Source organism: Oncorhynchus nerka, linkage group LG25 (assembly GCF_034236695.1).
Source record: "Oncorhynchus nerka isolate Pitt River linkage group LG25, Oner_Uvic_2.0, whole genome shotgun sequence".
Lineage (NCBI taxonomy): Eukaryota > Metazoa > Chordata > Actinopteri > Salmoniformes > Salmonidae > Oncorhynchus > Oncorhynchus nerka.
In genome coordinates, this window is record NC_088420.1 from 54726314 (window position 1) to 55014671 (window position 288358).

Consider the following 288358-nt stretch of genomic DNA (forward strand, 5'->3'; position numbering starts at 1 on the left):
CAGATAGTCTGTGTAGCCATTCTGTTAGCTATTTCATGGCTTGGGGATAGGAACTGTTCAGGGGCCTGTTGGTGTCAGACTTGTACCGCGCTTGCCATGCGGAAGCTGAGCGAACAGTCTATGGGTGGCTGGAGTCTAACAATTCTCCGGGCCTTCCTTTCACACCGCCTGATATAGAGGTCTGGGCTGTCCGTACCACCCTCTGTAGCGCAGTGAGATCGAGGGCGGTGCTGTTGCCATACCAAGCAGTCAAGATACTCTCAATGGTGCAGCAGTAGAACTTTTTACAATGGAAATCTGCAGTTGCTACAACCATTTTTTGGAATTATAAATGAATGGTATGTACCCACTGATTCATGCAGAATTCAACTTCAAAAATGCTTTGTGAGCTGAGTTCAACTGTTGTACCCCGTCAGAAGCCAAAATGCAAGCTTGGTTAACTCCAATGTGTATGAACAAAGTGCATGTAAGCAAACACCATATAGCCTCAAAATATGGTTAAAACTACAATTTTGATAGAATGAATGGTGAGTCCTTAGCATCCATAGGTCTGTCTGTGAATTTGAGGTATTTCTATGAATTTGGTTGTGGTTACACTTCTTCAGGGAGTACTGCTGATTGTCGCTTTAAGGGGACTTTTTTCTTCTCATTCTCTCTCTCACAAATCACTGTTTTAAACATGTCTTCTATTCAAAAAGGTCTAAATGGTGTTTTCCATAACGGACAAGCCTATTAACTCATGATTCTATAACACCACCATAGAAATAGAATTGCTAGATGGACACAACATTGTTCCACTATATTTTATGTCTCATTCCATCCCGTGCAATCACTTAATGTGTGCTGGGCTCATAATAGTGCTTATAATGACCAAGTCTTGGTTATTGTCTAATAGCCGGACGAAGTTGTAAGTAGGTGATTAGCCACTTAATACATTTTTTTATCAGAAAACTTCATGGGAAATCACCCCTGGCCTCTGAGGAACAAAGTGCTGCAGTGTGTCAGAGGCTGTCTCACTAACCCCATGCCTCTGGCTGACCCTGGTTAGTAGAGTTTATATGGGTTGTAAATTACACATATATGAATGGTGATAGCTGCTGAATGTGGTCTGGTCTGGCTGGGAAATCATGGGTTCAACAGTAGGATACGCTTGACATGTGCTTCATAAAATACCATAAATGGATGGTCATTCCATTAGAAATGGGGAAATCTCACTGGAATACTGGAAATCCTATTTCGGTTAGACTATTAGTGTACCAGCATGGTCTTATAGACTAGACGTAACATAGTAAATGTAAATCCAGGACACCCAAATTAAAATGAAAGTAGGGTGGTTGGTCGGGTGGATGTGTAAGTGTATAATGCAAACACCCAAAGGTTGTGAGTTTGAATCTCATCACGGACAACTTTAGCATTTTTACTTCATTAGCAACGGTCAACTACTTACTACTTGAGAGCTGCTTTGCAACTACTTAGCATGTTAGCTAACCCTAACCTTAACCCTAAGCAAACCCCTTTTAGCTAACCCTTCCTTTGAAGCTAACCCTTTAACTTAGCTTCTAAACTCATGTTTCTCTAACCCCTAGCCTAGCTAGCGTTAGCCAGCTAGCTAATGTTAGCCACATAGCCACCTAGCTATGTTATGATATGTTATGATATACGTTTTGCAAATATGTAACATAATACGAATTGTAATTCGTAACATATCATACGAAATGAGTGATGGACATCCACAAATGAATACATGAAACGTAATATATCAAACTAAATGGAGTGTCTCAGATTTACAGAATAATACGAACAGCTCTGAGACTAGGTTGAGTGAAACTGATTGGTTGAGATTATGTGATTGGCATTTTTGGCGCTAGTTGAATAGTGACTTCATGGGTGAGAGGTATCAATGCCTTATAAATGCACTTACCGTACACGTACTCATAAACTTGCATCTACAATAAACATTTACTGTGAACATCACAGTACGAATTACTACATCAAGTTCACTATATTGAATGAAGGAGAGTTCTGGAGTACCCATTACGTACTCTTCGAGTCTACTTAAAATAGAAACTGCCAAAGAGATAATAAATCATGTGTGTTGTGGCAAGGTAACCACCATGACTAGAGAACAGAACACCCAGGTTGGAGACGGGGGAGAGAAAGAAAAGAGAAAAAGGGAAAATGTGTAGGACAAGAGATCCCGGGAGCATAAAGACAGAGAAACATAAACAGCCCTTATATTATTTCCTCCCTCTCTCGCTCTTCCACCCACCCATCCATCCATCCCCAGTTTCTGACTCCTGTAGAGGAATGCCAAACACACGCCTGCTCTGCGTCACTAATAGCTGCCTACCTGATGCCCTGCGGGCTCCTTGAAAGTCACATTTTGACATGTAAACATTCGCTTTTGAATGTGAATTCAACATTTGTGGGTTCCCAGAAAGGCTTTATTTTCTTCCCATTTTCCACCCCTGTGATAAGCTTGCATCTGGGTCTTGGGGTCTACAGAGACTATAGGACCTGCTCTCCCAATCACAATCCCTCCTCCATCCTTCACACCTCATTGGCTCTCAACATACAGTGTTGTTACAGTAAAAGGTGGATTAGGGGTCACATCCTTAAAGGGACTTTTAGGTTTAAGAACGTGTGTTAACTTAAAGGATATTGATGAAATCCGAAAGACCCTCAGACTACTACTGCTCTTACTCTAAGTGCATGCCACTCACTACCTCATCATCCTTAGCTAACTAGCTGAACTAGCATATCCCTGAGCTGGCCTTCTCCGCACGTCATTGTAAATAAGAAGTTGTGTACATGAATTCCCCCAATGTATATAGGCTAGAGGATGCTAGGAGACATCAGTGTTTTCCCACGGTAGTAGGAGAATCATCCAGTCATCCTCTATGACCCCAGACCCCTGACCCCTGATGCTCCAGAGACACCTCAGACTGTCCCCTCGTGAGAGCCATTCACTGATAACAACCGCTACTTGATTTACACCGACCCAATGCCGCAAGCCTCATAGCCCCCAGAGTAGTCCTTTGAAGCTCTGATAGCTAGAGTATTTAGCCACTCAACAGCTGATAGTGCCGGTGGAAAGGCAAGGTGCCACTGGCATGAGACAGGGTGTTGTGACTTTGTTGTGTTGGTGTTTCTCTCGAGATGGTTGTCACTATCATGGTGAGACTCTGGAGGTGTGACATTATTGGAAAGCTGGAGCAGTGGGTACAGTAGGAGATGCCAGGGGCGCAACGTTGGTTTTAGAAGGGGGGGGGGGGGCATCTAAAGCTAAATTCCTGCATTTCTACACAATCTAATATGACCCATGGCCCTTCTAGCCTTCTCTATTTCGAACAACAAAAAGGAAGCAAAAAGTGCCCACAGTCATGAAGCTAGGTTAGGAGAACGTTATTAAATATGTCTAAGTGATTAATAAGACTGAACTAGATCGAATATCCCAAAAAATATTATTGCGTTGCAGATTTAACCAATAGCCTAACAAATGAACAACTCTTACAAATAAAGTACAAATACTGCTGATTGTCTTTATTAAGAAATCAAATTTCATTGCCGACTGCCTAGTCAATACATTAACTCTCTCCCCAATACAACTTCCTTCCCATCTTTTTTTTTACGTGTCAAGGGAAAGGTTTGGAAAACAAAAGTTGAATAAAAACAGACATGCACCTACACATTAACACACCGAAACAGCACACCCTGCATATAATTCATAGGCCTAATAGTACCGTAGAGCTTGTTTTACTTGCACACAATATACCTGGGTCACCTCGTCCTGACCCAAGGGGTCCACCGACACACCACACTCAGCTTTAGGATCTTAGCGAAACATTCATTATGGGTTTCAGTGTGTTAGGCAAAGGCTGGAGTGGCAACCAACAATACAGCAGACCCCCAGGGCCAGAACTGAGCAGCCCAACATCTAGGGATTGCCTAAATAGTTTTTTTCTTGATGTGGGCATGTTTTCAATACTGACTCCTTTTGTCGTACAGTATTCCATATAAGCAACTAGATCTCTTTCTTTCTCTCTCTGGGAGGATCTGAGCCCTAGGACCAGGACTACCTGACATGATGACTCCTTGCTGTCCCCAGTCCACCTGTCCGTGCTGCTGCTCCAGTTTCAACTGTTCTGCCTTATTGGACCATGCTGGTCATTTATGAACATTGGCCATGTTCTGTTATAATCTCCGCCCGGCACAGCCAGAAGAGGACTGGCCACCCCACATAGCCTGGTTCCTCTCTAGGTTTCTTCCTAGGTTTTGGCCTTTCTAGGGAGTTTTTCCTAGCCACCGTGCTTCTACACCTGCATTGCTTGCTGTTTGGGGTTTTAGGCTGGGTTTCTGTACAGCACTTTGAGATATCAGCTGATGTACGAAGGGCTAAATAAATCAATTTGATTTGATTTGATAAGGCATCCAGATCTTATGAAATATACCCTTCATCTTGTAATATCTTGTAATAAATCAAATCTAGTGATACATTTCTTCCATCCATTGTGGGAGGATAAGCAACCTTCCAATTAATGGCAATGCATTTCTTACCCGCAATAAAAGGTAGGTTACACAGATTCTTCTGATCAGAGTCTCCAGTATCAACATTTCCAAGCAAACAAAAACAGGGGGAAGGCAGAATCTGTAGACATGCTGAGATGAAAGAACATTCTCTTTGCCAGAATTCAGCCAGCCTTCACAAGACCATAACATATGCAAATATGTTCCCTTTTGTGTTTTACATCTCCAACAGAAGAATTACATTTCTGAGTGCATGATATTCAGTTTCACCGGCATATACAGTAGTACATTTTATAGATGGACTTAAACTGCAGTAATTTATGTCTGATATATTATGAACATGACTGGGCATTCTAACATATCTGTATCCATTCATCATCATCATCATCATCAATAGCGTCTCCCATGTCTTCCTTCACATTTTTGTTTTGCATGTTTTGTGTCATTGAGAGAAGCCTCTCAACCCAGTTTGGAAATCAACTTCAGAGGTTTGTCAGACTGCCTTAAAATGGTTTACACCTTTGAAGCGTCTTGCTTGTCCAGTGTTTGCTGCACAGAGAGAATAAAGTGTTGCAAAAGTTCACCTCTGCGCTGGCACAGACTGGTCTTCCCTTGCTGCCTGACCCTGCTGAGACCCCTGTCACCATGTGATCCTGCTCAGACGAAGCATGACAAAGAACTACCTTGGTGTACATTGATATATTATATTTTCCATGAATAGAATCAATGATTCAATCATTTAAATTACCATTATTCCCAGATCCTAGACTGTAGCCTACCCATCAACTCAAGATGGAACTTTGTATCCATTCACTGATTCACTATAGTTCAACTGGCTGTGGTTGCTACTAGCTACTAGCTACTAGTTCATTCACTTCAGTCAAGAGGGGATGAAACATTAGTTAACTTAACATGTCAGTTACACTACTAGATCAGCACTGGGAATAAATACAGTACCCACTGTACTTGTTATTTCTGTCAAACAGCAACTAGATCTAGATCAGTCAACTAGAGCCAGCTAGAGAGTAGCCAGTTTCTGCTCTGCTTGCTTTTAAAACTCTGAGAAAAAGCGCAACACAGACAGCAGCTGTCTCTGTTCATCTCTCTCATGCTGGTCCTATACAGCAACCTTTCAAAAGCTTTGCCTTCACATAGCCTGTCCGCACGCTCTGCTCTCTCCATGTGGTTCTAAATCCAGCAGGCTGAAACTGGAAAACAGCCTACCCGTCCACTCTGAGGCGTCCGCATGGTCCTAAAGCAGACTGGTGCAGTGTTTTGTATCACAGTGCAACAATAACATTTCAGAATATGTGTGTGTGCCGGTGTCCCCTTCATCCACAGTGAAAGTTGTGCCCCTGGGAGCTGCTATAACATGTTGGCATACCTATGTCAAAACTATTAGAAGGGAAAAAGGATATGAATGTGATAATCAACAATGATGGAAGTTGTGCTAGTTGTGCTAATTGAAGTGACATTGAAACCTGTAACGTATGTAAACTATAAACACATATCTAATTTTAACATAATATAAACCCCAAAATAATCAAACACGAATCAATCAATAAATCAATAATCAATATTACTTTACATAATGGGGGACTTAAGCAAAAACGTACAAAACTGATTTAAAGTCTGTCAGAGGTCTTTGAAGACCCTATCAAGACAACACATGCCCTTTCAAGGGATGCCATATGACATACAAACCAGGCCTCTTTTAAAGAGCCCAAACAGCATTACTGTCAAACTCTCTGTTTACACTGTGTGTTTTAAAGACCTCAAAGGTTCCCCACATGTGAGGCAGAGAGCGGCACTGAGGGGAAGTCGGGCCAACTTTATGGGCGTCTCTCATGACAGGAGTGCTGCTGTGTGTCCCAAGTGCCACCCTATTCCCCATTAAGCACACTTATTTTGACTATAGGCCATGGTCAAAAGAAGTGCACTATGTAGGGAATAGGGTGCCATTTGGGACCCGGACCTGGTTGGCCCATTAGGGGCTGTTAGCTGTTAAGTCAACATGGTGGTTTTTAGGGTCCTGACATCCATGTTGACCCAGACTAACCCTTTAACTGGACACAGTCATCATGCCCAGGAAACCCTTGTCTGTTTTAAGGTCAGACTGATTGCTTCAGCATGGGACTGTGTGTGTAGACTGGCCACTTACTTACTATGGCCTGAATGAGGGAATGTCCATCTCAGAGAATTCAACAGCAACAGCAACATCAGGGACAGTAGGATGATGCTGTGTTGATCCTCTCTGTGTCAAAGTCGTCCTTGTAACCTCGAGGGTCTATCCTGGTTTCATGGATGTCCCTTCTCCCTGTCCTAGACTCCCAGGGGACTAAGAGTTTCAGCCAGAGAATGTTGCGCCTTATCTAGCACCATTTGTAGAGGCCATCAACTTGGACTAAGCTTGTAACCTATTGCCTACACAGAGGGTTGAGGGGGCTTGTAACCTAGCTATGCTTACAAGGAGGGTAGCCTTCCTTCAGGTCTCCTCCTTCCTCAGGATTTTATTATGACATCTGTCCCACATCACATTCCTAAACACTTTCTCCACCTTCTTTCCTGTGTCAGAGAGTGTGTGTGTGTGTGTGTGTGTGAGTGCCTGAGTGTGTGGGTGTGCGTGCGCATGTGCACTTTGGGATACTATGAGAAGTGAAAGTACTTCACACTTCTTTATTGACCGTAACATTGTTTCAATGTTCGTTCTCATTTGGCCTCAACCTTTGGATCCTAAATCTTAGGATCCCCCAGGCAAGGAATAGGTTCCTCAGTAAAAAGTCACATATGTTGTTCCAGTTGCTGAATCTCACTCATCTAGATTCAAACAATGTCATATGCAATGAAAGCATGACTGACAGTGGTGATAAATGGGACTCTGCAGAGGGTCCGCTCTGGAGGACTCCGTCAACCGAGACTGTTACACAGGCTGCTTGAGGACCCCTCCCTCCCTCCCTTTTACCTCTGACTGTCACCCACTGCTGCCACTCCATCATCCAGCGGACACACACACACACACACACACAAACACACACGCACCTTTGCCGTCCAAGTACGTCAGGGGGCCGCGAAGGGTGGGATAGCGGGGTAGAGGTGAGGTCCTAATACTTACACATAATATTCTGCTGTCTTTCATTTTCTAATTCCACCCAATGGTTTCTCCGTCGTATTACAGTGATACAGTGTATTGGCTAAAAGTGCTAAATTCATGCGCAGGATAGTGTAATAAGCATAAGTCCAACATTACACAATCCCAGAGAGAAATGACTCACAGATTACTCATATTTCTTCTTATTTCTCGTGTGTTTATTTTTTCTTTGTTATTGATTATTGCATTGTTTTGGTTGGGTTTTGAGTTTGCAAGAACGGCATTTCACTCCACTTGCGCATGTGACGTTAAAACTTGAGTTTCTGACAGACACCATGTCAGCAAATGAAACTCAGTCAAGTACGTAAGCGGCGGAGATCAACATTTTGTGTGTAATGAGTCACTTGGGATTACTAATATTACTTACTTTTCCAGAGATGCAGGAGCTGTAACAGTGAGGATGTGTGATTCTGAGCATATCATGAACGTACAAGAAACTTGTGCTGTACTGTCAAAATGTTAGGACTGGGGGGTGGACATAAACCCAAGCTATACACCCAATTCAGCCAAGACTCTCACACTCTCTCTCTCTCTCTCTCTCTCTCTCTCTCTCTCTCTCTCTCTCTCTCTCTCTCTCTCTCTCTCTCTCTCTCTCTCTCTCTCTCTCTCTCTCTCTCTCTCTCTCTCTCTCTCTCTCTCTCTCTCTCTCTCTCTCTCTCTCTCTCTCGAGCCTTTTAACAATGACAGCTTTGTCAAAGGAACTCAAAGGAGGCAAAAAAAAGAAGTCTGTATACCCCTGTCCCGGTTTCTGAAGTGTGCCTCACCCCCCATTTCCTCTCCTCCTCTCACACTCTTTCTAAGTCTTCCTTCTTCTCTTTCTTCGTCAGCATTGACGTAATCTCGAAACAAGCCACAGAGGCAGCTGCTCCTCGAGGCACTTCTCTCTCTCTCTCTCTCTCGCTATATCTTTCTTACTCGCTTTCCCTGCTCACTCCATCTTACACTTTCTGTAGCTTTTCTCTCATTCATTTCATAGATGTATAAATTTCCCATGGCCTCACAAAGACCATCTTATTCACATTATTACACATCACGTTATGACCCCTGTTTTGTTTTGGGACTGACTCTTGTAGTCTAAAGACAGATGGTAGATGGTACTGTACCCAATGTACTGAGAAACCCAGCAGAATTCTCTCCTGTCCACTAACACTGTAGATCAATAGATAGATAGATAGATAGATAGATAGATAGATAGATAGATAGATAGATAGATAGATAGATAGATAGATAGATAAAATATATACAATAGATACAATAGATAGATAGATAGTTTAAAAACGTATTTCCATTGTGGTCCTCTTTAAAAAAAATCTAGTGAACAAACATAAACACAGTAGGCCTAGGCTACACAGTGGACCTAGCATTCTAGGCATACTTTGGTTACACATAACTAATAACAAAACAAAGAAAAGGACGACCTTGTCATAGCCTCGAGCATTGCATACAGACATGAAATAAAATATATGTATTGTGGACGGACCACTAGAGGGCAGGCTGGGCTCATGGATAGTTGCCCAACAGAGCCTGGGAGACAAGGTAACCAGAGTCAATTAAGCACAGCTGACGGTACTAATGAGATACTCTCCTTCCCCTATAAAAGAGAGAATGGAACCAGAAGGAAGGGGGAAAACTATCTCTGGAAGATGGCCACCGAGAGAGAGAAGCTGTGCTGAAGGAACCACTAAGACGGTGACAAAACCGTGATTTATGTTTGTTGTAGTTTAAAGATTATCCTATTGTGTTCTTGTTTCATCTGGAGAAGAAGATGTGTGTTTTTCCTTGGAAGATTTTTCATTGATTATGTTTGAATGTTTTTGTTGACAAAATACTCTCAATAGAGAACCGTGTTCAATCAGAAAAACCTTTTTTCCTGACTCGTTTATTCCACCTTCCCGCTTTAGAGTGACGCCTAATTACTTGGTACGCTCACATTGGTGGAGGATACGGGCATTAGGTGGACGAGTGACACAAGGATAAGTGAGTAAATCAAGATTCTTCCAGTAGACCCGGAGGAACCATTCAAGAACAATGGATAACGCCCTACTACAACAATTGATCACGGCACAGCGGACAACCATAGAACTCCTGCAACAACAGCTGAACCGACTAGAAGAACCTAGAGTTAAGCCAAGAGCGGCTGCTCACGCCATCTTACCTCGTCTCTCCAAGGAGGATGATATTGAGGCCTTCCTCATGACCTTCGAAAGGACGGCCACCTTGGAAGAGTGGCCGCCCACAGAATGGGCGAGCGCATTAGCCCCTCTTTTGACCGGGGTGGCTCAGGAAGCCTATTTTGACTTGGATTCCCACGAAGCTGCGGACTATGGGCGACTAAAAACCGAGATCCTGTCCCGGTACCAGCTGACTGCCAGAGATAGGGCTGTAAAGTTCCATCAATGGACCTATACAGCTGATCAACCCGTCCGTGCCCAGATCTTCGCCTTAATACGACTGACGAAACAGTGGCTAGAACCTGGAAAGGGAGTAGGACATGTGATAGAGACTCTCGTAGTGGACAAGATATTGAGAGAATTACCCAGTGACTTACAAAGGGTTGTGGGGCAAGCCAACCCGTTGTCAGCCGACGACATAGCCCAGGCGGTGGAAACATATCGGTCTACAGGGGAGTTGTTAAAAAGTGACAAGGAGGAACGGAAGGAGTCTTGCAATCCCGTACCACGACTCACCCCGCGCGCTCGCCACCGAAACGTCCAAGCCCCTCCCGGAGGTGGGAGAAGTCAGCCACCACACAGCAGGGTCGGTGTTATAAATGTCAGTCTCCCAACCATTATGCCCCACAATGTCCTAGCAAGGATGAGCCCATGGTCACGGAGTCATCACTGCCTACCCCCACACATCCCGTTTTGAGGGGGCAGGATCAACACTGTTGGTTAGCAGAGATAGCCCCAGCCTCAGAGATTCCGGTGCAAGTCGAAGGACAAGATGTGGTAGCTATTCTCGACTCGGGAAGTATGGTTACGTTAGTAGAGGAGCGGATGGTGACCTCCGCAACACTGCTACCAGACAAAGTAGCCGTATCCTGTATCCATGGAGACACCCACTATTACCCCACTGTGAATCTGCCTATTCTCACTCCAAAAGGAAGGTGTACAGTCAGGGCCGGGAAAGTGCCACAGCTGAAGGTGCCATTATTGATCGGGAGAGACTGTCCCTTATATAAGGAGCTTCGGCAGATGACGTTATGCACGGGAAGAAGGGGGACAGGAAAGAAGAGAAAATCCAAGCCCGAGGTAGTAGTCCTACAAGGAGACGTAGCCGCGTCCTCGTCCTCTGCAGCAGAGGAAGAAATAGCGACCCAACGTTTACGACAGATATTCCAAGAAACCACCGATGAAGACACATGTGAAGGGCTATACACAACGCAGGAAGGAAGGAGCAACCAGGCGTTAAGGGATATATTTGAAGCTCCATCCGAGGAGGGAACCTGGAAGGGATTCTCCTCGGTCACCCCTGATGGGGATGTGGAACAACCTCCACATCCCTCTACCGAGGTCGACCTGCCCCAGGAATTAAAGGGACAGTTCGGCACCTCGCAGCATAGAGACCCAGACCTAAGGGAGGCCATGAGGAAGGTGAAGGTGATCGACGGGAGGAACGTCGACGGATCAGGTGAGCCCCTCTTCCTTACTATGCAATCAGGCGGGGTCTCTTATACTGGGTCGTACGACGAAGGGGGGAAAACCAGGAATTACTAATGGTGCCTAGGCCATACAGAGATACAGTTCTACAGTTAGCCCATTCCCACGTCCTAGGAGGACACCTGGCACGAGACAAGACTATTGACAGAATCATGCAGAGATTCTATTGGCCCCGGGTCACCCGGGATGTGGCCAGGTATTGTAGGACGTGTGATCAATGTCAACGTACAGCCCCACGGCCACACCTACGTAACCCTTTGATTCCTCTCCCCATCATAGAGACTCCCTTTGAACGCATAGCTATGGACCTCGTAGGACCCCTCCCAAAATCCGCCAGAGGACACGAGTACATCCTAGTGGTTATAGATTACGCTACCAAGTTCCCGGAGGCCATACCCCTGCGTAACATGTCGTCAAAGGGAATTGCCAAGGAGTTATTCCTGATGTTCTCTCGTGTGGGCCTCCCCAAGACTATCTTGACTGATCAAGGAACCCCGTTCATGTCCCGGTTGATGAAGGACTTGTGTCGGTTATATCAGGTTCAACAGATACGTACAAGCATATTCCACCCTCAAACAGACGGGTTGTGTGAACGCTTGAACAAAACGATAAAAAGCATGTTGAGAAGGGTGGTGTCCCGAGATGGGAAAAACTGGGACATGCTTCTCCCACACTTAATGTTTGCCCTGCGAGAAGTACCCCAGGCATCCACTGGATTCTCTCCGTTTGAATTGCTCTATGGCAGACCCTGTCGAGGAATCCTCGACTTAGCCAAGGAGACCTGGGAGACCCAACCATGCCCCTTTCGATCCACAATAGAACACGTTACCCTGATGAGAGACCGCCTGTCAGCAGTGTGGCCCATAGTCAAGGAGCATATGGAGAAGGCCCAAAGGACCCAAGGCCGGGAGTTCACCGTGGGAGAGAAAGTGATGGTGCTTGTGCCCACGGCCGAACATCGCTTGCTGGCGCAGTGGAGGGGGCCCTACGAGGTAATGAAAAGGGTCTCACCGGTCAATTACCTCATCAAGCAACCTGACAGGAGGAAGAAGGTCCAAATCTATCACATAAACCTGCTGAAGACATACCATGGACGAGAGGAGGAGGTGGCTTTGATGGCCCTGGAGGGCAAAGGAAAAGAGGAGGCTCTACCACAGGTGCGCCGTGGCCAAACTCTCCTACCGGAGCAGTCAAGACAGCTAGACAAGCTGATTATGAACTTCGGTCGAATATTCTCTCCATTCCCAGGACAAACAGATGTCCTGTTCCACCATATCCACACTGAACCCGGCAAGAAGGTGCATATCCGCCCTTACAGGATTCCTGAGGCTCGCAGAGTCATCGCTAAGAAAGAGGTGAGGGAGATGTTGAGGATGGGTGTGATCGAGCCCTCGACGAGTGAGTGGTCCAGTCCCATAGTCCTGGTCCCCAAATCCGATGGTAGTATGAGACTCTGCAACGACTTTAGGGGCGTGAATGCCATCTCTACATTCGATGCGTATCCCATGCCCGCGTGGATGAACTCTTGGAGCGCTTAGGAAAGGCCAAGTTCATCACTACCCTGGATTTGACGAAGGGATATTGGCAAGTGCCGGTGGCTCCGGAGGATCGCCCAAAGACTGCCTTCGCCACTCCAGAGGGCTTTTCCAGTATGTGAGGATGCCCTTCGGACTGCACGGTGCCGCTGCAACCTTCCAACGCCTCATGGATGCCATTCTACGGCCCCATCAAGAGTATGCAGCGGCGTACATAGACGATGTGGTCATCCACAGCGAGGACTGGGATAGTCACCTCCTGCGATTACGGGCGGTGCTCGTGAGTTTGGAAGCCACAGGGTTGACAGCCAATCCAAATAAATGCTGCCTGGGTTTGTCCGAAGCGGAATACCTGGGGTACACCGTGGGGAATGGGAAAATACGCCCACAGGCAGAGAAGACCAGGGCAATTCGTGACTGGCCTCGACCCCGGACCAAGCGAGACGTTCGGGCCTTCTTAGGGATAACAGGATATTATCGCCGTTTTATCCCGGGATATGCAACCATTGCCAACCCCTCACAAACCTCATCAGGAAAAACCTGCCAAACCAGGTAGAGTGGAAAGACGAGACGGAAGAGGCCTTTCAATTGTTAAAAGATGGCCTGTGTTCTGATCCCGTTCTACAGGCTCCGGACTTCTCACAAGAGTTCATTGTGCAGGTCGACGCCTCGGATACAGGGCTCGGGGCCGTACTAGCTCAGGGTAAAGGTGAAGCAGAGAAGCCGATTCTCTTCATTAGTAGGAAACTCAGCGATCGGGAACAGAGGTATGCGACCGTAGAGAAAGAGGCCTTAGCCATCAAGTGGGCCCTCGATTATCTCCGGTACTACCTACTGGGTCGGAGGTTTGCATTAGTTACTGACCATGCGCCCCTCACGTGGATGGCTGGTAAGAGAAACAATAACAACAGAATAGCCAGATGGTTTTTGTCTTTACAACCATTCTCTTTCCATGTCATCCACAGGGCCGGATCGAGGAACGGGAATGCAGACGCGCTGTCCCGACGCGACCAAGACGGTGCGTCTGGCGCCCGACCCTCCGGTTCGGTCCTGGGGGGGAAGGTATGTGGACGGACCACTAGAGGGCAGGCTGGGCTCATGGATAGTTGCCCAACAGAGCCTGGGAGACAAGGTAACCAGAGTCAATTAAGCACAGCTGACGGTACTAATGAGATACTCTCCTTCCCCTATAAAAGAGAGAATGGAACCAGAAGGAAGGGGGAAAACTATCTCTGGAAGATGGCCACCGAGAGAGAGAAGCTGTGCTGAAGGAACCACTAAGACGGTGACAAAACCGTGATTTATGTTTGTTGTAGTTTAAAGATTATCCTATTGTGTTCTTGTTTCATCTGGAGAAGAAGATGTGTGTTTTTCCTTGGAAGATTTTTCATTGATTATGTTTGAATGTTTTTGTTGACAAAATACTCTCAATAGAGAACCGTGTTCAATCAGAAAAACCTTTTTCCTGACTCGTTTATTCCACCTTCCCGCTTTAGAGTGACGCCTAATTACTTGGTACGCTCACAGTATATACAGTACCAGTCAAAAATTTGGACAGACCTTCTCATTCAAGTTCTCTTCAAAACGAAGAAATAACACATATGGAATCATGTAGTAAGTAAAAAAGTGTTAAACAAATATACATTTTAGGTTTGAGATTCATCAAAGTAGCCACCGTTTGTGTTATGTGTTTGTGTTATGACAAGGTAGGGGTGGTGTACAGAAGATATCCCTATTTGGATAAATGACCAAGTCCATATTATGTCAAGTGCAGTAGCAAAGACCAAGAAAACGCTAGGATGAAACTGGCTCTCATGAGGACCTCTGCTGCAGAGTGTGAGTTAATTAGAGTTAACTGCACCTCAGATTGCAGCCTAAATAAATGCTTCACAGAGTTCAAGTAACAGACATATGTCAACATCAATTGTTCAGAGGACACTGCATGAATCAGGCCTTCATGGTCGATTTGCTGCAAAGAAACCACTACTAAAGGACACCAATAAGAAGAAGAGACTTGATTGGGCCAAGAAACACGAGCAATGGACATTAGAACGGTGGAAATCTGTCTTTTTGTCAGATGAGTCCAAATTTGAGATTTGAACTCATCAGAGAAGCAGAGTAGGTGAATAGATGATCTTCGCATGTGTGGTTCCCACCATGAAGCACGGAGGAGGTGTGATGGTGCTTTGCTTGTGACACTGTCAGTGATTTATTTACAATTAAAAGGTAGCAGCATGGCCAGCATGGCTACCAGCAAGGCTACAACAGCATTCTGCAGCCATACCATTTAGGTTTGTGCTTAGTGGGACTATCATTTGTTTTTAACGGGACAATGACCCAAAACACACCTCCAGGCTGTGTAAGGGCTATTTGACCAAAACGAGAATTATGGAGTGCTGCATCAGATGACCTGGCCTCCACAATCACACGACCTCAACCCAATTGAGATGGTTTTGGATGACTGAAGGGAAAGCAGCCAACAAGTGCTCAGCATATGTGGGAACTCCTTCAAGACTGTTGGAAAAGCATTCCATGTGAAGCTGGTTGAGAGAATGCCAAGCGTAAGCTGTAATCAAGGTAATGGGTGGCTATTTTGAAGAATCTAAAATATACAATTCATTTGGATTTGTTTAACACTTTTTTTGGTTACTACATGATTCCATATGTGCTTTTTCATATTTTTGATGTCTTCAAAATGTAGAAAATATAAAAAATAACAAAAACCCTTGAGTGAGTAGGTGTGTCCAAACGTTTGACTGGTACTGTACAGTCAAAATTACTGTCCAGACTTGTTCCTCATTTCGTTACGTTACAGCCTTGTTGTTTTTTCCCCTCATCAGTCTACACACAATACCCCATAATGACAAAGCAAAAACAGGTTCTTACCAGATAGATTCTTACATTAAAACCAGTCAATATCAGAGTCTCTGGAACTGGTTTTGTATTGGTGAACATTTAATATACAGTGTAAGTAAAACAATGTGATAGGTACCCGGGGGCTGAGTAAGTAAAAATTCTATGGACCAGACCAAGCTTTCCTCTACAGATAGCCAGCCTGATTAAAATGCTCGACCTCCAGAAGAGTACGAGGGGGAGTTTAAGTCCAACTCTCAGCAGCTTGTTTTGGCTGGTCTGTAGCTTATTCTTTAGATGACACTGAACTAGCGCTCCTGCCAATGTCTTTAGGGTGTCACTATCAAGATATTTTGAGGTCTGAGTTAGGAATGAAAAGTGTTGGTTTACCTTTGTTAAAAGCCTTTAGGGACATAGTCTCACCAGTGGCTTTTGAAAGTACTCACCCCCCTTGGCATTTTTCTTTTTTGTTGCCTTACAACCTGGAATTAAAATTGAATTTTGGGGGGATTGTATCATTTGATTTACACAACAGGCCTACCACTTGGAAGATGCAAAACATTTTTGTTGTGAAACAAACAAGAAATAAGACAAAACAACTGAAAACTTGAGCATGCATAACTAACTATGCACCCCCCAAAGTCAATCCTTTGTAGGGCCACCTTTTGCAGCAATTACAGCTGCAAGTCTCTTGGTGTATGTCTCTACAAGCTTGGCACATCTAGCCACTGGGATTTTTGCCCATTCTTCAATGCAAAACTGCCTTCAAGTTGGATGGGTTCCGCTGGTGTACAGCAATCTTTAAGTTATACCACAGATTCTCAAATGGATTGTGGTCTGGGCTTTGACTAGGCCAGTCCAAGACATTTAAATGTGTCCCCTTAAACCACTCAAGTGTTGCTTTAGCAGTATCCTTAGGGTTATTGCCATGCTGGAAGGTGAACCTCCATCCCTGTCTCAAATCTTTGGAAGACTGAAACAGGTTTCCCTCAATAATTTTCCTATATTTAGCGCCATCCATCATTCCTCCAATTCTGACCAGTTTCCCAGTCTCCGCCGATGAAAATTAGGGATGTTGTTCTAGGGGTGATGCGAGGTGTTGGGTTTGCACCAGACATAGCATTTTCCTTGATGGCCAAAAAGCTCAATTTTATTCTCTTCTGACCAGAGTACCTTCTTCCATATGTTTAAGGAGGCGAACACCAACGGTGTTTGCTTATTCTTTTCTTTAAGCAATGGCTTTTTTTCTGGCCACTCTTCTGTAAAGCCCAGCTCTGTGGAGTGTGCGGCTTAAAGTGGTCCTATGGACAGATACTCCAATCTCCGTTGTGGAGCTTTGCAGCTCCTTCAGGGTTATCTCTGTTCTCTTTGTTGCTTGTCTGATTAATGCCCTCCTTGCATGGTCCGTGAGTTTTGAATGGCGGCCCTCTCTTGGCAGGTTTACTGTGGTGCCATATAAAAAATAAATAAATAATGGATTTAATGGTGCTCCGTGGGATGTTCAAAGTTTTGGATATTTTTATCATCCAACCCTGATCTGTACTTCTCCACAACTTTGTCCCTGACCTGTTTGGAGAGCTCCTTGGTCTTCATAGTGCTGCTTGCTTGGTCGTGCCCCTTGCTTAGTGGTGTTGCAGACTCTGGGGTCTTTCAGAACAGGTGTATATATACTGAGATCATGTGACAGATATTGTGACACTTAGATTGCACACATGTGGACTTTGGTTGCACCAGATCTTATTTAGGGGCTTTTTTTCATTTCACTTCACCAATTTGGCCTATTTTATGAAAGTCGATTAAATGAAATCCAAATAAAAATCCATTTAAATTACAGGTTATAATGAAACAGAATAGGAAAAACACCAAGGGGGTGAATACTTTTGCAAGGCACTGTACCTATCCAATTCACACCCAAGGCAGCTGACTGAGGTTGTTTGTGTAACCCCTGAGTTGCCCACTTTGACACTAAAACCGGGGAACCAAATTTTTCTGCATTTTTCCAAGATGCAGAGAAACGTTTGCTATCTGAAAGCCATTTACTGATATTGGATAAGTAATGATCAGTAATGATCTCTTCTACTGAGACTTTATTCTTATGGGACACAGTAGAGCCGAGCTATCCATATACAAAAACAAATACGAGAGCAGGCTGATTTCATATCGTTAATGTACAGTAGAAAGAAAAGTGGGCCAAGGACGCTCCCTTGCGGGACCCCACAAATAATCCCCTTTGCACTAGAAGGTTTTCCATTAACATCCACCATTTGGTCTCTACCTGTTAAATAGGATTTACCTCAGTCAATAACCCTGCTGTTAAAACCAAGGATAGCGTCTTCTGTTCCCATGATTCCATAGGGTATTGGGGCAGTGGACCACACACAGGGGACTCTAGATACATCATTGTCTGGGTCAGGCTGGTCCATACAGACAATGTGACTACGTTTGACATCTGTCACAAAGACAGGGTGTGAAGTCATTGTTTCTCCCGTCATAATTGAGTCCTGACATGATTTTCGATGCACTGCTAAAGCCTCATTATAGTCCAGTCTGTCATAGTGCCGGGGCAGCAAGCTCATATTCAGGTTCATAATAAAAGAAAATGTTCTCCAAACAACAATTGGGGAAGATTGAGGAAGAGCTGAACACTTTGATCACAATGCCCATCCCTGGCTGGTTCTCTGGGAACAATAGCGAGCTACTGATGGTAGAGGAAGGAGGGTGGGCGCTGCCACAGAAATCAATAGAACATTATAGTGTATCTCAGTAGGGGGCACTCCTCTCTGTGATCTATAGATGGAGACCTTTGTGGCCAAGGTCGGGACAGACAGCATTTGGGGACACTGCCTTTCAAATGGTACCGTCAATCATTGCAAAGGTTTTAAGCTGTCATAGCTAATTACAGATCCCATGGCACGCAGCTGTTGCAAGGGTAGTGGTATTATTCCCTGGATAAATCCTCAAATTGATCAACATACTACAAACTGCATAGTACCAGTGTTGGTGGTAATGCGTTACAAATGAACGTGTTACAGTAATAATATTACTTTTTGCGGTAAATAACAATATGACGGAGTTACTGTTCCAGATTGATTAACAATATTACAGTTACTGTTATCATCCCCTTCCTATTACAGTTATTGATCCAAATAGATATTTGTGATGATTATTATTCCTTCTCTGTTGGCACAATATTTAAAACCCCCCCACCCCAGATTCTGATTGTTTTTGTCCTCTTACCAAGTTCCTGCTTACGGACGCAGTAATACTAACTACTTTAGTGAGGGAGATGAAAAATGGCGGAAGCGTCATTGACTTTCTCAGTTCTCCCAATACTTTGATAGGACAAAATGACAAGAATATAACTGTAAAATGTCAACTGTGCCCACTGCTCAGGCGATTAAAAAACCCTCTCCACTGCAAGAAACACGGCTTCCTACCAAGGCAACACACCAACACAAAACCCAGAGACCTGACCACTGCTGCTTAAGATGTCGGTAGGCCTACCTCATCCAAACAACCAAGCCTTGATTTTAATCGTTCAGGAGGACAGGCTGTAACCCAGGGAGAGCTGAACAAGCGTGTAGCTGGGTATGTAGTAGAGGAAATGCTGCCCTTATCCATGGTAGAATCGCCCTATTTTTGTGTCTGTCGTTATTAGGCTACTTGTGTTGGTGTATAGGCCTATTTAACGTAACTTTGACATTGTTTAGGACACACAATGTCTTGAGGTGTAAATGCAAAAGTAATATAACAAGTAGTGTAACTAATTACTTTAAGTAATTTTGTTATTGTTGAAAGAAGTAACAAGTAATAGGAAATATATATTCTTTAAATTGTAACGACCCCAACACTGAATTGTACATACTACATAGGCTACCAAATAAGCTACCAATGGGCTCATTTGCATTGTTCCACTCTAAAATCACAAAATAGTTGTTACCTTATAAACAAGTTATTACAGATATAGAAAATGAAAGTCTCAACTAAAGAGTGGGGTGACTATAAGTTGCAGATGACAACAAGGGAAGAAGGGGTGTGTGTGGGGTAGAAGAGAGGGAATGGGGAACCTGAAGAAGGGGTGCTTGTGGTGGAGTTGAGGGGGAACGGGTAGGGGAATGGAAACGGGAGCATCAAATAGCTGGCGCCAGCGGCTGCCGATGCCTGCATGCCTCGAGAAGATTTAGTGTTGAAGCAGGGGGAGGCCGAGCATGAGCCCATTGGGCCTGTGAATGCAGGGCTGTTCATGGCTGATTTCATGCCTGGTTGATCAGAGGCTGCCGGGCCAGGCCTCACGACAGCTGCAGGGCCCGCTGGCCGCCCGCGCCACAGCCCGGCACAAAGGCAGCACAGCACACAGCACAAGAATGGTTGACAGGCTGTTGTTAACGACGGCAACTGTGTGAGGTATGTATATCAGGTCGCTAAATACTGGCAGTGTTAATCAGGCGAAGCGAGGGGAGAGGGAGCAGAGGGAAAGAGAGAGGGGGTGAGATGATGCCCCCTATCTGAAGCGTTGTTTTACTGCAAGGATTGTACTACACAGAGGTTTCATTGATGGAATAATATGACGTTCTCAATCAAATATACAAGTGTTTTTATTTTGCCTCCCAATATTTTATCCACCACCTGATATTATCATCTTAAACCATCCCTTTCACAAGACCGAATAGAATAGGCCTAATTCTCACATTCATAGTCTGCGTGCGCCTTGAAGTAGGCAGCAATAGGGTGAACTTTTGGGTGTGATGTATTGAGTTTTACTGGACGGAAGGAGGTTTACAAGTGACTGGAAGTCTGAGACAAGGCCATGTTGTCCATCTGGTCAGGAGTTTATAAGGACAGTGCTCAGAGAGAAGAGGTAGGATTCTGAATGCCAAGCCACAGAACCACAAAACCTTGACCCTGACCTTGACCACTCGTCTCCCCCACGGTGAACACAGGCCAGAGGAATGTGTGGTTCCAGGGGGATGTGTGCACAGTGGGCCAGTCTGGATGGCTCTTAGGGGAGCTATTTCAGGTCTTCTGTATGCCTCACCAGTCACCGCTACAGGGGGTGTGTCAGCCAGAGCCATGGACAGAGCAGCAGGATTAGCATTCTGCCGGTCGGGAAATCTTTAGGTCAGAGACGGCCGTCCCTTTTCAGGCCCTCTGTCTGCATGCCTCTCCACTTCCTGGGTCCTACTCTCTTAGGAATAAGGGTTCCAAAATGTTTTTTTTTGGCCATCCCCGTTTTTTTGGCCATCCCCATAAGAGAACCCTTTTTGGTTCTAGGTAGAACTCTATTGGCTTCCATGTCCATCTGTTGAAAGGGTTCTAAATGGAACTCAAAAAGGTTCTACCTGGAACCAACAGGGTTCTTACTAGAACCAGAAATGTGCGATTAAATGGGTTTTCCTATGGGGAAAGACGAAGGACCCTTTTAGGTTCTAGATAGCACTTTTTTTACACTGAGCTGAATTTATTATCATCTCTATAACTAAAGCAGACAATCTGACCAGTCTGATAAGAATCACACCAATTAGTCCTCATGATATAATTGAGATAATCAGATAAGATAATAGCATTCATTACTATACTTCTCTACAACGTTCTCATGCAACACAAGCATACCAGATGAGCTAAATGACTTCAAGGCAAGCAACACTGAAGCATGCATGAGAGCACCAGCTGTTCTGGACGACTGTATGGTCACCCTCTCCGTAACCGATGTGAGTAAGACCTTTAAACAGGTCAACATTACCAGTACCACAATGTGTACTCAGAGGATGCGCTGACCAACTTTTCAACCTGACCGAGTCTGTGATGTACTGGGCCATACACACTACCGTCTGTAGTTCGGCATTTGGTCGGAGGCCGTACAGTTGCCATACCAGGCGGTGATGCAACCAATCAAATGCTCTCGATGGTGCAGCTGTAGAACTTTTCTTATTCATCTGCATTGCTTGCTGTTTGTGGTTTTAGGCTGAGTTTCTGTATAGCAATTTGTGACATCTGCTGATGTAAAAAAGGCTTTATAAAAACATTTGATTGATCGAATTTGATTGTTTATTATCTATGCATAGTCACTTTACCCCTACCTAGACTGTCACGTTCTGACCGTAGTTCCTTTGTTATGTCTTTTGTTTTAGTATGGTCAGGGCGTGAGTTGGGTGGGTTGTCTATGTTAGTTTGTCTATGATTTTCTATTTCTGTGTTTGGCCTGGTATGGTTCTCAATCAGAGTCAGCTGTCAATCGCTGTCCCTGACTGAGAACCATATTCCATTGTGTTTTGTGGGTGGTTATTTTCTGTTTAGTGTTGTGTTGCACCTTACAGGACTGTTCGTTGGTTGTTTATTGTTTTGTTTTCAGTGTTCATTGAAATATTTAAAATATGAACACTTACCACGCTGCACCTTGGTCCTCCTCTCCTTCCCCAGACGACAAGCGTTACATACACGTACAAATTACCTCAAGTACCTCAACTAACCTGTACAGCCTCACATTGAATCAGTACCGGTACCCCCTGTATACAGCCTCATTATTGTTATTTTATTGTTACTTTTTTAAATGTTTTAATTTAGTTTATTTGGTAAATATTTTCTTAACTCTTATTTCTCTTAAAACTACATTGCTGGTTAAGGGCTTGTAAGTAAACATTTCACAGTAAGGCAACACCTGTTGTATTCGGCGCATGTGACAAATAAAATTTGATTTGAAATCTTCAGTCTCAAATGCATTCTTGTGTCACACTGCAGCCGATTGTCATCAGGTGCTACACTTTCCCACCATTGCCATGACATCAATTTGACACATCTTGCTTCCAATCAGTGTGCACATGTTTAGGAGAACATACCATTTTCAAAATAAAGAGTGTGAAATCTTTAAACGTGAACATTCAGACAGAACGTGTGTTGTGTTGTGTGTTTCACAGTCAGTGACACAGCAGGCTACTGTCCAAGCCGGGGTGGGATTAGGATAAGGAATTAGCAGGAACGTCATGACACGATATTATCCAAATACTTAGGTGACGATACGATTTTTATTGCGATTCTCACGATTCTACATCGGATCCCTGGTTGCCATGGTGCCGTAAGACAGCCTAAACAGAGAGCTCTGTAAATGTTGTTCATATTTTAGATGTTTTTTTTACGTGTTTTTTTAAAAATTTGTTGTTGATTGAATATATCTGGTGGTTTTTACCCACAGAGTTGTAGGACTGGTGGCGGGTTGACTTGTCTGGTTTGGCTAGCTAGCTAGCTAGCTAATGTTCGCATTTAAAGATGCGTCTCAGAACCGGCTGCTTCTTAATCAATGAGACCTGACTGCATTATGGAAATGTCAGAGAGCGCGGAGTGAGGATGACTGCTGCTCTGGACTGATGTGAGGTGTGCTTTCCTGCACTGTAGCGGCAGAAAACCCATCACGCAAGTGGGTGCTACATGTGACTTGTGGAGGAGCATGAAGTCCAGGCTACAGAGAGGCTGACCTGAGGATGACATCAGGGCCAGCAAGCCAACTCGGTCACCATCACTTGGCATTACCATCATCAAACCATCATCTAACTCAGTTTAGGAGCCTGAGATCGCTTATCTACTGAGGGAGTCCTGCTCAATGGCTATGACAATGTCGTCTTGTCCTTTGTTATGTGTTATGTGTGTAACCAAAGTCTGCCTAGTAGGTTAGGCCTACTGTGTAGCCTGGGACTACTATGCTTATTATGTTTGTCAATTTTTTAACCATTTATTTAAGAGGACCAAATTCAAAATGCACTCTTACATTTTTTTATTTTTGTGTGTGTGTGTCATCCTCAATGATTTTAAATGTATATCCGCATGTGTTGTATTTTAAATGTATATCCGCATGTGTTGTATTTTAAATGATTATATAAATCTATATGTGTTGCGATTCGATACTGCAATTCTTTTATTGCAATTTTACGTTCCAAACGTATTTTTCATTAGATGTCTGCTGCAGAGAGACAAGAGAGAGCATGAGAAAATGGGTTTCGATCAGTCAGGGAAATAACAGTGCTGAAAACATGTTGGCTCAGTATTTAAACAGATGTTGGAGAACAAGCTGTAGGAGGAAAAATCACAGAGTTTTGGTGTAGGTACAGCTGACAAGCTGAGAAGCTGTAACCCCCCCAATCGATTCTTGGGAATCAAAATATAGATATAATACCGTCAAAAATCATATTGCGATATGTACACTACCGTTCAAACGTTTGGGGTCAATTAGAAATGTCCATGTTGTTGAAAGGAAAGCACATTTTTTTGTCCATTCAAATAACATCAAATGGATCAGATATACAGTGTAGACATTGTTAATGTTGTAAATTACTATTGTAGCTGGAAACAGCTGATTTTTTTATGGATTATCTACATAGGCGTACAGAGGTCCATTATCAGCAACCATCACTCCTGTGTTACAATGACATGTTGTGTTAGCTAATCCCAGTTCATCATTTTAAAAGGCTAATTGATCATTAGAAAACCCTTTTGCAATTATGTTAGCACAGCTGAAAACTGTTGTCCTGATTAATGAATCAGTAAAACTGGCCTTTAGACTAGTTAGAGTGTCCAGTTTGAGAAACAGACACATCACAAGTCCTCAACTGGCAGCTTCATTAAATAGTAGGCGACTCCGGGATGCTGGCCTTCTAGGCAGAGTTGCAATGAAAAAGCCATATCTCAGACTGGCCAATAAAAAGAAAAGACTAAGATGGGCAAAAGAACACAGACACTGGACAGAGGAACTCTGCCTAGAACGCCAGCATCCCGGAGTCGCCTCTTCACTGTTGACATTGAGACTGGTGTTTAATGAAGACTATTTAATGAAGCTGCCAGTTGAGGACTTGTGAGGCATCTGTTTCTCAAACTAGACACTCCAATGTACTTGTCCTCTTGCTCAGTTGTGCACCGGGGCCTCCCACTCGTCTTTCTATTCTGGTTAGAGTCAGTTTGCACTGTTCTGTGAAGGGAGTAGTACACAGCGCTATACAAGATCTTCAGTTTCTTGGCAATTTCTCCCATTGAATAGCCTTCATTTAACAGAACAATAATAGAGTTTCAGAAGAAAGTTTGTTGTTTCTGGCCATTTTGAGCCTGTAATCGAACCCACAAATGCTGATGATCCAGATACTCAACTAGTCTAAAGTCCAGGTTTATTGCTTCTTTAATCAGGACAACAGTTTTCAGCTGTGCTAATATAATTACAAAAGAGTTTTCTAATGATCAATCAGCCTTTTTAAAATGATAAACTGGGATTAGCTAACACAATGTGTCATTGGAACACAGGAGTCATGGTAGCTGATCATGGGCCTCTGTACGCCTATGTCGATATTCCATAAATAAATCTGCCGTTTCCAGCTACAATAGTCATTTACAACATGAACAATGTCTACACTTTATTTCTGATCTATTTGATGTTATTTGAATGGCCAAAAAATGTGCAGATTTTTTCAAAAACGAGAACATTTCTAAGTGACCCCAAACTTTTGAACGGTTGTGTAACTGTATTGTTTTTTCCCCCCATACCTAGGTGAGACTTGACCCAATAACCTCTTGTGAGCCGTATTCTCATGGGTACAGCTGAACTGTCATGATTTCTATATTGATACAGACTGACAGCCATACTGACGGATCCAAGCCCTCTTTTGGGACCATCAGGCATGTTACATTACAGTAGCTGCTGTTAATACCATGTTATAGGCTTTTTAAAGATCATCTGATATTTTAACCTGAGCTAAGGACCATTCCTGTACATGATATTAACACCAGCTACAGTAAAATAACAGAACCCCTACCGTCACAGAGACTAGCTAAGACTGGGAATGGAAATTGAGGCTTTGTGGAGGAAGTAAGGAGAAAATGCATTAACTTTGTGCCATGAAACAGTGATAGTGTCTACCCTTGTAGGTCAGGAACAGCCAGCCAGTCGTCTTAATATGGGAAACGAGAAGGGAACTTTCCCCAACACTGTTTAAACCACCACGAGCCCCAAGTTAATGATGCCCCCAGGTTACAGTCGTAGCGTGTGAACCACGTCCCCTCACACAGATTACCTTTCTGTATCTCTGGGCTCCCTGATCGCCTCACCATTCAATCCTTTGTCCCTCTGACATAGAGATTGACTGCTGTTTTCACCCTGGTTTGTGTGAAGTATAATAAGATGCATGTACCAGGTAGAGTCCCTGCCACAGGCTAATAGCATCACTAGAAAGAAGGCCTTTCCCACAATAAGGGATACTATATGTATTGTGGGAAAGAGGCTGTACAGAGCCATCGGAAAGTATTCAGACCCCTTGGCTTTATCCACATTTTGTTACGTTACAGCATTATGTTAAAAAAAATCCTCAGCAATCTACACACAATACATGATGGCAGATCAAAACATGTTTTTAGATTTTTTTTCTAATTTATAAAAAAACAAAAACAGAAATACCTTATTTACATAAGTATTCAGACCCTTTGCTAAGAGCCTCGAAATTGAGCTCAAGTGCATCCTGTTTCCATTGATGTAAATGGGAGAACTTTCCAGAAGGACAACCATCTCCGCAGCACTCCACTAATCAGGACTTTATGGTAGAGTGGCCAGACAAAAGCTACTGCTCAGTAAAAGACACATGACAGCCCGCTTGGAGTTTGCCAAAAGGCACCTAAAGACTCAGACCATGAGAAACCAGATTCTCTGGTCTGATTAAACCAAGATTGAACTATTTGGCCTGAATGCCAAGCGTCACGTCTGGAGGAAAACTGGCACCATCCCTACGGTGAAGCATGGTGGTGGCAGCATCATGCTGTGGGGATGTTTTTCAGTGGCTGGGACTGGAAGGCTAGTCAGGATCGAGGTAAGGATGAACGGAGCAAAGTACAGAGAAATTCTTGATGAAAACCTGTTCCAGAGTGCTCAGGACCTCAGACCGAGGCAAAGGTTAACCTTCCAACAGGACAATGACCCTAACCACACCATACCAAGACAAGGCAGGAGTGGCTTCAGGACAAGTCTTTAAATGGCCTTGGCCTAGCCAGAACCCCGACTTGAACCTGATCGAACATCTCTGGAGCGAGCTGAAAATAGCTGTGCAGCAGCGCTCACCATCCAACCTGACAGAGCTTGAGAGGATCTGCAGAGAAGATTGGGAGAAACTCCTTCGAATACAGGTGTGCCAAGCTTGTAGCGTCATACCTGAGAAGACTCTAATCGCTGCCAAAGGTGCTTCGACAAAGTACTGAGTAAAGAGTCTGAATAAAAATTTGTCCTCACGAAAAATGCTCCTTAGATATTAATTTAGAATCCTCCAATCCTCTAAATCGTATCATTGAAAAATAAAACCGATATGCTATAGGCCTACCGTAGGCGACATGTGTTGGGTAATGTCCTGTTTAAAGTGGTGTAGGTCTTAGTTATTTATTTATTTAAAAAGCATATTGAAGTTAGAAGCAATAGGACTTTAAGCAGTAGCCTACTCGCTGTGGTCAACTATTTCAGCACCGTTTCGCGCTGCTCCGAGACAAGCATGGGGACTGTTCTTGATAAATCAATTCGATTTTTATTTTCACTGAATCTCAGTTTGGGCATTGGTTAGACTACAATTAGGGTGTGGACATGTTATGCTCTTAGTACTGTAGCCTACTCCCGACCGTCACGTTGTACAGCACCATATTTTCCGTTCCATCCTAATGGAAAAAATTTTGTTTTTCTTGGAATAGTAAAACCATAATATTCATCTAATTAATTAAGCAAAATGTATCAAATCAATCATGTATAATATGTTCTTACAAAAAAAGTTTTAAATTCTCTAGTATGACCAATATTGAAGGCTATCAAATTCTTCTCAAAGATGCCCTCTGGTGGTCAAATGTTCATTAACTAGCATTAATGGTAACAATGGCTGACAGTGAAATAACGTGCCATAGAATTCTGCAGCAGCAAGGTGTGCTGCAGTATGACCCAACTTTTAAAGGAAGAACCCCTGCACTTATGTAAAGGTGATATTTCCGTTAAAAATTTTTTTTTTTTAAAACATCCAAAATGATCTAAAACTGTTTTTGCTTCGTCATTATGGCCTGGTGTGTTTTGTTTGATGAGAAAAAAAATGCAATCCATTTTAGAATAAGACTGTAACATAACAAAATGTGTCAAGGGGTCTGAATACTTTCAGAATGCACTGTATGTAGCCTAATGTCCTATATTGGATACTATAAAAGGATAAATGCAAAATTATTTCCTGAAAACTACTAATTTATCAGTCATACAGAAAATCATCATAACCAAAATATAAGAAAAATAAAGTGATTTTGCACCCAGGTCCAAATGTAGTCACCATCCCCTTGGGATCCGACAAAGGCATTTTCTCCTCCACCCTATCAACATTTACAGCAGGACAATCCCATCATGTGATGAGAGAAAATATGTTGGATCACCTCCAAAGCCAAAAGGTTGAGAGAGAGAGAGAGAGAGAGAGAGAGAGAGAGAGAGAGAGAGAGAGAGAAGCAAGGCTATCTGCACACTGCCCACAATATGACCTCCTAACCTCCTACCAAATGTATATTAGAGACACTTATTTCCCTCAGATTACACGGACCCACAAAGAATTTGAAAACAAACCCAATTTTGATAAACTCCCATATCTACTGGGTGAAATACCCCAGTGTGCCATCACAGCAGCAAGATTTGTGACCTGTTGCAACAAGAAAAGGGCAACCAGTGAAGAACAAACACCATTGTAAATACAACCCATGTTTATGTTTATTTATCTTCCATTTTGTACTTGAATTCTTTGCACATATTATGACATTTGACATGTCTTTATTCTTTTGGAACTTTTGTGAGTGCAGTGTTTACTATTAATTTGTATAGTTTACTTCACTTTTGTTTATTATTTACATCACTTGCGTTTGGCAATGTTGACATATGTTTTCCATGCCAATGAAGCCCTTGAATTGAATTGAATCGAATTGAGAGAGAGGACAGGGAAGGAGTGAGGTGAGCAAGAGATGGTCGAGAACTACGTTCCACTCAGCTAAGACCGGGTACATTGTCCTGCCACTGTGGGAAACTCTGAAGACTTCCTTCTAGTGATTACCAGGAAACTGTGGATGAGTGTGAGTGACCCGTATGAGTGACCCTGCTGCCTTTCACTTTAGCTGCATGAGCAGAAACATTTACAATGTGGCGATGCATTACTGCAATGTGAGATGACTCTCTCTACCTCCCTGCCCCTCTATCTCCATCACCTTATCTGTGAATGAAAGAATGTCTGGCCTTTTTCCTAAGGTGGTCATGTTTTATGGGAAGGCAGTATTCCATTTTTAGAGATTCTTAGATTAGGCAGGAGATTCTTAGATTCTTAGAGACAGGACATTCTTAGATTCTTAGAGACAGGACATTCTTAGATTCTTAGAATCAGGACATTCTTAGATTCTTAGTCAGGAAATTATTGGATTCTTAGAGTCAGCTCCAACAATTGATCACATTCAGACAGGAAATAAGACTGATTTCAAAAAGACAAAGGCTATCAAATTTAGGACCAAAATATGAATGTCTCACTTGTCTGTTTGCACCTGTCACAATACTCTCACACAACTGATGTGCAATTGTGCATACACTGTACTCAGTTAAGCTGCCTCAGTTAATACGTGAATGTTACAGTGAAAACAGAGATGTGATGTGTTTCTGTAGACTAGAGGGACATCTAATGGACAGTGGTCACCTCTCATGCTGTCCTATAACATCACACCATCACTATACAGTACATATCTAACACTGTCCTTTCAACAACAACAACAGTTCTTAGGAGTGCCAAACATAACACTACTGACCTAAAATGCCTTTATTCATTTCACAATACAGCACCTACAGTAGGCCTAATCTGAACACAACCCCTGGTGTCTTGCCCGACCAACCCTCCACCTTGGCCCCACAAACCTTACAGACCCTGATACAGTCACGAGTCATGGTTGCTCTCACCTCTATGCAAATCTACATGTGGTTTATACAGAGGAGATGCAGTGATAACAATCTAATTGGAGTTACACACTCCAAGGCCTACCTTTCCTTGACACCCACACATTGCACTTTAACCACAGGTTAATTGTCTACAGGTGAACTGAACTAGGCTAGGCTGGCTGGGCGGAAGGTTCTGTCATGAGATCTCTTTGAACTGGACAGCCCCAGAGCAGAGCGGCACTTTGTGATGTGACTGTGGCACTCACTCACGCACACATGCACAGCCTTAGCACAACAGTGCTCAGGAAGCTAAGGTCCTTTGAAGGGTTCAATGATTATGTGATTGACATGTACTGTATACTGTGTTATAAACTGCCTTGAATAAAGCATTCTAATCACACAAATAAATCACACTCAAGTCACAACCAAGTAAAAAGTCACCTTTTCCGTAGCAGACCCACCTCCTCCTCGCTCAGCAGGCTAATCAACCTCTCACACATAAACACACACACAGAACCAGCTGTGGTACAGAGGTCCACCTGGCAGACAGGTGTTGAGGGCTGGGCTGGAGGGTCAGAGGGCACAGATTAGAGGTCCGCCCCCGCCATGCAGCCACTCTTTTAGTCAGGTAGAAGGGTGTGGTGACTGGATGTGCATCCCAAACGGCACACTATTCCATGTATAGGGCTCTGGTCAAAAGTAGTGCACTATATAGGTAATAGGGTGTCATTTGAGATGCAGACTAGGACAGGTGCAGGCAGCAATTTAAACTGAGGACAGACATTAGGTCTATTATTGAATTGGCCTGTCGGCCAGAAGAAAAGAGCCCCAAAAGGAAACATAATTACAGTGTTTCCAGGGTTGGGTAGTAATGGATTACATGTATTGGGGAGTACATAATCCAATAACAAATATGAAGAAACTGTAATCCGACCAGATTACTTTAAAAAAGATGTCATCGGATTACTACGGAAGTCCAGAGAGGACATGTGAATAAAAAAAAATATTCCCTCGTTATGTCGTGATCATGAGATAAATAAAAAGTTGTTTTGTTGAGATCACAATATCATTTTCTTATAAGGGCACAAGGCAAGACCTAGATGCAGACATGGGAAGCGGATGGTTTGAGTCTTGATATTTATTAAACAATCCAAAAGGGGTAGGCAAGAGAATCGTCGTGGACAGGCAAAAGGTCAAAACCAGTTCAGAGTCCAGGAGGTACAGAGTGGCAGGCAGGCTCGAGGTCAGGGCAGGCAGACTGTTCAGGCAGGCGGGTACAGAGTCCAGAAAACAGGCAAGGGTCAAAAACCGGGAGGACTAGCAAAAGAGAATAGAAGCAGGAGTACAGGGAAACCGCTGTTTGACATGAAAAACATACAAGACGAACTGGCACAGGGATAAATACACTGGGGAAAATAAGCGACACCTGGAGGGGGTGGAGACCATCACAAGACAGGTGAAACAGATCATGATCATGACATAACAAAGGTTGTTTTGTTGAGATCACGAGATAAACTCTATAAATAGGAATGGCCGTTTTGATGATAGATTGACAGTATGGCAGAGGCAACAGAGGAGGATCAGCAGATATGTTTTTATTTTTATTGGTACACTAAGGGATGGTACTTTTCATGCTAACATCATGCTTTCATTTGTGTTTGGAGTTCATTATGAGTTTCTAAATTTGAATTTTTAGCATGCAAGCAACAACGCAGCTTACTTGGCTGGTCTTGTGAGTTAGCTAGCTAGCGTGTTATCTATGCTGGTTTTTATTTTGCATGACTGATATATGTATAATTGTAAGGGACACTTCGTGTTTTATGGATAATATTTTCATTTACGGAGTGTGTAAGCGCCATTCCTGACAGGCTGATCAGTTTCAGTTTCAGCCTCAGGGCTTTATCAGATTCAATAGCAGCCTCAAAGGCTGATAAAATCCTGATAATCCTCAAAATCCTGATAAATCAGGATGCTGCCTTGTAGGCTGTCTGCAAGGAGCCTTACACATGAAACAGCCTACAAGGCACCATCCAGATGTCCTGATTTATCAGCCTCTAAGGCTGTTATTGAATCTGATCCGCCTGCCAGGAATAGAGTTCACCCACTCTGGATTATATGCATCAGCCTATAAAGTGCTGACAGCTAATCTGCCTGCAAGGCGCTTTACTTACTAAACAACCTAGAAGGCAGCAACCTGGCATCAGCCTCTGAGACTGAAATGTAATCTGATCAGCCTGCCCGGAATAAATTTCACCCCCTGGATAAGATATGCATCTGCCTATAAATCAGTTTGACAACTAATCTGCCTGCAAGCAACCTTACCTATAAAACATCCTACAAGGCAGCATCCTGATTTAGGAGCCTCTGAGGTTGCTATTGAATATGATCAGTCTGTCAGGAATGGAGCTCTCCCCCTGTAATATAAATATGATCCATAATAGCTAAGCTACAGCACTGTTTCGCTTGCACAAATGGGAATATGTTCTGGCATTTATCATATGGCATTGATGAGTTTATCACATCATTCACCAGCTTCTTTATATGAATCGACGACGTCGTCCCCACAGTGTCCGTACGTACATATCCCAACCAGAAGCCATGGATGACAGGCAACATCTGCACTGAGCTAAAGGCTAGTACTGCCACTTTCAAGGAGCGGGACAATAATCCGTCTGCTTATAAGAAATCCTGCTATTCCGTCCGACGGATCGTCCAACAGGCAAAGTGTCAATACAGGACAAAGATCGAATCATACTACACCATCTCTGACGCTCGTCATATGTGGCAGGGCTTGCAAACTATCAAGGATTACAAAAGGGAACCCGGACGAGAGCTGCCCAGTGATGTGAGCCTTCCAGATGAGCTAAATGCCCTCTATGCTTGCTTTCGAGGCAAACAACACTGAACCATCTGTGAGAGCACCAGCTGTTCTGGAAGACTGTATGATCATGCTCTCCATAGCCGATGTGAGTAAGACCTTTAATAAACAGGTTAACATTAACAAGGTGGATTATCAGGACACATACTCAGAGCATGAGCTGACCAGCTGGAAAGTGTCTTCACTGACATGTTTTACCTCTCCCTGACACAGTTTGTAATACCTACATGCTTCAAGCAAAACACCATAGTCCCTGTTTCCAAGAAGGCCAAGGTAACCTGTTTAAATGACTACTACCCCATATCACTCACATCTGTAGCCATGAAATGCTTTGAAAGGCTGGTCATGGCTCACATCAACACAATCATCCCAGAAACCCTGGACCCACTCCAATTCGCATTCTGCCCCAACAGATCCACAGATGACAATCTCTATTGCACTAAACACTGTCCTTTCCCATATTAACAAAAGGACCACCTTTGTGAGAATGCTGTTCATTGACTACAGCTCAGTGTTCCACTTCATTATGCCCTCCAAGCTCATCATTTAGCTAAGGACACTGGGACCTCCCTCTGCATCTGGATCCTGGACTTCCTGACGGGCCACCCAGGTTGTGAGGGTAGGCAACAACACATCCACCACTCTGACCCTCAACACAGTGGCCCCTCAGGGGGAGGTGCTCAGTCCCTTCCTGTACTCCCTATTGACCCACGACTACATGGCCGCGCACAAATCCAACACCATCATTAAGTTTGCCGATGACACGGCGGTGGTAGGCCTGATCACCGATGACAATGAAAAAACCTTATAAAGAGGAGGTCAGAGACCAGGCAGTATGGTGCCAGGAAAACAACCTCTCCCTCAATGTGGGCAAGACAAAAGATCCTATCGTGGACTACAGGAAATGAGGGGCTGGACATGCACATTTACATCGATGCGGCTGTAGTGGACTGGGTTGACAGCTTCAAGATCCTTGGTGTCTGCATCACTAAGGACCGATGATGATACAAACACAATTGTGAAGAGGGGACGACAATGCCTCTTTCCCCTCAGGAGGCTGAAAAGATTTGGCATGGGCCATCACATCCACAAAAAGTTATACAGCTGCACTATTGAGAGCATCTTGACTGGCTTGGTATGGCAACTAATCGGCATCCGATGCAAGGCAGAGGGTAGTGTATGCGGCCCAGGACTATACTATACTATTCTATACTATAAAGTGAATTACTCAGTGGTGTATCTGGCATATATATTCTGAAAGACATTCCAGTTGTTCATCAGGAGAACCAGAGCAGACCGAGAATTTCAAGATGTCCACACTATAACACCATTCCATGACTGAAAATGCAAGGTGTTTTACAATCGGAGATCTTTTGAATCTTTTTATTATTTTATTTATTTATACAGTTGAAGTCGGAAGTTTACATACACTCAGGTTGGAGTCATGAAAACTTGTTTTTCAACCACTCCACAAATGTCTTGTTAACAAACTATAGTTTTGGCAAGTCGGTTAGGACACTTTGTGCATGAGACAAGTATTTTTGTTGTTGACAGACAGATTATTTCACTTATAATTCACTGTATCACAGTTCCAGTGGGTCAGAAGTTTACATACACTAAGTTGATTGTGCCTTTAAGCTGCTTGGACAATTCCTTTGGTGCGGAAAGTGCAAATCAATCCCAGAACAACAGCAAAGGACAGCAAAAGATGCTGGAGGAAACAGGTAGAAAAGCATGGATAGCCACAGTAAAACGAGGCTTGCAAGCTGAAGAACACCATCCCAACAGTGAAGCACGGGGGTGGCAGCATCATGTTATGGCGTTGCTTTGCTGCAGGAGGGACTGGTGCAATTCACAAAATAGATGGCATCATGAGGTAGGAAAATTACAGTGGGGCAAAAAAGTATTTAGTCAGCCACCAATTGTGCAAGTTCTCCCACTTAAAAAGATGAGAGAGGCCTGTAATTTTCATCATAGGGAAAATGATGTACACAAAATGAGGGAAAAAAATCCAGAAATGACATTGTAGGATTTTTAATGAATTTATTTGCAAATTATGGTGGAAAATAAGTATTTGGTCAATAACAAAAGTTTATCTCAATACTTTGTTATATACCCTTTGTTGGCAATGACAGAGGTCAAAGGTTTTCTGTAAGTCTTCTCAAGGTTTTCACACACAGTTGCTGGTATTTTGGCCATTCCTCCATTTAGAGCTCCTCTAGAGCAGTGATGTTTTGGGGCTGTTGCTGGGCAACACGGACTTTCAACTCCCTCCAAAGATTTTCTATGGGGTTGAGATCTGGAGACTGGCTAGGCCACTCCAGGACCTTGAAATGCTTCTTACGAAGCCACTCCTTCGTTGCCTGGGCGGTGTGTTTGGGATCATTGTCATGCTGAAAGACCCAGCCACGTTTCATCTTCAATGCCCTTGCTGATGGAAGGAGGTTTTCACTCAAAATCTCATGATACATGGCCCCATTCATCCTTTCCTTTACACGGATCAGTCATCCTGGTCCCTTTGCAGAAAAACAGCCCCAAAGCATGATGTTTCCACCCCCATGCTTCACAGTAGGTATGGTGTTCTTTGGATGCAACTCAGCATTTTATGTCCTCCAAACACGACAAGTTGGGTTTCATCTGACATTCTCCCAATCTTCTTCTGGATCATCCAAATGCTCTCTAGCAAATTTCAGACGGGCCTGGACATGTACTGGCTTAAGCAGGGGGACACGTCTGGAACTGCAGGATTTGAGTCCCTGGCGGCGTAGTGTGTTACTGATGCTAGGCTTTGTTACTTTGGTCCCAGCTCTCTGCAGGTCATTCACTAGGTCCCCCCGTGTGGTTCTGGGATTTTTGCTCACCGTTCTTGTGATCATTTTGACCCCACGGGGTGAGATCTTGCTTGGAGCCCCAGATCGAGGGAGATTATCAGTGGTCTTGTATGTCTTCCATTTCCTAATAATTGCTCCCACAGTTTATTTCTTCAAACCAAGCTGCTTACCTATTGCAGATTCAGTCTTCCTTTGCCTGGTGCAGGTCTACAATTTTGTTCCTGGTGTCCTTTGACAGCTCTTTGGTCTTGGCCATAGTGGAGTTTGGAGTGTGACTGTTTGAGGTTGTGGACAGGTGTATTTTATCCTGATAACAAGTTCAAAGAGGTGCCATTAATACAGGTAACGAGTGGAGGACAGAGGAGCCTCTTAAAGAAGAAGTTACAGGTCTGTGAGAGACAGAAATCTTGCTTGTTTGTAGGTGACCAAGTACTTATTTTCCACCATAATTTGCAAATAAATAAATTCAAAATCATACAATGTGATTATCTGGATTTTTTTCTCATTTTGTCTGTCATAGTTGAAGGGTACCTATGATGAAAATTACAGGCCTCTCTCATCTTTTTAAGTGGGAGAACTTGCACAATTGGTGGCTGACTAAATACTTTTTTGCCCCACTGTATGTTGCTATATTGAAGCAACATCTCAAGACATCAGTCAGGAATTTAAAGTTTGGTCGCAAATGGGTCTTCCAAATGGACAATGACCCAAAGCATATTTCCAAAGTTGTGGCAAAATGGCTTAAGGACAACAAAGTCAAGGTATTGGAGTGGCTATCACAAAGCCCTGACCTCAATCCTATAGAAAATATGTGGGCAGAACTGAAAAAGCATATGTGAGCAAGGAGGCCTACAAACCCGACTCAGTTACACCAGCTCTGTCACGAGGAATGGGCCAAATTTCACCCACTTATTGTTGGAAGCTTGTGGAAGGCTACGCAAAATGTTTGACCCAAGTTAAACAATTTAAAGGCAATGCTATCAAATACTAATTGAGTGTATACACTTCTGACACACTGGGAATGTGATGAAAGAAATAAAAGCTCAAATAAATCATTCTCTCTACAATTATTTTGACATTTCACATTCTTAAAATAAAGTGGTGATCCTAACTGACCTAAAACAGGGAATTTTTACTAGGATTACATGTCAGTAATTGTGAACTGAGTTGAAATGTATTTGGCTAAGGTGTATGGAAACTTCCGACTTCAGCTGTTTTTATTTCTTAGGGGGTAGATCAGCTTTAATATTGCAGATAGATAGTAGCTTCCATCAATGTAATTGTCTGCATCATTTCCAATCCTCCATATATCTTTATATATATATATATAGTATATTTTCCTTTATGTTTTTCCCCTAATCCACCACTCGCCTAATTGGAGTAAACTAATGGACAACAACACTTAAGTTTCTACTTCCAGTTCATACATGCTATATACATTTTACGGACACAATGTATTTTACATAGTTCTCTTTTGTTTGTTTTTAAACCCAATAAAAGAAAATTGTATTTGTCACATGCTCCGAATACAACAGTTGTAGACCTTACCGTGAAATGCTTACTTACAAGCCCTTATCCAACAATGCAGTTCAATAAATAAAGTTAAGAAAATATTTATTTATTAAATAAACATAAGTAATAAAATTTTAAAATTAGAGTAACGAGGCTGTATACAGGGGTTACTGGTACCGAGTCAATGTGCCGGGGTACAGTTGAGTTGAGGTCATTTGTACATGTAGGTAGGGGAGTAAAGAGAGTATGCCTAGATAATCAACAGCGAGTAGCAGCAGTGTTAAGGTTAAGATTGGAGGGTCATTGGAAATAATCCAGGTGGCCAATTGATTAATTGTTCAGCATCCTTATGGCTTGGGGGTAGAAACTGTTAAGGATCCTTTTGGTCCTAGACTTGGCGCTATGGTACCGCTTGCCGTGCAGTAGCAGAGAAAACCGTCTATGACTTGGGTGACTGGAGTCTTTGACAATTTCTTGGGTCTTCCTCTGACACCGCCTAGTAGATAGGTCCTGGGTGGCAGGAAGTTTGGCCCCAGTGATGTACTGGGCCGTATGCACTGCCCTCTGTAGCGCTTTACGGTCAGATGCCGGCCAGTTGCCATACCAGGCGGTGATGCAACCATGGTGCAGCAGTATAACGTTTTTGAGGATCTGGGGACCCATGCCAAATCTTGTCAGTCTCCTGAGGGGGAGAAGTTGTCCAATCAATTGAATTTACCACAGGTGGACTCCAATCTAGTTGTAGAAACAACTCAAGCATGATCCATGGAAACAGGATGCACCTGAGCTAAAATTTGAGTCTCATAGCAAAGGGTGCTATGGGCATGTCATTCAGGGGAGTGGAGAACAAAAGGGGTCTAGCCCTGAGAAGTTATGTAAATAAGGTATTTCCGTTTAAATTTTTTATACATTTCCAAAATGTATTTAAAACAATGTGTTTTCGCTTTGTCATTATGGGGTTTTGTGTGTATGAAGAAAAAATGTATTTAATCCATTTTAGAATCAGGCTGTGACATAACAAGTTAAATCTAGACTTGGTTTCCTCGTAATCACTCCTCTTTCACCCCAGCTGACAAACTAACCCTGATTCAGATGAGCATCCTACTCATGCTAGATTACGGAGACGTAATTTATAGATCGGCAGGTAAGGGTGCTCTAGAGCGGCCAGATGTTCTTTACCCTTCGGCCATCAGATTTGACACCAATGCTCCTTATAGGACACATCCCTGCACTCTATACTCCTCTGTATACTGGGCATCTCTGTATACCCGTTGCAATACCCACTGGTTGATGCTTATTTATAAAACCCTCTCACGCCTCACTATCTGAGATATCTACTGCGGCCCTCATCCACCTCAACCGTTCTGCCAGTCACATTCTGTTAAAGGTCCCCAAAGCACACCCATCTTTGGGTCGCTCGTCTTTTCAGTTCGCTGCAGCTAACGGCTGGAACGAGCAGCACAAACACTTGTTGTGCTGCTGCCATGTTGTTGTCATGTTGTGTTGCTACCATGTTGTGTTGTCATGTGTTGCTGCCTAGCTATGTTGTTGTCTTTAGGTCTCTCTTTATGTAGTGGTGTGTTGTCTCTCTTGTCGTGATGTGTCTTTTGTCCTATATTTTTTTCTTAATTTAAAAAATATATGTATATTTTTTAATCCCAGCCACAGTTTCACTGTGGACATTCCTCAGATTTCACACATACTTGACGTCAGTGACAGGGGTGGAAGGGAGTAGAGTTTAAAATCTATGTGTACTACCTTTTTCTACATGGCTCGTTGGTCTAGGGGTATGATTCTCGCTTTGGGTGCGAGAGGTCCCGGGTTCAAATCCCGGACGAGCCCAACTTTTGAGGAAATAAATTGCCTTTATTCAGTTTGTGAACATGTCGAGCCAATGAAAACGGGGAGAAGTTTAAATATGAGGTGGGATTTTTTTTCAGTCCGGTTTGTTGGTGGCTAAGGACTGTGTCCAGGCACTCCACCTTGCGTCATGCTAAGAACAGCCTTTAGCCGTAGTATATTGGCCAAATACCACACCTCCTCGGGCATGATTGCTTAACTATAGTATTATAAGGACTGTCAACAACAGGCAAGGCTACTTTATAAATTCTCTTATCTGTCAACCGCTGTGAAAATTCGATGTTTTTTTTGCCTGTAACACTATAGTCATGCATAGTCCTCAATTTCCACAATACAAACGATAACAGGCAAGTCTACAGTTCTTCATAAACATGTCAGTCACAAAGGTTTTGTTTGCAATTCTGACAATGTATGTAAAACTTCCAAAACAGTGTTTGTGACTACCACCAGAGGGCAGTCTAACAGTAGAATTGTACTCAGAAAAAAACTTGCCACATCACACACTGGAAATTGACACAGACCTATGAGGAGGAGGAAGGGACGAAAGTTTAACTGTAGGACAAGAATTTCGTTGATGGCTCGTTGGTCTAGGGGTATGATTCTCGCTTAGGGTGCGAGAGGTCCCGGGTTCAAATCCCAGATGAGCCCAACTTTTGGTGGAAAAGGTTTCTTATATTTAGGGTTAATGTGGTTATTTTAGTAATTGAAAAGTCACGGATTAAGTGGTGAGAAATATTGTAACAATAGGAAAATGGTAGCCTGTAAAGAAATAAACTACAACTACACTATACTATATTCAAGTTGTAAAATAATTAGTATTCGACTTTCTATTTATAGTATTTTATGAATAGATAAGACAGCATTAGAAGAAAGGATAATTAGCTAAATACTAAATATATGGAAGTTATATGGAAGTGGAACACAACATAGGGTAGGGATAAAGGGATAGGGATAAAAACACAACAAACAGAGGACATAGAAGGCACAGTATGTGGGTATGTGCGGGTGTATAGTGATGTAAGGTGGGGTGTGTGTTTTTGTGTTTGGAAAAAGTGTGGAGTTAAGTGAGTGAAAAAAGGAAAATGGTTGCAAATCCCAGAGCCCATGAGTGTCTGCGAGCAGGGGTTTTGAGAGTGAGCTTTCAATTTTGTGTTGGGGTTTTGAGAGAGAGCTTTCAATTTTGTTTTGGGGTTTTGAGAGAGAGCTTTCAATTTGTGATATGGGATATCCATTTTACACCCCACCTGAGCGACCCATACACTAAGGAGAAGGCTTTATCTGTTTTCTGGGCCTACTGTTTACTGGCCTATACACAGCCAAAACAGAGAGATAAATGTGGTCAGAGAGCCACTAAAGCAGAATTGTCCCCACAAGATACTGAGCCTGCCTGGCAGGGTTGGTCCTACAAAGCCAAAGCCCCCTGATGGGTGAGCACAATATACAAGGAATTTCTCAATGCTGCTAATGAGAACCTTGACGACCTTGTACCTAGCCCACCCGAGCCACTGCCTGTTCACTCCGCTATCATCCAAAAGGTGAGGTCAGTACAGGTGCATCAAAGCAGGGACCGAGAGACTGACAAACAGCTTCTATCTCAAGGCCATCAGACTGTTAAACAGCCACCACTGATATTGAGTGGCTGCTGCCAACACACTGACTCAACTCCAGCCACTTTAATATTGGAAAAATGTATGTAAAAAATGTATCACCAGCCACTTTAAACAATGCCACTTCATATGTTTACATACCCTACATTACTCATCTCATATGTATATACTGTACTCTACCATCTACTGCATCTTACCATCTTTATGTAAACAATGCCACTTTTATGTTTACATACCCTACATTACTCATCTCATATGTATATACTGTACTTGATACCATCTACTGCATCTTGCCTATGCCGTTCTGTACCATCACTCATTCATATATCTTTATGTACATATTCTTAATCCCTTTACACTTGTGTGTATAAGGTAGTTGTTGTGAAACTGTTAGGTTGGATTACTCGTTGGTTATTACTGTTTTGTAAAAACTAGAAGCACAAGCATTTCGTTAAACTCCCATTAACATCTGCTAACCATGTGTATGTGACAAATCAAATTTGATGTAATCTTGATGTGATTGGCCTGACTGAAACATGGCTTAAGCCAGATTAATTTACTGTGTTAAATGAGGCCTCACCTCCTGGCTACACTAGTGACCATATCCCCCGTGCATCCCGCAAAGGTGGAGGTGTTGCTAACATTTACGATAGCAAATTTCAATTTACAAAAAAAATAAATGACGTTTTCGTCTTTTGAGCTTCTAGTCATGAAATCTATGCAGCCTACTCAATCACTTTTTATAGCTACTGTTTACAGGCCTCCTGGGCCATATACAGCATTTCTCACTGAGTTCCCTGAATTCCTATCGGACCTTGTAGTCATTGCAGATAATATTCTAATCTTTGGTGACTTTAATATTCACATGGAAAAGTCCACAGACCCACTCCAAAAGGCTTTCGGAGCCATCATCGACTCAGTGGGTTTTGTCCAACATGTCTCTGGACCCACTCACTGTCACAGTCATACGCTGGACCTAGTTTTGTCCCATGGAATAAATGTTGTGGATCTTAATGTTTTTCCTCATAATCCTGGACTATCGGTCCACCATTTTATTACGTTTGCAATTGCAACAAATAATCTGCTCAGACCCCAACCAAGGAACATCAAAAGTCGTGCTATAAATTCACAGACAACACAAAGATTCCTTGATGCCCTTCCAGACTCCCTCTGCCTACCCAAGGACGCCAGAGGACAAAAATCCGTTAACCACCTAACTGAGGATCTCAATTTAACTTTGCTTAATACCCTAGATGCAGTTGCACCCCTAAAAACTAAAAAAAAATGTCTCATAAGAAACTAGCTCCCTGGTACACAGAAAATACCCGAGCTCTGAAGCAAGCTTCCAGAAAATTGGAACGGAAATGGCGCCACACCAAACTGGAAGTCTTCCGAATAGCTTGGAAGGACGGTACCGTGCATTACCGAAGAGCCCTTACTGCTGCTCGATCATCCTATTTTTCTAACTTAATTGAGGAAAATAAGAACAATCCGAAATTCCTTTTTGATACTGTCGCAAAGCTAACTAAAAAGCAGCATTCCCCAAGAGAGGATGACTTTCACTTTAGCAGTGATAAATTCATGAACTTCTTTGAGGAAAAGATTATGATTATTAGAAAGCAAATTACGGACTCCTCTTTAAACCTGCGTATTCCTCCAAACCTCAGTTGTCCTGAGTCTGCACAACTCTGTCAGGACCTAGGATCAAGAGAGACGCTCAAGTCTTTTAGTACTATATCTCTTGACACAATGATGAAAATAATCATGGCCTCTAAACCTTCAAGCTGCATACTGGACCCTATTCCAACTAAACTACTGAAAGAGCTGCTTCCTGTGCTTGGCCCTCCTATGTTGAACATAATAAACGGCTCTCTATCCACTGGATGTGTACCAAACTCACTAAAAGTGGCAGTAATAAAGCCTCTCTTGAAAAAGCCAAACCTTGACCCAGAAAATATAAAAAACTATCGGCCTATATCGAATCTTCCATTCCTCTCAAAAATTTTAGAGAAGGCTGTTGCGCAGCAACTCACTGCCTTCCTGATGACAAACAATGTATACGAAATGCTTCAGTCTGGTTTTAGACCCAACCATAGCACTGAGACTGCACTTGTGAAGGTGGTAAATGACATTTTAATGGCATCGGACCGAGGCTCTGCATCTGTCCTCGTGCTCCTAGACCTTAGTGCTGCTTTTGATACCATCGATCACCACATTCTTTTGGAGAGATTGGAAACCCAAATTGGTCTACACGGACATGTTCTGGCCTGGTTTAGATCTTATCTGTCGGAAAGATATCAGTTTGTCTCTGTGAATGGTTTGTCCTCTGACAAATGAACTGTAAATTTCGGTGTTCCTCAAGGTTCTGTTTTAGGACCACTATTGTTTTCACTATATATTTTACCTCTTGGGGATGTTATTCGAAAACATAATGTAAACTTTCACTGCTATGCGGATGACACACAGCTGTACATTTCAATGAAACATGGTGAAGCCCCAAAATTGCCCTCGCTAGAAGCATGTGTTTCAGACATAAGGAAGTGGATGGCTGCAAACTTTCTACTATTAAACTCGGACAAAACAGAGATGCTTGTTCTAGGTCCCAAGAAACAAAGAGATCTTCTGTTGAATCTGACAATTAATCTTAATGGTTGTACCAGGCCAGAGGTGGATGAACGCAGTGCCCTTGTTTGGGTGTAGGGCCTGATCAGAGCCTGGAGGTACTGAGGTGCCGTTCCCCTCACAGCTCCGTAGGCAAGCACCATGGTCTTGTAGCGGATGCGAGCTTCAACTGGAAGCCAGTGGAGAGAGCGGAGGAGCGGGGTGACGTGAGAGAACTTGGGAAGGTTGAACACCAGACGGGCTGCGGCGTTCTGGATGAGTTGTAGGGGTTTAATGGCACAGGCAGGGAGCCCAGCCAACAGCGAGTTGCAGTAATCCAGACGGGAGATGACAAGTGCCTGGATTAGGACCTGCGCCGCTTCCTGTGTGAGGCAGGGTCGTACTCTGCGGATGTTGTAGAGCATGAACCTACAGGAACGGGCCACCGCCTTGATGTTAGTTGAGAACGACAGGGTGTTGTCCAGGATCACGCCAAGGTTCTTAGCGCTCTGGGAGGAGGACACGATGGAGTTGTCAACCGTGATGGCGAGATCATGGAACGGGCAGTCCTTCCCGGGAGGAAGAGCAGCTCCGTCTTGCCGAGGTTCAGCTTGAGGTGGTGATCCGTCATCCACACTGATATGTCTGCCAGACATGCAGAGATGCGATTCGCCACCTGGTCATCAGAGGGGGGAAAGGAGAAGATTAATTGTGTGTCGTCTGCATAGCAATGATAGGAGAGACCATGTGAGGTTATGACAGAGCCAAGTGACTTGGTGTATAGCGAGAATAGGAGAGGGCCTAGAACAGAGCCCTGGGGGACACCAGTGGTGAGAGCGCGTGGTGAGGAGACAGATTCTCGCCACGCCACCTGGTAGGAGCGACCTGCCAGGTAGGACGCAATCCAAGCGTGGGCCGCGCCGGAGATGCCCAACTCGGAGAGGGTGGAGAGGAGGATCTGATGGTTCACAGTATCGAAGGCAGCCGATAGGTCTAGAAGGATGAGAGCAGAGGAGAGAGAGTTAGCTTTAGCAGTGTGGAGTGCGGGAGAGCTGGCCAAGGACGGCACGTTCAAGAGTTTTGGAGAGAAAAGAAAGAAGGGATACTGGTCTGTAGTTGTTGACATCGGAGGGATCGAGTGTAGGTTTTTTCAGAAGGGGTGCAACTCTCGCTCTCTTGAAGACGGGAAGGACATAGCCAGCGGTCAGGGATGAGTTGATGAGCGAGGTGAGGTAAGGGAGAAGGTCACCGGAAATGGTCTGGAGAAGAGAGGAGGGGATAGGGTCAAGCGGGCAGGTTGTTGGGCGGCCGGCCGTCACAAGACGCGAGATGTCATCTGGAGAGAGAGGGGAGAAAGAGGTCAGAGCACAGGGTAGGGCAGTGTGAGCAGAACCAGCGGTGTCGTTTGACTTAGCAAACGAGGATCGGATGTCGTCGACCTTCTTTTCAAAATGGTTGACGAAGTCATCTGCAGAGAGGGAGGAGGGGGGGAGGGGAGGAGGATTCAGGATGGAGGAGAAGGTGGCAAAGAGCTTCCTAGGGTTAGAGGCAGATGCTTGGAATTTAGAGTGGTAGAAAGTGGCTTTAGCAGCAGAGACAGAGGAGGAAAATGTAGAGAGGAGGGAGTGAAAGGATGCCAGGTCCGCAGGGAGGCGCGAGTTTTCCTCCATTTCCGCTCGGCTGCCCGGAGCCCTGTTCTGTGAGCTCGCAATGAGTCGTCGAGCCACGGAGCGGGAGGAGGACCGAGCCGGCCTGGAGGATAGGGGACATAGAGAGTCAAAGGATGCAGAAAGGGAGGAGAGGAGGGTTGAGGAGGCAGAATCAGGAGATAGGTTGGAGAAGGTTTGAGCAGAGGGAAGAGATGATAGGATGGAAGAGGAGAGAGTAGCGGGGAGAGAGAGCGAAGGTTGGGACGGCGCGATACCATCCAAGTAGGGGCAGTGTGGGAAGTGTTGGATGAGAGCGAGAGGGAAAAGGATACAAGGTAGTGGTCGGAGACTTGGAGGGGAGTTGCAATGAGGTTAGTGGAGGAACAGCATCTAGTAAAGATGAGGTCGAGCGTATTGCCTGCCTTGTGAGTAGGGGGAAGGTGAGAGGGTGAGGTCAAAAGAGGAGAGGAGTGGAAAGAAGGAGGCAGAGAGGAATGAGTCAAAGGTAGACGTGGGGAGGTTAAAGTCGCCCAGAACTGTGAGAGGTGAGCCGTCCTCAGGAAAGGAGCTTATCAAGGCATCAAGCTCATTGATGAACTCTCCGAGGGAACCTGGAGGGCGATAAATGATAAGGATGTTAAGCTTGAAAGGGCTGGTAACTGTGACAGCATGGAATTCAAAGGAGGCGATAGACAGATGGGTAAGGGGAGAAAGAGAGAATGACCACTTGGGAGAGATGAGGATCCCGGTGCCACCACCCCGCTGACCAGAAGCTCTCGGGGTGTGCGAGAACACGTGGGGGGACGAAGAGAGAGCAGTAGGAGTAGCGGTGTTGTCTGTGGTGATCCATGTTTCCGTCAGTGCCAAGAAGTCGAGGGACTGGAGGGAGGCATAGGCTGAGATGAACTCTGCCTTGTTGGCCGCAGATCGGCAGTTCCAGAGGCTACCGGAGACCTGGAACTCCACGTGGGTCGTGCGCGCTGGGACCACCAGATTAGGGTGGCCGCGGCCACGCGGTGTGGAGCGTTTGTATGGTCTGTGCAGAGAGAGAGGGATAGACAGACACATAGTTGACAGGCTAGAGAAGAGGCTACGCTAATGCAAAGGAGATTGGAATGACAAGTGGACTACACGTCTCGAATGTTCAGAAAGTTAAGCTTACGTAGCAAGAATCTAATTGACTAAAATGATTAAAATGATACAGTACTGCTGAGGTAGGCTAGCTGGCAGTGGCTGCGTTGTTGACTTTGTAGGCTAGCTGGCAGTGGCTGCGTTGTTGACACTACACTAATCAAGTCGTTCCGTTGAGTGTAACGTTTCTACAATGCTGCTATTCGGGGGCTAGCTGGCTAGCTAGCAGTGTTGATTACGTTACGTTGCGTTAAAAGAACGACAATAGCTGGCTAGCTAACCTAGAAAATCGCTCTAGACTACACAATTATCTTTGAAACAAAGACGGCTATGTAGCTAGCTATGTAGCTAGCTACGATCAAACAAATCACACCGTTGGGACTGTAATGAAATGAAATGAAAATGTGATACTACCTGTGGAGCGAAGCGAATGCGACCGGAATGCGAAAGTTCTATTCAGTAGACGTTGGCTAGCTGTTGGCTAGCTAGGAGTGACTCCTACGTTAAGGACGACAAATAGCTGGCTAGCTAACCTCGGTAAATTAAGATAATCACTCTAAGACTACACACTCTAAACTACACAATTATCTTGGATACGAAGACAGCAAAGACAACTATGTAGCTAGCTAACACTACACTAATCAAGTCGTTCAGTTGAGTGTGATAGTTACTACAGTGCTACGGTAGACGGTGAACGTTTGCTAGCTGGCTAGCTGCTGGGCAGATAGGAGGACGACGAAATACGATAATTACGCAATTATCACTCTAAGACTACACACTCTAAACTACACAATTATCTTGGATACGAAGACAGCAAAGACAACTATGTAGCTAGCTAACACTACACTAATCAAGTCGTTCAGTTGAGTGTGATAGTTACTACAGTGCTACGGTAGACGGTGAACGTTTGCTAGCTGGCTAGCTGCTGGGCAGATAGGAGGACGACGAAATACGATAATTACGCAATTATCTTTGATACAAAGACGGCTATGTAGCTAGCTAAGAAGAAATTGCTAAGATTAGACAAATCAAACCGTTGTACTATAATGAAATGTAATGAAAAGTTATACAACCTGCAGACCGAAGCAGACCGAAGCGCGGATGCGACCGCTCGACCGCTTGCTCCAACCCGGAAGATCCAACAATAATATCAAGGAGTTAGAAATCCAGGGCTTAAAAACAAAGGTGTTCTTTTAAATCCACAATTTGGATCCCTCCACGGCCTCATAGAGGATCTAGATACTTTTTCTAACCTCTCTGGATTACAACCAAATTATGATACGTGTATTATATTACGTATTGGATCACAAAAAAATACAACTGTAACATGTAGTATACCAATAAAATGGTCTAAGGGGGATGTGGACATACTCAGTATACATATCCCAAAATAAATACATGATATCACTACAATACATTTTAATGGAAAGTTAGCAAAAATAGATAAGATCTTGCTACCATGGAAAGGAAAATAATTGTCTATTTGTGGAAAAGCATGAAATGAATGAAAATGAAATAATCTACAACATTTTTCCATTTTTAAAACAAGTCATAGAAAGCTGGTTGGTACTTCAATTTAATCCACCAGAGAAGACATAACAAATAATAAAACAAATGTTGTGGTTAAATTCAAATGTACTAATTGACAGAAAAATACATTATTTTTGGAATAATAAAAAAAAGTATAATCTTTATAAATGATATCATAAATAGGACTGGTGGAGTTATGTCACACATGCAGCTAACAAAAATATATGGAAATGTCTGCTCAACCCAAAATTACAACCAACTAATTGCAGCATTACCGCAAAAATAGAAGAGGCAAGTGGTAGGTGGAAAAAGTAAGGAACTTGTCTGTCGGCCCTGCATTAAAGACTGAATTGGTTAAAGATAATTGTGATAAATAAAAAGTATACCAGTTTAATTTAAGGACCAATAGAATGTTATATATAGTGCATTCGGAAAGTATTCAGACCCCTTGACTTTTTCCACATTTTGTTACGTTACAGCCTCATTCTAAAATGGATTAAATAAAAAATCCCAAAGCCACTCGTGCATCGTCTTGCCTGTGTAATTAGGGTCGTTGTCCTGTTGGAAGATTAACCTTTACTCTGGAGCAGGTTTTCATCAAGGATCTCTCTCTACTTTGCTCTGTTCATCTTTCCCTCGATACTGACTAGTCTCCCAGTATCTGCCACTGAAAAACATCACCCACAACATGATGCTGCCACCACCATGCTTCACCGTAGGGATGATGCTAGGTTTCCTCCAGACGTGAGGCTTGGCATTCAGGCCAAAGAGTTTGGTTTCATCAGACCAGAAAATCTTGTTTCTCATGGTCTGAGTCCTTTAGGTGCTTTTCGGCAAACTCCAAGTGGGCTGTCATGTGCCTTTTACTGAGGAGTAGCTTCCATCTAGTGACTCTACCATGAAGGCCTGACTTATCCTTTGTCCTCGTCTTGTCGTGTCCCGTATATATATATATATATATATATATATATATATATATATATATATATATATATTATATATTTCTTCGCATACCTTTTTTTCTTTTCCATAAGCTCAACTTCAAAACACTCTCCTGCAACCCGCCTCACCAATTTATTATTTACCTCAAATCTGAAATCCTCCATAGAAGCTAACCAGAAGCTAACCAGAAGCTAGCCAGAAGCTAGCCAGAAGCTAACCAGAAGCTAGCCAGAAGCTAACCAAAAGCTAGCCAGAAGCTAGCCTGAAGCTAACCAGAAGCTAATCAGAAGCTAGTCAGAAGCTAGCCAGAAGCTAGTTAGCTTCTTTACTGGCTAATCGTTAGTTTTCAGCTAACCACGGTTTGTGGTCATCAGCTATCCTTTAGCTCGAAAATCTATCGCCAGTTTTATATGGCGCAGCTCACACCGGAACATACCGGACCTATTTTTCTCTCCATGTCCCCGGATTTTAAAGGCAAGCTCTGGACATTTACACCTGGAGCTAGTTAGCTAGCTGCTATCCGTGTGACTATCGGCTTACGTCGATCCCGGAGCAAACATAAATTATTCCGGCTAGCCAGCTGAAGAGTTTCATCAGCCACTCCGTGGCTTCAATCACCTTTCCCGTCCGGACCCATTTACTGCCAATACGGAGCCCCACCGGGCCTTCACAACTGGACTACCGACGTTATCTGCCCGAGGGAGTTATCCAGCTGGCTCCTCCGTCGCGACGTTAACTGAACGCCCATCTGCGGTCCGCTAATCGTTAGCTGTCTTATCGGCTGCTATCTGAATAGATCTATCGGATTTATTTTCTTTTTTTTCTTGGGCCTCTATAACTATATCTATTTTTTTCGCGAATTGGATTGATCCCCTCTACCACACGGAACCCCACTAATCCTACCGATGGAAACGCACGAGGTGGCTAAAAAAGACCTCCATCCTATGCTAGCTTGCTACCGATGGCCCAGCTAGCTGACTAAATCGCCTTGACCCCAACCAACCTCACTACTCACTGGACCCTTTTGATCACTTGACTAAGCATGCATTTACATTACATTTAAGCCTCTCCTTAATGTCAATATGCCTTGTCCATTGCTGTTCTGGTTAGTGTTTATTGGCTTATTTCACTGTAGAGCCTATAGTCTTGCTCACTATACCTTATCCAACCTATTAGTTCCACCAGTGATGTTTCTAGAGACAATATCTTTCTCATCATCACTCAATACCTACCATACCTTTGTCTGTACATTATACTTTGAAGCTATTTCATCGCCCCCAGAAACCTCCTTTTACTCTCTGTTCCAGACGTTCTAGACGACCAATTCTCATTGCTTTTAGCCGTACCCTTATCCTACTCCTCCTCTTTTCCTCTGGTGATGTAGAGGTGAATCCAGGCCCTGCAGTGCCTAGCTCCACTCCTATTCCCCAGGCGCTCTCTTTTGATGACTTCTGTAATCGTAATAGCCTTGGTTTCATGCATGTTAACATTAGAAGCCTCCTCCCTAAGTTTGTTTTATTCACTGCTTTAGCACACTCTGCCAAACCGGATGTTCTAGCTGAGTCTGAATCCTGGTTTAGGAAGACCACCAACAATTCTGAAATTGTCATCCCTAACTACAACATTTTCAGACAAGATAGAACTGCCAAAGGGGGCGGTGTTGCAATCTACTGCAAAGATAGCCTGCAGAGTTGTGTCCTACTATCCAGGTCTGTACCAAATCAATTTGAACTTCTACTTTTAAATACCCACCTATCTAAAAACAAGTCTCTCACCGTTGTCGCCTGCTATAGACCACCCTCTGCCCCCAGCTGTGCTCTGGACACCATATGTGAACTGATTGCCCCCCATCTATCTTCAGAGCTCGTGCTGCAAGGCGACCTAAACTGGAACATGCTTAACACCCCAGCCATTCTACAATCTAAGCTTGATGCCCTCAATCTCACACAAATTATCAATGAACCTACCAGGTACCTCCCCAAAGCCGTAAACACGGGCACCCTCATGGATATTCCTAACCAACTTGCCCTCTTAATACACCTCTGCTGTCTTCAACCAAGATCTCAGCGATCACTGCCTCATTGCCTGCATCCGAAATGGGACAGCGGTCAAACAACCTCCACTCATCACTATCAAACGCTCCCTGAAACACTTCAGCGAGCAGGCCTTTCTAATCGACCTGGCTGGGGTATCCTGGAAGGATATCAATCTCATCCAGTCAGTAGACGATGCCTGGTTATTTTTTTAAATGCCTTCTTAACCATCTTAAATAAGCATGCCCCATTCAAGAAATTTAGAACCAGGAACAGATATAGCCCTTGGTTTTCCCAGACCTGACTGCCCTTGACCAACACAAAAACATCCTATGGCGTTCTGCATTAGCATCGAACAGCCCCCGTGATATGCAGCTTTTCAGGGAAGCTAGAAACCAATATACACAGGCAGTTAGAAAAACCAAGGTTAGCTTTTTCAAGCAGAAATTTGCTTCCTGCAACACTAACTCAAAAAAGTTCTGTGACACTGTAAAGTCCATGGAGAATAAGAACACCTCCTCCCAGCTGCCCACTGCACTGAAGATAGGAAACACTGTCACCACTGATAAATCCACTATAATTGAGAATTTCAATATGCATTTTTCTACGGCTGGCCATGCTTTCCACCTGGCCACCCCTACCCGGTCAACAGCACTGCACCCCCCACAGCAACTCGCCCAAGCCTTCCCCATTTCTCCTTCTCCCAAATCCAGTCAGCTGATGTTCTGAAAGAGCTGCAAATCTGGACCGGCTACAAATCAGCCGGGCTAGACAATCTGGACCCTTTCTTTCTAAAATGATATGCCGAAATTTTTGCCACCCCTATTACTAGCCTCTTCAAACTCTCTTTCGTGTCGTCTGAGATTCCCAAAGATTGGAAAGCAGCTGCGGTCATCCCCCTCTTCAAAGGGGGGGACACTCTTGACCCAAACTGCTACAGACCTATATCTATCCTACCCTGCCTTTCTAAGGTCTTCGAAAGCCAAGTCAACAAACAGATTACCGACCATTTCGAATCTCATACCCTCTCTGCTATGCAATCTGGTTTCAGAGCTGGTCATGGGTGCACCTCAGCCACGCTCAAGGATCTAAACGATATCTTAACCGCCATCGATAAGAAACAATACTGTGCAGCTGTATTCATTGACCTGGCCAAGGCTTTCGACTCTGTCAATCACCACATCCTCATCGGCAGACTCGATAGCCTTGGTTTCTCAAATGATTGCCTCACCTGGTTCACCAACTACTTCTCTGATAGAGTTCAGTGTGTCAAATCGGAGGGTCTGTTGTCTGGACCTCTGGCAGTCTCTATGGGGGTGCCACAGGGTTCAATTCTTGGACCGACTCTCTTCTCTGTATACATCAATGATGTCGCTCTTGCTGCGGGTGAGTCTCTGATCCACCTCTACGCAGACGACACCATTCTGTATACTTCTGGCCCTTCTTTGGACACTGTGTTAACAACCCTCCAGGGAAGCTTCAATGCCATTACAACTCTCCTTCCGTGGCCTCTAATTGCTCTTAAATACAAATAAAACTAAATGCATGCTCTTCAACCGATCGCTGCCTACACCTGCCCGCCATCACTACTCTGGACGGCTCTGACTTAGAATACTTACAACTACAAATACCTAGGTGTCTGGTTAGACTGTAAACTCACCTTCCAGACCCACATCAAACATCTCCAATCCAAAGTTAAATCTAGAATTGGCTTCCTATTTCGCAACAAAGCATCCTTCACTCATGCTGCCAAACATACTCTTGTAAAACTAACCATCCTACCAATCCTCGACAATGTAATTTACAAAATAGCCTCCAATACCCTACTCAACAAATTGGATGCAGTCTATCACAGTGCCATCTGTTTTGTCACCAAAGCCCCATATACTACCCATCATTGCGACCTGTACACTCTTGTTGGCTGGCCCTCGCTTCATACTCGTCGCCAAACCCACTGGCTCCAGGTCATCTACAAGACCCTGCTAGGTAAAGTCCCCCTTATCTCTGCTCGCTGGTCACCATAGCATCACCCACCTGTAGCACGCGCTCCAGCAAGTATATCTCTCTGGTCACCCCCAAAACCAATTATTTCTGTGGCCGCCTCTCCTTCCAGTTCTCTGCTGCCAATGACTGGAACCAACTACAAAAATCTCTGAAACTGGAAACACTTATCTCCCTCACTAGCTTTAAGCACCAGCTGTCAGAGCAGCTCACAGATTACTGCACCTGTATATAGCCCATCTATAATTTAGCCCAAACAACTACCTCTTTCCCTACTGTATTTATTTTATTTTAATTATGTTGCTCCTTTGCACCCCATTATTTTTATTTCTACTTTGCACATTCTTCCACTGCAAATGTGTAACTCTGTGTTCTTGTATGTGTCGAACTGCTTTGCTTTATCTTGGCCAGGTCGCAATTGTAAATGAGAACTTGTTCTAAACTTGCCTACCTGGTTAAATAAAGGTGGAATAAAATTGGTGGAGTGCTGCAGAGATGGTCGTGCTTCTGGAAGGTTCTCCCATCTCCACAGAGGCACTCTGGAGCTCTATCAGAGTGACCACCGGGTTCTTGGTCACCTCCCTGACCAAGGCCCTTCTCCCCTAAATGTTCAGAGTGGCTGGGTGGCTAGATCTAGGAAGAGTCTTTGTGGTTCCAAACTTCTTCCATTTAAGGAATATGGAGGCACTGTGTTCTTGGGGACCTTCAGCAGAAATGTTCTGTGCGTCGACACAATCCTGTCCTGGAGCTCTAGGGACAATTCCTTCGACCTCATGCCTTGGTTTATGCACTGAAATGCATTGTCAACTGTGGGACCTTATATAGACAGGTGTGTGCCTTTCCAAATCATGATCAATGGAAACAGGATGCACCTGAGCTCAATTTTGAGTTTCATAACAAAGGGTCGGAATACTTATGTAAATAAGGTATTTCTGTATTTGTTTTTGCAAACATTACTAAAAACCTGTTTTTTTGCTTTGGCATTAAGGGGTATTGTGTGCTGATTGATGAGTAATTTTTTGGTATTTAATAAAGTTTAGAATAAGGCTGTAGTGTATGAAAAAAAGGCTGTGTGGAAAAAGTCAAGGAGTCTGAATACTTTCTGAATGCACAGGTTCATAACTTTTGTGAAACAGCAAAGTTTAAAATATGTGGCAAATAATAGGTCTTCAGATATAAATGGGAGGGGTTTATGTATTTTACATGTATGTATGTATGTATGTGTATATATATAAACTCATATAAAATCCAAATAACTTCACAGATCTTCATTGTAAAGGGTTTAAACACTGTTTCCCATGCTTGTTCAATGAACCATAAACAATTAATGAACATGCACCTGTGGAACGGTCGTTAAGACACTAACAGCTTACAGACGGTAGGTAATTGAAGTCACAGTTATGAAAACTTAGGACACTAAATAGGCCTTTCTACTGACTCTGAAAAACACCAAAAGAAAGATGCCCAGGGTCACTGCTCATCTGCGTGAACGTGCCTTAGGCATGCTGCAAGGAAGCATGAGGACTGCAGATGTGGCCAGGGCAATAAATTGCCATGTCTGTGAGACGCCTAAGACAGGGAGACAAGACGGACAGCTGATCGTCCTCGCTGTTGCAGGCCATGTGTAACAACACCTGCACAGGATCAGTACATCCGAACATCACACCTGCGGGACAGATACAGGATGGCAATAACAAATGCCCAAGTTACACCAGGAACGCATAATCCATCCATCAGTGCTCAGACTGTCCGCAATAGGCTGAAAGAGGCTGGACTGAGGGTTTGTAGGCCTGTTGTAAGGCAGGTCATACTGCTCATTCTGTGTGTGATTTCCTGTAAGACAGGAATGTCAGTGTTCTGCCATGACCAGCGAAGAGCCCGGATCTTAATCCTATTGAGCACGTCTGGGACCTGTTGGATTGGAGGGTGAGGGCTAGGGCCATTCCCCCCAGAAATTTCTGGGAACTTGCAGGTGCCTTGGTGGAAGAATGGGGTAACAACTCACAGCAATAACTGGCACATCTGGTGCGGTACACAAGGAGGAGCTGCACTGCAGTACTTAAAGCAGCTGGAGGCCACACCAGATACTGACTGTTTCTTTTGATTTTATACCCCCCTTTGTTCAGGGACACATTATTCCACTTCTGTTAGTCACCTGTCTGTGGAACTTGTTCAGTTTATGTCTCAGTTGTTGAATCTTGTTGTGTTCATACAAACATTTACACATGTTAAGCTCTCAGAAAATCAACGCAGTTGACAGTGAGAGGACGTTTCTTTTCGTGCTGAGTTTATATTTACAAAAAATATATATAATGGGGCATTGGAACTTATGCTGACAATTATATTTATGGAAGCTACAGTCTATCTGCAATATTAAAGCTGGCCTACCACCAAGAAGAATACAAAAAAAAACATAATAAAATGGTGGCCTGTAAGTAGCAAGTATGGATACCTGTAGACCCTTTTATATATAAAAAAAGAGATTAAACAATATCCAATGAGTGTGGAATATAACTTACAATGTCAACAAGTGACTTTGATTTGTGTGACAGTAATATACGTACATTTAGATCTTCAGCTGTATTTTCCTCACTAACTTTGTAATTGAACTACAACTTGCCAGAAAGAGAACTGTGAGAGGGCCGTCAAAATGTGTTACCTCCACTATTAGGACACAAATCCCTTCCCAGCCAAATGGAACCATCTTCAGCACCATCCCCAGCAGGTGGTAGAGGATGAAGAAACGGTTGATAGTCTTGATAACAGAGGGACATATAACATCTATCAATCTCATGGAGGCATAGACATGCATGGCCCACACCAGCTACACCGAAATTAATCACTTATGTGAGAAATGGAGTAGGTGAAGTAAATACTGTCCTTGTGCCACATAAAATGGTCCTTGAATTGCCTAGTGGTCCTTCCGTTCAGTGTCTTCTCACAGACCAGGATAATCTTGAGGAATACTGATGAAAGTTAAATGAATATACTGTAGAGCACTCTTTTTTTTGTATCTGAACTACATCTAAACCTCGCTCAAGGGACACTTTGCTGAACGAAATGCATGAAATGTGACCTGGTTTTTTCAATATCTGACGATGTTTGTGCAGTGCTTATAGGAACCACTAGATGGCCGTCTCTGAGCGGTTTTACTGAGCATGCAACAGCATGACCTATGAAGGATTCCACATACATGTGGCAGGCAGTAGAATTTAAACTCTTGGTTGTTAAACCTTATAAGGTTGTTGGTTTAAGGGTATGATTCTTGATTAAAGTGCAAGAGATCCCTACTTTTAAGAACTTAAATTACTTTCAGTATATTTAACTAGGCAAGTAGGTTAAGAACAAAGTCTTATTTACAATGACAGCTCAGACACAGTGGGTTAAAACTGTCTTGTTCAGGGGCAGAACAACAGATTCTTACCTTGTCAGCTCAGGGATTTGATCTAGCAAATTTTCGGTTGCTGGCCCAACGCTCTAACCACTAGGCTACCTGTGCCCCTCAGTAGAAATACATAGTGAACAAAGTATTTGTGCTTTCACCCAAGTACCTATATTACTGTAAATAAGTAGACTGGAATCCAAACAGATGAACTTTGTTTCCAAACAATGGTGAAATGGAGCATATCACCTTGGATTACAGACTAGTGAATATTCCGTGAGGATCAAGCAGAAGCGCAAACAAAGAAATTAACCTTTTACACTTGTGGGAATTGGCCTATAAGGCATGTGCAACATAAGACAACAGAATTACAAGGGTTTGAGTGAGAGGCCCACACACCTGTCCAAAGTGTGCACAGTTCCTACTCATTTCAATGCACTTTTATGACTCAAAGAAGAGGTTTCGACTATAAGGTGTTTGTTTTGTTGCTCTTCTAGCTGTGCGTTGAGGAACTAGAGCTAGCACACTTGTAGTTGTTTAGTTTGGAACACAACCTTGCGTCCCCGCCATCACACAATTACAGTTGCTGTTTAAACAATTAAAAAAAAAAGTCCATTATAAATCGCAATCTGGGACAGGTGGGCATCACTGAAAAGCTGTTCTATTGCCAACATGACTAGCTAAGTCATAAAATACGACATTACAGTGTTAGGCTTTCACGATGCATTTCAGGGAAACACCATCATTTTGGTTCGCGTTTTTAAAAAATTTAAAAAAGAGTCACGAGCGCATTCAGGCGCGTGTGCCGTGGAAAATGTTCTTTAAGTGATAATGCCAGTGAAGCCGGTGTTTGGAGGATATATTGACACGGATGTTGTTCGTCTCCGGCAGGCAAACTGTGCCAATATATCCTCCAAACACCGGCTTTGAGGGCATTATAACTTTTATACAACGGGTTACCAACACATTCAAATAATGATTTACATATTCTCATTAAAAACTTTATTGTGATGAATTTATTCATACTATTTCATAAAATATAGTCCAGACACAAATCTAGGGTTGCTACCAAATCCGGCTGGTCGTTCGTTCTATCGTTCGGTTGCCAGAGACAGACCCAGTCTTTCGTTCTAAATGTTCTATTGCCATACTGTCTGGCAACATTCTTATCCCTTGCTTGCTAGCTAGTCAACTACGGCTAACTTACAGTCACGTCAAACAGTGCAGACAGAATAACAACAGTAGCTGCATTTGTATTTGTTTAAGCTGTTTTTTGTCGTGATATTTATTTGGATACATCCATAACAATGAGCTAATGAGGTGTGATTTCGCCTGGCAAAGAACATGTGCTCACTCATCAGGACACTGTTGTTCAGAGGAGCTAGCCAACAACATAACTACACAATAACTTCAAACTGAAGCTGGAAAGCCTGCAAACCTGCTGCACTTAGTTTCATTTTACCTTTAAAAAAAATTTTTTTATCCATGACTTCGACTGGCTGAGAAACGTTGCCCGCCTGTCTATCTCATCCCGATTCCCAACACATGCATTATAACAGCTGGAGATCGATTATGAATATTGAATCAATGTTGCAAATGTCGGAGAGACGGACGGCAAGGTTTATACAAATCTCCCCTGTTGAAAATGTAATATTAGTCAAAAAGAAATGTGAGATAATGTCTAGATACTTTTTATAGTGGCATTCAAGTTTCCACTAGGCAGGTAGCCTAGTGGTTAGAGTGTTGGGCCAGTAACCGAAAGGTTGCTCGATCAAATCCACTGAGCTGACAAGGTAAAAATCTGTTGTTCTGCCCCTGAACAAGGCAGTTAACCCACTGTTCCTAAACTGTCATTGTAAATCAGAATTTGTTCTTAACTGACTTGCCTGGTTAAACAAAGTGCTTGGCTGATGAGACAGTGGATTGTGTAGTCAAATGGAACAGAGTTAATAGGCATTTTAACATCAAAGATTTAGCCGGTGGTAACTTGTGGAATAGACACTGGCTGGAATGCAGTTTTAACCAATCAGCATTCAGGATTAGACCCACCCGTTGTATAATTCACAATAGACACACGGGTTCATTCTGTTCAGAACAATCCATCATGTAAACATGCAGCAAACATAGTGACCATAAATGTTGACACTGTATATGACCCGAGTTTTATGATGGAAATGTTAAGTGCACATTTGGACGGGTGTTTGGCTTGCTTGTACGACATCAAAGCGGTATTTCATTATAATCCTCGACGTCTCGTCTATCGAAATACATAGAGTCCTCTTAATTTATAACATTTCCCCGAACTCAGGCAACAAAAAAATAGCGGAAGGGATGGGGGCGCAACTTCTTGTCATGCGAGGAGCTCAAGTTCAGAACGGCTGTCAGTCAAAACCCATACAGGGATGTGAACCGTTCAGCTAGAGCTCTGACACCATGTATAGCATGTTGCTGTACAGCCTCTGCGTTCCAATTTAGCCGTTTATCAGTGCCCAAATTTGCCCTTTTCGACCCGTATGTGGGTACGATTGTAAAGGCTACTTCATACAGTATTGTAACATTGTGAACTTGTGACATTGTGAACTCACACAGATGCTGACATCGTTGGCCAGGTCCACTGCATTCCCCACCACAATGACACAATGCTGACTGAAGATAAGCTGAACCGTCTACAGGAACTTAGATTGGTATTCAGGCAATGGAGGACGCTACAAAAAAACAAAACAAAATTTATAAGCTGTGACATTTACTTTAAAGTATCTTTTCAGGTTTGTTTGTTTATCATAGAACAAGTCATATTATTTCTTCCAGGAAGTGCAAGCACAAGGGCAAATGATGAAAGTGTGAATGCTGTTAGACTGACAGTCAGCTCACTGCACAAATTGTAAGAAATACATATTGTGGTAGAGATGTAAAAATATATTTTTGATTATTTTAGACATATACTATATACTACAGTACATATAAATACAGTATCTATCTCCATCTGTAGATCTAAATACATACCTGGTTGATCCTGTCCTTGTGTAGCTCATCAAACAGTCTCTGGAAGGCCTCGCTGGGGAAGTAGCCACTGCATGACTGGCACGCATACAGTAGAATTCACACTTTTAGAATCTCCGTGTGTTTTGGAATACCAAACGTGCAAGTACTGTACACCGTTCAGATGATCTCGGACCAGCTCTGACTACATGTGTGGGTATAGATGTGGGTACACACTATGCCACTGACCTTGTTTTGAATGATCTAGGTGTTTTTAACTGAGCTGCCCTTCTTGGCCAGTTCTCCCTTGAGAAAGTGTTCTTGTGACCTCTAACTTCCTGGTTAAACAAAGCTTAAATAAAATAGAAATAAAAAAGCACACTTTGTCATCAAGTAAATCTTCTGAAAATCCTGACAGCCGCTGCCATTCAAGTAAAATAAGCTAGCTAAATCTTTTCAAAAATAGGCGTAAGGGCCTAAGCTAAAAAACATAACCCTTATCCCAGTCTCCACAATATATGCTGAGCGCGAACTGACAAAGGTGATTTCACTGTACTTCTCCCCTTGAAAGAGCAGCATGCCAAACATGGTGAAGAACCACTAGCAAGATCACACTGAAGAGAGGAGCAAAACATTACTGAGCACCTACAATGCACTCCTTCCAGTTAGAACCCTTTTGGGTTCCATGTAGAACCTTTTCTACACAGAGTTCAACATGGAACCCAAAAGGGTTTTTACCTGGAACCAAAACGGTTTATCCTATGTGGACAGCTGAAGAACCCTTTTCTTCTGAGAATGTACTTCTGTGTTAGTACAGAGTTGCGCAACCATGGCCTTCCATGAACATGTACAGAAATTATTTGGAATGAGTAAACTGTTGCTTCGGTTGCTTCTCATTTTCACAGTCTACAATACAAATGACGATGAGATATCGGGACAGAGCGTTCTAAGGACATTACGAAACAAGCTCACCCAGTCTTGTAGACTCAATATAGAATAGAACATCATAGAAAATATGATTACATTATCAACCATGTGTTTGGTTTCAGAGGAGAGAGTAGATATATGACTTGGCTCTGGGCTAAGGTCTTCGAAAGCCAAGTCAACAAACAGATCACTGACCATCTAGAATCCCACCGTACCTTCTCCACCGTGCAATCTGGTTTCCGAGCCGGTCACGGGTGCACCTCAGCCATGCTCAAGGTACTAAACAATATCATAACCGCTATCGATAAAAGACAGTACTGTGCAGCCGTCTTCATCGACCTGGCCAAAGCTTTTGACTCTGTCAATCATCATATTCTCATCGGCAGACTCAGTATCCTCGGTTTTTCTAATGACTGCCTTGCCTGGTTCACCAACTACTTTGCAGACAGAGTTCAGTGTATCAAATCGGGCATGTTGTCCGGTCCTCTGGCAGTCTCTATGGGGGTGCCACAGGGTACAAATCTCGGGACGACTCTTTTCTCTGTATACAGTGGGGCAAAAAAGTATTTAGTCAGACACCAATTGTGCAAGTTCTCCCACTTAAAAAGATGATAGAGGCCTGTAATTTTCATCATAGGTACACTTCGACTATGACAGCCAAAATGAGGAAAAAAATCCAGAAAATCACATTGTAGGATTTTTTATGAATTTATTTGCAAATTAAGGTGGAAAATAAGTATTTGGTCAATAACAAAAGTTTATCTCAATACTTTGTTATATATCCTTTGTTGGCAATGACAGAGGTCAAACGTTTTCTGTAAGTCTTCACAAGGTTTTCACACACTGTTGCTGGTATTTTGGCCCATTCCTGCATGCAAATATCCTCTAGAGCAGTGATGTTTTGGGGCTGTTGCTGGGCAACACGGACTTTCAACTCCTTCCAAAGATTTTCTATGGGGTTGAGATCTGGAGACTGGCTAGGCCACTCCAGGACCTTGAAATGCTTCTTACGAAGCCACTCCTTCGTTGCCCGGGCGGTGTGTTTGGGATCATTGTCATGCTGAAAGACCCAGCCACGTTTCATCTTCAATGCCCTTGCTGATGGAAGGAGGTTTTCACTCAAAATCTCACGATACATGGCCCCATTCATTCTTTCCTTTACACGGATCAGTCATCCTGGTCCCTTTGCAGAAAAACAGCCCCAAAGCATGATGTTTCCACCCCCATACTTCACAGTAGGTATGGTGTTCTTTGGATGCAACTCAGCATTCTTTGTCCTCCAAACACGACGAGTTGAGTTTTTACCATATGACATTCTCCCAATCTTCTTCTGGATCATCCAAATGCTCTCTAGCAAACTTCATACGGGCCTGGACATGTACTGGTTTAAGCAGGGGGACACGTCTGGTACTGCAGGATTTTAGTAACTGGTGGCGTAGTGTGTTACTGATGGTAGGCTTTGTTACTTTGGTCCCAGCTCTCTGCAAGTCATTCACTAGGTCCCCCCGTGTGGTTCTGGGATTTTTGCTCACCGTTCTTGTGATCATTTTGACCCCACGGGGTGTGATCTTGCATGGAGCCCCAGACCGAGGGAGATTATCAGTGGTCTTGTATGTCTTCCATTTCCTAGTACTTGGTCCCACAGTTGATTTCTTCAAACCAAGCTGCTTACCTATTGCAGATTCAGTCTTCCCAGCCTGGTGCAGGTCTACAATTTTGTTTCTGGTGTCGTTTGACAGCTCTTTGGCCTTGGCCATAGTGGAGTTTGGAGTGTGACTGTTTGAGGGTGTGGACAGGTGTCTTTTATACTGATAACAAGTTCAAACAGGTGCCATTAATACAGGTAATGAGTGGAGGAGAGAGGAGCCTCTTAAAGAAGAAGTTACAGGTCTGTGATAGCCAGAAATCTTGCTTGTTTGTAGGTGACCAAATACTTATTTTCCACCATAATTTGCAAAGAAATTCATTAAAAATCCTACAATGTGATTTTCTGGATTTTCTTTTCTCTCATTTTGTCTGTCATAGTTGAAGTGTACCTATGATGAAAATTACAGGCCTCTCTCATCTTTTTAAGTGGGAGAACTTGCATAATTGGTGGCTCACTAAATACTTTTTTGCCCCACTGTATATCAATGATGTTGCTCTTGCTGCGGGCGATTCCCTAATCCACCTCTACGCAGACGACACCATTCTGTATACTTCTGGCCCTTCCTTGGACACTGTGCTATCTAACCTCCAAACGAGCTTCAATGCCATACAACACTCCTTCCGTGGCCTCCAACTTCTCTTAAAAGCTAGTAAAACCAAATGCATGCTTTTCAACCGTTCGCTGCCTGCACTTGCACACCCGACTAGCATCACCACCCTGGATGGTTCCGACCTAGAATACGTGGACATCTATAAGTACCTAGGTGTCTGGCTAGACTGTAAACTCTCCTTCCAGACTCATATCAAACATCTCCAATCTAAAATCAAATCTAGAATCGGCTTTCTGTTTCGCAACAAAGCCTCCTTCACTCACGCCGCCAAACTTACCCTAGTAAAACTGACTATCCTACCGATCCTCGACCTCCGCGATGTCATCTACAAAATAGCTTCCAATACTCTACTACTCTACTCAGCAAACTGGATGCAGTTTATCACAGTGCCATCCGTTTTGTTACTAAAGCACCTTATACCACCCACCACTGCGACCTGTATGCTCTTGTCGGCTGGCCCTCGCTACATATTTGTCACCAGACCCACTGGCTCCAGGTCATCTACAAGTCCATGCTAGGTAAAGCACCGCCTTATCTCAGTTCACTGGTTACGATGGCAACACCCACCCGTAGCACACGCTCCAGCAGGTGTATCTCACTGATCATCCCTAAAGCCAACACCTCATTTGGCCGCCTTTCCTTCCAGTTCTCTGCTGCCTGTGACTGGAACGAATTGCAAAAATCGCTGAAGTTGGAGACTTTTATCTCCCTCACCAACTTTAAACATCCGCTATCTGAGCAGCTAACCGATCGCTGCAGCTGTACATAGTCCATCGGTAAATAGCCCACCCAATTCACCTACCTCTCCCCCATACTGTTTATTTATTTACTTTTCTGCTCTTTTGCACACCAGTATCTCCTCCTGCACATTACCATCTGATAATTTATCACTCCAGTATTAATCTGCTAAATTGTAATTATTTGCCTACCTCCTCATGCCTTTTGCACACAATGTATATAGACTCTTTCTTTTTTTTCTACTGTGTTATTGACTTGTTTATTGTTTACTCCATGTGTAACTCTGTGTTGTTCACACTGCTATGGTTTTGAGAACTTGTTCTCAACTAGCCTACCTGGTTAAATAAAGGTGAAATAAAAAGATAAATAAAAAACATTGGTTGCTGCATATCCACTATCCACACCTGACTGTCAGAGAAATGACCCCCCCTCCCTGTGATTTCAGAGAGCCTGCATGCTCCGTATGGAATGTCACCAACATACCACTTGGTCCACATGCTTTCTTTGTGCTGTGGTGTGGTGCTGACAGAAAACTGTGTGTGTGTGTAAGAGAGAAGGAGAAAGATTGCTGTTTGTCTGGACTGTCACGACTTCCGCCGAAGTCGGTCCCTCCTCCTTGTTCAGGCAGCGTTCTGCGGTCGACGTCACCGGCCTTCTAACCATCGCCGATCCACTTTTCATTTTACATTTGTTTTGTCTTTGTCTTACACACCTGGTTTCACTCACCCGATTACTTGTTCATTATTTAACCCTCTGTTCCCCCATGTTTGTTTGTGAGTGATTTTTCGTTGTAAATCGGTCCGTTATTGTGGGCTCGCTATATTGCTTTGCATTTGTGTATTTTGAGTAAAGTACGTTGATTACTCATATCTGCTGTCCTGCGCCTGACTCTCTACACCAGCTACACACAGGACCATTGCATGGACTGACTTATGTTAATGTATTCTTTAAGGAATGCCCTAGATTGATTTTACTCAATCTATTGTCAGTACAATAGTTTTTCTATTTAATTATTTTGAATTTGATCAATCTATTGGGGTAAAAGCAATTGTCAGTACAATGCATTATGGGTTGTGAAGTAGATGGGGTACTAGTGACACTAATTAGCAGAGGGACAACCCTCCAACCCCTTCCTCAGACCTCTTCCCTTGTTATTAAGGCCAAACATGTGTCCCAATGAAACTCTTTGCATCACTAGGAGCTAAAGGGAAAGGACAAAGTCAAATCAACTATTGGCCCAATGTTCAGTCACTGTCTCAAATAAAACAATCCTGTTTGGGGTATTTTATTTTTCTTAGCATTGCTAATATTATAGGTCTGTTTGGCTCTCTATCTATATAAATCTGTGGTCTGTGTGTCAGTTTGGGACACGTTTCAACTGTTCTGTTTTGTAACACTAACCCTAGCCAAGACCACAGAGACTAGACAAACAGATTCCTCTGAAGACTTTATCCGTGGCAAAGGCCCAATCTGGGATATGCCTGGGAGTAGCAGTGTGATTATGTAGATTATGAAGAGTTGGGGTCCCAGCACAGAGCCTTGGTGCACACCCTGTTATTTTGAATGAAATGTCCTATTTATACGTACCACTTATGCCTATAATATCCCCTAGAGTCTATTGATGCACCAGTGTGTCAATCTTTTTTCAAGGCCGGAGGAAGTCGACATTGATGTAAGTCCAACACACTCAAGTATGGCTACTGTGACAGATTTTCCTATGGGAAATACGGTGGACTGTCTTGGGTATGACAGTCTTAGGTATGGTGTAAGCAAGAAAAATATGGATCTTCTATAAACTGAACTATATAATGTACACCATGTACAGCCTGTTCTGACCTTTGCCCTGTGTTGTGTTGACCCCGTGCACAAAGTGAGGTCCATACAGAAATGGCTTGTCGAGATCAGTGTGGAAGAATTTGGCCTGCACAGAGCCCGGACCTCAGCCCAATCGTACACCTTTGGGATGAATTTGAATGCCAACTGCGAGCCAGACCTAATCGCCCAACATTAGTGCCCGACCGCACTAATACTCTTGTGGCTGAATGAAAGCAAGTCCCCGCAGCAAGGTTCCAAAATCTAGTAGAGCCTTCCCAGAAGAGTGGAGGCTGTTACAGCAGCAAAGGGGGGACCGACTCCATATTAATGTCAATGATTTTGGAATGAGATGTTCGACAAGCAGGTCTCCACATTACTTTTTTCATAGAGTGTACAGTTTCTGATCTGATTGTTTCTGTTCTCCTCCAAATCCATCCAAAAAAACCATCAAAATCAGTCAATTTAAGCTAAAGATATCAGTTTTGCATAGGCTGTGTCTCAATCCCTCGCTTCTGCCTATGTTAAATACTGTGTTAAAAAAGTAGTTGTACCAGTGTTTAGTATCTGATCTGATTGTTTCTGTTCTCCTCCTCAGGCCAAGCTGAGCAGGTTGTGGAAACAGGACAAGGTTGTCCGGACGCAGGAGGACAAGCTACAGCAGCTACACAGAGAGAAGGTAATGGATCTGTCTACAATACACCCTGCTGATGTGCTGTCTCCTCACCACTTACTTAACAAAGCCTAACACATGGAGTGGACCCAAAATAGATGTGTCCTGATGCTTTATGGCCCTGTAAAATCCACGCTGCGGATGGAATCACAGAATCCAGACATTGAAATGGAATTCAACAATATTTAAAAATGTATTGGACTTAGTAGGAAATCAACTAAATGTATTGAACTGATTAGAAAATGAAAATACATTTTCCCAAGTTAATCATAAGACATGAACAAAATGCATCAGTGATGAGTATTTTCCCGCAACTTTCTGAAGCGGCATTGGAATGCAGGAATGCTTTACGTAGCCGTTAGCGATTATGCTAATGATAACCTTCTTCTGGTAGAGATGGAAAGGCTTTGTGTGTTGTTGTCTCTAATGGTGGTCCCCTCCACAGCATACCCTGGAGATGGCCCTGCTGTCGGCCAGTCAGGAGATAGAGATGAGCTTTGAAAACCCAGCCACTGTACATGGTGTCATCCAGCAGAATGAAGTGCTACAGAGTGGCCTGCTTAGTACCTGTAGAGAGCTATTCAGAGTTAACACTGTGAGTATATGTATACACTACATGCAGATACACACACACGAACACACGAACACTGCATGCCTGAGAGAAGATGCTGTATGATTTGAAGCAATGTCATTGCCTCTCTTCCTCTCCCCAGGAGTTGGAGCGGTCATGGAGGAACTATGAGAAGATGGAGAGAGACGTTTCATTGGCCAAGAACAACCTGCTGGAGCAACTAGAGGCACTGGGAAGCCCTCAGGTACACAACAACAACCACCATTAACCCCTGCCTTACTCTACCTTACTCTTTGGGAGAATGTAGATTATGAAGATTAGGGGTCCCAGCACAGAGCCCTGGGGCACACCCTGTGTGACTTTGAGAGTGTCGGAGGGGTACCTAATTGAGAGGGATGAATAGTTTCTTATTTAGTGAGGTAGGATCGGATGCGTCCCGCCGTGCATCCATCCATCCATTCATTCCTCTCAATCTCTCACTCCCAATCTCTCACTCCCTCTCAATCTTTATGTTCAACTGTTATAGTTATGTTATAGTCTGTGTGTGTGTGTGTTCAGACAGAGCCACTCTTTTTACATGTATCTCTCTCTCTCTCTGTCAGACGGGGCCCCCCAGCCAGCAGCATGTCCACATCCAGAAGGAGCTGTGGAGGATCCAGGACGTGATGGAAGCCCTCAGCAAGAACAAGGCCCAGAGGAGCTCAGACACACAGGGATACTATGGCTCCACGCCCATCTCCAACAAACAGAAGAGTGAAGTGAGGAACACACATGTACTGTGTGTACAAAACATGAAAAACACCTGCTCTTTTGATGTTACCTGCTAATTCTTAGGGCTAGGCGTCCTGCCAGCTGCACATTTGTCGACAACTTCCGGTGAAATAGGAGGGCGCGCAATTCAAATAAATAATAATAAAAATGATGGATATTAATCATCTAGGTACATACAAGTGTCTTATATCAGTTAACCTCTCTAGGGTATGTGGGGACACTAGCGTCCCACCTGGCCAACATCCAGTGAGATTGCAGAGCGCCAAATTCAAATACAGAAATATTCATTATAAAAATTCAGAAAAGATACAACTATTTTACATAGGTTTAAAGATTAACTTCTTGTGAATCCAACCACGGTGTCAGATTTCAAAAATGCTTTACGGCGAAACAATTATTTGAGAACATAGCCCAGCAGACAAATCATTACAAAGAGTAACCAGCCAAGTAGAAGAGTTAAACAAGTCAGAAATAGAGATCAAATGAATCACTTACCTTTGATGATCTTCATATGGTTGCACTCAGAAGACATTCATTTATTCAATAAATGTTCCTTTTGTTCGATCAAGTCTCTCTTTATATCCGAAAACCTCCGTTTTGTACGCACATTTTCTTCAGTAATCCACAGGCTCAAACGCAGTCTCAACAGGCAGACAAAAAATCCAAATTGTATCCGTAAAGTTCATAGAAACATGACAAACAATGTTTTTAGCCTAAATAATCGATAATATTTCAACCGGACAATAACGTGGTCAATATAAAAGGTAAACAAGAAAGGCACTCTCGGTCGCGCGCATGAAAAAGCTCTGTGACACGGCAGGGTCCACTGATTCAGACTGCTCTTATTCCCTCATTTTTCAGAATACAAGCCTGAAACAATTTGAGTCCTAAATCAATGGATACTGTAATGGCATTGAATAGAAAACAAAAAAATCTAATAATCCTACTTCCTGAATGGTTTTTCCTACCTAGGTTTTCGCCTGCCAAATCAGTTCTGTTGTACTCACAGACATTGTTTTAACAGTTTGGGAAACTTTAGAGTGTTTTCTATCAAAATCTACAAATTATATGCATATCCTATCTTCTGGGCCTGAGTAGAAGGCAGTTTAATTTGGGCACACTTTTCATCCAAAATTCCAAATGCTGCCCCCTACCCTAGATAAGCATAAATTCTTGTTAATCTAACTGCATTGTCCGATTTACAATAGGCTTTACAGTGAAAGCAGCGAAAAGCATGAAACCTGGGAAAAAAGACTGTTGACATCTAGTAGAAGCCATAGGAATTGCAATCTGGGAGCTGGAATTGCTTTCCAATGTAGGAGCATGGGCTCTCAAAAAAAATCCTTTGGATTTTCTCCTACCATATCTATCGTGTTATAGTCTCATACATTTCTATGAACTTCAAAGTGTTTTCTATCCAATGGTACCAATTATATACATATCCTGGTTTCTGGGCCTGAGTAACAGGCAGTTTACTTTGGGCTTGTCAGTCATTTACATTTACATTTAAGTCATTTAGCAGACGCTCTTATCCAGAGCGACTTACAAATTGGTGCTTTCACCTTATGACATCCAGTGGAACAGCCACTTTACAATAGTGCATCTAGGTCTTTTAAGGGGGGGGGTGAGAAGGATTACTTTATCCTATCCTAGGTATTCCTGTCAGACAGGTTGTGGAGAAAAATAGACCCTAGCCTGAAGAAGATTTATTAAATCCACTTAAAATCAGTGTAGATTAATGTGTTAGGTTCTTATTTTTCAAAGTAAATGACTCACGGACACTAGAGAAGCTTTAACCAAGTTTAATCATCCCCAAAGGTTCTGTACAGCTGTGACCAGACAGCAAAACATTTCAGACATCACAATTTCTATACATCCCACTTAAGACACTCCTCTTTCTCTCCAATCCTTAGATTTTATGGCTCTACAGGAAGCCAATAAAGAGGGTAACAGGATTCCAAACATGTATTAATCTGTCCTCACCTTCTGACCTTAACCCTCTTTCATCTAATACACAATGTCCATCTGTCTTCCCTATATCAACCCCTCGCTCTCCTCTCCTCCATCAAACACATTCCAAAGCCTTCTGTCTTTCTTCAGAGAAGCATTAACTTCTAAAATAACACCCAGTCTCTTTCATTTCCTATCATTCATTGAATATCTCAATGTTCAAAGTTTAGCCGATTCCAACAAATTGGATGAGGCATGGGTTGTGTATTTGTGCCATTCAGAGAGTGAATGGGCAAGACAATTATTTAGAGCCTTTGAACGGGGTATGGTAGTAGGTGCCAGGCACACCGGTTTGAGTGTGTCAAGAACTGCAACGCTGCTGGGTTTTTCATGCTCAACAGTCTCCCGTGTGTATAAAGAATGGTCCACCACCCAAATGACATCCAGCCAACTTGACACAACTGTGGGACGCAATGAAGTAAACATCTCTGTGGAATGCTTTCGACACTTTGTAGAGCAGGGATCGTCAACTAGATTCAGCCACGAGACAATTATTTTGTTGAGCTGCTAGTCGGAGGGCCGGAACATAATTACAAATAATTTGTAGACTGGAAAATGACCACAAGAAGCCCAAACAGATGTAATATTTGACGAAAACATAATATTTTCTAACCTTGCTTACATTTGTATATGATCACCTGTCTCTCTATTATACATGGAAATACTTGGGAACAGATTTCCCAAATTAAAATAACTTGGAGCTTATTTCCTGGTGTTTTTACAGTTTATGTCCAACAATGAAAATTGAACCAACAAAATAAAACCACCCGGTGGGCAAAATTCTGCTCGTGGGCCGCCAGTTGGGGAACCCTGTTGTGGAGTCCATGCCCCAACGAATTGAGGCTGTTCTGAGAGCAAAAGGGGTGCAACTCAATAATAGGAAGGTGTTCTGAATGTTTTGTCCACTAGACTGCCTGTATGTACAGTATCTAGTTTGTGAGAGGCTTTACTCAGGAGGCTCTATCCTTTCTCTCTTGGTGCCATAGATGGTTGGAATTCCTCTGAGTGGGCTGTCATGTGCAGTGTTAGATGTGTAACTCAGTGACCTTATCCCTGGGTGATGTACTGTGACTCTTTATAACGAGATCCGAAGTCCTGTCCAAACCAGCAACTCTACCATAAAGGCCTGATTGGCAGTGTTGCAGATATGGTTGTTCTTCTGGATGTTCTCCCATCTCCACAGAGGAACTCTAGAACTCTGTCAGAGTGACCATTGGGTTCTTGGCCATCTCCCGGCCATGGTCCTTCTGCCTTGACACAATCCTGTCTCAGAGCGCTACGGACAATTCCTTTGGCCTCATGGCTTGGTTTTTGCTCTGACATGCTCTGTCAACTGTGGGACCTTATTTAGACAGTTGTGTGCCTTTCCAACTCATGTCCAATCAATTGAATTTACCACAGGTGGTCTCCAAACAAGTTGTAGAAACATCTTAAGGATGATCAATGGAAACAGGATGCACCTGAGCTCAATTTCGAGTTTCATAGCAAAGGGTCTGAAAACCTATGTGAATAAAGTATTTAAAAAAAACATTTTTACTTTGTCATTAAGAGGTGTAGATTGAAGAGGACATAAAACATATATATATTTAGAATAAGGCTGTAACGTAACAACATGTGGAAAAGGGGAAGGGGCCTGAATACACTGTTTGTGTATTTATATAATTTTAAGTGATGTTGCTGAGCGATGCCATGTTGAACAGCTCTATCTTGTGAACAAGATATCTCAAACCGGTTTGAGCCCAGCCTGTCAGCTTCTGACACCGATGTGTTCTGGAAGTCCCGTTGGGAGTGAAAAAGTTAGTCCTGTCACAGGTTTCTGTTGTGTATGATGTGTACCTGTCATAACGTTGTACTTCCGGGTTGGAGCGAGCGGTCGCATCTGCACTCGGTCCGCAGGTAGTATTACATTTCATTACATTTCATTATAGTACAACGGTTTGATTTGTCTAATCTTATCAATTTCTTCTTAGCTAGCTACACAGCCGTCTTTGTATCATAGATAATTGCGTAATTATCGTATTTCGTCGTCCTAACGCAGTCTACACTGCCCTGCAGCTAGCCAGCTAGCTAACGTCCACCGTTAGCTAGTCCACCGTCTACCGATTAGCAGCACAACTATTACACTCAACTGAACGACTTGATTAGTGTAGTGTTAGCTAGCTACATAGTTGTCTTTGCTGTCTTCGTACCCAATATAATTGTGTAGTTTAGAGTGTGTAGTTTTATGCCGTCCTTAACATAGGAGACTCTGCTAGCTAGCCAACAGCTAGCCAACGTCTACCGAACAGAACTTCTGCACTCAACAATCCGGTCGCATTTAAACCTTCGCTCCACAGGTAGTATCACATTTTTCATTTCATTTCATTACAGTACAACGGCTTGATTTGTTTGATCGTAGCTAGCTACATAGCTAGCTACACAGCCGTCTTTGTATCAAAGATAATTGTGTAGTCTAGAGCGATTTCCTAGGTTAGTTAGCCAGCTATTGTCGTTCTTTTAGCAACGTAACGTAATCAACACTGCTAGCTAGCCAGCTAGCCCCGAATAGCAGCACAGTAGAAACTATTACACTCAACGGAACGACTTGATTAGTGTAGTGTCAACAACGCAGCCAATGCCAACTAGCCTACTTAGTCAACAACGCAGCCTCTGCCAGCTAGCCTACTTCAGCAGTACTGTATCATTTTAATCATTTTAGTCAATAAGATTCTTGCTACGTAAAGCTTAACTCTCTGAACACTCGTGACGTGTAGTCCACTTGTCATTCAATCTCCTTTGCATTAGCGTAGCCTCTTGTGTAGCCTGTCAACTATGTGTCTGTCTATCCCTGTTCTCTCCTCTCTGCACAGACCATACAAACGCTCCACACCGCGTGGCCGCGGCCACCTAATCTGGTGGTCCCAGCGCGCACACGACCCACGTGGAGTTCCAGGTCTCCGGTAGCCTCTGGAACTGCCGATCTGCGGCCAACAAGGCAGAGTTCATCTCCGCCTATGTCTCCCTCCAGTCCCTCGACTTCTTGGCACTGACGGAAACATGGATCACCACAGACAACACTGCTACTCCTACTGCTCTCTCTTCGTCTGCCCACGTGTTCTCGCACACCCGAGAGCTTCTGGTCAGCGGGGTGGTGGCACCGGGATCCTCATCTCTCCCAAGTGGTCATTCTCTCTTTCTCCCCTTACCCATCTGTCTATCGCCTCCTTTGAATTCCATGCTGTCACAGTTACCAGCCCTTTCAAGCTTAACATCCTTATCATTTATCGCCCTCCAGGTTCCCTCGGAGAGTTCATCAATGAGCTTGATGCCTTGATAAGCTCCTTTCCTGAGGACGGCTCACCTCTCACAGTTCTGGGCGACTTTAACCTCCCCACGCCTACCTTTGACTCATTCCTCTCTGCCTCCTTCTTTCCACTCCTCTCCTCTTTTGACCTCACCCTCTCACCTTCCCCCTACTCACAAGGCAGGAAATACGCTCGACCTCATCTTTACTAGATGCTGTTCTTCCACTAACCTCGTTGCAACTCCCCTCCAAGTCTCCGACCACTACCTTGTATCCTTTTCCCTCTCGCTCTCATCCAACACTTCCCCACTGCCCCTACTCGGATGGTATCGCGCCGTCCCAACCTTCGCTCTCTCTCCCCCCGCTACTCTCTCCTCTTCCATCCTATCATCTCTTCCCTCTGCTCAAACCTTCTCCAACCTATCTCCTGATTCTGCCTCCTCAACCCTCCTCTCCTCCCTTTCTGCATCCTTTGACTCTCTATGTCCCCTATCCTCCAGGCCGGCTCGGTCCTCCCCTCCCGCTCCGTGGCTCGCGACTCATTGCGAGCTCACAGAACAGGGCTCCGGGCAGCCGAGCGGAAATGGAGGAAAACTCGCCTCCCTGCGGACCTGACATCCTTTCACTCCCTCCTCTCTACATTTTCCTCTTCTCTCTCTGCTGCTAAAGCCACTTTCTACCACTCTAAATTCCAAGCATCTGCCTCTAACCCTAGGAAGCTCTTTGCAACCTTCTCCTCCCTCCTGAATCCTCCTCCCCCTCCCCCCTCCTCCCTCTCTGCAGATGACTTCGTCAACCATTTTGAAAAGAAGGTCGACGACATCCGATCCTCGTTTGCTAAGTCAAACGACACCGCTGGTTCTGCTCACACTGCCCTACCCTGTGCTCTGACCTCTTTCTCCCCTCTCTCTCCAGATGAAATCTCGCGTCTTGTGACGGCCGGCCGCCCAACAACCTGCCCGCTTGACCCTATCCCCTCCTCTCTTCTCCAGACCATTTCCGGAGACCTCCTCCCTTACCTCACCTCGCTCATCAACTCATCCCTGACCGCTGGCTACGTCCCTTCCGTCTTCAAGAGAGCGAGAGTTGCACCCCTTCTGAAAAAACCTACACTCGATCCCTCCGATGTCAACAACTACAGACCAGTATCCCTTCTTTCTTTTCTCTCCAAAACTCTTGAACGTGCCGTCCTTGGCCAGCTCTCCCGCTATCTCTCTCAGAATGACCTTCTTGATCCAAATCAGTCAGGTTTCAAGACTAGTCATTCAACTGAGACTGCTCTTCTCTGTATCACGGAGGCGCTCCGCACTGCTAAAGCTAACTCTCTCTCCTCTGCTCTCATCCTTCTAGACCTATCGGCTGCCTTCGATACTGTGAACCATCAGATCCTCCTCTCCACCCTCTCCGAGTTGGGCATCTCCGGCGCGGCCCACGCTTGGATTGCGTCCTACCTGACAGGTCGCTCCTACCAGGTGGCGTGGCGAGAATCCGTCTCCACACCACGTGCTCTCACCACTGGTGTCCCCAGGGCTCTGTTCTAGGCCCTCTCCTATTCTCGCTATACACCAAGTCACTTGGCTCTGTCATAACCTCACATGGTCTCTCCTATCATTGCTATGCAGACGACACACAATTAATCTTCTCCTTTCCCCCTTCTGATGACCAGGTGGCGAATCGCATCTCTGCATGTCTGGCAGACATATCCGTGTGGATGACGGATCACCACCTCAAGCTGAACCTCGGCAAGACGGAGCTGCTCTTCCTCCCGGGGAAGGACTGCCCGTTCCATGATCTCGCCATCACGGTTGACAACTCCATTGTGTCCTCCTCCCAGAGCGCTAAGAACCTTGGCGTGATCCTGGACAACACCCTGTCGTTCTCAACTAACATCAAGGCGGTGGCCCGTTCCTGTAGGTTCATGCTCTACAACATCCGCAGAGTACGACCCTGCCTCACACAGGAAGCGGCGCAGGTCCTAATCCAGGCACTTGTCATCTCCCGTCTGGATTACTGCAACTCGCTGTTGGCTGGGCTCCCTGCCTGTGCCATTAAACCCCTACAACTCATCCAGAACGCCGCAGCCCGTCTGGTGTTCAACCTTCCCAAGTTCTCTCCGTCACCCCGCTCCTCCGCTCCCTCCACTGGCTTCCAGTTGAAGCTCGCATCCGCTACAAGACCATGGTGCTTGCCTACGGAGCTGTGAGGGGAACGGCACCTCAGTACCTCCAGGCTCTGATCAGGCCCTACACCCAAACAAGGGCACTGCGTTCATCCACCTCTGGCCTGCTCGCCTCCCTACCACTGAGGAAGTACAGTTCCCGCTCAGCCCAGTCAAAACTGTTCGCTGCTCTGGCCCCCCAATGGTGGAACAAACTCCCTCACGACGCCAGGACAGCGGAGTCAATCACCACCTTCCGGAGACACCTGAAACCCCACCTCTTTAAGGAATACCTAGGATAGGATAAAGTAATCCCTCTCACCCCCTCCCCTGAAAGATTTAGATGCACTACTGTTCCACTGGAGGTCATAAGGTGAATGCACCAATTTGTAAGTCGCTCTGGATAAGAGCGTCTGCTAAATGACTTAAATGTAAATGTAAATGTATAACAATAACAAAATTGATCACAGAAAAATTAGTACATCCTGTATAAATAAAGGTTAAATAACATCTCCAGGAGGAGGAGTTGGAAGTGGAGAACCTCTCAGCTCCCCCGTGGCCACCCTTACCCCAGGCTTACGAGCCGAACCAGCCCAACCTCCCTGCCATACCCCCCCTGTCCTCTCCGGTTACCACCATCTGGCGACCGCCACAGCCACCACATCGGGGTCCCGAGGATAGGGACCGGAAAGCCAGCCAGAGGAACGGAACACACAGCGTAAGCTGTTGATCGCTGACCTATGTCATTACCCCTGCGGTGCTGTCATCACGCATGATCACATTGATCCCGCTCTTGTTTTTTTTTCAGTATCATTTTGGTGCTTATTTTTGGATCATTTTCAATTTTTCCTCATCATAAGGGCCAATATGTTTATGATGTTCCTTCATCCGCTTGCTTTGTGAATCATCCAGATGTCCCCTCTTTCCATTTCATTATTAAAATAGTATTTTGGTGGACGTATTATTATTTTGGGAGTCTTTTGAGTTTCCCCTCAAACCTTACTTGTCATAAATGTGGATATATTGGTTGGGTATTTTTATTTTCTTCATAAGAAGCTTCATCAGCTTTCTTTGTGAGTCATTCACATTTCTTTGTTTTATTTTGTTAATTAGTTTGTCGTTTTGGAGGTTATTTCAGTTAACTACACTGATTTTGTTCATATTGTTTGGTTGGTTGGTTTGTTGTCCTCTCATTTCTCATTTTGAGCTTCGTGATTTATGAACACTTTATTGTCCATTTCTTTAGCAGATCATGGAAATATATCATTTCGATTTGAACTTGTCAGCATGTCTTTATTGTGAATAAATCATTTTTTCACCCATCTCTTCTGATGTCAGTGCGTATACTGATCTTTCACCTGTCATATATATCTGTGTAGTAACTGATCTCTCTCTCTCATGTCCCCCTGTAGGGTCCAGACTACAGGCTGTATAAGAGTGAACCAGAGCTCACCACTGTAGCTGAGGTGGATGAGACCAACGGAGAGGACAGATCTGAACAGTCTGACAGAGACCCCTCTGACACCAAAGGTACACAGTAGAAAACACTCCCAAATGGAATGAAAACGGGACGGACTATTTTACCTTGTCCAATTAGATTTTTTTAAATTACCGCGTGCCCTAATGAACACGACCCTGGATAGAGGTGCTACTCTGTTAGCTGCATTACTAAACTATTAGCAGAACTAGCTTCACCTTTCAGAAGCTGTATGAGCGCAGATGTGTTACATAACTTTAATATTTATGTTCTCCCTCCAGGATTGTCATACCCCATTGGCATCGTTCCCCCCAGAACCAAATCTCCCATAATACCAGAGTCTGTCACCCTGAGGAAGGGCAGGAGAACAGACCCACACATGGAGTGCCAGTGTGTGTGTGTGTGTGTGTGTGGCATGATCAGTGTAGTTACCCAAAGGAAGGTCAGGAGGCCAGACCCACACATGGCGAGTGTGTCTGCGATGTATGGACATAATCAATATAGTTAAGGAGTTGGATATTAGATCATATCTAAGTAGAATTGAAGTGAAATCGGTTAAGTGGGTGATATTAGGCTAAGCGTTGAGGTTAGGCATACAGTGGGGCAAAAAAGTATTTAGTCAGCCACCAATTGTGCAAGTTCACCCACTAAAAAAGATGAGAGAGGCTTGTAATTTTCATCATAGGTACACTTCAACTATGACAGACAAAATGAGAAAAAAATAAAATAAAATCCAGAAAAACACATTGTAGGATTTTTTATGAATTTATTTGCAAATTATGGTGGAAAATAAGTATTTGGTCACCTACAAACAAGCAAGATTTCTGGCTCTCACAGACCTGTAACTTCTTCTTTAACTTCTTGCGTCGAGCCAACCCGGATCCGGGATCATGACTACAGCCTCAAGTCCATTACCATAACGCAACGTTAACTATTCATGAAAATCGCAAATGAAATGAATTCAATATGCTTGCTCTCATGCTTAGCCTTTTGTTAACAACACTGTCATCTCAGATTTTCAAAAATATGCTTCTCAATCATAGCAAACTAGCATTTAGCATTTAGCGTTAGCATTTAGCGTTAGCATTAGCAGGCAACATTTTCACAAAAACCAGCAAAAACATTCAATAAATCATTTACCTTTGAAGAACTTCGGATGTTTTCAATGAGGAGACTCTCAGTTAGATAGCAAATGTTCAGTTTTCCTGAAAGATTATTTGTGCAGGAGAAATCGGTCCGTTTTCTGCGTCATGTTTGGCTACCAAAAAAAAACGAAAATTCATTCATCCAAACGCCAAACTTTCTTCCACATTAACTCCATAATATCGACTGAAACATGGTAAACGTTGTTTAGAATCAATCCTCAAGGTGTTTATCACATATCTCTTCATGATATATCATTCCTGGAAGTCTCCTCTCTGTCTCAATCACATGGATGAATGTGAGCAGCTTGGAGATTACGCAACAATTTCAACAAAGGACACCGGGCGGACCCCTGGTAAATGTAGTCTCTTATGGCCAATCTTCCAATGATATGCCTACAAATACGTCACAATGCTGCAGACAACTTGGAGAAACGATAGAAAGGGCAGGCTCATTCCTGGCGCTTTCACAGCCATATAAGGAGACAATGAAAAACAGAGCCTCAAAAATCCTGCTCATTTCCTGTTTGAAGTTTCATCTTGGTTTCGCCTGTAGCATTAGTTCTGGGGCACTCACAGATAATATATTTGCAGTTTTGTAAACGTCAGAGTTTAGTCTTTCCAAGGCTGTCAATTCCATGCATGGTCGAGCATATTTTCGTGACAAACTATTGCGCTTAATGCAACCGCTGTGTTACATTTATTTTTGTAACGTTACAGAATTCGTTCACTAGGCTATAATATGAGACGGCGCTCAGAAATTAGCATTATGTCTCCTCTATGTTGAAGTCCACAGAAACCCAAAATTACCACATAAATATCCTTTGATGTTCTTCGATCAGAAGACGTGGAAGGAGTCATACTTACCAAAAACTGCGTTTGGTTTTCTAGTCTGTGTCTTTAGGTTATCAAACGCGACAAATTCCGGTTGAAATGCAGCCAAAATTCTAGTGGATGCGCATCAAAACTTCAAAATTACATATTATATGTCGACTAAACTGGTCAAACTAAGTGCAGAATCAAGCTTTAGCATGTTATAAACGTGCAAAACAATCCTTAGCTCGAACAGACACACCAACATCGTTTGGTCAATCCTGGAAGAAAGAGATGCTCTGGACCCGACGCGCGCATGAAAGTACATGTATTTTCGCGTGACCCGAAGGTTTCAGCCCGCCAAACGTCGAGGGGGCGGGCGATTCTCACAATGACAGGCCCCACTGAAAGGAGACATCGCGCTGAAGAGATACAAACTGTTCCCAGATCCGTAGCTGGTTGGGAAGGGTTGGGGCGATGACGTCAAAGTTGGGCCAACTTTTCTGATGACAAGAGAGAGTTTGGGAGAATGGCTGCCCTGAGAGTTCTGCTTTACATACAGACATAATTTGAACGGTTTTAGAAGCTTTAGAGTGTTTTCTATTCAATAATAATTATTATATGCATATATTAGCAATTTTGGACAGATTTTTTTTCTGTTTAGTATGGGCACGCAATTCCTCCAAAGGGGGCAGTAGTCAGCCCTATCTTTAACAGGTTTTAAAACGGGCACGTCTTTTTATCCAATAATGACATAGCGCCCCCATAGGTTGAAGAGGTTAACCTCTTGCGTCTACTGAGACGCTTGCGTCCCATCCAGAGCTCTGGAAATGCAAATGCGCTACGCTAAATGCTAATAGTATTAGTTAAAACTCAAACGTTCATTAAAATACACATGCAGGGTATTGAATTAAAGCTACACTCGTCATTTCCTAATAATTGCTCCCACAGTTGATTTCTTCAAACCAAGCTGCTTACCTATTGCAGATTCAGTCTTCCCAGCCTGGTGCAGGTCTACAATTTTGTTTCTGGTGTCCTTTGACAGCTCTTTGGTCTTGACCATAGTGGAGTTTGGAGTGTGACTGTTTTAGGTTGTGGACAGGTGTCTTTTATATTGATAACAAGTTCAAACAGGTGCCATTAATACAGGTAACGAGTGGAGGACAGAGGAGCCTCTTAAAGAAGTTACAGGAAAAACTGATCACTGAAAATGGAAAAATATATTGCTGCGCGACTTGAACCCATTGATAAAGGTGAACCACAATTAATGAGGCTGAGGTTGCAGTACCTACAGCTTCCACACGGTGTCTAGAGTCTTGTCATTTGCCTACGATTTGTTTCTTGGTCAAACAGATGCAAGGCAGCGCAGTTCTTCAGGTCTAGGACCAGATATTTTGGTTGAGTTTCTAGCCGGACATTTTTCCAGACGGACAGCTATAGAATATACTTCGTCTTGTGATTAATTTGATCGCTTATTAACGTTTACTAATGCCTAAATTTGCATTACAAAAGTATTTTGAAGTGTTTTGTGAAAGTTTATCGTCGACTTTTTGAATTTTAAAAAATGACGTTACGTTATGAAACGCTGTTTTTTTTCGTTGATCACACAGTCTACATATAACGATATCTAGGCTATATATGGACCGATTTAATCGAAAAAAAGACCCAATAGTGATTATGGGACATCTAGGAGTGCCAACAAAGAAGATGGTCAAAGGTAATGAATGTTTTCTATTTTATTGTGCGGTTTGTGTAGCGCCGAATATGCTAATTATTTTGTTTACGTCCCCTGCGGGTCTTTTGTGGTGTTACATGCTATCAGATAATAGCTTCTCATGCTTTCGCCAAAAAGCATTTTAAAAATCTGACTTGTTGCCTGGATTCACAACGAGTGTAGCTTTAATTTGATACCCTGCATGTGTATTTTAATGAACTTTTGAGTTTTAACTAATACTATTAGCATTTAGCGTAGCGCATTTGCATTTCCAGAGCTCTAGTTGGGACGCAAGCGTCCCAGGTAGAGGTAAGAGGTTAAAAGACAAAACGGTCCCAGAGCTGATCGACCCAGAATGGAAATGGCACCTCGCATTTTTAACAGACGTGACAGAAATACTTAACAGCCTTAACTTGCAGCTACAAGGCGAGGGGAAACTCATTTGCGACATGTATTCACACATAAAAGCATTTGAGGTGAAATTAGCGCTGCTTTTGGAACAAGTGAAAAAGCGCAACTTCGTCCATCTTCCTGCTACCCAAAACCTGTCGACAGAGAACCCAGCGGTCCCGTTCCCAGCTGAAAAGTGCCTGGAAGCACTGGAAATGCTGAAGGCGGAGTTCGGTGTGCGATTCAGTGAACTACATGTTCATGCAAAAGAAATCCGTCTTTTTCAGAACCCCTTTGTTGCCGACATTGATGAAGCCCAGCCTTCATATCAGTTTGAGTTGGCTGAGTTACAGAACTGTGATGTTCTGAAAGACGCATTCAAGCCCAACAGTCTCATTGACTTCTATGCCGCCCTCCCAAACGACACATATCCAAACATCAAAAAACACGCAATGAAAATGTCCACAGTTTTTGGCAGCACGTATATCTGCGAGAAAACCTTTTCTCGCATGAAACTGCTGAAAACCCCAATGAGATCAAGATTGACAGATGAACATTTGCATCAGTGCTTGAGACTGGCTGTAACTAGAATGGAACCTGATATTCAACTTCTCACCAGCCAGATGCAGGCCCACAGTTCACACTGATGAACATACATAGGTAAGCTCACTTTTCTGACTTGAATGAGTCATTCTGAGCATAAACAAATATAATCATAATAAAATCTACTGGGATAAAATCCATCTTTACAACCATACTGGTAGTGAAATGTATTGTGCTGTGTAGGTGCTGTATCACTTAGTTCAGTTTCTCAACCTGCTTCTTTTGTGGTTTTCACAGGGAAGTTGATGAGAGAGAGCTGCAAACAGCGGTGTCTACAAGCCTACTGGAACATACAAAAGGATTATAAGGAAGGAACACAAGAACTTTAAGAGACTGCTCATATGTGTCAGAGAGATTCTGCTCTGACAACTGAGCTGAACTTTTATCTGTTAAGATTGTGCATGGCACGACAGAAAGTTAATGTTCCATGGCTTTTTTTTCTATGAAGAACCCAGAGAGAGTTATTTAGTTATTATTTATTTCCTGTTTTTTCTGTGAAGAACTCAGAGAGGGTTATTTAGTTATTATTTATTTAATTAATAGTGTTATTATTTGTTTCCTGACTTTTTTTCTGTAAAGAACCTGGAAAGGGTTATTTGGTTATGTGTGGCTTTCTGGAAAACAATAAATTTTTTAAGCTCCCCTACGATCGTCACACTTTTTCTGTTACAAACTGACACCGGCCCCCCATCAGAGAAGGGAAAAGTTATGTGGCCCTCACAGGAAAAAGTTTGGGGACCCCTGGTGTAAAGGAAAGAATGAATGGGGCGGGGCCATGTATCGTGAGATTTTCAGTGAAAACCTCCTTCCATCAGCAAGGACACTGAAGATGAAACGTGGCTGGGTCTTTCAGCATGACAATGATCCCATTTCAAGGTCCTGGAGTGGCCTAGCCAGTCTCCAGATCTCAACCCCATAGAACATCTTTGGAGGGAGTTGAAAGTCCGTGTTGCCCAGCAGCAGCCCCAAAACATCACTGCTCTAGAGGAGATCTGCATGGAGGAATGGGCCAAAATACCAGCAACAGTGTGTGAAAAACTTGTGAAGACTTACAGAAAATGTTTGACCTCTGTCATTGCCAACAAAGGTTATATAACAAAGTATTGAGTTAAACTTTTGTTATTGACCAAAAACTTATTTTCTAGCATAATTTGCAAATAAATTCATTAAAAATCCTACAATGTGATTTTCTGGATTTTTTTTCTTCTAATTTTGTTTGTCATAGTTGAAGTGTACCTATGATGAAAATTACAGGCCTCTCTAATCTTTTTACGTGGGAGAACTTGCACAATTGGTGGCTGACTAAATACTTTTTTGCCCCGCTGTAGGTTTAACAATCCACAATCCAGAACCATTCAATATCTTGCTTAACCCACAAATGAAAGATAACATTTAAATGATGCATGCATCATTCGCTTTCCCGGTGTGCCCCACAGGGGCATGTTCATTTAAAAGGTGGCTAGTCATTATGGTTCTGCATAGAAAGCAGGTTGTAACAATAGTAAATGTAATAACACTGGTAAAAGTAATAACTTCTCTATTGCTAATGTAATAAACCTAGTGAATGTAATAACTTGCCGGTAAACATAATAAAATGTTGAACGTTACACAACTTATTACATTCAGCAGAAAAAGTTATTATTATTACATTTACCGGTGGTTATTACATTAACAGGTTAGTAACAACTTTTTAAAATAAATGTTGTGATAACTTCAACCAATCATCTAAGAACATGTTTTTATGTACTTCTTCCCTCAATTTGATGCACATACCAACGCCCACTGCCAATTACAACACAAACAAACTCATGCACATACTACAGGAATACTCATACATAGAGACCCTCACAAGCTAACATTAAAATGTACATTCATGCACAGTCACACACACACACACACACACACACACACACACACACACACACACACACACACACACACACACACACACATAGCTTATTATAATGTTATCCGTTGGTTATTACATTATCAGTTCAGTAGCAACTTTCATGATGAATAACATAACAACTTCAACCGATCATGCAATAACATACCAAAATCAATGTCTTCATGTATTATTTTCTTTTGATGGACATAGTAGTAGTAGTTCTATTGTAGAATAGTGAAGACATCAAAACTATGAAATAACACACATGGAATCATGTAGTAACCAAAAAAAGAGTTAAATCAAAATATATTTGAGATTTTATGGTCTTCAAAGTAGCCACCCTTTGCCATGATGACAGCTTTGCACACTCTTGGCATTCTCTCAACCAGCTTCATAAGGTAGTCAGCTGGAATGCATTTCAAATTGACAGGTGTGCATTGTCAAAAGTTAATTTGTGGAAATTATTTCGTTCTTAATGCATTTGAGCCAATTAGTTGTTGTGACAAGTTAGGATTGGTAAACAGAATTTGGTAAAATACCAAGTCCATATTATGGCAAGAACAGCTCAAATAAGCAAAGAGAAACGACAGTCCATTATTACTTTAAGACATGAAGGTCAGTCACTCCGGAAAATTTCTTTAAGTGCTGTCGCAAAAACCATCAAGCGCTATGATGAAACTGGCTCTCATGAGGACAGCCACAGGAAAGGAAGACCCAGAATTTCCTCTGCTGCAGAGGATAAGTTACAGTTACCAGCCTCAGATATTGCAGCCCAAAGTAACAGACACATCTCAACATCAACTGTTCAGAGGAGACCGCGTGTATCAGGCCTTTATGGATGAATTTCTGCAATGAAACCACTACAAAAGTATACCAATAAGAAGAAGAGACTTGCTTGGGCCAAGAAACACGAGCAATGGACATTAGACCGGTGGAAATCTGTCCTTTGGTCCAAATTGGAGATTTTTGGTTCCAACCGCCATGTCTTTGTGAGACGCAGAGTAGGTGAACGGATGATCTCTGCATGTGTGCTTCCCACTGTGAAGCATGGAGGAGGAGGTGTGATGGTGTGGCGGTGCTTCGCTGGTGACAATGGCTGTGATTTATTTAGAATGTAAGCACACTTAAGCAGCATGGCTGCCACAGCATCCCATGTGGTTTGCACTTAGTGGGACTATCATTTGTTTTTCAACAGGATGACCTGGCCTCCACAGTCACCCAACCTCAACCCAATTGAAATGGTTTGGGATGAGTCCTACCGCAGAGTGAAGGAAAAGCAGCCAGGTGAAGCTGGTTGAGAGAATGCCAAGAGTTTGCAAAGCTGTCATCAAGGCAAAGGGTGTCTACTTTGAAGAATCTAAAATATATTTTTATATGTTTAGCACTGTTTTGGTTACTACATGTTTCCATATGTGTTATTTCATAGTTTTGATGTCTTCACTATAATTCCACAATGTAGAAATAGTATTTTTATTAGATAAACCCTGAAATGAGTAGGTATGTCTAAACGTTTGACTGGTACTGTACTCAGGTATCATTTTATTTCAAAATAAAAGTATTTTATAATAGAAACTAGAGGTCGACCGATTATGATTTTTCAACACCGATACCGATTAATCGGGCAAATTTTTAAAATGTATTTGTAATAATGACAATTACAACAATACTGAATGAACACTTATTTTAACTTAATATTATACATCAATAAAATCAATTTAGCCTCAAGTAAATAATGAAACATGTTAAATTTGGTTTAAATAATGCAAAAACAAAGTGTTGGAGAAGAAAGTAAAAGTGCAATATGTGCTATGTAAGAAAGCTAACGTTTCAGTTCCTTGCTCAGAACATCAGAACACATGAAAGCTGGTGGTTCCTTTTAACATGAGTCTTCAATATTCCCAGGTAAGAAGTTTTAGGTTGTAGTTATTATAGGAATTATAGGACTATTTCCCTCTATACCATTTGTATTTCATTAACCTTTGACTATTAGATGTTCTTATAGGCACTTTAGTATTGCCAGTGTAACAGTATAGCTTCTGTCCCTCTCCTCGCTCCTCCCTGGGCTCGAACCAGCAACACAACGACAACAGCCACCCTCGAAGCAGCGTTACCCATGCAGAGCAAGGGGAACAACTACTAGAAGGCTCAGAGCGAGTGACGTTTGAAATGCTATTTAGCGCACGCTAACTAGCTAACCATTTTACTTCGGTTACACCAGCCTCATCTCGGGAGTTGATAGGCTTGAAGTCTTAAACAGAGCAATGCTTGACGCACAACGAAGAGCTGCTGGCAAAACGCTCGAAAGTGCTGTTTGATTGTTTACGAGCGCCTGCTTCTGCCTTCCACCGCTCAGTCAAATACTTAGATACTTGTATGCTTGTATGCTCAGTCAGATTATATGCAACGCAGGACAAGCTAGATAATATGTGTAGTTAACTAGTGATTATGATTGATTGTTTTTTATAAGATAAGTTCAATGCTAGCTAGCAACTTACCTTGGCTTACTGCATTCGCGTAACAGGCAGGCTCCTTGTGGAGTGCAACGAGCGAGAGGCAGGTCGTTATTGCGTTGGACTAGTTAACTGTAAGGTTGCAAGATTGTATCCCCCGAGCTGACAAAGTGAAAATCTGTCATTCTGCCCCTGAGCGAGGCTGTCCACCGTTCCTAGGCCGTCATTGAAAATAAGAATGTGTTCTTAACTGACTTGTCTAGTTAAATAAAGGTATAAATAATAATAAAAAAATATAATAATAATAATAATAATTCGGCAAATCGGCGCCCAAAAATACCGATTTCCGATTGTTATGAAAACTTGAAATCGGCCTTAATTAATTGGCCATTCCATATGCACAAAAAGTTTATTGCCCTCAAATTGTGTGTACACATTTGTTTACATCCCGGTTAGTGAGCATTTTATCCTTTGTCAAGTTTATCCATCCACCTGACAGATGTGGCATATCAAGAAGCTGATTATTATACAGGTGCACCTTGTGCTGGGCACAATAAAAGGCCACTCTAAAATATGCAGTTTTGTCAAACACCACAATGCCACGGACGTCTCAAGTTTTGAGGGAGTGTGCAATTTTATTTTATTTCAGGAATGTCCACCAGAGCTGTTGCCAAATAATTGAATGTTAATTTCTCTGCCAACGTCGTTATAAAGAATTTGCTGGCCTCACAACTTCAGACCACGTATACCAACGCCAGCCCAAGACCTTCACATCCGGCTTCTTCACCTGCGGGATCATCAGGTGGGAGGGAGGGTGGAGCAGAAATGCTCAGAAGTATTTCTATCTGTAATAAAGCCCTTTTGTAGTGAAAATCGTGTTCTGATTGGCTGGGCTTGGCTCCTCAGTGGGACTGGCTGGCTCCCAAGTAGGTGGGCCTATGCCATCCCAGGCCCACACATGGCTGCGCCCCTGCCCAGTCATGTGAAATCTATAGATTAGGGCCTAATTTATTTATTTCAATTGACTGATTTCCTTATATGAACTGTAACTCAGCAAAATCTTTGAAATTGTTGCATTTTGTGTTTATAATTTTGTTTAGTATAATATGAACTGGATGCTGTTCCCTGTTTTGCTCTATGACCCCCACAAGTGTCACAGGGGACTCGTCTGAAGGTTAACCCATACAAATCTGGTGTGTTATATTTGCTCATTGTGAATGTTATTCGTCAAGCTCTGTTATTCAAAAATTTCAGAGACACAAAAAACAAAGCATGTTACAAAGAAACGCTGCTACGTTTTGATGTGTGGGTTGTCATTTGTCAGGGAATGGTCCAAATTCACGTTTTGCCACCCCCATTTCTATGATGCGTGCTGGCTAGCCAGCTAACTAGCTGTGTCAGAGTACTTGACGGCGTTCACTGAGGTTTAGTGCTCCCTAGAATCCTTGAGACGTCGATACACTAAACCCTAACCCTTACCCTAACCATAACCCGTAACTAACCTGAATCCTAACTCTTACCCTAACCACATTTCAACTTCAATGGGGTAGGGACACCCAAGTATCCCGAAATAGCAGGGACAGTTCACTGACACAATGCTTGAGGCTAGAGGCAGCGATGGTCCAGTGGCAAATTTTGTGATGGATGTTTTTCTTTTCAAGTGACAACTACCAGAAATTCCCTGGCTACAGCCCTACAATCAACAAAGAAATTGCTAAATACCAATACATAGAAAATGTCCTATGTCATTGTTTTCCAGCTGCAGAGAATGAGGCAGCTCAGTCTTCAGAGCCTAGGCAAATTTTGGGCTGGAATCAGTGCAATTCATCATCCTTTCACTAGAGCATATTTCAGGTGCTCCTAAAATTTATGCAATGTTTATATTAATGTTATTTCCTCTAATTTAAGAAATCATATTTCTGTTTTAAACACAATCCATACAGATGATTGTTTTCATTCCAGCTATAATAATAAAATATTGGTTGTCTGTGAATATTTCCACTGTAAAATCAGAAACGTATCAGTTAAAATAATCCCATATCGGTTGCGCTGTATATATGTGTATTCCTGTATGATGTGCAGGAGTTAGTTTTTTTGTTATTGGCAAGGGGGGTGTGGTATGTGCTTGTAGTTGTACAACCTGTTTTAGGCTATTTGTATGAACATTTTAATTAATTAATTAATAATACACAGCTGTTTTCAAATACAGTCTATGCCTTTCTAATTTAATTTAGCCTTGGCAAGAACATTTTAATTAATAAATAACTAAACATGGCTGTCTACAAACTCAATAATTCACCTCTAGATTACTTGTTTGGGCCAGACCGTGGCCTACTCAAAGTGAGCCGCTGCTGTTGGGAAGTCAAAACTGTCCACTTCCTTGGAGCAGCTTGCGATGCGCATCAGCGTTGTTACTTTGTCCACAAAATGTGCAATTTTTGCAGAGAGAATCTCTACTCGGCGGGCACACTGGAAACGGGTAAATCAAAATCACACATTTTGCCCAGTCGGGGTAGACTTATAATAAACAGTACCAGTCAAAAGTTTGGACACACCCACTCATTCCAGGGTTTTTCATTATTTTTTACTAATTTCTACATTGTAGAATAATGGTGAAGACATCAAACTATGAAATAACACATATGGAATCATGTAGTAACTAAAAAAAAGTGTTAAACAAAACAAAATATATTTTAGATTCCCCAAAGTAGCCACCCTTTGCTCAACATATGTGGGAACTCTTTCAAGACTGTTGGAAAAGCATTCCAGGTGAAGGTGGTTGAGAGAATGTCAAGAGTGTGTCAGAGCTGTCATGAAGGCAAAGGAATGCTAAAATATAAATATATATTGATTTGTTTAGCAATTTTTTGGTTACTACATGATTCCATATGTGTTATTTCATAGTTTTGACGCCTTGAATGAGTAGGTGTGTCCAAACTTTTGACTGGTACTGTATAATGTACTAAACATTAGGAACACCTTCCTAATATTGAGTTGCACCCCCTTTTCCCCTCAGAACAGCTTCAATCCGTCAGGGCAAGGACTCTACAAGGTATTGAATGCGTTCCACAGGGATGCTGGCCCATGTTGACTCCAATGCTTCCCACAGTTGTGTCAAGTTGGCTGGATGTCCTTTTGGTGGTGGACCATTCTTAATCAAATCAAACTTTATTTGTCACATGCGCCGAATACAACAGGTGTAGGTAGACCTTATTAACGTGAAATGCTTACTTAAATGCCCTTAACCAACAATGTAGTTCAAGAAAGAGTTAATAAAATATTGACCAAATAAACTTAAGTAAAAATGATAAGAATTAACACATTAAAATAACACTAACAAGGCTATATACAGGGGGTACCGGTAACGAGTCAATGTGCGGGGGTACAGGTTATTCGGGGTCATTTGTGTATGTAGGTAGGGGTAAAGTGACTATGCATAGATAATAAACAGTGAGTAGCAGCAGTGTAAAAACAAATGGTGGGGTCAATGTAAATTGTCCAGCAATCTTATGGCTTGGAGGTAGAAGCTGGTAAGGAGCCTTTTGGTCTTAGACTTGGCTCTTCGGTACAGCTTGCCTTTCGGTAGCAGAGAGAACAGTCTGACTTGGGTGACTGGATTGTCTTAGACAATCTTTGGGGCTTTCCTCTGACACCGCCTAGTATATAGGTCCTGGATGGCAGGAAGCACTTGGCCCCGGTGAGGTACTGGGCTGTACACACTACCCTCTGTAGCGCTTTACGGTCAGATGGCGAGCAGTTGCCATTCCTGGCGGTGATGCAACCGGTCAGGATGCTCTTGATGGTGCAGCTGTATAACTTTGAGGATCTGGGGACCCATGACAAATCTTTTCAGTGTCCTGAGGGAGAAAATGTGTTGCTGTGCCTTCTTCACGACTGTCTTGGTGTGTTTGGACCATGAAAGTTCGTTGATGATGTGGACACCAAGGAACTTGAAACTCTTGACCTGCTCCACTACAGCCCCATCGATGTTAATGGGGGCCTGACGGCCCTCCTTTTCCGTAGTCCACAATCAGCTCCTTTGTCTTGCTCACATTGAGGGAGAGGTTGTTGTCCTGGCAGTGTCTGACTTCCTCCCTATAGGGTGCCTCATTGTTGTCGGTGATCAGGCCTACAACCATTGTGTCGTCAACAAATTTAATGATGATTTTGGAGTCATGTTTGGCCACACAGTCATGGGTGAACAGGGATAAAAAGATGGGGCTAAGCACGCACCGCTGAGGGGCCCCAGTGTTGAGGATCAGCTTGGCAGATGTGTTGTTGCCTACCCTTACCATCTGGGGGCGGCCTGTCAGGAAGTCAAGGATCCAGTTGCTGGGGGAGATATTTAGTCCCAGGATCCTTAGCTTAGTGTTGAGCTTTGTTGGCACTATGGTGTTGAACGCCGAGCTGTAGTCAATGAACAGCTTTCTCACATAGGTGTTCCTTTTGTCCAGGTGGGAAAGGGCAGTGTAGAGTGTGATTGCATCATCTGTGGATATGTTGGGGAGGTATGCGAATTGGAGTGTGTCTCGGGTATCCAGGATGATGCTGTTGATGTGAGCCATGACCAGCTCTTCAAAGCACTTCATGGCTACCGACGTGAGTGCTAATGCATGTTATTCATTAAGGCAAGTTACCTTCGCTTCCTTGGGCACAGGGACTATGGGGTCTGCTTGAAACATGTAGGTATTACAGACCTGGTCAGGGAGAGCTTGAAAATGTCAGTGATGACACTTGCCAGTAGGTCCGCGCTTGCTTGGAGTACATGTCCTGGTAATCTGTCTGGCCCCCCGGCTTTGTGAATGTTTACCTGTTTAAAGGTCTCACATCGGCTACTGAGAGCATTATAGAGGGCAAAAAAGTATTTAGTCAGCCACCAATTGTGCATGTTCTCCCACTTAAAAAGATGAGAGAGGCCTGTAATTTTCATCATAGCTACACTTCAACTATGACAGACAAAATGAGAAAAAAACAAGTATTTGGTCAATAACAAAAGTTTATCTCAATACTTTGTTATATACCCTTTGTTGGCAATGACTGAGGTCAAACGTTTTCTGTAAGTCTTCACAAGGTTTTCACACACTGTTGTTGGTATTTTGGCCCATTCCTCCATGCAGATCTCCTCTAGAGCAGTGATGTTTTGGGGCTGTTGCTGGGCAACACGGACTTTCAACTCCCTCCAAAGATTTTCTATGGGGTTGAGATCTGGAGACTGCTAGGCAGCTCCAGGACCTTGAAATGCTTCTTATGAAGCCACTCCTTCGTTGCCCGGGCGGTGTGTTTGGGATCATTGTCATGCTGAAAGCTGATAGAAGGAGGTTTTCACTCAAAATCTCACGATACATGGCCCCGTTCATTCTTTCCTTTACACGGATCAGTCGTCCTGATCCCTTTGCAGAAAAACAGCCCCAAAGCATGATGTTTCCACCCCATGCTTCACAGTAGGTATGGTGTTCTTTGGATGCTACTCAGCATTATTTGTCCTCCAAACACGACGAGTTGAGTTTTTACCAAAAAGTTATATTTTGGTTTCATCTGACCATATGACATTCTCCCAATTTTCTTCTGGATCATCCAAATGCTCTCTAGCAAACTTCAGACGGGCCTGGACATGTACTGGCTTAAGCAGAGGGACACGTCTGGCACTGCAGGATTTGAGTCCCTGGCGGCGTAGTGTGTTACTGATGGTAGGCTTTGTTACTTTGGTCCCAGCTCTCTGTAGGTCATTCACTAGGTCCCCCCATGTGGTTCTGGGATTTTTGCTCACCGTTCTTGTGATCATTTTGACCCCACGGGTGAGATCTTGCGTGGAGCCCCAGATCGAGGGAGATTATCAGTGGTCTTGTATGTCTTCCATTTCCTAATAATTGCTCTCACAGTTGATTTCTTCAAACCAAGCTGCTTACCTATTGCAGATTCAGTCTTCCCAGCCTGGTGCAGGTCTACAATTTTGTTACTGGTGTCCTTTGACAGCTCTTTGGTCTTGGCCATAGTGGAGTTTGGAGTGTGACTATTTGAGGTTGTGGACAGGAGTCTTTTATACTGATAACAAGTTCAAACAGGTGCCATTATACAGGTAACGAGTGGAGGACAGAGGAGCCTCTTAAAGAGGTTACAGGTTACAGGTCTGTGAGAGCCAGAAATCTTGCTTGTTTGTAGGTGACCAAATACTTATTTTCCACCATAATTTGCAAAGAAATTCATTAAAAATCCTACAATGTGATTTTCTGGATTTTTTTTCTCTCATTTTGTCTGTCATAGTTGAAGTGTACCTATGATGAAAATTACAGGCCTCTCTCGTCTTTTTAAGTGGGAGAACTTGCACAATTGGTGGCTGACTAAATACTTATCTGGCCCACTGTATCTGACCTGAATCAAGGTTGGTTCACACACCAAGTTTCCTGGATGAAAACTTTCAGAAACAGAGACTTACTGAGACAACGATGTATCTGAAACAGAGACATATCTGAACTATCCAATAAGACATTTTCATCTTCCGTTTTAAAACAGTTTGCTACGTGTACCTTGAGGATCAGACCCTTTTTAAAAAATGTTTGCCTAAAATGACATACCCAAATCTAACTGCCTGTAGCTCAGGACCTGAAGCAAGGATATGCATATTATTGATACCATATGAAAGGAAACAGTTTGAAGTTTGTGCAAATGTGAAATTAATGTAGGAGAATATAACACATTAGATCTGGTAAAAGATAATACATAAATTTGGGGGGGGTTATTTGTTTTTACCATCAATTTTGAAATGCAAGAGAAAGGCCATAATTGTCACGATCGTCTAATGAATGAACAGACCAAGACACAGCGTACGTAGAGTTCCACATGTTTAGTCAAATGAAACTCACAACAACAACAAAGAAGAATAAAGGATACGTGAAGCTCAAGCCGTGCTCACAAGCAACTACACAGAAACAAGATCTCACAAAACACTGTGGGGAAATGGCTGCCTAAATATGATCCCCAATCAGAGACAACGATAAACAGCTGCCTCTGATTGGGAACCATACCAGGCCAACAAAGAAATAAATGCACTAAATCATCCACCCTAGTTACACCCCGACCTAACCAACATAGAGAATAAAAAGGCTCTCAATGTTCAGGGCGTGACAGTACCCCCCCCCCCAAAAGGTACAGACTCCGGCCGCAACACCTGACTCTATAGGGGAGGGTCCGGGTGGGCGTCTAGCGTCGGTGGCGGCTCCGGTGCGGGGCGAAGTACCCACTCCGCTTGTGGTTTCACCAGCATCGGTGGAGGCTCTGGTGCGGGACTTTGCCCCCGCCCAGACCACGGGTCCGGCCATGGTTCCGGGTAAAAGCCGTGCCCAGACAGGGCCCCGGCGCCGAAGAAGGTTCCTCCCATGGAGCTGGACCGTGGACCGTCTCAGGAGGTTCCGGACTGTGAAACGTGGACTGGGGACCGTCGCTTGAAGCTCTGGACTGGGGACCGTCGTCTGAAGCTCTGGACTGGGGAGGTGCACTGTAGGCCTGATGCGTGGGGCCGGCACAGGTGGCACCGGACTGGTGACATGCACTTCGGGGCGAGTGCGGGGAGCAGGCACAGGACGTACCTGACTGGGAAGGCGCACTTGAGGGAGAGTGCGAGGAGGAGGCACAGGACCTACCGGACTGGGGACACGCACTTCAGGGAGAGTGCGAGGAGGAGGCACAGGACGTACTGGGCTGTGGAGGCGCACTGGAGACCTGGTGTGTAGAGCTGGCACAGATGGTGCCTGAACGATGACACACTCCGCACGGTGAGTGCGGGGAGCTGGCGCAGGACGTACTGGGCTGTGCAGGTACACTGGAGACCTGGTGCGTAGGGCTGGCACAAATTGTACCGGAACGGTGACACACACTTCAGGGCGAGTACGTGGAGGAAACACAGGATGTACCGGACTGGGGAGGTGAACTGGAGGCCAAATGCATGAAACCGGTGCAGATGACACCGAACTGGTGTCACGCTCCTCAGCACGCCCACACTGCAGCACTCTCATCGTCACCACCTCTCTCCTGAATCTTTCATCGAGTTCCTCCTTCGACTCGCTGACGCTCTCTGGCTCATGCTAATCACATTAGCCTACGTTAGCTCAAACGTCCCGCGCGCGGGGGGGAGGTTTATCCTGTAGAGGTTTAATGAAAAGAACCCAGGGCTCATTTAATTTCCTGTAATAGGTAGAATTTACAATTAAGAGTCATATGTTGTGTTCCAGAACCGTCGTCAGCGTGACGAGGTGATGAGCAGTGACATCCTGGAGCTGGAGGCGTCAATCAGAGAACAGGAAGTGTTCAGAGAGCAGGAGACACCTGCCGAGGAAATAGCACGACTCAAAGAGGCCTCGCACACTGACCACTACAACATGGACAGAGAGGTAGGAAAGGGGGGGGGGATTAATGTCTGTCACCTGGTCCCAAATCATTCCCTTCCCCTTGGCTCTAAGATCTGTAGATCTGAATGGTTTGGATTGGTATAAGCAGTGTAGTGGTGGAGCTTACACCATATCGCTTCAACCTTACCGTATTAAAGCCCTCATCGCCAAATACAGGTACTTTTCGCTTTGTCCTTGACAGTTTGGTTGCAGGTACTATGGTGGATGTGCATTCAGACCAACACAGTACAGTTTGGCTCAGCTTGGCTCCTCAGTAGTTTCAAAAGGGTATTACTGTGGTAAAGAAACGTGACCTAGGACTCAACCACATCTACTTATCTTTCCCAGGTATCTGAATCACCCTGTGTAAGGTAATTTATTACAGCTGGTCAGGGTTGATGTTTACCAGTGCACAGTACACAGCAAATACTATATACAGTGTAGAAAGAGAGTTCTGTGTAACTAGTGCTCTCTCCGGAATAGCTGGATATCAGGACAGGCAGGCTCAAATGAGTCCCCACCACACATGCTTCCTTCCTGGTCAGTGCAGATCAGTGCATAGAAAAACCATGCTATTTTCCATTAGCTACATTCTACATTCTAAATATCAGACACAAGAAATGAACCAATTTGAAGTGTGTGTGCGTAACAAACAAGGTCATCTGTGTCTCAGTTCTTGGTAAAAATGGGGAAGGTTGTGGCTGTGGGTTCAATCCCTGGCGAGATCAAACTCACATGTACTCACTATACTTTGTCCCTTTGGATAAAACAGTCTGCTAAATGCCATATGTCTGCCCAGTATGCAGAATGTGCTCTCACCTCCCAGTGGGGTGCTGAGCCCAGAGGAGGAGGCTGAGGAGGAGGCTACAGATCAAGAACAGGAGAAGATGATCAACATCTCCTATGAACTGGCTGCTGAGGCTTCCAAACGCAGCAAGCTGGTCGCAGGTACAGTACAGCACATGACAGTATGAAGTATGGGAGGAGGTAGAGCAGGACCAACTAAACTAAATGACAAAGATGGCGGAGATTAGACCTTTGAATCACAAATTATTGCAATCCTCTTTAATCTGTCCAGTTCTTTTTATAATAAGCGATCCATGATCATCCTGCTAATAGCAGTATTCATTTGATTTAGATCAAATGTATTTCCTTTACTTGTTTTATCATTCATTAACTTCCCGCAACTTGTTTGTATTTGCCATTGTGTGTGTGATTATGTGTGTATGGTCCACGTGCGTCCTGTGTGGTCCTGTGTGGTTTGCAGTGCACAGCTTGTCCTCCTCCTCACCTTTTCCTGAGCCCCAATCTTCCTCATCTCCACCTCCTAACACACAACCACCACCCCAGCTCACTGATGGGTCCCACTTCATGTGTGTGTAATAGGAGTGGCATCAGTAATTGTGTGTAGGATTGCCCGTAAGAGCCTCCATCTCTACACAGTCTCTCCTCTCTGTTCAGACTCTCTTTACATTTGCCGCCTCTCAGGCTTTCAATTGCTGTCAACATTTTTGGCATAAATCTTTCCAACTTTTCTCTCTCTCTGTCTGACCTGTCTCTCTCTCTCACACAATTTTTATTTTGCTCTTTTTATTCTCTCCCTCTCGTTTTAGCCCAGGCCCTGGCTTCAGTGAAGACCTACAGGTGAGAGATGTGACACAGAGAGATGAGGAGGCTCCTGTTTGCTGTAAAGAAGACCTCTACACAAGGACATGATACACCCAGCACAAAGTGTAGACCAAGAGAACTGTACTCGACAGACAGATAGTTGGACCACGCCATGAGCTGGGCCTTATATGCTGTCTTCTCAATCTATGCCTCAGTGTGACATCACATCCTCCTGTGCCATGGTGTCACTTCCCGTGATGTCATCACCCTTTGACATCATCACCACCACAATCTCCCCTCTCCCTCCCTTGCCCCATGGGATCACAACTTTGCAACAAAAAACACAATAATAAGACATCGATACTGTTGTTTGCTGTTAGAGTAGTTATATGGACTGAACCCTTCTGTGATGAGGATGGCACACTGTTATGCCATTGATTCTTTCATAGTTTAAGAGTTCCACTGTTCAGCATTGTTTCATAACTCTTATTGCATTTCAATTCATATTTGAGTTCGTATTGAGTTTACATTTGAGTTTAATCACAGAATTACCCTCAATCTACACACAATACCCCATAATGACAAACCAAAAATAGGTTTTTAGAAATGTTTGCAAATGTAAAAAAAAAAAGAAAGAAGGAAAATAAGGAAATTTACATAAGTATTCAGACCCCCACTCAGTGGTTTGTTGAAGCACCTTTGGCTGCAATTACAGTCTCGAGTCTTCTTGGGTATGACGCTACAAGCTTGGCAGACCTGTATTTGGGGAGTGTCTCCCATCCTTCTCTGCAGATCCTCTCAAGCTCTGTCATGTTGGATTTGAAGCGTCGCTGCACAGCTATTTTCAGGTCTCTCCAGAGATGTTCGATCAGGTTCAAGTCCGACCTCTGGCTGGGCCACTCAAGGACATTCAGAGACTTGTCCCAAAGCCACTCCTGCGTTGTCTTGGCTGTGTGCTACGGGCCATTGTCCTGGTGGAAAGTGAACCTGGTCCTGAGTTCTCTGGAGCAGGTTTTCATCAAGGATCTCGCTGTGCTTTGCTCCATTCATCTTTCCTTCGAGCATGACTAGTCTCCCAGTCCCTGCCACTGAAAAACATCCCCACAGCATGATGCTGCCACCACCATGCTTCACTGTTGGGATGGTGTCAGGTTTCCTCCAGACGTGACGCTTTGCATTCAGGCCAAAGAGTTCAATCTTGGTTTCACCATCAAACTAAGAGTCCTTTAGGTGCCTTTTGGCAAACTCCAAGCGGGCTGTCATATGCCTTTTACTGAGGAGTGGCTTCCGTCTGGCCACTCTACCATAAAGGTAGAGTGCCCCCCCCCCCTTAAAAGATTTAGATGCACTATTGTAAAGTGGCTGTTCCACTGGATGTCATAAGGTGAATGCACCAATTTGTAAGTCGCTCTGGATAAGAGCGTCTGCTAAATGACTTAAATGTAAATGTAAAATGTAAAGGCTTGATTGGTGGAGCGCTGCAGAGATGGTTGTCCTTCTCGAAGGTTCTCCCATCTCCGAAGAGGAAATCTGGATCTCTGTCAGAGTGACCATTGGTTCTTGGTCACCTCCATGACCAAGGCCCTTCTCCCCCAATTGCTCAGTTTGGCCATGCGGCCAACTCTAGGAAGGGTCTTGGAGGTTCCAAACTTCTTCCATTTAAGAATTATGAAGGCCACTGTTCTTGGGGACCTTCAGTGTTGCAGAAATGTTTTGGTACCCTTTCCCAGATCTGTGCCTCGACACAATCCTGTCTTGTAGCTCTACAGCCAATTCCATGGCTATGTTTTTGCTCTGACATGCACTGTCAACTGTGGGAACTTATATAGACAGGTGTGTGCCTTTCGAAAGCATGCCCAATCAATTGTATTTACCACAGGTGGACTCCAATCAAGTTGTAGAAATGACATGGTCATTATAGAGTATTGTGTGTAGATTGTTTAAATTCATTTTTTTAATTTGAGAAAAAGGGTGTGACATAACAAAATGTGGAAAAAGGGTATGGGTCTGAATTCTTTCCGAATGCACATCCATAACAAGCTACAATGCTATTATTAGAGTTGGGATATGAACATTTGCATATGATCTGTTGTATATAATGTTAAATGTTTCTGATATTACACAGTGGTCATTTGGTGGTGGTTACTATTCTGTCATATAGAGATGTATTGAAAATGATTAGTATTTACACCTAACCATCCTAACTGAGGGCTGTTAGACAATACACTATTGTATTGAACAAAATATGCCACATGTAGCACATGGGGATGTTGGAAACTTCCTTCTCAGCCTTCCTTCTCAGCCTTGAGTGTCCCTCTTGCATCGCCTCGTTAGCTAGCTTTTGAGGTGGCGTGGTAGCTAAGAAGCTTGTGTACAGCAGTACAGTGTGGTTGTGCAGAGGTCCCAAGTTCACGCCAGGTAAGGGCGAATCGGGAGGAAGTGGTCCTCACTAAACAAGCAGCGTGATGTCCTTTACACACAGATAGTGTTTTTTTTTTTTTTTTACTTTCCAGTTGCTTTGAGAACAATAAGAAACTCAGGCACAGGTGATCTTGGATGATCCATAAACAACTGAATGGATCTCAAACCAACGCTGAAGTTGTGGCCTAAGAGGTAAAACTGCTTACAGGAGACCATTATGAAGGTCTTAAAAGTGATCACAATCTGCATGTGTTTCCATATGATTTTAAATTAGATGTTGGTCGTTTTTGCACTAGGCATATAACAATGGAATGTCACTGGTATAGTAAGGAGAAGTTCAAAGGAAACCCCTAGAACGGAAGGTTTAAAATTAGAGCAATGGCTCCCCCGTGTGGTCACAGATAACAGCTCTGGATTGGCGTACTGCTACCCGTTTTTAGACCCGTGATTATAAACATTTGCAACTGAGATACAATTGTGCAATGTATCGGCGATTGACCTATCCGTTCAATCTCAAATATCTGCAGGCAGCCTTGCAAACCCGTTTCTCACACACGTGATTTGTCAAGGAGCGAAAATATGACGTCACTATTTATCCCCGCCCCGCTACGCTTCTGTCCAATGTGTACACCAGGCCAGTCGTGCGACAAATGACGATGGGCAGTACAGCAATAGCTGTGGAAATCGTGAACGTAGCCATTGGTGTTCTGCAAACATGGCTACCGATGCTTCTGAGTTGGAGACTCCCGTATTGAGCGAGGAAAACAGCGAAATGCTTACAGAAAAGACCGAAGAGGAAAAGCAGAAATATCCAGAAGCAGTGAAAGATGAGGCAGGTGATAGCTGTGTTGATGCACCGCTGAAAATTGCGGAAGCGGTTGAGGAGTGCGTGCAAGACGGAGAAGTAGGGGATGCGAAACCTGCTGCAGAGGAGGCCGTGGCTGTCGGAGCGGTAGCGGCTGCGGAAGCGGTAGTGGTGGTGAGAGTGGCAACAACAGTCGCAGCAGCAACAAGGGACGCGAATGATGACGTGGTGGTGGGATGCCAACTTGCCAAATCAGAGGAAGATAGCCTGGGCCCGGAGGACGATGTTGATACCAGTGATAATGTTTTTGACGATACGGTAAATGGAATAGAAATGAAACCAGAAGAGCCGAGAGAAGAGCGCCAGTTGCCTGTTATAGTGAGTTGCGTGAAAGGCAAACCCACCAGTGAGGATGCCCCGGAGTCTGCGGAAGAGAAAACAAACACAGGAGGCGGGGGGCTTGCGGTTGGGCACAAGAGGAGAGCCAGTGTAGAAATGTCATCCTCGGACGGAGAGCCACTCAGCCGGATGGATTCAGAGGACAGGTTGGTTCTTCTAATATGTCTAGACAAACATCGGCATATGTTTTGATTTCACACTCAGCTAGAACCCTAATCATATTGAGTGAATGTGCGACCACGAATACTATAAGAAAAGTTTTTCTGCGAAAATGCTGGCGCATTCATGATCCAGTACATTGTATCCAATGCCCTCTCTTCCATGCCACATCTTATGCTAAAGAAATGTACTTAACCTATTTTGCTTCACAAATCATTTCTATGTAGGCTTCATTCGGGTGTGGATTTTGAAGCCCAAGGCAGAGACAGACCAGTTTATAACTATCAAAATGTATTCCCTTTTAATGTCAGTCTCAGCCCAGAGCTGTTTGGCGCTTGAAATTCCCATCACTAGTAAAGTTCTTTACATCACCACATAGAAGACAAGGAGGCAGGAAAATAGATAAGGGGAGAAAGAATATTACTCTTTTAAATTTATTTGATATGATTATTAATACATTATATTTATTGTCTGGGCCCCTCTTAGGATCCTCTTAAGTGCTGCTTGGTGTGTGCCATTTTGTGATTAAGGCTGCTGAGGTTTTCTGCCTGAGTGGTGATCTTCATCAGGTCTGTCCTGTAGTGTTGGGTCTTATCCAGATTTCCATACCTTCATACAGTGCCTGTGTCATCTTGCTGGGATATACGGTATTAGCGGTAGTTCACACAAGGGGGAGCAATTATTATTATTTTTTTAAGCCCCAAAACTTCACTTACCAGAATATGTGGGTGAGCGCATCTCCATCTAGCTGGGAGTCCTTCAATCTTTCTACTTTGACTGAATCGAGTTATCCATCCGGCTATACACACACACACACACACACACGTAAATAAGAGCCGAAAGGTGAAAACAACTTCAGGAGATGAAATAACGTTTTGAACACATCAACAGCGTCATTGTGCAAAATAGTATGCAGCATCATCTGGATATGTGTGCAACAAAAGTTCAACATTCACCTTCTGCTACCATTTCTGTCAAGCCGTCTACACAAGCCGTCTACACATGCCGTCTACACAAGCCGTCTACACATGACGCATTCGTTCAATAAATCTAACATCTGCACCCCACCGAATGCACTGCAACACAATGTCGCAAGGCAAAAGCAGCGTTTCATTGGAAATTGATGTAATTCTGGTGTACCAAAATGCAATGACGCTGTCGGTGTGATCGAAGCGTAAGGACTTGAACCCCAGCCCTCTAGTAGACAACACCCAGAGCAACCAAGACAGCACTCCTTCCCAGGGGCTTCGTCAGGATGTGATCCCCATCGCTGCCAGTCTGCTGCTTGACACAATCACTGATCTCCTTCAAATCATTAGCCCTGCACATCAGAGCTTTAGGCTGCACCCCATACTGCTTCTCCACCAAGTTAAAGTAGTCATGCTTCAGGCTGGAAGTCCAAATTCACCCAAGGCTGAAAAATGGCCAAAGAATTTTGGCTGAGTTGGAACACTAGCGCGATGCCTTAGCAAATGAATTGAAACATACCTTTGCAGAGCCTCTTCTGACTGGAGTGATGCTTAGAATTCCATTTCCCCTAAATTGCACAAAAAAATCTGTCTTTCAAAGATAATTCGTAAAAATCTAGCCATGACCCGGCGGCATGGGAACTCAAGTTAGGATGGAAGAGTCCATTATAAATATGAACCAGTCCATGGGTGATTGACACATATTTCTACTCTATGAGAAAAACATTGATTATATTGATATGAAATGTATGGAAAAACATTGATCTATTATGAATTATTATTCGGCTATATGGATTAATTTACTTTTTTGGAGGCCTTTTGTCAACAGTATGGCCTTGGTGGCTATTTTAGCATGTACATTTTGGTGGCTCAAACTCTCCCCAAAATATTGGGGACACATGCCAGCAAAGCCACAACACGACACTAAAAAATGCACTATAACAGAGACAAACGGTGCCCACAAACTGTTAGGGCCTACATAAAGCCCAATAGCAGAGTACCAACAGCAGTCCCAACATATTACCACTGCTACACCTGGCTATCAGCAGAGACTTGTCTAGCAGCAAAACAGTTAATTCAGCCTCATTTACTGCCTTTTAAAAAACATAGCTGATATGGCTATGTGGTTTCTACTGACAATTGAAATATACAAACTATGCCTTAAGGGGGCGACGAGCGGATAAAAGGCAATCCGTAATTTAAATGAAGACATTAATGAGAGAGCAAGGACGGACGTAGTCAATGTAAGTATTTGTTCAACACTTTTGAAATGTACAAAGACTGAATTCAGAACATGGGCCGTTCTTACTGTGTTCTCCCTGTACACCAAGTCAGCACCGTAGGATAAATAAAGGGGGCATATAAAGCAGACAATAAACTCTTACAATATTCGATAATTACATTTCTCTAAAACAGGCTATAGGCTACATGTTTACCACCAAGTCAGAACAGTAGGCGAAATTATGAGGAGAAAAGTGACCAAAATATTCGGGTGAGCCACATGGGCTACTAACAGCTTACTAAACAACATACACTTAGTATGTTTGGTAGCTTTGGAATCACCTTGTTGTGCTGTTCTCACTTGAACAGGAAAGTGGTGCGGCGGTCCTTCGTGGGCAAATTTTGTCATTAAACTTTGTCATCAAAATCTGGGATTTTCTGGATTTATGGTGCTTTCAAGACAACTGGGAACTTGGGGGAAAAAAACAAGGTTGAATCATGATACGTCAGTGATCTTCAGGTCAGAGCTCTAGAAAGAGTTCCTGACTTGCAATTCCCTGTTGGATGACCATTCAAAACATATTTTCCCGGTCGGAGCTCGTTTTCTTTCAGAGTTCCTAGTTATCTTGAAGTCACTGATGTCAGATTTCCCAGTTCCAAATTTCCAGTTGTTTTGAGCGCGGCAGAAGTAATGCTGGATTAACAGCATGGCCAATTTTGAATGTTTATCCTTATAAACTTGGAAAAGAGCCACTTAAACTCAGACTTTTTAAATTGTATTTTTATTTCACCTTTATTTAACCAGGTAGGCTAGTTGAGAACAAGTTCTCATTTGCAACTGCGACCTGGCCAAGATAAAGCATAGCAGTGTGAACAGACAACAACTCAGAGTTACACATGGAGTAAACAATAAACAAGTCAATAACACAGTTGAAAAAAAAGAGTCTATATACATTGTGTACAAAAGGCATGAGGAGGTAGGAAATAAATAGGCCATAGGAGCGAATAATTACAATTTGGCAGATTAACACTTGAGTGATAAATGATCAGATGATCATGTGCAGGTAGAGATACTGGTGTGCAAAAGAGCAGAAAAGTAAATAAATAAAAACAGTATGGGAATGAGGTAGGTAAATAGGGTGGGCTATTTACAGATGGACTATGTACAGCTTGGGACTACACACCCACTCCACTGAATATCAGGCTAGTGATTACTTTGCAATGCGTGCAGTTAGCCACTGATTCCTTCTAAACCACTCATTGTTGAATCTGTGATTTCCAACTTATTGTATAATGTTCATCTCCAATGGCTGATGATTAACGATACTTTTTATCTATCATTTCTCTTCAATATGACAAGGATTGAGAAATATTTGCCAGTAGATTGTCCACTTGATTCATGATGACTGCTAGCTTGCTAGCATAACGTGATTTGACGTAATTTTATCTCTGGTTAATGACCTTGAGCCTTCTTGAATGGGCACTTCCAATGTAATTCTATGGCAAGTGCCTCCCAAGTGGCACAGCTGTCTAAGGCACTGCATCTCAGTACAAGAGGCATCACTACAGTCCCTGGTTAGAATCCAGGCTGTATCACATCCGGCCGTGATTGTGAGTCCCATAGGGAGCACACAATTGGCCCTGCATCGTCTGGGGTAGGCCGTCATTTTAAATAAGAATTTGTTCTTAACTGACTTGCCTAGTTAAATAAAAAAGTTAAACGTAGCATCCAAGAGGCTTGAATTTTCAAGCTCTACCCTTCGATTTGGTGGTGACGTAGTGTCCCCATGAGTGACAGAACACTGAACCAATCATGGCGCGACTAGAAAACATTATCAACCCTTATGCTCTGTATTTTCCGCTGGCTACCCCACCACAGAAAGCACTGAGCTAAGCTGAAACACCTGCTTTTTGGAGCTGCCTTGTTTGTATGCGGCTTTATTAACTCAATAATATATATTTTTTTAAACATGGTTTGCAAACTGATACAGTGGGGAGAACAACTATTTGATACACTGCCGATTTTGCAGGTTTTCCTACAAGTAGAGGTCTGTAATTTTTATCATCGGTACACTTCAACTGTGAGAGACGGAACAAACAAAAATCCAGAAAATCACATTGTATGATTTTTAAGTAATTAATGTTAAATATAATGCATTACATAAGTATTTCATACATTCGGTGCCCAAAAATACCGATTTCCGATTGTTATGAAAACTTGAAATCGGGCCCAATTAATCGGCCATTCTAATTAATCGGTCGACCTCTAATCTCTACCGCTCTTGCTTTCTCTAGAGAGTTGAAAACAGCAGATATGGGACAGGTAGCACGTCCGGTGAACAGGTCAGGGTTCCATAGCCGCAGGCAGAACAGTTGCAACTGGAGCAGCAGCACGGCGAGGTGGACTGGGGACAGCAAGGAGTCATGCCAGGTAGTCCTGAGGCATGGACCGTAGCGTACGTGTAGGTATGTACGGCAGGACCAAATCAGAAAGATAGGGAGGAACAAGCCCATGTAATGCTTTATAGGTTAGCAGTAAAACCTTGAAATCAGCCCTTGCCTTAACAGGAAGCCAGTGTAGGGAGGCAAGCACTGGAGTAATATGATCAAATTTTGGGGTTCTAGTCAGGATTCTAGCAGCCGTATTTAGCACTAACTGAAGTTTATTTAGTGCTTTAAACAGTAGCCGGAAAGTAGAGCATTACAGTAGTCTAACATAGAAGTAACAAAACCATGGATACATTTTTCTGCATCAATTTTGGACAGAAAGTTTCTGAGTTTTGCAATGTTACGTAGATGGAAAAAAAGCTGTCATCGAAAACGTCTTGATATGTTCGGAAATATCCATTAGCAATGTTGAAAGAGGGGAGATCTAAAAATGCAACAACTATCATGGGGTGCTAATATGACTAGGATAATGCCTTTGGCTGCTAGACAATGAAAGAAAGTTGGAGAGAAAAAACAATAGAAGAGGAATTCTTAAATAATTGTTTCTATGGTGGTGATTTTGGCTATAGGCTACTTTGAAGCAAGGTAAGACATGACTCATAATATGAAGTAAAATGTATTGGTTTCAAACGATTTAAGGGACAGGAAAAATATAGGTATGCTAATGACAGACCTAGCTGTGGAAAGGCTTTCCCAAAAACCTTCTTATTTAAATGTTAACTAGCTACAAAGTAGCCTTTGCCTACCTGGCAGATTAATATCATAATTGTCTGCATCAATCCAGTGGCCATTTGTTTTGCAATCTCTACAGAAACATGATAACCAAACAGTGCTAGGTGCCTGTGCACTTGAATTAAAGGGTAACTGCACACAAAAACCTAAAATGATCATTCCTAGACCTCAAGAGGTCTCCTGGTGTGGTTTAAGCATTGTTATGGACTTAGGAAATCAAGTGTTTTTGTTGTTCTATTAAGAAAGCATGACATTGAGAGCGAAAACCCGGGGGAAAAATATATCTGAAACCTGTGAATTTATGACACTGTCTCATTTCTGTTTCAATAGTAGGCCCACTATTAACCTACTTGCACAGTACAGCTTGAGTTGGCCTGACTGTGGAAAAACCAATATGGGATTTATCATTCAGCTTGTGTGTCACTGTTCCTCATAGAATGTTTCACACAGGGCGCCTTTTCTTCCCTGGGTGTACTCTAATTGGCAAAATTAGGGTATACTCACTTCTCCAGGCACCACTACACCACTGCGAATGACCATGCTTTGTAATGTTTCTGAAACAAGAAATATATTAGTAAGAAGTAATGTGGTAGGCTATATTGTTCAATTTCATTAAATTTTTTTGTGACCTGAATCTTTTAATCAAAATATCAGATGAGACAAAAAAACTCTAACCAATTTACTTGCACTAGCAGAGCTGGTTAGGCTGTTTTTATGTTATCCAGAGTGTTGGTGACTGCAACTGTGCTTCTGGAAACAATTTTATTACGCTTTCTTTTGCTAACGTTTACTGACACAGGCCATATTCAACGGGTGTTGACCGTTCGTAAATTAGTCAGTTAATCCTCTCTCGAATATACCAGCTACATCTATCAGCAGTTGTCGCAGTGACATCCATTAATATTCTATTGAAATGGTTACTTGCTTAGTTGAGTCTTTTGTTAAGACATGTAGCTAGTTAGCTAAACAATTAACCATAATCCCAACTCATGACGTTACTACCTTGCATGAATATGCAGGTAGATAACCAACCAGGTTCAATGTTAGCTAGCTAAACTAGCAAAACAAATGGATCTGAGATATTAGTAATATTACTTCACAGATCATACGTTAGCTAGCTGACCTAACAACAGCAGTCAAGCACCCAGGCAAACTGGCTGATGTTGGCTAGTTTGCTAGCTACTTCCAGATGCAAATGAGAGAACAGCTCACTCTGAACCTTTTACTCGCCTTAGCAGAGCTGGTTAGTCTGTTTTTATGATATCCAGAGTGTTGGTAACTGCAACTCTGCTGCTGGCAACAATTTAATTACTGAACATTTATACAGTAACATTTTTCCCAACGTTTACTGACACCGGCCATATTCAACGGGTGTTGAGCCATTGAAATAGTTACTTGCATAGTGGAGTCTTTTGTTAAGATATGTCGCTAGCTAGCTAAACAATGAACCATAAACACAATTCATGACGTTATTACCCACCATGAATCTGCAGGTAGCTAACCAACCAGGTTCAATGTTTGCTAGCTAGCATTAGGCTATAACTAGCAAAGCAAATGGCTCTGAGATACAAATAATATTACTACACAGATCATACACATAACGTTGACTATTGAGTCAGCCAGCTATCGTTAACTAGCTAGCTAACTGCTTTAACTTGAAATGAAAACAACTTTCTGACACTTATAAATGTGTAATATCTGAAAATGTCGCTAGCTACACTATCATACCCCCGTATACATGGATGGACGCTTCTACCTCTGTCACGGATGCCATGGTTGCCCTTAGTTTGAAGATGTAATCCATCTCCTTAGCTATCATACTCTAACTCCACTGATTTCAAAACGGGGTCCTCCAGAAAGTGGAGAGCAGCACTTATGCAGATCTACTATGTGATATCTGTCACATCTACTCCTGCTCCTCCCCTCCGGTGTTCGACGTTGCATGTTTACTAACCACCTGTCCTGTAAACCATCATTACGCTCACCTGGCATCAATCATTATGCGCACCTGCGCTTCATCATGAGGCACGACCTGGATTCCATTACCTTACTAATTGCCTCCCCTTTATCTGGCACTCCCTTAGGTTCTTTCCCCAGGCAGTACTGTTTCATGTCAAGATGCTACTCCTATGTTGTATCATTCCATGTTCTTTGTTATATTAAACTTACCACCTGCACCTGCTTCTCGACTCCCAGAGTCTACGTTACAATATCTTTCAAAACATGCCGTGATAGAAAAGATTACCCTACACATACTGATCAGTTCAAATAGACAGAAGCATGCTCCATGGCAGACCAGTCCAAACCCATCTCTCGGCATGTCCAGCCCACTCGTTTTCTCAGCCAATCATGGCTAGCGGGAAGGATGCTAACTTTTTCTGTGGCTAAACCAACTAGGCTCATAATAAATAAAATAAATAAAAATATTTGTATTTCCAGATAGCATACAAGTTTGTTATTAAGGCACATGAAAGTTTTAAAAAACACGCTTTTGCCAACAATTTCTTTTTTTACGTTCAAATGGCTCTCCTGTGGAGTAGTGACGGGCGACATATGCCTTGGGTCCTGAAACGAGTCACAAATGTTCAGCTTCCCCTTTAAGGGCGGGAGATTACCGTGGTTACGGGGCAGTCCTATTGTGTGTGTAGTGAGATTTTGGCTCTAACGAGTAGTAGCTGTAATTTGTTATCGGTTGAAGCATCAGACTCAAACTAACATCGAGAAACAACCAAGCTTGTGTACAAAACATTGTAAATAACCAAGAAACATGAGGACAAAGTCTGACTTTGAAGAATTTCAAGTCATTTAGACTAACTTTTAGGCCTGTGCATTGCACCTCTAAAAATGTATCTATCAGTATCAGCACTTAACTCAGTGCGCACTGCTCCCCAGCCAGGCATGATTTATATTTCTTTGTGTGATTAGCAGGTATGAAACAAAACAGCAGATATGCAGTACTTTTATATTTTTCTGCTATAAATCACATATTCCACATGTGCTCATACTTGATCATAACTCATACTTTACTTTTTACTCTATTTTATTTTTATGATTGTAATGCTCGCACTGTAGAGCCCTAATAATTGACCAGTTTGTGAAATAAACGTTCTTAACAGCCAATACCTATGTTTAGCCGCATTTGGTGGGTGGCGGGTGTTCATGTTATGCCCTGACCATAATGCATGTCTAAGACCCCCAGAAATGGCATGTGTATCAAATCAGCCGCTGCAGCAGGTGCATGTACAGCTTTGAGTACACACCCACACACACAATCTGTTCCATTAGAAACAATGCTCCACCATACTGTCAATCTTTACACACCTGTTCTTTACTGTCATGTATAGAATACAGATGTCTACTTCTTTTGCACTCTTAATTCTTAGTAGTGGATCACAGTCTAAAGACAGAGATAATATAGAGATGGAGACTACCAGAACTGCTGGACTGTTTTGCTCTGGTCAGTTTGCTACAGTGATTAATTGTAACATCTCTTTAACCTCTCAATCACTATTTGTCTCATTCTCTTGCTCTCTCTCAGTGTCAGCAGTACCCTAATGGACATGGAGAGCACGGTATCCAGCGGGCGTTCCACCCCAGCCATGATGAATGGACAGGGCAGTGCCGCCCAGTGCCACTCCACTACCAAGGGCCAGGCGGTTGGCTATACCTGTTGTTGGGACCAGTGTGGCCTCTGCTTCACCTGCAGCCCTGACCTGGCTGAACACATCAGGGGCATGCATGTCGATGGACAAAGAGGAGGGGTGGGTAGAACCAGGGTAATACAGGCTGTTCTGTAGGCTACAAGTATTTAAGCTTTGTGTGTCTCTGTGGGATCACTCTCCCTCTCTGTATTCCTCTTTTAGACCCATGTGTTTAGCCCGCAAACGGCTGTCTGGAGAAGCGACTTCTTCTAAAATAGTTTTTGCTTGTCTGATCTTTATCTCGCCACCATATCCAACTCTTTCTCCCTCTCTCTTTTCTATCTCTGTCTTCTCTGTCTCCTCTCTCTCAACTCTCTTGCTCATGCCATCTCGCTCTCTCTTTCTCACTTTCTCACACTCTTCCTCCAGGTGTTTGTGTGTCTGTGGAAGGGCTGTAAGGTGTACAACACCCCTTCCACCAGTCAGAGCTGGCTCCAGAGACACATGCTGACACACAGCGGAGACAAACCCTTCAAGGTAATTTAATAATATATTCCACTAGGCAGACACTTTTATCCAGAGTACAGTGAGTGCATATATTTGTTTGTATATGCATGCGATCCCTGCAGAAATTGTAGCATTGTTACCAGATGGTGACCTGCTTGTCACTGACCCTTGCTCTCGCTCTCTTTCTCTCTTCCTCTCTCTCCCACTGTAGTGTGTGGTCGGGGGCTGCAATGCCAGTTTCGCGTCCCAGGGGGGGCTAGCGCGCCATGTTCCCACCCACTTCAGCCAGCAGAGCTCCTCTAAGCTGTCCAGTCAGGGCAGGCTGAAGGAGGAGTCACCCTCTAAGGCTGGGCTTAATAAGAGAAAGAAACGAATCCTGATGAACAAACGCAGGCGCTCCCTACGTATGTACCCACTACAGTGTGTGTTTGTGTTCTGGAAAATGTTTTACTACAATATGCCTTCATGTACATTTTCTATAACTAGTTATAGCCTACTTTATATTTGATCTATTTTATTGAAGGAGAATACATGGTAAACTTTATTAAGGAATAGCAGTGGACTTATTTATTTATTAGTGTGTGTGAGTAGTTGCTGTGTGTGCAAGTGGTTTCTGTGTGTGTGTCACTCTAAAAGAGATGTTTTAGCCTGCTTTTAGTCCTCTGGGAAGAGAGGTTAGAATTGGACTGCACATACACACATAAAGTGCCTTCAGAAGGCATTCATACCGCTTACTTTATTCCACATGTTGTTTTTACAGCCTGAATTCAAAATGGATTAAATCAAATCAAATGTTATTTGTCAAATGCACCAAATACAACAGGTGTAGAGTTACTGTGAAATGTTTACTGACATGCCCTTAACCAACAATGCAGTTTTAAGAAAAGATAGAAAACAGTAACAATAAAATAACAATAACGAGGCTATATACATGGAGTACCGGTACCGAGTCAATGTGTGGGGGTACAGGTTAGTAGTGAGGCTATATACATGGAGTACCGGTACCGAGTCAATGTGTGGGGGTACAGGTTAGTAATGAGGCTATAAACATGGAGTACCGGTACCGAGTCAATGTGTGGGGGTACAGGTTAGTAATGAGGCTATATACATGGAGTGCCGGTACCGAGTCAATGTGTGGGGGTACAGGTTAGTAATGAGGCTATATACATGGAGTACCGGTACCGAGTCAATGTGTGGGGGTACAGGTTAGTAATGTGGCTATATACATGGAGTACCGGTACCGAGTCAATGTGTGGGGGTACAGGTTAGTAATGAGGCTATATACATGGAGTACCGGTACAGAGTCAATGTGTGGGGGTACAGATTAGTAATGTGGCTATATACATGGAGTACCGGTACCGAGTCAATGTGTGGGGGTACAGATTAGTAATGTGGCTATATACATGGAGTACCGGTACCGAGTCAATGTGTGGGGGTACAGATTAGTAATGTGGCTATATACAAGAAGTACCGGTACCGAGTCTATGTGTGGGGGTACAGGTTAGTAATGAGGCTATATACATGGGGTACCGGTACAGAGTCAATGTGTGTGGGTACAGGTTAGCCAAAGAAATGTATGTTTTTCTCACCCATCTACACACAATACTCCATAATGACAAAGTGAAAACATGTTTTTAGAATTTTTTGCAAATGTATTGAAAACGAAATACAGAAATGTGTATTCACATCCCTTTGCCCCGACCCTCCAAATTGAGCAAAGGTGCATCCAACTTCCTTTGATCATCCTTGAAATGTCACTCCAACTTGATTGGAGTCCACCTGTGGCCAATTAATTATTTAGACATGATTTACAAAGAAACACACCTGTCTATATAAGGTCCCTATTAGGTATGAAGTTAAGACCCAGATGCAGACCACGTCGAACCATGTTTCAACAGGGGCAGGCGATTGACAGGTCAAGGCAGGCAGTGGTAAGTAAACCAGAGGTGGGGCAAGAGTACCAGACAGCAAGCAGGGTCAAGGTTAGGCAGAGTGGTCAGGCTGGTGGGCTCAGATTCAGGACAGGCAAGGGTCAAAACCAGGAGGGCGAGAAAAGAGAGACTGGAAGGCACAAAACGCTGGTTGATTTGAACAAACAAGACGAACTAGCAACAGACAAATAGAGAACACAGGCGTAAATACACAGGGGATAATGGGGAAGATGGGCTACACCTGGAGGGGGGTGCAGACGATCACAAAAAAAAGGTGAAACAGATCAGGGTGTGACAGTCCCACAGTTGACAGTACATGTCAGAGCAGGATCTATACCATACAGTCCAAGGAACTGTTCTTAGACCTGAGATATAATTGTGATGAGTCATATACAGTGGGGCAAAAAAGTATTTAGTCAGCCACCAATTGTGCAAGTTCTCCCACTTAAAAAGATGAGAGGCCTGTAATTTTCATCATAGGTACACTTCAACTATGACATAAAAAATGAGAAAAAAAAATCCAGAAAATCACATTGTAGGTTATTTAATGAATTTATTTGCAAATTCTGGTGGAAAATAAGTATTTGGTCAATAACAAAAGTTTATCTCAATACTTTGTTATATACCGTAATTGCTGGACTATTAAGCGCACCTGAATATAAACCGCACCCACTGAATTATTAAAAAATATGTATTTTGTACATAAATACGCCGCGCCGCACATGTCTATAAGCCGCAGGTGCCTACCGGTACATTGAAACAAATGAACTTGGTCACTATCTTCCTCCTCCTGTAAACTGAAACCACTGAAGTCATCTCCTTCGGTGTCGGAGATGAATAGCCTCAGAATTGCTTCATCCGATGTTGGATCGTTTTCATTGTCACTCTCGTCACTTTCATCCGGAGGCAAATACCCCGCTGAGCTCATGCTGCCCCTTCAACACGCAGCAGTCCAGTCTTTCGAAACCCGTTGATGATAGTGGATTTTTTGACAATGCTCCACGCTGTCAGGACCCACTGGCAGACTTGACCATAAGTTGCTCTTCGCATGCAGCCCGTTTAAGTGAAGGATTTCTCCCCACTTGTCATCCAAGCCTCCCACTGAACAAGGAGCGCCACCTTAAATGCACGATTTACACTGATGTCGAGTGGCTGCAAATACTTTGGGCCATCTGCTTTTCTTCCCTCTGAAAGCCTTTGTTGTCTTTTTGCACTGAGTCAGTTCCTCACGCTGCTGTTTCCAACGTCTTATCATCGACTCATTAAGGCCAAGCTCCCGTGCAGCAGCTCTCTTTCCTTTTCCAACAGCCAGATCGATCGCCTTCAACTTGAAAGCTGCATCATATGCATTTCTCCGTGTCTTTGCCATGATGAGGGTGACAAAATTACTACCGTAATCAGAATGATGGGAAATTTGAGCGCGCTCGATTTTACGTCACATTATGTGACGGTGCTCAGTTTTTTGGCGGCATGAATCTTGTGAAAGCGGGAAAAATCCATAAATTAGCCGCGTCATTGTATAAACCGCTAGGTTCAAAGCGTGGGAATAAAGTAGCGGCTTATAGTCCAGCAATTACGGTACCCTTTGTTGGCAATGACAAAGGTCAAATGTTTTCTGTAAGTCTTCACACACTGTTGCTGGTATTTTGGCCCATTCCTCCATGCAGATCTCCTCTAGAGCAGTGATGTTTTGGGGCTGTTGCTGGGTTACACAGACTTTCAACTCCCTCCAAAGATTTTCTATGGGGTTGAGATCTGGAGACTGGCTAGGCCACTCCAGGACCTTGAAATGCTTCTTACGAAGCCACTCCTTCATTGCCCGGGCGGTGTGTTTGGGATCATTGTCATGCTGAAAGACCCAGCCACGTTTTATCTAAAATGCCCTTGCTGATGGAAGGAGGTTTTCACTCAAAATCTCACGATACATGGCCCCATTCATTCTTTCCTTTACACGGATCAGTCGTCCTGGTCCCTTTGCAGAAAAACAGCCCCAAAGCATGATGTTTCCACCCCCATGCTTAGGTACAGTAGGTATGGTGTTCTTTGGATGCGACTCAGCATTCTTTGTCCTCCAAACACGACGAGTTGAGTTTTTACCAAAAAGTTATATTTTGGTTTCATCTGACCATATGACATTCTCCCAATCTTCTTCTGGATCATCCAAATGCTCTCTAGCAAACTTCAGACTGGCCTGGACATGTACTGGCTTAAACAGGGGGACACATCTGGCACTGCAGGATTTGAGTCCCTGGCGGCATAATGTGTTAGTGATGGTAGGCTTTGTTACTTTGGTCCCAGCTCTCTGCAGGTCATTCTGCAGGTCCCCCCGTGTGGTTCTGGGATTTTTGCTCACCGTTCTTGTGATCATTTTGACCGCACGGGGTGAGATCTTGCGTGGAGCCCCAGATCGAGGGAGATTATCAGTGGTCTTGTATTGTCTTCCATTTCCTAATAATTGCTCCCACAGTTGATTTCTTCAAACCAAGCTGCTTACCTATTGCAGATTCAGTCTTCCCAGCCTGGTGCAGGTCTACAATTTTGTTTCTGGTGTCCTTTGACAGCTCTTTGGTCTTGGCCATAGTGGAATTTGGAGTGTGACTGTTTTAGGTTGTGGACAGGTGTCTTTTATATTGATAACAAGTTCAAACAGGTGCCATTTAATACAGGCAACGAGTGGAGGACAGAGGAGCCTCTTAAAGAAGAATTTACAGGTCTGTGAGAGCCAGAAATCTTGCTTGTTTGTAGGTGGCCAAATACTTATTTTCCACCATAATTTGCAAATAAATTCATAAAAAATCCTACAATGTGATTTTCTGGATTTGTTTTCTAATTTTGTCTGTCATAGTTGAAGTGTACCTATGATGAAAATGTATCTCTCATATTTTTAAGTTGGAGAACTTGTACAATTGGTGGCTGACTAAATACTTTTTTGCCCCACTGTATCTGGGGAAGGGTGTAAAAACAATTTCTAGAGTGTTGAAAGTTTCCAAGAGCACAGTGGTCTCCATCATTGGGAAATGGAACAAATATGAAACTACCCAGACTCTGTGTAGAGGTTGCCGTCTGACAGAACGGAGCTACCGGACAAGAAGGACCAAGAACCCAATGTCCCAATGACCACTCTGACTGAACTACAGAGTTCCTTGACTAAGATGGGAGAGCCTGCCAGAAGGAAATCAGTCTCGACAGCACTTCACCAATCTGGGCTTTATGGGAGTGTGGCCAGAGAGAAGCCACACCTAAGAAAAATACATGTTTGCAATAGGCACGTGAAAGACTCTGATCATATGGCAAAATATTCTGTGGTCTGATGAGGCATAATTGTAAGTATTTGACCTGAGTGCAATGCGCTACGTCTAGAGAGAACCAGGCACAGCTCATCACCCGTTTAACACCATCTCTACCGTGAAGCATGGGGGTGGCAGCATCATGCTGTGGAGATGCTTTTCAGTGGCAGGGACTGGGAGACTGGTAAGGGTAGAGGGAACAATGAATGGAGCCAAATACAGGTAAATCCTGGATGGAACCTGCTTCACAGTGCAATCAACCTTAGACTGGGGTTAAGATTTACATTCCAACAGGACAATGACCCCAAGCAATGCTGGAATGGCTTCAGAAAAAGATTTTGAAAGTCCTTGAGTGGCCCAGACTTGAGTCCCATTGGGAATCTGTGAAATACTTGAAGATTGCTGTTCTCCATCACTCCCCATCAAACTTATCAGAGTTTGAGAAAAATCTGCACGAAAAAATGAAAGAAAATCTGATACAGGCATACCAAAGACGACTCAAAGCTGTAATCGCCGCCAATGGTGCTTCTACAAAAATATTGATTCAGGGGTGGGAATATTTGTGTAAATTTAAATATTTCTGTATAAATTAGCAAATCTTTCTAAAAACATTATTTGTCATGTTGTCATTATAGGGTATTGTATGTAGATGGGTGAGATGTATCATGCCTTTTGCACACAATGTATATAGACTCCCCCTTTTTTTTCTCTACTGTGTTATTGACTTGTTAATTGTTTACTCCATGTGTAACTCTGTGTTGTCTGTTCACACTGCTATGCTTTATCTTGGCCAGGTCGCAGTTGCAAATGAGAACTTGTTCTCAACTAGCCTACCTGGTTAAATAAAGGTAAAATAAAATAAAAATCATTGTTTTTAATCCATTTTGAATTCAGGCTGAAACAACTAAATTAAATGTGGAGTAAGTCCATGGGTATGAATACTTTCTGAAGGCACTGTATAGACAGACAGACAGACAGACAGACAGACAGACAGACAGATTTCCTGACAGATTTCCTGACAGACAGATTTCCTGACAGACGGGTTGGAAGGGTTTGTTACTTCAGGCACCTCCTTCAGCTTGAATGGGCCATTCTCGGGCAAACAGGCTTTTTGAGCTCGTCTAGACTTCTAAGAAAGATTGATAAAGGGCCGTATAAAGTCAAGATGGGTCAAAATATTACTTCTGACTCGGGACAGCACTTGGGAGGAAGTTTGGATGGTGTCTGGCTCTTTGTCAGGAGAGAGAGAAATGTGAGAGTAGGACAGACAACACTTTCCTAAATATATTTTAACATGAAAATGCCCTTGATTAATTTTCAGCCAGTCAGCCAACACATTCTCTCTCAACGATATCCCTGCTCTCTAGAATAATATGTTCAGCTCATAGTAGTAATACAGTAAAAAAGCAGCAAGGAACCATTCAGCAAGTTGTCCTATTTCACACTGTTTCATAGTAATCATCTTCGTGAGGAGACGGTAGTGTTGGTGCTGGCCTGGTCTCACTGCTGTCTCACTTGTCTACATGGTGTCTCCTCACCTCTCATCCCAGACTCTCTCTGCTCTCATCCCAGTGTCTCCTCTCCCACCAGCGAGGCCCCATGACTTCTTCGATGCCCAAACCATGGACGCCATCAGACACCGGGCTATCTGCCTTAACCTGGCCACACACATGGAGAGCACAGGCAATGGACACAGTGTGGTGTTCCACAGCACGGTTAGTCCGTAAAGGGCATACAGACACACACGCACACACACACATACATACACATACAGAGATCACCGGCAATGGACACAATGTGGTCTTCAACAGCACGTTTAGTCTATTAACCCTTGGGATCCTGCTACACCAGGCCTGGCCACAAGGCACAAGGCCTGACCACAAGGCCTGAACACAAGGCATGGTACATAACCCCAAATTAACCTCCTAGTCCTTACCCCCTAGGCACTGGTGTAGATCTGAGAGGATTGGATATGAATCTGTAAAATGGCAACAATTCCACTTGGACTATCAAGGGCAAGAAGTGTCTGGGCGTTAGGGTTTAATGGTTGATTTGGGATTCAGAGGTAGAGATTCTCTCATCCTGAAAGTGTTCTTAAGTCTGTCTGTGCTGGGGGTTTTTATCAGTCTTTTTCACTTTAGCCCTAGGGGATGTCAGAGACCAACATTTTACAAAATTGTCTCTGTTCTCACTGAAGATGTTCTCAATGCACTTGTGAATGCCCCTAGGATTGATTCAATACTTTTTGAATTCCTAGCTGGGTACACAGATAGACAATGGGTCTGTTTTGTTATTTGATGCTTGATGTAAGTAATATATTATGAATGAGTTATAACTGCATTAGCACTTTACTGCCTCCGGGGGTGTTACATTCCAAATGGCACCCTATTCCCTACATAGTGCACTACTTTTGACCAGGGCCCATAGGGCTAAGTTTAAAAAAAAAATAGTGTACTATATAGGGAAAGGGTGCCATTTGGGATGCAGTTAAGGAGTGGACCGACCTCACCTAGGCACTTCTTTGATTTCCGTATTTTAAAAAATTACCAGATAAGGCTGTTTCTGTTTTGCTGACTAAGGCTTTCACCTCTTGTGTGGCGATTGGTTGACTTTTCAGCCATGTATTAATAGATGCATATTGAATAGTGATTGTCAGTGTGCATATGAATGGTGGACTGAGTTTTGTGAATGACTGTCTGTAATATCGTAGAGCATCACCAGGGGGCAGTTTGTCCCCTTCATTAAAATGGTTGTAGGTTGGTTGGTCTCTTCCTTAAAAGCAGAGGAAAGTAAAGGGAATCACAATCAACTGTGCTATTTTATCGCTCATCAGTAGCTGACTGATTCCTAGTTTGCAGAGGAATGGCACTTGTCACTGGGCAGTATCACAGGGCACCCATGCATCAGTGAGTTTGCCTGCACACACTCTCACACTCAAATCAAGTCAAATCAAATTGTATTTGTCACATACACAAGTTTAGCAGATGTTATTGCGGGTGTAGCGAAATTCTTGTAATGCTCTCATTACAGTACTCAAATGTGCAGGTGTAGACTTTACTGTGAAATGCTTACTAAAAAAGTAAGACATTTTATAAATAGAAATAGGAAAGGGGTCACATTTACGCAGAATTCTGCATTTTCAAAATAAATATCATAGCACTTCTGTTGTCATCTGATGAAAATTAAGCTATTTTCTGCTGAATGTGTTGCACTAATGTATATTCTGTGAAGGCAAAAAATATATATATATATATTTCACCTTTATTTAACCAGGTAGGCTAGTTGAGAACAAGTTCTCATTTGCAACTGGCCAAGATAAAGCGTAGCAATTCGACACATACAACAACACAGAGTTACACAGGAAAAATAAACAGAACATACAGTCAATAATAGAGTAGAAGAAAAGAAAAGAAAAAGTCTATATACAGTGAGTGCAAATGAGGTAAGTTAAGGAAATAAATAGGCTATGGTGGCGAAGTAATTACAATATAGCAATTAAACACCGGAATGGTAGATCGGCAGAAGATGAATGTGCAGGTAGAGATACTGGGGTGCAAAGGAGCAAAATCAATAAATAAATACCAGTATGGGGATGAGGTAGGTAGATAGATGGGCTGTTTACAGGTGGGCTATGTACAGGTGCAGTGATCTGTAAGCTGCTCTGACAGCTGGTGCTTAAAGCTACTGAGGGAGATGTGAGTCTCCAGCTTCAGAGATTGCTGCAATTCGTTCCAGTCATGGGCAGCAGAGAACTGGAAGGAAAGACGACTAAAGGAAGAATTGGCTTTGGGGGTGACCAGTGAGCTATACCTGCTGAAGCGCTAGCTATGAGTGGGTGCTGCTATGGTGACCATGAGCTGAGATAAGGCGGGGCTTTTACCTAGCAGAGACTTGTAGATAACCTGTAGCCAGTGGGTTTGGCGACAAGTATGAAGCGAGGACCAAACAACGAGAGCGTACAGGTCACAATGGTGGGTAGTGTATGGGGCTTTGGTGACAAAACAGATGGTACTGTGATAGACTGCATCCAGTTTGTTGAGTAGAGTGTTGGAGGCTAATTTATAGATGACATCACCGAAGTCGAGGATCGGTAGGATGGTCAGTTTTACAAGGGTATGTTTGGCAGCATGAGTGAAGGATGCTTTGTTGCGATATAGGAAGCCAATTCTAGATTTAATTTTGGACTGGAGATGCTTAATGTGAGTCTGGAAGGAGAATTTACAGTCTAACCAGACACCCAGGTATTTGTAGATTTGATTTGATTTGTCCACGTATTCAGAGCCGTCCAGAGTAGTGATGCTGGACGGGCGAGCAGGTGTGGGCAGTGATCGATTGAATAGCATGCATTTAGTTTTACTTGCCTTTTAAGAGCAGTTGAAGGCCACGGAAAAAGAGTTGTATGGCATTGAAGCTCGTCTGGAGGTTAGTTAACACAGTGTCCAAGGAGGGGCCAGAAGTATACTGAATGGTGTCGTCTGCGTAGAGGTGGATCAGAGAATCACCGGCAGCAAGAGCAACATCATTGATGTATACTGAAAAGAGAGTCAGCCCGAGAATTGAACCCTGTGGCACACCCATAGAGACTGTCAGAGGTCCGGACAACAGGCCCTCCGATTTGACACACTGAACTCTATCAGAGAAGTAGTTGGTAAACCAGGCGAGGCAATTGTTTGATAAACCAAGGCTGTCGAGTCTGCCAATAAGAATGTTGTGATTGACAGAGTCGAAAGCCTTGGCCAGGTCGATGAATACGGCTACACAGTAATGTCTCTTATTGATGGCGGTTATGATGTTTAGAACCTTGAGCGTGGCTGAGGTGCACCCATGACCAGTTCTGAAACCAGATTGCATAGCGGAGAAGGTACGGTGGGATACGAAATGGTCGGTAATCTGTTTGTTAACTTGGCTTTCGAAGACCTTAGAAAGGCAGGGTAGGATAGATATAGGTCTGTAGCAGTTTGGGTCTAGAGTGTCACCCCCTTTGAAGAGGGGGATGACCGCAGCAGCTTTCCAATCTTTGGGAATCTCAGACTATACGAAAGAGAGTTTGAACAGGCTAGTAATAGGGGTTGCAACAATTTCGGCAGATAATTTTAGAAAGAGGGGGTCCAGATTGTCTAGCCCGGCTGATTTGTAGGGGTCCAGATTTTGCAGCTCTTTCAGAACATCAGCTATCTGGATTTGGGTAAAGGAGAAATGGTGGGGGCTTTTGGCGTGATGCTGTGGAGGGTGCCGGGCAGTTGACCGGGGTAGGGGTAGCCGTAGCCATGTGGAAAGCATGGCCAGCCGTAGAGAAATGCTTATTGAAATTCTCAATTATAGTGGATTTATCGGTGGTGACAGTGGTTCCTAGCCTCAGAGCAGTGGGCAGCTGGGAGGAGGTGCTCTTATTCTCCATGGACTTTAGTGTCCCATAACTTTTTTGAGTTAGTACTACAGGATGCAAATTTCTGTTTGAAAAAGCTTGCCTTAGCTTTTCTAACTGCCTGTGTATATTTTTTCCTAACTTCCCTGAAAAGTTGCATATCACAGGGGCTATTCGATGCTAATGCAGAATGCCACAGGATGTTTTTGTGCTGGTCAAGGGCAGACAGGTCTGGAGTGAACCAAGGACTATATCTATTCCTAGTTCTACATTTTTTTGAGAGGTGCATGCTTATTTAAGATGTTGAGGAAGGCACTTTTAAAGAATAGACAGGCATCATCTACTGACGGGATGAGGTCAATGTCATTCCAGGATACCCCGGCCAGGTCGATTTAGAAAGGCCTGCTCCCAGGGAGTGTTTGACAGTGATGAGGGGTGGTCCTTTGGTCGCAGGCAATGAGGCAGTGATCGCTGAGATCTTGATTGAAAACAGCAGAGGTGTATTTGGAGGGCGAGTTAGTTAGGATCACATCTATGAGGGTGCCCGTGTTTACTGATTTGGGGTTGTACCTGGTAGGTTCATTGATAATTTGTGTGAGATTGAGGGCATCAAGCTTAGATTGTAGGATGGCCGGGGTGTTAAGCATGTCCCAGTTTAGGTCACCTAGTAGCACGAACTCAGAAGATAGATGGGGGGCAATCAATTCACATATGGTATCGAGGGCACAGCTGGGGGCAGAGGGTGGTCTATAGCAAGCGGCAACAGTGAGAGACTTGTTTCTGGAAAGGTGAATTTTTAGAAGTAGAAGCTCAAATTTTTGGGGTACAGACTTAGCCTGCAGAGTTCTGTATTACTATCTATCTTTGCAGTAGATTGCAACACCGCCCCCTTTGACAGTTCTATCTTTGCGGAAAAAGTTATAGTTAGCGATGGAGATTTCAGGGTTTTTGGTGGTTTTCCTAAGCCAGGATTCAGACACGGCTAAAACATCTGGGTTGGCAGAGTGTGCTAAAGCAGTGAGTAAAACAAAATTAGGGAGTAGGCTTCTAATGTTAACATGCATAAAACCAAGGCTTTTACATTTACAGAAGTCAACAAATGAGAGCACTTGGGGGGTGGAAGTGGAGCTAGGCACTGCAGGACCTGGATTAACCTCCACATCACCAGAGGAACAGAGGAGAAGTAGAATAAGGGTACGGCTAAAGGCTACACAAACTGGCCGTCTAGCACGTTTGGAACAGAGAGTAAAAGGAGCAGGTTTCTGGGCACGATAGCATAGATTCAAGGCATAGTGTACAGACAAAGGTAAAGTAGGATGTGAGTACATTGGAGGTAAACCTAGGCATTGAGTAATGATGAGAGAGATATAGTCTCTAGAGAAGTTTAAACCAGGTGATGTCATCGCACATGTTGGAGGTGGAACAACATGGTTAGTTAAGGCATATTGAGCAGGGCTAGAGGTTCTACAGTGAAATAAGACAGTAATCACTAACCTGGACAGTAATGAACGAGGCATATTGATATTAGAGAGAGGCATGCGTAAACAAGTGAACATATGAGTGGTTGGGCTGGCTGGGGACACGGCGATTCAGACTGTTAGCAGGCCGATGCTAACAAGCTAACTGTTAGTAGGCCGGGGCTAAACAAGCTAGCAGTTAGCAAGCCGGGTTAGCAAGCAAGCAGTTAGCAGGGGCTAGCAGTTACAGACCGGGCAGGCAAGCTAGCAGTTAGCAGGCCGGGGCCGGCAAGCTAGCAGTTAGTAGACCGGGGTGAGCTAGCAGTTAGCAGGCCGGGTTAGCAAGCAAGCAGTTAGCAGGGGCTAGCAGTTGGCAGACCAGGCCCGGCGAGCTAGCAGTTAGCAGACCGGGTTAGCAAGCAAGCAGATAGACCAGTCGTGACCAAATAGCTCTAGGTAGCTAGCAGGCCTAGCATAATGGGCCTTCAGCGGGCGTCGCGCCTGGGGGGCCTGTTGGAGTCCTTGGGCAGATTGTCGCTATTCCAGTCGTAGGGGATCTGCGGGGTTCCATGCCCCGTACCGGCTGTAGAAGGGGTCCGGATATTGTAGCCCAAGAGTATGCTTCGGTGGTAGCACAGGAGCCCTGGCTGGGCTAGCTTCAAGCTAATTGGTGCTTGCTCTGGGATGGAAACGCTAGCCAGGAGTAGTCATCTGGGATTGCCGTTAGTTAGTTGTGAAGATCCAGATGAAAATGTTCAGTTTGCGGTAGGAATCCGGGGATAAAAATAATAGGTCCGTTATGCTCTGGTTAGAGTCATGTTGTTCGAACTGGCGAGAGCTTTCCGAGCTGAAGGTTAGCTGATGACCGCTGGCAATGGTTTGCTGACTGATAGCTGGTAGTTAGCTGGCTAGCTTCAGTTGAGGGATTCCAGATCCGAAGTAAATATAAATACTTTAGAAAAAAAAGAAGATCCACGCTACATTGGGTGAGGCGGGTTGCAGGGGAGTATTTAGATGTTGAGGTTTAGCAAAAAAAAAAAGATGTAAAACGATATATACAAGGGACACAACAGGACAAAGACGTCTGACTGCTACGCCATCTTGGATTCTTCAAATGGCTATTATAATAATGTTCATGGTGTCCAGGTCAGGGTAAACAAAACATTTCTTCATTAAAACTATCAGAAAGATTGTTGGTACTTATTTATTTTGATCAAAGCCATGAATGAGTGAGTCACTTAGCTTTGTGTCATCAACCTGATAATATATAACAATATTTTGGAGGTTATTTTGCTTTCAAAAAAACAATAGAGAGCGATTGTAATCTGAATAAAGGCCCAAATAAAATTTGTTGAGGCCAAAACATTTATTTCTGTTTTTAGAGGGAGAGAAACGCTGGTCCAATTGTGCGCCGCCCATAAAGGCCAAAATATAGCCCTGCTAATAGCTATAATGGCGCTATACAACGTGTTTGAAAAACTAATTGTTGCTTACTGGAAAATATTCTATCTTCATTAGACAACTTTGTTCCAATATTATATGCAGACAATTACATTGATGGAAGCAGCATTCTTTCCGCAATTTGAAGCTGATCCACCCCTAAGAAAAAAAAGGAAAAAAACTCCAATATTTCTGTAATTCAGTGATATTTATTCTCATAGTAATTCATTATGAATCCGTGGCTAAATAAACATCAGCATTTTGAAAGAGTATTTTTATCATTATTTTATTAACAAAACCATAAAGATGTTGATGAAGAAATACTGTACTGCTGTTTTGAGTTAGAAATGTAACACTTCAGAGTACTTAAGCATCGAATACATTGCCGGTAGGGGGATGTTCACACCTACAGTAGCCATAAAGAGTCTATTGTCCTGCTAATCGGGCTACAAGTGTTTGAAAACCTGTTTTTAAAAACCCACCAGCTGTCCATCACTACTGTAAATTTACATTTACATTTAAGTCATTTAGCAGACGCTTTTATCCAGAGCGACTTACAAATTGGTGCTTTCACCTCACTCAGCATCAAGGAGATAGATTAGGGGTAAGGGCCTGCGATAGACTAGCGTGCTGTCCAGGAGGAGTACTTGTATATCAAGCTGCCTCACGCTACAGATGAGTAATGTACCCAGATGCACCTATGAGCTGTTCCAGCTTGTAGAAGTCAACGCTTGTGCAAGTCTACTTAGGAGTTGGCAAACCAGTACAAACTGATCTGGGACCAGGCTACCATAAGGGAGCTTGAGACACTCCAATAAAAATTTGAATGAAAAGTACCCCATGGAGTAGAGATATACTGAATTCCAAACCTACTGCCTAGCCATGCCTGTAGATCTGAACACAGACAGGTGGAAGCAATAGCTATTACCATACTGGTTATATTTATCTAATGCTCTCAGGAGTGCCTAGGCTGTAGGTGTCCTTTTGGATCAGAAATGGTCATCTTCACTGAAGATGCCAGAGGTGAATAAACACAACATGGTATGATATTATAGAGGAAGTATTCATTCACAAACATGTTGTCAGAGAAGGTCAATGTTGAGAGGTCAACCATCCTGCTTCATCTGCTGCTTATGATGACCCCTTCTTTAAAAAAAAACACCAGACATATGAAATATGACAAGCTGGATCAACGCACTCAGGACATTTGATAACAAGGAATTAAAATAACACAAGAGTTAGGAAAGACAGACTCTCCAGTGAATGAATATAGAATAGGCCTGCATACACAGTCCTGAACATTCACTGACAAGACTATAGGTCATTAACATAGAAATAGAATAATAGAATGGACATTAGTAATTATATTTCTATGGTCACGATGCCCAAAACGGTAGCTATGAGAGGTTCTAGAGTTAAACAACATATGGACAGTGTAACAAATGACAAAGTGACATATATTTAGACAGCATTGAATCAAACCCATAACAAGGACTGGATGGATGTGTGGGGGGGGACACAACAGAGAACAAGAAATGTGCCATGAACTCCCTAATGGTCTCTACATGAAGGTTGGATCAGCTATTAGTTGGTCTATTAGTTGATGACCATTCCCTAACAAGGTAGTCCAGGAGCTAGCGAGCTACAAGCAGTAGCAACAGAACCAACTTTGAATGAATCTGAGTGGTTCAAGACCACAAGGATGCATGTTCACCGTTGTCCTTAAAATAACTTAAATGTCCATAGTATAACCTGGTTGGCCAATGAACACTGAGGCTGCTTGTGGAAGAAGAGTGTCCTAGGTTACTGATCAGTATTCTGCCCTACCAAGCAAAAACGCAGTAACTGCTCATTTGGTCAAAAATGAGTTAATGTCATTTTCTGCTACATTAAATACATGCTTAATCGTGTGGACAAGTATCATGCCTCTATTGTATTGTATTTTGGAGAAAATGGGGGTCATGTTAGCAGTAACTGCATAAAGTTACTGTGAAACCAAGGTAAATAAAAGCCATATTTATCAGTTCCACGCTATGAGCAGTTACTGCCTTTATGCTTGGTAGGGCAGAATTGCCCAATGGTGAGCTTCCACAAACTCTCAATGGTAAAAAATCTAAGCCAGGGGAACATATTGGTTTGACCAAGCCAACCTTACATTGAGTGTCCATGGATCATTCACCGTCCCAAAAATACTAACGCAGCATCTTGTTTACATTATTTCTTACATTGTTAGCCCAGAAAATCTCAAGTGTTAGTTCTTCCCAGCTGTATGTAATAAAAGCGATGTCAACTTACGACCAGGAATACAATACGTCTTTCCCGAAGCAGACCTCCACCCTGGACATGCGATCTTATCCCAGAGGCCTTCCCAAAACAGCGCAGTCACCACAGGAGAGGCAGACAGAGCGGCCGACTGGTCAGACTCAGAAGGCGAGCACACCATCCACCACTTCCGAGCATTTTACTCGCCAATGTCCAATCTCTAGATAACAAGGTGGACGAAATTAGGGCACGAGTTGCCTTCCAGAGGGACATAAGAGATTGTAACGTTCTCTGTTTCATGGAAACATGGCTCACTCGGGATACGTTATCAGAGTCGGTACAGCCACCCGGTTTCTTCACGCATCACACCGACAGAAACAAACATCTCTCTGGTAAGAAGAAGGGTGGGCGTGTATGCCTTATGATAAACGACTCATGATATAATCACAACAACATACAGGAACTCAAGTCCTTTTGTTCACCCGACCTAGAATTCCTTACAATCAAATGCCAACCGCATTATATTCCAAGAGAATTCTCTTTGATTATAGTCACAGCCGTGTATAATCCCCCAAGCAGATCCCTTGTCGGCCCTGAAAGAACTTCACTGGACTCTATGTAAACTGGAAACCATAAATGCTGAGGCTGCATTTATTGTAGCTGGGGATTTTAACAAAGCTAACCTAAGAATGATACTTCTTAAATTCTATCATTATATCAAATGCGTGACAGGGGCTGGTAGCTTTCTGGATCATTGCTACTCTAACTTCTGCGACGCACACAAAGCCCTCCCCCGCCCTGCCTTCGGAAAATCTGACCATGACTCCATTTTGTTGTTCCCAGCCTATAGACATAATCTAAAATGGGAAACGCCTGCGTTCAGGTCAATACAACGCTGGTCTGACCAATCGGATTCCACGCTCCAAGATTGCTTCGATCATGTTGACTGGGATATGTTCCGGATAGCCTCAGACAATAACATTGACGTATACGCTGACTCAGTGAGCGAGTTTATTAGCAAGTGCATCGGATATTCTTCTCTGCAGATCCTCTCAAGCTCTGTCAGGTTGGATGGGGAGCATCGCTGCACAGCTATTTTCAGGTCTCTCCATTGATGTTCGGTAGCGTTCATGTCCGGGTTCTGGCTGGGTCACTCAAGGACATTCAGAGACTTGTCCTGAAGCCACTGCGTTGGTTTGGCTGTGTGCTTAGGGTCATTGTCCTGTTGGAAGGTGAACCTTCGCCCCATTCCGAGGTCCTGAGCTCTCTGGCGCAGGTTTTCAAGAATCTGTACTTTGCTCCATTCATCTTTCCCTTGATCCTGACTAGTACCCCAGTCCCTGCCTCTGAAAAACATCCCCACAGCATGATGCTACCACCACAATGCTTCATTGTAGGGATAGTGCTAGGTTTCCTACAGTTGTGTCGTTTGGCATTCAGGCCAAAGTGTTCAATCTTCGTTTCATCAGACCGGAGAATCTTGTTTCTCATGTTCTGAAAGTCTTTAGGTGCCTTTTGGCAAACTCAAGCAGACTGTCATGTGCCTTTTACAGAGGAGTGGCTTCCGTCTGGTCAGTCTACCATTTAGGTCTGATTGGTAGAGTGCTGCAGAGATGGATGTCCTTCTGGAATGTTCCCTCATCTCCACAAAGGAACTCTAGAGCTCTGTCAGGGTGACCATTGGGTTCTTGGTCACCTCCCTGACCAAGGCACTTCTGACCTGATTGCTCAGTTTGGCCAGGCGGCCAGCTTTAGGAAAAGTATTGGTCGTTCCAAACTTATTTCATTTAAGAATGATGGAGGCCACTGTTTTTAGGACATTTTTCGGTACCCTTTCCCAGATCTTTACCTTGACACCATCCTGTCTTGGAGCTCTACTGGCTTGGTTTTTACTCTGACATGCACTGTCAGCTGTGGGACCTTATATAGACAGGCGTGTACCTTTCCAAATCATGTCCAATCAATTGAATTTACCACATGTGGACTCTAATCAAGTTGCAGAAACATTTCAAGGATGATCAATGGAAACAGAATACACCTGAGCTCAATTTCGAGTCTCATAGCAAAGGTTCTGAAATCTTAAATAAGGTATTTCTTAAAACCTGTTTTCACTTTGTAATTATGGGGAATTTTGTGTAGATTGATGAGGATCTTGTTTTATTTAATCCGTTTTAGAATGAGGCTGTAACGTAACAAAATGTTAATGGATCTGAATACTTTCCGAAGGCAAATATGTATTTCTGAGATTATATGAACATGACTGGGCATTCAAACATTTCTTTATCTATTAATCATCATTAATAGTGTCTCCCTGGTCTTCATCACATTTTTTTTTACATGTTTTGTGTCATCGGGAAAAGACTCCAACCCCTGATACAGTTTGGAAATCAACTTTTAGAAGTTTGTCAGACTCCCTTAAAATATTTCAAATCTGTAGAGCTTCTGGCTTATCCAGTGTTTGCTGCACAGAGAGAATAAGGTGTTGCATCTGCAAAAGTTCATCTTAGCGCCACCACAGACTGGTCTTCCCTGATTGCCTGACCCTGCTGAGACCCCTGTCACCATCTGATCCTGCTAAGATGATGCATGACAAAGAATTACATTCATTATATTTTCCGGTAAATGAAGTCAATGGCTCATTAATTGAAATTACCATTTATTCCCAGATCCCAGACAGTAGCTTTAAACTAATGTCATGTAGGCCTACCCATCAACTCAAAATGGAACTTTTATCATTCACTGGTTGGTATAATATATAAAATTCACCTGACCTCCGTAGACTGGTTTTCCCTGGCTGTCTGACCCTGCAGGGACACCTGTCACCATCTGATCCTACTAAGACATGATGAGCATAGTATTGTGTAGTGTGTACTGACTGTGCACCATGACAGTGAAGCTTGTAGAGCTGTTTATGCCGTGTCAGTGTGAAACATAGGGAATTGGCTAGGGAAACTGACAGCTCAATAATGTTACATACTGCCTCTGATAAAAAAAACTCACATTGTGCTGTCGGAAAACTTCATAATATCGGTCTTCAATTGTTTGGCTGCTAGTTTCATTGTTTGATTCAGGTCTAGTGTGATTGATGCAAAAATAACAGCTGAAGTTTGAGCTAACTAGGTACATCAACTGGCGAAGACTAGCCAAGTTAATATACTTCTTTTAAAACGGGACAAAACAAAGACTACAAAACCTTTCCATACACACAACAGCTATTAGATACTGCTACCTGACAGACACTGAGATAGTTAGAGCCTAGAGCTAAACTGGCTGTGGTAGCTACTAGCTAGCTACTTTAGCTAGTTCATTCACTTCAGACAGAACTTCAGTTGAGAGGGGATGAAACATTAGCTAACGTTTACATGTCAGTTACTACACTACTGTCATGGAAATGTTCAGTCAATAATATTGCTCAAATACTGGAGCCGGTGAGTTCAAATCGACTTTATTACAAAGTAATATAAGCTAAACTGGTTCATGAAGCAACTGACTTTCCAGTCTTGGCACACACTTTTTATACAGGTTTCATCCTTAAGTCACACACACAGTACCTCCTCTTTATGTTAATGATTAATCCCCTCTGGCATTTAGCCACCATTATCTTTTTGCCTTGCACTAATTTTACCTTGGTTTCACATTAGGGCATAAATGATATTGGTGGTGTAACCATAGCAACAGTCAACATTAGGCCATAGCAATGGTAAAAAAATAAACAGACATGGCCACTCCTAAGACAGGTGCCTTTCTAATGGTGCCTAATGACCTAGACACACACAGAGAGTGCACTTATTGTGTGCATGTCTAAGCTGTATAATGTCCAAGCATGTACTGGAAAATTCCCAATATATTCCTCCTCTGGGGCGTACTAAGTCCCAAACCTTAAAGTTTGTTCCAGTACAAGTGAGAAGGAAAGCACCTTCTATGTTGCTAAGGAGACAATCTGCCTCCCTTTCACCTTATCAACCTTTGCTTCACTTTCTCATTCATACTGGGGAGTCGGGACCAAACATCTCCTTTCACATATAGCTAGAAGGAAGTAAAAGATCCCTCCTCAAGCCAAGTGTTCTTTAACATACAGTGTATGCGTGTTTTTAGCACTGCCCGAGGTTCTCGGTTATGTAAAATATAAGAATAACAAAAACATAAAAAAATAATAAACTAAACCTCATAAACCTTTATAATGATGTTCTCAATATGACACAACATATGGCCCTCCCTCACAGACACCTCTCTAACAACTATTTGGTCATAAGTGAAAAAACCTGTTAGAGGATTAAGGGCACGGTCCATGGACTCTTGTAACTGGAAAACCCTATGTCACATACATGTCTAGGCGAACAGATATTCAGAAGGTCTAACATCATTTATCATTCAGCAACTGTTACATTGAGTACATGGTTATATTCTGTTGTACTATGTGCACACTTTAAACACATTCCACATCCCAACATAAGGGGCAGTCCCCCTTTTGGCACATGACACAGAAAATTGGGTCAGCATGATGAAAATGTCCAAGTTTCACATCATCTAGTTTGCACCATTTTCACAAACCTCAAACATTGCAGGTTCAGGTACTGTTAATATTCCTGTCACGGGGGATTTGCTACACAGTATACAATTGTCCATTCTATGTGTTTGGGCTGGCCCACTTATACCAGCCATTTTTTGTTGCTTTTCTCAATTTTGGGTCAATGTTTGATTCTGGGGTGGTTTCTTCATTGTGGCTACCCCAGTTTGTAACAGATGTCCAGATTTTCTGTAGCAACCCACTTTCTTGTGGTTTCATCATCTGTCCTGGTTTCCACTGTCTGTTAGGAGGACCATGTGAGGGCAGAGAAGTCGATGGTAGGGAGTCTCCTTCCCATTCTCCTGACGTTATTTCTCCGTCCCCTTGGACAGTGCCTCCGTCAGGGATATCTGCAATGTAGGTATGTCATCAGGAGTAACAGGCATGTCACTCCTCTTTATCCCTGGACTCTGGATATTCAGGAGAGAGGGTCTGTTGGCTATTGGGAGATGCACCTTGGTCCTCTTCTCCTTCTGTTTCCTCCAGGCTCCTGCCTGGTGTATCAGCATCCTCTTCTTCCTCATGGCTCGATGGTGGCTCGCCGATCCCCTCCGGAACTCTGGTACAGTGGTTTAAATGGTACCATGTAGTGCTTCCTGTCACCTGGACGGCTGTTGGTGTTGCTAGGACCACTTCGTAGGGACCCTCTCACCTTGGCTCGTTCCACTTCCTCCGAAACACTCTGATGTAGACCTGGTCCCCTGGGATCACCGGACAGGGAGCCTCTGGTCCTGATTCAGATTTTCACCTTTTTTCCGTGAGGTTTTCAAACTCAGAGACTTATGGCCTCTGTTCTATGGTGACACCATACATAATCTTATTTCCATCTCTCATCACACAACAAAATGACATTCCAGTTGAAGCTGGTGGATTCCTTCACTTCAGCTGGGCTGCTTTTAGTCTCTCCACTTTCTCCTTCTGGTTCCTAAGAGATTGGTAGCATAATAATAAGTATTGGAAAGCAACGAAAAACACAAAACATAACAGTTTTAGCAATGTAAGTTATGCATAATTATATATGCATGAAGACCAAAGACTGAGACCATGACAATTCCCACTCTCTCTTCACCGGACTCTATACCGCCAGGATACTTTTCTGCTGGACACCACAAAAATGAAGGCCCTAAAAAGGTTCCGAGAGGTGTACCCAAGCTATGTCATTTCACTTTGTTCCCCATCTCCTTCATTGCCACTTGATAGGCACGTCACCTGATAGGAAAGTGTGTATCCCTAATCAACGCTACATTCTTTTGAGGTAACTCAGCACTGCATATGCTTTCACATAAATGCCTTCAAAATATTATTTAGAATGCAATTACCTCTACATCTATCCTCGTTCATATGATGCATTAACCAATAAAGCAGCTAACCCAACTATGATGTTAAAGTAGCTCCCAGACCCAAACCATCTGCATGTCTACAGTGGAATCTAGTCTCTCTCTTTGGCTCCGCTTCCTCTGTCATGTCTTCAAGCTCACCCATTATGCAGCTGGACCTTTCTTCTCGTGAGAACTAATGCACCCACCGAGGAGAGACATGACTATCTTCACCGCTGCAGGTGCTGTAAGGAGTACTGTGTGTGGACCAGAACAACGATGCCTGGTGTATCTTGATGTACACTCAATCTCCAGAATTCAGCCCATGCCCTTGGTTATCTCTGGCTCCTTATGTGCTGCTTTCACCTGAGGACATACACACTGCAACACATGGGTCATTTCCTGACAACATAGACTCTCCTCCAATGGCAAGATCACTAATTTGTGATATTTAAATAACAGCCCCCCCTGTACTCCCATCGGTGTCCCAGTTTCCAAGCGATGTGGCAGAGGTCTTCATAAACTGATATCCCAACAATGCTACTAAAATAACCCCTGCTACTACTAACATGGCCCATGCCTATGCCTCAATTACGGCCCCTAACGCAGCTGCCGTAAGAATAATTCCTGCATGTAATCTGTCAAGTGTGTCAAGAATATCCAATTTAACAAAAGTCTGAGCCACAGGTTTCTTGAAAGTTTACCATAGTGTCTGAAATGCCACCACTATCTCTTTTACTCTCACCATGCTCTGGGTATGTGTAATTTTCAATTTAACTTCATTAACTCCCTATATTGTGCACAGTTGGCTGTCCTCCCTCTCCTATGAGCTATCTCCTGTAACGATATACAGTCTCTGGGAATGACACTTCTATATCACCACAACCTTAATTTATGAGCCCCCACAGATCTTTACTGCAGTCACGTTCAATCCCACTTAACAGCCTTGTGTAAACATTCTGTCTCAAACACCTCCTGCTACAGATACATTTGCACATATTTCAGTCCATCAAACCCATAACACACTAGTCACTACTCCTAATGCACTTCTTCAGTTCTAAACATACTACAACATTCTCAAGTCAATTAGTCAATATACATCAGTCCCTCCTCTGGAACAATAATCACTCTTATGGTGTTAAATGCTGAGCTGTAGTTGGCGAACAGCATTCTTACATAGGTATTCTTCTTGTCCAGATGGGTTAGAGCAGTGTGATTGCGATTGCGTCGTCTCTGGACCTAAGCAAATTGGAATAGGTCTAGGGTGTCAGGTAGGGTGGAGGTGATATGATCCTTGACTAGTCTCTCAAAGCACTTCATGATGACGGAGGAGAGTGCTATGGGGCGATAGTCATTTAGCTCAGTTACCTTAGCTTTCTTGGGAACTGGAACAATGGTGTCCCTCTTGAAGCATGTGGGAACAGCAGACTGGGATAAGGATTGATTGAATATGTACATAAACACACCAGCCAGCTGGTCTGCGCATGCTCTGAGGGCGCGGCTGGGGATGCCGTCTGGCCTGGCAGCCTTGCGAGGGTTAACACATTTAAATGCTTTACTCACGTTGGCTGCAGTGAAGAAGAGTCTGCAGGTTTTGTTAGCGGACCATGTCGTTGGCACTGCATTGTCCTGAAAGTGAGTCCATTATTTATTTTTTTGTAGTCTATGATTGACTATAGACCCTGCCACATACCTCGTGTGTCTGAGCCGTTGAATTGTGACTCTACTTTGTCTCTATACTGACGCATAGCTTGTTTGATTGCCTTTCAGAGGGAATAGCTACACTGTTTGTATTCGGTCATGTTTCCGGTCGTCTTGCCCTGATTTTAAAAGCAGTGGTTCGTGCTTTCAGCTTTGCACGAATACTGCCATCAATCCACGGTTTCTGGTTGGAGAAGGTTTTAATAGTTGCTGTGGGTACAACATCTGTCGGTGCCGGACAACAACATCTGCTAACCATGTGTATGTGACAAATACATTTGATTTGATTTTGAATATGGCTGAAAAAAACTTGCTAAATAGATATTTTCTTAAATTAACTTCATGACAAAAATATGCACAATCGTTTGTCTCTACATTAACCAACATATTCCTCTCAATTGTACATTTTTTGCTTGACTCGTTATGACGTTATAACTACATACATTTGCTTCCCCGTAATGTTTTGTCAGCCATCTTTGCTGAAGTCACCAGGGACGGGTGGCCCGCGTTAAATTTGTCATTGGAACCATTCGATCTGATTGGTCATATAAAAACCTTGTGATCCAATTGCATAATGACTGCTATAACTCCCCCTTGTGGTGGTCTGGAGCAATGAAGCTGTGACGCTGGGTACCTCTAAGTCCGCGGTGTAAGCTCGCAACTTTTAAATGAGGAACTACTGTATATTCACGTCATCAAATAATTGATTATAACACACTGTTTTGCAATGAAGGTCTACAGTAGCTTCAACAGCACTCTGTAGGGTAGCATCATGGTGTAGGCTAGCATCTGTCCGCCTCTGGGTACATTGACTTCATACAAAACCTAGGAGGCTCAAGGTTCTCACCCCCTTCCATAGACTTACACAGTAATAATGACAACTTCCGGAGGACGTCCTGTCCTGCTACCTGTACCTGAGTAGCCTCAACAGCACTCTGTAGGGTAGCAACATGGTGTAGACAGAGGACAGCAAGCTTCCGTCCTCTGGGTACATTGACTTCAATACATGGTTCTCCCTTCCATAGACCTACACAGTAATTATGACAACTTCCGGAGGACGTCCTCCAACCTATCAGAGCTCTTGCAGCATGAACTGACATGTTGTCCACCCAAGCAAAGGATCAGATAATTAATGTACACTGCTCAAAAAAATTAAGGGTACACTTTATCAACACAATGTAACTCCAAGTCAATCACACTTCTGTGAAATCAAACTGTCCACTTAGGAAGCAACACTGATTGACAATAAATTTCACATGCTGTTGTGCAAAAGGAATAGACAACAGGTGGAAATTATAGGCAATTAGCAAGACACCCCCAATAAAGGAGTGGTTCTGCAGGGGGTGACCACAGACCACTTCTCAGTTCCTAAGCTTCCTGGCTGATGTTTTGGTCACTTTTGAATGCCGGTGGTGTTTTCACTCTAGTGGTAGCATGAGACTGAGTCTACAACCCACACAAGTGGCTCAGGTAAGTGCAGCTCATCCAGGATGGCACATCAATGCGAGCTGTGGCAAGAAGGTTTGCTGTGTCTGTCAGCGTAGTGTCCAGAGCATGGAGGCGCTACCAGGAGACAGGCCAGTACATCAGGAGACGTGGAGGAGGCCGTAGGAGGACAACAACCCAGCAGCAGGACCACTACCTCCGCCTTTGTGCAAGGAGGAACAGGAGGAGCACTGCCAGAGCCCTGCAAAATGACCTCCAGCAGGCCACAAATGTGCATGTGTCTGCTCAAACGGTCAGAAACAGACTCCGTGAGGGTGGTATGAGAGCCCGACATCCACAGGTGGGGGTTGTGCTTACAGCCCAACACCGTGCAGGACGTTTGGCATTTGCCAGAGAACACCAAGATTGGCAAATTCGCCACTGGTGCCCTGTGCTCTTCACAGATGAAAGCAGGTTCACACTGCGCACGTGACAGACGTGACAGAGTCTGGAGACGCCGTGGAGAACGTTCTGCTGCCTGCAACATCCTCCAGCATGACCGGTTTGGCGGTGGGTCAGTCATGGTGTGGGTCTTGGTCAAACATTTCGGGTAGCCTTCCACAACCTTCCCACAATAAGTTGGGTGAATTTTATCCCATTCCATTCCTCCTGACAGCTGGTGTAACTGTGTCAGGTTTGTAGACCTCCTTGCTCCCACACGCTTTTTCAGTTCTGCCCACAAATGTTCTATAGGATTTTGGTCAGGGCTTTGTCATAGCCACTCCAATACCTTGACTTTGTTGTCCTTTAGCCATTTTGCCACAACTTTGGAAGTATGCTTGGGGTCATTGTCCATTTGGAAGACCCATTTGCGACCAAGCTTCAACTTCCTGACATATGTCTTGAGATGTTGCTTCAATATATCCACATAATTTTCCTGCCTCATGATGCCATCTATTTTGTGAAGTGCACCAATCCCTCCTGCAGCAAAGCACCCCCACAACATGATGCTGCCACCCCCGTGCTTCACGGTTGGGATGGTGTTCTTCGACTTGCAAGCCTCCCCCTTTTTCCTAAAAATATAACGATGGTCATTATGGCCAAACAGTTCTATTTTTGTTTCATCAGACCAGAGGATGTTTCTCCAAAAAGTATGATCTTTGTCCCCATGTGCAGTTGCAAACCGTAGTCTTGCTTTTTAATGGTGGATTTGGAGCAGTGGCTTCTTCCTTGCTGAGGGCCTTTTGGGTTATATCGATCGATTTAGGACTCATTTTACTGTGGATATAGATACTTTTGTACCTGTTTCCTCCAGCATCTTCACAAGGTCCTTTGCTGTTGTTCTGGAATTGAAAGTACGTTCATCTCTAGGAGACAGAACACGTCTCCTTCCTGAGCAGCATGACGGCTGCGTAGTCCCATGGTGTTTATACTTGCGCACTATTGTTTGTACATATGAACGTGGTACATTCAGGCGTTTTGGAAATTGCTCCCAAGGATGAACCAGACTTGTGGAGGTCTACATTTTTTCTGATTTCTTTTGATTTCCCCATGATGTCAAGCAAAGAGGCACAGAGTTTGAAGGTAGGCCTTGAAATACATCCACAGGTACACCTCCAATTGACTCTAATCATGTCAATTAGCCTATCAGAAGCTTCTAAAGCCATGACATAATTTTCTGGAATTTTAAAATCTATTTAAAGGAACAGTCAACTTAGTGTATGTGAACTTCTGACCCACTGGAATTGTGATACAGTGAATTATAAGTGAAATATTTTGTTTGTAAACAATTGTTGGAAAAATTACTTGTCATGAGCAAAGTAGATGTTCTAACCGACTTGCCAAAACTATAGTTTGTTAACAAGAAATTTGTGGAGTGGTTGAAAAACGAGTTTTAATAACTTCAACCTAAGTGTATGTAAACTTCTGACCTCAACTGTAGTAGCCTAAACCTATCAAAGTTACATTAAACGGGGTGAATGGAACATGATTGATGGTCATAGAATATGCTGTAATAGAAATAAGGCCATGTTCATAAAAAAATGATCATCCTCCCTCATCTTTAATGGCACCGACCGCCACTGATCAAAATGCATATTGGGTTCATTCCAAAACATGTGAGTTTTTCAGTTTAATACATTGATAAGAAACGTGTTTAATATTTTCTGCCACTAATGGTCCCTTTTCTCTCTTTGTTCACAAGAGATCCTTTTTCTTGTGCCCTTTCCAGGGAGCAAGGTCATGAAGGCAGGGGGGGGGGGACAGATGAGCGATGGTCTTTGGTGGCCTTTATGGCCCCTTCATACAATGAAGCACATTCCAGCTCTTGTAACCCAATGGTAGGAAGGGTGACCCTGGATCCTGTTTGAATGTGACATTTTAAATGTCCTCCTCGTGGGCCCTCGTCACAACACCTGTCTTCCATGGCATGGGCCTGTGCCAAGTTGTGGTTTCTGGTTGGTATTATGCTTGGGTAGTATACCGTATACCAGGGTATTTGGAAATAGCCACAGGATGTGTTTTGTATACCATTAAAACTATTTATTTGAAGTTTTTATATACATTATAATATCTGTTGCTACTTTTTAAGTAAATATCTGCATTCAGCTGTGCAATATGTGACCCACCACCTGGATTCGGGTCCTATGTAGCAAAATAAAAAATACTGCAAAGTTGGTTAGGAGCCAGGAAACCGGCGACCATGTCTATCGGCACCATCTTGTCCCATCTAAAGTGTCTTCAGAAAGTATTCACACCCCTTGACTTTTTCAAAATGTTGTAGTGTTACAGCATGAATTTCAAATGTTTAGATCACTGGCCTTTGTTCACGCCCTCTTAATACTTAGCCCCACCCACCTCTTTAAGGATTCATTTGTGAGGCCCTGTGCTAAACAGAGTGAGTAGTGTAGTAAATAACCAAAGATTTCAAGACTAAAAGTGGTGAAAGTAGTAGCTTACAATAAGGGAAAACTTATAATTTATCAAGTCCTTGGCATATATCCTAATCTGACTTTGGTGAAGGTCATGTTGTTCTTCACATTAGTCTCTGGTTAACACACACTATATCAATCAAATCTAGGTTTATTTGTCACATGCACAGGGTACGGAAGGTGTGAACGGTACTTTAAAATGGTTACTTGCATAGTAGCAATATCAAAAACAGAAAGTGTCCAGATAAAAATATGTTATAATTAATTTATGACGCTTTCCCAGACACACTTGTCTAAATTGTTTGGTCATGTGAAAGAAATGCTGTAACCACCCCATGCCACATCTAGCTAAGTGAATGGGTCACTATTGTCTAGACATTTACACGTGTAAAATACAATAGATGGCCGTACTCACCCCCAGCCAAACCTGGCTAACTTGATGGGTCATGTAATCATCGGAAGAAGTGGAGTCTTTTGTTTAGACATGTAGCTAGCTAGCTAAACAATAAACTGGCATAGTCCCAACTCATTCTACTACCACCAACCCAAACTGATTGTCATAGCTGTAGTATGAATCTGCAGGTAGCTAAAGCTAACCAACTAGGTTCAATGTTAGCTATATAGATAACATTAGGCTATAACTAGCAATGCAAATGGATTTCTGATTCAAATAATATTACTACCGTAATTGCTGGACTATTAAGTGCACCTGAATATAAAACGCACCCACTGAATTATTAAAAAAATATGTATTTTGTACATAAGCCGCACATGTCTATAAGCCGCAGGTGCCTACCGGTACATTGAAACAAATTAACTTTACACAGCCTTTAAACGAAACATGGCTTTTAACAAAAATAAATAGGCTTTAACGAAACACAGCTTGTAACAAAAATTAAACAGTAGCCAACCAAGAAAGTCATTGGTCACTATCTTCCTCCTCCTGTGCACTGAAACCACTGAAGTCATCTCCTTCGGTGTCGGAGTTGAATAGCCTCAGAATTGCTTCATCCGATGTTGGATCGTTTTCATTGTCGCTCTCGTCACTTTCATCCGGAGGCAAATACCCCGCTGAGCTCATGCTGCCCCTTCAACACGCAGCAGTCCAGCCTTTCGAAACCTGTTGATGATAGCGGATTTTTTGACAATGCTCCACGCTGTCAGGACCCACTGGCAGACTTGACCATAAGTTGCTCTTCGCATGCGGCCCGTTTTAGTGAAGGATTTCTCCCCACTTGTCATCCAAGCCTCCCACTGAACAAGGAGTGCCACCTTAAATGCACGATTTACACTGATGTCGAGTGGCTGCAAATACTTTGGGCCATCTGCTTTTCTTCCCTCTGAAAGCTTTTGTTGTCTTTTTGCACTGAGTCAGTTCCTCACGCTGCTGTTTCCAACATCTTATCATCGACTCATTAAGGCCAAGCTCCCGTGCAGCAGCTCTATTTCCTTTTCCAACACCCAGATCGATCGCCTTCAACTTGAAAGCTGCATCATATGCATTTCTCCATGTCTTTGCCATGATGAGGGTGACAAAATTACTACCGTAATCAGAATGTAATCAGAAAGTTTGAGCGCACTCGATTTACGTCACATTATGTGACGGTGCTCAGTTTTTTGGCGGCATGAATCTTGTGAAAGCGGGAAAAATCCATAAATTTGCCGCGTCATTGTATAAACCGCGAGGTTCAAAGCGTGGGAATAAAGTAGCGGCTTATAGTCCGGAAATTACGGTACACATATTATACATGTAACATTAGCTAGCGAGCCAGCAAGCTAACGTTCACTAGCTAGCTAACAGTATGCTTTAACTTGCAATGAAAACCATATATCTTTATGAGCTGGACTGGATGTTTTTGCAATTATTATTTTTGCAGTCGTTAGCATATTTAGCTAGCAGCCTCCATGGAAATTGTTATTACTTGTGCTAATGTAACGGATGTGAAACGTTAGCTTAGTTAGCGGTGGTGCGCGCTAAATAGTGTTTCAATCGGTGACGTCACTTGCTCTGAGACCTTGAAGTAGTGGTTCCCCTTGCTCTGCATGGGCCGCGGCTTTTGTGGAGCGATGGGTAACGATGCTTCGTGGGTGACTGTTGTTGATGTGTGCAGAGGGTCCCTGGTTCGCGCCCGGGTATTGGCGAGGGGACGGTCTAAAGTTATACTGTTACACTAATTTTCTTAGCATTCTGGTAATAGACGCCCAATAGGCTTTTTTGTGCCTTGTGTACTAAAATGGTAATACCGTAAATCCCGGGATGAGAGAAGGATGGTATGATGTTATGAAAATCTGGATACTGCACAACCCAATTTGGTGTCAGTGTGCCACTTTGGTTCCTGCCACCCTGTTCCCACTGCAGCAGTCTCCCAGCAATCTTCCAGGCAACAGGGTGATCCTCATTCATTACCGTCCCAAACCAATTCCAGAACTTCCTGGCATGGTGCTCTGCCAGGCTGTGGTGTCTAGTGTCTCTCTCAGTGTGCCTCTATCCCATGAAACAGATGGCTTCAGTTTATGCAGAATTACACAGAGAGAGAGAGCTGCTGAGTCTGGTCTGGGCACTCAAGGCTAGAGAGGGGGATGGAGACAAGTGTACAGGACGTTGTGAAAGAGAGGGAAAGTTAGAGCCAGGTGGGGAGGCGGAGAGAGGGAGAGTTGCAGGAAGATAAAAAAGTAGGAAGAGGTGGACATGGTTGTTAAAAGGAAACATTGAGAAACTAAGATAAGGTACTCTGTGGTGGGCAGAGATGTGAAGACAGGAGTGTGGAGAGAGAGATTCTAGGTCCCTTTCCTTCGCTCTTCACTCTTCCCCCTCACTCTCTCTTTTCTCTCTCCCTCTACTCCCCCTCTCTTTTTCTCTATCTCTCTCCCTCCTCCTGTCCTTCAACCAGTTTGCATGAATGCCTCAGCCATTTCCTGGAGTGGGGAGAATCATTTAAAATATTCTCGTGACTAGGACAAGTTCTTCACATACTGTATGAGCAACACTATAAAAAGACTTAACCGAATAAAAAAATAAAGCACTTTGACGCAAGAGTTTATATCTGCAACTATTTTTGAGCATTCTAGTTCTTCTACTCTCCCTCTCCGGCCTACTCCCCACTGACAATGTTTGGGTGAGTGAATTCCAGATTTCAGAACTGTTACTGGAAACTTGAGTCCTTTTGATCTAGTGTTTTTACAAAAAAAAGTGTGCCAAATGTTCCAACAAATCGTATGATTGACTGTATTTTTGGTGGGACGGTGGATTTCTTAGCCTGGTCTTAGATCTGTTTTTGGCATCTTGTCAACTTTTTTGGGTCATTGTCATGCCAAACCAGACAGAGATGGCAAGACAATTCAAAGAGACCTCGTTCCAAGCTATAGATTTCTGGCTTCATTAGGCTGAAACATGATGAATGAGTCAATTTATATTTTCCAAATTCAAATGTCCCAACCCCAGGACAGTATGTGTGTGCGATCTGTGTGGGATTTGAACCCACAAACCCATTTGAAGTATCTACTCTACAGGACTGAGATTCTCCACAAACATCAGAGTTTTTATGAGGCTAACTGCTCACTGTCTCTCTAGATTCCTGCGTCTGTTTCTAGCACCGTGGAATGGGAACTATGTGATAAGAATTCCTTTAGCATCAGCCCTGGAATGGAACCTGAGATATTCCAAGATCTCTGGCTTCTGTCTGTCTGGATTGTGAAATACCATGTTCTTCTTACTGTACTGTACATCACAGAAAGGGGAATGTAGGAGAGATTCCATTCCAAAATATAACTGTTATGTCTTCACTTCACTCATTCATCCCTATCAAACTATTAAAGACTTTCGACTTCCGTCTGTCTTTGCTCATTTTCTCCACTGTGCCCCAGCTCTGCTGAATGTCATTTATCTCAGTCAACATTTTGCTCCACCAGTGTTGTGTTTTGGTATTACTTTAATCATCTAATGAATATTACAGCATTCCTGACTCATCTTCTCCATTCACCAGGTGATAGCCAGGAGGAAAGAGGGCTCTGGGAAGGTAAAGGTGCTGCTCCACTGGACTCCAGAGGACATGTAAGTAGTATGGACTATCTTGGACACCCTAATTGACTCTGAAGCAAAGCAAATAGTCTGGGTAGCCATTTGATCAGCCTCTTGAACCTAGACTTGGTGCTCTGGTACCGGAGAGAACAGAACAGCAGAGAGAACAGTGACTAGGGTGGCTCGAGTATTTGACCATTTTTAGGGCCTTCTTCTGACACCGCCTGGTATAGAGGTCCTGGATGGCAGGAAGCTTGGCCCCAGTGATGTACTGGACCGTTCGCACTACCCTCTGTAGTGACTTGCGGTTTGAAGGCTGAGCAGTTGCAATACCAGGCAGTGATGCAACTCTCGATGGTGCAGCTGTAGAACCTTTTGAGTATCTGAGGACCCATGACAAATCTTTTCAGTCTCCTGAGGGGGAATAGGTTTTGTTGTGCCCTTTTCACGACTGTCTTGGTGTGGTTGGACCATTCTAGTTTGTTGGTGATGTGGACACAAAGGAACTGGAAGCTCTCAACCTGCTCCATTACAGCCCCGTCAATGAGAATGGGGGCGTGCTCAGTCCTCCTTTTCCTGTAGTCCACAATCATCTCCTTAGTCTTGGTTACGTTGAGGGAATAGTTTTTTGTTCTGGCACCACCCGGCCAGGTCTCTGACCTCCTCCCTGAAGACTGTCTCGTCGTTGTCGGTGATCAGGCCTACCACTGTTGTGTCGTCTGCAAACTTAATGATGGTGTTGGAGTCGTGCCTGGCCATGCAGTCATGGGTGAACATATGTGTTGCTACCTACCCTCACCACCTGGGGGTGGCCCGTCAGGAAGTCCAGGATCCAGTTGCAGATGGAGGTGTTTAGTCCCAGGATCCTTAGCTTAATGATGAGCTTTGAGTGTACTATGGTGTAGAATGCTGAGCTCTAGTCAATGAATAGTATTCTCACATAGGTGTTCATTTTGTCCAGATGGGAAAGGGCAGTGTGGAGTGCAATTGAGATTGTATCATCTGTGGATCTGTTTGGGCGGTATGCAAATTGGAGTGGGTTTCTGGGATAATGGTGTTGATGTGAGCCATTACAAGCCTTTCAAAGCACTTCATGGCTACGGACGTCTGTAGTCATTTAGGCAGGTTGCCTTCGTGTTCATGGGCACAGGGACTATGGTGGTCTGCTTGAAACATGTTGGTATTATCGACTCAATCAGGGGCATGTTGAAAATGTCAGTGAAGACACTTGCCAGTTGGTCAGCACATGCCCGGAGCACGTCGGCTATGGAGAGCGTGATCACACAGTCATCCGGAACAGCTGATGCTCTCATGCATGCCTCAGTGTTGCTTGCCTCGAAGCGAGCATAGAAGTGATTTAGATCGTCTGGTAGGCTTGTGTCACTGGGCAGCTCGCGGCTGTGCTTCCCTTTGTAGTCTGTAATAGTTTGCAAGCCATGCCACATAAGACGAGCGTCGGAGCCGGTGTCGTACGATTCAATCTTAGCCCTGTATTGACGCTTTGCCTGTTTGATGGTTCGTCGAAGGGCATTGCAGGATTTCTTTTAAGCTTCCGGGTTAGAGTCCCGCACCTTGAAAGCAGTAGCGCTACCCTTTAGCTCAGTGCGAATATTGCCTGTAATCCATGGCTTCTGGTTGGGGTATGTACTCGAGGTCAACAGATTATGGTTTTTCAACGCCGATACTGATTATTGGAGGACAAAAAAAGCCGATACCGATTAATCGGACGATTTTTAAAATGTATTTGTAATAATGACAATTACAACAATACTGAATCAACACTTATTTTAACTTAATATAATACATTAATAAAATCAATTTAGCCTCAAATAAATAATGAAACATGTTCAATTTGGTTTAAATAATGCAAAAACAAAGTGTAAAAGTGCAATAAGTGCAGTTAAGAACAAATTCTTATTTTCAATTTTCAGAAACATTATGTACAAAATAAGTTACAAATAATGAGAAAAAAACACAATAGCACAATTGGTTGTGTAATGGTTTTCTTCCTGGGAAGGAGAGGAGGACCAAAATGCAGCATTGTTATGGTTGAACATCTTTAATAAAGATGATAACGTGAACAATATACATATACAAAATAAGAAAACGTGGAAAAACCGAAACAGTCCTAACTGGTGCAAAACACAGAGACAGGAAACAACCACCCACAAAATACCCAAATAATATGGTTGCCTAAATATGGTTCCCATATTGAGAACCACTCTAGGCAACCATAGACTCACCTAGACAACTACACTGAACACAACCCCATAAATCGAATAAACCCCTAGACAAGACGAAACACAAATAAATCACCCATGTCACACCCTGGCCTAACCAAAATAATAAAGAAAACACAGAATACTAAGGCCAGGGCGTGACAGTACCCCCCCCCCCCCAAAGGTGCGGACTCCTGGCCATACAACTAAACCCATAGGGGAGGGTCTGGGTGGGCGTCTGACGTGGACCCCACTCCAACATAGTCTTAGTCCGCTTTCTCCGCGTCCCTTGAGTGGCGACCCTCGCTGCCAACCTTGGCCTAGTAACCCCAGCAAAGGGCCCACCTGGACTGAGGGGTGCCTCATTACTGAGGTAGCTCAGGCCTGAGAGGTAGCTCAGGCAGGTTGACGGCTCTGGAGGATCCTGGCTGACTGGCGGCTCTGGAGGATACTGGCGGCTCTGGCGGATCCTGGCTGACTGGCGGATCCTGGCTGACTGGCGGCTCTGGCGGATCCTGGCTGACTGGCGGCTCTGGCGGATCCTGGCTGACTGGCGGCTCTGGAGGATCCTGGCTGACTGGCGGCTCTGGAGGATCCTGGCTGCTCTTGCGGATCCTGGCGGCTCTGGCGGATCCTGGCTGATAGGCGGCTCTGGAGGATCCTGGCTGACTGGCGGCTCTGGCGGATCCTGGCTGACTGGCGGATCCTGGCTGACTGGCGGATCCTGGCTGACTGGCGGATCCTGGCTGACTGGCGGATCCTGGCTGACTGGCGGATCCTGGCTGACTGGCGGCTCTGGAGGATCCTGGCTGACTGGCGGCTCTGGAGGATCCTGGCTGACTGGCGGCTCTGGAGGATCCTGGCTGACTGGCGGCTCTGGAGGATCCTGGCTGACTGGCCGCTCTGGAGGATCCTGGCTGACTGGCCGCTCTGGAGGATCCTGGCTGACTGGCGGCTCTGGAGGATCCTGGCTGACTGGCGGCTCTGGAAGACCCTGGCTGACTGGTGGCTCTGGAATATCCTGGCGGGCTCATGACAGACGGGAGACTCTGGTGTCTCATGACAGGCGGGAGACTGGCGGCTCTGGACAGGCGGGAGACTCTGGCGGCTCTGGACAGGCGGGAGACTCTGGCGGCTCTGGACGGGCGGGAGACTCTGGCGGCTCTGGACGGGCGGGAGACTGGCGGCTCTGGACGGGCGGGAGACTCTGGCAGCTCTGGACGGGCGGGAGACTCTGGCGGCTCTGGACAGGCGGGAGACTCTGGCGGCTCTGGACAGGCGGGAGACTCTGGCGGCTCTGCACAGGCGGGAGACTCTGGCGGCTCTGGACAGGCGGGAGACTCTGGCGGCTCTGGACAGGCGGGAGACTCTGGCGGCTCTGGACAGGTGGGAGACTACTAGCGCTGGAGGGGAGGAAGGCTCTGGCAGCGTTGGACAGGCGAAGCGCACTGTAGGCCTGGTGCGTAGTGCTGGCACTGGTGGTATGGGCCGATGAAACGCACCTCAGGGCGAGTGCGGGGAGCTGCCACCGGAGGGCTGATGCGTGGAGGTGGTACTGGATAGACCGGACCGTGCAGGCGCACTGGAGCTCTTGAGCACCGAGCCTGCCCACTCTAGCCCGGCCGATACGAGGAGCTGGTATGTACCGCACCGGGCTATGCACCCGCACTGGGTGGGGACACCGTGCTCTCCACAGCATAACACGGTGCCTGCCCGGTCTCTCTCTCCCCCCGGTAAGCACAGGAAGTTGGCGCAGGTCTCCTACCTGGCTTCGCCATACTCCCTCTGTGCCTCCGCCCAAGACATTTTGGGGGCTGACTCTCGGGCTTCCATCCTCGCCACCGTGCTGCCTCCTCATACCAGCGCCTCTCCGCCTTCGCTGCCTCCAGCTCCTCTTTGGGGCGGCGATATTCTCCTGGCTGTGCCCAGGGTCCTTTACCGTCCAATTCGTCCTCCCATGTCCATTCCTCTTTGAGCTGCTCCTATTGCCGCTTCTCCTGCTGCACCTTGGGGCGGCTACACTCCCCTGGTTTAGCCCAGGGTCCTCTCCCGTCGAGGATTTCCTCCCATGTCCAAGAGTCCTGTGTCTTTGGCCGCTGTTGCTGCTGCCCGTTACCACGCCGCTGTTGCTGCTGCCCGTTACCACGCCGCTTGGTCCTGTTGTGGTGGGTGGTTCTGTAACGGTTTTCTTCCTGGGAAGGAGAGGAGGACCAAAATGCAGCCTTGTTATGGTTGAACATCTTTAATAAAGATGATAACGTGAACAATATACATATACAAAATAAGGAAACGTGGAAAAACCGAAACAGCCCTAACTGGTGCAAAACACAGAGACAGGAAACAACCACCCACAAAATACCCAAAGAATATGGCTGCCTAAATATGGTTCCCAATCAGAGACAACGATAAACACCTGTCTCTGATTGAGAACCACTCTAGGCAACCATAGACTCACCTAGACAACTACACTGAACACGACCCCATAAATCTAATAAACCCCCAGACAAAGACAACACAAATAAATCACCCATGTCACACCCTGGCCTAACCGAAATAATAAAGAAAACACAGAATACTAAGGCCAGGGCGTGACAGGTTGGGCGCCCGTAAAAATGCTGCCATTTCTTCCGGCGTCATCTTACATTTTACCACAGGTGGACTCCAATCAAGTTGTAGAAACATCTCAAGGATGGAAACTTAATTTTGGTATTGGTGTTTTTTATTTCTAATACATTTGTAAAAATGTCTAAAAACCTGTTTCGCTTCATTATTATGGGGTATTGTGTGTAGATTGATGAGGAAATCTATTGAATCAATTTTAGAATAAGCAACAAAATGTTGAAAAAGTCAAGGGGTCTGAATACCCTCATTTAGCCTAATTTATCCCTCATTTACTGAAGTGTTTCCTTTATTTTAGGAGTTACCTGTAAAATGGATGGAGAGTTATCGCTTAGGTCGCAACAAAATGAAATATGATGTAGCATAGGTAGCAATGGTCTGAATACCCTCATTTAGCCTCATTTATCCCTCATTTACTGAAGTGTTTCCTTTATTTTAGGAGTTACCTGTAAAATGGATGGAGAGGTATCGCTTAGGTCGCAACAAAATGAAATATGATGTAGCATAGGTAGCAATGGTCTGAATACCCTCATTTAGCCTCATTTATCCCTCATTTACTGAAGTGTTTCCTTTATTTTAGGAGTTAACCTGTAAAATGGATGGAGAGGTATCGCTTAGGTCGCAACAAAATGAAATATGATGTAGCATAGGTAGCAATGGTCTGAATACCCTCATTTAGCCTCATTTATCCCTCATTTACTGAAGTGTTTCCTTTATTTTAGGAGTTACCTGTAAAATGGATGGAGAGGTATCGCTTAGGTCGCAACAAAATGAAATATGATGTAGCAATGATACAATTTTATGTGTACAACATCTAAAGACCTTTGCCGTTATTAAAAGGACGTATTTGGGTGTTTTTGAAGCCTTTGTTCATGTTTTTTCACACAGAATAAGGATGAATAATTGATTTGGGTATGTTTCTTGAAAACAAGTGAAATAACAAAAAAGGTGTGTGGACCTTTCTATGACATTCCATTCACATCAAAAATAGAGATTTGGTTGTAAAAAAAATTACTTGCCCATTCAGGATTTTAAAGGATATCACCCAGCAGAGCTGGGGTCAGCATGTCAGCGATGCTAGCATGTCACAGAAATGGGTCCTCTGTCTCCAAGATCTCATGTCAGGCTATGTACGATTCACTTAGTATAAAGCTAGTTGTGTATTATTTGTCTTCGGGAACTGTCCAACTGGCAACAGCTCTGGTGGACATTCCCTACCTTTGTTTTTACACTGCTGCTACTCTCTGTTTATTATCTATGTATAGTCACTTTACCCCTACCTACATGTACAAATTACCTCAACTAACCTGTACCCCCGCACATTGAGTCAGTGCCGGTAACCGTTTTTGGATTTGTTTACCAAACGCCCTAACAAAATAATATATTTGGACATAACTGATGGACATTATCGAACAAATCAAACATTTATGGTGGAACTGGGATTCCTGGGAGTGCATTCTGATGAAGATCATCAAAGGTAAGTGAATATTTAAAATGCTATTTCTGAGTTATGTTGACTACCCAATATCTTTTTGGCTGCTTTGTTGTCTAAAGGCTGTACTCAGATTATTGCATGTTTCCTTTCTCCGTGAGGTTTTTATGAATATCTGACATAACGGTTGCATTAAGGAGAAGTTTATCTCAAGTTCCATGTATAATAGTCGTATCTTTATCAATGTTTATTATGAGAATTTCTGTAAATTGATGTGGCTCTCTGCAATATCACCGCATGTTTTAGAACTACTGAACGTAACACGCCAATGTAAACTCAGATTTGTTGATATAAATATGAACTTTATCAAACAAAACATGGTGTCATCTGATGAAGATCATCAAAGGTTAGTGATTAATTTTATCTATATTTCTGCTTTTTGTGACTCCTCTCTTTGGCTGGAAAAAATGGCTGTTTTTCTGTGGCTTGGTGGTGACCTAACAATCATTTTTGGTGCGTTCGCTGTAAATCCTTTTTGAAACCAGACACTGTGGCTGGATTAATGAGAATTTTATCTGTAAAATAGTTGTATGCTTGAGGAATTTTAATTATGAGATTTTTGTTGTTTTGAATTTGGCGCCCTGCACTTTCACTGACTTTCACTCCCAGTCCTAGACAGGTTAAAAGTGCTTTCCTCACCATCTTAAATAAGCATGCCCCGTTAAAACAATTCAGAACTAAGAACAGATATAGCCCAAGGTTCACTCCAGACGTGACTGCCCTTGACCAGCACAAAAACATCCTGTGGCATACTGCATTAGCATTGAATAGCCCCCGCGATATGCAACTTTTCAGGGAAGTTAGGAACCAATATACACAGACAGTTAGGAAAGAATAAACTAGCTTTTTCAAACAGAAATGTGCATCTTGTAGCACAAACTCCAAAAAGTTCTGCGACACTGTAAAATCCATGGAGAATAACAGCACCTCCTCCCAGCTTCCCACTGCACTGAGGCTAGGAAACACTGTCACCACCGATAAATCCACAATAATCAAGAATTTCAATAAGCATTTTTCTACGGCTGGCCGTGCTTCCACCTGGCTACCCCTACACCGGTCACCAGCTCTGTACCCCCCACAGCAACTTGCCCAAGCCTCCCCCATTTCTCCTTCAACCAAATCCAGATAGCTGATGTTGAGAAATTCTAAAAGAGCTGCAAAATAAGGACCCCTACAAATCAGTTCGGCTAGACAACCTGGACCCTCTTTCTAAAACTATCCACTGCAATTGTTGCAACCTCTCTTACTAGCCTGTTCAAACTCTCTTTCGTATCGTCTGAGATCCCTAAAGATTGGAAAGCTGCTGCGTTCATCCCCCTCTTCAAAGGGGGAGACACTCTAGACCCAAACTGTTACAGATCTATTTCCTTCCTGCCCTGCCTTTCTAAAGTTTCCGAAAGCCAAGTTAACAAATAGATCACCGACCATTTTGAATCCCACCGTACCTTCTCCGCTATGCATTCTGGTTTCCGAGGTGGTCATGCCACGCTCAAAGTACTAAACAATATCATAACCGCCATCATTAAAAGACAATACTTTGCAGCCATCTTCAGCAACGTGGCCAAGGCTTTTGACTCTGTCAATCACCACATTCTTATCGGCAGACTCAACAGCCTTGGTTTTTCAGATGACTGCCTCGCCTGGTTCACCTAGTACTTCTCAGATAGAGTTCAGTTTGTCAAATCGGAGGGCCTGTTGTCTGGACCTCTGGCAGTCTCTATGGGGGTGCCATAGGGTTCAATTCTCGGGCTGACTCTTTTCTCTGTATACATCAATGATGTCGTTCTTGCTGCTGGTGATTCTCTGATCCACCTCTATGCAGACGGCACCGTTCTGTGTAATTCTGGCCCTCCTTTGGACACGGTGTTAACAAACCTCCAGACGAGCTTCAATGCCATAAAACACTCCTTCCGTGGCCTCCAACTGCTCTTAAATGCAAGTAAAACTAAATGCATGCTCTTCAACCGATCGCTGCCCGCACCCACCCGCCTGTCTAGCATCACTACTCTGGACGGTTCTGACTTAGAATATGTAGACAACTACAAATACCTAGGTGTCTGGTTAGACTGTAAACTCTCCTTCCAGACTCAGATTAAGCATCTCCAATCCAAAATGTAATCTAGAATCCGCTTCCTATTTCGCAACAAAGTGTCCTTCACTCATGCTGCCAAACACACCCTTGTAAAACTGACTATCCTACCGATACTTGAATTCGGCGATGTCATTTACAAAATAGACTCCAATATCCTACTCAATAAATTGGATGCAGTCTATCACAGTGCCATCCGTTTTGTCACCAAAGCCCCATATACTACCCACCACTGCGACCTGTATGCTCTCGCTGGCTGGCCCTCGCTTCATATTCGTTGCCAAACCCACTGGTTCCAGGTCATCTCTAAGTCTTCGCTAGGTAAAGCCCTGCCTTATCTCAGAACACTGGTCACCACAGCAGCACCCACCGGTAGCATGCGCTCCAGCAGGTATATTTCACTTACCATCCCCAAAGCCAACTCCTCGTTTGGCCACCTTTCCTTCAAGTTCTCTGCTGCCAATGACTGGAACGAATTGCAAAAATCACTGAAGCTGGAGTCTTATATCTCCCTCACTAACTTTAAGCATCGGGCTGTGTACAGGCTCTGACAGCTATCTGTAAATAGCCCATCCAACTACCTCATCCACATGTTGTTATTTATTTTTTATCCTTTGCACCCCAGTATCTCTACTTACACATTAAACTTCTGCACATCTATCACTCCAGTGTTTAATTGCTAAATTGTAATTATTTCGCCACTATGGCCTATTCATTGCCGTACCTCCCTAATCTTACTACATTTGCACACACTGTATATAGATTTTTCTATTGTGTTATTGACTGTACGTTTGTTTATCCCATGTGTAACTCTGTGTTTGTGTCACACTGCTTTGCTTTATCTTGGCCAGGTCGCAGTTGTCAATGAGAACTTTTTCTCAACTGGCCTGCCTGGTTAAATGGAGGTAAAATAAAACAATTCATGAAAATATATAAATATATCCAGTCATACTTTTTCAAAAGCCTTTTCAAAGTCAGCTATGAATACCAGGCGTGATTTCCCAGATGTTTCATAATGTTCTAATGTTTCCCGTACTTGTCTTATATTATCTCCAATGTATCGTCCATGTAAAAAATCATTAGGATGAGTAATATCCGATAATACCTTTTAAATTCTATGCGCTATGCATTTTGCAAGAATTTTTGAATCACAACACTGAAATGTAAGAGGCGTCCAATTTTTTAAAAGGACTGGATCTTTATATTTCCCAATTGTATCCTGTTTCAGTAATAATGAATCATAAGGTTTGGTATACCTCCACTAGTATGCCATCCAGTCCTGGACTTTTCCCAGACTTAAAGGCTTTAATTGCATCAAGAAGTTCCTCCTCTGTAATTTGGCCTTCACACAAGTCTTTCTGTATAGCTGTTAATTTGATATTATTTATAGAAAGAAAATCCATACATTTATCTTCGGTTAGTGGAGATCCCCCATCGTCTCTTGCCAACTCTCCCTTCCCCTCTGTTCCGCCATCTTTCTCATTCTCCTCTTACCTGCTTACCATCTATCACCCCTTCTCCCCTCTCTCTCTTTTTCTCCAACCACATGTTCTAACAAAGCCCATGCTCTAACCACATGTTCTGTGTCTCTCTCCCTCTGTGTTTGTGTGTCGTCCTGCAGCCTGCCTGATGTGTGGGTGAACGAGACGGAGCGTTGTCAGCTGAAGACAAAAGTGGTTCACTTATCCCAGCTACCACAAGACACCGCTATGCTACTAGACCCCAACATCTACAGGTCAGTGTGCGTGCGTGTGTGCGTTGATCAATAAGTTGTGATCACAATAAAATCTGGATGCCCCCAAAATAAAGTACACTACATGGCCAAAAGGATGTGGACTCCCCTCCAATTGAGTGGATTCGGCTATTTCAGCCACACCCGTTGCTGACAGGTGTATAAAATCGAACACACAGCCATTCAATCTCCATAGACAAACATTGGCAGTAGAATGGCCCGTACGTAAGAGCTCAGTGACTTTCAACGGGGCACTGTCATCGGATGCCAACTTTCCAACAAGTCAGTTTGTCAAATCTCTGCCCTGCTAGAGCTGTTCCGGTCAACTGTAAGTGCTGTTATTGTGAAGTGGAAACATCTAAGAGCAACAACGGCTCAACCGCAAAGTGGTAGGACACACAAGCTCACAGAATGGGGCCGCGAGTGCTGAAGCGAACAGCGCATAAAAATTGTCTGTCCTCCGTTGCAACACGCACTACAGAGTTCCAAACTGCCTCTGGAAGCAACGTCAACACAAGAACTGTTCGTCGGGAGCATCATGAAATTGGTTTCCATAGCCGAGCAGCCGTACACAAGCCTAAGATCACCATGCGCAATGCCAAGCGTCAGCTGGAGTGGTGTAAATCTCAGCGCCATTGGACTCTGGAGCAGTGGAAAAGCATTCTCTGGAGTCATGAACTACGCTTCACTATCTGGGGAAGGCCTTTTCCTGTTTGAGCCTGTGGAGGCTGCTGAGGGGAGGGTGGCTTATAATGGCTGGTGTGGAGTGGTATCAACCACATAGAAACCACGTCTTTGATTTGTTTGATACCATTCCATTTACTCCATTCAGGTCATTATTATGAGCCGTCCTCCGCTCAGCAGCCTCCACTGGTTTCAGCATGACAATGCCCCCGTGCACAAAGCGAGGTCTATACAGAAATGTTTTTTTTTTAGATCGTTGTGGAAGAACTTGACTGGCCTGCCCAGAGCCCTGACCTCAACCCCATAGAACACATTTGGGATGAATTGGAACACCGACTGCCAGACAGGCCTAATCGCCCAACATCAGTGCCTGACCCCACTAATACTCGTGTGGCTGAATGGAAGCAAGTCCCTGCAGCAATATTCCATCATCAAGTGGAAAGCCTTACCAGAAAAATGGCTGTTATAGCAGCAAGGGGGGGGGGGGATCAACTCCATATTAATGCACAGGATTTTGGAATGAGATGTTCAACGAGCGTACTACTTTTGGCCATGTAGTGCCTTAATACCATAAGTTCTGAGTGGCCATAGAGAGGCCCCTGTCCGTCATCTGTGCCATCTCTCTGCACGTTACTGCTACCCACCAGGTGGCGCCAACCCTTGACTTCTCTAGAAAACCAGGCCACGAAGAAACACTGAGCCTCTTCACATTCACACCACTCACCAAGAACAAAATGATGTCAAGCCCCCCAAAAAAAGAAGTGGTTATGAAACTGCCATTTCCCATGTGAGATGTGTGTTCTCTGTGTATGTGAAGAGGCAGGTGTCCTATGCTCATAATTGTTGTCCCAGCCTTCTCCAATGCTATTGGCTGCAGTGAAAGCTGGAGAGGAATATGAGGTGAGGTATATAAGCACACTGCCATTAGAACTAAGGGCAAGGTTCACCATGATAATGCATGGTCAAGTGGCTTTGGCTAAGACCTGAAGGCACTATAGCCCCCTCAGAGTGACCAGGCTAGCAGCTTGAATCTCCCTCATAGTATCCATTATATTAAGATTTCTGCAGCACTGTGCAGGGCAGGGCTATCCTTCACTGCGGCGTACTTCCATAGCCACGGCAAGGTAATGGAAAATAAGGTTAGGTTTATGACCTGCCATAAAAGACTGAAAATTATTACTGAAACAATGTGCCTAAAATAACAAAACGGCCATTAATTAGGAGATATGTGGCACACAACAGAGGCACGGCTCCAGTCCTGTCCCAGCAATTTTAGGGAGAGTGGGGGCAGGTACTGATGATTTTAACTTTGCATGATAGCGCGACAGAAAAAAAAGACTTCCGGCCAATGGATGTAAAGGACTTTATAATCCAGTTTACCCCACCCGTCGTCGTCTGACTGTCTTTATCAGGCACATTCATACTATCTGACACACACACACACACTCCCTCTCTCTCTCTCTCTCTCTCCCCTTCTCTCTCTCCCCTTCTCTCTCTCTCTTTCTCTCTCCCCTTCTGTCTCTCTCTCTCTCTGTCTCTCTCTCTCTCTCTCTGTCTCTCTGTGTCTCTCTCTCGCTCTCTCCCCCTCCCCTGTATGGCTCACTTGGTAGAGCATGGTACTTGCAAAACTGCCGTTGTTGGTTCGATTCCCACAGGGGTCCAGTATGAAAATGTATGCACTCTACTGTAAGTCGCTCTGGATATTAATGTCTGATAAATGACTAAAATGTAAATGTCTTCACATATGCTCTGTTATGTCTCCCCAGAGCGTTACCACAGAAGCAGCTGAAGCGAAGGTAAGCATTACATGTCGAGCTGATCCTTTCATTGTCCCTACAGTCTGAACTACTGGTGAGGTCATATCTACAATCTCACATATTTTTCCTTATTTGCAGTCTGTAAGGAGTCTTCTGTGGACAGAGGACTACAGAAGGGAAGAACTCCTGTTCTTAGGATGTGGGTCTATATGGGAGCCTCTACGTCTGTCGTTCCTTGAAAGGAGGAGACTAGCGGAAGGGACCGTGGACAGAGGAGAGATGTTACATCCTTTTTCTGGGTAGAGTAGAGAATGTTTCTTCTTTCCTCTGTATTTTTAAACCCACCACTGCATCAGTCTGCAGTGAAAGTGGGTTAACCATTTAAAATGGTTCTGTTCTTTAAAAGGTAATGAATGTTTTATATTAAGTGCTAAACTTGAAAAGAAAAACATGTATAAATGATTTTAAGTGTACTACTAAAACTATGGTTTGGTTGTTATACACAACTGCGTAAAGAAATAGTTTAATTGTGTAGAAAGTAACATACAGCATTTTTTGTAGACATTGTTCATCTTGTAAATATTTTTTGCAGATTTGTTATTTTTATACCATGGAATACTGTAGTTTATTGTGAATTTTTTATTTTTAAGCATAATGTGTAATTATTGTTTCAATGTGAAAGCTCTTTTTGTAACCTATTATTGTTGAAATGTCAAATTAAATCATCAATCCATATAATGTTCATGTTGTCTCCGATGATTAAAATTAAGATAATATTAAGATAAATATTAAGATAAAATGGGTAATGATGACTTGTATAGGCAACCCATTATTGCATGACAGTGCTTATTCTTGGGCTCTCTTGCTGTTGTCAACAATTTGATAGTGTCTATCTTCACTAGTTACCACAGCCACAAAGTCATAAACTCTGGCCATTTCTACAATTTATCTCCTTACAATTTGATTTTAAACCTAACCTTAAACCATAACCACACTGCTACCCTTATACCCAACCCTAACCTTAAATTAAGACCAAAAAACCCATTTTTGTTTTCATTAAGTTTTACGATATAGCCTATTTTGACTTTGTGGCTGTGGTAACTAGTTGAAACCGATCGATACAAACGTGTACATTGAAGCATGACCTCTAACCTTCTAGCACCTGTGACCACTAACTACATTAGTGTTAACTAGAACTCCTGAACCCCAAGGCATGGTTAATTCATGAGTATGGTAATACATTTGTGTTATCATTATAGACTATTTACCATGTGTATGTATACAGTTCAACATTCAATATGAGGACTTGTGAACTTAAATTTCACTCTGTATGTTGAAAGTGGAATATATCACCAATAAAACAAAGACAGAAAGGTAAAAGGATCTTGTTGAACAGCACTAACTATTGCTGTGTGTGTGTGTGTGTGTGTGTGTGTGGTAGGAAGAGAATGATCACATAGTGAAATATAGTTCAGAATTTATGAGTTAGTCTTTAGGATTTAAAATAATTTCTGTGTCTTCTTCTTGGGAACATCATGGTTTGATATTTTAAGGACACCGCTGTCATGGCTGGCTGTTCCTTTCTAGGAAAAGCCTTGTTGGGTAGACACACAAACAAACACACAGTACTGCAAACAATTTTACATCCGGGGTAAATCGAACATGATTTAGACCTTGTTTATGGAAAAGTGTTTCTATCTGTATTTCAATGTTGCAACTTGCTGAAAATTGTCCAGTGTTCCTATCATCTCGAATAAACAGTACTGCAAAAAGAAATTCACTTACAGAGTGCATCAAACATGATTTAGACCTTGTTTTTGGAAAAGTGTTTATTTCTGTATTTCTTGGTTGCAACTTGCTGAAAATTGTCCACAGTGTTCCTATCATCGAGTTTAAACAGTTCTGCAAAAAAATTATCAAACATGATTTTAAACCTTGTTTATTGAAAAGTGTTTTTTTTCTGTATTATTGGATGCAACTTGCTGAAAATAGTCCAGTCGAGTTTATCATCGAATTTAACTTTTATGGCTGCAGGGGCAGTAATTGAGTAGTTTGGATGAAAAGGTGCCCATATCAAACGGCCTGCTCCTCAGTCATAGTTGCTAATATTTGCATATTATTAGTAGTATTGGATGGAAAACACTCTGAAGTTTCTAAAACTGTTTGAATGATGTATGTGAGTATAACAGAACTCATATTGGCAGGCAAAATCCTGAGTTGAAATCAAAACAGGAAGTCAGAAATCTGAGCTTGTATGTATTCACCAGAGGCCCCAATGAAATCCCCTTGACATATGAATGATGTTCCACTGCCCAGGGGTTCCACTAGATGTCAACCATCAATGGAAATTATAATGTGGCTTCTATGTTGTTGTGGGAGTGAATGAGAGCAGAATATATCAGCTGTCCATCAAGCAGCCATTTTGTGATCCCACTTTTTCCTCATGGTAGTCACTTGCGTTCCATTGCTCACGAAGACAAGAAAGAATACTCCTGTTGGAACTTTATTGAAGCTATATGTTAAAAACATCCTAATGATTGATTCTGTACTTAGTTTGAAATGTTTCTTCGACCGGTAATATCACTTTTTGAAGTTTTTGTCCGATATAACGCTGACCAGAATTAGCGTTTGGATATATATATATACTAAACGCGCTAACAAAAGAAGGTATTTGGACATAAATAACGGACATTTTCGAACAAAACAAACATTTATTGTGGACCTGGGATTCCTGGAGTGCTTTCTGATGTAGATCATCAAAGGTAAGGGAATATTTGTCATGTCATTTCTTGTTTATGTTAACGCCATCTTTGCGGCTGTGGTGTTTTTAAAGTTTTTTTTAAATCTGACAGCGGTTGCATTAAGGAGAGGTATATCTATATTATCATCTACATTTATGAGTATTTCTGTTGAATGATGTGGCTATGCAAAATCACTTGATGTTTTGGAATTAGTGAATCTAATGCGCCAATGTAAACTCCGATTTTTTTTATATAAATATGAACTTTATCAAACAAAACATGCATGTATTGTGTAACATGAAGTCCTATGCGTATCATCTGATGAAGATAATTCAAGGTTATTGATTAATTTTATCTTTATTTCTGGTTTTTGTGAAGGCTATATTTCGCCTGCCAAATCAGTTCTGATATACTCACATACATTGTTTTAAGTTTTGGAAACTTTAGAGTGTTTTCTATCTAAATCTACCAGATATATGCATTTCCTATCTTCCAGGCCTGATAGAAGGCAGTTTAATTTGGGCATGCTTTTCATCCAAAATTCCAAATACTGCCCCCTAGAGAAGTTAACTGTTGAAAATTCTTATTTTCTTGCCAGGGAAGGATGCCCCCGGACCCCCCTACTGGCTCTGGGCTAAGCCCAAAATGTTTAGAAATCCTAGAAAAGCCCCAGGGCATGTTCATAATGACACTCACATTCAGTCAAAATCACTAAATAAACCCACTTGTGTTTTGTCAAGGCATATATATCTGCAAAGTTTACCAAAAAATATAGGTTAATATAACAAAAATACATGTTTCTCTTTATTTAAGCATACAAACCATATGACATTTAATACTGTTTGATAGCAAATTATCTTCAGTTTATAAACATTCACACATTAAGCCATCCTTTGCTACACAACAATCCCTTTCTATTGGTCGAACAGGGTCTTGGGACCAATCAAAATACTTTGAACAACATGACTTGGAACACGTCTACAGTACACATAGAGATCGATAGATGGCGCACTGCCCATGCAGTTACAGAAACAATTAATGGCAAAATATAGGAGTGCCCTCTTTCCAACTCTGCAAAGAATTACTATTGCAACAACACATCATCAGTAGGGTAAAACTAACCTGTCTCACGACAGTCTAAACCCAGCTCACGTTCCCTATTAGTGGGTGAACAATCCAACGCTTGGTGAATTCTGCTTCACAATGATAGTCACTAGTCACAGACAACTTTCTCTAAACAGTAACAGTTAGGGTTAATAATTTTTAAATAAAGGTTGAAATCGTATTTTTTACTTATAGGGAGAGAAACTTCTTTGCATGTTTTTTGTGCACATTAGGAGAGGGGGTTCGTTCTACAGTCGTGCAGCGGAGCAGGGTGGCGGTGAAATGGGGGTCAGGGGTGAGATTTCAAGGGTTGGAGAACAGAGTTCTTTTAGGGCACAGCTACTTTGAAGGGGCTGCCAGGAACACTGTCATCCCCCCACTTGACGATAATGGTGTAGTTGTCCTTGTCTTTGACAGTGTAGGTGACGTTGTACAGGCGGTTGCCCATGTGTTTAACGTACACCTTTTCACAGGGCGTCCTGGGGCCGTGCACTCCCACAAGCAACATGTTAGTACCTGGAAGAGGGGAGGGTTAGGAATGGTACTCGAGGAGTGTGTGTATGTGTGTGTTACATATTGGTGTGTGTGTTACATATTCCTCGAGTCTGTTCTTCTCACCTGCTTTGTTGCAGTCCACATTGAATACATTATTCTGTCCGACCAGAGCCTTGGTGAGCCCGCCGCCTCGACACACCACCTTGCTGGCGTCAGAGGTCAGTTTTGAGGAGGACGAGGTACTGTACGCTCCTGCTACCTTGGACGTCTTAGTAATCGTCTGTACCAGGACCGAGGACGTCTCGTGAAGGCTGTGACCACCAGACAGACGGGTACCTGAGGGAGGTTACAATGTTACAAAAGAGCTGCAGTAACAACTCAAACCAGACATTACATAATCTAACACCTCCCCTCCTCAGAACAGACAAGAGCACCATGAATGGGGGTTTCTTATGAGAGGGTGGGTGGCTACTTAGAACAACACTGTTAACCTGTAGGCTACTGTTTTCCCCATCTCAACATATTCATACAACATAGATTCCTCATACTCAGGGGGATTCTTTGTAACTTCACAACAACATACAGTATCTAGCCTTATTTTCTACATTTTGCCGGTGCTTCAGAGGATGCACTCAGTCTTCAGCACTGACGTCAGTGACTATTCAATTTACAATCCCGACGAGATGTTTTTTTTTACTTACGTATGTTGTTGTGAAGTTACAAAGAATCCCCCTGAGTAACATTTACGTAATTTGTTATTTATATTACATTACATTTCTAGGTGTGAGTGAGTGTCTCGTTTTATACCGAAAACCTTGAACATCCTTTTCATCAAGATCTGTCAGTCATGCTGCACACACACGTCACACACCGAACACACACCTGTGACTTTGGCTTTGAATGGGCTGCCCACTATATGGTTGGGTCCTCCATATTTGATGGTGATGAGATAGTTGCCGGGGGCCATGGGTGTGTAGATGACCTTGTAGCCATCAAGGCAATCGGAACAGTCCATCTTCACCTTAGAGGGACCGTCGATGGTCACGGACAGGGCACCCGACCCTGCGTTACAGGTGTTCACTACAAACTCTGAGGCTACACCTAGAGGGAGAGAGAAAGACTACATGGTGAGGAAACCTAGCATTCATATAATGCATCATTTTAAGACAGCATCACAACTAGGGCTGTGGTGGTCACAATTTTCGTCAGCCGGTGATTGTCAAGTAAATAACTGTCGGTCTAATTGGTAATTGACCGTTAATTATCGTAAACACATTTAGCATCTCCTAGCTTCCACACATACCCTACAAGCCACTGATGCAGACCTTTGGAACATGTACATTTAGAAAAGTCTAATAAATCGATGTAATATAGCCTACACCTCAATAAATCCATTATTTATTTTAGACAGGTCTAAAGAAGCATGATATGAAGAAAATGTAGTCTATTTCAGAAGAACAGAATAGCATACTCTGAGTTCTGAGGTCCTGATCTGGCTATGCCAAATGGCTGTGGGCTACACTAGTTCATTTAGAAGACAAGATTTACTTAGAATTCCATGACATTATTTTATAGTATGAAGAATACTATAAATGTATGAAGAATACAATTACAAATAAAATAGAAAGGATATTCCAGGTGACTCCACTGATGTCTAATGAAGGTGACAGGTGTGCATAATGATGGGCAGCCTGGCGCGAGAGGGTGAGCGGGAGCAGGCGTGATATTTGAGAGGTTTTTGACAATACACTCTAGATGTATGTGTTCCAGAGTAGAGAGTGCTCCAGAGTAGAGAGACCCACGGTAGTTACTGTAATTGAGTACTGGCAGTGTCTGCTGTGGCATGTTCTCCCACTTAAAAAGATGAGAGAGGCCTGTGATTTTCATCATAGGTACACTTCAACTATGACAGACAAAATGAGGAAATAAATCCAGAAAATCACATTGTAGGATTTTTTATGAATTTATTTGCAAATTATGGTGGAAAATATGTATTTGGTCACCTACAAACAAGCAAGATTTCTGGCACTCACAGACCTGTAACTTCTTTAAGAGGCTCCTCTGTCCTCCACTCGTTACCTGTATTAATGGCACCTGTTTGAACTTGTTATCAATATAAAAGACACCTGTCCACAACCTAAAACAGTCACACTCCAAACTCCACTATGGCCAAGACCAAAGAGCTGTCAAAGGACACCAGAAACAAAATTGTAGATCTGCACCAGGCTGGGAAGACTGAATCTGCAATAGGTAAGCAGCTTGGTTTGAAGAAATCAACTGTGGGAGAAATTATTAGGAAATGGAAGACATACAAGACCACTGATAATCTCCCTCGATCTGGGGCTCCATGCAAGATCTCACCCCGTGGGGTCAAAATGATCACAAGAACGGTGAGCAAAAATCCCAGAACCACACGGGGGGACCTAGTGAATGACCTGCAGAGAGCTGGGACCAAAGTAACAAAGCCTACCATCAGTAACACACTACGCCGCCAGGGACTCAAATCCTGCAGTTCCAGACGTGTCCCCCTGCTTAAGCCAGTACATGTCCATGCCCGTCTGAAGTTTGCTAGAGAGCATTTGGTTGATCCAGAAGAAGATTGGGAGAATGTCATATGGTCAGATGAAACCAAAATATAACTTTTTGGTAAAAACTCTACTCGTTGTGTTTGGAGGACAAAGAATGCATCCAAAGAACACCATACTCCTTTTCTCGCACAATTGCATAGCCTATAGAAATGTTGCGCAACATGAGCTCATGGGCTTTCATGAAATGTTTGATCAGATTTTTGAATACATTTGAATTGATGTCAGAGTGATTAGAGGGACAATAGAGTACCAGGCAGTTAGCACGTTTGGTAGACTACTAATGACCAGGAGAAGCCTAATTACCGTGACTAAACGGTCATGTGGAATTGACTGCCTTCATGACTCATGAAAGCCTGTGTGGCAGTAATACGGTCACCGCAACAGCCCTAATCACAATAGGCAAAACTGGTTGAAATGATGTCACTGCAACCAGATTACAACCAATGATTAATATACTGTATGTATATTAATCATTGATGACAAACCTCTCCTACATGTGTTGTCAGTAGCAGAGGGTCTGTGTACAGCGGGAGTAAGAAAATAAGAAGAAGATATAGAGTAGTGTATGTACCTGTGGATCCTCCATCCAGTCCAGGCCCATACACCGTCACCATGCCTGGGTCTCCAGCCTGTCCGGCCTCCCCCACCCTCACGTTGAACGGACTTCCAGGGATGTGGCTGCCATTGAACTTGACGTCGATGGAGTGCACGCCATTCTCACGGGGAATGAAGCGGATGGCGTTCTTGTCTGGTGAATATGAGTGATTAGATATAAATAAATCTAACGTTATAAAATTAATGTTTTGTTCAACATTAAGTAACACATTTGTCCCCATCTCTCCCATTTGATTTTGGTTAGTGGTGGCTGTAGTTAGCTGAAGTTAGAAATAGTGTGTACAGAAATCCAAACCTCAAATTAGTCTCTCTAGGCCCATGGACTACTTTCAGGGTAAGGAACCATATAACTGTGAGGTCTAACACCAAACCTATCCTTATATCTTACCACTGTCCAGGTCTGTGATGTAGCACTCCTCTGCTGAGCCAGAGGGGGTATGGACCTTAGCATCAACCACGCCCCTTGCCCCGTTACACTGTACAGCGAACAACGCTTCCTGGTTCACCTTCAGGTCCTTCTCCTGAGGGGAGGAGGAAGGAAAAACAGGGTCAGGGCCTGGTAAAGCTCTGTAAGCTTGCCTTGTGTGTGTAGAATGTGTGTTTTTAACTGTGACTCATCTTGTATATGAAACTACAATAAGGAGGTAAGTCGAGAGATTCCCGGGCTGGGTGTGTGTAAGAGGGAGAAGGTGTTAATGTGTTTCCTAGTGGGGGGTGATAGGCAGTACTGATAGCCATGAGTAAGACCCCACATCCCTCTCACTCACCATTAAACAACAACACATTCAAATAGCCTTGGTTACTGCTATAGCCCACGCCTCCAGTTACACTTCCAAGGACAAACAAAGCCTGACCAACAAGCGACTATTGTTATGCTAAATTATGGTCTTGTGACGAGTGTTCTAACACAATACATAATTATGTGATTGTGTGTGTGTGTGTGTGTGTGTGTGTTCCTACCTGCAGGCTGGTGACAGTGAGTCGGCATGCCTCATCAGACAGCGTTGCTATGGGAACAACAAAGGGGCTGTCGGGGATGTGCTCGTTGTTGAACTTGATTGACACTTCATAGTCACCTGAGGACACACAGCGGAACCAGGGAGTTAGAGACAAATAACAGTGATCAGTTGATTGAAATCTAGTAGTAGGAAAGGAGAAAAACATGGCGTAAATTACATAAAAAGATCTCAGTTTAGTATGATCAGATCAATAGCTGTCATTGTCTCTGCTGAATATGAGAGCGTATCTGTTTCTTTGATAAACTGTGGGAAAGACTGACGCCTTGTAGTCCGTGTGTTTGTTTCTTACTGTGTCCTCATCCCTCTAACTGGGGACAATTGCTATGTAGCTTTTTAGACCAACTACTGCCTAGCCTACTGCTAAGTAGCTTCTTAGTGCTATGTAGCTTCTTAGTGTTATGTAGCTTCTTTGGATTTTAAATGATACAATGTGGGTGACCCATTTAGAAATTACAGCACTTTTTGTACATGTTCCCTTCATTTTAGGGAACCAAAATAATTTAGACAAGTTTACTTATATGTGTAGTCAAAAGCTTAGTATTTGGTCACAAATTCCTAACACGCAATGACTCCATCAAGCTTGTGACTCTACACATTTGTTGGATGCATTGGCAGTTCGTTTTGGTTGCGTTTCAGATTATTTTGTTCCCAAGAGAAATAAATGGTAAATAATGTATTGTGTCATATTGGAGTCATTTTAATTGTAAATAAGAATAGAATATGTTTCGGAACACTTCTACATTAATGTGGATGCTACCATGATTACGGATAATCCTGAATACACATACTGTATAAGTGAATTTGTTCAAATACTTTAGGTTTCCAAAAATGAGGGGACTATCAACAAAAGTGCTGTAATTTATAAACAGTTCCCCGATATAGATGAAAATACGCTCAAATTAAAGCTGACAGTCTGCACTTTAACCTCACTCTCATAGTATAATTTGAAAGTGCTGGTGTACAGAGCCCCCCCCCCCCCTCAAAAAAAAGTTTCACTGTCCAAATACTTTGTTAAATTTTTGGTCCTTGGAGCTGGATGGGGTTTTTCTACCCTATCTCACCTGGATCCTGTACAATGTAGACCACCCTACAGGATCCATCCTTCCTGTCTTCAAAGGAGATCTCAGCCTTACTGGGCCCCTCTACAGCGATGGACAGACCGCCTGCACCGGCCTCCCGCGTCCAGATACTAAACTCAGCTACGGGGAGGGAGAGAGAGAGAGAGACGGGATTAACCTGGTTCAACTAAAGTAGGCAAAAAAATCACATATTGATAGTAAAACATTCTTCAAAAATATATGTGCTATATGCAAAATCAGTGCTAGTTAGTGTAAAGGAAAGGACAAATACAACAGTTTTTTTTTTTCAAAAACAGAGAGGGTCAGGTCAGACTACTTACTTGATGCTCCTGCCACTCCTCTCTCCAGCCCAGTGCCTCCGGCCCGAACCTTGTGGGACCCTCCTTCTCCCAGGGGTCCCACTGTAAACTGGAAGGGACTACCGGGGACATGCTGTCCGCTGTACTTCACGTTGACCGTGTGGGCCCCCATCTCCTGGGGCACGAAGCGGACACTGTAGGTGCTGTCCCCTCCATCTATGATCTCTGCCTGTTCTGTTTTACCCCCAGGGCTGGTAACCTGGGCCATCATACTACCCTTGGTAGCGGTTTCACCTAGGGGAGGGAGGAGCGAAGGATAGGGGGTGTCAGACTGGCTGGGAGAAAAAAGGTTCTTCGGCTGTCCACATAGGAGAACTCTTTGAAGAACCCTTTTTGGTTCCAGATACAACACTTGTGGGATCCATGATCCCTTTTCACAGAGAAAGGAACCCAAAAGAGTTCTCCTCTGTGGACAGCTGACGAAACCTTTTGTTATCAGTTTTCTTTTACGAGTGTAGTTGAAACAACCATATATCGATTATGATCATTGCAAGTAAAACCTTGTTCAATATTGTCGCTATCTGTAAAATCAGTCAAAGAAAAACAAGTACAACCGTTGAGTGTTAGTACATTTGTATTTTTATCTTCATTCATTCTCACCTGGTGTGACTGTAGCGGGTATCCCAGCGAAGCTATCCAGACTCTCTCTGCCCAGGAACTCTCCAAAAACATCTTTGAATGGACTGGCTCCTCCTGTTCCTCCCGTCTGGGTGCTCTCTTCAACCCTCACCTCCCTCTTCGTCTCGCCGCCCCGCATCTTGCTGATCTCCGTGCGCTCCTTGCGTGTGTATGTGTCGCTGCTGCGTGTGAATGTGCGCGTCATCCTCTCCTGGGCTGACACCATCTGGAACCAGTTTCCTATTGGTGGAGAGAGAGCAGGGATGGTTAGTCTTAGATGCAAGCTATACTTGAAGACTTGTGCTAGCTATCTTAGCTTTAAAGCCAGCGAGCAAAATGCTGTATGAAAGTTGATTGAGAGTCAAGTGATAGGGGTAACAACCACTGTAGTGTTCATTCTATAGATGATATTAACACACTTCAGCACCATGAGAGTAATACTTGACCACATTGTGACCATGTTTAAAATGAAATCAAAAATCTAAATGTGTTTGTCACATGCTTCGAAAAACAATGCTTATTTACTGGTACTTTTTCAAAAATGCAGATTTAAAGAAAAAATGTTAACAAAAAAAATGAAATAGTGACAAGAGGAATAAATACAGAATACTGAATAACAATGACGAGTAAAACTAACATGGTTATATACAGGGAGTACCAGTAGCACGTCGATGTTCAGGTGTAGGATGTTATTGGATTAGCTATGTACAATACAGTGCATTGGGAAAGTATTCAGACCCCTTGTCTTTTTCCACATTTTGTTACGTTACAGCCTTATTCTAAAATTGATTAAAAAAAAAATCCTCAATCTACACACAATACCCTAAAATGAAAATGGATTTTTAGAATTTTTGGCAAATTTATGAAAATAAAATAAATATTATTTACATAAGTATTGAGACCCTTTGCTAAGAGACTCGAAATTGAGCTCAGGTGGATCCTGTTTCCATTGATCATCCTTGAGATGTTTCTACAACTTGATTGGAGCCCACTTGTGGTAAATTCAATGGATTGGACATGAAATGATTTGGTAAGGTCCCACAGTAGTCAGTGCATGTCAAATCAAAAACCAAGCCATGTTGTCGAAGGAATCGTTCGTAGAGCTCCGAGACATTATTGTGTCGAGGCACAGATCTAGGGAAGGGTACCAAAAAATGTCTGCATGTCCACCAAGACTCTAGAGCTAGCAGCCAGGCCAACCTGAGCAATCGTGGGAGAAGGGCCTTGGTCAGGGAGGTGACAAAGAACCCGATGGTCACTCTGACAGAGCTCTAGAGTTCCTCTGTGGAGATGGCAGAAGCTTCCAGAACGACAACCATCTCTGCAGCAATCAGGCCTTTTTGGTAGAGTGGCGAGACGGAAGCCTCTCCTCAGTAAAAGGCACACGACAGCCCGCTTGGAGTTTGCCAAAAGTCACCAAAAGGACTCTCAGGGCATGAGAAACAAGATTCTCTGGTCTGATGAAACCAAGATTGAACTCTTTGGCCTGAATGCCAAGCGTCACATCTGGAGGAAACTTGGCACCATCCCTACGGTGAAGCATGGTGGTGGCAGCATCATGCTGTGGGGATGTTTTTCAGGAGCAGGGACTGGGAGACTAGTCAGGATTGAGGGAAAGATGAATGGAGAAAAGTACAGAGAGATCCTTGATGAAAACCTGCTCCAGAGTGCTTCGGGACAATGTCCTTGAGTGGCCCAGCCAGAGCCCTGACTTGAACCTGATCGAACATCTCTGGAGAGACCTGAAAATGGCAGTGCAGCGACGCTCCGCATCCAAACTGACAGAGCTTGAGAGGATCTGCAGAGAAGAATGGGAGATACTCCCAAAATACAGGTGTGCCAAGCTGTAATCACTGACAAAGGTGCTTCAACAAAGTACTGAGTAAAGGGTCTGAATACTTAAGTAAATTGGTATTTTTTAAATATTTGCATAAATGAAAAAAAAACTGTTTTTGCTTTGACATTATGGGGTATTGTGTGTAGAGTGATGAGGAAAACAATGTGACAAAGAGGTGACAAAACAATTTAATCCAAAGAGAAAAACAATTTAATCAATTTTAGAATAAGGCTGAAGCGTAACAAAATGTGGAAAAAGTTAAGGGGTGTGAATACTTTCCAAATGCACTGTAGGTGGGATAAAGTGACTAGGAAACAGGATAGATAATTGACAGTAGCAGCAGCGAGTAGCCATTTGATTAGCTATTTTGCAGTCTTGTTTGTTTAGCAGTTTTATGGCTTGGTGGTAAAAGCTGTTCAGGGCCCTGTTGGTTCCAGACTTGATGCACTGGTACCATTTTCCGTGCGGTAGCAGAGAGAACAGTCTATGGCTTGGGTGGCTGGAGTGTTTGACAATTCTTTGGGCCTGCCTCTGACACCACCTGGTATGGAGGTCCTAGAAGGCAGGGAGCTTGGCCCCAGTGATGCAATGGCCATACTCACCACCCTCTGTAGCAGTTGCTGTACCAATTAGTGATGCAGCCAGTCAAGATGCTCTCAATGGTGTAGCTGTAGAACTTTTTGAGAATCTGAGGGCCCATGCCAAATATTTTCAGCCTGCTGAGGCGGGAGAGGTGCTGTCGTGCCCTCTTCACGACTGTTTGGGTGTGTGTGGATCATGTTAATTCCTTAGTGATTTGGACACCAAGAAACTTGAAGCTCTCGACCCACTCCACTACAGCCCCATCGATGTGGATGGGGGCGTGCTTGCTCCTCAGTTTCCTGTAGTCCATGATCAGCTCCTCTGGGCTCCCTGCCTGTGCCATTAAACCCCTACAACTCATCCAGAACGCCGCAGCCCGTCTGGTGTTCAACCTTCCCAAGTTCTCTCACGTCACCCCGCTCCTCCGCTCCCTCCACTGGCTTCCAGTTGAAGCTCGCATCCGCTACAAGACCATGGTGCTTGCCTACGGAGCTGTGAGGGGAACGGCACCTCAGTACCTCCAGGCTCTGATCAGGCCCTACACCCAAACAAGGGCACTGCGTTCATCCACCTCTGGCCTGCTCGCCTCCCTACCACTGAGGAAGTACAGTTCCCGCTCAGCCCAGTCAAAACTGTTCGCTGCTCTGGCCCCCCAATGGTGGAACAAACTCCCTCACGACGCCAGGACAGCGGAGTCAATCACCACCTTCCGGAGACACCTGAAACCCCACCTCTTTAAGGAATACCTAGGATAGGATAAAGTAATCCCTCTCACCCCCCCTCCCCCTGAAAAGATTTAGATGCACTACTGTTCCACTGGAGGTCATAAGGTGAATGCACCAATTTGTAAGTCGCTCTGGATAAGAGCGTCTGCTAAATGACTTAAATGTAAATGTTAAATGTCTTGCTAACATTAAGTGAGAACTTGTTGTTCTGGCACCACTGCCAGGTCTCTGACCTCCCCTTATAGGCTCCCTCATCGTCGTTGATGATCAGTCCTACCACCGGCGTATCATCAGCAAACATGATGGAGTCGTGCATGGCCACGCAGTCCTTGGTGAACAGGGAGTACAGGAGGGACTAAGCACACACCCCTGAGAGACCCCCGTGTTGATGACCAGCGTAGTGGATGTGTTGTTGCCTACCGTCACTGCCTAGGGGGCAGCCCATCAGGAAGTCCAGGATCCAGTTGCAGAGGGAGATGTTCAGTCCTAGGGTCCTGAGCTTGGTAATGAAGTTGGAGGGGACTATGGTGCTAAATGCTGAGCTGAAGTCAATGAACAGCATTCTTATATTTCATGGCAATAGATGTGAGGGTTACAGGGTGATATTCATTTAGGCAGGTTACCTTGGTGTCCTTGGGCACGGGGGTGTGGACTATGGCACTGGGACTATGGTGTTCAGCTTGAAACATGGTATTGGTATTACAGACCCAGTCAGGGATAAGTTGAAAATTTCAGTGAAGACACTTTCAAGCTGGTCAGTGCATGCTCTAAGTATGTGGCCTGGTATTCCGTCTGTCTCCGCAGCCTTGCGAATGCCAACCTGTTTAAAGGTGTTACTCACATACGGAGAGAGAGATCACACAGTTGTCTGGAACAGTTGGTGCTCTCATGCATGACTCAGTGTTGTTTGCCTCGAAGCGAGCATAGAAGGCATTTAGCTCATCTGGTAGGTTTGTGTCACTGGGCAACTCACAGCTCAGTTTCCTTTTGAAATCCGTGATAGTTTGCAAGCCCTGCCACATCCGTCGAGCATCAGAGCCGGCGTAGTGGGATTCGATCTTAGTCTTACATTGATGCTTTTCCTATTTGATGGCTCCTCAGAGGTCATTGCAGGATTACTTATAAGCGTCCGTATTAGTGTCCCGCTCCTTGAAAGCGGCAGCTCAAGCCTTTAGCTCAGTGCGAATGTTACCTGTAACCCATGGCTTCTGGATCGGGTATGTAAGTACTGTACAGTAACTCTAGGGGTGATGTCGTCAATGCACTTATTAATTGAAGCCAGTTACTGATGTGGTAAACTCCTCAATGTTATCGGATGAATCCTGGAAGATATTAAAATCTGTGCTAGCAAAACAGTCCCGTAGTTTAGCATCCGATTCATCAGACCACTTCTGTATTGAGCGAGTCACTTGTACTTCCTGTTTGAGTTTTTGCTTATAAGCAGGAAGCAGGAGAATAGAGTTATGGTCTGGTGATGGTTTTTGTGTGTGGAATAAAGGTGATCTAGAGTTTTGTCACCTCTAGTTGCACGGGTGACATGCTGGTAAAAATGAGGTAAAACGGATTTAAGTTTTCCTGCATTAAAATCACTGGCCATGACAAACACTGCCTCAATGTGCATTTTCTTGTTTGCTTATGGCCCTATACAGGTTGTTGAGTGTGGTCTTAGTGGCAGCATCAGTTTGTGGTGGTAAATAGACAGCTACAAAACATATAGATGAAAACTCTTGGTAAATAGTATGGTCTGTAGCTTATCATGAGGTATTGTAATTCAGGCGAGCAAAGACCTGAGACTCCCTTAACATTAGATATCGCGCACCAGCTGTTGTTAGGCTGTGCTCACCAGGGATTTTGAGGTTGAGGCCACAGGCGCTGCCGACAGAAGCGATGGCGGGGGCAGTTCTCTTCCTGGTGATGCTCTCCTTCATCCTTCCTTCTCCTGTCACCTTCACTGTGAAAGGACTTCCTGAGGATCAGCCAATCAGAGAGTACCAGCAACAGCCAATTAGTGAGGTCAGGGAGAAGTGTATTAGCCAAGGAGAGGTCCGAAACCGGAATTGGTGCAGGAAAGAAATCACAGGTAACAGTGATTGACAATGTTGTTCGATAATGAAACGCAATCTCACCTAAACCAAGTTAATTTACGGATTTTACACATTTTTGATAACATTTACAAAACTGAAGTAAGACAAAGAAACACTAACCTGGGATGTGCTTGTCAGAAAACTTGATGTTGATGATGTGGTTGCCTGGCTCTGTGGGGCAGTAACTGACTCTGCACGTCCCACCCTCCACAACCTCACAGTTAATATCCACTTTACTCGGACCCTCGATCGACAACCCCAGACCACCATAACCTGAAGAAAAAGCGAAAGATGTAAGGCAATGGAGAGAGCATTGTATCTGTCAATGAACTTGAGCAGATATGGGTTAGATTAGCTTAAAAGAAAGATATACCCATTTTGAATGTTGATGCGAAACTCGTCATACCGGCTGTATTTCTGCCTGCTTGAACGGCGAATAGCTCAGACACACGTGAACACTTGAAATGACTCTGGGAATCGATAGAACATCACTTAGTGATGCACAAGAACTATAAACATTCAAAATGGGTGAATCTTTCCTTTAATATGTCTAACATGCCTTACCTGCATCCCTAGTGTCCACAAAGAACTCAGCCATTTTGAAGGTGTGTGCCTCCACCAGTCCTTTACCAAAGGCCTTGACCCTACTGGCCTCGCCAATATCTGACTGGCCAACCTGGATCTTGAAAGGGCTGTTGGTCACGTGCTTACCGTTCTTCTTCACGCTCACCTCGTGCTCTCCCACCTCCTTAGGGGTGAAGGAGATACCTGCAAGATGGAGAGATGGAGGAGAGGAGTGTGTAAGTAGATATTTTAACAGAATATTTAAACAGGGATTAGTTAAAGGATTCATAAATTCTGACAGTGCTGTCATCATTTTATGCTTCAAGAAAGTTGAACTCAGTGCTGTCTGTCTGTCTGTCTGTCGTGAGTCCCAAGACTGATGGTTCACACGGAGAAAAATAGACTTTGCTTCAGAGTAAGGAAACTAAACCATTTATTCTACCCACCAGCGCCATGTTATTGAAAGTCTCTAGCTCAGGCCAGACTAGTGGGTAGTATCTCACCTATGTGTCTGCTGGGCAGTCTCTTGAGCAAACACGGCTCTTCGTTGCCTGATGGAGCTCTGATATTAGCCGTCAGCAGACTCAGGTCAGACTCTGTGATCTTCAGTGACAAGTCTGCTGCTGTCCCCACGTTGAGCTGGGATGTCCTGATAGAGTCATCACCTTGATAGAGAGAAATGGAAAATAGATTGACAAACCATTTATTAACATTTACTAACTACATAATAACATGTATTAACCATTTACTTACCATTAACTAACAGTTACTAACATGTACAAACAATTACGAACATTCACTCACAATGACTGACCATTTACTTACACTTACAAATCATTTGCTAACCCTTTACTAACCATCCCGAATACCATTTTACATAGAGCCCTACAAAATATATGATTGATCAATATACCAGTGATTTCAAGGCAAAAGTATGAGTGGCATTGTGACTATATGTGGGTGCACCCCTGAGTGTTCTGGTCCAGACCCACTCACCAGTGATTTTAGCAGTGAAGGGGCTGCCGGCTATGTGTTTGTTGTCAAACTTGACAATGATCTTGTAGTCTCCTGGTGAGGTGGGCAGGTAGGATACAGTACAGGTTCCATCCTTATTGTCTTTACAGGTGATCTTTGCCTTAGAAGGACCCTCCACCGCTAGGGATAAACCACCTGTAGGGGGGGAGAGGGAAGAAAGAAAGAAAAAGAAAGAAAGAAAGAGAGAGAGATTTACTCAACTGTCTACATAGGATTAGATGGAGAAATGTTTTCCCATCATTGTGGACAGGGGGGGGGGGGGGGGATACAAGTCAATAAAACTGTGTTCCAAAAGTATTGGTTTAAATAAGAAAAATAGTCAGAAGAAGTACCTTCTCCAGCGTTCTTGGTGACCACAATGAAGGTGACAGGTTTGTTGATGGACCCTTGACAGAGACCAGGGCCGTATGCTGTCACCAGACCACTGTTCATAGCATCCACATAGAACTGGAGGGGGCTTCCTGTGAGGGGGAGAGATTTAATGGAGTGAATGGACCATCAGAAAAAAGTTTATTTAACATTCATTTAACATTCATTTACATAAATACGCCTGTTTAAACACCTGAGCTGTCACGTGTGCTCCCTTTCTGGCCTCTAGGTCACCAGGCTGCTCGTTATGGTGTACACCTGTCATCATCGTTACGCGCACCTGGGCATAATCAGACTCACCTGATTATGATTATCACTTCCCTGATTATCTTCCCTATACAAGTATACGTCACTCCCTTTCGTACCTTCCCCAGGTGTTATTGTTTCTGTTCCTGTCAGTTCTGTGCGTTGTTGTTCGTGTTTCTTATTTTTGTATTATGTTGGGTTTATTTATTAAAACACTCACTCCCTGAACTTGCTTCCCGACTCTCAGCGCACATTGTTACAAAATAACGCCTTACCTAAGGGAAGCATCATTCTTTTGTTTTTTTTGTTTTGGTGGGAATTTGGTCGGGTCTGGGAGCCGCTACAGGCTCTCATGCCTCAGACAGATCTAAAGGCTACCCTGCCTCCGTCGGTTCGTCAGGCTCTCATGCCTCAGCTGGATCACCAGGCTCCGCTGCCTCAGCCGGCTCGTCTGGCTTTCATGGTTTTGCCGGAGAGCCCGGCTCCCCTGCTTCTACCGGCTCGTCAGGCTCTCATGCCTCAGCTGGATTGCCAGGCTCAGGTTCCAGCGCCCCAGAACTCGCTGGGGAGGGGGTACTGTCACGTATGCTCTCTCTCCGGCGCTCTAGGTCGCAATGCTCCCGCTTCTCAGCCGGACTGACAGGTTTCCTGCGCCTCAGCAGAAGTGACCGGTCTGCTCCTGATCCGCGGGATCATCATTTTGGTCGGTGTCCTGCGGCTGGAGCCACGAGTCGGGGAGGGGATACTGTCACATGTGCTCCCTCTCTGGCCTCTAGGACACCAGGCTGTTCATTCCCCAGGCATTATTTATTAAGACACATGAGCTGGATTTTTTGTTGTTGAAATATAAACATAAGAGTCTGAATTGAGCATAACTACTTAAATTGAGTCTGGGTTTAGTTTGAAGACAGGCTAACACAAGGTGTTTTCTCCTCTGGTTTTGACAGACACCTAGTACCTGTAACGGTTGTCGTCTTCCTCTTCTTCTGAGGAGTAGGAAATATCGGACCAATATGCAGTGTGGCAAGTGTTCATCATATTTATTACACTGAACACAGGAAACAAATGAACAAGCGAATAAAGAAAAAACAAAACAGTCCCGAATGGTGAAAAACACTGAAACGGAAAATAACCTCCCACACCCAAGAGTGGGAAAACAGGCTACCTAAGTATGGTTCTCAATCAGAGACAACGATTGACAGCTGCCTCTGATTGGGAACCATACCAGGCCAAATACATAGAAATATAAACACAAGAACAAAACATAGAATGCCCACCCCAACTCTCGCCCTGACCAACCTAAAGTAGAAACATACAAAAGGAACTAAGGTCAGGACGTGACAGTACCTGGGATGTGATTACCTGGGATGTGATTTCCTTCATACTTGATGTCCATCTCGTGCAGACCGTTTTCAGTAGGGTTGGATTTAACTGTGATGGTCCCATCATTGTCATCTATTATGTAGGGATGGGCAGTCTTACCGTAGGGCATACGCACCTCACCTGGAAATTCCAGGAAAGGAAAGTGAGTGTGTCATTGTGTCCGAAACAGTGAGAGTATCTACAGGTACCAGTGTACTGTTTTATGTGTTAATGAGTATCTGTTAAGATTACAACATTCTGTAAAGTTCCCCAAATTTCCCCCAAATCCTGATAGGATAATCTTTGCACCCTTGCATAAGCAGAGAGAGAATCCTTTAACTGGGGTTTTGGGGGGAAACCTGGGAAATTTGGGAAAGTTTCCGGAAAAGTCCCTGTACCTGTGATCGGTCCCTGCTGTACAGTGAACGGGATGACCAGGTTGAGAGGGCGGAACTGATCCATGCCGTCACTAAGGACAATGGGCTCATTTGTTGCCTAAAAGGGCATATGATACATGTACGAGTAACTATAGCAAGCTATGTCTATACAAAGTAAAAATCTAACTTTAATGCAGCCTTTTTGACTCAGTTAAAATGTTGTTAAACACTTATAAGACATTATAAAGATTCATACATGATAACAACAAGTTATAAAGCATTAAGTGAAGTATTACCCAATGTTAGTATTGTCCCCCAGAATGCTCCACACCACTCTCAACAGACCCCCTTCACCCCAATTCGTGTCTCTGATTCAGGAGAAATGTATTTCTATTCCTGTGATACCCACCTAGCTACTTAAGATCAATACACTAACTGTAAGTCACTCTGGATAAGAGTGTCTGCTAAATGACTACCTGAAAATTACATTGACATTTTAATCAAATTTTTGCTATTTTGTAGCTTTGGCAACTATGTGTCTGTTTTCTATCCCAGTTCGCTCCTCTCCCTGTAGGCTATACAGACACTCCCCACTCTTTGGCTGCTACCCTAATTTAGCATAACCCATGTGGAATTCCTGGTCTCTGGTAGCGTTTGGAACTGCCGATCTGCAGTCAAGAACGCCCGAGTTCATCTCAGTCTGTACTGTGCTTCAGTCCCTTAACTTTTTGGCCCTGATGGAGACTTGGATCACCCCAGACAACACTACTACTCTAGCTGCTCTCTCTTCATCTGATTATGTTGTATTTCATAGTCCGAGAGCATCTGGTCGTCGTGGTGGTGGCACATGGCTACTCATTTCTCCTAAGTTAATATTTTGGATTTTTCTCCCTCTCTCATCTGTCCATCCCCTCATTTGAATTCCATGATGTCACTGTCACTTGTCCACTCAAGCTTAACATTGTTGTCATCTATCGCCCACCAGGTGCCCTTAGAGTTCCTCAATGAGCTTGACACCATGATAAGGTAATGTCCTGACGATGGCTCACCGCTCTTCATACTTGGTGACTTCAACCTTCTGACGTCTGCCTTCGATTAATTTCTTTCCAACTCTCTCTTTCCCCTCATTGCCTCTTTTGACCTCAACCTTTCCCAGACCTCTCCCACTCACAAGGCAGGCAATACGCTTGACCTCATTTTTACTAAAGGCTGTTTGCCTACTAATCTCACTGCAACCCCGCTCCAGCTCTCTGATCACAACTTTGTTTCCTTTTCTGTCTTCCTCTCCTCCAAACCTAGCCACTCAGGCCCTAGCCAGATGGTCCTACGCCGTCGCAATCTTCGCTCTCTCTCTCTCCCACTACTCTCTCCTCTTATCCTATTTTCTCTCCCTTCTGCTAAAGTATTATCCCTCCTGTCTCCTGATTCTGCTCTTCAACCCTACTCTCCTCCCTTTTTCTCATCCTATGACTCGTACTGTCCCCTTTCTTACCAGCCGGCTTGGCCCTCCCCTCCTGCTCCGTGGCTGAGTGACTCATTGCAAGCTTACAAAACAGCATGTGGGCAGCTGAACAAAATTGGAGGAAAACTAAAATTCCAGAGGATCTATCATCCCTCCACTCCCTCCTATCTACCTTCTCTTCCTCTGTATCCACTGTTAAAGCCACTTTCTACTCTACATTTCAAGCTTCTGCCTCTAACCCTAGGAAACTCTTTTCCACCTTCACAGCCTTCCTTAGTTCTTCACCTCCTCCCCCTCCCTCCTCCATCTCTGCAGACTTTGTCAACCACTTTGAAAAGGTTGACAACATCCGCTCCTCATTCACTCAGCCTATTGAGTCCACTGGTCCCACTCACACAGAACTACCCTACTTCTTGACCTCTTTTCCCCCTCTCTCTCCAGATTAAATCCTGCAACTAGTGTGGTCCGAACGCCCGACAACCTACCCGCTCGACCCCACCCCCCCTCCCATTTCCAGACCATCTCTGGAGACCTTCTCCCATTCCTCACTTCCCTCATCAACTCATCCCTGACCACTGACTCCCCTCTGACTTCAAAATGGCCTGAGTCACTCCCCTCCTCAAAAAACCAACACTCGACTCCTTTGAGGTAAAAACTACATGCCGGTATCCCTTTGTTCTGTACTTTCCAAAATACTTGAGCATGCTGTCTCTAACCAACTCTCTCGTTATCTCTCTCAGAACAACCTTCTTGACTCTAACCAGTCATGCTTCAAGATGGGGCACTCAACCGAAACTGCTCTTCTCTGTGTCATGGAGGCTCTCTGCACTGCCAAAGCTAAATCTCTATCCTCTGTTCTCATCCTCCTAGATCTATCCACTGCCTTCGACACATTGAAACATCAAATCGACCCTCTCAGGGCTGGGCATCTCTGCACACTCTTGGGTTGCATCCTACCTGGCAGGCCGATCCTACCAGGTGATGTGGAGAGGATCTGTGTCTGCACTACGTACTTTCACGACTGGTGTCCCCCAGGGCTCGGCCTCTTCTCTCTATATACCAAGTCACTCAGCTCTGCCATATCCTCACATAGTCTCTCCTATCATTGCTATGCGGATGACACTCAACTACTTTTCTTCTTCCCCCCTTCTGACACTCAGGTGGCGACACGCATCTCTGCGTGCCTGGCAGATATATCAGCTTGGATGTCGGCCCACCACCTCAAGCTCAACCTCGACAAGGCGAAGCTGCTCTTCTTTCCGGGGAAGGCCTGCCCACTCAAAGACCTCTCCATCACGGTTGACAACTCCAAAGTGTCCCCCTCCCAGAGTGGAAATACTTTGCCGAGACCCAGGACAACACCCTGTCGTTCTCTGTCAACATAAAAGCAGTTACTCGCTCCTGCAGGTTTATGCTCTACAACATCCGTAGAGTACGACCCTACCTCACACATGAAGTGGTGCAGGTCCTAGTCCAGGCACTTGTCATCTCCCATCTGGACTACTGCAACTCGATGTGGTCTGGGCTCCCGCTTATGCCATCAAACCCCTGCAACTATTCCAGAATGCTGCAGCCAACCTGGTGTTCAACTTTCCCAAGTTCTCCCATGTCACCCCACTCCTCCGCACACTCCACTGGCTTCCAGCCGAAGCTCGAATCCACTACAAGACCATAGTACTTACCAACTGAGTAGCAAGAAGAACTGCTCCTCTCTACCCTTCAGACTATGCTCAAACCCTACACCCAAATCCAAGCACTCCTTTCTGCCACCTCTGGTCTTTTGGCTCCCGCTCTTACCAGTCCAAGCTCTTCTCTGCCCTGGCACACCAATGGTGGAACCAGCTTCTCCCTGTAGCTAGGACAGCAGAGGCCCTACCCATATTCTGAAAACATCTGAAACCCTATCGTAAATAATCCCACAGCACCCTCCGTCGCACTCGCTTACTATGACTGTGATATGTGGTTGTCCCAACTAGCTACAGTATCTTAATAAGATGAATGCACTAACTATAAGTTGTTCTGCGTAAAAACGTCTGCAAAAGACACAGACGTTTCTTCTGAAACTTGTCAGTCTATTCTTGTTCTGAGAAATGAACGCTGTGTACTACTCCCTTCACAGAACAGCGCAAACTGGCTCCAACCAGAATAAAAAGAGGAGTGGGAGGCCCCTTTAAACAACGGAGCAAGCCTTAATTTCTCAGAACAAGAATATATTGACAAGTTTCAGAATAAAGTTATTTGTTTCTGGCCATTTTGAGCCTGTAATCGAACCCACAAATGCTGATGCTCCAGATACTCAACTAGTCTAAATAAGGCCAATAATTGCTTCTTTAATCAGGACAACATTCTTCAGCTGTGCTAACATAATTGAAAAAGGTTTTTCTAATCATCAATTAGCCTTATAAAATTGGAACACATGAGTGATGTATGCCTACGTACAGACGCCCATTAGGTAGATATTCCATAAAAAATCTGCCGTTTCCAGCTAAAATAGTCAATTACAACATTAATAATATATACACTATATATGTGATCAATTTGATGTTATTTTAATGGACAAAAAATGTGCTTTTCTTTTAAAATCTTAGTGACCCCAAACTTTTGAATAGTAGTGTGTATATATATTAATTAACACACATCTACTGTATATTACTAATATGTACTCAACCGTAACATGGAAGGGGCTCTTGGGTATGTGCTGTCCTCCGAAGCGGATGGTGATGACATATTTTCCTGGTTCTGGAGCGGTGTAGTAGATGTCGAAGGTTCCATCACGGTTCTCCTGCACACCCATGTCTAGCTCCACCCCCTCTGGGGTCATGACCGAGCAGGTCACCTTGCTCTTCCCAGCAGCCTTTGTGTCCACAGAGATGATGGCCTCCTCGTGCACCTGCATCTTAGTCAGACCTGATGCCAGGGCATGTCCTCCGATAGACACTGGGAATAAGGAAAGATAAAATTGTCAGACTATTGAAAAGAGAAAATAAAATAGAAGAGAAGGGAAGGGAAAATGAGAGGTGTACCAGTGAGCAGACACTTGCTGGCGTCTCCAGTGGGCAGGGCTAAGATATGGTAGGGAGAGTAGGGGATCTCATCGCCTCCATACTTGATCATGATTGTGTAAGGGCCGGTGGAGTCTGCTACGTAAGACACTGTGTAGGTCCCATCTCTGTTATCATAGATGGTAGCCTTCTTTGGCTTGCATTCTTGGTCCTACAGGGGAAGAGGATGTTAATGTGTGTGGGGTGTGTGTGTGGGGGTGGGGGTGGATTGGGGGTGGGGGGGTTACCCACCAGTATTTGTACAGTGAGCAGTCCCTCTCCTGCGTCGCGGGCATCAATGGTGAACTCCACTGGCAGGCTGGCGGGCACACCTGACTTGTCCAGACCTGGACCGCTTGCACAAACCTTACTGGCATCATGACCAGGCTGAGATCTCACCTTGAATGGACTGTGGACAGCGAGAGAGAGAGCAAAAAAATATAAATACAGTATATATATTTCATGACCCTATTGAAAATGTATGAAATGTCTACAGAAAAGTAAATGAGGATATTACAGTAAGGGTTTCCGGTAAATCTAGTTTTGTCCAGTCTGTCTCACCTGCGAGGAACCTCCTGGTCTCCATATTTAACTGACACAGTGTAAGGGCCATCATGAACTGGAGTGTAGTTGACTGTGTGTGTACCATCGCTGTTATTTTTTACAGCAACAGGCTCTGAACCTATGGGGAAAAGAGGACAGATTAGCTACATTCAAATAAGTCACTATATGTAAACATTCATGTGTATGTGTGTGTGTGTGTGTTTATGGGTGTTTTTTATGTTTGAGCGTGTGTATGTGTGAGTAAAGTCAAGTATGTAGAGTTCCTCTTACCTGATGGTCCTATGAGACTGACCTCCAGATTTGCCTGTCCTGCCTGTATAGTGTCCACAGTAAAGGTCTGAGGTAGGTGGGCTCTGACTCTGTCACCCAAACCTAGGCCTGAACATTTCACCTTACTGGGATCCACCACATCCCTCACTGGCACGCGGAACGGACTGCCTGCAGAAGACACATGGAGAGACACTGTATGGTCAGCTTTTTTATCAGGATGATAGGGAAGAAGGCAATCAGAGGCAGCCAGTGGAAGAGAGAGATATTGCGAAGTATTGGAAATTGTGTTTTTGTGGTGTTTTTATCGTGAGAGCTGGGGTAAGATTTTCACTATTCATTATGCATAGCAAATAAACTTGAAACTTGTATTATGGTGATGATTCTGCTGCTTCTTCTCCATGCAGTGTGTAAGTGTATGTGTTTGTATGTGTGTTTATGTGGGGACTATTAATTATTGGACTATCAATTGTTCCTCCCTGTATTATACTCACGCTAAAATGTTTATTCTATTCTACCGAGCCATTCACTTTATGTTAGGAGTCTTATCTGTTATTAAATCTTATTGTTGTTGCATTGTCGAGAAGGAAACTGCAAGTAAGCATTTCTTTGGACGGTGTAAACCAAGGATGGGCAACTGGCAGCCCGTGAACCGTTCTTTTGTGGTTCTGCGGATCAATTTTCAAAAACTTCACATACACACACACAAAAAAAAATTATATATATATATAGTGCCTTCAGAAAGTATTCAAACCCCTTGACTTTTTCCACATTTTATTAGGTTTCAGCCTTAATCCAAAATTGATTAAATAAAAAAAATGCTCAGCAATCGACGCACAATACCCTGGTATGGTATAACCACATAATGGTTAAGCAAAAACAGGTTTTTAGAAATGTTTGCAAATTTGTCAAACTAAATAAATAATTAGGGAAATAGCTTATTTAGATAATTATTTGGTTGCTTTGCTATGAGACTCGAAATTGAAACTTGATTGGAGTCCACCTGTGGTAAATTCAATTGATTGGACATGATTTGGAAAGGCACACATCTTGCCTATATAAAGGTCCCACAGTTGACAATGCATGTCAGAGCAAAAACCAAGCCATGAGGTCAAAGGAATTGTCTGTAGAGCTCAGAGACTGGATTGTGTCGAGGCACAGATCTGAGGAAGAGTACCAAAACATTTCTGCGGCAAGGTTTGAGGAGGGAAAAAAACAATTACATCAATTGTACAATAATGATGTAACGTAACAAAATGTGGGTTCTGAATACTTTTCGAATGCACTGTATACATTTAAAGTGTCGGTCCCATGTTTCATGAGCTAAAAAAAAAGTCCCAGAAATGTTCCATATTCACAAAAAGCTTATTTTCCCAAATTTTGTGCACAAATGTGTTTACATCCCTTTTAGGGAGCATTTGTCTCAAGATAATCCATCCACCTGACAGATGTGGTATATCAAAGAAGCTGAATAAACAGCATGCTCATTACAAAGGTGCACCTTGAGCTGGGGACGGTAAAAGGCCACTTTAAAATGTGCAGTTTTGTCTCACAACACAATGCCATAGATGTCTGAAGTTTTGAGGGAGTGTGCAATTGGCATGCTGACTGCAAAAATGTCTGCCAGAGCTGTTGCTAGAGAATTTAATGTTCATTTCTCTACCATAAGCCGCCTCCAACGTAATTTTAGAGAATTTAGCAGTGCGTCCATCCAGACTTACAAACGCAGACCACATGTAACCCTGCCAGCCCAGGACCTCCACATCCGGCTTCTTCGCCTGCGGGATTATCTGAGACCAAGCCACGAGACAGTTGATGAAACTGTGGGATTGCACAACCGAAGACTTTCTGCACATACTATCAGAAACCGTCTCAGGGAAGTTCATCTGCGTGCTCGTCGTCCTCACCAGGGTTTTTCCTGACCGCAGCTCGGCGTCATAACCGACTTCAGTGGGCAAATGCTCACCTTCCATGGCCACTGGCACGCTGGAAGAGTGTGCTCTTCATGGATGAATCCCGTTTTCGTCCTGGCGTATGGCGTCCTGTGGGCGACCGTTTTGCTCCTGTCAACGTTGTCAAAAGAGTTCTCCATGGTGGTGGTGGGTTTATGGTTTGGGCATGTATAAGCTAAGGACAACTTAATCCGCCTCCATCACCTCATCATGTTTCAGCATGATAAGGCACGGCCTTGCAGTTATATCTATCTTAGACGATTTTCAATGTATTTCTGATATTTTATCACGAGTGAACCTTTCTTCCTAAGATTTGTTCCGATAATGAATGAGACGTGGTAACTATGGAGATGTGAGACTAATCATTAATACACAAAAATAACACATCTTCCCCCCCGTTGTTATACCGTAATAACATTAACTTGACAGAACTCTATTAATACCTCCAGCTAGCCATTACTCCTGTATCTGAGAGAAGAGGCTCAGAGAAGGACAGAGCAGAGCATATATACCTGTTCTGTTCCAGCACTAACTCTATTTATAAAGCCCTCTCCCCTCTCTGCCTCTCTTCTCTAAACCCCTCAGATCACCTCCCCTCCCTCATTCTGTATTTATACCCTTTCTATCTACTCTATCTATCTAGTCCTACATGAACCCTCCGCTCAAACACCTGCATTGTGTCCAGCCACCCACCACCCACCACCCGCCAACCCCTCTTTTACGCTACTGCTACTCTCTGTTCATCATATATACATAGTCACTTTAACCATATCTACATGTACATACTACCTCAATCAGCCCGACTAACCGGTGCCTGTATATATGTTATGGGATTTTTATGAATAATGACTAAATGATGTATACATTTAACGTAGAACTATAACTAACATAATTCTATCCTGTCTGATGAAGAATATTTGTACATAGGCAAAGCGGAAGTGTTAACAGACTACTTGTGACAGACAACTTGTGACCACAGTGAAACTAACAACAGGAAAGATGTCTTGCCCCCACCCAGGGAGGGGAGAAACCATTGGACTTGCAGTAGATTGTGTAACATGTGGTAGCATATGATAAGCAATATGTATGTGTTGGAATGGAATTGAAAAGCAGCTTTGACATTGTCTGAGAGGAGGAGGGACATTTATGACGAAATGAGAGGTGTACATGAAATGATGGGCAGAGCTCTCGAGAATAAACGTAACTGACTATTGTGGACTGGTCTGTATCTCATTAATTTCAACCAGAACCTTACAACTTCTGGGTCACAGACTGAGGATTCTAATTGAAGTTCAGCTTATGAACCTTGAGAATATATTTCTCCTAACAATATAGCTTCCCTACTGTTATTCTTCACTGTATTTTTACTGTTGTTATTATTTCTTTACTTACCTATTGTTCACCAAATACCCTTTTTGCACTGACGGTTAGAGCCTGTAAGTAAGCATTTCACTGTAAGGTCTACAACCTGTTGTATTCGGCGCACGTGACAAATAAACTTTGATTTGATTAGAAAATATCTCGCTATCACTCTTTTCAAGGATTCCTTGTTGAACAAAACTGAATAAAAGAACAAGTAACATGTGATGGGCTTGCCCTCTATACATCTACGTTGTCCCTTTATGGTCCTTGGAGTCGGATAGCTATTAAACATATCCTACCAAGCAACCTAACTTTAGCTATCAGAAAGCTTTCAGAAAATTTTTCATCTTCTACATGTTCTTACCGTCCTCATAGGCGGTGTATTCCACTCTGAAGGTTCCGTCTCCCTTGTTTGTGATATAGGTGTCTGTGTTGGTGCCTGAAGGGTTGATGATGCATGCTTTCAAGTGGTCACCAAAGGTCTTGGGCATTTTGCGGGCATCCACAATGAAGTGAGTGGTAACCTCCTTGATGACACCTACAGACATAGAGGATCGCAAGGAAGGATCACAAGCTACTGTAATTGTTAGCATGTAATTGTTAGCTACAGTAGTGTTAGTAACCTTTTCCAGTAAGCTAAAGTATACTTTAGCTATAGTAGCTTTTTGCCAGTATGCTATAGTAGCCTTAGCTACAGTATATGGCCTTAATCAGTAAGCTATGCTTCGTTTTGCTCGTAAACTACTGTGTATAGTAGCTAGCTAGCCTTAGATTGAGGCATTTACCAAATTATAGTTAAATAGCTTAAGTAGCCTTTAGCTATAGGAGCCTTTGCCTACTTTGCCTACCTAAGCAAGGGTAATATGCCCTAACCACTCCACAACTACTCCACCTTACCTCTGGGCTGCACTCCTGGTCCATAGACCTGCACTCCGCCGGTATCAACAGCCGGCTCCACTTGGATGAGCGCAGGGAAGTTGGGAACCACATGACCCCCGTACTTAATGGTGATGGTGTGTGTGCCGTGGAAAGGTGGAATGTAGGTGACAGAGAAGGATCCCTCGGCTGCCTTCTGGATGTGGACCTCGGACTCAGCCCCGGACTCTGCGACAATCTCGATGGTGAGCTCGGCCTCTCCGGCACTGGTGCAGTCCACTGTAAAGTAGGCTGGTTCCCCTGCCTTGGCTTTATCTAGGCCTGGACCACTGGCGGTTACCTGTAGGTTTAGTTGATATTTTTTAGAGATGCAGAAACATACACACAATCTCAAATTGTATGTCATACATTCCTAAAGAAAACATGGAAAATATATAAACGATATAATCAGCCTGAATACACAACCAATAGGCATGTCAATAAATCAATAACTTGGCATATCGAAGGCATAAAGTATATTAAATAAAGTATCATCTCACCTGGCTGGGGTCCAGGCATGGCTTAACAGCTGCCTTGAAAGGAGACCCAGGGATGTGCTGCTTTCCAAACAGGATATTGATGGCATACTCTCCAGCCTCGGTAGGCAGGTAGGACACCGAGAAGGTACTGTGTCCATTGTCCTGGCACTCGATCTTAGCCTTGCACGACCCCTCCACAGTCAGGCCCAGCCCGCCGGGGCCCGCTCCATTGGTGTCAATGGCAAAGGGGGCTGGTTTACCCACAATGCCTCCCTTCAGGCCTGGGCCGTATGCACGCACCTGAAGGATAAAGTTAATAGATGTTAGAGAGACTCATAATGTCATGAAGAAGAAAGAAGAAGTCGATGCCAGTAGTGTAAACATTAGGACAAAAAACATCCATAATGCTTCACTAAGCTTCAGTACAGATTACATTTTGGAGTATCAGTCAGCGGACAGTTACTGCCTTTCCATGAGCCTCGCATTAAAATAGATCCCACTGAAGCTCATAGGGTCAAATGTTGTAGTCACTTTTACCTTTGATGGGTCAGCAGGCATCACTCCCTCCACAGCGAAGGGGGATCCAGGGACGGGGTTGCAATCATAGCTGACGTCCACCTTGTAAGGCCCCTCCTCTGGGGGGATGTACTTCACCGAGTGGGCTCCATTGGCTGTGTCCGAATCCAGCTTGTAAAGGATTGGTCGGCCAGAGGGTGAGGTCATCTTGACAGCCACCTCGCCCTTTCCTCCGGCTCCCTGGGTGTTGATGTAGAACTCTTGATCCTTGCCAACTTCCACCTCTGTAAAATAACAAGAACAAACATGCTTAAATCTTAAATTCATCAGTTTTAACAGCTACTCATTGAAACTATTGACAACACCATTGCAAATAAGAATTAGCTATGATATATAGCTATAATCTAAGGCAATGTCAGATGTACATGGTCCTAAGAAGAAGAAAATGAATAAGATAACAAGACCCGGTTTTCAAATTAATTACATTTTGGGCTCTACGTTGCAAAGTTACTGTGTCCAATGTTGAGAACTTACTGGTGTCCAGTCCTGTAACCTTGACCTTTCCCAGATCTACAGGAGGAGCCACAGTAATATTGAAGGGGCTCTTGGGAATGGGGTCCCCTCCATGGGTGACGGAGATGGTCATCTGACCCTGATGAACAGCGGTGTACTTAACGGTGTAGGAGTAGTCATGGTTGTCTATGATCGCAAAGTCCCTGACAGCCTCTCCCTTCAGTTCTGTTGCTGTGAACTGGACCTTTGGCTTGGCCTTGCCAGCTCCCTTTGTGAAGATGGTGAAGTGGGTCAGAGTGCCCGCCTCCACGCCTGTCTTTTTGAGTCCTGGACCCTCAGCCCTCACATTGCCAGCATCATGGGAACGATTCACCTTCACTCTAAACGGACTAATGGGGATTTCCTGTAACATAAATATGGAATGGTTTTGCTGCTGTATGATTTTTTATAAAAATTCTAACATAAATCGAGATCCCAACTACGGCAACTATTGTACCATTCGGGTCATCCTTAGAATGAATAGTTATAATTATTATAGTTCTAATGCTAAGCCACATAGCAACAGTAGGCAGGGCAAACCTGTTTTGGTGATTTCTGGTATATCATCAAAATAAATAAACCATAGCACATTTTTGGACTCATTCAGGAGTTTTTACCCGATCAGGTACAATAACACTGGAAATTAATGCTGAATGTTCAATTTATATTCCTAAAACTTAAGTTGAAAATGATGCTGTCGCTGCTTCCTGTTGAGAAGACATTTTTGATAAGAATCCCAATGTTAAAACAGAAACAGAAACAGTTTGTGATATACTGTATTGAAAAGCTAAATATAAAATGTAGTATCTACACATGAAGTAAATGTGCAACAATAGTAATCATATTACATGTGTTTTTGTATAAACTGCACACGCACCAAAAACCCTATCGAATAGGGTTTAAAATCAGGTTGTAGGCATTGCTGAAACTAACACAACTAAAAAAACACATGGAAACTGGAGTTATTATTTACATCGCTGGTTAGAGAACAACCTGCAGATGACAGTCAGCTACATTTTGGAGGGATGCATTTTGATTTGGGGGACGCCAAAATGGAAAGAGAAACACAACACCTATTTGTCAATCACTCATGTCGATATCATGTTGAGTTCAATGGCGCTAGAGGGAGGAGATGAGGTTGCACGTCTTGTTAAAACTAATAAAGCTCAAAAACCACACGGAATCTCAAAATAATGTGTACATTACTGGTTAGAGGACAATTTGTAAAAGACAGCTAGCTACATTTTGAAGTGTTGCATTTGTTTTTAGGTGGCTCGCAAACCGGGTAAGTGTAACACAACACTTTTTTTTGTTAATCACTTCCATTGATATTACGCCAAAATCTATAGAACAGGGAACAAATGTTTGGGGTGTTGCACTGTTTAAACTAACACTATTCAAAGGGCACATGGACACTTGGAATAACCTATGGTTGGTTAGATGAGAACTTATATCTATATTTTAATTTTGGATGTTGATTTTGGGAGGCTGCCATCACGGAAAAGGGAACAGACCACTTTTTCTGTTAGTTAACTTCAACATATCACGATGCGGCATAGGATATCAACAGTGACAACGGTTGGTTGCTATTTAACTGCTAGTTTGACTGTCAAAACCTTCTTTTGGTGTGTGGCCAGCAACTTTTATAGAGAGACCACCCACTAATTTTCTGTGCCATTTCCTGGCCACTCTGCGTTCCTAAGTCCGATGCGTCCCAGCACGTGTGACAAACTCAACGGATATTGATATTGATCTGTTTTAAGTAATCAATCTTATGTTATCATGATGACTAAACTTTTATTCTAACATCACCAATCTGAGGTAAAAAGGATGTTGAATTCCACTTAATTTTATGGTGAAAATGCAAGATTGTGTAAGGTAGTAAAACAAATGTCCACATTAGGGAAATTAGTGCAAAATATACAATAATTGAATATGGCAAAATAATTCAACATGTCAATTTAAGATGATAGTATATGTTGCCCACTCACAAACTATTGCAGCAATGACATATATTTCTCGCTCATTTAACCATTTAGAGAGTTAAAAAATGCGCTCAAACACAATTTAACTGGGCGCTCTAGATTAGAGCCTCCATAGTGTCTCCACATTTGATGTCCATTGTAACAGTAACTCTCTACTGAGGGACCCTGGGTAGTGTAGTTTTAGTCTCACCTGTTCAGCGAACAACACCATGATGGTGTATTTCCCTGCACCGGGGGGGGTGTACTTGACAGTGAAGGTGTCATTGTCGTTCTTGATAATGTCAAAGTTGATGTCAGCCTCAGCTGGATCCACCACTCCTGGAGCACACTTGATCCCAATACTGATGTCTCCTGTGGGAGGTCAATATATATGTATATCTACCGGTACATATGAAGAAATCTCATAATACTGTGCCTATCAGTATCAATAACTTTCTGATCTTTTACAGTTGCAGGCACTAAAGTTAGGTTGGTATTGGCAGAACAAGTGCAAGACGATGCTCGTTCATATGGCGGCGCACAATAGGCCCAGCGGCGTCCGGGTTACGGTTTGGCCGGGGTAGGCCATCATAAGAATCTGACTTGCCTAGTTAAATAAAGGTTAAATAAAAAATAAATAAACTGCCTTCTCAATGGAAGAAATGGTTTTAAAAGGGTTCCAGCAGGGTGAAAATGTTATACCTGGAACTCTACAGGGTTCTTCTACAGGAAGAAGCCGAAGAACACTTTGAGTAGTATTTCCTATTAACACACATACCTTGTCCAGCCTCTGCGCAGTCCACAGTGAAGAAGTTGGGCTCGTTTGCCTTGAGTCCTGTCTTCTCCACTCCTGGACCATACACCTTGACCTTGTCTGGGTGGCAGCCCTCTCCAACAATCACCTATACACACACAGTGTTATTCAGACATAGGCAACACTTGACACACAACACTATTGTTGCTACCTAAAGTACTCATATACTCCTTTCTAGTGGAGTATCATTTTCCCTAAATAAGAGTAGGCTAGCTGGGCTTATGTAAACTTGTATGAGACCTGAAGACTTGTATTGGCTCCCCGTCCCTTACCTAATGCCTAGTCTTTAGCTCAGTGGGCTAACACGGTTTAGTGACACACAGGAGATCCCGGGTTCAAATCCCAGTGGTTCGGTCCTACTCACCCTGAAGTGGCTGTTGGGCACTTTGACATCTCCCCAGGTGATGATGATGGTGTGTTTGATGGGCTTGATGGGAACGTACACACACAAGAAGGTCCCGTCTCCCTTATCAGTTATCTTAATGTCGATGGTGACGCTCTCTGTATCCTTGGCGTAGATCTTCAGATGGCCTTTGCCAGCCCCGCGGGCATCGATGGTGAACTCTGCTGGTTTGTTTACGATGACCCCTATGGGCTCCAGGCCTGGACCGAAAGCTTTCACCTACAACAGAGAGGTAAACATTAATGTGAGTTGCATAAAGGTACAATTACATGTGTGTGTTGTTTGTACATCAGTGTGTTTTTGTGTGTCATAAAAACTACTCCTGTAAGGGTGGAGCTAGGCTGGTGTGGTGGGAGGAGCTAACCTTATCAGGGAAGCAGTCATTGGTTGCAGAGAGGATGTGGGCCATGAAGGGGCTGCCCTTGATGTCTTCGTCATCACATATGACATGGACAGCATAGTAATCTGGCTTTGTGGGCCAATAGCGGATATCGCAGGAGCCGTCACCTTTATCATCACACTCTATCTTAGCCTGGGATGGACCCTCGATAGAGAAGCCTGGAGAGAGAACGTTTGACTTTAGTCTCCCAATCACTCAAGAGGCATATAGGTCATTTTCCTCTGCACACCTGTTAGAATACCAACTGAACTTGTGACTATAAAGAAGAAGTAATGTGCCTTTTCTTAGAAAATGTAAAGATAAATTCCACTAAAGAAGTTTGATTTTGTTACTGTCATCTAATCCATTACTCTATTAACTACTTTACCCATAATGCCCCTCATGTCTTGGCTTACCCAGAGTTCCCACTTCCGTGCCGATGGCCTCCACCACGAAGTCAGCCGACTTGCCCACCCGGCCGGTCAACAGACCAGGACCCCAGGCTCTCACCTTCTGAGGGCCTGCCACCTCACTCACCTCCACATCGAAGGGGCTGAAAGAGACACACAGAAATAGGTAAAGAAAAGGAAAGGAGACGTTGCAGTTGCAGTAGACTATGTAGGTGCAGGACATTGGGAAGTGTAGTAAACACATTATGATAACTTTATAAATACTTTCTATGCTATTATTAATTAGGATTTAATAATTAACAAACACTAATAGAACATTAAAAAAGCATTATAATTAATAAGCATTTCTACACATTTCTAAGCATTTAAAACAGCTTATTGAAAGTCCTTACCTGTGTGGGATGGGCTGTCCTCCCCAGGTGATGTTAATGGTGTATTTACCAGTCTGGTTAGGAAGATATTCACATTCATAGACACCATCACCAATATCTTTTACTTTCACTGGCTCCTCATCTCCACATGGTCCAGTCACTGAGACCTTGAGCTCTCCGTTGCCAGCTCCCTTGGTGAAGACCTTGAAGTCTGCCACCTCCTTGACCCGCACGCCTTTTGGCTGAAGGCCTCTGCCCGTGGCACGACACGTGTCGGCATTGATGGCTGGAGAGAAGGAAAGGGGTGGAACCTGTTGCGACTCTAGGGGCAGTATTTTCATTTTTTGAAACAAAATGTTCCCGTTTTAAAAGGGATATTTTGTCAGGACAAGATGCTAGAATATGCATTGACAGCCTTGGATAGAAAACACTCTAACATTTCCAAAACTGTAAAGATATTTTCTGTGAGTATAACAGAACTGATGTTGCAGGCGAAAGCCTGAGAAAAATCCAATCCGGAAGTGACTCATGTTTTGAAAGCTCTGCGTTCCGATGCGTCCCTATTGAGCAATGAATGGGCTATCAACCAGATTACTTTTTCTACGTATTCCCCAAGGTGTCTACAGCATTGTGACGTAGTTTTACGCATTTATGTTGAAGAATAGCCGTAGGCGGCTACATTGCGAAAGTGGTCACCTGATGGCTCCCAGGGTGACTCTCGAGTAAAATACAGAGGTAGCCATTACTCCAATCGGTCCTACTGAAAAACAAATTGTCCCGACGGATATATTATCGAATAGATATTTGAAAAACACCTTGGAGATTAATTATAAACAACGTTTGCCATGTTTCTGTCGATATTATGGAGCTAATTTGGAATATTTTTCTCAGTTTTCGTGACTGAAATTTCCGGGCGATTTCTCAGCAAAAGGTGAAGAACAAACGGAGCTATTTCGCCAAGAAAAATAATATTTTTGGAAAAAAGGAACATTGGCTAGCTAACTGGGAGTCTCGTGAGTGAAAACATCCGAAGCTCATCAAAGGTAAACAATTTCATTTGATTGCTTTTCTGATTTCCGTGACCAAGTTACCTGCTGCTAGCTGGACAAAATGCTATGCTAGGCCATCGATCAATTTACACAAATGCTTGTCTAGCTTTGGCTGTAAAGCATATTTTGAAAATCTGAGACGACAGGGTGATTAACAAAAGGCTAAGCTGTGTCTCAATATATTTCATTTATGATTTTCATGAATAGGAATATTTTCTAGGGATATTTATGTCCGTTGCGTTATGCCAATTAGTTTCAGGCGATGATTACGCTCCCGCATGCGGGATGGGGAGTCAGTAGAGGATTTATTAAGGAGAGTGGTACACAGACTGACAGATTGACAGACTAACCTGGCAGGAGCATTCACATACGAAACAATGTCGTATGCAAACATGATGCAGGCAAGAGGCTATAATGAATTTCATTATTAAGGTCAATGAACATAATCAGTCAATCAATTCCATATGATGCTAGCTTTGAACGTTGACACAATGCAGTATAGGAATATCACAAGAGAGAATGCCAAGACTGTGCAAAGCTGTCATCAAGGCAAAGGGTGGCTACTTTGAAGAATAAAAAAATATAAAATATATTTAGATTTGTTTAACACTTTTTGGGTTACTATATGATTCCATATGTGTTATTTCAGAGTGTTGATGTCTCCACTATTATTCGACAATGTAGAAAATAGTACAAATAAAGAAAAATCCTTGAATGAATAGGTGTGTCCAAACTTGACAAGTACTGTATATCAATACAACCATGTATTGCTTGCAGCATGAAGAAACTAATTGAGCTTCCAGGCAACAACTGACTTAACAATTTGTCAGTCTAATAGAAACATTGATTGCAGGCTTGGTTACACTTAAAAGTTTGAAGCAATCACACCTATGAATACTAACTCAAATCAAGGAAACACAACAAGCCAAAACATTTAAAAATGCAACATTTCATAATGCAATCTGGGAAGCACTGACTCACTTAGACTAAAATCACTTTCCTGGAAAGTTTCCTACTAGTCAAGAACATTCACTTGGCTGCATAATAGAAATGTATGAGATATCTGTCTCCAACACCAAGCTGCCACAGGCAAGGCAGCAACTGCCCGAGCAAGGCACTCTTTCTTGGCCCTCAGAGGGCATGGCATTGCCACAGGAAGCATACAGGGCATCGGGAAAATGGCATAGGGCACAGGACATAGGTATGGTGGGGCCCGGCTAGCATACCAATGGGCGCAGGCCTCCACCTAGACAACCCATACTAACTTGGTCTGCACTTTTTGCCTCTGAGGGTAGGGACACCACCCTTCTTGCCCTCTGGGTTCTTCTCCCCACCGGGAGAGGTGAATGCAGACTGGGGATTTATCTGAACTGGAAGAGGACCCACGATAGAGGGAGGAGCGAAACATCACAGACAGGAAGTTGGTTTAACTTCAACATAACACTGACTGGTCACCGTGGCGACATGTTTGCTGCGGCGAGTGATTGAAATAACTGTGGAACTAGAGAGTGATAGATCAACATCAGAATGACACAATGCAACAGTAGTGCCAACAACAGTGATTTGTGTAGTGACAGTTGGTAACTGTTAGTGACAGTTGGCTCAGTGCTAACTTACCCTCTGTGATTTGAACCTTGAAGGGGCTCTTAAGGATCTCCTGACCGGCAAACAGGATATGGATGGTGTGGGGGCCTTCCAACATGGGCCGGTAGGTGCAACGGAAAACACTGTCCCCCTTGTTTTCCAAGATCAGTTTCACCGTGTCTTTCTTCCCCTCAGGGTCCACGATGACAACGCTCACATCACCGTTACCAGCACCTAGACAGGATAACAGGAAGAGATCAATCAAAACACTGTTAAAACCAACCATGTGATCAAAACAAGGAAACATGGGACATTGTTTTGGGCCCTCACAGTAAATTCCTTCTCTAGTTTTAGCAGTTTTGAAAGGAACTCATCTGATCACTGCTACTAATGTGTTCCTTGTCTGGTATGTCCCCACTCCTTACCTGCAGTGTAGATGTCAAAGTAGGTGGGTTTGTTGGCCATGTTGCTGGTAGCTTCCAGCCCTGGTCCTCTGGCCTGGACCTTGTTGGGATCACCTATTGCCTTGGCCACGTTCACTGTGTAGGGGCTCTTATCAACATCCTGCCCAGCAAATAGCACTTTCACCTGAGGAAAGAACCAGTAAAATGTTCCTTTGAAGGTCCAATGCAGACTTAAAAAATATATATATATTTCAAATAATTTCTGGGTAACAATTAAATAGCTTACTGTAATAGATTTACATTGGCAAAATTTGGGAGTGGTGTGAAAATGAGCTGTTATTGGCAGAGATTTGGAACTTTGTTATTGGTTTATTAACCAATTTACTGCATGGTGATGTCACCATGGAAAGCTGAATCTCCCGCCCATGCAAACCTGGTGATTAGAAGGTCCTGTGTAGATTGTATTTTCAACCAGCAGCTATCAGGAAATAACACTGATCACATATTTTCACACTTTTACAGTGTTAGTTTCATCAACTGTTGTACAATATGATACAAAACAGGGGGAAATTACTTTTGACTGCATTGGGCCTTTAAGTTTTCCTTTAAAGAGTTTCAATGGGCTAGTAGTACATTGTGATGATGAGATGTGTGTATAGTAAAGTCAAGTCAAGTAAGAATGTAAAGTTAAGTAAAATAAATCTATATGGGATATTGATGGTAGTGATCAGTTACCTTGTGGGCGCCCTCAACCCTGGGGATGTAAATAACAGTGTGGGTCCTGTTCTTGTCGTTGTTGAAGACCACCTTAGCCTCCTCAGTGTGTCCCTCAGGATCAATGACATACACCAGCACCTCAGCCTGACCTGCCTCTAGAGTTTCCACTGTGAACACTGCTGGCTTCAGAACCATGTTACCATTTGCCTCAATACCTATGGGAGAGAGAGGAAGATTACTTCATTGTACAATGTCCATGAATTTCCAGCAGAATTTATAGTTAGAAAAATATGTGTAAAATAGAGAGTTGGTGTAAGAAGTGCGTGACTGGCTGCAGGGAAGTCAGGCGCAGGAGAGCAGAACTGGGTAAAAACCGGAGCAGTTTAATAAGCAAAACCAACGGCACCCAGAACAACAAAATATGGGTACCAAATAACCCGTTGCGAACCAGTCATAGTGCACAAACACTTGACAACAAACAATTTCACACACAGACATGGGGGGAACAGAGAGTTATATACACGGAATGTAAACCAGGTGTGTGGCAAAACAAGACAAAACAAATGGAAAATGACAGGTGGATCGGCAATGGCTTCAAGACCGGTGACGTCAACCGCCGAATGCAGCCCAAACAAGGAGAGGAACTGACTTCGGCGGAAGTCCTGACAGTTAGATGTGTTTGGGTCTATGGGCAGTATATGAAACAATAAATTATGCTTATCAGAGATCCTGATTCACTTACATTACTTTAGTCATTGGGCAGATGCTTTATCCCCAAGTGCATTCAACTACAGTAGGTAAAACAACCTCACAACTATCGCAAGTAAAACTTTCTTTATCTACTAAATCAGTGCTAGATTCAACTCACCACTGTGGTAAAGTATGGTCCCTATCCCAGTGGTACCCACCTGGTCCGTAAGACTTGGCTTTTTTGGGGTACAGCTGAACCCCTTTAGGTTTGAGGGGAGCGCCAGGCCTCAGTTTAGACTTGGGGAACTGGGACAGGTAAGTCATCATGGACTGTTCATCCACTTCCGGATCTACAATCTCCTCAGGGTTGATCACCTAGGCCACAAGGAGAGTGTGAAAAATTACTTACCTAGTCAACAAGCAGAAAGTCATGGGTTAGGGAAGTGATTTTTAACCGGTGCCTTGAGGAACTCAGGTGTGCCACAAAAGTCTTCCTGATCTTGTAAATTTGTTGGAACACACACCACGTGACCTGTGGAATGCATATGGAATTTTGACTTGGGAGCAACAGTGCCACTACATTGAATGGTACATGGTTACTTCTGTATCACTGTTTCAAGTCTGGTGCATTGTTGTTTCATTATCATTTGAGGGGAGCGCATCATGAGCAAAGGCTGTCATTTTACATTAGCACAGGCAGGTCTGATTAGGCTGATTAGGCTTAGCTGAGTGTCCGTGATTGCACCCCAATGCACAAAACCGCTCGTCTGTAGCCCAAAACGTTCAAAACTAAATTACTTTTTTACCAGAGCTAAACAAATATCTTCCATAGTGGGGATTCACGGGACACTCTTAAAGAGGTACACACAAATTAATCTTCATGAGTAAGGAACTATGACAATAGTTGAAATAAACCCTATTTAATCTGTAAAAAAATATTTGTCACTGAAAATAGAGGATTTGCAGTATGGATCTGCCAAGAAGGAGGTCATTACCACTAAATTAATTTATAGGAACATTTTAGGTGTGCCACATAAAAATAAAAATAAATGGTTGGCAAACATTGGGTTAGGGGTCAATATAGCCACAATTGTCTTACTTGACTTAAACACTTTTGCCCCATGGGAAGCATAGGTCAAAGCACATCTGTATTTACCCTTAAAGAGGATTGTTGTCTGGTCTTTACTGTAAATAGTTTTAAAGAAATCGATACAGGACTAAATGACTTAGTAGGCCTGGAAGATAGTCTGTCTACTTCGCAAAAGGTAGAACTTTGTTTAAGGACATAGACATAACAGACAGGCATAAAATAAACCAATGTGAAGGCACATTTCCACATTGCATAGATTCTATTTATATTCTATTTCATTGACTCCCTCCTCCACTCTCTTTCTCCCTCCCTCCCTGTTTTTGGCCATATCACAGTGTGGTGTAAATATCTTGACCCCAGTACAGCAGGGTTAAGCACTGAGGCCTCAGTAAGCCATGATTTAGCCAGAGCCAAGCCCTCTCCCACACCTCATCTACAGCTCTCAAGACAGCCCTCAGCCCGGGGAGAATTCAGCCCCCTAGTCCTGGGACCTGGGTATCCAAGACACATACCTTTGGCCTTATCTCTTACTACAATACACACGCTAGGCCAGCTCAATATACAGTATAACCTAGGCCAGTGTAACAGTATAACTTTAGACCGTCCCCTCGCCCATACCCGGGCGCGAACCAGGGACCCTTTGCACACATCAACAACAGTCACCCACAAAGCATGGTTACCCATCGCTCCACAAAAGCCACGGCCCTTGCAGAGCAAGGGGAACCACTACTTCAAGGTCTCAGAGCAAGTGACGTCACCGATTGAAACGCTATTTAGCGCGCACCACCGCTACCTAAGCGTGATCCGCATCAATGTAACAGTATAACTTTAGACCGTCCCCTCGCCCATACCCGGGTGCGAACCAGGGACCCTCTGCACACATCAACAACAGTCACCCACGAAGCATGGTTACCCATCGCTCCTTAAAAGCCGCGGCCCTTGCAGAGCAAGGGGAACTACTACTTCAAGGTCTCAGAGCAAGTGACGTCACCAATTGAAACACTATTTAGCGTGCACCACCGCTAACTAAGCAAGCGTTTCACATCTGTTACACCAGCTCAATATTTAGTGACTCCCCATCCCGGGTCCGGGAGCGTAATCCTCAAATGACCCTAATTAGCATAATGCAACACTCATAAATATTACTAGAAAATATTCCTATTCATGAAATCACAAGTGAAATATATTGAAACACAGCTTAGCCTTTTGTTAATCACCCTGTCATCTCAGATTTTCAAAATATGCTTTACAGCCAAAGCAAGACAAGCATTTGTGTAAGTTTATCGATAGCCTAGCATAGCATTATGTCCAGCTAGCAGCAGGTAACTTGGTCACGAAAATCAGAAAAGCAATCCAATTAAATTGTTTACCTTTGATGAGCTTCGGATGTTTTCACTCAAGAGACTCCCAGTTAGATAGCAAATATTCCTTTTTTCCAAAAATATTATTTTTGTAGGCGAAATAGCTCCGTTTGTTCTTCACGTTTGGCTGAGAAATCGACCGGAAATTGCGGTCACGACAATGCCGAAAAATATTCCAAATTAGCTCCATAATATCGACAGAAACATGGCAAACATTGTTTATAACCAATCCTCAAGGTGTTTTTCAAATATCTATTCGATAATATATCCACCAGGACAATTTGTTTTTCAGTAGGACCGATTGGAAAAATTGCTATTTTACGCAAGAATCACTCTGAGAGCCATCAGGTGACCACTTACACAATGTAGCCGCTTACGCTTATTCTTCAACATAAAGGTGTAAAACTACGTCACAATGCTGTAGACACCTTGGGGAATACGTAGAAAAAGTAATCTGGTTGATAGCCCATTCATTGCTCAATAGGGATGCATCGGAACGCAGAGCTTTCAAAACATGAGTCACTTCCGGATTGGATTTTTCTCAGGCTTTCGCCTGCAATATCAGTTCTGTTATACTCACAGACAATATTTTTACAGTTTTGGAAACTTTAGAGTGTTTTCTATCCTAAGCTGTCAATTATATGCATATTATAGCATCTTGTTCTGAAAAAATATCCCGTTTACTTTGGGAACATTATTTTTCCAAAAATGAAAATACTGCCCCCTAGTCACAAGAAGATACACCCTAAGCCATCTCAGCATGAATCCCACCCTTGGGTGATGCCTTGTCATGAATGGCCGTGCTTCACTGAGACTATGCACGTGTTGTATCAGATAAACAAGTGAACAACTAGATAAACAAGCACTCAAATTGTACATCTGACAGTGTCAGTATTGGAATTGAATTTGGCAAATCTATATCTCAGCATATAAATCTATAATATGCTATAATCATGCACCTACTCATGCACCTACTCAACACTCAAACAAATTAAAAGGGGGAGGCTTGCAACCTGAAGAAGACCATCCCAACCGTGAAGCACGGGGCTGGCAGCATCATTTCGTGGGGGTGCTTTGCTGCAGGAGGGTGTGGTGCACTTCACAAAATTGATGGCATCATGAGGTAGGAAAATTATGTGGATATATTGAAGTATCATCTCAAGACATCAGTCAAGAATGAACCAGACTAGGGGGCGCTAGAGAGCGTGCTATGGAGTAGACGTGCTTTGCTAGAGCTCCGCTCCATTTTGAAACAAATGAGTATTTATCTTAACCTCTCACGACCTATATCTTCAAACAAATATGACAAAGGGAAAAGGCACCAGAAAAGGGAGCGCTAAACAAGATAATTTGAATGAGATAGACAGCGAACCAATTTCAACGTCGCCAACCCACGAGGAGTTAGCTGAAGAGGCTAGCTTCCAAGAGTCCCCCACAGAGCCTACGCAAAGTGACATACTGGCTGCCATAAACTCACTAAGCAAGAAGGTGGACACAAGGTTGGCTGATATCTCAAAGAGTATTGGGACTTTGGCCGAAACTGTGAAGGCAACTCAGAGAAGGGTGCATGAGGTTGAGCAAACGACAGTCGATCACGAGGCCAGGCTACAGGACATAGAGAAACAGTGCGCAACGTTCAAAAATGACAACAAAACCCTGAAAGCCCGACTGGAAATGCTCGAGTCGCATTCAAGACGCCAGAACATCCGAATATGTGGCATCCAGGAGGACACTGAGAAAGGGAAACCCACTGAATTAGTTTCGGAGCTGATACGGGCATTGCTGGGGAGTGAACACTTCAAAACGGCCATCCTGATCGACCGCGCACACAGATCTCAGGCAACGAAGCCGGCCAAGGGCGGGCCACCAAGGCCATTCATTGTACGGCTGCACTATCCCCAACCCGGGATCTCATCCTCAAGCTGGCTAGTCAAAAGTTCCCCCTTAACTTCAACGGAGCCAGGGTGTCTTTCTACCCAGATCTTACCTTGGAGGTGAGGAACCAACGGAAAGAGTATGATGAGGTACGCAACAAATGCAGGGCGGCCAACATCCGATATGGATTCCTCTTCCCAGCCCGGTTTAAGGTGACAGTCGAAGGATCAACACGTACGTTTGACAACCCAAAAGAGGCCGATCTGTTCTTGACAAGCAAGCTCCCTGGCTGAGGATACAGAACGGCTGTGTCAGCCGGCTAAATGACCAAATACAGGCCAGGAATTTGTTTGGATTTCCGGACTATGGCTTTTCGATTAGAAGATCAGAATTTGGGACTTATGATTGGTGAGATGTTGTGGCTAATATAGCATTGTTTGGCACATCATGTTTTAGCGCCACTCACCCCCTAACGTGAGAGTTAAGTGTTAAGTGTTATTTAATATTAGTTTATATGCGGAGTATCTATAGACGAGTTAGGGTGTCTAGACATACAGCTTGAACTAAGGTTTGTGTGTTAGCCAAGGAGTGCTTCGTTTGGGGAAGTCACTCAGTAAAGGGACGGGAGGGGGGATGGGGTCTGTGTTTTATGTTCACGTTTATTATTAATACAGGTGGAATGACAAGCTCCCGCACGGCGGGACGTTTTTCTTCTGAGTTTTATATGACAGCAACAATTTGCTCTAAAATAAGAAATGCCACATAGTGACAGAGCACAGAGTAGACCAGGTGGAATAAAGATAGTCAGCTGGAACTGTAATGGCTTAGGGTATGTGGTGAAGCGAGCTAAGGTTTTCTCTCATCTTAAATCACTGGGTGCTGACATAGTGTTTCTTCAAGAAACTCATATTAAACGCTCCGCTCAGGCCAAGCTACGAGTCGGCTGGATCGGTCAGATGTACCAGTCTAACTTTGATGCAAAAGCGAGAGGGGTAGCAATCCTGATAAGGAAAAACATTCCGTTTGTTTACTCATCCTCGATTTCAGATCCTAATGGTCGGTATATTATTGTGGCTGGTACACTGAATTCGAAACCAGTAACCTTGGTCAATTTATATGGACCCAACTTCGATGATCCATTATTTTTTCAAAGGGTATTTAAGGACATACCAAATATCTCAGATACAGGTGTTATTGTTGGAGGGGACTTTAACTGTACGTTAGATCCTCTTTTAGATAAACAGCTATCAAGGTCACTCCAACAATCAAATGCCAGTGTCTTTCTAAATACATTGATGACAAACTTTAACATTGTCGATATTTGGAGACTGACACACCCAACAGACAGGGATTACTCTTTCTTTTCATCAGTTCATAAATCATATTCCAGAATTGACTATTTTGTGTTGGACTCCAAACTAATTTCAGCAGCTGAGTCGGTTTCCTATCACCCTATTCTAATTACGGACCACTCTCCTGTGTCCATGGTGCTGAAACTCAACAATATGTCGACAGGTCGGTGAACATGGCGCTTAGACGCATACCTGCTGAAAGATCAGGCTTTTTGTCAGTATTTGAAGGAGCAGATTGCCTTTTTCCTCGGAACTAACGACACGGGGGATGTTGACGACTCCACCCTTAGGGAATCTCTAAAGGCTGTGGTTACAGTATTTCTTATACATCAGAGACGAAGAAACGCGCCAATACTAGGCTAAGAGAAATTGAAAGAGAGTTAGGGGAACAGGAGAACGTTTTTAGGACGAATTCCTCATATACAGTCCTTGAGAAGATCACAAAGTTAAAATATGAATACAATACCATCCTTTCGAAACGGGTGGGCTCTTTACTTGCTAGAACGCAACAAAGTTATTTTGAACTGGGTGACAAACCACATAAATTATTAGCAAGACAGCTAAGGCATGTACAGGCATCTAGAGCTATTCACAAAATAAAAGACAAGAAGGGTAAAATAGTAACAGATCCGCAGGATATTAATAAATGCTTTGCGCAGTTTTACTCAGAGCTATACCAATCAAAATACGATGCTACTGATCCAAAAACGATGGAACACTTTCTCGCTGAATGTGAACTTCCTAAACTAGACAGGGGGGCAGCTTCTGCACTCGATGCAGGGATAACTTTGGAGGAAATTAACACAGCGATAGCACAATTTCCAAATAGCAAGGCCCCTGGGCCCGATGGATATGTAATAGAATTCTATAAGAAGTACTGCGCCAGTCTAGCTCCACTTACGTTGCGAATGTTTAAACAATCCAAAGAAAATGCCAAACTCCCGCAAACACTGTATGAGGCTACAATAGCACTGATCTTGAAAAAAAGATTGACATTCCATGGAGATGTCGTCTTATCTCCCCGTGTCGTTACTCCCCATAGAAAACAAGGTGTTGACAAAGATATTGGCAAACCGATTGAAAACATATATTTCTGACATCATACACCCTGACCAGACAGGTTTTATCCCGGGCCGACATATACACTACAATTTGATACGTCTTTTCAACGTAATGTATCACGATCATAAGGTTGAGGCAGTGGTAATAGCTCTGGATGCAGAGAAGGCGTTTGACCGGATTGAGTGGAAATATATGATGTCGGTTCTGGAGAACTTCGGGTTCGGAAAGGAATTTATTAATTGGATAAGAATTATTTATGCACACCCAATGGCGTCCGTGGTAACCAATCAAGAAATGTCGCAGTCATTCCGCTTGTTCAATGGGTGCCGACAGGGGTGCCCTATTCCGCCTGCTCTCTTCGCTATAGCCATAGCTATAGCTATAGCCTTGCTACTCGCATTCGGGCATGTGTCAATATAGCTTCTGTTAAAATAAAGGACACACAGCACAATTTTTCCCTATATGCAGACGATGTTCTTTTGTTTTTGTCCAAACCTAAAATTCTATTCCACCCTTACATAACTTGATAAACACATTTGGCTCCTTCTCTGGCTACAAGATAAACTGGCAAAAAAGTGAGTTGATGCCAATATCACGGCCTGTGGATATGCAATTTCTGCTATCTACCCCGTTTAGAACAGTGATGGACAAGTTCACAAGCCTTGGCATTGTAGTGACAAGAGACCTTGATCAGCTATTGAAAGTGAATTGGGACATGAAAATATATCAGCTTAAACAAAATATAGATTTTTTGGAAAACTCTGCCTATCTCCTTGGTTGGTCGTATAAACGCTATTAAAATGGTTGTCCTACCCAGGTTTCTTTACCTCTTCCAATGTCTACCCAATTTCATACCACAAAGCTATTTTAAGAAACTGGATTCAATAGTAACTCCATTTTTATGGGATAACAAGGCAGCCAGAATTTCAAATAAGCATTCATGCAAGTAGAAAATAGAGGTGGACTTTGGCCTTCCTCACTTTAAACTGTATTATTGGGCTGCTAATCTGAACATTGTGTCTTTCTGGAGGGAAAGCTTACCTGCGATGAGACAGAAGGATATGCCTGCATGGCTTTTGATTGAGCAGGCCTCCTGTCAACGTTCCTCACTCCCTGCACTTGTTAATAGCCCATCATATGTGAAAAAATCCACTTATGACTCTAACCCAGTCATTTGTCATACGCTTAGGATCTGGAAACAGATTAGGTATTTTCTTAACATACCCACTGTATACATTGACAGCCCGATTTGCCTGAATCATGCTTTCCACCCCGCATTGGATGATGTGGTGTTTTCACAGTGGAGGTAGAAGGGGCTCACAACAATTGGTAATCTATACATAGATGGTCAGTTAGCTTCATTTCAGCAAATACAGGGAAAGTTCAACATGCCAACAACACATTTTTTCAGATACCTCCAAATCAGGAATTTCGTAAGGACACATATCCCACAGTATGGCATGAAGCCAAATAGTCCTACATTAGATAGCTTGATCCTTGTCAAACCCCATTCAAAAGGGTCGGTCTCTAGACTGTATGATGTGCTACAGGCCCACATAGAGGTATCCACAGATACCATTAAAAGGGCTTGGGAACAAGAACTTGGTTCAGAAATCTCAGATGAGGACTGGGTAGAAGCTCTCAGGAATATAAACCACAGTTCAGTGAATGCCAGACACAACCTTGTACAGTTTAAGGTGATACACAGGTTACATTACTCAAAAGTAAAACTGCATAAAATATTCCCGGACACCTCACCACTGTGTGAGAGGTGCAAGCAGGATGAGGGGACATTGACCCACTTATTCTGGACATGTCCTAAGTTACATGTTTACTGGGCTCTCATTTTTGATTATTTATCTAGAGCCTTTGATAGAGTTCTAGCCCCAGACCCATTGATCGCTGTTTGGTACAGTTGATGGGAATAACCACGAAGGGAAAGCTGTCTCTCTTTGTACTCTTATTAGCCAAAAGGCTCATATTGCAATTTTGGAAACTGGAGACTGTACCTACCTTTGAAATGTGGTTACGGGATTTAGGGAATGTAATACATATGGAAAAGATTCGATACAATACCTCCAATAGAAGTCCAATGTTTTACAAAATATGGCAGCCGATACTGGATAAATGGTCTAGTCCCGCTTCATAACTGGGTTGACGATCTGCTGCTACTCTGTGCTGTACTCCACTCAATACTTATTTTTGGCTTAACTACACTGCTTGTAATGACTATATGCTGTCTTCTTATACATGTACCACCTAATAGGATTTTGTTTTATTTTGTGTATGTGTGAGTTAAGTTTTGTTTTGTCCTCTAAATTGGCCATCCCATTCAACAGTACAATGAATGTCATTGTTAGTATTGCTGTCTTTTTTATTAGATTTTTTATTGTAAAATAATAAACATATTATTTTAAAAAAGTTAACTTGTGGAGGTCTACGAAAAAAATTCTGAGGTCTTGGCTGATTTCTTTTGATTTTCCCATGATGTCAAGCAAAGAGGCACTGAGTTTAAAGGTAGGTGTTGAAATACATCCACAGATACACCTCTAATTGACTCAAATTATGTCAATTAACTTATCAGAAGCTTCTATAGCCATAACACCATTTTCTGGAATTTTCCAAGCTGTTTAAAGGCAGAGTCAACTTAGTGTACGTAAACTTCTGACCCACTGGAATTGTGATACAGTGAATTATAAGTGAAATAATCTGTCTGTTAACAATTGTTGGAAAAATTCCTTGTATCATGCACAAAGTAGATGTCCTAACCGGCTTTCCAAAACTATAGTTTATTAACAAGAAATATGTGGAATTTTTGAAAAACGAGTTTTAAAACTTCTTAAGGCTAGGCGCCCCGTTAGCGGGACAACTTTCGATGAAACTGGAGGGCGTGCAATTCAAATAAATAATCAGAAAAATTATGGATTTTAAACATTTAGGTACATACAAGTGTCTTATATCGGTTGAAAGCTTAAATTCATGTTAATCTAACTGCACTGTCCGATTTACAGTAGCCATTACATCGAAAGCATGCCATGTGATTGTTTGAGGACGGCGCCCCACATCAAAATATTTTACTGACCGACAAAGGCTTCATAAATTCACAAATAGCGATTAAATATTCACTTACTTTTTCAAAATCTTCCTCTGATTTGTCATCCAAAGGGTCCCAGCTATAACATGTAGTGTCGTTTTGTTAGATAAAATCCTTCTTTATATCCCAAAAAGTCTGTTCAGTTGGCGCCATCGATTTCATTAATCCACTCGTTCAACATGCAGAGAAAGGAATCCAAAAATGTACTGATAAACTTTGTTAGAACAAGTCAAAATACTTTTCTATTTACTCCTCAGATACCCTAAAATGTAAAAGAGGAAAGAGGTATGTTCAATGTGTCTCCTCTTCTTCGGGCGCGCATACACAAATTTCCAAGACCATGTCCCTGTAGTAAAACTCATTATTCTTACTCGTTTTGGAAGAAACAAGCCTGAAATCTTGAGCATTGAGTGTTGACACCCAGTAGACGACATAGGAATTGCATACTGGGAGATAGATTTAATTTTTTCCCTGTACTTTCCATTGTAAAAGCATGGGCTCTCTGGTTTTTCTTTGGATTTTCTCCTACCATATCTATTGTGTTATAGTCTCCTACATTATTTAAACATTTCTACAAACTTCAAAGTGTTTTCTTTCCAATGGTACCAATTATATGCATTTCCTAGCTTCAGGGTCTGAGCAACAGGCAGTTTACTTTGGGCACGTCAGTCAGGCGGAAATTGAGAAAAAAAGGACCCTAGCCTGACTCCAACCTAAGTGTATGTAAACTTCCGACTTCACCTGCATGTGGTTTCACTTTTCACGTGTAATATTTTACATTTCTCATGTGTGCTTTTGTAATTGCCGGGATTAGAACCCGGGTCTCCCACAGGAAAAGCCAAATTCTGAAGTTGCAGGCGGGCCTACTTCATCACGTGACCATGAAGAACCATGGCCGACTCATGTCCACTACACTTTCACATGTGCAATTTTATATTTTTATGTCATCTAGGGCTGTCAAATTATAAAACAATGTAATTGACTTTATCGCAGGACCTGCTGTAATTAATCGCAAATTCATAATTTGCTCAAATTGAGCTGTAATTTAAGCATTACAAGAATATTGAGTAACACATCGCTCAGAAATAAGAAATTATTATTTTTATACTCGTGGAGGCTAAGTTACCTTCTTCCAGAATGGCATTACATACTGTAACATTGCTACTGCAACATGTTAACACCACCTTTTCACATGAGGAGAATAACGCTATTTCATCACTACATTTGAACTTGCAATTACACACGTGAAAGTGAGATTTTCACACGTGGAATTTTCTTACATGTGAAACTGCAAATTAGATTTGAACATGTGATTTACTTTCACATGTGAACTTGGATTTGAAAATGTGATTTGAACATGTTAAACTGCAAATTTGACAAGCCTCAAGGGACAGTAGTCCCCAGAGTAGTGTGTCTTACCTGGGGAACGCCCAGCCAGTCGTCAGCCTGCTGCATAGCCTCTCTGGCATTCTCCACAGGCTGGTTAGGGTCCCAGGCCTGCCAGTCAGGGCACAGACCTACAGGGAAAGAGAGAGGGAAACAATGGGAGAGAGGTAGAGAGGGAGGAAGGAGGGAGGGAGTGACTAAGTGGATTAAGATGGCATCCTCTCAGGGTTAAGATGGCATCCTAAAGCAACAGACGTCCTTTCACTTTCCCTGTCGGACACTGAGGGCTAAAGCAAACAGGCTAAACACTAGAAATATTGGAATTAGCATTCCCATTCAAGTCAATGGGTCTATGATGTGTGGACCGCAATGTAATTCGATTTCTATGTGCTTATTTTTTTTATTTTTAAAGTACCTTTATTTAACTAGGCAAGTCAGTTAATTAAGAACAAATTCTTATGTACAATGACAGCCTACCCCGCCAAACCCTCCCCTAACAGGGACGACGCTGGCCAATTGTGCCCCGCCCTATTGGACTCCCGATCACGGCCGGTTGTGATACAACCCGGGACCAAACCCAGGTCTGTAGTGACGCCTCTAGCACTGCGATGCAGTGCCGTAAACCACTGCACCACTCGTGAGGCCATAAATGATGTGCCTTGTGCTGCTAATGCTTAATTATCTGTTATCAATGCAGTGAGTTCACTGACTCAAAGAACCCAGAGCTCAACAAGTCTAGTATGTCGTTATTACTGACACCGCGGTGCTGCTGTGTTCCTGTAACATTATCGTGACGTTTAAACGTTTACATTACATTGATCTGGCGCTGGAATATTGGCAGGAATATACGAGAAATACTTTCTCAAACAAAGGTGGGGACGACTCTTGTTCTACCTGATTTCTCTATCTGTAACAAAACTATAAGTCTGTTAAGAATAAATACCCTACCGTTCAAAAGTTTGGGGTCACTTAGAAATGTCCTTGTTTTTGAAAGAAAAGCAAATTTTTTGTACATTAAAATAACATCGAATTGATGAGAAATACAGTGTAGACATTGTTAATGTTGTAAATTACTATTGTAGCTGGATTTTTTATGGAATATCTACATAGGCGTACAGAGGCCCATTATCAGCAACCATCACTCCTGTGTTCCAATGGTACATTGTGTTAGTTAATCCAAGTTTATAATTTTAAAAGAATAATTGATCATTTTGCAATGATGTTAGCATAGCTGTAAACTGTTGTTTTGATTAAATAAGCAATAAAACTGGCCTTCTTAGACTAGTTGACTATCTGGAGCGTCAGCATTTGCGGGTTTGATTACAGGCTCAAAATGGCCAGAAACAAAGAACTTTGTTCTGAAACTCGACAGTCTATTCTTGTTCTGAGAAATGAAGGCTATTCCATGTGAGAAATTGCCAAGAAACTGAAGATCTAGTACAACACTGTGTATTACTCCCTTCACAGAACAGCGCAAACTGGCCCTAACCAGAATAGAAAGAGGACTGGGAGGCCCCGGTGCACAACTGAGCAAGAGGACAAGTGTCTAGTATCTAGCCTCATATGTCCTCATCTGGCAGCTTCATTGAATACTACCCGCAAAACACCAGTCTCAACATCCAAATTAAAGAGGCGATTCTGGGAACTTGGCCTTCTAGGCAGAGATGCAAAGAAAAAGCCATATCTCAGACAGGCCAATAAAAATAAAAGATTAAGATGGGTAAAATAAAACAGACACCGGACAGAGGAAGATTGGAAAAAAGTGTTATGGACAGACAAATCTAAATTTGAGGTGTTCGGAACACAAAGAAGAAAATTTGCGAGACGCAGAACATTTTTTAAGATGCTAGAGGAGTACTTGACGCCATCTGTCAAGCATGGTGGAGGCAATGTGATGGTCTGGGAGTGATTTGGTGGTGGTAAATTGGGGAATTTGTACAGGGTAAAAGGGATCTTGAAGAAGGAAGGCTATCACTCCATTTTGCAATGCCATGCCATACCCTGTGGACAGCGCTTAATTGGAGCCAATTACCTCCAACAACAGGACAATGACCCAAAGCACAGCTCCAAACTATGCAATGACTATTTAGGGAAAAAGCAGTCAGCTGGTGTTCTGTCTATAATGGAGTGGCCAGCACAGTCACCGGATCTCAACCCGATTGAGCTGTTGTGGGAACAGCTTGACCGTATGGTACGTAAGAAGTGCCCATCAAGCCAATCCTACTTGTGGGAGTTGCTTCAGGAAGCATGGGGTGAAATCTCTTCAGATTACCTCAACAAATTGACAACTAGAATGCCAAAGGTCTCTGCAAGGCTGCAATTGCTGCAAATTGAGGATTCTTTGACAAAAGCAAAGTTTGAAGGACAATTATTATTTCAATTAAAAATAATTATTTATAACCTTGTCAATGTCTTGACTATATTTCCTCTTCATTTTGCAACTCATTTCATGTATGTTTTCATGGAAAACAAGGACATTTCTAAGTGACCCCAAATTTTTGAACAGTAGTGTACATTACAAAACTAATTCTAAGGATTTGAGCAGGGCAGGATTTGTCAACTTCCTAAATGATATCACATATTCAGTAAGGAACCTGGGCCTTGTATGATCTCAGCTGTAGCTAGTTAGGTGTTTGAAAGTCGCTGTTTCACGTCAGGCTTTCTGAGTCATGTAAACATTCAACCACAGTGTTCTAGACTCCTCTCTCCGTTCTATAACTCAAAATGAGACATTTAAAGCTTTATGTCAGAGGGTCAGATTGTGCAGTAACTTATGGTCAAATTGGAGGCATTTCAAGTCAACAAGTCATCTCTGTGAATCTCCACTCCTCCTCCAATGCTTATCCTCGTGCCATCAATCTCTAGCACAGAACGGCCTGCTTTTTAACACCATGCCAAGCATATAAGCACATCTTCCTTGACAGATGAAGAGGAATCGTGCCCAAATTTGGGGGTGTTGTGTGGGGAGGCTGAAGAGAGCTACTTCACTTAGTCTGGGACAGCTGGTAGGGACGTACTAGAGCTCTTTCTCTCCTCTCTCTGTTGATTTTTCAATCACTCTCTTTCTTCTCTCTCCCACCTTCTCTCTCTGTCCTTGTCTCTGTCACTCTGTATTCCTCTCTCTCCACTCTCTCTCTCTCTTTACCACTGACTAAACAGGTCCAACGAGGCCCACTGCCATTGCCAGGGTGTATAAGTGATACTATATCGAATACAACAACTGACTCATAGCTGACACTGACATCTCACCACAGTAACTTCCCACACATGTGTCTGATGGAAGACGAAATTACCTGGCACAGCACTTACCAGGGATCTACCATTCTCCATTAGTCACATTAATAGCACCAATCTGTTCCCAATTCAGTTCGTACCAGGACACTACCATTGTCCTTTAGTCACATTAACTAGCACTAAACTGTTCCCGAGTCAGTTCTTACCAGGTGCACAGTTAGGGAAATCGGTATCTTGAGCATCCCGAGATGTTACATAGAATTTCTGTCTCTTGGGCCTCCCGAGTGGCGCAGTGGTCTAAGGGACTGCATCAAAGTTGCTGACTGTGACACTAGAGATCCTGGTTCGAGTCCAGGGTCTGTCGCATCTGGCTGTGACTGGAAGACCCATGGGGCGGTGCACAATTGGCCCAGCGCTGTCCGGGTTAGGTGAGGGTTTGGCCGGTAGGGATGTCCTTGTCACATCACAACTCCTGTGGCGGGCCGGGTGCATGCACGCTGACACGGTCGCCAGGTGTACGGTGTTTCCTCCGACACATTGATGTGGCTGTCTTCCAGGTTAATCAGGCATTGTGTCAAGAAGCAGTGCTGCTTGGTTGGGTTGTGTCTCGGAGTATACATGGCTCTCGACCTTTGCCTCTCCGAGTCCGTACGGGAGTTGCAGCGATGAGACAAGTCTATGACTATCAATTGGATACCATGAAAAAGGTGTAAAATTAATAATAATAAAAAAAAGATTTTCTGTCTACCAAAAATGTGTATATTGACCATTCCAAGATGTTATATACATTTCTGCCTCAAATTGAAATTGTTATCTTCAACATTGCGAGATGTTAGGATTTCTGCCTCGACCAGAAATTGACATCTTGATGTTTGTGATGTTTTGTATGTAATTGGGTTCTGATGAAGATATGTTATCCTACCAGGAAGTAAAGTTCCCATGGGAGGAGTGCTGTGTCTGTCAGGGAGGTGTGTCCTGGGGACATATAAGGGGCAACATGAAATCCACATGTACTAACCAGGGGCACAGTTGTCTACCAGAGCTCCTAGGGCCTTGCCGTCCCTCCAGTCACGGTGGAAGTTGTTGATGGGCAGCTCAGGCACCTTGTTCCGGATCCAGCCAAGCAGCTTCTGCTTGGGGGTCAGTTCCTTGGCCTCCTCATCATCCTCGTCCTCCCACATGGGCATGGAGATGGAGTAGTGCAAGATCAGAGTCCAGATCAGACCCAGGATCAACTTCAGGTTCCCATCCACGATGGCCTTGGAGTCTGGAGGGGAGAGAAACACAGATCTAGAATCAGATTTTAGATCCCATTCATCATGGTAAGAAGCAATGGCATGTGTATGGCTTTTTCTCAGGCCAAATGGACTGTTTGGTATCTGAATCTATCTGAGTCTTTAGATAATCAAAATGGCCTTGTGATTACATCTACATTTTAGTCATTTAGCAGATGCTCTTATTCAGAGCTACTTACTATCACATCTATCAAGCCTGACCTGACTTCCACTCTCTCACCCCACCCCAGACACTCCTCTCCAACACAAGAGTGACTGAGTATCCCTGGAATTCCACATACAGACAATGGGGCATGGTTGGGCTCAACAGCTGAGGACATAGAGTATGTTGATATGGAATCCTTCCCTAAGTCAACAGCACTTGCATTTCAATTGCTTTGAAAGTACTTTGGACTTAGTGTGAGATAAATCCAGGAAGATGCACTAAGTAGTAGGACAGTAAAGAGGCTGGTATCATGCCAACAAACTTAACCAGTGTATTCTTAGATCAGTCATCTCTCTTCGTACCTCTTCAAAACTAACCAAACTCAGAGACTATACATAAACCAAACAATAGTCTCATACTTTGATTAAGAGTAGACAAACAAGAGAGGGTAATGTGTACCCTAAACCATTGTCAAATAGGCTAATACATACAGAGTTGAGGTCGGATGTTTACATACACCTTAGAAAAATACATTTAAACTAAGCTTTTCACAATTCCTGACATTGAATCCTAGTAAACATTCCCTGTTTAGGTCAGTTAGGATCACCACTTTATTTTAAGAATGTGAAATGTTAGAATAATAATAGAGAGAATGATTTATTTCAGCTTTAATTTATTTCATCACATTCCCAGTGGGTCAGAAGTTTACATACACTCAATTAGTATTTGGTAGCATTCCCTTTAAATTGTTTAACTTGGGTCAAACGTTTCGGGTAGCCTTCCACAAGCTTCCCACAATAAGACGGGTGAATTTTTGCCCATTCCTCCTGACAGAGCTGGGGTAACTGAGTCAGGTTTGTAGGCCTCCTTGCTCGCACACACTTTTTCAGTTCTGCCCACACATTTTCTATAGGATTGAGGTCAGGGCTTTGTGATGGCCACTCCAATACCTTGACTTTGTTGTCCTTAAGCCATTTTGCCACAACTTTGGAAGTATGCTTGGGGTCATTGTCCATTTGGAAGACCCATTTGCGACCAAGCTTCAACTTCCTGACATATGTCTTGAGATGTTGCTTCAATATATCCACATAATTTTCCTGACATCAATTTTGTGAAGTGCACCAGTCCCTCCTGCAGCAAAGCACCCCCAGAACATGATGCTGCCACCCCCGTGCTTCACGGTTGGGATGGTATTCTTTGGCTTGCAAGCCTCCCCCTTTTTCCTCCAAACATAACGATGGTCATTATGGCCAAACAGTTTTTGTTTCATCAGACCAGAGGACATTTCTCCAAAAAGTACAATGTTTGTCCCCTTGTGCAGTTGCGGTCTTGGAGCCGTGGCTTCTTCCTTGCTGAGCAGCCTTTCAGGTTATGTCGATATTGGACTCGTTTTGCTGTGGATATAGATACTTTTGTACCTGTTTCCTCCAGTATCTTCACAAGGTCCTTTGCAGTTGTTCTGGGATTGATTTACACTTTTTGCACCAAAGTACGTTCATCTCCAGGAGACAGAACACGTCTCCTTCCTGAGCGGTATAACGGCTGCGTGGTCCCATGGTGTTTATACTTGGGTGCTATTGTTTGTAAAGATGAAAGTGGTACCTTCAGGAGTTTGGAAATTGCTCCCAATTGCTCCCAAATTGTAGACTTCCTTGCGGAGGTCTACAATTTATTTGGGAGGTCTTGACTGATTTATTTTGATTTTCCCATGATGTCAAGCGAAGAGGCACTGAGTTTGAAGGTAGGCCTTGAAATACATCCACAGATACACCTCAAATTGACCCTAATGATGTCAATTAGCAGAAGCTTCTAAAGCCATGACATAATTTTCTTAAATTTTACAAGCTGTTTAAAGACACAGTCAACTTAGTGTATGTCAACTCCTGACCCACTGGAATTGTCATACAGTGAATTATAAGTGAAATAATCTGTCTGTAAACCATTGTTGGAAAAATTACTTGTGCCATGCACAAAGTAGATGTCCTAACCGACTTGCCAAAACTATAGTTTGTTAACAAGACATTTGTGGAGTGGTTGAAATACGAGTGTGAATGACTCCAACCTAAGTGTATGTAAACTTACAACTTCAACTGTATATATAAGGGCCATTTTTCAACTTCATATTCATCATCTCCAGCACCAGCCCAACATCAACATATGTGAACATGGCAGGTTTCTATGTTTTGTAGTAAAAAATATAGAGGAAGATACACAGTAATTTACATTTACATTTACATTTAAGTCATTTAGCAGACGCTCTTATCCAGAGCGACTTACAAATTGGTGCGTTCACCTTATGACATCCAGTGGAACAGCCACTTTACAATAGTGCATCTAAATCTTTTAAGGGGGGGGGGGGGGTGAGAAGGATTACTTTATCCTATCCTAGGTATTCCTTAAAGAGGTGGGGTTTCAGGTGTCTCCGGAAGGTGGTGATTGACTCCGCTGTCCTGGCGTCGTGAGGGAGTTTGTTCCACCATTGGGGGGCCAGAGCAGCGAACAGTTTTGACTGGGCTGAGCGGGAACTGTACTTCCTCAGTGGTAGGGAGGCGAGCAGGCCAGAGGTGGATGAAGTAATCCATGTATTGTATACTCAATGTATTCAGGGAGGGAATGGGCAAGACAAAAGATTGATGTTCCTTTGAACGGGATATGGTAGTTGGTGCCAGGCGCATCGGTTTGTGTCAAGAACTGCACCACTGCCTTGATTTTCAAGCTCAACAGGTAGGAGGGTTGTTTGTTTAATACTGCCTATCACCACCTATCAAAAGGTGTGTGCCAGTGACACGTACTCAGTATCACGTACTCAGTTGCTGTGACAACACAGAAAGGTTATTTCATGGTTTGTTTTCACTGTTCACTTAGTGTTGCTGCATCAAGTCTCAAGAGGCAGGCGTCAGGAGAGGAATGACAGCGCTGCCGTTATCGTGTCCCGTTTCTGTCAGACTGACAAGGTTGCAAGTATAAACACCTTCTCTGCCTGCCACTCCCCAACAAACACACTTTGAGGTGGGCATTGTGTGAATGACCCCTAACTTCTTTGCTGACACTATACTGCAGGACGTTGGGACATTCCAGAGGTATGAGGTCCATCGCTCTCCATAGAGACTACCCCCGGGCATCACGACACACACGCCATGCCCTTCACAACCACCCGCTCAAAGCGGCGGTCACACTAGGAATTTCATCGCGCAGTGTGGGGAGAGAAATCAGTCACCAGTGTCATGGGTTTAATAACCCATCTACTTAATGAAATGTGAGTCTGGAAAACGCTAGCTATGCTTCTCATAGTCCTAACCCTTATCATATCATAAGATGGTTATGTAAACATACTGTACAGTAGACAAAATTAAAGAAATAACTAGCCAAGGTGCTTAAAGAGCACTTTTCATGTCTCATTTGTTAGGTGTCTCTTCAGCAGTCAACTACAGTTAAGGGCATATTTCCTTCTAAACAAAAACCCTCTGTCTGTATCTTTGTGACACATCAATATTGAAATGAATCAAAATGTCAATATGAAGAGATTATTTCCAAAACGCTAAATCCACCAATTTTTCACATTTGTTTTCATCAAAAATGATTACTTATGGGTACATTTGTGTGTGTAAAATATTGCTGTTCTCAGATATATAATTCATAGATTATATTATATTCTTTTTTGCTAAATGCTATTAAGTGCATTCGGGAAGTTTTCAGACCCCTTCCCTTTTTCCACATTTTGTTACGTTACAGCCTTATTCTAAAATGTAAATATATCAAAATAAATCTTCATCAATTTACACACAATACCCCATTCTGACAAAGCGAGAACAGGTTTTTGGAAATTGTTGCAAATTTTTATATACATAAAAAAACAGAAATACCTTATTTACATAAGTATTCAGACCCTTCGCTATTAGACTCGAAATTGATCTCAGGTGCATCCTGTTCCGATTGACAAATTGACATGTTTCTACAACTTGATTGGAGTCCACCAGTGGTAAATTAAATTAATTTGACATGATTTGGAAAGGCACACACCTGTCTATATAAGGTCCCACAGTTGACAATGAATGTAAGAGCAAAAACAAAGCCATGAAGGACTTGTCAAGGCACAGATCTGGGGAAGGGTACCAAAACATTTCTGCAGCATTGAAGGTCCTCAAGAACAGAGTGGCCTCCATCATTCTTAAATGGAAGAAGTTTGGAACCACCAAGACTCTTCCTAGAGCTGGCCGCCCGGCAAAACTGAGCAATCAGGGGATAAGTGCCTTGGTCAGGGAGGTGACAGAGCTCCAGAGTTCCTCTGTGAACCAGAAGGAAGCCTTTTTAATTTTATATATATATATATATTTGTTGTACTTTTTATTAGTAGTTAAAGTCTTGCCCCAATGCTTCAACTCCCATATGGACTCGGGCGAGGCTGTTAAGGTTTTCTTCCGATGAAGGAGAGGAGGACCAAAATGCAGCGTGGTTGTCTTCATACATGTTTAATAAAGATAATGACGATACAATACAAAACAATAAACGTAACGTGAAAAACCGAAACAGCCCTATCTGGTGCAAACAAACACAGAGACAGGAACAAGACATCCAACATAGAATGCCCACTCAGATCACATCCTGACCAAACAAAACATAGAACCATACAAAGCAAACTATGGTCAGGGTGTGACAGTAAACCCCCCCCCCCCAAGGTGCGGACTCCGGCCACAAAACCTGAACCTATTGGGGAGGGTCTGGGCGGGCATCTGTCCGCGGTGGCGGCTCTGGTGCTGGACGTGGCCTAAACTTAAAACTTTGAATGTTCACAGGTATGGCGCCAACATGTCCAGGATGCCCTCTTACCTCATACATACACTTAGGCTACTGTTCAGTATCTCTATATACCTAGTCTCTCGTCGACTGACTATTGAGCATTAGTTTTGGGTTAACCGAGATAACTGTTTATCACAAACTAACTGCTAAGTTTGCCCCCTGCTTATTCAACCAGTACACAACCTGGCCAGTATAAAATTACATTATTTCAACCAGCTCTATCCACTGGAAGTACTGTATGTGTCTATGTCTAGCTAGTAGCTGCTGCTAAGGGAGTCCAGGGTCCACAGAGTCCAAGGTTCAGCAATCTATGCCTCAATCACTCATCCCGGGGTTTAGCTACCTCTTTGAACAGAATACCTTTATGATTATCCCTAACACATCGCACATGCTTGCAGCCAGCCTAAACCTCACCTCATAACCACACCATCCCAGGAGGATGTTAGCCATGCACCCACTGTTCAGCTAGACTGGGCCTAGATCCGCTTTGTATTACAGCCAACTCCTATCATCTTTCTCATAATTCCTCTGATCTACAAAACAATGAACATAGGATTTGGCTATGCAGCCCTAACTGATCTGGGACCACCAGGCTATTTTAGTGTTAAGCAGGCCATAGAGTTAGTGGCTGTCGACATAAACCCATTTCCTGTCCCTCATTTCCTGTCCCTTGGCCTGACTCATCTGATCTTCAGTGAGTGTGATTATGAGGTGCGGGTGTGAGTGCAGACTGAGAGGGGTGTGTGTGTTGTGGGTGTGTCCGTCTGTGCACGCATTGCACAACATCGTTGTGTGTGATTCTCATTAACATGGTCTTACTGAATTCTCAGAGGCCAGAGTGATGGCCTGCCACTGCCCACCTCAGTAGATTTGAGAGTTTAGGATGGATGTCTGGCTTCAGATTTGGCCCTGACATTTTTTAATTAAAACTTTATTTAACTAGTCAAGTCAGTTAAGAACAAATTCTTATTTACAATGATGGCCTACCCCGGCCAAAACCCTAACCCAGACAACACTGGGCCAATTGTGCACCGCCTTGTGGTACTCCCAATAACAGCCAGTTGTGATACGCCTCTAGCACTGAGATGCAGTGCCTTAGACTGCTGCGCCACTCAGGAGCCCCATGGGGGAGTGATCGCAACGGCACCTCCGCTGTAAGAGTTTCCAGAGAGCTGACTAACCCATGCCTACTTTGTGAAAGCCATGCATCAGTAGAGCACCTGACAAACTGGCAGTGGCGTGTATAAATACAATTATAAAATCAGTTATATTCCGTCTCTCTCTGTGTTTACATCCTTTTCAGTGAATTAGCAAGTGGCTGAATCTCACTGGAGAAATCATCCGAGCGAGGGAAAGAGCGCCTCTCTGTCTCAGTATGTGTACCCCGTGTATCTGATGCTATCTGGACCAAAAGAGTATAACATGTTGCCGCCGTAGCATTTGATTGATTGATGCCAGCAAGCATATGGTCTCCCTTTTTTCAATATTTTTTGCCATGGACAGCCACATGATTTTTAGCAACATTGATTAGACAATTTTTTTTTTTTATATCTTTAAGTTTGTTTTTAGTGTATTAAACTAAGCATATATAGTCTTGTTGATTTGATGATGTTTAAATGTTTGAAATGGAATAGCAGAGGCAGTGCTCCTGTTGTCTTTGTGCTGACTTGCGGTAACTCTGTGGTTCTACATCTTGTTTGACCATACTGCAGGTGATATGACTGTTTGGTATGTGCAATATTTGCTTCATGAACTGCTCTCCAGTTTTGTGATGAAACAAACGTATGTGTTGTTGAATTTATTCTGACAATGTGTGACTTGTCTTTTTGTTGTCTAGGCCTTATTGTATATCACGTTGGCGTATGAACGAATAGGTTATAGAGCAAACAACACAATTATCAAAAAACCTAATATGGCTTTTTTACTGACTTGGCTTCATCAGTGATTTTACCCACGCACCTCTACTGCAAACTGGGTTTACAGAGGTGCCATAATACTGCAGTGTGGATGGATGTTTAGTCACTCAGCTGAATGATTCAAATTGGTCTTTCAATAATATGTGGTCGACAATCTAAGATCCACTAATGTGTAAACGCATACTATTACTCTACTGTGTATTAAGTACAAATATTTTGTGAAATGACACTGACAGTCTATAATGAATGTATTATCCTTTGATTAATTAATAATTGATTCATTCATTTCTGTAGAGTCTATATTGTAACCTAAAGAAAATAGATTTATGAATCAGTAAAAAAGCTCTCCTCTCTCTCTCTCTCTCTCTCTCTCTCTCTCTCCCCCTTTCTCTCCCAAAGATGAATAACAATAAATAAAGAATTGTCCCCAAAAGCTTAATTATCACTTACCAATAGACACCAACTTGATGTGTTCCCCGTCCAAGAATTCAAGGGCCACCGACACATTTTCCAGTTTCATCTGTCTGAAGTTGGGTCTATTGTGATGCTTTCTATACATCTTCTTCTGACTCAGAACTTCCAGGAGCCCGATCAGCTTTAAACCGTCGCCAACATCCTTCTGTAAGTCAGTGATGCTCTTGTTGATGCCCTTGAGGTGCTCATTGCACCACCTGGTAAAAGTGTTCTGTTGTATTTTCTTCCATGGCGCATCCTCGGCAAGGTCCTTCTCTGTAGCCGGCATCTCGTTTTCCTTGTCCCCTTCAGAGTTGTCAGTGCCCTGGTAGTACTGTGGTGGGTGGCTGTCGTCATAGTAATGTGCATTATTGCTTGACATGCTGGCAGTTTCTGTGTGTGGCTTTTTATCCCGAAAGATAGACCGATGGCAAAAGATGGCAAAAAAGTTTAGCAGTGTCGATGCCAAGCGTGCGCACTATTCGCTGTTGTAAAAGTTCAAAACTTGGAGAGATGAGTTTTAAAAACTGTTCCCCCAAAGACTTTTCGGATGTGAAGAAGTCACTTCTTGTTAGGTTGGACAATGATGAATTAAATAGTCCGATTTACAGTCCGATTTACAGCCGGTCACTGGTTGTTAATTGGCAGTGGCTTGACAAATGTAGTTTTTGTTTCCTCATAGATAGGCTTAGAGAATAATGTCACTTTCTGAGAAATTATGCTTCAGTTCAGTTCGTTCCATAGCTGGTGAGTATTAAAGCAGCAGTTTCACGCACAGTAGTTCATTGAGTTCTGTATGAAAGTCAGTTAAACTTGAATGGTGTGAGGTGTGCAAGAGTGGAGTATATAAAGGAACCATCGGACTACGTCACACCCGTCGTAGACCACCATGTCATAACTACAATCATAGCCTGTTTTCTATATGTGAATAACGGGAGGGGTCAGAATTGGCCGTAAGGGATGATATGGCAGTGATACATTCACTGTGGGTCAGATCCTGTGCATGCAGCAACAGTTGTGACAGTGCGCTCTATTTTTAGACACTCCGATTTGGGTTGTGGAGCCTAGGACTTCTTGAGAGTGGTTAAACAATTGATCCAGGAGAGGAAAATGATGTATCCTAAAATCAAGTGGCCCTCACCTTCTGCTTAGTTGCAGAATGCATTTGGTATTTTATGGTTATTTTGTACTTGTGTACTTTTGTACCCTTTTTCCCCTTTGCTAAATCCTTGTAATAGCCTAATCTTTCAATTGGTAGGCTATATTATTTTCGCAAAGAGAGAGATTTAGGAAGGCCTCATAAAACATGAGGTCCCATATGCTATTGCTAGTAGTTCATTGAGCTACAAAGCCACTGCATTATGTACAGTTGAAGTTGGAAGTTTATATACACTTAGGTTGGAGTCATTAAAACTCGTTTTTTCAACCACTCCACAAATGTCTTGTTAACAAACTATAGGTTTGGCAAGTCGGTTAGGACATCTACTTTGTGCAAGTAATTTTTCCAACAATGGGTTACAGACAGACAGATTATTTCATTTATAATTCACTGTATCACAATTCCAGTGGGTCAGAAGTTGACATAAACTAAGTTGATTGTGCCTTTAAACAGCTTGGAAAATTCCATAAAATGATGTCATGGCTATAGAAGCTTCTGATAGGCTAATTGACATCATTTGAGTCAATTGGAGGTGTACCTGTGGATGTATTTCTAGCCTACTTTCAAACTTAGTGCCTCAGTGCCTCTTCGCTTGAAATCATAGGAAAATCAAAAGAAATCAGCCAAGACCTCAGAAAAAGAATTCTAGACATCCACAAGTCTGGTTTATCCTTGGGAGCAATTTCCAAATGCCTGAAGGTACCACGTTAATCTGTACAAACAACAGTACGCAAGTATTAACACCATGGGACCACACAGCCGTCATACCTCTCAGGAAGGAGATGTGTTCGGTCTCCTAGAGATGAACGTACTTTGGTGCAAAAAGTGCAAATCAGTCCCAGAACAACAGCAAAGGACCTTGTGAAGATACTGGAGGAAACAGGTACAAAAGTATCTATATCCACAGTAAAACAAGTCCTATAATCGACATAACCTGAAAGGCCGCTCAGCAAGGAAGAAGCCACTGCTCCAAAACCGACATAAAAAAGCCAGACTACGGTTTACAAATGCACATGGGGACAAAGATCATACGTTTTGGAGAAATGTCCCCTGGCCTGATGAAACAAAGATAGGGCTGTTTGGCCATAATATGACCATTGTTATGTTTGGAGAAAAAAGGGGGTGGCTTGCAAGCTGAAGAACACCATCCCAACCGTGAAGCACGGGGCTGGCAGCATGGAGGTGCTTTGCTGCAGAAGGGACTGGTGCACTTCACAAAATAGATGGCATCATAAGGGAGGGAAATTATGTAGATATATTGAAGCAATATCTCAAGACATTAGTCAGGAAGTTGGTGCTTGGTCGCAAATGGGTCTTCCAAATGGGCAATGACCCCAAGCATACTTCCAAATTTGTGGCAAAATGGCTTAAGGATAACAAAGTCAAGGTATTGGAGTGGCCATCACAAAGCCCTGACCTCAATTCCATAGAAAATTTGTGTGCAGAACTGAAAAACCTGACTCAGTTACACCAGCTCTGTCAGGAGGAATGGGCCAAAATTCACCCAACTTATTGTCGGAAGCTTGTGGAGAGGGAGAGACGATGGCTGCCCAAGCTCTGTTGCGCAAGCAAAACTCATGCGAACACCTGACGCGGTTATCTTTCTCGCTCATTTCTCAAAATTAAAGCCTGAAACTATGTCTAAAGACTGTTGACACCTTGAGGAAGCGATAAGAAAAGGAATCTGGTTGATATCCCTTTAAATGGAGTGAAGGCAGGCTATGGAACATGCAACTTTCAAAATAGAAGCCACTTCCTGGTTTGATTTTCCTCAGGTTTTCGCCTGCAATATCAGTTCTGTTATACTCACAGACAATATTTTGACAGTTTTGGAAACGTTAGTGTTTTCTATCCTAATCTGTCAATTATATGCATATTCTAGCATATGGGCCTGAGAAATAGGCCGTTTACTTTGGGAACGTTATTTTTCAAAACATAAAATAGTGCCCCCTAGCAGAAAGAGGTTAACTTCTTCGATATAGGGGGCGCTCTTTTAATTTTGGGATAAAAAAAATGTTCCCGTTTTAAACAAGATATTTTGTTACGAAAAGATGCTCGACTATGCATATAATTGACAGCTTTGGAAAGAAAACACTCTGACGTTTCCAAAACTGCAAAGATATTATCTGTGAGTGCCACAGAACTGATGCAAAAAAAAAAAATACTGCCCCCTAGTCGTAAAAGGTTGTTTATTACAAATCAAATCTCTAGTGATCGATTAGACACACATACAGGTCATCATATTTTCATATCCATATAGAATCCATATATACAGAATCCATATAGAACGTTAGAAATTCTTAGGTACTCACACAGAACCTTAATGATCACCCACACAGGACTTCAAACCCTGTCTATATGTACAAGGAAACCCATAACATTATCTAAATATTACCTAGGGGTCCCAAAACAAAGGGCATAGATGGCTAGCAAATTTAAAATAATTGGATTTCACCACTTCTGAGGGTCACTGAGACACTTTTCAGAACGAGGTCCTTCTTCCAATAACGCTTCACCAAGTACCATGTTTTACACAGAACCAACAGTCACCGTGGCCCCTCGCCCCTACAGACCGCACCAATCTCCACTGTGATCAATTCAGTGTCAGGACGGCTCTAAGACATCCGGTGTAGCAAGTACAGGGGCAAACTGCAGCCGTGAAGACTGGTTGAGGTAATAGGGATGTCAGATCTAAAAGAGAGGAACAATTTTCTTAAGTTAAAATAATTATACAACAAAACAGAGTGATTGATTGAGTGAGTGTGCATACGTGTGTTTGATAATTACCTGGCCCACATCACACTGCTTCAGGTCTACAAGCCTCTGGAAGTTCCAGCGTGCCACTTCAGGCCTGGAACAGCTAGGTGGAAACAACAGCTCGGGACAATAAAAGGCCACTAAAATGTGCAGTTTTGTCACAACACAACCCCACAGTTCCAAGTTATGACATCTCTCCCTACTTCTCTGCTTGACAAATCAAAAATCGGATTTGAAATAGAGCCTACCAATCTGTAACTAGAGCTGTTTTCGTAGCCAATCACCTGTCTCTTTCTAGCTGTTTCTAGCTGCTGTAAATGATTTCAGAAGCAAGTAAATTCATTACTTTCCAAATCACTACCACTAACCCAACAAGTTAGACAAAAATATTTTTTAATCTTCCCCTACTCTGCTTGTGAAATCCGAATTGTTTTTAAAAATCGGGTCTACTATTCTCTAGGAAGCGAGCAATTTAAGTAACCCCTCGCCTGCACTCTTCTAAAAACAGCTCTCTGTGTCCTTATTGAAATTCCAAAACGGAACCGTTGCTAGGATACTGAGGGCCAAAATGATGAGGAGAGAGAAGACAGTGGCTAGGTGAAATCATACAACTTTTTACTCAAATCAGCTAATAATTCCACTTTGCAACCATTTAAAGAAAAAGTTAAATCCTTAACAGCTTTGTCCACCTCTCTGCTACTGAAATCTGGCGTTTGGACAGAATGTTTTTATTCGGATCAAATAACACAATAAAAAGTAATAGATGTGTCTTGGTTTTTATTTATTTATATTTCACCTTTATTTAACCAGGTAAGCTAGTTGAGAACACGTTCTCATTTACAACTGTGACCTGGCTAAGATAAAGCAAAGCAGTGCAACACAAACAACAAGACAGACATCGGTATCAACCTGTCTTTCAGTCAGAGGACTCCATGACCAAATCCTCTCTCCATCTGTCTTCCATCTGTTGAAAATCGAGGTAGAGATGATGAGTGACACATGTATTCATGACACATGCGGTGTTATCTTGTCCGTAAATTCAGTTTGTCTGCCTGTAATTTATGTTTATTGAGTCAAGTTCCTGTGCATGCAAATGTATTTGGCGAATAAAGGTGATTCTGGTTCTGATATTGCTAAACACTTGTGATGTCCTGTCTTATTAGTAATCACCCTTTGTCCCTTCTGAGGTCTTTGCCAGCACCAGTAGATCAGCTCCAGGCCCATCTCATCACAGATACTGGTCATGAAGGAGCCTGACTTACGATCTGACCCAGCTCCAATCACAGAGAAAGAGAGGATGGGAGAGCGAGAAAGACTATCACCATATAGTCATGGAAGCCAACATAAAATACACAGTTGAACATAGCCAACCAGAGATTATGATTCACAGCTAATTCACAAGGGACATATAGCAGCATGGCACTGATTGGTTGGCATTACTCACCCTGGCCCAAGAGTAGTCCATTAAGGCACCATGGATGGGGGGCACCTCCTTACAACATACAAGACACAAACACACACAGCTCTGATTACATTATCAATGGTGGTTATATATGGTGGTTACTCTGAAACGGGACTGGTGTCTGGCCACTGCATCCTTATCTGATGATCATTATTTTTGCCCTAGAAAATACACAATACTGTTGTTGCTTGTTGGCATCTTTTTGGAGGTTAGCTGAAGCCCTAAAGTACTAGATAGCTAGTTGGCCTGATTATTTAGCAGGGATCTTACAGTAGCTAGCCAGTTCGAGTTGAAATAATATTGAAAGCAAGCTAGCAACATGCATCAGACAAATCAGGTTTGCTTGTAAATAAGCTAGCTAGCTAATGTTATGGTTCTTCGAATAACTTATAGGGGTTCCCCCACAGTTTTAATTTGAAGAACCTCTAAAGGATACTCCAGGAATCTTTTATTTTTAGAGTGTATTTTTACTCAAGTAGTATTACTTGAGTCATTTCCTATTTAAGTATCTTTCATTTTACTCAGGTATGACAATTGGGTGCTTGTCCACCACTGCCAGGTTTTCTGAGCAATCTTTCGAATTATTAGGACATGTAAACATTTCCATGTGCTAGCACCAGCAACACGAGCTTCCCTCTTTTACGCGAGTGAAGTGAGTTCAGAAAAACTGAAAGAATGCATCTTAGAAATAATGTTAAAATACAAACTTTATCAAAAATGCTTCCCAAAAATATGCCGGTTTTCTGCATTTATCAGTCCCATCATCAGGTAACCTGATATCAAATGTGTCCATTTAAATAGGAATACTAGATATAATTATTTTTGAAAAGCATGTAAACGTTTAAATCAAACTATTATATTCATCTGACAATTCACAATAATCATATTATTGTGTGCAATGTAACCATACTCAATGACGTCAACTGCATTTGTTCACAATCACAATTGCTACAAGATGGCATAGCAGTCAGACGTCTTTTGTCCTCGTCTTTTCGTGTTCCATATATATATATAATAATATATAATAATTTTGCACGCCCAATTTTTCAGTTTTTGATTTGTTAAAAAAGTTTGAAATATCCAATAAATGTCGTTCCACTTCATGATTGTGTCCCACTTGTTGATGATTCTTCACAAAAAAATACAGTTTTATATCTTTATGTTTGAAGCCTGAAATGTGGCAAAAGGTCGCAAAGTTCAAGGGGGCCGAATACTTTCGCAAGGCACTGTATATATATATATATATATATTTACAACTTTCCTCGCATACATTTTTATATATTTTTTTCATTTTCCGTTAACTCATCTTCAAAACACTCTCCTGCAACCCACCTCACCAATTTAAATATATTTTTTTAAAGTATTATTTACTTACAAATCTGTAATCCTCCATAGAAGCTAGCCAGAAGCTAGCCAGAAACTAATCCAGAAGCTAGCCAGAAGCTAGCCTGAAGCTAACCAGAAACTAATCAGAAGCTAGTTAGCTTCTTTAATGGCTAATCGTTAGTATTCAGCTAACCACGGTTTGTGGTCATCAGCTGTCCTTTAGCTCGAAAATCTATCGCCAGTTTTGTACGGCGCGGCTTGGACCGGAACATACCGGACCTATTTTTCTCTCCATGTCCCGGGATTTCAACCGCTAACTCTGGACATTTATACCTGGATCTCACAGCTAGCTAGCTGCTATCCATGTGACTATCGGCTTAAGTCGATTCCGGAGCAAACATCAATTATTCCAGAGCTAGCCAGCTGAAGAGTTCCATCAGTCACTCCTGGGCTACAGTCACCTATCCGGACCGGTTTTACTGCCAACGCGGAGCCCCACCGGGCCTTCACAACTGGACTACCGACGTTATCTACCAGAGGGAGTTATCCGGCTGGCTCTTCCGTCGAGACGTTACCTGAACGCCCATCTGCGGTCCGCTGATCACTAGCTGTCTTATATGCTGCTATCTGAATAGACCTATCGGACAATTTTTTTTTTTTATTGTTTATTTTATTTTATTGGGCCTCTATAGCTATATCTATTGTTTTTTTTGCGAGTTGGATTGATCTCCTCTACCACACTGAACCCCACTAATCCTACCGACGGAAACGCACGAGGTGGCTAAAAACAGACCTCCATCCTATGCTAGCTTGCTACTGATGGCCCGGCTAGCTGTCTGAATCGCCGTGACCCTAACCAACCTCACTACTCACTGGACTCTTTTGATCACTCTACTAAGCATGCCTCTCCTTAATGTCAATATGCCTTGTCCATTGCTGTTCTGGTGAGTTTTTATTGGCTTATTTCACTGTAGAGCCTCTAGTCCTGCTCACAATACCTTATTCAACCTATTAGTTCCACCACCCACACATGCGATGGCATCTCCTGGTTTCAATGATGTTTCTAGAGACAATATCTCTCTCATTATCACTCAATACCTAGGTTTACCTCCACTGTATTCACATCCTACCATACCTTTGTCTGTACATTATACCTTGAAGCTATTTTATTGCCCCCAGAAACCTCCTTTTACTCTCTGTTCCAGACATTCTAGACGACCAATTCTTATTGCTTTTAGCCGTACCCTTATCCTACTCCTCCTTTGTTCCTCTTGCGATTTAGAGGTGAATCCAGGCCCTGCAGTGCCTAGCTCCACTCCTATTCCCCAGGCGCTCTCTTTTGATGACTTCTGTAACCGTAATAGCCTTGGTTTCATGCATATTAACATTAGAAGCCTCCTCCCTAAGTTTGTTTTATTCACTGCTTTAGCACACTCTGCCAAACTGGATGTTCTAGCTGTGTCTGAATCCTGGCTTAGGAAGACCACCAAAAATTCTGAAATTTTCATCCCAAACTACAACATTTTCAGACAAGATAGAACTGCCAAAGGGGGCGGTGTTGCAATCTACTGCAAAGATAGCCTGCAGAGTTCTGTCCTACTATCCAGGTCTGTACCCAAACAATTTGAACTTCTACTTTTAAAAATCCACCTCTCTAAAAACAAGTCTCTCACTGTTGCCGCCTGCTATAGACCACCCTCTGCCCCCAGCTGTGCTCTGGACACCATATGTGAACTGATTGCCCTCCATCTATCTTCAGAGCTTGTGTTGCTAGGCAACCTAAACTGGAACATGCTTAACACCCCAGCCATCCTACAATCTAAGCTTGATGCCCTCAATCTCACACAAATTATCAATGAACCTACCAAGTACCTCCCCAAAGCCTTAAACACGGGCACCCTCAATGATATCATCCTAACCAACTTGCCCTCTAAATACACCTCTGCTGTCTTCAACCAAGATCTCAGCGATCACTGCCTCATTGCCTGCATCCGTAATGGGTCAGCGGTCAAACGACCTCCACTCATCACTGTCAAACGCTCCCTGAAACACTTCAGCGAGCAGGCCTTTCTAATCGACCTGGCCGGGGTATCCTGGAAGGATATTGATCTCATCCCGTCAGTAGAGGATGCCTGTTTTTTTTTTTAAATGCCTTCCTAACCATCTTAAATAAGCATGTCCCATTCAATAAATTTAGAACCAGGAACAGATAAAGCCCTTGGTTCTCCCCAGACCTGACTGCCCTTAACCAACACAAAAACATCCTATGGCATTCTGCATTAGCATCGAACAGTCCCCGTGATATGCAAATGTTCAGGGAAGCTAGAAACCATTATACACAGGCAGTTAGAAAAGCCAAGGCCTTTTCAATCAGAAATGTGCTACCTGCAACACTAACTCAAAAAAGTTCCGGGACATTGTAAAGTCCATGGAGAATAAGAACACCTCCTCCCAGCTGCCCACTGCACTGAAGATAGGAAACACTGTCACCACTGATAAATCCACTATAATTGAGAATTTCAATAAGCATTTTTCTACGGCTGGCCATGCTTTCCACCTGGCTACCCCTACCCCGGTCAACAGCACTGCACCCCCCACAGCAACTCGCACAAGCCTTCCCCATTTCTCCTTCTCCCAAATCCAGTCAGCTGATGTTCTGAAAGAGCTGCAAAATCTGGACCCCTACAAATCAGCCGGGCTAGACAATCTGGACCTTTTCTTTCTAAAATTATCTGCCGAAATTGTTGCCACCCCTATTACTAGCCTGTTCAACCTCTCTTTCGTGTCGTCTGAGATTCCCAAAGATTGGAAAGCAGCTGCGGTCATCCCCCTCTTCAAAGGGTCCACCTCTACGCAGACGACACCATTCTGTATACTTCTGGCCCTTCTTTGGACACTGTGTTAACAACCCTCCAGGCAAGCTTCAATGCCATACAACTCTCCTTCCGTGGCCTCCAATTGCTCTTAAATACAAGTAAAACTAAATGCATGCTCTTCAACCGATCGCTGCCTGCACCTGCCCGCCTTTCCAACATCACTACTCTGGACGGCTCTGACTTCGAAAACGTGGACAATTACAAATACCTAGGTGTCTGGTTAGACTGTAAACTCTCCTTCCAGACCCACATTAAACATCTCCAATCCAAAGTTAAATCTAGAATTGGCTTCCTATTTCGCAACAAAGCATCCTTCACTCATGCTGCCAAACATACCCTTGTAAAACTGACCATCCTACCAATCCTCGACTTCGGCGATGTCATTTACAAAATAGCCTCCAATACCCTACTCAACAAATTGGATGCAGTCTATCACAGTGCAATCCGTTTTGTCACCAAAGCCCCATATACTACCCACCATTGCGACCTGTACGCTCTCGTTGGCTGGCCCTCGCTTCATACTCGTCGCCAAACCCACTGGCTCCATGTCATCTACAGACCCTGCTAGGTAAAGTTCCCCCTTATCTCAGCTCGCTGGTCACTATAGCATCACCCACCTGTAGCACGAGCTCCAGCAGGTATATCTCTCTGGTCACCCCCAAAACCAATTATTTCTTTGGCCGCCTCTCCTTCCAGTTCTCTGCTGCCAATGACTGGAACGAACTACAAAAATCTCTGAAACTGGAAACACTTATCTCCCTCACTAGCTTTAAGCACCAACTGTCAGAGCAGCTCACAGATTACTGCACCTGTACATAGCTCACCTATAATTTAGCCCAAACAACTACCTCTTTCCCTACTGTATTTATTATTATTTTTATTTTTATTTTGCTCCTTTGCATCCCATTATTTTTATTTCTACTTTGCACATTCTTTCACTGCAAATCTACCATTCCAGTGCTTTACTTGCTATATTGTATTTACTTTGCCACCATGGCCTTTTTTTGCCTTTACCTCCCTTATCTCACCTCATTTGCTCACATCGTATATAGACTTACATTTAAGTCATTTAGCAGACGCTCTTATCCAGAGCGACTTACAAATTGGTGCGTTCACCTTAAGACATCCAGTGGAACAGCCACTTTACAATAGTGCATCTAAATCTTTTAAGGGGGGTGAGAAGGATTACTTTATCCTATCCTAGGTATTCCTGAAAGAGGTGGGGTTTCAGGTGTCTCCGGAAGGTGGTGATTGACTCCGCTGTCCTGGCGTCGTGAGGGAGTTTGTTCCACCATTGGGGGGCCAGAGCAGCGAACAGTTTTGACTGGGCTGAGCGGGAACTGTACTTCCTCAGTGGTAGGGAGGCGAGCAGGCCAGAAGTGGATGAACGCAGTGCCCTTGTTTGGGTGTAGGGCCTGATCAGAGCCTGGAGGTACTGAGGTGCCGTTCCCCTCACAGCTCCGTAGGCAAGCACCATGGTCCTGATCAGAGCCTGGAGGTACTGAGGTGCCGTTCCCCTCACAGCTCCGTAGGCAAGCACCATGGTCCTGATCAGAGCCTGGAGGTACTGAGGTGCCGTTCCCCTCACAGCTCCGTAGGCAAGCACCATGGTCCTGATCAGAGCCTGGAGGTACTGAGGTGCCGTTCCCCTCACAGCTCCGTAGGCAAGCACCATGGTCCTGATCAGAGCCTGGAGGTACTGAGGTGCCGTTCCCCTCACAGCTCCGTAGGCAAGCACCATGGTCCTGATCAGAGCCTGGAGGTACTGAGGTGCCGTTCCCCTCACAGCTCCGTAGGCAAGCACCATGGTCCTGATCAGAGCCTGGAGGTACTGAGGTGCCGTTCCCCTCACAGCTCCGTAGGCAAGCACCATGGTCCTGATCAGAGCCTGGAGGTACTGAGGTGCCGTTCCCCTCACAGCTCCGTAGGCAAGCACCATGGTCTTGTAGCGGATGCGAGCTTGTTTATACTGTATTATTGACTGTATGTTTGTTTTACTCCTTGTGTAACTCTGTGTCGTTGTATGTGTCGAACTGCTTTGCTTTGTCTTGGCCAGGTCGCAATTGTAAATGAGAACTTGTTCTCAACTTGCCAACCTGGTTAAATAAAGGTGAAATAAAAAATAAAATACAATTTGTAAGCAAACGTCACAAGGGGGAGACATTGAGTTAGATTATACTCAGTCACATCCCTTTAAGGAGGATTCAGGCTATGAATCACAGGTGGCAGACGAGGTGTCCATCACACAGTAAGTTATCCTAAACCTCTCATGTCATTAGCCCCCATACAAACATTATCATGAGAGAAGGAAGTACAACACATTCCATGTATAGTGTTGTTATTATAACTATTGGGAGTCTGCCACGGCTATTGCTCTTTTCTATCCATTTTATCACGTGGGGCAGTGGGTTGGAGACTAGGCTTTCTAAATGTCATCTTTTACAATTATTAGTTACCTGCCCTAAATTTGAATCAGTAACCTAACATTTGGATTACCCAAACTCAGTAACGTACTCTTATTACTTTCTGCTTAAGAGGATGTGGAAGAATACAAAAACGATCCATCAAACGCATTGTATGTGTCATCAATAGTGCTCTCTGACTTGTGGTCAGACTCACTCAGGTGGAGCAAACTTAAACTTCCGCCTTTATCCATACTGAATTGAATGTCATTGAGAAAACAGAAATTAATCATAAGTGATTTTTTCCCCCGCAAACATCCTTGATGAATTTAAAAGTATTGCAAGATCTGTAATCTGATTACAATATTTTTGCTGGTAACATAACTGATTACATGGCTGCCTGTTGGAGACTTTTGCATTTTTGTAACACCTGAAACAGTTTTTTCCTGCAATCTAGAGCCATATTCATTATGCTTAATTTTATGTAAAAAAAAAAGGAAATGTTTCTGCATATGTAAGCACACCTCTCAAGCTGTTTGTATCCTTCAGATTTTTTTTAAGAGACTAAATATGCTTCTTTGCATCTCTGCTAAAATATGGGTAAAAGATCGAAGGGAATCTTATTCAGTACATTTAGATATTGTTTGCTTTTCTTAAGTCTACCAAACTTGCCAGCAGGCTTGCCAGTCAGACAAGCTAGCTACACTAACTTGATTGATATCTTGAAATGAGGTTGAGAGATTGGGAACCTATCTGGGCTAGCTAAAACCAACTTCATTCATTTTGCTAGGTGGCTATTATTACTACGGAGAAACAGCAACAAGATTTAAAAATAAATACATTTAACTGGACAAATCTGAGTGGGCACGTACCCCCCTATGGGCAATGTCGCCTCTGATTACAGTTACAGTTTTTGTGTAATTCAATTACATGTAACTACATGTAATCAGTTACACCCCAACCCTGATCATGTTATAGTGTTAGATGTTTACAGCAGCAACAGCCCTGTTAGAACACTGGAGCACAATGCATTAAAGACAACAGGGACAACACAAGATGTGTAGCCTACATAATGTGTATATGAGGCATCCTGGGATATTGTGTTTGGTGCCATTTTTCTGTTTATGTGATGTGACTGGGTTTCAGTGTGATGAAATAGAACGGACCCAAAATGATATCCTCACACTATATAAAAAGGCTTCTGTTCAAGAGTAAAGAAGGGCTACTGGAGGGATTCCTCTGATGATGCACTTGGGCAATAGCACAGAAAAGTCTATGCAGAGACACATTAACCGAGCGTGGCGCGCACTATCGTATCCAAGAGCACAGCAATTACGTTTGCTCTGCATCAACGTGACCTTTAACACTGACAGGTCTGGTATGATTCATATGTAATCACGCAATGTCTACCGGGCACCCCTAAGCTATTTAAATACCGTGAACCTCCCCATGTGCTCCATTGCTGCAGAAAAGCTGCATCCAGCCAGGGGAGAAGAGGCCAGCCGAAGACATTCCAACTCGCTTCTCAGTGTTGTTTCCACATCACTTTCACTAAACCTTCAAGGTGAGACATCAGATTTTGTGATCAAGTAATGGGATGGGTCATTCCTACTTTGCCTGCCTTTTTTGGACCTCAAAACATTAGGGGAGGAAAGTACCTGTTTAATTTTTGGGGGGTATTCTAGCACTTTTTGTGGTCAAGCTCAGGTAGTCCTTAGCTGTGGTATATTGGCCATATACCACATCCCGTGTGCTTATTGCTTAATTATACCAGGCATGGTTGAATACTTGATTCTGATTGGCTTGAAGGGCATTCTATTTCCCTATAATGCACGCTATATCAGCATGGTAGAATTCAATGGCTATAGTTCATTCTTACATGTTCTATTCAGCTGCTTTTGAAAGCAAAAGTCAAATTGAAAACATTATTGGCATTGTTGAATTAGATGCTCATAATAGAAAGCTAAGACTGATGGTTTGGTTAGCTAAACTAGCAAATCTTTATTAAGGGATAATCAAACAAGAGGATATACGTTCTCTGGAAAATAATGCAACTCCGTGGAAGGTTAGTTCCACTTCGCTAGAGCGTCGTGGAGCACACCTTCCACATGGTTCATTATTCTCCAGAGAACGCATAGCCTCTCGTTGATACTGATACTGACCTAACAGGATGGAATTGAAGCACAACAGGGTATTAAGCAAAAAGAAAACATGGTGGAACAACCAATAATGAATACAAGATCCTAACAGGGTGGAAATTTGGAGCCTAAAATAGCTGAATGCTGTTGTAGCTGTGTCATCAATTTAATGTCATATTCTAAACAGGCCCTTTACCACCGTTCTCCCCGAACCAGGAAGTATAAATAGCGCCCATGTTATGACACCATTGCCACCCCATAATAGTTTGTGGTCAGTTAGGCAGGGCAACTGGAAGCAGGAGCAGAAGGGTGCGGGAGAGAGATAGGCATTGCTATGGAGACTCGGTGTTGCTGTAGGTCAAATAGGAGATAAAGATTTTATGCTGGTCTCTCTCTCTCTCTCTCTCTCTCTCTCTCTCTCTCTCTCTCTCTCTCTCTCTCTCTCTCTCTCTCTGTCTCTGTCTCTCTCTCTCTCTCTCTCTCTCTCTCTGTCTCTGTCTCTGTCTGTCTCTGTCTTTCAGATGACTACCAAGGAGAAGCTGATCACCCATGTGTTGGCTGGTGAGCCTGTTGGCTCCCGGAGCAAGGTGACAGTTGTTGGCGTCGGCATGGTTGGCATGGCCTCCGCAGTCAGCGTCCTACTCAAGGTGAGACGAATGGAGGGGGTGGGGGGACCCCCTTACAAAAAACTGCAGTAACTGTTGTCAGAATAAGAGATTTGGGTGGAATGAAAGGGTGTAAGACTTTTAACCAGTGACAGGGGTATTAGGTGTTACAGTGTGAATTGTGGCGGCAGTGGGTAGTGGGAATGAGGGAGATAGAGGACAGAGCTAAGGGGTGTTTAGGTAAAGTGCATGAAAATGAATGAACATTAGAAGTTAGACAGACATGACTAGGACACAATGTCCAGGGGCGTGTTCATTTGGCACCAAACGGAAGAATTACGTACCTAAACAGAGAGGGACTGCATGTACGTGTCCAATATGACATTGTTTTCTGTTGAAAAATGTAAATACAAAAAACAAATCTGTTGCGTGCCCTAATGAACATGACCCAGGCCATTAGCTCCATTGTTCTAACTCTAGTGTCAAACTAAAACTAGCCATGCTTACAGAAAGCAATGTGCCTTTACTCATCAGTTTGGACATATTCTACAATTTAGGAGAGAGTGCGATAAGGAGAGACATTTTTTTACATTCAGCATCACTCCGTCAAGGGAAATATAGTATTATTTCAAACAAATACAGATACATATATTTCAGGATGTTGTATCCCTAGAAATAAATCAGAATTCGTGTAAACATTACAGTTTTGAAAAGATAATAGTCTTTTGGCACAACCTACTCCGGGTATGGTGTAAATTAGGGTAAGTTAAGCTGCCTACACATTTCTGTGCTGAATGAAATATTACCACTACCTTTTTAAAAACCATGTCTACCTTTATTTCCTAACCACAATTTAAAACAATCATAATTGTTTTTTATATTTTAAGCATTTTAAGCATATTTTAAAACAGGCAAAACACCTTACAAATACTTTGTACTTTTTAAAAAGCTTAACATAGGCAATTATTGTAGTATTACTTTAGTGCCCTTTTGCAAACAGGATTTATGTTTTGGAATATTTTTTATTTTGTACAGGCTTCCTTTTTTCACATATTCAATTACTTCTTTTTTTTCTTCTTTTTTGTTTTACCTATCTGCCAAAAGGTGCCTGAACCTCCATGGTCTTTGTGGTTGAATCTGTGTTTGAAATTAACTGCTCGACTGAGGGACCTTGCATGTGTGGGGTACAGAGATGAGGTAGTAATTCAAAAATCATGTTAAACACTGTAATTGCACACAGAGTGAGTCTTATTATGTGACATGTTAAGCACATTTTTCTCCTGAACTTATTTATGCTTGCCATAACAAAGGGATTGAATACTTATTGACTGAAGACATTTGATTTTGTTTTTAATTTGTCAAAACAATTTGACATTATGGGGTATTGTGGTTAGGCCAGTAAGCAAAAATCTTAATTTAATCCATTTCAAATTCAGGCTGTAACAAAATGTGAAAAAAGTAAAGAGGTACTATCTAAGAGATACTATCTAAAGGCTTTGTACCGCTTTATTATTTTCATATCTGATATAGCAACTGAATTAGACTATTCACATTACCAAAAAAGTTGATAAAGCGGCTTTCCCTCAATATTGACACAGCACTGTCTAGAATGAACAACGGACGGGTGTTGGGATGGTCACCCAATACCGCGTCCAGCTCTGACTAAAATGGTTATCGAGCACTCCCGTTCCCACTCCTGCTCTTGCAGTCCTTGGCCTTTCTGCACAATGTTTTCAAATATTCGATTTTGCTCTGGCATTGGACGTGGAATGGGGAACCCTTATTCCCATTCGGGACAATACGTTTTTTTATAAATAGGCCTCTTCATTTTTATGTGCGTTGTCTAATTTCAATTGGACTGTGCATCCGACCACAGTGCCAGTAGGCACTTCCCACAGGGCAAAAACGGGTTGAATCAAAGTTGTTTCCATGTCATTTCGACCCCCAAAATCTATGTGATGGCGTTGAATCGACAGGGGATACTTGATTGCAAAAGTAATCAACATAAGGGCGTCTCATCTTTTTTGGTCACCATGTCATTTGAACCTACAATAAATCCAATGACGTGGTGACATTTGTTGTTGATTTCATGTTAAATTCACGTTAGTTGACAACTCAAGCAAATGTACACTGAACAAAAATATTAACGTAACATGCAACAATTTCAAAGATTCTACTGCGTGGCAGTTCACATAAGTAACTCAGTTTATTGAAATAAATTCCTGAGGCCCTAATCTATGGATTTCACATAACTGGGAATACAGATATGCATCTTTAAAAAATGGTAGGGGAATGGATCAGAAAACCAGTATCTGGTGTGAACACCATTTGCCTTATGCAACGTGACACATCTCCTTCACATATAGTTGATCAGACTGATGATTGTGGCCTGTGGAATGTTGTCCCACTCCTCCGCAAATGCTGTACAAAGTTGCTGGATATTGGCGGGAACACGCTGTCGAACACGTCAATCCAGAGCATCCCAAACATGCTCAATGGGTGACATGTCTGGCGAGTATGCAGGCCATGGGAGAACTGGTACATTTCCAGCTTCCAGGAATTGTGTACAGATCTTTGAGACATGGGGCCATGCATGATCATGCTGAGAGATGAGGAGATGGAGGCGGATGAATGGGCCTCAGGATCTCGCCACGCTATCGCTGAGCATTCAAATTGGCATCAATAAAATGCAATTGTGTTTATTGTCCGTAGCTTATACCTGGCCATACCATAACCCCACCGCCACCATGGGGCACTCTGTTCACAACTTTGACACCAGCAAACCGCTCGCTCACACATCTGCCATCGGCCCAGTTCAGTTGAAACCGGGATAAATCTGTGAAGAGCACACTTCTCTAGCATGCCAGTGGCCATCGAAGATGAGCATTTGCCCACTGAGGTCGGTTATGATGCCGAACTGCAGGCAGGTCAAGACCCTGGTGAGGACAATATTCGGTTGTGCAAACCCAGTTTCATCAGCTGTCCAGATGGCTGGTCTCAGACGATTCCGCAGGTGAAGAAGCCGGATGTGGAGGTGCTGGGCTGGCGTCGTTACACATGGTCTGCGGTTTTGAGGCTGGTTAGACGTACTGTCAGATTCTCTAAAATGACCCTGAAGGCAGCTTATGGTAGAGAAATTAACATTCACATATCTGGCAACAGCTCTGGTGGACATTCCTGCGGTCACCATACCAATTGCACGCTCCTTCAAAACGTGAGACATCTCTGGCATGACAAAACTGCACATTTAAGAGTAACCTTTTATTGTCCCCAGCACAAGGTGCACCTGTGTAAAGATCATGCTGTTTAATTAGCTTCTTGATATGCCACACCTGTCAGGTGGATGGATTATCTTGGCAAAGGAGAAATGCTCACTAACAGGAATGTAAAGAAATGTGTGCAAAATAATTGGGAGAAATAAGCCTTTTGTGCATAAGGAACATTTCTGGGATCTTTTATTTCACTCATGAAACATGGGACCACCACTTTACATTTATATTTTTGTAAATCAAAACTAGACATTGAACTGACATCTGTTCCCAGTGGGTTGGTTTTTAATGAAGACCAACGTCTTAATTCTGGAGAAATTGTAGAGATATCCTTGTCCATATCTACTTTCCTCCGACACATTGGTGCGTCTGGCTTCCGGGTTCAGCGAGCATTGTGTCAAGAAGCAGTGCGGATTGGCAGGGTCATGTTTTGGAGGACGCATAACTTTCGACCTTCGACCTTGGTACGAGAGTTGTAGCGATGGGACAAGACTGTAACTTCCTTTTGGATATCACGAAATTGGGGAGAAAAAGGGGGTAAACATTAAAAAAATGAAAAAAGAGCTATAAATAGGGCTCCTGACTATTGCGTCCCAAATAACACCTATTCCCTATTGTACTACCTTTGACCTCACTGGCATAGGTTGTGTCCCAAAACATTAGGAACAACTACTCTTTCCATGACATACTGTAGATTGACCAGATGAATCCAGGTGAAAGCTATGATCTCTTATTGGTGTCACTTGTTAAATTCACTTCAATCAGTATAGATCAAGGGGAAGAGACAGGTTAAAGAAGGATTTTTAAGCCACTCAGATGGTGAATGGGCAAGATTAAAGATTTAAGTGCCTTTGAACGGGTTATGGTAGTAGGTGCTAGGCACACCGGTTTGAGTGTGTCAAGAACTGCAATGCTGTTGGGTTTTTCATGCTCAACAGTTTTTCCCATGAGTATCAAGAATGATCCACCACACAAGTTGACATCCAGCCAACTTGACACAACTGTGGGAAGCATTGGATTCAACATGGGCCAGCATCCCCTTGGAATGCTTTCGTCACCTTGTAGAGTCCACGCTCCGACGAATTAAGGCTGTTCTGTGGGAAAAAGAGGGTGCAACTTGATATTCGGAATATGTTCCTAATATTTCGTACACTCAATGTATTGTCATACACCATGTGGGCCCTGGTCAACAGTAGTACACAATATATATGGAATAGAGTGCCATTAGGGATGCAAACTAAGCCAGTGAGGAAACAAAGGCTGACAGGAAATAGACCTCTGCTGAGAGCTGTGCATGTCAAGTCTGCCGAGATGATCTGAGTGGAGTGAGCCGGAGGTAACTGCTGGGCTGCCAGTGTGTTTTTTCCAGGGCTTGTGTTGTAACCAATCAGTAGAAGGTTATTTTATCCAGTTGTTCAATAGGCCTATTTGGCATGAGACTGGTATCAATGAGACAATGGATTGGAGGGAAGTGGTTTTAGGCCTCTACGTGTGAGATGGTCCTGGTCAGTTGTCAAAATAAAACACAGTGAAAATGCATTTTAGACATAACTAATTTTTATATAGGTTAAATTGTTAAACACTACAAAGTGTACTACTAAATAATGATCATTCCACCATTAAATGTTTAAGTAAAATAGAGCAGGAACAGTTTCCCTGGACACAAATAAAGCATCGTCCGGGACTAAAAAGCAGTTTCAACGGGGAAATAGCTTTTTATGCCAAGATTTTGCCCTAATTTGTGCCCGGGAAACCAGCCCCTTATGTACAGTATAGCCATATACTTTTCTATATGGAGTATATTCCTGAACCATAATATTCCTGGTTTGCATGTGTTGACCAGGACCTGTGCGATGAGCTGTGCCTGATTGACGTGATGGAAGATAAACTAAAGGGTGAGGTCATGGACCTGCAGCATGGCAGCCTCTTCTGCAAGACTCACAAGATCGTGGGTGACAAAGGTGAGTGAAGAGTCATACACTTATGCACACACACTCTGAAACACACATATGCACAAACGAGTTGTGCACACACACAAACATACACGCACAAGTTGAGCAGACACACAAAGGCACACACATACAAACGCACACACACATACAAACGCACACACATACACACACACACACACACACACACACACACACACACACACACACACACACACACACTTGTTGCGGGGGTGCTTCGGAACACTAGGTTGCATTTGTGTGTGTTTAACATGCATCTTATATCTCACTCAAGACTACAGTACGACTGCCCACTCCAAGGTGGTGGTGGTCACAGCCGGTGCTCGTCAGCAAGAGGGTGAGAGCCGTCTGAACCTGGTGCAGCGCAACGTCAACATCTTCAAATTCATAATTCCCCAGATCGTCAAGTACAGCCCCAACGCCATCCTGCTGGTTGTCTCCAATCCTGGTACGAGGAGAGAGGGATAAGAGAGAAGGAGGGAGAGAAAGAGAGAGAGGGATAAGAGAGAAGGAGGGAGAGAAAGAGAGAGATGGATGAGAGAGAGAAAGAGAGAGCAATAGAACAGGAAGGTAGACAGATGGAGAGTACAATAAATAGAAAAGTGGAAGTGAAGGTAATTCAGTTGAACATCGTCTAGTGACTTGATCATTACCCTAGCATTATGATAAGTGATTGATAGGTTTGAATAATGTTAGTCCTGGGCTGGAACAAAAGCCTGCTCATTCCTGTAGCTTTCCATGATCAGGGTCAGGTTACATTACCATTAACAACTCCACGGTCCTATTGCTGACAACTCCTATAAAATGTGTCACTCCTTCACCCCTCCTCCCCTCTCTTTCAGTCCCCACTGTATGACCATCTGCAAAGTCAATATAGGCTATACAGTGAACATTTCTAAAAAGAAAAAATATAATTTTAGGCATAATGTTAGTGATATGGTTAAGGATAGGGTAAAGGTTAGGGTTTGTTTTGTTTTGTTAACTCAGATTGTGCTAATATTTGTCACCCCCCTTCTTCCAACATCCCAGTTGACATCCTAACCTACGTGGCTTGGAAGCTGAGTGGTTTCCCCCGTCACCGCGTCATCGGTTCCGGCACCAACTTGGACTCTGGTCGTTTCCGCCACCTGATGGGCGAGAAGCTACACCTTCACCCATCCAGCTGTCACGGCTGGATCATTGGAGAGCATGGAGACTCCAGCGGTATGTAGGCTATGGCTTCAAATACACTCCATACCGGAACCCGTCTGTCTGATTACAATATTGTGGAAGACTTTCACATACATTGGTACTGTGTCTATGACAGACTGACTGGATGCCTGTCTCTTCTCTTTCTCCCAGTGCCTGTATGGAGCGGTGTGAATGTTGCCGGTGTTTCCCTGAAGGGCCTGAACCCAGACATGGGCACAGACACAGACAAGGAGGACTGGAAGCACGTCCACAAGATGGTGGTCAATGGGTGAGTCTTAGAAACACACATGTTCAACTTTATCTTTACTTATCAAGGGTCATGTTAAATCAGGGATCACCCTTTTAAAAATGTTTGCAATGGGAAATGCGTTACTTAGTGGAGAAGTTCAGATAGTACTCCATTCATATAGTACTCACTCCTTTTTGGCTCGTTTTCTTCCGTTTCATGCCTAATGAACACAATGGTTTTATTTAAAAACAAAATATTTAACCTTTATTTAACTAGGCAAGTCAGTTAAGAACAAATTCTTATTTACGATGACGGCCTACCCCGGCCAATTGTGCGCCGCCCTATGGGACTCCCAATCACAGCCAGATGTGATTCAGCCTGGATTCAAACCAGGGACTATAGTGTCACCTCTTGCACTGAGATGCAGTGCCTTAGACCGCTGCACCACTCGGTAGCCCTAATGGTTGGGTAAAGCAGAGCTCAGAGACTACTGTAGAATGACACAAATATTAATTTTCACAAAGTTTGCTGCTTCAGTATCTTTAGATATTTTTGTCAGAAATGGAATATGGAATACTGAAGTATAATTACAAACATTTCATAAGTGTTAAAGGCTTTTATTGACAATTACATGAAGTTGATGCAAAGAGTAAATATTTGCAGTGACCCTTCTTTTTCAAGACCTCTGCAATTCGCCCTGGCATGCTGTCAATTAACTTCTGGGCCACATCCTGACTGATGGCAGGAGTTTGTCAGAATTTGTGGGTTTTTGTTTGTCCACCCGCCTCTTGAGGACTGACCACAAGTTCTCAATGGTATTAAGGTCTGGGGAGTTTCCTGGCCATGGACCCAAAATATTGACGTTTTGTTCCCCGAGCCTCTTAGTTATCACTTTTGCCTCATGGAAGGGTGCTCCTTCATACTGAAAAGGCAGCATGTTCGTCACCAAACTTTTCCTGGATGGTTGGGAAAAGTTGCTCTCGGAGGATGTGTTGGTACCATTCTTTATTCATGGCTGTGTTCTTAGGCAAAATTGTGAGTGAGCCCACTCCCTTGGCTGAGGAGCAACCCCACACATGAATGGTCTCAGGATGCTTTACATAGGACTGATGGTAAAGCTCACCTTTTCTTTTCCAGACAAGCTTTTTTCCTGATGCCCCAAACAATCGGAAAGGGGATTCATCAGAGAAAATGACTTTACCCCAGTCCTCAGCAGTCCAATCCAATCGCTTTTGCAGAATATCAGTCTATCCCTGATGTTTTTCCTGGAGAGAAGTGGTTTCTTTGCTGCCCTTCTTGACACCAGGCCATCCTCCAAAAGTCTTCACCTCACTGTGCATGCAGATGCACTCACACCTGCCTGCTGCCATTCCTGAGTAAGCTCTGTGCTGGTGGTGCCCCAATCCTGCAGCTGAATCAACTTTAGGAGACGGTCCTGGCGCTTGCTGGACTTTCATGGGCGCCCTGAAGCCTTCTTCACAACAATTGAACCGCTCTCCTTGAAGTTATTGGTGATCCGATAAATGGTTGATTTAGGTGCAATATCCTTGCCTGTGAAGCCCTTTTTGTGCAAGGCAATGATGATGGCACGTGTTTCCTTGCAGGTAACCATGGTTGACAGAGGGAGAACAATGATTCCAAGCACCACCCTCCTTTTGAAGCTTCCAGTCTGTTATTCGAACTCAATCAGCATGACAGAGTGATCTCCAGCCTTGTCCTCGTCAACACTCACGCCTGTGTTAACGAGCGAATCACTGACATGATGTAAGCTGGTCCTTTTGGGGCAGGGCTGAAATGCAATGGAAATGTTTTTGGGTGATTCAGTTCATTTGCATGGCAAAGAGGGACTTTGCAATTAATTGCAATTCATCTGATCACTCTTCATAACATTCTGGAGTATATGCAAATTGCCATCATACAAACTGAGGCAGCAGACTTTGAAAATTAATATTCGTGTCATTCTCAAAACTTTTGGCCACGACTGTACTATTTATATAATTAGAAACCTGATGTAGTGAACTTGCAGCCTGTCATACTTGGAAATACTCTGCTTTTAGGGCCAGTTTCATGGACACAGCCTAGTCCTGGACTAAAAAGCATACTCAATGGTGAATCTCCATTGGAATAGATTTTTAGTCCAGGGTTCGGCTTAATATGGAAACTGGTCCATATAGTTGAACTCCAAATTAATCAGTCTATACTGTATAAATCATTTACACAATGGTTGAGGTAGAGTTAAATTACTAATTACTACAGGCCTAATAAAATCTAATGGACTTTGGTGTAATGGAGGAAGGAATTTGGAAAACATGCTGGACTAACACCGTAAGCACTGACTACGCCAATGACTAAAGCCTTGTTGTTATGGAATGCTGTAGACTGTAATGGCATTACCATTAATTACATGTTTTTACTTGTAATTCACAACCCACTTTATAACTACATTAATGGCATTTGTCCCTGCTGTTTTCAAAATAGACTAAATATACAACACATTCAGAAAGCTACACTGCTCTTTCCATGACATAGACTGACCAGGTGAAAGCTATGATCCCTTATTGATGTCACTTCAATCATGTGTATGTGTGCCATTCAGAGGGTGAATGGGTGAGAAAAAAACGTCAGGCACACCGGTTTGTGTCAAGAACTGCAACACTGCTGGGTTTTTCACACTCAACAGTTTCCCATCTGTATTGTTAGGTTCCAATTATCAGAGTAAGAACTCAACGGACACTATGACTTCTTAAACTAAGTATATTCATCCCAGAAGGTTGAACAGCTGAACCGACAAAAACATATTCATACAAAGCACGGATATTTTTTATTTTTTATTACCCCCCTTTTCATGGTATCCAATTGGTAGTAGTTACTGTCTTGTTACTGTCTTGTCTCATCGCTGTGGGCGAAGGTCGAGAGTCATGCGTCCTTCGAAACACAACCCAACCAAGCCGCACTGCTTCTTGACACAACGCACATCCAACCCGGAAGCCAGCCAATGTGTCGGAGGAAACACTGTACACCTAGCGACCTGGTCAGCGTGCACTGCGCCCGGCCCACCACAGTAGTCACTAGTGCGCGATGAGACAAGGATATCCCTGCCGGCCAAACCCTCCCTAACCCGGATGACGCTGGGCCAATTGTGCGCCGCCCCATGGACCTCGCGGTCGCGGCTGGCTGCGACAGAGCCTGGGCTCGAACCCAGAATCTCTGGTGTTCTTCCTCACTTCATCTGACCTGACCTCTGCCCCAAAGACCTCACTCCTCCCCAACTTACGGCTGTCATGGTGACTGGTACCAGACTGTGTCTCTTCTCCTTCCAGAGGCTCCCTCCAATAGGATCCCTGATGGCTAACAATAACATATCCTGACATAATGTAAAGGTTATATATTAACCTCTCTCCCTCAGTGACATGAATAATTATATTTAATATTCTCAGAACCCAACAGTATCAAGAATGGTCCACCACACAAAGGACATTCAGCCAACTTCATGATCATGCCCATTCCATGATCTCGCCATCACGGTTGACAACTCCATTGTGTCCTCCTCCCAGAGCGCTAAGAACCTTGGCGTGATCCTGGACAACACCCTGTCGTTCTCAACTAACATCAAGGCGGTGGCCCGTTCTTGTAGGTTCATGCTCTACAACATCCGCAGAGTACGACCCTGCCTCACACAGGAAGCAGCGCAGGTCCTAATCCAGGCACTTGTCATCTCCCGTCTGGATTACTGCAACTCGCTGTTGGCTGGGCTCCCTGCCTGTGCCATTAAACCCCTACAACTCATCCAGAACGCCGCAGCCCGTCTGGTGTTCAACCTTCCCAAGTTCTCTCACGTCACCCCACTCCTCCGCTCTCTCCACTGGCTTCCAGTTGAAGCTCGCATCCGCTACAAGACCATGGTGCTTGCCTACGGAGCTGTGAGGGGAACGGCACCTCAGTACCTCCAGGCTCTGATCAGGCCCTACACCCAAACAAGGTCACTGCGTTCATCCACCTCTGGCCTGCTCGCCTCCCTACCACTGAGGAAGTACAGTTCCCGCGCAGCCCAGTCAAAACTGTTCGCTGCTCTGGCCCCCCAATGGTGGAACAAACTCCCTCACGACGCCAGGACAGCGGAGTCAATCACCACCTTCCGGAGACACCTGAAACCCCACCTCTTTCAGGAATACCTAGGATAGGATAAAGTAATCCTTCTCACCCCCTTAAAAGATTTAGATGCACTATTGTAAAGTGGCTGTTCCACTGGATGTCTTAAGGTGAACGCACCAATTTGTAAGTCGCTCTGGATAAGAGCGTCTGCTAAATGACTTAAATGTAATGTAAATGTAACTTTACACAACTGTGGGTGGGAAGCATTGGCGTCAACATGGGCCAGCATCCCTGTGTTTAATGCTTTCGACACCTTCTAGAGTCCATGCCCCGACCAATTCAGGCTGTTTTGAAGGCAAAAGAAGGGGGGTGCAACTCATTATTAGGAACGTCTTTCTAATGTTTGCTATACTTAGTGTATATCTTCCACTAATGGTTTTTAGCATTTACAATAGGAACAACTACCCATATTTCCCCAAAAATTAGATTAGGTTGTTTTAAATGTTTTATGAACGTTATACCTATCTTATAGGTTAAAGAGGTGTGGGTTATGTTAGAGGTGTAGGTTAAAGGTGTGTGTATAAAAGTGTTATGAAGCTTACACATATGTTATATATAGGTTATATAGATGTGTTTAAAGGTGTGTATGTGTAATATACACTATATATACAAAAGTATGTGGACCCTTCAAATTAGTGGATTCAACTATTTCAGCCACACCTGTTGCTGACAGGTGTGTGAAATCGAGCACACAGCCATGCAATCTCCATAGACAAAAAGTGGTAGCATAATGGCCTTACTGAAGAGCTCAGTGACTTTCAATGTGGAACCGTCATATGATGCCAGCATTCCAACAAGTCAGTTCTTCAAATTTATGCCCTACTAGAGCTGCCACTATCAACTGTAAGTGCTGTTATTGTGAAGTGGAAACGTCTAGGAGCAACATGGCTCAGCCACAAAGTGGTAGGCCACACAAGCTCACAGAACGGGACCGCTGAAGTTCGTAGTGCGTAAAAATTTTCTGTCCTCGGTTGCAACACTCACTACCGAGTTCCAAAATGCCTCTGGAAGCAAAGTCAAGACAAGAACAGTCTGACAAGAACTGAGTCCAACAGACAAATCTGGGTTTGGCGGATGCCAGGAGAATGCTACCTGCCCAAATGCATAGTGCCAACTGCAAAGTTTGGTGGAGGAGGAAAAATGGTCTGGTGCTGTTTTTCATGGTTTGGGCTAGGCCCCTTAGTTTCAGTGAAGGGAAATGTTAATGCTACTACATACAATGACATTATAGACAATTCTGTGCTTCCAACTTTGTGGCAACCGTTTGGGGAAGGCCACAGTGCACAAAGTGAGGTCCATACAGCAATGGTTTGTCGAGATCATTGTTGAAGAACTTGACTAGCCTGCAGAGAGCCCTGACCTCAACCTCATCAAACACCTTTGGGATGAACTGGAACTCCGACTGTGAGCCAGGCGTAATCACCCAACATCAGTTGCCAGCAGCATACCACCCTGCATACCACTGCTGGCTTGCTTCTGAAGCTAAGCAGGGTTGGTCCTGGTCAGTTCCTGGATGGGAGACCAGATGCTGCTGGAAGTGGTGTTTGAGGGCCAGTAGGAGGCACTCTTTCCTCTGGTCTAAAAAAAATATCCCTATGCCACAGGGCAGTGAACACTGTGTAGGGTGCCGTCTTTCGGATGGGACGTTAAACGGGTGTCCTGACTCTCTGAGGTCATTAAAGATCCCATGGCACTTATTGTGAGAGTAGGGGTGCTAACCCCAGTATCCTGGCTAAATTCCCAATCTGGCACTCAAACCATCACGGTCACCTAATAATCCCAAGTTTACAATTGGCTCATTAATCCCCATCCTCTCCCCTGTAACTATTCCCCAGGTCGTTGCTGCAAATGAGAACGTATTCTCAGTCAACTTACCTGGTAAAATAACGGATAAATAAGTACTCAACATCACTAATGCTCTTGTGGCTGAATGGAAGCCCCGCAGCAATGTTCTGACATCTAGTGGAAGCCTTCCTAGAAGAGTGGAGGCTTTTATAGCAGCATATGGAGGACCAACTCCATATTAATGGCCATGATTTTGGAATGAAATGTTCGACGAGCACGTGTCCACATACTTCTGGTCATGTAGTGTATGTTTGTATCTTGGATGTTCCCCTCTAACGTCTCCCCTCGTTTCACTCTATATCATATAGTGCCTATGAGGTCATCAAGCTGAAGGGTTACACCTCCTGGGCTATCGGCATGTCCGTCGCTGACCTGGTTGAGAGCATCCTGAAGAATCTCCATAAAGTCCACCCTGTATCCACCCTGGTCAAGGTAAGAAGACCATATGCCCGGAGTCCATCTGCCAAAATAGGACAGATGCAATGTTGCGTCCTCTATCATTGCCTGTGGTTGTAGACTAGGAGTAAAGTCTTTCTTTTAATATTGTTTTTAGTCTCAAACCGACAGGCAATCTATATGCCAAAGCATATACTGTAACCAATGCTTGTTAAGACTGAAGATGTAAGGATTAAGTTGGCACACACATGCTAATACGCACCCTCCCCCACATACACACACCTACCTCTCATGTACACACATGCCCCTCTGTCCACCCCACCCAAACCAACACTCCAGCTGTGTTCGGCCCTTAACCAGTTTCTCTCTTTGCCTCCATCCATCCCCCTCCCTTTCTCAGGGGATGCACGGTGTGAAGGATGAGGTGTTTCTCAGCGTGCCCTGCGTGCTGGGAAACAGCGGTCTGACCGACATCATCCACATGACTCTGAAGCCCGAGGAGGAGAAGCAGCTGAGAAACAGCGCCGAGACCCTATGGGGCGTACAGAAAGAGCTCACCTTGTAAAGAGTCCTGTGTGCCCTTCTTTAACATCCCCAACCCCCAATCCCACCTTCTGTATACCCGTCCTTGTTCTCCCCTATAGTCTTTTAGGCAGGATCAATTATGTACAGTAGCTTAGTTGAAAAGCCAATCGAAGCTCGTTTTGGCCTCCAATAAAAATTATTCGTTTGCACGGGAGAAGTTTCTGGTATGATGTCGAATTTGGAGGAGTCATGGCTTGTACTATGTCATCGATGTTTCTTGTCTCATTCACACTCTTTTCCTGTTAATGTTTTAGAAAGTGATTGAAATTGTGAGCAGGTTGATTTCCACCATTGCACTCTTTGTTTAGTGTGTGCGAGAGTTGGCCAGAGCCATTCAGTTGCAAAACTAACCGTAAGTGCACGGATGCGAGTCTCCCTCAATGAAAGGTGTGTCTGTTTGGTATCGGTAGAAAGTAAGACTAGGACCAGGTCTGAAGAAAGGCAGTGGGTTTGAACACACTGCCAATTGCACTGTACCTGCTGTTTTGTATGTTAATATCTAAAAGCGTTATAAACATTGGAATTGTCTGGGCGCTCACATAAAAAAAAATCTGCTGGCACTTTCGAATGTTATGTTTTGGGTTAAAACCTGACCTGTAAGTAACTGATGGTTACAATCAATGTTCTGTGCACCCTAAATGTCTGCTCAGTTTTTGTTGGAGATGTGGCTTTGGACTGAAGCCTCAGTGGCCCAAACTCCGCTGTGATGGTACTGCGATAAAGGCCTATATAGTTATTATGAGCTGAACTGGAACTACGGCTCTGTACTGTGCTTGTCAAGGCAGCTGGATGTACATATGATTCGATTTTCTTCACCACCAACCAAATAAAACTACCAGGATGAAACAAGCCTCTCTTTTGTCACTCTCTGTGTGTCCGTGCACGTGTGAGCTATACCATGCCTGTATATGGGAGTTGTGTTTACGTGTTAGAATTGCAGCTGATTCTACTGATTCTTCTAGGCAGAGTTGCAAAGAAAAGGCCATATCTCAGATTGGCCAATAAATATAAAAGATTAAGATGGACAAAAGAACACAGACACTGGACAGAGGAGCTCTGCCAAGAAGGCCAGCATCCCAGAATCGCCTCTTCACTATTGATGTTCACTAAAGCCGCTCTTAATTGTTCCAGATGCCAATTGGATCAATATTGACAGAACAGTTGAGATAAATAAGCAAGGGTCACTGGGAGCACAATCCAAGGTCGCCTGCTTCTCCTCAGTCGGCATTGAGGGAAAAATGACCTAGAATTGCACAAGGACTACAGGTGATCAGCCATTGAAGGATATGGCGGTTATTTTCTTCACAAAAGTAACAGTGTCATAGTAATCCATCTAACAGTCTTATACTTACTAAATTACAACATAAATGTAAAAACTGACTTAAGTTGTGGAATTGTTTTATGTTCTCTTTCTTTCTTGTTAACCAGGGTTCCCCAACCGGTTTACAAGGGGGGTGCTCTGTATTGTATCTGAACTAGCGGGCTGGAGTCAGCAACATGAATGTCATGGTTAATCTCATGGTGAACCTTATCCTCTTTCACCCCTCTACTTCCCTCCTAGTGCAGCTCTTAAGGGGTAAATGTCTACCCAGAGGTTAAATATAGCTCAGTGTCCTGAGGGGTTTGACCACCACATCCCTTGACCTTTCGGTCAACCTACTCTGGTTACAGAGAAGACCTTTCTGAGGCAGCCCGGCACTCCACTGAGGTCACAGTGGGAGGGGAACAGAGCCCAGCCAGAAGGTTAAAGGTCAGGTTCAATGAAAGGCAATTGTGTAAATATACTTTAAAGTACTACTTAAGTATTTTTGGGGGTATCTGAACTTTTCTTTACTATTTATATTTTTGACTACTTTTACTTCACTACATAAAGAAAATGATATACTTTTTACTCCATACATTATCCCTGACACCCTAAAGTACTTGTTACATTTTGAATGCATAGCAGGACAGAAAATGGTCCAATTCACACACTTATCAAGAGAACATCCCCGGTCATCCCTACTGCGTCTGATCTGGCGGACTCACTAAACACAAATTATGTCTGAGTGTTGGATTCTGACCCTGGCTATCTGTAAATAAAAAAACAAGAAAATTGTGCCATCTGGTTTGCTTAATATAAGGAGTTTTAAATTATTTGTACTTTTACTTTTGGTATATTTTAGACACTACATTTACTTTTGATATTTAAGTATATTTAAAACCAAATACTTTTAGACTTTTACTCAAGTAGTATTTTACTGGGTAACTGACTTTTACTTGAGTAATTTTCTATTAAGGTATCTTTAGTTTTACTCAAGTATGAGCATTGAGTACTTTTCTACCACTGATGAAAGGTCAACAGAATGACGGGCAGTAGATACAGAGTTCACGTGGATGACAACAGATAACAATGCTTGTCTACTTTTTATTTCATTTAGATATTTTTTTGGTCTAATGATTATAATTTTGGATAGGTCTTCATCGATTAAAGCAAAGACCCAGGACAGTGTGCGGTGTCTACATTTTCCCTATTAATTATTGTTTGACTGTCTATTGGTCATTGGTTGTGTGAGACGTATTCGAGCAAGGATAATGTAACTTCTGAAAGATTACAACGTAGTTTGTGAAATGCATGTTTCGATACAATGGCATGTAGAACATTAATATTGATCATGTGAAACATTGGAATACAAGGAATTATAATGGTGTCCAATATTGCATTGTTGGTTAAGGGCTGGTAAGTAAGCATTTCACTGTAAGGTTGTATTCAACACCTGTTGTATTCGACGCATGTGACAAATACATTTGATTTGACATTGAACATGTTCTCTGTCATCTTTGTATATTTCACACCGCGTGTGGATGCCACCTAGAGTCAGATAAGATAACTGCACAATTTGGGAGAATCATTTAGTCTCACATATTAGGCTGTGGAGAAATATCGTTTTCTTGTTTATGCAGAGACGAAATGTCCTCTTACAATGAGCGAACTGTCTCTAGAGCAAAAAGCGCCGATTTAATGCTATCCATACCCCTGTGCTCCTCAAATCTTTCCTTGAGGACCTCCAGACGTTTCCAATAATGATGTAGTCCTGAACTAGCACACCTGATTCAACTAATTCAGTGTCAGAATGCGTCATTGACAAACTGGTCTTAACATAAATAGAAATGCAACTTGCAACAATTTCAAAGATTTTACTGAGTTACAGTTCATATAAGGAAATCAGTCAATTAAAATAAATAAATTAGACCCTAATCTATGGATTACACATGACTGGCAATACAGATATGCATCTGTTGGTAACAGATACATTTTTTTTAAAGTAGGGGCGTGGATCAGAAAACTAGATACTATCTGGTGTGACCACCATTTGCCTCCTGCAGTGCAACACATCTCCTTCGGATAGTTGATCAGGCTGTTGATTGTGGCCTGGGGAATGTTGTCCCATTCATCTTCAATGGCTGTGCAAAGTTGATGGATATTGGGGGGAACTGGAACACGCTGTCATACACGTCGATCCAGAGCATCCCAAACAGTGAGTGCTCAGTGGGTGACATGTCTGGTGAGTATGCAGGCCATCGAAGAATTTGGACATTTTTGTGTACAGATCCTTGCGACATTGGACCATGCATTATCATGCTGAAACATGAGGTGATGGTAGCGGATGAGTGGCACGCGGATTTCATCACGGTATCTCTATGCATTCAAATTGCTTTAGATAAAATGCAATTGTGTTCATTGTCCGTACCTTATTTATGCCCATACCATAATCCCACAGGCACCATGGGGCACTCTTCACAACGTTGAAATCATCAAACCGCTCACCCACAGGATGCCATACACGCTGTCTGCCATCTGCCCAGTACAGTTGAAACTGGGATTAATCCGTGAAGAGAATTACTTCTCCAGTGTGACAGTGGCCATCAACTTTAAAACGTGTAGACTGGTCAGAAAAACTTTTTTTATATATTTTTTTATATATTTTATACTTTTTACATTATAATCAATCTTCCCCCAATGGTGGAACAAACTCCCTCACGACGCCAGGACAGCGGAGTCAATCACCACCTTCCGGAGACACCTGAAACCCCACCTCTTTCAGGAATACCTAGGATAGGATAAAGTAATCCTTCTCACCCCCTTAAAAGATTTAGATGCACTATTGTAAAGTGGCTGTTCCACTGGATGTCTTAAGGTGAACGCACCAATTTGTAAGTCGCTCTGGATAAGAGCGTCTGCTAAATGACTTAAATGTAAATGTAAATCTTCATTCACTTTCATGGCATTTTCCTCAACATTCTAAAGCTCCCCATTGTGACATCATCACTTCCAACTGCCATTCACTGTCAATGCAAAAATACAACTTTTGAAACAAATGATCTACTTTGACCACTTTTCTAACAACTTAGACAAAAAGTTAGAGGGTAGAAAATCTCGGTCTACTACTATGGAATTCAAATCTGAAATAATAACAGAAATATCCAGTACATCTCTAACAATATAGCTGTTTTAGTTACCTCATCAACATTTTCTCAAACTTTTTTGCAAACAACTACCGTTTTGACCACTACCCCAACAAGTCAGACAAAAACATAGGGGGTATGAAATCTTCCCCTGCTGCTCCGATGTCAAATCTGAAAACAGATTAGGCATAGCGTCTACCAATTTTGAAATAGTTGTTTATGTAACCATCAACTGTCATCTTTCAAGCTGCAATAAGACATGTCAGAATCTAGCAAATTCATTATTTACCAACAACAGCTACAAATTCCAATAAAAATACATCACGTTTTGAAGATCACTTTCTCACGCTTTGTTTAACACTATAATGAATCTAGCAAAGAGGTTTTGTGGATCAGAGTGCTGTATTTACAGTTGAAGTCGGAAGTTTACATGCACCTTAGCCAATTTAAACTCAGTTTTTCAACATTCCTGACATTTAATCTTAGTAAAAATTCCCTGTTCTAGGTCAGTCAGGTCCATTTCCCCATTAAGCGCTGTTCCTCCTTTTCACGCTGCTTGGTCCTGGTTTGGTGGGTTATTCTGTCACGTTCATCATAACGAGGAGAAAAAAACGCAGCGTGATTAGAATAAATTATTTTAATGAAGGAAGAACACTTAAACAAACTAACCAAAACAACAAAACGAACGTGACGCTATGAACAACGAGTGCAGACACAGGCAACTATACATAGACAATAACCCACGAAATACCCAAGTAATATGGCTACCTAAATATGGTCCCCAACGATAAACAGCTGCCTCTGATTGAGAACTAATCTAGGCAACCATAGACTTAAAAACACAGAGACTGGAAAAACCCCATAAACATACACAACCCTAGACAGGACAAAAACACATATATCACCCTCGTCACACCCCGACCTAACCAAAATAATAAAGAAAACAAAGATAACTAAGGTCAGGGCGTGACAGATATAGATACTTTTGTACCGGTTTCCTCCAGCATCTTCACAAGGTCCTTTGCTGTTGTTCTGGGATTGACTTGCACTTTTCGCACCAAAGTACGTTCATCTCTAGGAGACAGAGCGCGTCTCCTTCCTGAGCGGTATGATGGCTTCGTGGTCCTAATGGTGCTTATACTTGCGTACTGTTGTTTGTACAGATTAATGTGGTACCTTCAGGCCTTTGGAAATGAAGGATGAACCAAACTTGTGGTGTACAATTTTATTTCTGAGGTCTTGGCTGATATCTTTTGATTTTCTCATGATGTCAAGCAAAGAGGCACTGAGTTTGAAGGTAGGCCTTGAAATACATCCACAGGTACATCTCCAGTTGACTCAAATGTTGTCAATTAGCCTGTCAGAAGCTTCTAATGCCATGACTTTATTTTCTGGAATTTTCCAAGCTGTTTAAAGGCACAGTCAATTTAGTGTATGTAAACGTCTGACCCACTGGAATTGTCATACAGTGAATTATAAGGGAAATAATCTGTCAGTAAACAATTGTTGGAAAAATTACTTGTGTCATGCACAAAGTAGATGTCCTTACAGACTTGCCAAAACTACAGTTTGTTAACAAGAAATATGTGGAGTGGTTGAAAAAATGAGTTTAAATGACTCCAACCCAAGTGTATGTACACTTCCGACTTCAACTGTAGTTAGTAATAAAGCACAAACTTACTGTATGTTAGCAGGTTTCTCACACTTACTTTAGCCAAAAGGGGAGCAGTGTTGCCAAGGCTACTGTTGTCTAGCAATGCTTGACTGGCAGGAATACATATCTTTATAGCTCTTCAAATTCCCATGATTTGTCAATCTGTTTCAGACTGAACTGCTAGCACTAAGCTTTAAAATACTTTACCGTTCTGGACGAGGTGGAATGATGAAGAGAATATTTTTAATACTTACTAGCTCCGTCTTCCTTTTCCAGGATCATGCTCCATGCTCAATAACGAACACATAGCGGCCGTCGACGGCATTTCTTTAAATTACTATTGCGGCCGCGATCGGGCCTTGTGTTCTAACAATAATATCAATGTTTAGTTTATTTATTTTTATTTTTACAGGGACAGTGCACATTAATCAACGTTTCAGTAAAAGTGCCGGTTTTAGATATGTGGTGCAGTTATGTGTGATGGCAGTGTATTCCAGACATGGGAAGCTCTCACAGAGAATGCAGATTTACTAAAGGTGCTTTTCCTTAGGGGAACTATACAGTCACCTCTCATGGCAGACCTTGTGGATCTGCTGCCATATGTCTGGGTTTTCTGTTTAACAAAAATATTGACTGGAGGGGGAGCAAGGCCATTAAGGATCTTGAATACAAGACATGCGTCGGTGTATTGCACAAGATTTTCCCAACTCAAGAGCTCATGCTTTCTAAGGATGTGACAATGATGATGGCTATTGGGCTTCCTATCAAGCACTTTGAGAGCCTGTTTGTAGACAGACTGAATAGGTTTTAATGTTGTACAGCAAGCTTGGGCCCAACTAGTCAAGCAGTATGTTAAGTGGGGGAGTATCATAGATTTGAAGTACAGTTTTGCTACCTCTGTAGTCAAACAATTTCGTATAAATCGGAAATTAGCTAGGTTGAATTTGGTTATTTGAATTACCTTTTTCACATGCTTTTTAAAAGAGAGGTTGGAATCAAGTATGATGCCAAGGTACTTAAAATCGGATACCACCTGGAGCTTCTCCCCTGACACATAGACATTTGGCTCAGTAGCATCTGTTGCCCTCTTTGTGAAGAACATGCAAACAGTTTTTTTCACATTGAGATGCAAACACGAGTCACTGAGCCACTTTGTAACCTGGACCATTACAGTAGTGAGTTCTTGTGCAGCTTGTTGTTTGCTCTTTGCATGCACATATATCACTGTATCATCTGCATACATTTGAACTTCAGACCCAGTACAGACAGAAGGCAGATCATTAATGTACAGGCTGAACAGGAGGGGCCCCAGTATTGACCCTTGGGGCACGCCCACATCATAGCTACGAGTGGGCGACAGCTCATTGCTCACTCTGACACACTGAGTTCTGCCTTCAAGGTATGATTTCATCCATCTCAAGGCATCAGGGGAAAAGTTGAACTTGGACAACTTTGTGATGAGAATCTCATGGTTAACAGTATCAAAAACCTTCCTTAGGTCCAGAAACACAGCCCCAACAGCACCCCCTTTGTCCATGTTGGACTTCACATTTTCCAGAAGAAAGCAGTTGGCCGTTTCTGTGGAGTGTTTCGCTCTGAAGCCAAACTGCATCGAGTGTAATGTGAAGGGGCTGTTGTTGAGGTGGGCAATCAGTTGTTCTGCTACACACTTTTCAACAACCTTTGACACCACAGGTAGTATACTAATGGGCCTGTAGTTACTCACGTCAGCAGGGTCGCCTGATTTAAAGATGGCCGTTATTATGGCCGACTTCCATACCCTTGGAAACACACCGAGACCAATAGATGTGTTGGTGACCTTAGTAATGGGGCCAATGAGCGACTCTTTGTAGTTTTTAAGAAATGTAGAGTCCATCCCAAACACATCTTTGGCTTTAGAGTTCTTTAGTGAGCTAATCACCTTGTTCACCTTTGACTCAGAAACCTCCCTTATGATGAAGACAGGTTGAGTGTCATTCACTAGCACTGAGCCCAAGAAACCAGTGGAGGGGTTCTGTGTCAGTACCCTGACAGAGTCAATAAAGTAGGAATTGAAGGCTGTTGCTATTTCGACTGCATCCTGTGTTAGATTGTTATTCACCATGATTTCTAGTCTTTTTGCAGTGTTACTATGGTCTTTCCCTGTTAACTTTTTTAGATTCTCCCATATCAATTTAGAATTTCCCTTTGCTTCACCAATTATGTTAATAAAAAAGTTTGCCTTGGCCTGTCTGATTTCTTTCATCACCTTATTTCTCAACATGGTAAACCTACGTCTGTCATGCTCCAATTTAGATTTTAGGGCTATTTTTAGAGCATAATCTCGTTCTTTCATCAATTTCCAGATTTCTCCATTTAGCCAAGGAAGAGTGCTCTTTTGGCCAGGTTTGGATTTGATTTTCTTTAGGAAGCCATTTATTGTAGTCTGGATTGTGGATAGAAAAACCTGACTATCACCTTCCACATCTGTATAGGACAAGAGATCATTCCAGTTTATTCCCTTAATTGCTTTTTCAAAATAGTTTAATTCACTCTTAGGTATTCTGAGTTGATCCGGCTTTCTAACAGTAGAGAGGTTAAACCTGCTCTTAGACAGCTTTCTGGCTATAAGTGTCAGATTATGATCAGACAGCCCAGTAACCATATTGAATGATTTAGTCACTCTCTCTGGTTTATTACTGAACACCAAATCAATCTGTGTTTTAGAGCAACAAGTCACCCTGGTTGGCCCTTTAACTAGCTGTGTAAGGTCAAAGGTATTAGTGATCCGTTTGAGGGTTTTCCTACAACACTTGTCTTCATAATTAATGTTAAAATCTCCCATTAAGATGACCTCTTTCACAAAATCACATTCCCTAAGCATGGTATTAAACTGATCAAAAAACACTTTTGGTGGAAGGTGGCCTATACATTCCAATGAGGGTAAAAGACATTTGGGGAGACAGTGTAACGTTCAGGCCGATACATTCTAGTTCATTATCACATGACCACTCAATTTGTTTACATCGGATATGTTCTTTAATGTAAATCATCACACCCCCTCCTCTTCCTTCAATCCTGTCTCTCCTGAAAACATTGTAGCCAGGCACAATCAAAGCAGCATATGGAGAGTGTTTATGGAGCCATGTCTCTGAGAGGCAGAGAAAGTCAAGGTTGGAGTCTGTGAGTAGATGTTGAATTTGATCACTTTTTGGAATGACACTACGAATGTTCACGTGCCCCCCTAGTAGTCCCTTGGGCTTAGCTCGTGGGTCCCAGATGACTCGAGAGTGATTGACACATTGAAAAAAGTTAAATTTTCTGTGTTTTCTGACGGCTGGGTTTAGGCCGTTTTGTTTCGTTTTGATTAGGGGCAGTTCGGTAGCGCAATTAACAATCCCTCCCGCCTGCACTGGATGCGGGGAACTAATTAAAATAGCTTGCGTACCAGAAGCAGAGTCAGGGATCGCATATAGCGACTCTGGTATGTTTGAAGAGTCCAAATCTATCCTGGAGCCGGGTGAGTCGAGAGAAACCATTGGACCATAGCACTCACCCACCTCCACAGCGGCAACGACCAAGGCCATCCACCGCTCTCCACTCTGGTGCGTATCACTGGCTCGGTGATATTGGGCCCAGGATTGAGTTGTACATCCCTGGAGAGCAGGAGGGTAGTGAACAGGTAGTTTAACAGTTTCCGATAAATGTTGGACTTGTGTTTGTTACGCCTAAGCGGTTCAGTAGAATAAGGAGCGAGGTAGACTTGGCCATTATTCAGAACATTATGGTATGCTGTGTACTGTCCGCTCGGTGAACCAATGTGTTTGGTGTTGATATTCTCTGGTAGTAGACTGATTGTGTCATCCCAGCAAGGACGCACTGGAGATAAAACACATGATTGCGCTTTAACTCTTTGCATGAGTTACTTAGCTGGGATCGGCGTACACCTGATGGTTTAGATAAAATGACAGCATTCGAATGAGAAGCGGCACCTGCCACACCACCCTGTCTTCCGTCCGCCATTGTGGTTGTACTCTGTGTAGTTAACAGGCGCAATATCACAAAATGATCCTGCTAACAACCGGTTGTCTCATTCATGTGGCTGTTGTCATCAACCAGAAACCAGAAACAGGGTATGCTGTCATTTGACAGCAACTTCATTACTCAAATGACTGTGCCGAAGCGGACACGGCTTTTCACTGTGAAAGAGACTGTGTCTATGTCAGTTAGTGATACGGATTCGGCTGCAATGAAACTAATGGGACTGTATCAAAAATCCGGGGTGTGACAATTAATATTATTATGGCTAATATTAAACTAATATTTCATGAGTAGGGTGCTAATTGCAATGTGGTCATCAATAACACAAACAATGAATCAATGAATAATGAATTGCATAAGACTGATGTGCAGAATCTCAAAAATAATACCACTGCACCGAACCTCTGTTCTGCATTTACAAATCAAATCAAATGTTATTGGTCACATACACATGGTTAGCAGATGTTAATGCGAGTGTAGCGAAATGCTTGTGCTTCTAGTTCCGACAATGCAGTAATAACTGACAAGTAATCTAACAAATTCACAACAACTACCAATATACACACAAATGTAAAAGGGATAAATAAGAATATGTACATATAAATATATGGATGAGCGATGGCCGTGCGGCATAGGCAAGATGCAGTAGATGGTATAGAGTACAGTATATACATATGAGATGAGTAATGTAGGATATGTAAACATTATTAAAGTGCCATTATTTAACGTGACTAGTGATACCTTAATTAAGTCCATTTATTTAAGTGGCCAGAGATTTGAGTCTGTATGTTGGTAGCAGCCTCTCTATGTTAGTGATGGCTGTTTAACAGTCTGATGGCCTTGAGATAGAAGCTGTTTTTCTCTGTTCCAGCTTTGATGCACCTGTACTGACTTCTCCTTCTGGACAATACCGGGGTGAACAGGGAGTGGCTCTGGTGGTTGTTGTCCTTGATGATCTTTTTGGCCTTCCTGTGACATCGGGTACTGTAGATGTCCTGGAGGGCAAGTAGTTTGGCTGAGGTGCTGTTGACCCTTCTTCACCATGCTTCCTGTGTGGGTGGACAAATTCAGTTTGTCTGTGATGTGTACGCCGAGGAACTTAAAACTTTCCACCTTCTCCACTACTGTCCTATTGAGGTGGATGGGGGCGTGCTCCCTCTGCTGTTTCTTGAAGTCCACGATCATCTCCTTGGTTTTGTTGATGTTGAGTGTAAGGTTATTTTCCTGACACCACACTCCGAGGGCCCTCACCTCCTCCCTGTAGGCTGTCTCGTCGTTATTGGTAATCAATCCTACCACTGTAGTGTCATCTGCAAACTTGATGATTGAGTTGGAGGCGTGCTTGGCCACGCAATCGTGGGTGAACAGGGAGTACAGGAGAGGGCTCAGAACGCACCCTTGTGGGGCCCCAGTGTTGAGGATCAGTGGGGTGGAGATGTTGTTACCTACCCTCACCACCTGGGGGTGGCCCATCAGGAAGTCCAGTACCCAGTTGCACAGGGCCAGGGTCTCGAGCTTGATGACAAGTTGAGGGTACTATGGTGTTAAATGCTGAGCTGTAGTCGATGAACAGCATTCTCACATAGGTATTCCTCTTGTCCAGATGGGTTAGGGCAGTGTGATTGCGTAGTCTGTGGACCTATTGGGGCGGTAAGCAAATTGGAGTGGGTCTAGGGTGTTAGGTAGGGTGAAGGTGATATGGTCCTTGACTAGTCTCTCAAAGCACTTCATGATGACGGAAGTGAGTGCTACGGGGCGGTAGTCATTTAGCTCAGTTACCTGAGCAGGAACAATGGTGGCCCTCTTGAACCATGTGGAGACAGCAGACTGGGATAAGGTTTGATTGAATATGTCCGTAAACACACCAGCCAGCTGGTCTGCGCATGCTCTGAGGACGCGGCTGGGGATGCCATCTGGGCCTGCAGCCTTGCGAGGGTTTAAAACATTTAAATGTTTTGCTCACGTCGGCTGCAGTGAAGGAGAGCCCACAGGTTTTGGTAGCGGGCCGTGTCAGTGGCACTGTGTTGTCCTCAAAGTGAGAAAAGAAGTTGTTTAGTCTGTCTGGGAGCAAGGCATCCTGGTCCGCGACGGGGCTGGTTTTTCTTTTATAGTCCGTGATTGACTGTAGACCCTGCCACATACCTCTCGTGTCTGAGCCGTTGAATTGCGACTCTACTTTGTCTCTATACTGACGCTTATAGCTTTTTTGATTGCCTTGCGGAGGGAATAACTACACTGTTCGTATTCGGTTATGTTTCCGGTCACCTTGCCCTGGTTAAAAGCAGTGGTTCGTGCTTTCAGTTTCGCACAAATGCTGCCATCAATCCACGGTTTCTGGTTGGGGAATGTTTTAATAGCTGCTGTGGGTATGACATCGCCAATGCACTTGCTAATGTACTCGCTCACCGAATCAGCGTATTCGTCAATGTTGTTGTTTGACGCAATGCGGAACATATCCCAATCCACGTGATCGAAGCAATCTTGAATTGTGGAATCAGATTGGTCGGACCAGCATTGAACAGACCTGAGCGCGGGAGCTCCTGTTTTAGTTTCTGTCTATAGGCTGGAAGCAACAAAATGGAGTTGTGGTCAACTTTTCTGAAAGGAGGGCGGGGGAGGGCCTTATATGCGTCGAGGAAGTTAGAATAACAATGATCCAGGGTTTTACCAGACTTGGTAGCACAATCGATATGCTGATAGAATTGAGGGAGTCTTGTTTTCAGATCAGCCTTGTTAGATTCCCCAGCTACAAAGAATGTAGCCTCAGGATATGTGGTTTCCATTTTACATAGAGTCAAATAAAGTTTGTTTAGGGCCATCGATGTGTCTGCTTGGGGGGGAATATATGCGGCTGTGATTATAATAGAAGATAATTCTCTTGGTAGATAATGCGGTCGACATTTGATTGTGAGGAATGTGTCATGTGAACAGAAGGACTTGAGTTGGCTGTACCGACTCCAATAGCATGTCTCGAGTGAGCCATGTTTCTGTGAAACAAAGAACGTTACAGTTCTGATGTCACTCTGGAAGGCTACCCTTGCACGGATTTCGTCTACCTTGTTGTCAAGAGACTGGACATTGGCGAGTAGTATGCTCGGGAGCGGTGCGCGATGTGCCCGTCTACGGAGCCTGACCAAAAGACCACTCCGTCTGCCCCTTTCCTCGGCGTCGTTGTTTTGGGTCGCCGGCTGGGATCTGATCCATTGTCCTGGGTGGTTGGCAAAACAGAGGATCCGCTTCGGGAAAGTCGTATTCCTGGTCGTAATGTTGGTGGGTTAACTTTGCTCTTATATCCAATAGTTCCTCCCGACTGTATGTAATAAAACCTAAGATTACCTGGGGTAACAATGTAAGAAATAACACATAAAAAAACAAAATACTGCATAGTTTCCTAGGAACGCGAAGCGAGGCGGCCATCTCTGTAGGCGCCGGAAGTACAAGCATGCATTCCTGCTTGGACATGTTAAACAATTTACTTATAGAATCATACCATCTAGTACATATCTTATTGAAGCACATTGAATTACATTATAAATTATTTAGGATACTCATATTTTCCATTGCATGACCTTCACAAAAATGCTGTGTGATCATGAGCTGGTGCCCCAAATGAAAACGTCCGTAGGGAGCCCTGTGACGATGCACTCACACATAGAATATACATTATGTGAATTATAGTCTTTTAAGGACCTTTATGATCTCACACTATTCTGTCATTTGGATCCAGTCATGTTCTAAATTAAATTATGCTATGTAAGTGCATGTTTTAAAAAACGTTATACAATATGTCTTGGTGTTAGAATCAAATCAAATCAAAATGTATTTGTCACATGCCACTAGAGGACACTGGTTTGAATCCCCTAGCTGATTAAGTGAGAAATCTGTCGATCTGCCCTTGAGCAAGGCATTTAACCCTGATTGCTCCAGTAAGTTGCTCTGGATAAGAGTGTCTGCTAAATGACTAAAATGTCTATAGAACAAAAATATAAATGCAATGATGTTACTGATTTACAGTTTATATGAATTTCACATGACTGGAAATACAGATATGCATCTGTTGGTCACAGATACCTCAAAAGTAATGGGCGTCACAATGGACCTCCGGATATCGTCACGATATTATTGTGCATTCAAATTGCAATCGATAAAATGCAATCGTGTTTGTTGTCCGCAGTTCATGCCTGCCCATACCATAACCCCACCGAGGCGGCTTATGGTAGAGAAATAGACATTCAACTCTCTGTCAACATCTCTGGTGGACATTCCTGCAGTCAGCATGCCAATTGTGCATTCCCTCAAAACTTGAGACTGTGGCATTGTGTTATGTAACAAAATTACACATGATTGGGCCTTTATTGTCTCCAGTACAAGGTGCACCTGTGTAATGATCATGCTGTTTTTCTTGATATGCCACATCTGTCAGGTGAATGGATTATCTTTGTAAAGGAGAAATGCTCACTAACAGGGATGTAAACAAATGTGCGTATAGAATGTCAGAGAAACAAGCTTTTTGTGCAAATGGAACATTTTGGGGATCTTTAATTTCAGCTGATGAAAGATGGGACCAACACTTTACATTATATTTACATTTATATTTTTGGTCGGTGTAAATGTAAAAATGTAAACAAGACGTGTAGACTAACAATGAAATGTATATTAACACAAGACTATTTACACAATAGATAATGATAACTTGGCTATAAACAAGGGTAAAGAAAAAGTGAAAACAATAATAATGAGAATCTTGTTTCTCACGGTCTGAGAGTCTTTAGATGACTTTTGGAAAACTCCAAGTGGGCTGTCATGTGCCTTTAACTGAAGAGTGGCTTCCGTCTGGCCACTGTACCATAAAGGCCTGATTGGTGGAGTGCTGCAGAGATGGTTGTCCTTCTGGAAGGTTCTCCCATCTCCACAGAGGAACTCTAGAGCTCGGGTTCTTGGTTACTTCCCTGAACAAGGCCTTTCTCCCCCGATTGCTCAGTTTGGCCGGGCAGCCAGCTCTAGGAAGAGTCTTGTTGGTTCCAAACTTCTTCTATTTAAGAATGATGGAGGCCACTGTGTTCTTGGAGACCTTCAATGCTGCAGAAATGTTTTTGTACTCTTCCCAAAATCTGTGCCTTGACACAATCCAGTCTCGAAGCTCTGACATGAACTGTCAACTGTCTGTGGGACCTTATATAGACAGGTGTGTGCCTTTCCAAATCATGTTAACCACAGGTGGACTCCATCAAGTTGTAGAAACATCTCAAGGATGATCAATGGAAACACGATGCACCTGAGCTCAATTTCAAGTCTCATAAGCCAAGGGTCTGAATACTTATGTAAATAAGGTATTATTTCTAAAAACCTGTTTTCGCTTTGTCATTATGGGGTATTGTGTAGATTGCCGAGTTAAAAAAATAATAATTTTTGAATAAGGCTGCAATGTAACAAAATGTGGAAAAAGTCAAGGGGTCTGATTACTTTCCGAAAGCACTAAACAAAAATATAAACGCAACATACAATAATTTCAAAGATTTTTACTGAGTTACAGTTTATATTAGGAAATCAGTCAAATGAAATAAATAAATTAGGCCCTAATCTATGGATTTCACATGACTGAGAATACAGAGATACCTTAAAATGGTATGGGCGTGGATCAGAAGCAGTCAGTACCCATGTGAAATTACTGGATACTGGATATTGGCAGGAACTGGAACACGCTGTCATACACGTTGATCCAGAGCATTGCAAACGTGCTCAATGGGTGACATGTCTGGTGAGTATGCAGGCCTCTAAAATGGCATTGGATGCAGATCATGGTAAAGAAATTAACATTAAATTATCTGCCAACAACTCTGGTGGACATTACTGCAGTCAGCATTCTTATTGCACACTCCCTCAAAACTTGAGACATATGTGGCATTGTGTTGTGTGAAAAAACTATACATTTTAGAGTGACCATTTATTGTCACTAGAACAAGGTGCACCTTGATCATGCCGTTTAATCAGCTTCTTGATATGCCACACCTGTGAGGTGAGATGGATTATCTTGGCAAAGGAGAAATGCTCACTAACAGGGATGGAAACACATTTGTGTTTAAATTTGAGAGAAATAAGCTTTTTGTCAGTATGGAACATTTCTGGGATCTTTTATTTCAGCTCATGAAACATGGGACCAACAGTATGATATAATGAGGGCGTTCTAAGTCTTCTGCACTAGATGGAGCCTTTGAGACCTATACTACAATGAGGTCAATTCATTTTAAACAGTCTATGGGCCTATCATTATATGGATAATTAATATTGAACACAGTCAATAGATATTACCACGTTTTAAAGCACATTCACTCACATTCAGACATTAAAATCCCACACAGACATCCCGAAAATGAGTACTTTACACCATGTCAAGAGTTTATTTGACAGTATTTCAGAATATCTTTCATTAAACAATTTTTTTTTTTTTTTCAAAATGTAATATATCCAGTCACATTTCATAAAAATAATTGTCCACTTCAGTCTTTGAAACTACAGTATCAATGGTACAATAAACCATATTTTGTAGGAATTCAGCTGTACGTGGTGGATAATACATGGTTAACACGACACAGGTATACTGAGCTTAATGAGGGATTCATGAACATGCCATCCTTCACACAGATGTATCATTATTCATATTTTTTCCTGTATACAAAATGACTCACAGCAGGCAGGCAGGGGAAAGACTCCACGGACACACCGAGGGTTGAGCGATATTGTCCGCGTTCCTAGCTGATTACATTGCAGACGAATGCCAGATCTCACAACCACTGGATAGGTGTTTAACATGTCAGCTAACCACATCCTATGATATAGCAATCTGATGGACGAATGCACAGTCGATGATGTGGCACACAACCATTGGTTGATGCATGTAGTCTACCTGGAACGCAACCAGTATCAATTTGTTCACCTTTTGACCTTTTTTATTTTTTACCATAGAAATGATATGTTTATCGTCTGGACTGGAACACTGCACTGTCTAGTGAATCTGCATTGAGAGAAATCGTTTCATAGAGGAATGAAGACATGTTTTCGGAACAGCTGGCATCCGTGCCAGTGTGAGCATCAGTAGTTTCATCCTCTCTGCAACATATGCAACTTAACACTCAAAATTCAATTACTATTGCCAAAGAAGAGATATATAGGTTCTGTGATTTTTGGGGGGGTGAATTTCCAAATACCTATAAAGATAGTAGGAGTTCCCAACATTGGTCCTCAAATTACCCAGTGGCAGGATTGCACTCCAAAAGAACACACACTCGTATTTGGCCTGGTGTGGCTTTTCATGATAAAATAACAAGAGTCAACTTTGGGCAACAGGAATCAAAGTCTGCTCCAGGATGACATTTTTTCCCTAGGTACAGATCAAAGATCATATTCCCCTCCCCAATCCTGGCCTTAACCATTAGTGGGGAAAATGCTAAACTGACCAAGGAATCAGTGTCCAGGGCCTCTAGGAAGGCCCCTAGACACTGAAGGCCATTCCCTCTAGGGCCTCTAGGAAGGCCCCTAGACACTGAAGGCCATTCCCTCTAGGGCCTCTAGGAAGGCCCCTAGACACTGAAGGCCATTCCCTCTCGGGCCTCTAGGAAGGCCCCTAGACACTGAAGGCCATTCCCTCTAGGGCCTCTAGGAAGGCCCCTAGACACTGAAGACCATTCCCTCTCGGGCCTCTAGGAAGGCCCCTAGACACTGACGGCCATTCCCTCTAGGGCCTCTAGGAAGGCCATTCACTTGGACCTTCATGCTACAGTACAGGCCAGGGCAATAGAGTTTAGATTAGAGAAATATACATTTGACCTGTTGCCACCAAAAGCTAAAAGACTGCAAATATGAGTGTAATTGTTTGGTGCCAACATGACTGGCTCTGCATTTCTATGGCTAGCCTCTTCTACAGGCTACACATAATACCCATAGGAAAGCCCAAAATGCATTGTACTCAAACAATTCATTTAGGGACCCATAATATGATGAAAAAGCTAGTAGGCTAAAAGAAGTCAGACTTTTTATGATTCTTTCTGCATATGATTATTTCACACTGTAAAGTTTCAACATGTTTTCTGACGCTGTAGACCAAACAGAAACGGTAGGCTTACACCTTGGTACTAGCCACTGATGATGTGCTGTACAATACTGTCTAATCTGTCACTCCAGTTCTGCATTTCAGCTCCCTCAAGCTGAAACAAAAGCTGCAACGCAACGCTGCGAGGCAAACGGCGCGTTTCCATTAGAAATGAAAGTACTTCTGGTGTACCAGAATGCAATGACTCCGTCGCTGTGATCGAGGCGAAGGGTGATCGAGGCGAAGGGCACTCTGCCCCACCTCATATCCCATGTAAAACCTCCGCTCCTCAACAAATCCTACGCGCCGAACCCCCCACAGTGTTGTGGTTCATGATGCACAGTAGAAGAAATAGAAATGGAAAATATCAAATGGACAGCTAGAGTTCTCGGTTTCACGTGCTGCTGACATATACGTACAGCATAGTCCAGCTAAAAATGTCCATAGTTATAGAATCTACAGTGGCGACTCGTCATTCAGGACACCAGTTTTGAGCCCCACATTTGTAGGGGAGGCGGGGGGGCTTTCCTGTTGGCATTAATAGTTGTCACATATCAATTTGCAAACAATGTAAAAAATAATATACATCATTGAGTTAATAAAGCAGCATACAAACATGGTCTCTTTTTTTGTTTTCTTGAGTAAGGCAACTCCTAAATGCAGCCGTTTCAGCCTAGCTCAGTGCTCTCTGTGGTGGTGGGGCAAGCCAGCAGAAAATACGGAGCGCTGTGCCGTGATTGGCTCAGTTTCTGTCACTCATGGGGACGCTACTTCACCTCCAAGTCTAAGGGTATATTTAGAAAATTCTAGTCCCTTGGGTGCTGCCATAGAGTTACATTAGAAGTGTACATCCAAGAAGGCTCAAGGTCATTGGCCACAGAGAAAATGACGTCAAATCACGTTATATGTACAGTAGCTTTGATTGGACTGATCATGTCAACATCATACTTTCAAAATCTTAGCTAGCACTCATCATCATGAATCAAGTCAACAATCTACTGGCAAATCGTTTTTAATCCTTGTCATATGAAGAGAAATAATGAAGAGAAATTATAGATAAAACATATCGGTGTTCATCGGCCATTGGACATAAACAATGCATAATAATTGCATAATCAACAGTGATTGATTTGGGAAGGAATCAGTGACAGTGGCTGTCTGGTCCCAAATCTGGGATTGAGGGGGCTCTTTTCCAAGTTTAAAATGATAAACATTCAACAATGGCCATGTTGTCAATGAAGCATGATTTGTGCCGCGCTCAAAACAACTGTTAACTCAGAACTGCGGAAACTTGACTTCAGTGAGTTCAAGACAACTGGGAAGTCGGGAATAAACAAGCTCTGACTAGGAAAATACATTTTGAACGGTCACCCAACTCGGTATTGTAAATCCGGCCTCTTTCTAGAGCTCCGACCTGAAGATCAATGACGTCATCATGATTCAACCTTGCTTTTTTTGTTTTGAAAGCACTGGAAATCCAGAGAATATCAGAGTTTGATGACAAAATTTGCCCACCAAGGACCGCAGCGCCACCTTTCTGTTCAAGTGAGCTTCAGCACAACAAGGTGAGTCCAAAAATGTATTGTATGCTGCTGCATAAATGATGTAATATTCCAGGGCGATATGTACACTGTAGCTAAGAAAGAAATACTAAGTGTATGTTGTGTAGTAAGATGTTAGGAGCTAATTAATGTCTTCATTGAAATTACGATAGACTCTTATCCGCGCGTCGTCGCCTTATGGCATAGTTTGTACATCTCAATTGTCATTAGAATGTGTTCTAAGCAAGTCAGCCGTATCAGCTATGTTTTTTTAAAAGGCAGTAAATGAGTCTGAATGAACTGTTTCGTTGCCAGCCAGCGGAGCCTTGTGGTAAGATGTCGGGACTGCTGTTGCTGCAGGTCTATGTAGGACCTAACTGCTTTGCTGGCGTCCCACTTCTTCTTTTTTTCTTCTTTTTTTTTGCCCCACCAAGATCTGCATGCTAAATTCGCCACTGAGAATCTAGTCTATTTCTAGTAACATAACCAAGGGTTTTCCAAACTCGGTCAAAACCAACGCACTTATGTTTACATACACAACAACTGTAATATATCATTCAGTTTTTAAGGTGGTGGGTTGTAATCATCTTGAGAGAGAGAGAGGTAGAGTGAGAGAGAGAGGTAGAGCGAGAGAGAGAGAGAGAGAGGTAGAGCGAGAGAGAGAGAGGTAGAGAGGTAGAGCGAGAGAGAGAGAGAGGTAGAGCGAGAGAGAGAGAGAGGTAGAGCGAGAGAGAGAGAGAGGTAGAGCGAGAGAGAGAGAGGTAGAGCGAGAGAGAGAGAGAGGTAGAGCGAGAGAGAGAGAGAGGTAGAGCGAGAGAGAGGTAGAGCGAGAGAGAGAGAGAGGTAGAGCGAGAGAGAGAGAGAGGTAGAGCGAGAGAGAGGTAGAGCGAGAGAGAGAGGTAGAGCGAGAGAGAGAGAGAGAGAGAGAGGTAGAGCGAGAGAGAGAGAGAGGTAGAGCGAGAGAGAGAGAGAGAGATCCCTCTTGCATCTGATGGTGTGAGTGGTGGGTTGGATTTGGGAGCCTATGAAGAGCCAGCCAGTCCAACCTGGTCAGAAGTGGTCTGGCGCAGTGTATACCAGTAAACCAATCTCCACCGCCTCCGTTCAGACTCACACTCAGGTAGGAAGAGTCCCAGGGCCATGCGGCAGTGTGCGGAGCCTGCGTGGGTGTGTGTGCACTCCCCACCAGGGGTGCCGGTGCTGCTGCTCTCCATCCTCACCGCGGAGTTCCCTCTGAGAGCTTTGGGGGGCCGCAGCGTAGGCTGGGGCTCTTGGGGTCCCCCCTCCACCTACCCAGGCCCATGTGGGGTTTCCTGCTCCCAGACTGTGCACTTGGTTTGGGAACTGCCACCTGTAGCCCCTCTCATGGAGCTGAGGTCTGGAGCCTGGGCTGCCGTACGCAGTGAGGCCTCTAGAGAGAGCTGGTGGGGGGAGTCTAGGGTGGAGGCTGAATGGGATGAGAGAGATGAGGTGGGCGGCTGTTGGGGGTCAAGGGTCACTTCCTGCAGGGCAGAGAGGGCTGGAGGAAGGGTATCCCAGGGGGAGGCACCGTCTACTGAGAGAGGATGACACCCAGTCAGAGACACAGACAGACAGAGAGAGACAGAGACAGACAGAGACAGACACAGACAGACAGAGACAGACAGAGACAGACAGAGACAGACAGACAGACAGACAGACAGACAGACAGACAGACAGACAGACAGACAGACAGACAGACAGACAGACAGACAGACAGACAGACGCCCTGTCAGAGACACAGACAGACACCCAGTCAGAGACACAGACAGACACCCAGTCAGAGACACAGACAGACAGACAGACAGACAGACAGACAGACAGACAGACAGACAGACAGACAGACAGACAGGCAGACAGACAGACAGACAGACAGACAGACAGACAGACAGACAGACAGACAGACAGACAGACAGACAGACAGACAGACAGACAGAGACAGACACCCAGACAGACACCCAGACAGACAGACAGCGACAGACACCCAGACAGAGACACAGAGACAGACAACCAGAGACAGACACCCAGACAGACAGACAGACAGACACAGACACAGAGACAGACACAGACACAGACACAGACAGACACCGAGTCAGAGACACAGACAGACACAGACACCCAGACAGAGACAGAGAGACAGACACGCAGTCAGAGACATAGACAGACACCCAGTCAGAGACACAGACAGACACAGACACCCAGAATGAGAAAGAGACAGACACCCAGAATGAGAAAGAGACAGACACCCAGAATGAGAAAGAGACAGACACCCAGAATGAGAAAGAGACAAACACCCAGAATGAGAAAGAGACAAACACCCAGACAGAGACAGAGACAGACACCCAGACAGAGACAGAGACAGACACCCAGGCAGAGACAGAGACAGACACCCAGACCGAGACAGAGACAGACACCCAGACAGAGACAGACACCCAGGCAGAGAAAGACACCCAGAAAGACAGACAGACAGACAGACACCCAGACAGACAGAGACAGACACCAAGACAGAGACAGACAGACAGACAGACACCCAGTCAGACACCCAGTAAGACACACAGACAGACACCCAGTCAGAGACACAGACAGACACCCAGTCAGAGACACAGACAGACACCCAGTCAGAGACACAGACAGACACAGACACCCAGAATGAGAAAGCGACAGACACCCAGAATGAGAAAGAGACAGACACCCAGAAGGAGAAAGAGACAGACACCCAGAATGAGAAAGAGACAAACACCCAGACAGAGACAGAGACAAACACCCAGACAGAGACAGAGACAAACACCCAGACAGAGACAGACACCCAGACAGAGACAGAGACAGACACCCAGACAGAGACAGAGACAGACAGAGACACACAGACAAAGACACACAGACAGAGACACACAGACAGACAGACAGAGAGACAGACAGAGACAGACAGAGACAGACAGACAGACACAGAGACAGACAGACAGACAGACAGACAGACAGACAGACAGACAGACAGACAGACAGACAGACAGACAGACAGACAGACAGACAGACAGAGACAGACACAGAGACAGACAGACAGACACAGAGACAGACAGACAGACACAGAGACAGACACAGAGACAGACAGACAGACAGACAGACAGACACCCAGTCAGACACCCAGTCAGTCAGAGACAGAGACAGACAGACACCCAGTCAGTCAGAGACAGAGACAGACAGACAGACACCCAGTCAGTCAGAGTCAGACAGACACCCATTCAGTCAGAGACAGAGACAGACAGACAGACACCCAGTCAGTCAGAGACAGACACCCAGTCAGTCAGAGTCAGACACCCAGTCAGTCAGAGACAGACACCCAGTCAGAGTCAGAGACAGACAGACGTATGCACACACACACACACACACACACACACACACACACACACACACACACACACACACACACACACACACACACACACACACACACACACACACACACACAGCTGTAAAGCTGACCCATAATAGTCTCCCTGAGTATAATTGTTTTCCCTATGGCCAGATAAAGAAGAAAAACAGAGAGGAATGATGTCAATCAAGACTGCAGCCTTGCTAGACCAAAAACGATTTTATTTATCTCTCTATAATATCCTTATGTATCCACACCCAGATCCTTGTTCACACACAGCTGCACTGTCATCAACAGGACAGTCAGGACTATATACACTCAGTGGCCTGTTTATTATGTACACCCATCTAGTACCGGGTCGGACCCACCTTTGCCTCCAGAACAGCCTGAATTTTCCAGGGCTTGGAAGCGTTGGTATCAAGGGACCTAACGTGTGCCAAGAAAACATTCCCCACACCATTACACCACCACCACCAGCCTGTACAGTAGGCAGGATTTGGCAATGGACTCATGCTGCTTACATGCTGACTTCATCGGGCACGCACATGTTGATTTTGTCCATACACACCAGATGCAATCAGGATACGCTGGTTGAAATATCAAAACAAACTCTGAACCCACTATATTAATTTGGGAACAGGTCGAAACACATGAAACATTCATGGACATTTAGCTAGCTTGCTGTTTCTAGCTAATTGGCCCTGGATATAAACATTGGGTTGTTATTTTACATGAAATGCACAAGGTCCTTTTTTTCGTGTATCTTTGTAGAATTTTGACCAATTTTGAGTCAAACAAAATGTGTTCTCTACTCCGACAATTCATCCACAGATAAAAGGGGGGACTTAGTTTGTTTCGAGTAATCTCTTCTCCTTCAGTCGTCTTCTTCTGTGGACTTTATAGGGCGTTTGGCAACCAACTTTAAGGTGTATTACCACCACCAACTAGGCTGGATTGTGGAGCTCAATTCAGCTTTCAATCAACCATGTGGGTATATGCTCCTAAAAACCTATGAGGATATTGCAGAGGCGGGATTCTAACTTGGTTCTGTAGTACCAAGTTCTATTTTAGTGCCTGGCTATGCAGAAGCTCGTTAAAGTGCGCGAGCAATTTGGATTAAATGATTGAATAACATGTATGTGTACATTTACTTTGCAACGCTCGCGAACGTAATGCATGTTATGCCAAATCCTGACTCTGCCATCAGCATGACGCAACAGGAACTGCGATTTGCTAGACCAGGCAATGTTTTGCCACTGTTTTTGCCATTGTCCTTTGTTGGTGATCGCGTGCCCACTGGAGCTGCTTCTTCTTGTTTTTAGCTGATAGGAGTGGAACCCGATGTGGTCGTCTGCTGCATTAACCCATCCGTGACAAGGTTGTACTGCACCGTTATTTGCTTGTTTGTGGCACACCTGTTAGCTTACACGAATCTTGCCATTCTCATTCGGCCTCTCATTAACAAGCTGTTTTCGCCTACAGGACTGCTGCTGACCGGATGTTTTTTGTTTGTCGCACCATTCACGGAAAACCCTAGACACTCAATGGCACACTATTCCCTATACAGTGCACTACTTTTGACTAGGGCCCATTTAGGGTGCCACCTGTGATGCACTCTGTGTGTGACAAGATCGGTCTATTACTGAAGAGGGTGTGTGTGCGTGTGTGGGGATGGCCCTGGCCAACACTGAGAGCAGTTTCACTTTACGGAGGGTGCACTCCATTGCATAGTTTACTGTGGTGCAGGTCCTCTTCAGACCTGATTGCTTTTTCTACTGAGACCACCACAACCAAACATAAGCCTGATTGTCTCAACACATAAACAGATATTACCATACACACACACTGACACAGAGGCATGCAGTGATGCACATACACACGCACACATGTAGGATATACACACACATGTAGTACACACACACACACACACACACACACACACACACACACACACACACACACGCATTCACACAAACACACATACAAGAACAGATTTAAATGAGAGTCAGAATGGAGAGAAGGACATGCAGCTTTTCACGAACCGTGTCTTTAGAGTGGCCCATTAGGAAGAAATAGGGTGAGCTTAGCATATCACCTTTCATGCACATGGAGAGGCTGGAAGGTACCATTCCTAAGGGAAGTGGAGTAAAAGCCTATACCAATCATTAGAGTTAAAGCAAAGGGGTTAAAAATACATTTTCACTCGTGTTATTTCACAAAGGACAGTTTGATAAGCAGAAAGCATCATCAGAAGCTTCTCAGATGTTGTTTCAATGTCGGGTTATGGAAGCAGATTGAATTAGCTAAAGCTTTTGTTGTGTCAGTTAAGGTGTCTTTCAGGTTCCACAGAGCAGTAGCAGTAAGAGTAGGTAACATTTCAGGTATTATCTGCTGTTTATAGCACACATTATGGTTGTAACATTTGCGGTGGTCTGCATTAGTGTGTGTGAGAGGGAAGCCATGATTACACCTTGCATTAACATGTGGTTGTCACCATCCTTCAGGATGATCCGATCACTATCTGATCGAGATTAGTTGCGTATACACATGGTAATAAAATGTGTATCTTATTTTCCACTGAGTCTGCATTTGAACCAGATACACTGGTCCCTCCTGAATGCAAATTATTTCTACCTGCCTTGGACCTCCCCTTATGACACAAGCTGTGTATATATATATATCGACAAAAAAACCGCACACTTTTATGTTCAATAATTGTATCATTATAGCATACTTTTGTTATCCAATATTTTAAGACTGGGGATAATACTGTCCCGATAACCTCGACCTGTCCACAGTACAAATTCATATTCAATATTTAATATTCAAATGAATACTCATCCCTAAAAAACTCACCAAAACACACCAGCTGAGTATCTGAATGTGTTTACAAAATATAATTAATGCACCATACATTAAAAAATGACACTTAGGCCCTAATGCACACAGTAAAAACCAAAAAGTGGGCTACAGCGCATCTCCGAATGTCACAACACATTTCTCCAAACAGGTCTGAACAGGGGTGATCTTTACGCATGGATGTTTACCTACACTGCCTTTATAGGATTGCTATCTTGTAGTGTAAATAACCTTTGACATTGCTATCTTGTGACGTTGAAATTGTCTTCACCTCTATTTTAATGCCACGCCAAACAAAGTTAGATAACGCTTATATATATATATAAATATAAATATATTTATGAACAGATATCGTCCTGAATGGTTCTCCCATTCCAACAGCCAACGCCAGTGCAAAATCAAATAACTGAATAGATTGTACATAAAAGCCAACGACTGTAATGGTGGGAACCTGATAACCTGACAGTCCTACCACCAGCCTACTGTTTATTCTGGACAGTGCTTCGGAGGATGAAGATACTAGGGGTAAGCTGCTTAGCGTTTCATATACTTTTTTTTGGTCATGTCAATAGTCAAATTCAGTTTCTATATCAGATATGAAAATAATAGTGGCTTTTCTTTCGAAATGTTATAAAAGTCCACTCTGGCTAGAGCTAAAGGCAGGCTACAGGAGGAAAATTAGGATTACACATTATACCTTGACATACACTTGTAATGCATTGCTCTCTCTGCTGCGACTCCATCTTAGTATGTCCCATGCATACCTAATACATTTGTAGTTCAGTTTAAATTCTGTAATGCTAGTAGCTATATCAGTCTATCAACCCTCGATGAGTGAAAGAAAGTGAATAATCACTAATCAATGATTTGGAGGAAAAACACACCAGAGACCTTCTTTAGGAAGTCAATTTTTTTCCCCTTTGGTAGAACTGTTTAGGCTTATACTTCATTAGAATCTGATGCCTGTAATATAATGCAATCGTTTTCAATTTGATTTCATTATATTATATTCTGTGAATATTTGAGCATTTTCCAGACAAATCTCTAGCAATAAGGTGTGTATATAGTGTATCGTTTTCTGTAAGCATAAGCGAGGCCACTGTCCAATTTAATTTAAAAAAATTAGAGGGTGGAAACTGTGACGTTGGCCTAATGTATTTGCTTTCGTTGTCAGGATTTGTTTACGCTTTGTTTACGCTTATCTGTACAAGATTTGTCTTCGACTACCTCCAGAGGTGGTCATGATCTAATCACAATCAGTTCAAAATGCATCTTTTTATTGTCTACACCTGTCGAAAAATGTGGGCAGAATCAGAATGTGGACAAGATCAGGACAACGGACGCATGTTAGAACCAGGTATAAACGGAGCTAGAGAGAGAGAGAGAGAGAGAGAGAGCGAAAGAGAAACAGAGAGAGTGAATGATCGATGATGAAATTAGACCCAACCAAATCATTACAAAACGAAAAGATAATTACTTGACACATTGGAAAGAATTAACAAAATAACAGAGAAAACTAGAATGCTTTTTGGCCCTAAACAGGGAGCAGACAGGGGTAGAATACCTGACCACTGTGACTGACCGAAAATTAAGGAAAGCTTTGAATACGTACAGACTCAGTGAGCATAGCCTTGCTATTGAGAGAGGACGCCGTAAGCAGACCTGGCTCTCAGGAGAAGACAGGCTATGTGCACACTGCCCACAAAATGAGGTGGAAACTGCACTTCCTCATCTCCTGCCAAATCTATGACTATATTAGAGACACATATGTGACTCATTTGAGGAAACTAGAGATATGTCGCTCTCACAGGAGAGCCATGGAGATCGCTTTAAAAAAAAAGATATCACAAAGTAGAACTGAAAAGGTGTTGCTCTTCACTTTCTGGAGGAGTTTTGAAATCGGTGGAATGCACGGTGGAGTTAGAGTATGATAGCTAAGGAGATGGAGGAAATTATGCCTTTTGATTGCAAATATGCAGACGGAGTCGAAAAAAGAACACACAGAAGGCTATTGCATAAAACACCTGTCTCCGGATTACATCTTCAAACTAAGGCAACAATGGCATCCGTGACAGAGAGGGAGAAGCATCCATCCATTTAAGATAGTCTATCTAGCTACATTTTCAGATATTACACATTTCTAGTTTAGTCAGAAAGTTGTTTTCATTTTAAGTTAAAGCGTACTGTTCGATAGCTAGCCAACGTTAGCTGGCTCACTTGCTAGCTAACGTTACGTGCGTGATCTGTCTACTAATCTTTTTCTTATCTCAGATTCATTTGCATTGCTAGTTATAGCCTAATGTTAGCTAGCTAGCTAACATTGAACCTGGTTGGTTAGCTACCTGCAGATTCATGCAGGGTAGTAATGTTATGAGTTGGGATTATGGTTCATTGTTTAGCAAGCTAGCTATATGTCTAAACAAAGACTCCACTATGCAAGTAACACTTTCAATATAATGTTCATGTTGTCACTGTGACAGCTATCAATAGACGTAGCTGGTAAATTCAGAGTGCAGAATAACTGACGAATTTATGGACGCTGAATTGTTGCCAGCAGCACAGTTGCGATAGCCAACATTTTGGATAACATAAAAACAGCCTAACCAGCTCTATAGGGCGGGTAAAACGGTCAGAGTGAGCTGTTCTCTCGTTTGTCTGGAAGTAGCTTGCAAGCTAGCCAACGTTAGCCAGTTAGCTTGGGTGCTTGACTGCTGTTAGGTCAGAATGCTTGAATCAACCCTACCTCCTGCAGGGACTAGGGCCTGGGATTAAAATAAAGAAATAAATACAATATAAATATAGGACAAAACACAAGAGCGACCTAAGACAACAACATAGCAAGGCAGCAACAAATGACAACACAGCATGTTAGCAACACAACATGAAAACAACATGGCAGCAACACAACCTTGACCTGTTCAGTGTGATTACCATTATTTGACCATGCTGGTCATTTATGAACATTTGAACATCTTGTCCATGTTCTGTTATAATCTCCAGAAGAGGACTTGCCACCCCTCATAGCCTGGTTCCTCTTTAGGTTTCTGCCTTTCTATGGAGTTTTTCCTAGCCACCGTGCTTCTACACCTGCATTGCTTGCTGTTTGGGGTTTTAGGCAATGTTTCTGTACAGCACTTTGATATATCAGCTGATGTAAGAAGGGCTATATAAATAAATTTGATTTGAACATGGTAGCAGCACAAAACACGGTACAAACGTTATTGGGCACAGACAACAGCACGAAGGGCAAGAGGTACACCCAAACAAGGGCACTGCGTTCATCCACCTCTGGCCTGCTCGCCTCCCTACCACTGAGGAAGTACAGTTCCCGCGCAGCCCAGTCAAAACTGTTCGCTGCTCTGGCCCCCCAATGGTGGAACAAACTCCCTCACGACGCCAGGACAGCGGAGTCAATCACCACCTTCCGGAGACACCTGAAACCCCACCTCTTTCAGGAATACCTAGGATAGGATAAAGTAATCCTTCTCACCCCCCCCCCCTTAAAAGATTTAGATGCACTATTGTAAAGTGGCTGTTCCACTGGATGTCTTAAGGTGAACGCACCAATTTGTAAGTCGCTCTGGATAAGAGCGTCTGCTAAATGACTTAAATGTAAATGTAATGTAGGTAGTTAGTAGACCTGGCCAAACACCAATATTCCTTAGCCGGCCCACAAGAATGGAATGGTCTACCGTATCAAAAGCTTTGGCCAAGTCAATAAAAATAGCAGGACAATATTGCTTAGAATCAAGGGCAATGGTGACATCATTGAGGACCTTTAAGGTTGCAGTAGACAACAATACATCACACAAAGCAGCCACAACTGCTCAGAGTCTTTTAATGACGAGATTGAGATAAAACTGTCCAGTTTGAGTGTTTGTCACAGCTCGTTCCAGTCGTTAGCTGCAGCCAACTGAAAAGACGAGCGACTCAGGGATGTGTGTGCTTTGGGAACCTTTAACAGAATGTGACTGGCAAAACGTGGAGGATGAGGGCTGCAGTAGATATCTCAGATAAGGGGGAGTGAGGCCTAAAAGGGTTTTTATAAATAAGCATAAACCAATGGGTCAAGTTTAAGGTGCTCCTTTAGCACCTTGGACTCAGTAACTGCCTGCAGGGAGAAACTTTGTAGCGTGGCAGGGGAAAAGAGGGAGGAGCATCAGGGCTAGTCGCATTAGAAGGGGTGGGAGATGAGGAAATGTTGGACTGGCAAGGAGGCATGGCTGAGTGAAATAGGTATCCTGACTTAATGAAGTGGTGATTAAAGAGCTCAGCCGTGTGCTTCTTGTCAGTAACAAACATCAACATTAAGGGACATGGGCAGCTGTGAGGAGGAGGGTTTATTCTCCGGGTCTTTAAATGTTTTCCAGAACTTCTTGGGGTTAGACGCACAGAGAGAGACCAGCTCTTTAAAGAAACTAACGTTGGTCTTCCGGATAGCCTGAGTGCACTTATTTCTCATTTGGCTGAATGATAGCCAGTCTGCTTGAGTATGCTCGGCACGAGCCTTTCACCTAAGGCAATTCTTGAGGTAATTCTTAAGATGGTGTGAACGATACTGAATGGGTGTAGACAAAGAAGAGCTCTCCAGTAGGTACCAAAACATTCAAGGCCATCTTCTCAAAAGGGAGGTTACAAGTTTATCAACTTCCAAAGCAGAATTACCTTCCCATTGTTCCTCATCTGTAGTGTATAATATACCATTTTCTATCTCTGAGTCTCTACTTTTATACAACGTAAAAACACAATTTCAAATGTTGATACATAACACAGAATCGAGCCGGTAGGACACATTGCACAGTCTCAAAGAATTCAAAAACAAATCCAATTATGTTAAACTCCCTATTGGGTGAAATACCACAGTGTGCCAGAGCAGCAACCAGTGAAGAACAAACACGATTGTAAATACAACCCATATTTATGTTTATTTATTTTCCCTTTTTTACTTTAACTATTTGCACATCGTTACCACACTGTATTTAGCCATAATATCACATTTGAAATGTCTCTATTCCTTTTGAACTTTTGTGAGTGTAATGTTTACTGTTCATTATTTAATGTATATTTCACTTTTGTTTATTATCTATTTCACTTGGTTTGGCAATGTGAACATATGTTTCCCATGCCAATAAAGCACTTTGAATTTTATTGAAACACACAGAGAGAGAGAGAGAGAGAGAGAGAGAGAGAGAGAGAGAGAGAGAGATGATGGGGAAACAAGAGAGATTTTTTTTTTAAACTAGCACAAGAGAGAGATTGTCAACCAAAAAGAGATTGAGAAAGAAAGATATAATCATAGAGAGAGAAAAATTATAAAGTGAGAGAGGGAAAGAGAGAGAAAAAATTAAGATGGGGGTTTATTTGGGGGGAGACCCACCATACTCAGGCACTTGTCCCGTGCCTCTCTTTAGCAACAGTCTCACCCGCCTGCACCCCGCCTTGATCAACTCAATGGCCAGGGCATGAGTCATGTCCCGGGTACTGTCGCCATTTATCTCAATGATTTGATCCCCCACCTGAGAGAGAGAAATAGTGAGAGGGATAGTGAGAGAAAAGAAACAAAGCCATCAAAAAGAGAGTGAAGATGGGACAGGATGAACAGAGACTTGTCAAATTATATGAAGTACCGCATTGCTATTGGGCTGGAAAAGAATGTTGCTGTGTTGCAGTCAGGACAGGAAGTGATGTCCCTCACCCTCATTCTGCCATTGTGGATGGCTGGCCCATCCTCTGCAAGTCGCAAAACAAACAGATCCATCTTGTACTCCCGTCCCCCACGGATACTGAAGCCAAAACCCTTCACACTCTTCTCCAGCTCTACCGTGAAGTAGTCAAAGTCCTGTGCACAGCACACAACCAAGAAGCAGCATTAGTTAAAAAAATATAGCCAATACATAGTCAATTTATACCTGTCTGTAGTCTGGGATGTGTAGTTTTACATGCTGTCTGTAATATGGCATTCTGGGGTATGTTGTCTTACCTGTGGTGTCCAGTAGAGGATTCTGGGATGTACAGATTTACCTGTGGTCTGAAGTCTGGGGGAAACTGCTCTAAAGGGAACTGTCTGTCCACTAAGTATTTTCTGTAATAGGGGATTCTCGGATATGTAGTCTCAACTGTGATGTTTAGTAGGGGATTCTAGGATGTGCAGTCTTATCTGTGGTCTGAAGTCCAGGAGGAACTGCACCAATGAAAGCTGTGCATATTTTGATTGTTTGTACTAGGGAATTCTTGGGTATGTAGTCGTACATATGGTGCACTGTAGTAATGCCTTCTGTGATGTGCAGTCTTACCTGTGGTCTGAAGTCAGGTGGAAACTGTGCGAGAGGGAACTGTGCAGCGAGTGTTGTCGAGTGTTGTCTGTAGTCGATGAGGGGAGGAGGGTGACGATAATCCAGTGTGGGCGGCTGCCGGTAATCAGCCACCGGAGGGTGCCGGTAGTCGACGGGGGGCTGCCGGTAGTCGGTAAACGGAGCCTGACGGATATCCGGTTTCACGTCCTGCCTGGCTTTCACCTCTGACCTGTAGACACCAGACAAATATGAGGTTGAGAAAGAGTGTGCGTATTCCCTATATAATGCAAGTGCAAACACAAACACACAAGAACCCTTCACGGTGGCAGCTCTCTCTCTGGGTGTGACAGACAACACTCCGGTTGGGCGCCATGTATTAAACACACACATCCGTAAATGTATACAAACATCCACAATCTTAGCATATGTTCACTTACCCTGCACACATACAACCCAAGTGCACGCTCTCGCTAATTGGAAAAGCACACACACAGGCAGGCTCACGCACGTCACACAGACACACAGACACACACACACACACACACACACACACACACACACACACACACACACACACACACACACACACACACACACACACACACACACAATGTAATATCTCTGTCATTCCCAAACGGCACAGGAAAAGCATCCTCTTAACTGTAGTCGTAATGACTGACACTGACAGACAGCGTCACGCATTCCTCCATCCTAACAGGAGATGATTGTGGACTACAGGAAAAGGAGGACCGAGCACGTCCCCATTTTCACCGACGGGGCTGTAGTGGAGTAGGTTGCTAGCTTCAAGTTCCTTGGCGTCCACATCACCAACAAACTAACATGGTCCAAGCACACCAAGACAGTTGTGAAGAGGGCACGACAAAACCAATTCCCCCTCAGGAGACTGAAAAGATTTGGAATGGGTCCTCAGATCCTCAAAAGGTTCTTCAGCTGCACCTGAGAGCATCCTGACGGGCAGGGTAGCCTAGTGGTTAGAGCATTGGACTAGTAACCGGAAGGTTGCCACCGAGCTGACAAGGTACAAATCTGTCGTTCTGCCCCTGAACAGGTAGTTAACCCACTGTTCCTAGGCTGTCATTGAAAATAAGAATTTGTTTTTAACTGACTTGCCTAGTTAAATAAAGGTAAAAAATAAACATGTACATATTACCTGGACTAACCGGTGCCCCTGGATATTGACTCTGTACCGGTACCCCCTGTATGTAGCCTCGCCATTGTCATTTTACTGCCGCTCCTTAATTATGTGTTACTTTTACTTCATACTTTAGAAAGTATTTTCCTAAACTGCAAACTGCATTGTTGGTTATGGGCTTGTAAGTAAGCATTTCAGTGTAAGGTCTACACCTGTTCGGTGCATGTGACAAATAAAATTTGATTTGATTTGAAATACCTGCCGTCGTGGAGGTAGAGCGGGGGAGGGTGGCCGGGTGGCTGGGCGACCGAGCTCTGCTGGGTGCCTGCCGGGCTGGGCTGGGCGGCCGCTCCTGGGGTAGGCTGCGTGGCTGCTGCTGGTTCTTGGCCTGGCTGGTCTGGTGTTTGGCCGGGCAGAGCTGGTGGTGCTGGGCCTTCCTGGGTGGTGGTTGTCTGTCCCGGCTGGGCTGGTGCATGACCCGGCTGGGATGCTCCTTGGCTGGGCTGGTTGACTATGGGGCTGGGCTGGGCCTGGGGGCTGTGTTTCTGGGTCATGGGGCTCTGCTTTTCTGAGCTGGGCCTCGAGTGGGGATCTAAGATGGAGAGACGGAGTTGTGTTTCACTATATTTGATCATTCCAATATATTGGTATCACTTCGCGGCGGAGGGATACATCTGAGGTGAGGATTTACAGACTTACTCCCGTATACAGTTGTGTCACGGCTGGGGTCCGCCCCTATATATAGATCCCATGGCAGCGGCACACACTCTTTTTCATTTTCATGGCGGACGTCCATATGGTTTGAGGTACAAACTTTCTGAAGTTCGCTTGGTAAGTCACTGGTAAGTGTAATATCTTGCGTGGAAGTATACTCACTGGCTGTTTGTAGCCTGGAGCAGCTGGCCACATGGTCAGCCCCTCCTCTAGAGTGCTCCACTCGCTGCGCGCGGTTGATCTGTATCTTCCGCCCGTGGTTTGTCGTGCTTGTTTCGTTAGCTGGAGCCTACATCCCTAAGTGGTGCAGCACCTGTGGGACAAGTTCGTGAGAGTGCAGGTGAACCTGTTTGCCTCCCTGGACAATGAACACTGCCCCCTGTGGTACTCCATTTTGGAGCCACCAGGGCCTCTGGGCTTGGATGCTCTGGCTCACGATTGGCCAGGGATGGAGCTTATGCATTCCCCCCTTTTCCTCTGATCCAGTCTGTGCTGGACAGGACCAGGATGGCAGAGCATCGTCTGCTTCTGGTGGCCCCATACTGGTACAGAAAACCCTGGTTCAGCCTTCTCTTGTCACTGTTGTCTGGTACACCATGGGACCTTCCCCTGAGACTGGAACTGCTGTCTTAGGTCAGGGGAACTCTGTGGCATCTGAGGCACCAATGGTCCATGCTAGGACTACAGGAGGGTGTAATGACCACCATGCAGAGCGCAAGGGCGCTGATTACAACCGCGGCATACCAGTTGCGCTGGCGGTTGTTCTGCTCTTGGTGCACTGGTATTGAGGTTGTGCCCGAGTCATGCGGGGTGCAGTATGTTCTCCAATACCTGCAGTCTCGCTTGGATGAGGGCTTGGCAGCCTGTACACTGAGAGGGTATTTTGGCTGTTATATCTGCCTGTCATGCGGGGTGGATGGACAGGCCAGTGGGACGCCATCCCTTGGTCTCCAGGTTTATGAAGGGGGTGAGTCGCATGCGTCCAACTAAGACCTGCTCAATGGCGATCTGGGGTCTATATATAGGGGCGGACCCCAGCCTTGACACAGGTGTACACGGGAGTAAATCTGTAAGTCCTCACCTCGGATGTTTCCCTCCGCTGTGGAGTGATACCAATATATTGGAGTGATCCATATAGCTCACATAACCCTGGTTACATATGTAACCTTCATTATCATGTGTGGCGTACAGCAGGTCAGCCACCAGGGGGAGACTCATCAAGGCCTGGTGACAGATGGAGTCTACATCATGATGGCTCCCTCTGCTGGACGTGCCAGGTCTCGACGTGCCAGGTCTCCGGCCAGGGCTAATTGGGGCTGATTGTGATTGGTGAGTAATCAAGGGGATGATTGCTCACCAGCTGGACGAGTCCCGTAAAGCTGCCAGAAGGGCAGCACATGGGAGAGGGGACTGGGGTAAGAGAGGTTACTCCCGTATAGTTGTGCTCAGTGCCAGAGATAACAAAAGGAGCTCGGTTTTGTTCCCCCCAGGATACAGCAAGACCTCGGGGCCCAGAAGACGGTATCCCGGAGAAGATCTCCTGGAGGAGACCTGTTATTTTATTTTCGGATGTTACCTGAATAGACACCCTTGAAACCAAGCTAATCCAACTCTGTCCATGTCTGATCTGTGTAAATGTCTTTACCAAACCCCCTGGTCTGCCACACATGGTAACAACAGAGTTTTTAAATGTTTAGTTTTTCCTCCCCAATTTCCGTGATATCCAATTGGTAGTTACAGTCTTGTCCTATCGCTGCAACTCCCATACAGACTCGGTAGAGCGAAGGTCGAGAGCCATGCATCCCCCGAAACACGACCCTGCCAAGCCGCACTGCTTCTTGACACACTGCTCGCTTAACCCGGAAGCCAGCCTCACCAATGTGTTGGAGGAAACACCTTACAACTGGCAACCGAAGTCAGCGTGCATGCGCCCGGCTCGCCACAAGGAGTCAATAGAGTGCGGTGGGACGTCGACATACCGGGAGGTCCCTGCAACACAGCCTGGAATCAAACCCGGGTCTGATGTGATGCCTCAAGCACTGCGATGCAGTGCCTTTGACCGCTGCGCCACTCAAAAAGCTTAACAGAGATGTGTTGTGCTAGTAATGGAGCAACAGTTGCTCGAAACAACAGTGTGTCCCGAACAGCGGGAGCAGGAGAAATCGTGAACTAATTGAAAAATGAACATGTAATAGGAAAGGAAATTACACTTTTAGTCTCCAGAGATGTAGAAGCCATTCTAGCTCTGTCTGTTTTTCTTTCTTTGTCTCTTTCTTTCCGTCACTCTTTTTCTCTTTCCCTCGACCACTAACAGACATTATTTATACAGGTTTTTCTCTTTTTCACTCTAGAGTACGTGGTCAACTTTCACAACTCTTAGTACAAAACTCAAAACAGATAAGGGTCTTTCTATAAACTAGGGTATTAAGTGAGCATTTCTTATAGTGGAGCTGTTTGGAGCTATCACACAGTAATGAATAATAATTAGCATTTATTTGTGAAGACATTAAGACATAAACGGTGGACATACGTTAATATAGTTCATGACTGTTTAAAAACCTTTCTCATGCTTGGAGTCTTTACAGATTTGGCAAATATCGTGTGACATAAAACACTACCTTTCTTTCCTTCCATTTTTGACTCAGATGTTTGTTGTTATATCATATACTAAGCATTTACTAAGCAATTGAATTTCACATTGACTTTGATACTGTGAATGTCCAGGATATTGCTGTCAGACTCTTGTCCTGTATGGAGATCTCGGGAAGTGTACTGTAATCTCGTAACATTTCGTAACATTTCGTATCACCCTATGTTAGGGCGTGAAAACAGTTTTCGTGGACACACATATCCAAAATAATGTATGTGATTGCAAATTCCAATGCTTCAAACAGAAAGAGTAAATATGATTCTTTTTTTTTTTAAATCGATACTGTCATTAAAAGGTTTCTTCAATAATGACGTGTAATAGTTGTTTGATGGGTGTTTGATGTCTAGCTGTCTAGTTATGTGGGGACATTATTGCGCAGCATCAGCTGATTCAGGAAAGGAAAACATTTCTGAATGACAGTCAAATGATAAAGGGCTTGTGTGATACTGCACGCGATTTATTAACAACAGGCAAAGTGCTGGAACTAATGTTGATCTCGAGGATTGACAGAACATTTTGGTGTCTATGTCGTTATGTTGGTCAAAATAATTTGCCGATTTCATCGACAACATTAAATCAAGATTCCTGAGGTAAGACCCGAGTTAAAATGGAGCAATCGGGAATGTGAAAACTGTCTGTTTATTAGCTCTTAAAAAATGTAAAGTTGCTTGTTTTTACGTTTTTACACATAAAGCCAAAAAACAACTTGATATTTTGATGTTCAAATATGTGTGGAGTTAAATGTGGAATGCCTGGTCAAGTGTACAGCCAACACTTCCTGTCCTTTCAAAGTAGGAGGTCATCCTTCTAACGCCATTCTATGAATCTATTATCTATTAATTAATTGATTAACCCCCTAAGGTTTGATGTCTGCGCCCCCACGGAAATCTAGTTAGCGTTATAAAAAATCCCCATAAAAATCTGTCAGTTTAAGCTAGAGATCTGTTTTTTTGCATTTTAGACAGGGCTTAGACTCTAATGGGTTAATAGCTGCCCATACCATATTGACTTATTAACTAACCATTGTTACTGTAAATGGTTAGCCTATCTGCCAACTTCTGTCTATAGCGTCCGAACAGTTTGGGCTACACAATACCCATACAGTGCCACAGTGCCAAGATAAGATTACTCCATTTCTGCATAAGATTTAGTGTGTATTGGCTTATTAATGAACTGCTGTTACTGTAAATGGTTATCTAACTGATATACTATACTGTATCCTAGTTACCTAGTTAACCATGGTTAATCTTACTAAATTATGCTAAAGCCAAAACAACAGTATCGATTGCTAGATTAAAAATATGCCCTAGCTATAGTTAGCCAGTGGTTGCACATCTAACTAGCTGGAATGAAGCAATAGTAGACAAGTAAAAAATATAATTTCACTTCTTACAGCAGGTCTCCAGCCTCCAGACCTGTCTGATCAGCCTGACAGGGCGCCGTGGGTGTCCAGTTTACACCTATGCAAATCAGAGTGTGTATAGCACTGGACTTAAACATCCAACCAATGCCTCAAGTGTCGTGCTGTATGTCCACCACACACCCAAACAGTTGTGGGGTCCCGTCCAGAAACAACCCCTACCCCTGGACACTTCTGGAAATCTAAAAATAATTGGACAGGTCTAAGCAATACTACCAAGTCTATAGGGATTTCGCTATACCTGCAATAACATAACAGTGCAAGTGGTGGGCTATGCAAAGAGATGAGTGAAGTGACACGCCTTGCAAAATACTCATTAATAAATGTAAAGTCCCTAAACTCGGCTTCTTAGTCCCTAAAAGTCCCTAAACTGCTCATAGACCATCAAGGGTCGATGGCTTTTTTTCTATTCCAATTTATTGCAAAGGCTGCTAAAACCATTTATACCCACAGCCTTGTTGCGTACTTACAGTACAGTGCACTTTTACTCCATTCTCTGCCTGACTCTCAACAAATGCCACCAGATTATTATTTTTTATTGTTGCCATCTATTCTGTAACATTCCACAAGTAAATGTAGTAAATAAAACACATACATTAAATAGCTCAAGTCTTGAAAATATGTTAAATCTTTATTTATTTATTTTTTATCTGTGGATAGTAGCCGAGGCTTTATGGCTTCGCCATCAACTTGTAAATTTACTAGACATCACCTGCGTATATTCAGTCATCACATATATTTTAAGAATATAATGTAATATAACAGAACATTTTTGTTACTCTTATAATATAAACCTTACAGTGTAACAACAGTTTTAGTAAGTAATAGGCTACATACAGACAAGTTACAGCTTCTTCTGACAAAGTGACTGAGTGGAACAGAGGAATAGCAAATTTGACAAAATGTATCTAAATTCAAAAACCCTCTTTTTATTTATCCTAATCATTCAGTTCATTCAAATTCAATGATAATACATTTTGTCAATCCCGTTCAACAACTCCAAATCGCTTTGGCAAATGCTCCAAAGGGATAAACTGAAATAACATGATAGGTTAATTAAATAATCGACAGGAAAAAAGTGATTATTTATTAGCCTAGTGGATATAAGTACCGTAGACATATCATGTGAAATCATTGTCAAAGAGATATTGTTGATTGACAAACAAGTGCAGCCACCAGCCAGCCTTAGCTGGACAGCACCTGACAGTCTGCACAGCGCGATATCAATCCAGAGCATATCGGACTGCTTCTCTCTACCATGTCACCGGATTCCTGCCACTCTGGATTATTACACCAGATCATTGCAGCTAACTAGCTGCAAACAACTAACGCCTCTGTCCCGAAGCAAGCACCCCCGCTTTTACGCTACTGCTACTCTCTGTTCATCATATATACATAGTCACTTTAACGATATCTACGCGTACATACTACCTCAATCAGCTCGACTAACTGGTGCCTGTATGTAGCCTCGCTACTATTTTTCACCGTCTATTTTACTGTTGTTTTCATTTCTTTACTTACCTTTTGTTCACCTAATACCTTTTTTTCACTGTTGGTTAGAGCCTGTAAGTAAGCATTTCACTGTTGTAGTCGGCGAACTAGACAAATAAACTTTGATTTGATTTAAAACACTTCAACGAGCAGGCCTTTCTCTAATCGACCTGGCCCGGGTATCCTGAAAGGATATTGACCTCATTCCATCATTAGAGGATGACTGGTTATTCTTTAAAAGTGCTTTCCTCATCATCTTAAATAAGCCCCATTCAAAAAATGTAGAACTAAGAACAGATATAGCCCTTGGTTAACTCCAGACTTGACTGCCCTTGACCAGCACAAAAACATCCTGCGACGTACTGCATTAGCATCGAATAGCCCCCGCGATATGCACATTTTCAGGGAAGTTAGGAACAAATATACACAGGCAGTAAGGAAAGCAAAGGCTAGCTTTTTCAAACATAAATTTGCATCCTGTAGCATAAACTCCAAAACGTTCCAGGACACTGTAAAGTCTGAGGCTAGGAAACACTGTCACCACCAATAAATCTACGATAATCGAGAATTTCAATAAGCATTTTTCTACAGCTGGCCATGATTCCCACCTGGCTACCCCTACCCCGGTCAACAGCTCTGCACCCCCCACAGCAACTTGCCCAAGCCTCCCTCTCAGCCACGCTCAATGTCCTAAAATATATCATAAACGCCATCGATAAAAGACAATACTGTGCAGCCGTCTTCATCAACCTGGCCGAGGCTTTTGACTGTCAATCACCACATTCTTATTGGCAGACTCAACAGCCTTGTTTTCTCAAATGACTGCCTCGCCTGGTTCACCAACTACTTCTCATATAGAGTTCAGTGTGTCAAATCAGATACCATGTTGTCCGGACCTCTGGCAGTCTCTATGGGGGTGCCACAAGGTTAAATTCTTGGGCAGTCTTTTCTCTGTACACATCAATGATGTCACTCTTGCTGCTGGTGATTCTCTGATCCACCTTCATGCAGATGGCACCATTCTGTATACTTCTGGCCTTTCTTTGGACACTTTGTTAACAAACCTCCAGACGAGCTTCAATGCCGTACAACACTCCTTCCGTGGCCTCCAACTGCTCTTAAATGCAAGTAAAACTAAATGCATGCTCTCAACCGATCGCTGCCCGCACCCGCCCCGCCCGTCTAGCATCACTACTCTGGACGGTTCGGACTTAGAATATGTGTACAATTACAAATACCGAGGTGTCTGGTTAGACTGTAAACTCTCCTTCCAGACTCATATTAAGCATCTCCAATCCAAAATTAAATCTAGAAACGGCATCCTATTTCACTACAAAGCATCCTTCACTCATGCTGCCAAACATACCCTCGTAAAACTGACTATCCTACCGATCCTTGACTTCGGCGATGTCATTTACAAAATAGCCTCCAACACTCTACTCAGCATTTTTTTTAAACCTTTATTTAACTAGGCAAGTCAGTTAAGAACAAATTCTTATTTTCAATGACGACCTAGGAACAGTGGGTTAACTGCCTGTTCAGGGGCAGAACGACAGATTTGTACCTTGTCAGCTTAGGGGTTTGAACTTGCAACCTTCCGGTTACTAGTCCAACGCTCTAACCACTAGGCTACCCTGGATGTAGTCACAGTGCCATTAATTTTGTCACCAAAGCACCATATACTACCCACCACTGTGACCTGTATGCTCTCGTTGGCTGGCCCTCGCTTCATATTCGTCAGCAAACCCACTGGCTCCAGGTCCTCTATGAGTCTTTGCTAGGTAAAGCCCAGCCTCATCTCAGCTCACTGGTCACCATAGCAGCACCCACCCGTGTACGAGCTCCAGCAGGTATTTCTCACTGGTCATCCCCAAAGCCAGCTCCTCCCTCGTTTGGCCGCCTTTCCTTCCAATTCTCTGCTACCAATGATTGGAACGAAATGCAAAAATAACTGATGCTGGAGTCTTATAACTTTAAGCATCAGCTGTCAGAGCAGCTTTACCGATCATTGCACCTGTACACAGCCCATCTGTAAATAGCCCACCCAACTACCTCATCCTCATATTGTTATTTATTGTTTTGCTCCTTTGCACCCAGTATCTCTACTTGCACATGCATCTTCTGCACATCTATCACTCCAATGTTTATTTGCTAAATTGCAATTATTTCACAGCCATGGCGTATTTCTTGCCTTACCTCCTTACACCCTGTGCACACACTGTATATAGACTTTTTCTATTGTGTTATTGACTGTACGTTTGTTTATTCCATGTTTAACTGAGTTGTTGTTTGTCGCACTGCTTTGCTTTATCTTGGCCAGGTCGCAGTTGTAAATGAGAACTTGTTCTCAACTGGCCTACATGGTTAAATATAGGTGAAATAATTATTTTAAATCAAATAGATTACAATGTTATTTTTCTGCCTGTTTGGAACACAATTAACCAAATTGTAAAGCCTTTAATACAGCACAGCAAAGTTCCAAAACAGACAGATTTGTTAAATGGTTTTATCCTATATTTTGTGGATGCATAAGGCTTGGTGATCACAGAATCAGTAGGATATTTTTTTTTTAAACACTCAAATAGGAACAGAAGCATAGGGCTGAGTGACTCACTCATTCCTGGACTTCATTCCAAATAAGTTATATAATAATGCAGGGTTAAAGACTCATTCTTTATGATTTTCTTTAGTATACGCAGTCTCTTGTTACAGCTCATTCCGTTTGAATTATGTGGATTATAATAAATTGATATACAGTGCATTCGGAAAGTATTCAGACCCATTAACTTTTTCCACATTTTGTTACTTTACAGCCTTATAAAATTGATGAAATTATTATTTTTTTCCACATCAATCTATACACAATAGCCCATACTGACAAAGAGAAAACAGGTTTTTAGAAGTGTGTGCGAATAAAACAAAACAGAAGTACATTATTTATATAGGTATTCAGACCCTTTGCTTATGAGACTCGAAATTGAGTCCAGGTGCATCCTGTTTCCATTGATCATCCTTGAGGTGTTTATACAACTTGATTGGAGTCCACCTGAGGTAAATTCAATTGATTGGACATGATTTGGAAAGGCACACCTGTCTATATAAGGTCCCACAGTTGACAGTGCATGTCAGAGCAAAAACTAAGTCATGAGGTAGGAGGAATTGTGTGTAGAGGTCTGAGACAGGATTGTGTCGAGGCACAGATCTGGGGAAGGATACCAAAACATTTACGCAGCATTGAAGGTCCCCAAGAACACAGTGGCCTCCATCATTCTTAAATGGAACTAGTTTGGATCCACAAAGACTCTTACTAGAGCTGGCCGATCGGCCTAGCTGAGCAATAGGGAGAGAAGGGCCTTGGGTGGGAATTTGACAGAGTTCCTCTGTTGAGATGGGGAAAACCTTCCAGAAGGACATCCATCTCTGCAGCACTCCACCAATCAGGCCTTTATGGTAGAGTGGCCAGATGGAAGCCACTCCTCAGTAAAAGGCACATGACAGCCCACTTGGACTCTCAGACCATGAGAAACAAGATTCTCTAGTCTGATAAAACCAAGATTGAGCTCTTTGGCCTAAATGCCAAGCATCATGTCTGTAGGAAACCTGGCATCATCCCTACAGTGAAGGTGGCAGCATCATGCTCTGGGGATGTTTTTCAGCGGCAGTGATTGGGAGACTAGTCAGGATCAAGAGAAAGATGAACGGAGAAAAGTACAGAGAGATCTTTGCTAAAAACCTGCTCCAGAGCGCTCTGGACCTCAAACTGGGGCGAAGGTTCACCTTCCAGAAGGACAACAACCCTAAGCACACAGCCAAACAGTGCTGGTTTCAAGCGCAGGGCTGGGAGAGCAGGCAAGAGTGATGACAGGAAATCTGATGGGCAAAAGTACAGGCAAAAAGGCCTCGTTAGTGAGGATGGCCAAAAACTACGATACACTCGAGGACTAATATGGAAATAAACAGAGCTCCGAATAGAACATGCTTCAAAACAAACAAAGAACTGAACTAAATAGTGTGTAAATTATATACAGGTGTGAACAGGTGATCAGAATTCAGGTGATTGGGATCTGGAGAGTGAGCTGCATTCAGGGGATCTATGCGTTTGAGAGTGTGAGTTGGAAGCAGACGTTACATGTAGAATAATACAGAAGACATCAATACTATGAAATAACACATATGCAAACATGTAGTAACCAAAAAAGTGTTAAACAAATGAAAATATATTTTATATTTGAGATTCTTCAAATAGCCACCACTGTTACTTCCGGCGCCTACAGAGAAGGCCGCCTCACTTCGCGTTCCTAGGAAACTAGGCAGTATTTTGTTTTTTTACGTGTTATTTATTACATTGGTACCCCAGGTAATCTTAGGTATTATTACATGCAGTCGGGAGGAACTACTGGATATAAGAGCAACGTCAACTCACCATCATTATGACCAGGAATTTGACTTTCCCGAAGCGGATCCTGTGTTTGGCCCACCACCCGGGACAATGGTTCGGATCCCAATAGAACAATAGAACAACGCCGTAAAAGGGGCTGACCACAACTCCATTTGGTTGCTTCCAGCCTATAGACAGAAACTAAAACAGGAGCTCCCGCGCTCAGGTCTGTTCAACGCTGGTCCGACCAATCTGATTCCACGCTTCAAGATTGCTTCGATCACGTGGATTGGGATATGTTCCGCATTGCGTCAAACAACAACATTGACGAATACGCTGATTCGGTGAGCGAGTTTATTAGCAAGTGCATTGGCGATGTCGTACCCACAGCACCTATTAAAACATTCCCCAACCAGACACCGTGGATTGATGGTAGCATTCGCGCGAAACTGAAAGTGCGAACCACTGCTTTTAACCCGGGCAAGGTGACCGGAAACATGACCAAATACAAACAGTGTAGTTATTCCCTCCGCAAGGCAATCAAACAAGCTAAGCGTCAGTATAGAGACAAAGTAGAAATCGCAATTCAACGGCTCAGACACAAGACGTATGTGGCAGGGTCTACAGTCAATCCCCGTCGCGGACCAGGATGTCTTGCTCCCAGATTGACTAAACAACATCTTTACTCGCTTTGAGGACAATACAGTGCCACTGACACGACCAGCTACCAAAACCATTCGGACTCTCCTTCACTGCAGCCGACATGAGCAAAACATTTAAACATGTTAACCCTCACAAGGCTGCAGGCCCAGATGGCATCCCCAGCCGTGTCCACAGAGCATGCGCAGACCAGCTGGCTGGTGTGTTTACGGACATATTTAATCAATCCTTATCCCCGTTTGCTGTTCCCACATGCTTCAAGAGAGCTACCATTGTTCCTTTTCCCAAGAAAGCTAAGGTAACTGAGCTAAATGACTACCACCCCGTAGCACTCACTTCCGTCATCATGAAGTGCTTTGAGAGACAAGTCAAGGACCATATCACCTCCACCCTAGACCCACTCCAATTTGCTTATCGCCCCAATAGGTCCACAGACGATGCAATCACAACCACACTGCCCTAACCCATCTGGAAAAGAGGAATACCTATGTGAGAATGCCGTTCATCGACTACAGCTCAGCATTTAACACCATAGTACCCTCCAAACTCGTCATCAAGCTCGAGACCCTGGGTCTCGACCCCGCCCTGTGCAACTGGGTACTGGACTTCCTGACGGGCCGCCCCCAGGTGGTGTGGGTAGGTAAC

At 43.4% G+C, this 288358-nt stretch overlaps 6 protein-coding genes and 2 non-coding genes across 12 annotated transcripts in view; 5 read left to right on the forward strand and 3 right to left on the reverse strand.

Annotated features, from left to right (window-relative positions):
- Positions 1 to 32254: 32254 nt before the first annotated feature.
- Positions 32255 to 94030, forward strand: LOC135564584 (pleckstrin homology domain-containing family A member 5-like). Its single transcript, XM_065009950.1, has 16 exons — positions 32255 to 32497; positions 32744 to 32803; positions 33141 to 33302; positions 64124 to 64183; positions 64922 to 65002; positions 65442 to 65591; positions 65710 to 65811; positions 66170 to 66325; positions 74307 to 74507; positions 75202 to 75326; positions 75504 to 75660; positions 91410 to 91679; positions 92492 to 92650; positions 92996 to 93018; positions 93447 to 93595; positions 93915 to 94030. The coding sequence occupies exons 1-16, from the start codon at positions 32255 to 32257 to the stop codon at positions 94028 to 94030; spliced, it is 2214 nt and encodes a 737-aa protein (XP_064866022.1).
- On the forward strand, positions 38644 to 38715 carry trnap-ugg (transfer RNA proline (anticodon UGG)). Its single transcript has one exon. It is a non-coding gene; the product is annotated as a tRNA-Pro (tRNA).
- On the forward strand, positions 39310 to 39381 carry trnap-agg (transfer RNA proline (anticodon AGG)). The gene has a single exon. It is a non-coding gene; the product is annotated as a tRNA-Pro (tRNA).
- Positions 94031 to 97313: 3283 nt separating the features above from the next.
- Positions 97314 to 153623, forward strand: LOC115109746 (zinc finger protein aebp2-like). Of its 5 annotated transcripts, none has more exons than XM_065009877.1 (10): positions 97314 to 98026; positions 106947 to 107169; positions 107479 to 107586; positions 107768 to 107960; positions 114347 to 114489; positions 139221 to 139288; positions 148526 to 148579; positions 149296 to 149409; positions 151857 to 151886; positions 151986 to 153623. In XM_065009877.1, exons 1-10 carry the CDS (start codon positions 97392 to 97394, stop codon positions 151990 to 151992), a joined length of 1575 nt encoding a protein of 524 aa, XP_064865949.1. In that variant the 5' UTR covers positions 97314 to 97391; the 3' UTR covers positions 151993 to 153623. The 5 variants fall into 5 exon arrangements, with proteins under 5 accessions (XP_064865949.1, XP_064865950.1, XP_029490901.2 ...); XM_065009878.1 differs by having other exon boundaries at positions 114365 to 114489; XM_029635041.2 differs by lacking the exon at positions 148526 to 148579 and having other exon boundaries at positions 106947 to 107184.
- A 1747-nt stretch (positions 153624 to 155370) lies between these two features.
- LOC115109745 (filamin-C-like) lies at positions 155371 to 214983 on the reverse strand. The gene is made up of 43 exons (XM_065009951.1): positions 214599 to 214983; positions 207014 to 207262; positions 202795 to 202892; positions 191760 to 191916; positions 190870 to 191066; positions 190156 to 190318; positions 189764 to 189964; positions 189412 to 189516; positions 187119 to 187383; positions 186733 to 186869; positions 186302 to 186495; positions 185899 to 186156; positions 185499 to 185622; positions 184932 to 185092; positions 182739 to 183120; positions 182226 to 182488; positions 181710 to 181988; positions 181192 to 181510; positions 180659 to 180832; positions 178947 to 179022; positions 178644 to 178801; positions 176984 to 177151; positions 176711 to 176831; positions 176402 to 176558; positions 176132 to 176321; positions 175777 to 176045; positions 171668 to 171764; positions 171270 to 171410; positions 169625 to 169753; positions 169254 to 169427; positions 168761 to 168922; positions 168258 to 168461; positions 167814 to 167966; positions 167453 to 167575; positions 162448 to 162705; positions 161809 to 162081; positions 161471 to 161608; positions 160351 to 160466; positions 159779 to 159911; positions 159347 to 159523; positions 157070 to 157288; positions 156311 to 156523; positions 155371 to 156208 (listed from the first exon to the last, which is right to left on the reverse strand). Exons 1-43 carry the CDS (start codon positions 214981 to 214983, stop codon positions 156021 to 156023), a joined length of 8148 nt encoding a protein of 2715 aa, XP_064866023.1. The 3' UTR covers positions 155371 to 156020.
- Positions 214984 to 228030: 13047 nt separating this feature from the next.
- On the forward strand, positions 228031 to 243814 carry LOC115109744 (L-lactate dehydrogenase A chain-like). The gene is made up of 8 exons (XM_029635039.2): positions 228031 to 228147; positions 229243 to 229368; positions 234439 to 234556; positions 234840 to 235013; positions 235595 to 235768; positions 235907 to 236024; positions 242291 to 242414; positions 242779 to 243814. Exons 2-8 carry the CDS (start codon positions 229243 to 229245, stop codon positions 242941 to 242943), a joined length of 999 nt encoding a protein of 332 aa, XP_029490899.1. The 5' UTR covers positions 228031 to 228147; the 3' UTR covers positions 242944 to 243814.
- Positions 243815 to 259267: 15453 nt separating this feature from the next.
- LOC135564585 (uncharacterized) lies at positions 259268 to 265247 on the reverse strand (the record flags this gene model as incomplete). The annotated part of the gene is made up of 1 exon (XM_065009952.1): positions 259268 to 265247. A coding segment is annotated over one exon (1248 nt), but the record flags the coding sequence as incomplete, so codon positions are not given.
- An 8593-nt stretch (positions 265248 to 273840) lies between these two features.
- Positions 273841 to 288358, reverse strand: part of LOC115109742 (membrane-associated guanylate kinase, WW and PDZ domain-containing protein 2-like) — a 257310-nt gene continuing 242792 nt past the window's right edge. The window contains exons 18-21 of the mRNA XM_029635036.2: positions 276659 to 276992; positions 275248 to 275476; positions 274650 to 274793; positions 273841 to 274470 (exon numbers count right to left, since the gene is read on the reverse strand). Of these exons, the coding sequence (XP_029490896.2) occupies positions 274312 to 274470; positions 274650 to 274793; positions 275248 to 275476; positions 276659 to 276992 (866 nt within the window). The 3' untranslated portion in view covers positions 273841 to 274311. The remainder of the gene's footprint in view (positions 274471 to 274649; positions 274794 to 275247; positions 275477 to 276658; positions 276993 to 288358) is intronic.

What these genes read in the sequence shown, in the direction of transcription:
- LOC115109744 (XM_029635039.2), top strand. Translation starts at nt 229,243, where the DNA reads ATGACTACCAAGGAGAAGCTGATCACCCATGTGTTGGCTGGTGAGCCT. An exon ending in CAAGATCGTGGGTGACAAAG is followed by an intron (nt 234,557 to 234,839) that starts GTGAGTGAAGAG and finishes ATCTCACTCAAG; the next exon opens with ACTACAGTACGACTGCCCAC. An exon ending in AGAGCATGGAGACTCCAGCG is followed by an intron (nt 235,769 to 235,906) that starts GTATGTAGGCTA and finishes TCTTTCTCCCAG; the next exon opens with TGCCTGTATGGAGCGGTGTG.
- LOC135564584 (XM_065009950.1), top strand. Translation starts at nt 32,255, where the DNA reads ATGACAGGCAACATCTGCACTGAGCTAAAGGCTAGTACTGCCACTTTC. An exon ending in AGCTATTCAGAGTTAACACT is followed by an intron (nt 65,592 to 65,709) that starts GTGAGTATATGT and finishes TCCTCTCCCCAG; the next exon opens with GAGTTGGAGCGGTCATGGAG. An exon ending in CCAACAAACAGAAGAGTGAA is followed by an intron (nt 66,326 to 74,306) that starts GTGAGGAACACA and finishes TAACATCTCCAG; the next exon opens with GAGGAGGAGTTGGAAGTGGA.
- LOC115109746 (XM_065009877.1), top strand. Translation starts at nt 97,392, where the DNA reads ATGGCTACCGATGCTTCTGAGTTGGAGACTCCCGTATTGAGCGAGGAA. An exon ending in CGGATGGATTCAGAGGACAG is followed by an intron (nt 98,027 to 106,946) that starts GTTGGTTCTTCT and finishes GCTCTCTCTCAG; the next exon opens with TGTCAGCAGTACCCTAATGG. An exon ending in GCGGAGACAAACCCTTCAAG is followed by an intron (nt 107,587 to 107,767) that starts GTAATTTAATAA and finishes CTCCCACTGTAG; the next exon opens with TGTGTGGTCGGGGGCTGCAA.
- LOC115109745 (XM_065009951.1), bottom strand. Translation starts at nt 214,983, where the DNA reads ATGTCAAGCAATAATGCACATTACTATGACGACAGCCACCCACCACAG. An exon ending in AGGCAAAAAGTGCAGACCAA is followed by an intron (nt 187,384 to 189,411) that starts GTTAGTATGGGT and finishes CCTTCTCTCCAG; the next exon opens with CCATCAATGCCGACACGTGT. An exon ending in ATACACCGCCTATGAGGACG is followed by an intron (nt 179,023 to 180,658) that starts GTAAGAACATGT and finishes GGTCGCCCACAG; the next exon opens with GACGCCATACGCCAGGACGA.